The following is a 288,358-nucleotide window of genomic DNA, read 5'->3' on the forward strand; positions in this document are numbered from 1 at the left end:
GAACACCGTCCACTTGTTAAATGCATCTCCCCGAGGGGACATGACTAGTCTCCGAAGCAGAAGCTTTCTAAGTGCTTTTTCTTTTTCACAGCTTAAGGAAGGAATGGCTCAAGCTAGTCCATAGAAAACCCGGGGCTTTAAAAAGGTAGCCGTGAGCCACAGACTGTAGTTCAACTGTTGGCTTGTTTCTACCTTTCTCCCTCCACTCCATAAGTACATGAAGTCGTTTTTACTTTAACATTGGAAGGACAACTTGTAAGATAAATGAAGATTGAGTGTGGTGGTGCAAGTCTGTAAGAGAGGAAGAGATAAAGCTAGTCTCTGGTATGTAGCAAAGCTTAGCCTGGGTTGCATGAAACCTTGTCTCAAAAACCTCCACCACCACAACCACCACCACCAACAAAAACAAACAAACAAACAAATGCCCAAAACTGAAACAAAGGCTAAGGGACATCCCAGTGCATAAAGTTCTTGCAAGCATGGGGACCTCAAAGTTTCATCAGAGAAGAGATCAAATTATGGAGAGAGAGTTTATTCAATTCTTAGTTTGGAAAAGCATCTCCCATTTGGGATATTAGTTACTAACGTCCTACAGAAAGCTTCAGGACTTCGGGGTCGGGGGTTGAGGCAGAAGGGTCAGTATTTCTAGGTTGTCCTTGGCTGTATAAAGAGAGTTTGGAACCAGCCTGGCCTACTCGAGACTCTGTCTCCAGATAGTAAGTAAGCGAGAGGCACACTTTCAGGCCCACACCAGTCCTCTTGAAGTTGAGGTTACATTTAATGGATTACCAGGTGATTTTTTTTTTGCACTTAAGTTTCAGGGGGCAAAACTAAAAACTTGGTCCCTGAAAGATTATTCCCCCCCCCCTTAAAATCTAATACATTTATAGAGCCCAGGCCAGACTTGGATTCCAGGTCCTCCTAAGTCAACGTCTGGCATACTGAGATTACAAGCAGGTGCTGCAATGCATGACAAAAAATGTCCACAGCTTGTGCTGTGCAGGTGTTGTGGTGACAGACCTTGTGGCTGAGGAGGATGGAGCAGTTCCAGCCCAGACTGGCATATAAGTCTCAAAAACACACAAGGAAGTAAATATATAGGACTTGGCATGTAGCTCCGGTAATAGCGTGCTTGCCTATAACGCACCAAGTTCTGAGTTCGGTCCCCGGAACTGCATAAAACAAGGTGTGGTGGAGCAAGCCAGTAATTCCAGCACGAGGAGGCAGAACTGGGACAACCAGGAGTTCAAGGTCGTCCGTGGGTACTCCAGGAGTTTGAGGCCACCCTGGGTTACATGAGACTTGGTCTCAAACAAACCCAAAACTCCCAAACTGTACAACCACAAAACGGAAAAAAGAAGTCTTGGTTCAGACTCAATAAATCTGTTGTTTTGTAAAGTGTGTGTGTGTGTGTGATGCTATAGAGCTATAATCCCAGCACCGGAGAGGGACAAGGGGACAGAAGGACCAGGAGCCCAAGGCTGTCCTCAACTCCATACTGAAGGCCAACCTGGCATACCTGAGAATGTCTCCAAACTAAGCCCACCTGGGCCTTGTGGAGAATGTCTGTCTGCAAACCTGCTTCTTTAGGGGGTGAGACAGGAGGATCAGGAGTTCCAGGTCAGCTTGAGTGACAGAGCCAGGTCCTTTCTCAAAAGGAAAGAAAACACCTGAAACTCTCAAGTGGCGGAGCTTAGACTGGATGAAGGTTTTCTGGAAGATTCCAGTTTTACACACCCTTCCCGGCCTGGGCAGCCTGTTCTTCACAAAGTCCATACGGCCCCACATTTATTACACCTAGTGATGTACACCAGCTCCTGTCCATAATCTCGGAACCAATAGTTTACACAAAAATTGTGTTGTTCTCGAACGAGAAGGCAAACAGCATCCCAGATCATTGAAGACAGTTGAGCTAATCTTTTATGGCACACAGAAGATGATAATTATTATCCATGAAAGCCTTGATTGTAGTGTTTAGAAAGCCCCCTCCCTCCCACAATCATTGTCACTGACGTGAGCTGGACAGCAGAGCACTGGAATTGTCATGGCTACTTAACCGAGGTATGTTAGGCTAACCTCTGTTGCCATGAATTTGGTAATAAGTCTAAACCCAACATTTGGAATGGAACTGAATTTAAGAACCTGACTCATGCGACCTCATTTCTTTGGATTCCAAAACAGCTAGACCGTGGATTCCTTGGGCTGTAGTGCCACCTGGTGGAGCCGCATGAGATATATTATTCAGGGTATACAGTTTGTGATACTTAGGGTAATAACCAGGCTGAGGGTGGAGCTAGCTGATAGAGGCCGTGGATATGTCCCATGGCACTGCATAGCTCATACGTGGAAGGCAGAGGCAAGAGGAGATGTTCAAGGGCATCTTTAGGTTTTACGGGTAATTTGAAGTCAGTCTGGGACACATAAAATCCTGTGTTTAAAGCCGGACTTTTAATCCCAGCCCTTGGGAGTCAGAGGCGGATGGGATCATTGTGAGTTCGAGGCCAGCCTGGTCTACAGAGTGAGTCTGGGACAGCCAAGGCTACACAGAGAGACCCTGTCTCGAACTCCCGCCTCCAAAAGATCCTGTGTTTAAAAAGAAAGCAATAATGGCGCCATGCTCCTAATCTGTCATCCATCCCTTAGAGAATACATTTCTCAGAAAATCAGGCCATTTGTACTTTGATGCCTACTAGCCCACAGAAACTCTGTCTACTAAGGACTCTCAGGGCCATACTAGGCTGGAACTTGGGTAGACAATGTTTATTATCTTTCCTGTCTTCCATTCTAATCTTTCTGGGTTTACTCTTAACCCTGCTTCAGACTGCCCACAGGAGCCCCTCTTTCAAGCCCACCTTCATCCAGGGGGGGGGGGGTTACCACCACAGCCGCCTTCATACTCTTCTTCTAATGCATGTCTGTGACACCACCACCCCACAGAAGCACTCTCTACCAGTTGCCCGCAGTTGCCTGGGATCTGGAGTGGATAATAGAAACCAAAGAAGAGAACGCCCACCGGAAAAGGACGAGACCAAATACCCACACCAAGGGACACTTCACATATCAACTCCAGGTTCTTAGATCCCAGGGCCATCCACAGCATGAGCAGTAATACACAGCGGTTCTGTGGCTTGGTGGCTGTCACAAAGGAATGGAAATGTGCTAGGAAGGAAAAAAAAAAAAAAGGCCAAAATGTGCTTTGGAAAAGAATTAGGAGGACCCGAATCCTCACCAAGAGGTGGAGTCCCCAGGGAGTGAACAGGCAAGACGATAAACCTCTTCTGGAAGCCAGCAACCCCAGTTCAATAGGGCCCCAAGAAATGTCATTTAGGTAAAGGAAGAGACAACCACTTCAAAACAGCAGCTACGAATATGATCAAGAACCTTAAAAACATATTAATAAATGACTTAATGAAGACTGAAAACAAACACAAAAAAGTTGAATAAGATAAGGGAAATATTGGGGCTGCAGAGATGGCTCAGTGGCTAAGACCACTGACTGCCCTTCCCGAGGTCCTGAGTTCAATTCTCAGCAACCACATGGTGGCTCACAACTGTCTGTAATGGAATCTGAATTCCTCTTCTGGTGTTCATGAAGACATAGCACTCATGTGCATAAAATAAATAAATAAATCTTTTAAAAGTATTTTTAAAACTAAGGAAAATATTTCAAAACACAAAAGTAGACTTTAACGAAGAAATAGAATCACAAAAGGAAAAGAAAAGCCCCAACTGGAATAAAACTTGAAATAAAAAATTTAGAATATAAAACAAAAACTTCAGAGGCAAGCCTCACCAATATATTAAAAGACATAGAAGACAGAACCTCAGTTATTAAAGACAAGGCAGAAGAAATAGTTAAAGAAGCCGGTGTGGTGGCATACACCTTTAATTCCAGCAGAGGCAGGCGGATGGCTGTGAGTTCGAGGTCAGCGAGTCCAGGACAGCCAAGGCTACACAGAGAAACCCTGTCTCGAAAAACAGAAAAAAGAAAACAAACAAAACAACAACAACAAAAACAAAAAAACAAAAAAAAAAGAAAGAAAAAAGAAAAAGGAAATAGTTTTAAAAAATGTTAAGTCCTAAAAATAACACAAGCATACAACATCAAGGAAATCTGAGACACTACAAAACGACCAACCTCATGAATAATAAGGATGGAAGAAGAAGAAACCCAGGTCAAAGGCACAGAATCATATCAGAGAAGAAAAATTCCCTCAACCTAAAGAAAGTGGTGCCCATAATGTACAAGAAGCAAACAGAACACCAAATAGTCAGGCCCAGAAAAGAAACTCCCTTAGACACATAATAATAAAAACACTAACTGTACAGGAAAAAGATGATATTAAAAGCTGCAAGGCAAGAAGACCAAGGAATATATAAAGAATAATAACTATCTTTTTAATGGAGAGCCTGAAGCCAGAAGAACCTGCACAGATAATCTACAAAGTCTAAGAGACCAGAGATGCCAGCCTGCCCAGATTACTACACTCAGCAAATGGTAAATCACAATAGACGAATAAAGAAAAACATTTCATAATAAAACTAAATTTAAGCCAGTCTTCTTACAAATCCAGATCTACAGAAGGCACTAGAAGGAAAACTTCAGTCTAAAGAGGTTAACTGTACCCCAAAGGAAGCAAGGAATAAATGAATCAAGATCAAAGTGGGGGAAGGAGGGAGAAAACCTCCACACCTAACAACAAAATAACAAGAATCCGCAAACACTGCTCATTGATAACCCTCAATACTAGTGCTTGCAAACCGCCCCACCCCCAATAAAAAGACACGGACTAAAAGAGTGGATGCAAATACAGGATCCACTTTTCTGCTGCATCCAAGAAACACACATTACCACTAAGGATAGACATCACCTTTTACTAAAAGGGTAGAAAAAGATATTCTAAGCAAAAGGACCCAGGGATCAAACTGGTCTAGTCATTTTAATATCTGACAGAATAGACTTCAAACCAAAACTAATCTAAAGAGACAGGGAAGGACAAATACTCATCAAAGGAAAAAAATCCATCTAGAGGATGCTGCAATTCTTAACATCTATGCAACAGCCACACAAGGGCACCCAAGTTCATAAAAGAAACACCACCACAGACAAGATCATGTATTGACCCTAACACTGTGGTAGCAGATGACTTCAATCACTTTGCTCTCAACAATAAACAGGTCATCTAGATAAAAAAAAAAAAAACACATACAAAATGGACCTAGAAGACATCCACCAAACATGTCACTCAAACACAAAAAAAGAATAAACTTTCTTCTCAGCAGCTCATGGAACTTTCTCCAAAATTGACCATATACTTTGACACAAAGCAAGCCTCAACGGCTATAAGAAGGCTGAAATAGCCTTCTGCATCCTATCTGAGCACCACAGGTTAAAGATGGATAGCAACAATGACAGAAATGGCAGAAAGTATCCAAACTTACGGAAACTGGACAGTTCACCGCTGAGTGTGGGTCAAGGGAAATGAAGGAGGAAACTAAAATCTTTTAGCAATTGAATGAAAATGAGAATCCAACATACTCAACTTACAGGACCAAAGGGACCAAGAAGCAAATTCACAGCACTAAGTGCCTACATAAAAAACTGGAGAAATTTTATTTGTAGTTTAATGATACATCTGAAAACTCTAGAACAAAAGGAACACCCCAAAAAGGTAGATGGGAAGAAATAACCAAATGGAGGGCTGAGGTCAATGACATAGAAACAAACAAAAAACAATACAAAGAACAGTGAAATGAAGATGTTCATCTTGATCAAATCAGCTTCACAGCAGGTATGTGGGGATGGTTTGACATACGTAAATCAATAAATGTCATCTACCATGTAAACAGATGGGAAGCTGGAACCGCATGATCACCATTAGATGTGAAAGGGCCTTTGACTTTCATAGCCTAAGATACTTGTATTAGTTCTTCTAAATCTCTATCCCTTTGGAAAACACCCATTATCTCCTTATAAAATAAGTAATCAGTGTCTTTTTTTTTTTTTGGTTTTGTTTTTTGCTTGTTTGTTTGTTTTGAGACAGGGTTTCTCTGTGTATCCTTGGCTGTCCTGGACTCACTTTGTAGACCAAGCTGGCCTCAAACTCACAGTGATCCACCTGCCTCTGCCTCCCGAGTACTGGGATTGAAGGCATGAGCCACCACTGCCTAGCATAATCAGTGTCTTATAAAAAGTAATTTAAAATTACATGAGCTGTATCAAAGGGAATCCTACACTATTATAAGGGACTGTTAAGCATCACTAAGATAGTAGACTGGCCACAGTCCTTGCACAGTGAGCTCCCAAGAGATGAAAGAGCAACCCCACCCCAATCAAACAGGTGATTTCATCAAGTAAAACAAAAAGACATGGCTTCAAATATTCCCTTTGCCTGGAGAGAAAGGATTCTTTCAGGTATCAAGTACCATCTCGTCAGTGCCAGTGCAGCCAAACTCCAGGACATAAATTCTTAAGGTTTTATGTCTCACCTCAAACTTGCTGCAGATTCTTCTGTGATCTGTGCCCACACAGACCTCAGAAGTGTGGGATGGTACTCATCTTCAACAATATCAACAAGTAAGTATGCCAAGTAAGTAAATATTTCTAAGTACATTTAGATATGAACATTTATCCAATCTATTTAGCATTTTGCTTGGTATACTGGGAACAAGCAAAATAAATGTATCCTAAGTCTTACCATTTCATTTTCAGGCTCTATTTACTCATAAAGAGAAACTAAGTTCGAAGTCCCAGACCCTAGGGGAGCTGTTGGCTTCCCAATAGCTGAACAGCTTCTGTTGTAAGGAAACGGTTGTCTGAGTGCAGCCATCTCAGGGACAACTTGTAAGGAGACAGTTGTCTGAGTCCAGCCACTTCAAGGACAACTTCTTCATCTTGCTAGTGGGACTTGATTACAATAAAATTTTGTCATCTGCATTGACCTGGTATTTGAGTTGTGTTGGACTTAAGTGGACCCCACAACAGGTATGTACCTAAGTGATAAAAGTAATGCTAGCCTTGATTTTAGAAAAACCACAGGTGAGGAAGATATTATCTCTTCCCACTAAGTGTTGGCCATTCCCTTGATCTCTGCTCCATCTTTATCCCTTCACTACTTGTAGACAGGACACATTTGGGTAGAAAGTTTTGTGGATGAATTTGTGTCTCCTTACCTCCACCTGAAGTCCCATCTGGCTACAGGAGGAGGCTTCTCCAGGATCGCTATACCCCTGCTGGTAGAAGTCCCATCTGGGGTCACCCCCATAGACTCCCAGAAGCACCCCCTATTCCAGAGATGCCTCCCCAGAGATAGCTGGCTGCCTGGACAGTCACCCGAATTTTCTCAACATTAGGATTAGGACATCATCTTCAGTCTTCTGGCCCAAAATATCTGACAGACTTTTTTTGTGAAGTAGGAATTATGAAGGACTGCCTGTCTTGTCTTGGCAAAGCTTGGCAATAAACTTCTGTGTCCTGCTTGACCATAGCTTGGACAGAATGTCTGCAGTTGAAGCAAGAACAGTTTTTGTCCAGTGGCTAGCTTGTCACTTTGGAAGCAAACTCCATAAGGAGGTTCTTCAATGACCATCATCTTCTTTGAAATAGAATGGGAATGCTGCCATGAGCTAACATGTCTCATTGTCAAAAGATCCTTTAAGTAATAAAACATCTTTTAATGCCATATTCTGTGGATCTCTAAGGTTTTTGAAGACCATCTATTTATAGCATTTCTGAATAGGCAAACATTGTTCATTTCTTTTCTCAAAATAGGGTTTCTCTGTGTAGCCCTGGCTGTCCTGGACTCACTTCATAGACTAGGCTGGCCTTGAACTCAGTGATCTGCCTGCCTCTGCCTCCCGGGTCCTGGGATAAAAGGTGTGTGCCACCACGCGCGGCTACATTGTTCATTTCTAGCTACTTACTATCTACTCAACCTAGAAAACATATTTCTGTAACTTTCTAGACTAGTATCTAACATGACCAAGAGTTTGATTGTCTGACTACTAAATTTCATTCCTTATTTACCCTAAACAGTTTGTAATCGCAGTTTTCAGAAAGACTACACTTCACACTGTATTTTTTAAATGCATTGCATAGGCACAATGCCTTATAGAAGGTTGAAACACATATACAACATGTGTATCAAAAATAACTTTAAATTTGTATCAATATATAATAATCTGAACCAACGTAAAAATATTTGAGACTAGTAGTTACTCTTCAGTTTAAGAGTAGATTTAATAATCTACCCTTTTATCCTATTATTCTTATATTATTCCTACATCTCCCCTTTTCTTTTCCTCCCTACTTTCTCTTTTCCCCTGTAACCTTAGGTAAGAGAGGATAGAGGAAAGAAGACAATAGAAAGAAATCCCTGAGTCTAAGCTCCTATACCTTGTTTCCTCACTGACAAAGACTAGCTAACAACTTGCAACCAATCCTCCTTTAATGATAAACGTTCATCACCCACTGAACAACCCACCCCACATTTTGGGAATGAGGTGCTGTTCAATAAAATTGCTTCCTGCTGTTTTGCAGGTGATGCTTCTTTTTGGGGGGCCCAAGAAAATTGGGATATTGATCAGTCCTTTTTTTTTTTTTTTTTTTTTTGTTTTTGTTTTTTTGAGACAGGGTTTCTCTTTCTCTGTGTAACAGCCCTTGTTGTCTTGAACTCAACTTTGTAGACCAGGCTGGCCTCGAACTCACAAAGATCTGCCTGCCTCTGCCTCCTGAGTCCTGGGATTAAAGGCATGTGCCACCATGCCTGGTGAGATTATTCAGTCTTAAGAAGGTTAGCAGTAACATTTTTGTTCAGTCTCTTGTGCTAGAAAGGTGCAGGGCTGATTTGAAGACCTGACTGGAACAGTCTGTGGTGCTGAGTGATCTAGTTAGTCATAAGAAGTTTTTCTGAATGCAGGGTTTTCTTGTATTTTTGTTTTGTTTTTTTAAGGAAACAGCTATTGAGGCAATCTGTAGGGTTTAATTAAGCAGGATGCTGGAATAAGATTGTTTTAGTGTCTTAGCATCTCAGCATTCTTCTCAGCGTCCTTGAGTGTAGACCTTGTCAGGGCCACTTTGACTTCAGTGGAGTCTGGTCCATGTTCTGTAAACATATAAACTTTCACAGGTAATATACATTTTTGCATAAACACAGGTATGGAATGTGCAGTGGGCACAGTTTAGCTGAAAACGATTCTCTGTTTCTGTTTCAGCATGTGAAAGACATCTGTCTTTCTTTATACGCCACTCTGGACTATATAACCAAACTGTAATACAAAATTCCATCCACGTCATATCAAAGAACAGCATGATAAGTCCCAAGGGCTCTGTAGCCAACAAGATTTACCGACTATGCAGAGACATTTTCTCATGTCTCAGCCAGTCTCAAAGCTGTTCCCACGTGGAGGGATCAGCAACACATGTTACCTGTTTTGTTGGTCTTCTTGATTTCTTTTTTTCTTGTCTGCAGCCAAGATCTTTAGGAGGTCTCCCTGACCTGGAAGGAATCCGTAGTTTCTCTTTTCCTGTTGAAATAAAGGCAATACATCTCCTCCAAAATAACACACTTTCTCTCTCCCATTCTGAGGTTAGGAAATGCACAGGCTGATCTAATCCATCAGTCCTTCCCAAAATCCAGTGTTTTCAGCAGCTCTGCTACCTGACTATTTGACATTTAAAAACTTTGAAGTTTATAAAGCATTACTTAATCTATGTCTGGGAGATCCCATATCCCCATATCTGTTCTATGAGCATTAAAAAAAGGTTTGCTGGATTTTTTTCATAATTGCCTGTTTTAGATATATCTGTAGCCTATTTTATGTCACAATGTCTAAAAAAATTGTACTATATTTGATATGCTGTTGTTTGTTGGTCTTCCTGGCCCTCAGATGGAAAGGTAACCCAGGACATGGCAGCCCAGGAACCGCACAGCTCTGAGAGGAGGCTGCCTCTGCAGAAATGTTGTAGCTTCTAAGGGAGGGTTACCCCAACCCCTGAAGAGCTAAGGAACCTGAATCCTGCTCCTTCCCTGGCATCTTCTTTTCTTTGTTCTTCAATGAAAGAGTCACACCAAGTGGGAAATCTCTTTAAAAGAAATGTATTGGAGGGACGAACCCAGGAGAGGAAGGACAAGTCCAGGAGTGGCTGCCTCTGCTCCTGGGAGAAGGCGGTAGGGAACTGGGCAGGCACAGCCTTTGTATGGGATTTCTTAGGGTGTGGATCTTTCTAGGGCAGGAATTTCCAGAGTGAGGATTGGTGAGATTTCAAGTCCTGAGCTTGGGTAGCTCAGAGATTGGTGGGGTTTCCTGTTCAGGGATTTGGTCAGTTCTCCTGCTCAGGGATTGGTTGGTTTTAGTGGAAAGCTCAGAGATTGGTATTTTGGTTTTTTTTTTTCCCTGACTTTTCACCTCAAATTAGCATAATCTGGGATGAGGCCTACTGAGGGACTGGAGATGACAGTTACAGAGAGGTCTGAGGGAGAAGTTGGGCTGCTGGAGCTTTCTCAGTCAGGGTCTGGCCACTTTTTCCTTGAGGGAGTTATAAAATTTACAAACTACAAAATTTACAAAGAGTCCATGGCAGGGAAGCATGCATAATGGACAGACTGATGAGGAGGTGCTGTCCTTATGGGCAGCTCCTAAGGAGGCAGTAGGTTGAAGCAGGAAAGGTTATTGTCATGGACAGCTCCCATGGCAACAGTAAGCATTCTGAGGCCAGAAAGGTATCAGTGCACATCATAGCAATAGGCGGAGGGAGGAAAAAGCACTATGGACAGCTCCTGATGAGGCGCTAACAGGAGCTGCCATTTTATCCCATCAATCAAGACAGGAGTAGGTCCCTGGGCCTGGGAACATGAACTTGTTTGACCCTGCCAGCAAGATGGATAAGTTGTCCTTGATGTGGCTGGACTCAGACAACTACCTCCTCACAGCAGAAGCTGTTCAGCTGTTGGTTAGGCCCCAGTTCCCCCAGGGCCTGGGATCTTGACTTTAGTATTTTTTTTTCTACAACTAAATGGAGTCCAAAAACGAAATGGTAGTTCTTAGAATACCTTTCTTTTGCTTGTTCCCAACATTTGGAAGTCTGAGGGCAATTTTTGGAGTCAGTTCTTCCTTTCCACTGCCAGGCTTGAGCGGCAGGTGGTTTTACCGGAGGAGCCATTTCTACATTTCTACTGCTTTACCTGCAGTTCAAGTATAGATAGAATCGGTGCTTGTGGAGCCAAACTGTCCCGGTTAATTTGCCGTTGTGAAGGCGTTTAGTCTTCTCAACTTGACATAACCCAGAATTCCTTGGGAAGGGCCCCTCACTACGTGGAATGGTGAGGGGTAGGCTGGCCTGCAGGCAGGACTGTAAGGGACTTTTTAAGTTGGGTTAATGGAGGTAGAAAGACTTATCCTGAACGTAGGTGGCACCATTTCCTGGCTGGACCCTTAACTGAGTGAAAAGGATGTAGTAAGCTGAATATAAAACCATGCAGGAACCAATTTAAAAACAGACACTGTAGGGAGCTCCCGGACCATTTCAGAGAAAATAAACAAAGCTGTCAATACAGAAACACAGGTAGTTTCTGTGAGGAGGGGGCTGGGGAACAGCAAGGAGAGCAGGAAAACCAGCAGCCTTAGGGTTAGGCCTGGGAGTCACCCCCTCCCCCAAAGGGGACACACAATAGACAGTGTAACCAGTACACTAGTTTCCAACTTGGTGAGCCAATGAGGTTTTTATTGGAGTTACTAGCAGGAGTGTGAATGAGGGGTTACTGACAAGGAGCAGGTATTACTCAAAGGCAGCTGCACAGGGTGGAAAGCCTTTCACAATGTGGGTGACGATTCTGAAAATCTACAGCCAGGGAGCTTTTGGAGCTTTTCAGAGCAGCCCTCAGTAATCCTCCAAGGGTCTGTTTTGCCGTAACCCTTTGTTTACCTCCTGAGGCTCAGGGGCCTTCCCTTCCTTCTGTGTGCAAATGTTTCAATTTGGAGGGAATGTTGCAGTTCTGAGAAACCAGTCTGGTTTTTTGTTTTCCCCAAGACAGGGTTTCCCTGGGTAGCCTTGCCTGTCCTGGACTCCCTTTGTCGACCAGGCTGGCCTCGAACTCACAGCGATCTGCCTGCTTCTGCCTCCTGAGTGCTGGGATTAAAGGAGTGCACCACCACTGAACCAGTCTTAGGGGGCTTCAGAGAGAGAATGAGATAGTTGGCAATGTCAGGGCAAGCATGTGTAGGATATTGGTCAATATTAACAATATCCCAGCACTGGAGTCCCCACTGAGAGACGGAGTCCATTGTCGATGCAAACGCAGCCGATGGGTCTGCCAAGCTCTTTCGGGCTGAAGACCTGGAGGAGCAGAAGCATGGGCTTTTTATACCCGTCACAGAAGCAGAATTTAGCAAAGAAACTTGATTGGTTAATAGACTAGCATTGGGACTTTTTTAGTTGGGGAGTGGTAAGTACAATTTTGGGGTAGTGGAAAATTTTAAACACAAGCTCTAACACAAACTGGCTGTCCTTGAATCAAGTTGTACTCTTCAAGGTTTCTCCTGTCCCTGACACTCTCTCTCTCTCCCTCTCCCCCTCCCCCCCCTCTCTCTCTCCCTCTCTCTCTCTCCCTCTCCCTCTCCCTCTCTCTCTCTCTCTCTCTCTCTCTCTCACACACACACACACACACACAGTGATCTGATATCCCTGTCTGTCCTTGGTGCAAGTTGGACCCTCCACAAGCTGGCTGTCCTTGAGTTAAGCTGGACCCTCTAGAAACTTACATGCTTTGGCCTTAATGGGGGTCCTTAAGGGAGGACTGGGTAGGCCGACTTTTCCCAGACTTTGGCCTTAAAGGGGGTCCTTAAGGAGGAGGGGGCTGATTCCTTCAGTACAGTCCAGACAGTGGTTCTTTGTTCTCAACCTGCCAATTGCACCCACCTGTCCCCACAAACCTCTACCTTCAGAAATATTTACATTATGATTCATATTATTATTATTATTATTATTATTATTATTATTATTATTATTATTATTATATTTTGATTTTTTTGGAGACAGGATTTCTCTGTGTAGTAATGGCTGTCCCAGAACTTGAATTGTAGACCAGGCTGTCCTCGAACTCACAGAGATCCACCTGACTCTGCCTCCAGAGTTCTGGGATTACAGGCATGTGTCACCAGGCCCAGCTAGGAAAAAGCCTTTGTACTCAGCTTCTGTCCAGGAAGGAAAAAAACTCTATCTCCATGCTGTCTTAAATACCTTTCCCCTTAATATCCTTCCTTTCTGTTTAATCCCTGTCAGCTGGTTTCTTGCTCTGTCTCTTGACGAATTTAACTTTATTAAATCCTGTTTACAGAAAACTCATGGATTAAAGGTGTGTGCTAGGGCTGAGCCACGCCACAAGTGCTTGTTACAGAAAGCTCTAGGATCTTACCACAATTAGAAACAAGTTTTTTACAGTTCACAACCTCTGGGTTCACAATGTGGTCTGGGATTAAAGGAACAAGGAACTGCATTAAAGGGTCTCAGTATTAAGAAGGTTGAGAACCACTGACCAGCTGGCTCAGGAACGGCCTCGCTCACAGGATGCTTGGCCTTTCCCCATCAATCAGCATTCAAGAAAATGCCCAACAGACAGACAACTCCTCAACTGACGTTTCCTCCTCCCAGGTGTGTCAAGTTGACAACTGACGTTATTATAAGATAATGAGGAACCAGCTTGCCCCTAATAGCCACAACAAAGACCCAATAGCTCCATCTTTTCATATGGTGTTTTAAATCTCAAGAAAAAGGAAACTCAAGGCTTCCTGGTCTACATTGACCTAGTAGTAGCGGAGTGGTGAATTCACACTTCTGCCAATTACACATAATTTGTGATCCCTTTGAGACAGAGACTTTTCTAAATATATTTACTTGCGAGAGAGAAGACAAAAAAGAAGAAAAACCAACAACAAAGAAAAAACACAAAACCACCTGCTCCAGAAATGACAATCTTTAGGCTTCTGGTACTAATTTTTGATGTTTCTTTTTTTATTTTTCTTCCTCTTCTTCTTCTTCTTTTTTTTTTTTTGGTTTTTCGAGACAGGGTTTCTCTGTGTAGCCTTGGCTATCTTGGACTCGCTTTGTAGACCAGGACTTGAACTCACAGCGATCTGCTTGCCTCTGCCTCCTGAGTGCTGGGATTAAAGGTGTGCACCATCACGGCCCGGCCGATGTTTCATGGGTTGTCAACAGCATGTCTCCTACACCTTGCCGGAAAAAGAACTTCCTCATTTGTAATAACCTAATCCATGGTTTCCAGGACTTTTTGATGCTGGTAAAGGGAGAATTCTCAAATGCCCGCCAGTTCAGACTCAGATCCAGCCAGGGCCATCAAAGTTGAGCCATGATTAGTGGAAAAGCTCTTTCACTTATAAAATACACCCTTTTGAAAGTGGCAGGGCAGTCCACAGGTGAAGAAAGAAGCTTGGATCCATTCTATTTTGGGGGTTTCTCTTGTTTAGATGGAAAAGAAGGAAGCCCGTCATTTGCGTAAGCATAAAGGCAAAACAGGCATGGGGCGTGGCAGACAGAGGTGGGTGCCCAGAGACGCAGGGGGCGGGGCTGTAGGGGCGGGGCTGTAGGGGCGGGGCCAATCGGGACTGCCCCTCCATTTAGTTCTCACAGCTTCCACTCGCTCACCTGGGCGGGGCTTTCTCTGCGCCTGACCTCGGAAGAAAGGGGGCGGGCCCTTCGGGGCGGAAGTCGCGGTGCATTGTGGGCTCGCCGGTAGCCGCGGAGTCGAACCTGAATGAAAGTGGCGCGCTGCTGAGGACCCGGGTGGTGCTGCTGGCGTTGGGGGTCCGGGTCCGCTCGCTGCGGAGCGGTCGGCGAGACGGCGGTGTGCGGCGCGGACATGGCTTACAACAAGATCCCGCCGCGGTGGCTCAACTGTCCGCGGCGCGGCCAGCCGGTGGCAGGTACCCGGGAGGGGTCCGCGGGCGGGTTCGAATCCCACCGCGCTGGCCGGGCCTGGGGAACCCCACACCCCGCCTCGGCCAGTCAGGGGCTCCCGTCCGGCTGAGGAGTGAGGACGGGAGGTGGACGAGAGGCTTCCGGAGCCTAAAGTTTGTGAGCCTTCGCGGTGTTTTTGAGACTGGGTCTCGCTGTCTTGATTAGATTTGCTTTCGGAAAGACAGGACAGGAGCGGAGTGTGAGTCTTGAATTTGGGGGACGCTTAAAGAGAAGTGAGGCTGGGAAGCGGGCGATTTTTGGGTTTTCTTCTTCTTAAATTGACTTTTGTGGAATGTTTCCATCTTGAGTTTGACATATAGTAGCGTCACCCCTGAACTTCCGAGCTTCTTTCTCCACTTAATTAGAATGCCTGGGATTATAAACCCGTGCCGCTGCTTGGCAGAAGGACAGTGGGTTAAAAATGTACAGTTTGATACATTTGGACCACACACATATATCCCTGGGGAATACACAGGAAGTAACGGAGACACAAGTTTTTGAATTTGTGGAGACTTTGCACATGGTAGCCTCAAAGGACCAGACTCCATCCACAGTAACCAGCAGGAAGGTTATATCGCAATTTGGAACTTTGTCGTCTGGGCATAGGAGCCAAAAGCACTTTTGTGATAAAATTGAGGAAAGAATACACGAACTGTTCACACTGGCTTTACTCCGCTATAGCATCATCATCAGACAGATGTTTGCAGATCTTCACTGCCGAGCCTGCCGTTTCTGAGTTCTGAGACTTTCACGATTCCTTTCCCTCTTTCCAGCTATTTGAATGCCAGGCAAAATACAATGAGCTGTGCATTGTACATTGAGGAGTTGGTACCCGCACTTGGCTTTTTTTTCCCCCTGAGAAGCCCACTCTATCCCTCTTGTTGTCTTCTGAGTGACTCTCTTTCTCTTAACTCTTGAGGTAAAGTCTGTATTTTAAAATACAGCTGTGATTAAAAAGAAAAAAAAAGTTGTGCTTGATAACACAGAGCAGGAAGCTTTAGGATGGCGTTTATATGAAGACTTCAGCGCCTGTCTAGAAGACTACAGCTTTGTTATGGGTCAGGGTTGGTGGTAACTGGGTATCTTTCCTGGCACCATTTGGCATTTATAATTTAATTTAGGGCATCTCAGATTTTTTTTTTGCCACCTTCAAAGTTTCCTGTTGCGCCCAGCTCTTACTTTATTTATGTTACTTTGCTTAAGTTATGTGGAAAAGATAGGCAAACCCTTGTAGTCATTTCAGGAAGTTCCAGTCAACACCAATTACGTGGTAACAAATAACTGAGAATGGTGGCATTCTAAGACTGACAAGGAGCAAAGAGCTCTGGTGCTGCCACAGGCCACACTAATGCCAAGTCATGTGTGAAGTGACCGGAAGCTTGAGAGTCGTCTCAGTGACGCTGATGTTTCAGAGCACATGAGTTCAGTTGTCAGTACCCACAAAGAGTGGCTCAAAGCCACCTGTAACTCCAGCACCAGGACACCTGATGCCCTCTGCTGGCTTCTTCTAATACCTGCACACTTATGGCGTATACTCCTATAATTAATTAAGTATGTGTACACTTAAACCTTGAAAAAAGTGAGTTTCTTTTTCTTTTTTAATTGAGACAGGTTTTCTCTAAGTACCTCAGGCTGTCCAGGACTTGCTTTGTAGACCAGGCTGGCTTCAAACTCACAGTGATCGGCCTGCCTTTGCCTCCCTGAGTGCTAGGGTTAAAGGCATGTGCCACCATGCCTTTGAGGCCAGCCTGGTCTATACCAGGCCTTTTACACAGAGAAACCCTGTCTCAAAAAACCAAAAAGAAAAAAGTGAGTTTAAACATGAAACCCATATACATTTAAAACTTATGCTCTTGGTTTACATAAAACACTTTCTTTAATATACATTTCTTTTTCTCATATAACCCACTATGAAGGTGCTTATAGATGATTTCAACATGTAGACAGGGAAAATAATGATGATCTCCACATAATAGTTTTTTTTTGTTTGTTTTTTGTTTTTTTGGAGACAGGGTTTCTCTGTGTAGCCTTGGCTGTCTTAGACTCGCTTTGTAGACCATGCTGGCCTCAAACTCACAGGGATCTGCCTGCCTCTGCCTCCCGAGTGCTGGGATTAAAGGCGTGCACCACCACACCTGGCTTCAATAGTCTTTTTACACACTATGTATGAATCCTTTTTTACCCAGACCGGTATAGATCTGCTCTCGATCATTATTGATGGCAAGCATTTTCTTATCAATGCAAACATCATGTACTCATTTTGTGTGTATATTGCATAGGTTGCCTATGTAGTTTGAGGATGACCTTTAACCTCTGATCCTCCTGCTTCTGCTTCCCAAATGTTGGGAACAAATATGCCTCCCCTTTCCATGACCAGCTGTCATTTTTTTTTCCAAGACAGGGTTTCTCTGTGTACATTTGGCTGTTCTGGACTCTGTGGACCAGGCTGGCCTTGAACTCACATCAGTCTACCTGCCTCTGCCTCCCCAAGTGCTGGGATTACAGGCGAGCGACACTTGTCCCAGCTCAGTTGCCAATTTTTAAAGAGCGTTGAGTTGTTAGAGTAGTTCCTTGCATTTGTCAACTCTGTTCTGTAGCTAGCCCTTTCATTCTCCTAACAGTTTCACTTTGCTAGCTGTGGTGGTACAGACCTTTAATGCCAGCACCGGGGAGGCAGAGGCAGCTGAATCTAGAGAATTTAAGGCTAGCCTGGTCCAGATACTGAGTTCTAGGCAATTCTGTCTCACCTGTCTCAAAAATAAAAAAGCTTATTAAAACTCTCATTTGAATAAAAAAGAAAGATAATGTAAGCAAATTGTAGTGAGAAAATTCAAAAAGGTAAACCTTAGCCAGATGTGGTGACTCACACCTGTAATCGCAGCACTCAGGGAAGCAAAAGCAGGTGGATCTCTGTGAGTTCGAGGCCAGCCTGGTCTACAAAGTGAGTCCAGGACAGTCAAGGCTAACCTTGTCTCAAAAAACAAACAAACAAACAAACACAATAACAACTAAAGTAACCCTCTTTTTATTCTCAGCATACTTACATGTATTTTGGTTATAATGATATTTTTTGATAGTTGTATTTAGTCAAGTTTATCATTCTATTGTGAGTCTTTTAAGACATATTTATTTACTTAGTGATGTTGGGATTGAATTTAGAGTCTCACATAATAGTCAGTTGTACCACTGATCTATATCACTGTAATTTATTTGTGTCTATGTATTCCTCCCCCCCCCCCAGCGAGTGTGTGTGTGTGTGTGTGTGTGTGTGTGTGTGTGTGTGGTCTGTGCTCATAGGCCAGAGGAAGATGTTGAATGTCTTGTTCTCACACTTGGCCCTGTTCCCTTGAGCAAGGGTCTTCCCAACTTCCTGTTGGGAGCCAGCAAGGTCAAGTGACCCTTTTGTTTTTACTTTCCCCTCAGCATTATGGTTACAGGTATGGTACAGCTACGAGTGGCTGTTTTGAAATGTGAGTTCTAGGGTTTGAACTAAGGTCCTTATGCATGTGCAACAAGCATTCTTATCCACTGAGCCACCTCCCCAGCTCAAACCTTTTATTTTATTTATTTATTTATTTATTTATTTTGAGTTTGAGGATCTTGCTTTGTAGTCTAGATTATCTTTGCATATGTGAACCCATGCTAAACTAATTTTTAAATCTTTAAGAGTTGGTTAGTAAATCATATACTAATTATCAAGTGTGTGCATGATGTGTATGGGGGGGCGCGGTATGTGCCAAGGTGTCCACATGGAGGTCACAGGCTACCTTTGTGGACTCAGTTCTCTCTTTCCATCTATGGGATTGAACTCAGTGCTCTAGGCTTGCTCAACAAGTGCCTTTACATGTAGAGCCATCTCTCCCAAATCATCATCTTTTAAAAATACACTTTTTAGAACTAGATGTGGTGGCTCATGCCTTTAATCCCAGCACTCGGGAGGCAGAGACAGGTGGATTTCTGTGAATTTTAGGCCAGCCTGGCCTACAAAGTGAGTCCAGGACAGCCAAGGCTATCACACAGAGAAACTCTGTCTCGAGAAAAAAATTTTAATTTTTAGTTTGTTCTTTGACAATGTCTTTTAACCATATTCCCCCTTTACATTCCCCCCTCTTATCTCCCATTCACTCCCTCTGAAACTCTTTGTCCTAGCATTTTGTGGCCTTCTTGAACCTGCCTTCTATGTGCTAGAGTTAATACTCTATCAGATTTTCTGTATTGTTTATTGTGTGTGTGCATACCTACACACAGGCATGTATGTGGAGGCTACACTTCAGAAAGTTGGTTCTCTTCTTTCAATTCTCTTGGAATTGAATTTGGTTTGTCAGGTTACATTTTGTTTAATTATTGTTATCTTTAATTAATTACTTAACCAATTATGTTTTGAGTCGGGCTCTTCCCATGTAACCTAAGGTGTCATGGAACTTGCTGTGTAGCTCAGGCTGGTCTCAGACACACATTCTGTCTGCCACAGCCTTCTGCCAGCTGAGATTACAAGCATGCTCCACCATGCCCATCTCATGTTCCTGATTTTTCCTTATTTTCCTTTTTTTTTATGATTGTGAACATATTTCTTTTACTCTATGATTTGTGAATATTTTTCTCTTTCTGATACATATTGTACAAGATAATGGGCTTCTTTATGAATGCCTGGCTAGCATCAAATTTGTGAGTGATCCTCCTGCCTCTTTAACATCTCAAGTTCTACGATTCCTGGTGTCCACCACTTTCCTTAGTATATGATGTTCTTTTGTAATGTACTTTGATCCTTGTCACTGGCCTGCTTTTCTCTCTTGAATCCCCCTCACGGTTCCTCTTCCTTGTCTTAAATATTTCTACTTCTACTTTTATGTTTTTTAAATCTAGATTTTGCATATTACAGAAAAATATTTAGCTTTTTGAATCTGGTTTATTTTTCCTGACATGATTGACTCCAATTACACCCATTTTGTTTCACACACTGTAATTTAGTTCTTTTTTTGTTTTTTAAAAACAGCTTTTAGAATTGCGTATTTTATGTGTATAGGCCTTTTGCATATGTGCACCGTATGTATGCTTGTGCAAGTGGTGGTTAGAAGGGGACTACGATCCCCTGGCACTGGAGTTAGGGATGGTTGTGAGCCACCACTTGGGTGCTAGGAACTGAACCTATGTCCTCTTCAAGAGCAATTGGTGCTCTTAGCCTCCTAACCATTTCTCCAGCTCCCACGATTTAGTCTTTAAGGTGCGGTAATATTCTATTGTGTATATATACCACATTGTCTTTATGTAGTTACCTCTCAGTGGGCTCCTAGGCTAATTCTATAACTTGGGATATTGAAAACCATGAGCATGCTGACTTTATTTTTTTCAGATATATTCCTAGGGGTTGGGATAGCTGAATTGCATGGTAGGTAGTTCTATTTTTATTATTATTTTTGAACCACCATACTAATAACTGTAGCATCTATACTAATTTTCATCAACAGTGCACTGGGGGTCCCCCCCTTATTAGCATTTGGTGCTTTTGTTTTTCTTGATATACCAATCCTTCTAATTGTGCTGTTTATGGAAGTTTGAGGAACGGCTTAGTTTCTTTTCCTGCTATTATGATAAGATACTCCGAGAAAAGCACCTCGAGGGGAGAAGGTCTTATTCTGGCTTTCAGTTCCAGAGGGACCCAGTCTGTCAGGCTAGGGGAGCTATGACAGTAGAGAGGGATGGTGTGTATGGCGGCAGGAGAATGGCTGGTCATGTTGCAGAGGTTGATGGGTGCATGCCACTGCTTAGCTCCATTTCTCCACTTACACAGTTCAGGGTCTCAGCTAGGAAATGGTTGGCTTTTCCTGTCTCGGAAACCCCCTGTAGGTATGCCCAGAGGCCCATCTCTGGGGGGAGTCTAGATTCTGTCAAGTTGACAACACTAACCATAGTAGTATTAGTATCCTTAAAATATTAATTTAAAAAGCTTGTTTTCCAAATTACATGTATGTGTGTATGTGGTTTTGTGCACGTGATCGGTGAGTGGGTGCTCACAAAGGCCAGAGGAGGGTGTTGAACCTGAAGGTAGAGTTACAGGTGATGGTGGGTTGTTTACCATGGGTCCTGGGATTTGAACACCGGTTGTCTGCAAGAGCAGCAAGTACTTGTAATTACTGAGCTATCTCTCCAGCCTGATTTAATTTTATTTTGTAACAGGATCTCACTATGCAGCTCTGGCTGGCCTGGAACTGTCAACACAGAGGAGGCTGGCCTTAAACTCACAAAGAGCTTCCTGCCTCTGCCTCTGCCTCCTAAATGCTGGGATTAAAGGTGCACATCACTACGTCTGGCTCAACCTTGCTTTTCTTTAAAGAAGAGAACAGCAGTGAATCTCTCAGGTCTTAGGCTTTTTTCTTTGTTGGAAAACCTTGCTTTTTTTCTTTTTTAACTGAAGAAAGGATTTTGCTCTGTAACCTGAACCTGGAAAGAGCTTGAACGTGTGGTGTCTCTGCCTCAGCCTTCCAAGTGCTATGATTGCAAGTGTGTGGCGCCATGTTGGCATGGGAGGAGTTACTACTTATTTATTCTCATTTTTGGTTTAGGCTTAGATTGTGCATGCCTTCTTGTTTCAATTTGAATAGTGTCCCCACCCTTTCTTTGAGACAAGGTCTTACTATGTAGTCCTGGGTAGCCTAGAACTCTCTATGTAGACTGATCTGGACTTGAATGTAGCCATTTCTACTGTGCCTCCTGAGTGCTGCAATAAAACCAATGCACTATTATCCTAGCAAGTCTGTTTTCCTAATGTGTGGATTTACAATAATTTATTCTTTGAGAATCTTATACATGCATAAGACATTTCTTTCACATTTGTCCCCACTTTCTCCTGTCAACTCTTCCTTCTGTCCTACTTTAAACTTAACATGTTTTGTTTAATAACCCACTGAATCCAGCTAATGCTACTCATATACAAATGGACTGGGGGCCATTCACTGAAGCATAGTGCGCACTCTAAGAAAACTGACTCTCCTTTGTGTAGCTTGGATTAACTACCTGTACCTCTTCAGCTAGGGCAGGAGGCTCATGCACCCCACCCACAAAGCTGCTTTTTCTGAGACAAGGTCTCACAGCCCATGCTGGCGCCAGACTTACAATGTAGCTGAGTATGAGACGAGTGTACACTCATTCTTTCTTTCTGCTGCAGTTACAGGCATGTGCCAACACTCCTGGTTTGTATAGTGATAGGCTAACCTTAAGTGCTACAGCTTGGATGGAAAGGTATCCTGGGAGCCAAGGAATACCAGAAAGTCACACTGCACACAAACTAAACACAAGAGGGAAAAACCTAGGAGGGTGGCTGTCCTCTACTGTGGGGAGAAGATGCAGAGAATTGGGCGGGACTCAGGGTTTATATAGTGTTTGTTGGGAGAGTGGAACTTTCCATGGTGGTCTGGGATTGGAGGAATTATGTGGTCTGATTTTGGGGCAAGTTCAGGATAGGTAGGATTTTTTCCCCTATAGGGCAGGACGTGTCTACTCTCTCACTTCCAGGCTGGTGGCCAGTTAGGGAAGTCTCTGGGGTGGGTGACTTGGCTGGTGGAGCTCATCAGGAGGGGGCTTGGGGTCCCCTGTGCCTCAAGGGGTCAGGTCTGGCCTTAGGGGCCAGAGATCTCCAGAGTGGGGCTTATAAGGAGTCTGTGAGCTCTTCAGGGAAATCCCTTCTGCCAGGTGGGAATAGCCAGCATTAACAAACCAAGGTTTTGTGCATGTTCAGCTAACACTCCATCAACTGAGCTACAACTTCAGTAAATTGTAATTTGGTTTAAGGTAGAAATATGTACTTGAGAATCATCCTTGTAAGGAGAGTAGTAGACTGTGCTTAAATAATGCTAGTTGTTTGACAGCTTCCCAAATTCAGAAGTTCCAATCAGCATGTGCCCATGTCACAATCACAGTGCATTAGGTGCCATGCAGCTTTCCTGGGTAATTCTTCTGTCATTTAACTCCAAGCTCTTTCCATCTCCTGATGCTACCTGTGACCTCTAAGGTTGCATGGAAGAACAGTCGCATTCTGGTAGCATTGAGGATAGTTTAGGGTTAACTGTAAAAGTTGATACCACTGAACAGAAGGATCCACTCACCTGGTCCTTACTCAGCTGCAAGAGAAACTGAGAAGTAGAGCCCCCTGATATGCCTTGGGAAAAGAAATACATGTAATTAGGCAAAGAGTTAGCATTACACTTGAGAGGTGGGGGGAACTTCCTCCATAATTTAGAGAGAGTAGAGGAGGCCCAGGATAGAACACACAGAAGCTTGACATTTAGAATTGGGTAGAGAATAAAAGAGGGATCAAAGGAATGGAGGAGGAAGAGCTGGAAGGTGTTAGGTGAGTGGGAGACAGTAAGAGTCTGATAGCCACTTGTAATCCCAGCATCAAGAGGCTGATGCAGGAGGACCACAGCTGCTGCATAGTGAGTGCCCACCTCAGAAATACTAAAACCAGGGCTTGGGGCAGGGAAGAAGCCCAAACCCTCAAGTTTTGTGTTATAGAAGGCAAGAAAGTTTTTCAGTAAGGGGGTTGTCTGGCACGTGAAATGATGCTGAGATGTTAAGGTGCTGGTAATTATTGACAACTTTGAGAAGTGGTTTCTACCTTCCAGGCTTTAAGCATCTTTGGAAGGAAAGGGATTTAAAGGAGTAGGGGAAGAATTCTAATTAGACTGCATGAGAACTCCAGATTAGGTGTAAATTAGGTATAGTCACGAACAGGTGAAAGTCATTAGCAGTTTTGTCTACAAGTACAAACAAGTATTTGTATTCATCCCCCTCTTTCTTTTTTGGAGTCAGGGTTTCAATATTTAGACCAGGATGGCATGAAATATGACATATAGACCAGGCTGGCCTTAAAATCACAGAGACATGCCTGCCTGTACCTCTTGAGTGCTGGAATTAAAGGGGTGCATCACCATGCCTGGTGGGCTGGAAGTGTGGCTCAGTAGTAGAACACTTATTCAGAATAGAAAAGGGAGTGAAAAAAAAGAAAAGGCTGTGAAGACTGAAAATGCAGCAGTCTGGGAGAGTGAGTTTGGGTCTTGTTCTTTTCTGGTCATGTCGGATCAGGGTTCTGAGTGTCTGTGTTTCAGTGTCATTTCTATCCCTAGCTTTCCTAGAATACCCTGCTAGGACTATACTGAATATTTCCTGTGCCTTTAGTCTGCATCTTAATTCCTTGTTTTGTAGCACAGATTCCTAGGTTTGGTGTCTTGTGTTGTTTGATTTGAATGGTGTTGTCATAATCATTCATTTCTTCTTTATTAACTGGATGTAATAATTCCTTAGCTTTCAATCATTGATATACTTTCTTTCAGTTGGTACATTGTGATGCTTTGCATTGCACTTTTTATTTGGTCCATTGAATCTTTGAGCTTTGGGTCTTGGAAAAATGAGTGGTGTTGTTCTTAGAGGGAACTCAGATTCGGTTCACAGCACCCACATGGCAGCTAATAACTGTTACAACCTTAGCTCCATGGGATCAGTTGTCTTCTTGTCTCCTCAGGCACTAGGCGTGCATGTGATCTCTATAAGTATATGCAGGCAAGACACTCTACACATGAAAGACAAACGAATCCTTAAAAAGAAATGAACAATTGAGAATCCCACAGTTCTCTCACCCACAGTAGCTAAAACTTTGCATCCTTGTCATTCCAACCATTCTAGTACTGTTGGGTTCAGTTTGGAAGAGCTACTAACTTTTGGAGGAGTTATGCTGCCTTGCTTTTTTCATATTTCTTGGCCTTTTATGTTGCCTGTGTACACCTGTAGGTGGCTAGCACTGGCTTCAGCTGGAAGTCTTAGCACCGTTGAGGGTTCAGTCCCTAGTACTACTGAGCAAACTGCTGTAACAGCAATAGCATCAAAACAAACCAGATAGAGGAAATACAATAAAACTCCACAAGACCGTATGGAACCAATAAATATGAAAATATGAGGCTAAAAATTGATACTGGAGCTGGTGAGATGGCTCATTTGGTAAAGGTGCTTGCTGCCAAGCTTGGCACTTGTGCTTAATCTCCAGGGTCTACATGGTGGAAGGAGAGGACAGCAAGTTGTCATCTGACCGCCACATGTAATTTGTGTGCACACATATACACATAAATAAATATATGTAACAGAATTCAAACGATACTGTGTTTGAACAATTAAACATTTAATTACATTTATTTAATAGTAGCCAGGTGTGGTGGCACACATTTTTAATTCCGGTGCTTGGCATGGAGAGGCAGGGGGCTTAAACCTAGCTGGGTTACAGTGTGAACTCAAAGCAAGCAGAATGGCTTTATGGCCTGGACTTGATCCCTGGACCACATAGTGGGAGAAGGGAACTCTCTTTTCTAAAATTGTATGGTGTTCATAGACACACTTAATAAATAGATGTTTAAAAAAAGGAACTGAAAAAATAAGATCAAGGAGTGTGGTAGAGAAATGGGAAGAAAACTTAAAGGAAAAATGAGGGTTGCTAAGATGGCTTAGCAGTTACTGCTCTCGCAGAGGACTCATGTGACTAGCAACTGTCTATAGCTCTAATCCCAGGGGGTCCAACACCCTCTTCTGTCTTCTGAAGACACCGGGCACATATGTAGTGCGCTGACACACACTCAGACAAACAAACAAAAGAAAAATAAGTACATTTTTAGTAAAAATATGTTAAGACAAGAGGAAGTATGAAGAGGAAACAAGTAATACTAACTGATATTACACTCTGGATCATCGAGGCGGCTCAGAGTAAAAGCATTTGCTCTGCAAGCCTGGTAACTTGAGTTTGATCCCCAGAACTCAAAATGAAAGGAGGGAATTGACTGTTGCATATATGCAGAGACACATGTGCACCATGTTCATGCCATCACTCCCTCCTTACACACACACGGGCACGCACACACACACACTCACACACACTCACACACACTCACATACACTCACATACACACATGCGCACACACACACACACACACACACTCGTTAAAGCCTTTAAGCATATAGTTCCCCAGAGATGTCCTCCAAACAGACAACTTCGGCTAGTGTTTCTGCTACCTCCTAGTAACCCAGTAAGTTAGGACTCTATGGATGAATGAATCTGATCTTGAGGTCAGAGCCCTCATGAGCCAGTCACCTCCTACATGCTGTGTTATGGACACTAACACATTTAGAACAAACCTTCAACAGTAGAAGTTCAGGAGAGATTTAAGACCTACAAGTCAACTGTAATGCAACCCCAGCACTGAGTACTCATCTCTGAGTTCAAGGCCAGCCAGCTCTACAGAGCTGGTTCCAGAACCCAGTAGCTGAGGCAGGAGAATCATTGCTTGTTTAAAGCCACATCATCTATATAGTTGTAGTCTGGGTTACATTGTGAGACTGTCTTAAAAAGTCAAGTAAAAATCTAAGCTGTGACAAATAGGTATTTAAAACTGCGTATTTAAGGTGATTTCCCTGGGCTTAATCTGTTTTTAAAGAGGCACTGACAAACAGTAAATCTTTAGCAAGTGATTTTGGTTAATATCATTTTAACATGATAACAGGTCCCCATTATCTGTTCCTGAGATGTGATAAGCTTCAAAGATGGAAATACTTAACAGCCCTCACATATAACTAGGGCTGGGGTGTCCTTCACTTAGTAGAGGAATTGCCTAGTATGCACAAAGCCCTTGTTGTGATTCCTCGCAGTGCGTAAACCAGGTTTGCTGGGGGAATACCTGATTCTAGCATTCTGAAAATTGAGGTAGAAGAATCAGGAGGTTAAGGTTATTCCCAGCCACATAGCAAGTTTGAATCTAAACTTGGTAGACCCTGCTTCACATGACAACAAACAAAACAACAAAAAAGGAAATCCTCCAAAACCAAACCCATGTAATTAGAAACTTGAAATCATTGGATCAAACTGGATGTGTTGGCATATATTTGTAATTTCAGGTTGAGATACTCTGCGAGACACTATTACTCACCCCTGATAGGGACATGACAGTAGACAAGAAGTAAGGATACCGCCAAACTGTGATTAGATGATTAGTGGTTTAAAGTCCAGATTCATTTTTTAAAAAGTTTCATTTACGTGTATGAGTGTGAGCCTGCGTTAGTTTATGTGTACCATGTGCATGCTGGACTCTCTGGAAGTCGGAAGAAGGCATCAGATCCCCTAGAAGTGGAGTTATATGTGGTTGTGAACCACCATATGGGTCTGGAAATTGAACCCGGATCCTCTGCAAGAACAACAGTGCTCTTAACAGCTGAGCCATCTCTCCAGCCCCAAGTTTAGGCCCCCCCTCTAGTTTCATTCGTTAGTAATTGTCCTTTGTTCATATCAAATGCTAGAGTTAGTTCAAAGTAATTAATCTGTGTTTCAAAGTAGTCTTCCTTAAAATATTTAGAGTGAAGATACATTATGGGAAGTTGCAATCATAATTTTGTTTTTCTTTTAAGCTATTAACAAAGTGGGGGTGGGATGTAGCTCAGTTAGTATAAAACTTGCTTAGCACCAAGCACTGTATACAACCAGGTGTGGTGGTACAAGAGAATCAGATTGTTTTTCCTCGACATGGTTTCTCTGTGTAGCCCTGGCCATCCTAGAACTGGCTCTGTAGACCAGACTAGCCTTGAATTTAGAGATCCACCTGCTTCTGCTTCCCTAGTGTTGGAAAGGCATGCACCACTACTGCCCAATTGAGAATCAGAAATTTAAGGTCATTCTCAACTATACAGTGAGTCTGAGGCCAGCCTGGGATATGTGAGACTCCACCTTAATAAAAAACAAACACAAAATAAAATGTTATTTTAAGAAAGACTCTTTGGAATAGCAAGTTACAGAGTTTTAGTCCTTTAAATAATGAAAATTATTATTCACCTTAATATTTAGGGAGATTCTTACCTCTGAAGACGATGCTGGGGCCAAGATACGATAGTCAAGTTGCCGAAGAAAACCGGTTTCATCCCAGTATGCTCTCAAATTATCTAAAGAGTCTGAAGGTAAGAAGCAAAGCTCTTAGCTACTAATGCAGTGCTCCCTCTTGGCTTTGTTCTTCAAGGGCTTTTCTGTAAGTGAGGGATATGTGTGTGCACTTGGGCATAGAAGCCAGAAGACACTCTTCAGGCGCTGTTCACTTTTTTGTTTTTGAGATAAGATTTTTCTCTGATAGATTCCTTTGCATAAACATATGCATATATTTTAGGAAGCTACTACAGTAGGTTTCCGTATGATTTCTGAAACGGCCTTTAGTGTTAGTTGTCCCTCCCCAAATTCCCTCCCTTTCTTGTTCCTCCCCTCCTCTTCCCTATTTATTTCTTGTATTCTAATTTCTCTTTTATTTCTCCATAACATTATATTCTATTTTTCCTTTTTTGGGAGATCCTCTCCTCCCCACAGGGTACCCTTACGAGGTACCTAATTTCTATGGTTATTCAGATTGTAGCACATATATTGAAAACTTAAAACTAATATCCACATATAAGAGAATATCATATAATATTTGTCTTTTTGGGTCTGGTTTACCTCACTAAGGATCAATTATTCTAGCTCCATCAATTTACCTGCCAATTTAATTCTTTAATTAGCTGAATAATGTTCCGTTGTGTAATTGTACCACATTTTCATTATTCATTCATCAATTGACAGACATGTAGTCTATTTCTAATTTCTGACTATTATGAATAGAACAGCACTGAACATGCATGAGTAAAGTGTCTATGCAGTAGGATGTACAGTTCTTTGGCTATATTATATACTCAGGAGTAGTATGGATCTTAAGGTAGAGTGATTCCCAGATGGCTGAGGAATTGCCACCCTGATTTTATAGTGACTTGCACCAGTTGGCACTGCCCCAGCAATGACTATCCATTCTGTTTCCTAGCATCCTCACCAGTATGTGCTGTGATTTGTTTTATTGGTCTTGGCCGTTCTGGCTGGCATAATATGAAATCTCAAAGCCATTCTAATTTGCATTTCCCTGATGACTAAGAGTGTTGGACATTTCTTTCTCAGCCATTTTATTTCATCTTTTGAGAACTTTATACTTAGTTCTGTACCCCACTTTTAAATTAGTTTATTTCCTTGATGTTCAGTTTTTAAGTTCTTTATGTATTCTAGATAATAATCCTCTATCAGATGTATAATTGGTAAAGATTTCCCCATTCTTTGTCCTGCTACTTTGTGATAGTGTTCTTTACCACACAGAGCTTTTCAGTGTCATGAGGTCCCATTTATTAATTGTTACTCTTAGTGCTTATGCTGTTGATGTCCCGGTAAGAAAAATCCTCTGTGCCAATGAATTCAAGCCTACCTCCTACTTTCTCTTCTGTTAGGTTTAGGGTATAAGGTCTGGGTTGAGGTCCTTAACCCATTTTGAGTTGAGTTTTGTGCAGGCAATAGGTACGGGTTTATTTGCATTCTTCTACAAGTGGTTATGCAGTTTGACCAGCACCATTTGTTGAAGATGCTGTTTTTCATCCACAATGTATTTTTGGGTTTGTAAAAAACTCAGGTGTCTGAGCTGGATGTGGTGGTGCACGCTTTTAATCTCAGCACTTGGGAGGCAAAGGCAGGGGGATCTCTGTGAGTTCAAGGCCAGCCTGGTCGACAAAGTGAGTTCAGGAGGACCAGGGTTACGCAGAGAAAGCCCTGTCTCAAAAAGTGAGATGAAACACAACCAAACCAAGCAAAAACAAAAACTCAGGTGTCCATTGATGTGTTGGAATGTGTGTCTGTTTTTATGCCAATACCATGCTTTATTATAATAGCTCTGTAGTACAGTTTGACATAGAGGAAGTGATTAACACCAGGATTGTTTCAGTTGTCTTGTTCTTTTCTTTCCCTCCCTCCCCTTCATTTATATGTTTGTGTGTGTGTGTGTGAGTTTGCAAATGAAATTGAGAATGTTTTTTTTCAATTTCTGAAAAATTGTGTTGAATCTGTAGACTGCTTTTGGTAGGATGGCCACTTTCATAATATTCTACTGATTCATAAACATGGACTTTTTTTCATCTTCTGATGTCTTCCTCATTTTCTTTCTTCAGTGTCATAAAATTTTAACTGTACCAGTCTCTCACTTTCTTGGTTAGAGGGTTTTTGTGAGACAGGGTTTCTCTGTGTAACAGAGCCATGGCTGTCTTGGACTCACTTTGTGGACCAGGCTGGCCTCCAACACATAGATCTGCCTGCCTCTGCCTCACAAGCACTGGAATTAAAGGCATACGCCACCATGCTCGGCAATATTAATTTTGAGGCTAATGTAAAAGGTACCATTCCCTGATCTTTCTCAGTATATTTGTCATTTGTATATAGAAAGGTTACTGGTGTGTGTGTGTGTGTGTGTGTGTGTGTGTGTGTGTGTGTGTGTGAGAGAGAGAGAGAGAGAGAGAGAGAGAGAGAGAGAGAGAGAGAGAGAGAGAGAGAGAGTTAATTTTGTATATTACTTTATACTGCTACTTTGTTGAAACTGTTTATCAACAGTGAAAATTTCCTGATGGAGGGTTTAGGATCTTTTGTATATTCAATCATATCTTCTGTAAATGAGGATCCTTTGACGTCTCCCTTTCCACGTGTGTTACCTAGCTCTCCTTTAGTTGTCTTACTGCTCTAGCTAGGACTTAAGTGCTATATGGAGTGGGCGTAGAGAAAGTGAACATCCTTGTCTTAGTCCTGATTTTAGTGGAAATGTTGATGTTGGCTTGTTGGTATGTCATTTGTTTTTTGTTTAATCTTCCCTAGACAGGGTTTTACTGTATACCCCTGACTGTACTGAAGCTTGCTCTTGTAGACCAGGATGCCCTTGAACTCAGAAATTGGCCTGCTTCTTCCTGGAGTACTGGCATTAAAGGTGTGCGACACCACCACTTGGTAACCCTATGTCCCTTGTATCACTAGTCCCTCTTGAACTTTTGTCTTGAAGGAATGTTGAATTTTGTCAAAGGCCTTTTCTGCATCTGATAAGGTGATCAGGTAGTTTTTGTCTTTCCATGTGTTATGTGGTAGATTTACATTCATAGATTTGTAGGGCCTTTGGTAGGTTACCCAATTCAGTTTCAGTTTCCTTGATTGATTTTTCTTGATAGTCTTCCAAATTATGTGTACAAATATTTTGAATGATCTGGAACTCAGTTCAGGCATAAATTTTTTTTCTCTTTTCCTTCTATTTTACTATTTATTTTGTGAATTTTTGAATAGTGTCTCATGTGGCTCAAGCTACTAGCAGAGTTGCTGTGTGACAGCTGAGGAGGACCTTGTGCTGTGTGACAGCTGAGGAGGACCTTGTGCTGTGTGACAGCTGAGGAGGACCTTGTGTTGTGTGACAGCTGAGGAGGACCTTGTGTTGTGTGACAGCTGAGGAGGACCTTGTGCTGTGTGACAGCTGAGGAGGACCTTGTGCTGTGTGACAGCTGAGGAGGACCTTGTGTTGTGTGACAGCTGAGGAGGACCTTGTGCTGTGTGACAGCTGAGGAGGACCTTGTGTTGTGTGACAGCTGAGGAGGACCTTGTGCTGTGTGACAGCTGAGGAGGACCTTGTGCTGTGTGCAGAGCTGAGGAGGACCTTGTGCTGTGTGACAGCTGAGGAGGACCTTGTGCTGTGTGACAGCTGAGGAGGACCTTGTGCTGTGTGCAGAGCTGAGGAGGACCTTGTGCTGTGTGACAGCTGAGGAGGACCTTGTGTTGTGTGACAGCTGAGGAGGACCTTGTGCTGTGTGCAGAGCTGAGGAGGACCTTGTGCTGTGTGACAGCTGAGGAGGACCTTGTGCTGTGTGCAGAGCTGAGGAGGACCTTGTGCTGTGTGACAGCTGAGGAGGACCTTGTGCTGTGTGCAGAGCTGAGGAGGACCTTGTGCTGTGTGCAGAGCTGAGGAGGACCTTGTGCTGTGTGACAGTTGAGGAGGACCTTGTGCTGTGTGCAGAGCTGAGGAGGACCTTGTGCTGTGTGCAGAGCTGAGGAGGACCTTGTGCTGTGTGACAGCTGAGGAGGACCTTGTGCTGTGTGCAGAGCTGAGGAGGACCTTGTGCTGTGTGACAGCTGAGGAGGACCTTGTGCTGTGTGACAGCTGAGGAGGACCTTGTGCTGTGTGCAGAGCTGAGGAGGACCTTGTGTTGTGTGACAGCTGAGGAGGACCTTGTGCTGTGTGCAGAGCTGAGGAGGACCTTGTGCTGTGTGCAGAGCTGAGGAGGACCTTGTGCTGTGTGACAGCTGAGGAGGACCTTGTGCTGTGTGCAGAGCTGAGGAGGACCTTGTGCTTTGTGACAGCTGAGGAGGACCTTGTGCTGTGTGACAGCTGAGGAGGACCTTGTGCTGTGTGACAGCTGAGGAGGACCTTGTGTTGTGTGACAGCTGAGGAGGACCTTGTGCTGTGTGCAGAGCTGAGGAGGACCTTGTGCTGTGTGACAGCTGAGGAGGACCTTGTGCTGTGTGCAGAGCTGAGGAGGACCTTGTGCTGTGTGACAGCTGAGGAGGACCTTGTGCTGTGTGCAGAGCTGAGGAGGACCTTGTGCTGTGTGCAGAGCTGAGGAGGACCTTGTGCTGTGTGACAGTTGAGGAGGACCTTGTGCTGTGTGCAGAGCTGAGGAGGACCTTGTGCTGTGTGCAGAGCTGAGGAGGACCTTGTGCTGTGTGACAGCTGAGGAGGACCTTGTGCTGTGTGCAGAGCTGAGGAGGACCTTGTGCTGTGTGACAGCTGAGGAGGACCTTGTGCTGTGTGACAGCTGAGGAGGACCTTGTGCTGTGTGCAGAGCTGAGGAGGACCTTGTGTTGTGTGACAGCTGAGGAGGACCTTGTGCTGTGTGCAGAGCTGAGGAGGACCTTGTGCTGTGTGACAGCTGAGGAGGACCTTGTGCTGTGTGACAGCTGAGGAGGACCTTGTGCTGTGTGCAGAGCTGAGGAGGACCTTGTGCTTTGTGACAGCTGAGGAGGACCTTGTGCTGTGTGACAGCTGAGGAGGACCTTGTGCTGTGTGACAGCTGAGGAGGACCTTGTGCTGTGTGCAGAGCTGAGGAGGACCTTGTGCTGTGTGACAGCTGAGGAGGACCTTGTGCTGTGTGACAGCTGAGGAGGACCTTGTGTTGTGTGACAGCTGAGGAGGACCTTGTGCTGTGTGACAGCTGAGGAGGACCTTGTGCTGTGTGCAGAGCTGAGGAGGACCTTGTGCTGTGTGCAGAGCTGAGGAGGACCTTATGCTGTGTGACAGCTGAGGAGGACCTTGTGCTGTGTGACAGCTGAGGAGGACCTTGTGCTGTGTGACAGCTGAGGAGGACCTTGTGCTGTGTGACAGCTGAGGAGGACCTTGTGCTGTGTGCAGAGCTGAGGAGGACCTTGTGCTGTGTGACAGCTGAGGAGGACCTTGTGCTGTGTGCAGAGCTGAGGAGGACCTTATGCTGTGTGACAGCTGAGAAGGACCTTGTGCTGTGTGCAGAGCTGAGGAGGACCTTGTGCTGTGTGACAGCTGAGGAGGACCTTGTGCTGTGTGACAGCTGAGGCGGACCTTGTGCTGTGTGCAGAGCTGAGGAGGACCTTGTGCTGTGTGACAGCTGAGGAGGACCTTGTGTTGTGTGACAGCTGAGGAGGACTTTGTGCTGTGTGACAGCTGAGGAGGACCTTGTGCTGTGTGCAGAGCTGAGGAGGACCTTGTGCTGTGTGACAGCTGAGGAGGACCTTGTGTTGTGTGACAGCTGAGGAGGACCTTGTGCTGTGTGACAGCTGAGGAGGACCTTGTGCTGTGTGACAGCTGAGGAGGACCTTGTGTTGTGTGACAGCTGAGGAGGACCTTGTGCTGTGTGCAGAGCTGAGGAGGACCTTGTGCTGTGTGACAGCTGAGGAGGACCTTGTGCTGTGTGCAGAGCTGAGGAGGACCTTGTGCTGTGTGACAGCTGAGGAGGACCTTGTGCTGTGTGACAGCTGAGGAGGACCTTGTGCTGTGTGACAGCTGAGGAGGACCTTGTGTTGTGTGACAGCTGAGGAGGACCTAGTGCTGTGTGCAGAGCTGAGGAGGACCTTGTGCTGTGTGCAGAGCTGAGGAGGACCTTGTGTTGTGTGACAGCTGAGGAGGACCTTGTGCTGTGTGACCGCTGAGGAGGACCTTGTGCTGTGTGCAGAGCTGAGGAGGACCTTGTGCTGTGTGACAGCTGAGGAGGACCTTGTGCTGTGTGACAGCTGAGGAGGACCTTGTGCTGTGTGCAGAGCTGAGGAGGACCTTGTGCTGTGTGACAGCTGAGGAGGGCCTTGTGCTGTGTGACAGCTGAGGAGGACCTTGTGCTGTGTGCAGAGCTGAGGAGGACCTTGTGCTGTGTGACAGCTGAGGAGGACCTTGTGCTGTGTGACAGCTGAGGAGGACCTTGTGCTGTGTGACAGCTGAGGAGGACCTTGTGCTGTGTGACAGCTGAGGAGGACCTTGTGCTGTGTGACAGCTGAGGAGGACCTTGTGCTGTGTGACAGCTGAGGAGGACCTTGTGCTGTGTGACAGCTGAGGAGGACCTTGTGCTGTGTGACAGCTGAGGAGGACCTTGTGCTGTGTGCAGAGCTGAGGAGGACCTTGTGCTGTGTGACAGCTGAGGAGGACCTTGTGTTGTGTGACAGCTGAGGAGGACCTTGTGCTGTGTGCAGAGCTGAGGAGGACCTTGTGCTGTGTGCAGAGCTGAGGAGGACCTTGTGCTGTGTGCAGAGCTGAGGAGGACCTTGTGCTGTGTGACAGCTGAGGAGGACCTTGTGCTGTGTGCAGAGCTGAGGAGGACCTTGTGCTGTGTGCAGAGCTGAGGAGGACCTTGTGCTGTGTGACAGCTGAGGAGGACCTTGTGCTGTGTGCAGAGCTGAGGAGGACCTTGTGCTGTGTGACAGCTGAGGAGGACCTTGTGCTGTGTGACAGCTGAGGAGGACCTTGTGCTGTGTGCAGAGCTGAGGAGGACCTTGTGCTGTGTGCAGAGCTGAGGAGGACCTTGTGCTGTGTGACAGCTGAGGAGGACCTTGTGCTGTGTGACAGCTGAGGAGGACCTTGTGCTGTGTGACAGCTGAGGAGGACCTTGTGCTGTGTGACAGCTGAGGAGGACCTTGTGTTGTGTGACAGCTGAGGAGGACCTTGTGCTGTGTGACAGCTGAGGAGGACCTTGTGCTGTGTGACAGCTGAGGAGGACCTTGTGCTGTGTGACAGCTGAGGAGGACCTTGTGCTGTGTGACAGCTGAGGAGGACCTTGTGTTGTGTGACAGCTGAGGAGGACCTTGTGCTGTGTGACAGCTGAGGAGGACCTTGTGCTGTGTGCAGAGCTGAGGAGGACCTTGTGCTGTGTGACAGCTGAGGAGGACCTTGTGCTGTGTGACAGCTGAGGCGGACCTTGTGCTGTGTGACAGCTGAGGAGGACCTTGTGTTGTGTGACAGCTGAGGAGGACCTTGTGCTGTGTGACAGCTGAGGAGGACTTTGTGTTGTGTGACAGCTGAGGAGGACCTTGTGCTGTGTGACAGCTGAGGAGGACCTTGTGCTGTGTGACAGCTGAGGAGGACCTTGTGTTGTGTGACAGCTGAGGAGGACCTTGTGCTGTGTGCAGAGCTGAGGAGGACCTTGTGCTGTGTGACAGCTGAGGAGGACCTTGTGCTGTGTGCAGAGCTGAGGAGGACCTTGTGCTGTGTGACAGCTGAGGAGGACCTTGTGCTGTGTGCAGAGCTGAGGAGGACCTTGTGCTGTGTGCAGAGCTGAGGAGGACCTTGTGCTGTGTGACAGCTGAGGAGGACCTTGTGCTGTGTGCAGAGCTGAGGAGGACCTTGTGCTGTGTGACAGCTGAGGAGGACCTTGTGCTGTGTGCAGAGCTGAGGAGGACCTTGTGCTGTGTGCAGAGCTGAGGAGGACCTTGTGCTGTGTGACAGCTGAGGAGGACCTTGTGCTGTGTGCAGAGCTGAGGAGGACCTTGTGCTGTGTGCAGAGCTGAGGAGGACCTTGTGATGTGTGACAGCTGAGGAGGACCTTGTGCTGTGTGCAGAGCTGAGGAGGACCTTGTGCTTTGTGACAGCTGAGGAGGACCTTGTGCTGTGTGACAGCTGAGGAAGACCTTGTGCTGTGTGCAGAGCTGAGGAGGACCTTGTGTTGTGTGACAGCTGAGGAGGACCTTGTGCTGTGTGCAGAGCTGAGGAGGACCTTGTGCTGTGTGCAGAGCTGAGGAGGACCTTGTGTTGTGTGACAGCTGAGGAGGACCTTGTGCTGTGTGACAGCTGAGGAGGACCTTGTGCTGTGTGACAGCTGAGGAGGACCTTGTGCTGTGTGCAGAGCTGAGGAGGACCTTGTGCTGTGTGACAGCTGAGGAGGACCTTGTGCTGTGTGACAGCTGAGGAGGACCTTGTGCTGTGTGACAGCTGAGGAGGACCTTGTGCTGTGTGCAGAGCTGAGGAGGACCTTGTGCTGTGTGACAGCTGAGGAGGACCTTGTGCTGTGTGATAGCTGAGGAGAACCTTGTGCTGTGTGACAGCTGAGGAGGACCTTGTGTGTGTGACAGCTGAGGAGGACCTTGTGCTGTGTGCAGAGCTGAGGAGGACCTTGTGCTGTGTGACAGCTGAGGAGGACCTTGTGCTGTGTGACAGCTGAGGAGGACCTTGTGCTGTGTGACAGCTGAGGAGGACCTTGTGCTGTGTGCAGAGCTGAGGAGGACCTTGTGCTTTGTGACAGCTGAGGAGGACCTTGTGCTGTGTGACAGCTGAGGAGGACTTTGTGCTGTGTGACAGCTTAGGAGGACCTTGTGCTGTGTGCAGAGCTGAGGAGGACCTTGTGCTTTGTGACAGCTGAGGAGGACCTTGTGCTGTGTGACAGCTGAGGAGGACCTTGTGCTGTGTGCAGAGCTGAGGAGGACCTTGTGCTGTGTGCAGAGCTGAGGAGGACCTTGTGCTGTGTGACAGCTGAGGAGGACCTTGTGCTGTGTGACAGCTGAGGAGGACCTTGTGTTGTGTGACAGCTGAGGAGGACTTTGTGCTGTATGACAGCTGAGGAGGACCTTGTGCTGTGTGCAGAGCTGAGGAGGACCTTGTGCTGTGTGACAGCTGAGGAGGACCTTGTGTTGTGTGACAGCTGAGGAGGACCTTGTGCTGTGTGACAGCTGAGGAGGACCTTGTGCTGTGTGACAGCTGAGGAGGACCTTGTGCTGTGTGACAGCTGAGGAGGACCTTGTGTTGTGTGACAGCTGAGGAGGACCTTGTGCTGTGTGCAGAGCTGAGGAGGACCTTGTGCTGTGTGACAGCTGAGGAGGACCTTGTGCTGTGTGCAGAGCTGAGGAGGACCTTGTGCTGTGTGACAGCTGAGGAGGACCTTGTGCTGTGTGACAGCTGAGGAGGACCTTGTGCTGTGTGCAGAGCTGAGGAGGACCTTGTGTTGTGTGACAGCTGAGGAGGACCTTGTGCTGTGTGCAGAGCTGAGGAGGACCTTGTGCTGTGTGCAGAGCTGAGGAGGACCTTGTGTTGTGTGACAGCTGAGGAGGACCTTGTGCTGTGTGACCGCTGAGGAGGACCTTGTGCTGTGTGCAGAGCTGAGGAGGACCTTGTGCTGTGTGACAGCTGAGGAGGACCTTGTGCTGTGTGACAGCTGAGGAGGACCTTGTGCTGTGTGACAGCTGAGGAGGACCTTGTGCTGTGTGACAGCTGAGGAGGACCTTGTGCTGTGTGACAGCTGAGGAGGACCTTGTGCTGTGTGACAGCTGAGGAGGACCTTGTGCTGTGTGCAGAGCTGAGGAGGACCTTGTGCTGTGTGACAGCTGAGGAGGACCTTGTGCTGTGTGCAGAGCTGAGGAGGACCTTGTGCTGTGTGACAGCTGAGGAGGACCTTGTGCTGTGTGACAGCTGAGGAGGACCTTGTGCTGTGTGCAGAGCTTAGGAGGACCTTGTGTTGTGTGACAGCTGAGGAGGACCTTGTGCTGTGTGCAGAGCTGAGGAGGACCTTGTGCTGTGTGCAGAGCTGAGGAGGACCTTGTGTTGTGTGACAGCTGAGGAGGACCTTGTGCTGTGTGACAGCTGAGGAGGACCTTGTGCTGTGTGACAGCTGAGGAGGACCTTGTGCTGTGTGACAGCTGAGGAGGACCTTGTGCTGTGTGACAGCTGAGGAGGACCTTGTGCTGTGTGACAGCTGAGGAGGACCTTGTGCTGTGTGCAGAGCTGAGGAGGACCTTGTGCTGTGTGACAGCTGAGGAGGACCTTGTGCTGTGTGACAGCTGAGGAGGACCTTGTGCTGTGTGCAGAGCTGAGGAGGACCTTGTGCTGTGTGCAGAGCTGAGGAGGACCTTGTGCTGTGTGACAGCTGAGGAGGACCTTGTGCTGTGTGACAGCTGAGGAGGACCTTGTGCTGTGTGACAGCTGAGGAGGACCTTGTGCTGTGTGACAGCTGAGGAGGACCTTGTGCTGTGTGACAGCTGGGGAGGACCTTGTGCTGTGTGCAGAGCTGAGGAGGACCTTGTGCTTTGTGACAGCTGAGGAGGACCTTGTGCTGTGTGACAGCTGAGGAGGACCTTGTGCTGTGTGACAGCTGAGGAGGACCTTGTGCTGTGTGCAGAGCTGAGGAGGACCTTGTGCTGTGTGACAGCTGAGGAGGACCTTGTGCTGTGTGACAGCTGAGGAGGACCTTGTGTTGTGTGACAGCTGAGGAGGACCTTGTGCTGTGTGACAGCTGAGGAGGACCTTGTGCTGTGTGCAGAGCTGAGGAGGACCTTGTGCTGTGTGCAGAGCTGAGGAGGACCTTATGCTGTGTGACAGCTGAGGAGGACCTTGTGCTGTGTGACAGCTGAGGAGGACCTTGTGCTGTGTGACAGCTGAGGAGGACCTTGTGCTGTGTGACAGCTGAGGAGGACCTTGTGCTGTGTGCAGAGCTGAGGAGGACCTTGTGCTGTGTGACAGCTGAGGAGGACCTTGTGCTGTGTGCAGAGCTGAGGAGGACCTTATGCTGTGTGACAGCTGAGGAGGACCTTGTGCTGTGTGCAGAGCTGAGGAGGACCTTGTGCTGTGTGACAGCTGAGGAGGACCTTGTGCTGTGTGACAGCTGAGGCGGACCTTGTGCTGTGTGCAGAGCTGAGGAGGACCTTGTGCTGTGTGACAGCTGAGGAGGACCTTGTGTTGTGTGACAGCTGAGGAGGACTTTGTGCTGTGTGACAGCTGAGGAGGACCTTGTGCTGTGTGCAGAGCTGAGGAGGACCTTGTGCTGTGTGACAGCTGAGGAGGACCTTGTGTTGTGTGACAGCTGAGGAGGACCTTGTGCTGTGTGACAGCTGAGGAGGACCTTGTGCTGTGTGACAGCTGAGGAGGACCTTGTGTTGTGTGACAGCTGAGGAGGCCCTTGTGCTGTGTGCAGAGCTGAGGAGGACCTTGTGCTGTGTGACAGCTGAGGAGGACCTTGTGCTGTGTGCAGAGCTGAGGAGGACCTTGTGCTGTGTGACAGCTGAGGAGGACCTTGTGCTGTGTGCAGAGCTGAGGAGGACCTTGTGCTGTGTGCAGAGCTGAGGAGGACCTTGTGTTGGGTGACAGCTGAGGAGGACCTTGTGCTGTGTAACCGCTGAGGAGGACCTTGTGCTGTGTGCAGAGCTGAGGAGGACCTTGTGCTGTGTGACAGCTGAGGAGGACCTTGTGCTGTGTGACAGCTGAGGAGGACCTTGTGCTGTGTGCAGAGCTGAGGAGGACCTTGTGCTGTGTGACAGCTGAGGAGGGCCTTGTGCTGTGTGACAGCTGAGGAGGACCTTGTGCTGTGTGCAGAGCTGAGGAGGACCTTGTGCTGTGTGACAGCTGAGGAGGACCTTGTGCTGTGTGACAGCTGAGGAGGACCTTGTGCTGTGTGACAGCTGAGGAGGACCTTGTGCTGTGTGACAGCTGAGGAGGACCTTGTGCTGTGTGACAGCTGAGGAGGACCTTGTGCTGTGTGACAGCTGAGGAGGACCTTGTGCTGTGTGACAGCTGAGGAGGACCTTGTGCTGTGTGACAGCTGAGGAGGACCTTGTGCTGTGTGCAGAGCTGAGGAGGACCTTGTGCTGTGTGACAGCTGAGGAGGACCTTGTGTTGTGTGACAGCTGAGGAGGACCTTGTGCTGTGTGCAGAGCTGAGGAGGACCTTGTGCTGTGTGCAGAGCTGAGGAGGACCTTGTGCTGTGTGCAGAGCTGAGGAGGACCTTGTGCTGTGTGACAGCTGAGGAGGACCTTGTGCTGTGTGCAGAGCTGAGGAGGACCTTGTGCTGTGTGCAGAGCTGAGGAGGACCTTGTGCTGTGTGACAGCTGAGGAGGACCTTGTGCTGTGTGACAGCTGAGGAGGACCTTGTGCTGTGTGCAGAGCTGAGGAGGACCTTGTGCTGTGTGCAGAGCTGAGGAGGACCTTGTGCTGTGTGACAGCTGAGGAGGACCTTGTGCTGTGTGCAGAGCTGAGGAGGACCTTGTGCTGTGTGACAGCTGAGGAGGACCTTGTGCTGTGTGACAGCTGAGGAGGACCTTGTGCTGTGTGCAGAGCTGAGGAGGACCTTGTGTTGTGTGACAGCTGAGGAGGACCTTGTGCTGTGTGCAGAGCTGAGGAGGACCTTGTGCTGTGTGCAGAGCTGAGGAGGACCTTGTGTTGTGTGACAGCTGAGGAGGACCTTGTGCTGTGTGACCGCTGAGGAGGACCTTGTGCTGTGTGCAGAGCTGAGGAGGACCTTGTGCTGTGTGACAGCTGAGGAGGACCTTGTGCTGTGTGACAGCTGAGGAGGACCTTGTGCTGTGTGACAGCTGAGGAGGACCTTGTGCTGTGTGACAGCTGAGGAGGACCTTGTGCTGTGTGCAGAGCTGAGGAGGACCTTGTGCTGTGTGACAGCTGAGGAGGACCTTGTGCTGTGTGACAGCTGAGGAGGACCTTGTGCTGTGTGCAGAGCTGAGGAGGACCTTGTGCTGTGTGACAGCTGAGGAGGACCTTGTGCTGTGTGACAGCTGAGGAGGACCTTGTGCTGTGTGACAGCTGAGGAGGACCTTGTGCTGTGTGCAGAGCTGAGGAGGACCTTGTGCTGTGTGCAGAGCTGAGGAGGACCTTGTGCTGTGTGCAGAGCTGAGGAGGACCTTATGCTGTGTGACAGCTGAGGAGGACCTTGTGCTGTGTGACAGCTGAGGAGGACCTTGTGCTGTGTGACAGCTGAGGAGGACCTTGTGCTGTGTGACAGCTGAGGAGGACCTTGTGCTGTGTGACAGCTGAGGAGGACCTTGTGCTGTGTGACAGCTGAGGAGGACCTTGTGCTGTGTGACAGCTGAGGAGGACCTTGTGCTGTGTGACAGCTGAGGAGGACCTTGTGCTGTGTGCAGAGCTGAGGAGGACCTTGTGCTGTGTGACAGCTGAGGAGGACCTTGTGCTGTGTGCAGAGCTGAGGAGGACCTTGTGCTGTGTGACAGCTGAGGAGGACCTTGTGCTGTGTGCAGAGCTGAGGAGGACCTTGTGCTGTGTGACAGCTGAGGAGGACCTTGTGCTGTGTGACAGCTGAGGCGGACCTTGTGCTGTGTGACAGCTGAGGAGGACCTTGTGCTGTGTGACAGCTGAGGAGGACCTTGTGCTGTGTGACAGCTGAGGAGGACCTTGTGCTGTGTGACAGCTGAGGAGGACCTTGTGCTGTGTGACAGCTGAGGAGGACCTTGTGCTGTGTGACAGCTGAGGAGGACCTTGTGTTGTGTGACAGCTGAGGAGGACCTTGTGCTGTGTGACAGCTGAGGAGGACCTTGTGCTGTGTGACAGCTGAGGAGGACCTTGTGCTGTGTGACAGCTGAGGAGGACCTTGTGCTGTGTGACAGCTGAGGAGGACCTTGTGCTGTGTGACAGCTGAGGAGGACCTTGTGCTGTGTGACAGCTGAGGAGGACCTTGTGCTGTGTGCAGAGCTGAGGAGGACCTTGTGCTGTGTGCAGAGCTGAGGTGGACCTTGTGCTGTGTGACAGCTGAGGAGGACCTTGTGCTGTGTGACAGCTGAGGAGGACCTTGTGTTGTGTGACAGCTGAGGAGGACCTTGTGCTGTGTGACAGCTGAGGAGGACCTTGTGCTGTGTGCAGAGCTGAGGAGGACCTTGTGCTGTGTGCAGAGCTGAGGAGGACCTTATGCTGTGTGACAGCTGAGGAGGACCTTGTGCTGTGTGACAGCTGAGGAGGACCTTGTGCTGTGTGACAGCTGAGGAGGACCTTGTGCTGTGTGACAGCTGAGGAGGACCTTGTGCTCTGTGACAGCTGAGGAGGACCTTGTGCTGTGTGACAGCTGAGGAGGACCTTGTGCTGTGTGACAGCTGAGGAGGACCTTGTGCTGTGTGACAGCTGAGGAGGACCTTGTGCTGTGTGCAGAGCTGAGGAGGACCTTGTGCTGTGTGACAGCTGAGGAGGACCTTGTGCTGTGTGCAGAGCTGAGGAGGACCTTGTGCTGTGTGACAGCTGAGGAGGACCTTGTGCTGTGTGCAGAGCTGAGGAGGACCTTGTGCTGTGTGACAGCTGAGGAGGACCTTGTGCTGTGTGACAGCTGAGGCGGACCTTGTGCTGTGTGACAGCTGAGGAGGACCTTGTGCTGTGTGACAGCTGAGGAGGACCTTGTGCTGTGTGACAGCTGAGGAGGACCTTGTGCTGTGTGACAGCTGAGGAGGACCTTGTGCTGTGTGCAGAGCTGAGGAGGACCTTGTGCTGTGTGACAGCTGAGGAGGACCTTGTGTTGTGTGACAGCTGAGGAGGACCTTGTGCTGTGTGCAGAGCTGAGGAGGACCTTGTGCTGTGTGACAGCTGAGGAGGACCTTGTGCTGTGTGCAGAGCTGAGGAGGACCTTGTGCTGTGTGACAGCTGAGGAGGACCTTGTGCTGTGTGACAGCTGAGGAGGACCTTGTGCTGTGTGCAGAGCTGAGGAGGACCTTGTGCTGTGTGACAGCTGAGGAGGACCTTGTGCTGTGTGCAGAGCTGAGGAGGACCTTGTGCTGTGTGACAGCTGAGGAGGACCTTGTGCTGTGTGCAGAGCTGAGGAGGACCTTGTGCTGTGTGACAGCTGAGGAGGACCTTGTGCTGTGTGACAGCTGAGGAGGACCTTGTGCTGTGTGCAGAGCTGAGGAGGACCTTGTGCTGTGTGACAGCTGAGGAGGACCTTGTGCTGTGTGACAGCTGAGGAGGACCTTGTGCTGTGTGACAGCTGAGGAGGACCTTGTGCTGTGTGCAGAGGTGAGGAGGACCTTGTGCTGTGTGCAGAGGTGAGGAGGACCTTGTGTTGTGTGACAGCTGAGGAGGACCTTGTGCTGTGTGACAGCTGAGGAGGACCTTGTGCTGTGTGCAGAGCTGAGGAGGACCTTGTGCTGTGTGTAGAGCTGAGGAGGACCTTGTGCTGTGTGCAGAGCTGAGGAGGACCTTGTGCTGTGTGACAGCTGAGGAGGACCTTGTGCTGTGTGCAGAGCTGAGGAGGACCTTGTGCTGTGTGACAGCTGAGGAGGACCTTGTGCTGTGTGACAGCTGAGGAGGACCTTGTGCTGTGTGCAGAGCTGAGGAGGACCTTGTGCTGTGTGACAGCTGAGGAGGGCCTTGTGCTGTGTGACAGCTGAGGAGGACCTTGTGCTGTGTGCAGAGCTGAGGAGGACCTTGTGCTGTGTGACAGCTGAGGAGGACCTTGTGCTGTGTGACAGCTGAGGAGGACCTTGTGCTGTGTGACAGCTGAGGAGGACCTTGTGCTGTGTGCAGAGCTGAGGAGGACCTTGTGCTGTGTGACAGCTGAGGAGGACCTTGTGCTGTGTGACAGCTGAGGAGGACCTTGTGCTGTGTGACAGCTGAGGAGGACCTTGTGCTGTGTGCAGAGCTGAGGAGGACCTTGTGCTGTGTGACAGCTGAGGAGGACCTTGTGTTGTGTGACAGCTGAGGAGGACCTTGTGCTGTGTGCAGAGCTGAGGAGGACCTTGTGCTGTGTGCAGAGCTGAGGAGGACCTTGTGCTGTGTGCAGAGCTGAGGAGGACCTTGTGCTGTGTGCAGACCTGAGGAGGACCTTGTGCTGTGTGCAGAGCTGAGGAGGACCTTGTGCTGTGTGCAGAGCTGAGGAGGACCTTGTGCTGTGTGACAGCTGAGGAGGACCTTGTGCTGTGTGACAGCTGAGGAGGACCTTGTGCTGTGTGACAGCTGAGGAGGACCTTGTGCTGTGTGCAGAGCTGAGGAGGACCTTGTGCTGTGTGACAGCTGAGGAGGACCTTGTGCTGTGTGACAGCTGAGGAGGACCTTGTGCTGTGTGCAGAGCTGAGGAGGACCTTGTGTTGTGTGACAGCTGAGGAGGACCTTGTGCTGTGTGACAGCTGAGGAGGACCTTGTGCTGTGTGCAGTGCTGAGGAGGACCTTGTGCTGTGTGCAGAGCTGAGGAGGACCTTGTGCTGTGTGCAGAGCTGAGGAGGACCGTGAGATCCCATTCCTTTTGTGTCCACCTACATGTACTAGGTTTTGGAACTGCCTTAGATTATATATGCCTCTCAATTTTATTGAAAATGAAGTTAGGATTTTAATACATTTTTAAACCCTTATCTTGTTTCTTTCTGATATCCAGGAAGAGAAATATACGTGCAGAGGCCAGAGGTTGATGTCTGATGTCTTCCTCTGTCATTCTCCAACTTATTTTTTTGAGACAAGGTCCTTCATTGAACCTGGAACTTGCTGATTTGGCTAGACTAGCTGGACAACAAAGCCCCGACGGCCATCCTGTCTTCACCTCCCAGCTCGGGGACCACAGGTGTGTGCTACCACACCTGCCTTTTTATGTGGGTGCTAGGAACCCGAACTCAGGTTCTCATGCTTGCATTAGCAAGCGCTTTGCCCGCTGAGCCATCTCCTCAGCTTGGGAATTGCATATAAGAATTGCATAAGAGTCTGTTTTCATTTCCCGGCTCCATGTAGCCCTGGCTGGCCTAGAACTTGCCCTGTAGTTTTTTTCCCCACTCTGAGTTTCCCTGGCTGACCTAGAACTCCTACTGTAGTACACTAGGCTGGCCTCGAAATCAGAGTTCTGTCTACCTCTGGCTCCTGAGAACTATTTGAAGGTGTGTGCTACCACGCCTGGCTTGTTTTCATTTTTTACTTTGCTTCTTTAAAAGCAATATAGTTCTAGGCATTAGTGTATTTTCACACAGTAGAAGAATGAATTAAGTAGAAAAGGAACACACATTTGCAGCACAAATGGCTTCTTACATAGTTTAAGGCTGAGATACACTACAGTGAATAGATATATAGAGGGGTTGTGACTACTTCGTACCTGGGGTGATGTGTTCTGGAGCTAGAATTGTGCTCTGTCAAAATAATGCTTTCTGCTTCTGAGCTTCAGGCTTCTGAGGACCAGAGATAGATATAGAAGAAAGTGGCAAATTTTCCTTTTTGAATTCATGCTTGGAATGTTGAGAGTGGCATCTGTTTTGCTTATACTTTCTGCCCTCCTTAGCTTAGGGTCATTTTTCTAGTGCCTGCTCAGCTCTTTATCTGGAATGCTTGGGTTCTTAGTTTAGAAGGTGCTTTCCACTGTCAGCCGTTGGGTAGCAGGGAGCGTGCAGGCTCTCTGTGGGGTGGGTGAACTCTAGTCCTGTCACCGCCTCATCTTGTTTGGAATAACTAGTGACTAGCAAATCTGCTTTTTGTTTTTTTAAAGGTTAAAATGAGCCTGTTGGTGGATCTGACAAATACTTCAAGGTTCTATGACAGAAATGACATAGAAAAAGAAGGAATCAAGTATATCAAACTTCAGTGTAAAGGGTAAGTTGTGAGTTATTGAGAGCGGAAGCTTTTGTTGAGGTTATGTAATCTCTTTTCAAAGCAGCTTTTTTTTTTCCTGTGTGTGTTTTCAGACATGGAGAATGCCCTACCACTGAAAACACTGAGACGTTTATTCGCCTGTGTGAAAGGTTTAATGAAAGAAGCCCACCTGAACTTATAGGTATGTTTGGCTTCCTTATGACAGTTCCCCAGTTTTTTTTGTTACAGAAATTCATGAACATACATAAGTAAAATAAAACTTCATACATAAGTAAAATGAAACTCCATAAACTCATTAATAACCATTTTGCTGATATTTTCATCTTTCCATTTATTTTAGTATTTAATTTTGTTATTGATTTTAATTAAATAATTGGTGTGCTTGCACGCACTTGTTTCTGTGAGTGTGTGTTTGTGGGTCAACACAGGAGGTCTCCCACTAATGTGGAGCATGACAGTTTGGCTGGAGTGCCTGGATGGTGAGCAGGGCTTGCCTGCTTCTGTCCCCAGTGCTGGGTTAGGGATTGTGCCGTACCCGGCAAAATACTGGTGCTGGGGATCTGAACTCATGCTTGTGTGGCAGGGAATTTTCTGACTGATTTATCTTCCCTGCCCCTTCCCCCCCCCCCCTTTATGTGCATTTTTTAAGGAAATTATAGATGTCATTTAACTAAGAGTATTTTAGTATCTCTTATTGTTGAGGAGTTTTGGTTTTTATATAATCACTATACAGTTACTACACCAAACAGAATAGTTACAAATTCCTTAATGTCACTTAAAACCAGTCTATCTTCAGATTTCCTCACTTAAACTATCTTTTTAAAATTTTGGTGTTTTGGGACAGGGTGGTCACACACAGAAAAAGAAAAGAAAACTGTAGCAACTAGATATTTCCTGCGTACTATGAAGCACACAGAGCCATCTACATAATATTCCTGTCTAAAGTGCTAGAATGCACTAGGAAATGAATTTAATTATGTTTCTAGACTAAATTCATGGGATATACAGTAGATAAAGAAACAGTTTATAGGTTGAATATCCAAATCTAATCCAAAATGCTTTTAGAACACAAACTCTTTGAATATAGTTATGATACCACAAATAGACAATTTCACACTATGAAACTTTGTTTAAAGTTTTGTAAGAGTAGTTCTACAACATTACTTTTAGGCTAGGTTTATATGAAACATAAATTAGTTTCATATTTAGAAGTGAATTTTCCAAAGTAAAATTTCCAAAATGGAAAAAAAAATTCAAAACATAAACCACCTTTGATCTCAAGCATTTTGTATGAGCTGTGACTAATACCATGGGAAAACAAGCAGAGATATTTAGGGTGTAGAATACTTCACAGGAAAATGACTTGTTTCTCTAAGAAATTTTTAATGGGTGAAAAAAAGAAAAAACTAGAGAGACAAGATTGTTGAATGATTATTAATATTTAATATTGAATTATAGTTTAGTACAATCAGCAACTACTCCTTGACCAGCTTTATGCCCAAATAACCATATTGAGCGAGTAGGATGTATTTAATTAGCTTATAGCGCAATGCCGCGAGATAAATACTCCATCCTAAACCTCCAGGCTAGTATAGTTTCCTCCCATTCAGATTTCCCACATTATATTTGCTTTTTACTCATCTCCTAGATCCGGCTCATTCATCTTGGTGTTTCCCGGTCCTCTCCACGAGCATCCTTCCTGTCCTTCCTGTTCTTTCTCTCCCCTCACTGGACCAGGATGCCCCACTCTATTCTCTGTTATTGCTCAGCATTGGCTAGTTGGCTTTTATTGGCCGTGCATAGAACAAATAGTGACATGCCTACACAAACTTGACCCAGGAGATACTTAGGATAAACATCACAGTGCAACGACTGGATTGGAACCAGAGAGTGGGGTAGAGAAATCAGCACCTAAATGAACAAGGGTGAACTGTGCACAGTCCACAAGAACATTATGCCAACACTAGATACAGCAACAACACTTCATATGTGAAGATTGTGTTGAGAAGCTGACTCTAGAACGGCATTGTTGACCTGTTTATGTACTACTTCAGTGCTATCCCAGCATTCGGGAGGCAGAGGCACGGGGAGCCCAGTGATCTTGAGGCTAACCTGGTCTACGTAGTACTACTTCAGTGCTATCCCAGCATTCGGGAGGCAGAGGCACAGGGAGCCCAGTGACCTTGAGGCTAACCTGGTCTACGTAGTACTACTTCAGTGCTATCCCAGCATTCGGGAGGCAGAGGCACAGGGAGCCCAGTGACCTTGAGGCTAACCTGGTCTGCGTAGTACTACTTCAGTGCTATCCCAGCATTCGAGAGGCAGAGGCACAGGGAGCCCAGTGACCTTGAGGCTAACCTGGTCTACGTAGTACTACTTCAGTGCTATCCCAGCATTCGAGAGGCAGAGGCACAGGGAGCCCAGTGACCTTGAGGCTAACCTGGTCTACGTAGCAAATTCTAGGCCAGCTAAGTCTACATAAAGAAACCTTGTTTAAAAAAAAAAAAAGAGAGAGGTTGAATATAAGTACAAGTAGGCTGTCAGGCTTGCTGAGCAAGCACTTTACCTGCTGACCCGCTGAGCCATCTCACTGGCCACCAGAGGATTCTCTTAAACTGCATTCGGCACTGACTTTCTTCGGATACTTCATGCCACTGATTGATTTATAGTTCACCATGTGTGCTTTTGGATTACTGTATTTGCACTGGAACATATTCTTACTATCTGTATATTATTTGTATCCTAATGAGAATTGTTCATGTAAAAGATTTTATTATTAATATTAATGGAGGTAGAAGTAACTGATTTGGCTGGTTATTTAAATCATTTTAAATAACAAAAACACTTCTGTAAAGAAATCTTACATGTAGAAATGAGAGGAAAATGATATTTCCTTTATTCAGGTTTTGAGATAGACTCTTTGTAGCCCATGCTGGCCTGGAACTCAGTCAGAATCTGTTTGCTTCCACCACCTCAGGGCTGGGATCATGAGAAGGCATCACATGCTGGGGTTGAACGCAGGACCTAAAGATTTTACCTTAGTCCTTACTTAAACAAACAAAAAATTGTTTTTTACACTCTGTATGTGGGTGTATATGTATGTGTGTCACAATAGGTATGTGGGGGGTGGTCAGATGGTAATTTACAGAAATTGGTTCTTTCCTTCAACTATTTGGATTCTGGGCATTAAGCTCAGGATAAAATTGGAATATGGCTTTGTGCCTTAGGCTGGCCTCAAATTCCCCAAACTCCTGCTTATTCTCCTAATAGCAGGATGACTGGTGTGGAGAAGCACCCCTGGCTCCCATGAGAGTCTGCATGAGAGTCAGTTGATCTGGCATAATAATGTCCACAGAACTCTTAAGTTATATTTTAAAAACTCTTGTATTTTGTTTTGTGCTTTGAGACAGGGTCTTACTGTGTATCCCAGGCGCCTAACCCTTCTGCCTCAGACTCTCAAGTGCTGGAATGAAAAGTAGGACAAAGACTCAAAACTGTTAAAATGAGTCCTTCCTGTTTTCTCCTGTCCTCTGCCCTCCCTTCCCCCCCTTTCTCTTTTTTCTTTCCTCCTTCTCTTCCTCCTCCTCTCTCTTCTTCTTTAAAGGGTCTCCTGTAGCCTCCCTTAGCCTTAGCTTGTTGTGTAACTGAAGATGACCTTGAACTTCTTAGCCTCCTCCGATTTCCTAATGTTGATTACAGGATGATCACCATGCCCAGGAAATTGTTCATAAATATATTATGAAAGAGGGTTTAAGAAAAATAAATTTATTGCCTCTGCATTTTTTCTTGTAAAAATTTATTTTAAAATAGCATACACCCCATGTGAAGATACACTCAGTTTCTAAAGCACTTCAGAGTAGTGCACATCATTTAGTCAGTCGGTTATCTGCAGTTGTCTTAGTGTTCTATTGCCGTGAAGGGACACTGTGACCCTGGCAGCGTTGAACTGGGTCTTGTGTACAGGCTCAGAGGTTTAGTATGTTATCTGGGAAGCGTGGCGGCATGCAGGCAGACATCAAGCTGGACAGGTAGCCAAGAGTTCTGATCTGCAGGCACTGGGGAGAGAGACTCTGGGCCTGGCTTGAGTTTCTGAACTTCTTTAGCCAGCCTCCATGGTTCAACTCACCCTCAGCATCCCTGTCTTCCATGGTCCTACTCGATGGCCCATGAAGCCCCACTAAAATCATTCAACTGCTTTTCTAATCCAAAGTCCCAAAGTTTACGTTCTTTCAGACAAAGGCAACTGTCTCAGCAGTTACCCTCGTTCCTGGTACCTACTTCTGTCTTCGTCAGTGCTCTACTGCTGTGATGAGACACCTCGACCACGGCAATTCTTACCAAGGAAAACATTCAATTGGGGCTGGCTTACAGTTCAGAGGTTTCCTCCATTGTCATCATGGTGGGAAGCACGGCAGTGTGCAGGCAGACGTGGTGCTGGGGAAGGAGCTGAGAGCTTTACATCTGGATCCGCAGGCAGCAGGAGGAGAGTGACACTGGGCCTGCTTTGATCTTCTGAAACCTCAAAGCCCATCCTCATGTGACACATTTCCTGTAACAAAGCCATACCTACTCCAACAAGGCCACATGTCCTAATCCTTTCAAATAATGCCACTCCCTATGGACCTGTTGGGGCCAGTTTTATTCAGATCACCACAGCAGCCAGTCACTTTAGTTGATTACAGTTGATTGACTATTGTCAATTCTCAGATAATTTTATACACACGTTTATTTTTTGGTCTGCTTTAGACTTTCTTTCCCTATATAGTTTGACTATATTTTACATTGATCATGAGGAGGGCTGGAAAAACTGGATCAAAGTTTATGTAATATAGGAGTCTTGTATTTGTATGTGTCTTTCCTTTTTGAGTTGTGTGTTTAAAACTGAAATTCCTGATTTTTCTTTTTTTGTTTTTTTGCTTTGTTATTTGAGACAGGGTTTCTCTGTGTAACAGCTCTGGCTGTCCTGGAACTAGCTCTGTATAGTCTAGGCTGCCCTCAAACTCACGGAGATCGCCTGCTCCCAAGTGCTGAGATTAAAGGCATGCGGCACCTTCTGGCTAAATTCCTGAAAATTTTTAATGAAAATTTTAGACAGTAGAGAGTTTTAAACTAATAAACCATTGTGTTATTTTTGAATTTCTATCTAGTGCTCTAAGTTAGATTCTAAGCAACTTAAATTGACAAACTATTAAGTTACAAGGAGTGTTTTGAGTTTTTAAAATGTATGAATATGTAGTATACTTAATAACTTTGATAACAAGTTGTCATTTTAAAACTGTGGCATTTGAAATAATTCAAAGCTACTTTCTCTTCCAGGCGTTCACTGCACCCATGGCTTCAACCGAACTGGGTTCCTTATATGTGCCTTTTTGGTGGAGAAAATGGATTGGAGGTATATAGTCTTATTCTAGATGCATGTAGCAATTCATGATGCTTATGAGTCCTATAGATGCTGTATTTGCCTTCCTATATGTTTCTTGTATTTTAGAATTAACAGAGATTGGATCTTCTAGTGTTTGTGTTTGTATTCAGCTTTGGAAATATCTTGTTTTCCTTGGAAAGTGGTCTTCTCTAACTGTTAAGTACTAGGAAAAGCTTTAATGCTCTATGAAGGAAGGATTACTCCATTTAAACAAATCTTGTCTTTATTGAACATGTTATTTGTGAATCAAAATTTTGGGTTTTAAAGTATTAGAACCCCAGCTACTTGAAATTCCTATGAGCATAGGATATCGCTGACTGAATTTTCTTATTACTGCTCTAGGTTCATTGATTATGTTTCTAAACCCTTTACACAGTGAATCCTTTTTTGGCAAAACACACATCTGATTATCTGATTTTTAGTTCTTTTATATGCAGTGGTTGTCTACTTGGTGTCTTTTTCAGCTTTGGCCATTCAGAATACCGTGCACAATAACAGCAGACTCAGCTAGTGGTTACCTCTCTTTCAGATGTGTACTCTTAGTGCCTGGGTCTGGGTCTGTTGGTATTTTTTGATAAACCATTGTTTTTGTTCACTTTGCTGTTCACATTTTCTTTGCTTTGTTTGTTTGTTTGAGACAGGGTTTCTCTGTGTGTAGCTTTGGCTTTCCTGGACTTGTTTTGTAGACCAGGTTGGCCTCGAACTCACAGAGATCTGCCTGCCTCTATCTCCTGAGTGCTGGGGTTAAAGGTGTGCAAAGGTTTGTGCCACCACTGTTTGGCTGTCCACATTTTCTTGACCACTGTTTTCTCATAGAGATGTTGACCTTCAATGTTTTATTATGCTTTTTTTTCATTGGCTACGCATGTCTGTCATAAGGGCTCATAGCAGTGTGCTTTAGACATTATAGTGTACCATATGTTAGGATGTGCCATGTATTATAGTGGACGATATATGTTTACCATATGTCACAGTGTACCATGTGTATGTGTTTATAGAATCAGTTTATTATTGATTGAAGGCTTTGCAGGTGAAGAAAGACTTTGCTTTATAAGCCTATTATACTTTTTGTGGTACTTTTAGTATGATTTAGTTATTGTAAGTCTACATAAATGGACACTTGTGAGAAAACTACTGTTTTCTATAGCATTGAAGCAGCAGTTGCTACGTTTGCCCAAGCCAGACCACCAGGAATCTATAAGGGTGATTATTTGAAGGAACTTTTTCGTCGCTATGGTGATATAGAAGAAGCACCACCACCACCTGTATTGCCAGATTGGTGTTTTGAGGATGATGATGAAGAAGATGAGGATGAAGATGCCAGAAAGGACTCAGAACCAGGGTCAAGTGCTTCCTTTGGTAAAAGGAGAAAAGAACGATTAAAGCTGGTAATGTTAGCAATTCTACAGTAATCTTTTAAAATTATTTAAATTATATTTAATCATTTATTTTGTGGATGTGCATAGTTGAATGCCTTGGTGTGGTAATGGCACACCATGCTTGTGGACGTCAGAGGACAGCTTGTGGGAATCAGCTCTCTTTTCATAGCATATATTTGTGGAATCTGTGGGTGAAACTCAGGTTGTCAGGCTAACTGCTAGTGCCCTTATCTGCTGAGACAATCTGGTGGCCCTCAAATACTATAATTCTCTATATTTTTGTTTAAACCTAGTGTGGGGTATTTGTTATATTTCTGTTATCCCTCCCCACCCCCACCCCCGGTATTTCTCTCTCTCTCTCTCTCTCTCTCTCTCTCTCTCTCTCTCGCTCTCTCGCTCTCTCTCTCTCGCTCGCTCTTGCTCTCTCTCTGTTTTAAAAAGCCTCTGATTTTATGAAATTAATTTTGCTTCTACTTGAAACTCATTAACTAACTCCTGACACCATGAGCCAGGTGTGGTGGGGTCTCACTATGAAGCCCAGGCTGAATTCAAACTCCCAATCCTCCTGTCAAAGCTTTCTGAGTGTGGAGATAGATTATAGGCCTGCCCCGCTATGTATCACTTTTAAATATTAGCCAGGAATCACTCTTTCAAATGTTGTCTTACAAAATTATTTATTCCTTGAGTGGAGGGGCTTGGCATATTGTGGGAGTCAAAGGACAGCTTGTATGATTCATTCCTCCCAACCGTCATGTGGGCTCTGGTATCACACTCAGGTTGTCAGGCTTGCAACTTGCTGGCTGAGTCAGCTTGCAGTCCAACAGTTTTTTTGTTTTGTTTTGTTTTTTTTGTTTTGTTTTGTTTTTTAAAGACAAAAGCTGGAGGTAAGAAATTTCATCTTGGTTTTTTTTCTTATGTAAGTCAAAGAACTCTTAGATGTTAGATGGAGATTACTACTAAATACATTTAGTGTTAATAATAACTTAGTATATTACTTAATAACCAGTGAGAATGTTTTTATAAAATAGTCACTCATGTGTGCCTGCCTGCCAGAAGAGGGCACCAGATCTCATTGTAGATCGTTATGAGCCACCATGTGCTTGCTGCGAATTGAACTCAGTATCTCTGCAAGAGCAGACAAGTGCTCCTCATCTCTGAGCCATCTGTCCAGCCCCTCAGTTAATGCATCTATCTCCTGCTATAGGTGGTCTTTTCTTTGTACTATATACAACTTAGAAGATTTCTACTTCTCTAGTCAGCTTTTCTTAAACTCCCAGGAATAAAAGTCTAATGAAGCATTAGGAGTTGGGATGTGGCTAAAGCTTAGTTGGTAGAATACTTGCCAAACATGCACTGTATAGATGGTGCATAGTGAACATGCTGATTCTGGGACTCAAGGGTTCAAAGCCACCCTCTGCTACATAGCTGCAGGTGACAGTGGGACACTTGAAATCCTCTGTTTAATAAAAAGTGGTAGGGCCTGGCGTGGTGGCACACGCCTTTAATCCCAGCACTTGGGAGGCAGAGGCAGGCGGATCACTGAGTTGGAGGCCAGCCTGGTCTACAAAGGGAGTCCAGGACAGCCAAGGCTACACAGAGAAACCCTGTCTCGAAAAAACAAAAACAAAAACAAACAAACAAACAAACAAAAAATGGTAGGGTGGAGATAACACTCCTATTTGCTGCAGGGACAAGAGATGTGTTAAGAGAACTAGTGGTCTTTTACTTGTACATAGAGCTACGTGGTGTAGACCGAAGGGGAGTTAACAGAAGTGCGGAGGAAAGAAAGTATTATTTAAGTTAATTAAGGATATTGTGATTGGCCAGTAGACACTGTTTACAGTGGTTCACAAGCAGTGAACCTTCCTTGATCATTTTCTATAAATAATGGACTTTCCATTGTGTTTATATATTTCCAGCTTGAAGACTATAATGCCACTGACAAGTGTAAGTTGCTTTAAAATAGAGAGCCGAGCGGTGGTGGCACATGCCTTTAATGCCAGCACTCGGGAGGCAGAGGCAGGCAGATTGCTGTGAATTCGAGGCTAACCTGGTCTACAAAGTTAGTCCAGGATAGCCAAGGCTACACAGAGAAACCCTGTCTTGACCCCCCCCCCCAAAAAAAACAAAAACAAAAACAAAAACAAAACAAAAAAAACTCCAAAAAAAAAAAAACCACCTCATTTTTAAGGTAGTGAGAGGACTCATTCAGAAATTGCTTATATAAAGCATGAGGGCTGATGTTCTGCTCCCAACAACATGTGAAAAAGCCAGACACACAAAAACTCTCACATCAGATGTAGAAAGTGGGGCTGGAGAGATGGCCCAGCAGTTAAGAACACTTACTACTATTACAGAGGACCCAGGTTCAGTTCCCAGCATTCACGTGGCAGTTCACAACTCTTATGTATCTCCAGTTCCAGTTCAGGGACTCTGATGTGTGGTGCACATATATGCACACGGATGAACACTCCTATATATGTGGGGGGGAAAAAAGCCATTCATGGTAGTGATTATCTGCTTTCATGGGTTCGCAAGGAGTAACGATTTCTGGGGTTTGCTGGCCAGCCATTTTGTCTAAATTGGGCAAAGTCTAGGTTCAGTGACAGACCATCTCAAAAGATGAATTGGAAGGCTGGAGAGATGGCTCAGCTGGTAAGATTTTGGCTCCTGGCCCCATGTAAGCTAGGTGTGTCATTGCACATTCATAACCCAGAGCTGAGGGCAGAGGCAGATGAGTTTCTGGAGTGCATTGCCTTTCCAGCCTAACCTAATTGATGAGTTCAGATTCAATGAGAAATCATGTCTCAAAAAATAAGGTAGATAGCAGTTGAAGAAGAGAGCTGTAATTCTTTTGTCCTCACGTGTAGACAAACGTGAGTATATTTTATATTCAGACATATATGAACATAACTCTTATATACACATCTTGTCATCTCTATACCCCTCCCCCAAATAAAGTAGGAAAAAAAAGATGGGATGATTGAAGTAAACCTCTGGCTTCCTTCCACCCCATCCTGTGGATCGAGCTCATATCTTTAGGGCTTTTGCACCCTGAGCCATCTCACATGCTTGCTTACCCTATATGATAATGTTTTGTAAGGGAATTAAAGTATCTTTTGTTGTTGTATTTTGTTCATGCTATGACTTACACATTGGTCTGGATTTCTACATGTTCTTGTGCCCTCTGAGTGCTTCGATTAGAGTCATGTCCCACTATTGTCTGCGTTTCAAACATACTTTTAAAAAGCAACAGTAATTTTGAGCATATATATTTAATAAAAATTTGAAAATAATATTTGATCTTTTGATTCTAAAAGTGTCTGATTTGCACAATGAGACACAATTTAAAAAATTATTTTTATGCCTTTGCTAGTGAAAATAACCTTAAAAGTTGCACCAAGGGACTGATAGAGTGCTTGATTAGCATTAAAAGCAGATTTGGTGTTTAATTAAAGATATTTTAATATGGAAACCTGATAAAGAAGCTAGAAATACACAACAGAAAAAAGAAAGTATCTTCAACAACTGTTGTTGGTCTAATTGGATGTTGGCATGTAGAAGAATACAAATAGATTCATATTTATCACCCTGCTCAAAACCAAGTGGACCAAAGACTTCAACATAAAACCAGATACAGCGAACCTGATAGAAGAGAAAGTGGGGGAATAGCCTTGAATGTATTGGCACAGGAGACAACTTTCTGAACAGAATATCAATAGTGCAGCCACCAAGATTGACAGTTAATAAATGGAACCTCCTGAAACTGAAAAGCTTCTGTAAAACAAAGGACACTGTTAGTAGTACAAAGTGGCAGCCCAGAGAATGGCAAAATTTTTCACTAACTCTACCTATGACAGAGGGCTAATACCCAAAATATATAAAGAACTCAAGAAACTAGATTGTGAACAAACTAGATAATCCAATTAAACATGTGGCACAGATTTAAACAGGATTTTCCTTTTTGAAAAAAGATTTATTTATTTACTTATTTAGTCTTCTGCCTACATGTATGTCTGCACTCCAGAAGAGGGCCCTGGGTCTTATTATAGATATTTGTGAGCCACTATGCAGTTGCTGGGAATTGAACTCAGGAAGAATAACCAGTGCTCTTAATCTCCGAGCCATCTCTTCAACAGAGGAATCTCAAATGGCTGAGAAACCATCAAGAAGTGTTTAATATTCATAGCCATTAGGGAACTTTTGAGATTCCATCTTAGCCTGTCAGAATGGCTAAGATCAAAACCACAAGTGACATCACATGCTGGTGAGGATGTGGAGCAAGGAAAACATTCCTCCATTGTGGATGGGAATGCAAACTTACACAGGCAGTATGGAAATCAGTGAGGCAGTTTCTCAGAAACTTGTGAATGGATCTACCTCAAGACCCAACCATTCATTCCACTCTTGGGCATATACCTAAAGGAACTCCATCCTACCACAAAGATATTTGCTCAGCTGTGTTTTTTAACAGCTTTATTCATAATAGCCAGAAACTGGAAACCACCTAGATGGCCCACAACTGAAGGATGGATAAAGAAAATGTGATATTTATACAATAATTACTTAGCTGTTAAAAATGATGACATAAAATTTGCAGTCAAGCTGCATGCCTGTAATTCAAGTACTCGGAAGCAGAACAGACAGAGCAATGTGTTGAGGTTAGCCTGGTCTACAAAGAGTCCAGGATAGCCAAGGCTACACAGAGAAACTGTCTCAAAAAAAAAAATAGCTTAAAAATTTTTTTTTCATGCTGAGTGGATGGAATTAGAAAAATCATCTTGAATGAGGTAATCCAGTCCCAGAAAGACAAATATGTTATATATTCACTTTTAAGTAGATATTAGCTGCAAAGTAAAAGATAACCCACAGACTCAGGTTAGTTAGCAAGGAGAGCACAAGGAGGGATGCATGAATCTCTTTGGGAAGGTGAGAAATAGGATGGATTCCATGAATGCACTGGGGCTAATGAGGATGAGGGCAGAGATGGAGGGAGAGAGTACCAGGAAAATTGGGGCCATTTTGGGGATGAGGTAGAAACCAAGTGCAATGGGAACTCCCTGGAGTCCACAAGGGTGACCCTAGTGAAGACTCCTAGTAATGGGAGATGTGGAACCTGATCCGGCCATCCTCTGTAGCCAGGCAAGGCTTCAGTGGAGGGGTTGGGACACCAGCCCAGCCACATGACCTTCAACGTACAATTTGCCTACAAGATGTGCTGGGATAAAGATGATACAGAACTTGGGGAAGTAGCCAACCAATGACTGGTCGAACTAGAGCTGGGCTACAGAGAGAGTTCAGGACAGCCAAGGTTACACAGAGAAACCCTGTCTTAGAAAAACAAAGAAACAAAAAACATACAAACACAAACAAACAAACATACAGACTTTAAGCATGACAGTTAAGAGAAAGAGAGGCTCTCTGGTACAAGGTATAGCTGGGCATACTTAAGATAAAAGTTTTATAGGGCTATTGACATCACTTGAGTAAGCTCAGTATTATAATACAAGTCTTAAGAGTTTTGCTTTCAGATGCTAGAAATGGCCTTATTAAATTAAAGTTCCTTTTAGACAGTCTGTCAATATATCTCATACTTACTGTGTAGCCCAGGCTGGTCTTGAACTTGTGGTCTTCCTGTCTTATCTACCGTGGTGCTGGAATGACAGTTATGCATCACCACAGGTGACATTAGGGTTTTTTTAAAAAAAGATTTATTTTATGTGTATGAGTGTTTTGCCTGCATGTATGTATGTGCACCCATGTGTGTCTAGTGCTCTTGGGGGCATGGAAAGAGTGTTAGATCTCCTGAGACTGGAGTTCCAGATAGTTGTGAGCTGCCCTTTAGGTGCTTGGAATTGAACCAGGATCCTTCTGCAAGAGCAACCAGTGTTCTTAACCACTGACCCTCTCTTCAGCCCCTTTATGTGGTTTTAAAACACCAGTCTTGTTGTTGGGTCCAGGTAATGATATAACAGGAAAGCATTGGTCATCTTTGATCCTCTGGTCATGGAACCTCTAAATTAACGTTATTTGAAGGTAGTCAGAGTTGAAGAGTTTAGATGGCAGTAAATGTTGATACTGAATTAGAGGCAAATTGTCGGAGCTCTGTCTGCTGGAAAGACAGCGCTCCTGGGGACCTGGCAGTGATGCGTATATGAATGAGCTTGGAATGCTTTTCCTCCTCTCAAGTGGCTTGCTTGCCAAGTCTTGGCCAGAAGGTTGAACTTTGCAACTTGTAGACCAGATTTTCTTATTCTTTAATGACATTATCAGCTAGAGTTGTTAAATAGTTTTCTTGATACTGATGCCAGCAGCCCTCTGATGTGTCTAAACTAATTTAGCATACATTTAGACTAATGTTTTTGTTTTTAAAAGTATAAAAACCAAAGCCCAGAAGATTTTATAGATGTTCTTGGAGTACATGTTTTCTTTAGCTTTGAGACAGGGTCTTTATATATATGTAAGTAGCCTTAGAATCATAATCTTTTTGCCTGAGCCCCTCTATAACGAATGGGTTATAGGTGTCACTAGTACAGCAGGTGGAACAGACCATTTATGTTTAATGTGAGTTTTCTTAGGTTTGTAAAAAATGAACTAATTTATTTAATCCTTTTACATACATCTGTCCTTTAATTAGATTGTGTGTATATATTTATACACATATTCATTGTTATTATTGTCTCTTTTCTTTAAAGGGTGCTATTTTCTTGGAAGGCATAACTGTTAAAGGCGTAACTCAAGTAACAACTCAACCAAAGTTAGGAGAGGTACAGCAGAAATGTCATCAGTTCTGTGGCTGGGAAGGGTAAGGAATATTTTCAAGCTTTAAATAAAACTTAATTTTTATGTGTAAAATTAAAAGTATGGGCTTTCCACACCCTCGTTAGCTCCAAAATAATGACCTAGAAACATATTAAATTTATTAATAAGCTTTATGCACTATACCTGAGCAGATACTGATGTAGTCTAACTTGACCAGGCTGGCCTGGCCTACTTCCCAGCCATGCGCCCCATTAACCTGCCAACTGGTCTCGCCCTGGCTGCTCCTGCTCCAGTCCTGTCTTCATGGAGACTCCCATGGCGAGCTTCTTCTTGACCGCTCTCCTCTCCACCTGAGACCCTCCTCCTGAGATTGCAAGTTCTGCCTCAAGTTTCCTGCCCAGCTATAGGCTGTTCAGCTCTTTAATAACCAGTGAGAGATGATGGAGAACAATTTTTACACAACATAAAGCAGGAGATGCTGCAGTAGTGACAATGCCCATGGACTGCAACCAGATCTTTGGGTACGGAAGCATTTGAATGCACAGTGCACACATCATCCCCTTTTAGTTCAATAAAGGCTTTTTCTTCTTACAATAATAAACTATATACAATAAGAACAATTATGAAAACTATCAGGTAAGAATTATATTCACAATGTTCAGTCTACTTATATATCGCAGTTCTTGGAGAAAGAACTTTACTACCTATCCTATCATGGTGAGTTCAAAGTTCTGTATTCAAATAATTTTCTATCATAACTGCATTTATCAACAAAAATTATCTTATTAGACCTTAAAACATTTTTTTAAACCCTAAACAACTTAAGCTTAATTGTGCTTCTATAACTAACTTGTCTTCAACTCCAGCAGAGACCTGAGAAGGATAAATATTGCTTGAGTAGATAGGAAGTGCAGAACAAGCAGCTTCTAAAACTACAGAAATGACAGAGACCTGGCTGCCTGGACAGTCACCTAGGGTTTCTGTACAATATTGGGGCATCATCTTCTGCTGTTTGGCCCAGTATATGACAGACTTTTTTGTGGTGCAGGATCTATGAAAGACTGCCTACCTTATATCGGCAAAGTTTGGCAGTTGACTTCCCTGTGTCCCAATTTGTCTGGTTTGTATAGCATGCTCTCTGCAGTTGAGCAAGGGCAGATTATTGTCCAGTGGCTGTCTTGCCGTATTAGAAGCAGACTCCCCATGGAGGTTCTTCGATGCCTCTCATCTTCTTTAAAGTAAGATGCAGTGCTGCTAGGAGCAGACATGTCTCATTGTTAAAAAATTCATTTATTAAATGCCATTATTTAAATACCATATTCTCTGAGGTTTTTGAAGACCATCTATCTATAGTATATCCAAATAGGCAAATGTTGATTGTGTCTTTTTACTGTCTGATTAACTTTGAAAACATCTGCAGGAGGCTAAAATGTCAAAAAAGTGCTAATCTTTTTTCACCTCCTGAGACTGTGGCTCTGACTGTCCTGAAACTCACTCTGTAGACCAGGCTGGCCTCACACTCAGGCATCTACTGCCTCTGCTTTCCCCAGTGCTGGGATTAAAGACACTGACCACTATGCCCACCTAAGAGTGATAATCTTTTGTTAGAACTTTTGTGATAGCTGATGCTATTCCATTTGATATTGATCTCATGATAAGAAGAACATTGTGATCAACATGAGCTATTTGAGATTGGTGTGACACAGGATTGCGTTAAAAGCATTGTAGCCATGACAGATAATGTTCTTTCCTTAAGGTCTGGGTTCCCTGGAGCACAGCCTGTTTCCATGGACAAGCAAAATATTAGACTTTTAGAGCAGAAGCCATATAAAGTAAGCTGGAAAGCAGACGGAACTCGGTAAGTTCGACTACTAAGATACAATTTCAAACTCTAGTGCTTGAGGAATATTACGTTGATAGGGAATATGTGTGCCCCTCAGAGTGTGAGTTTCTGACTTGAATGGCAAAATAAATGTTTCAGAAATTATATAGCTTTCATTTTATTGGCATTCTAAGCTGTATAATCAGTTTTAGTTCATTCTGATGAATTTTTAACTTCAGAGTTCTGTTAGTTTTATATAAATCTAGATGAAATATTTTTGTTTTAGTTTTTTGAGACAGAATTTTACTTTGTAGCCTAGGCTAGCCTCAAACACACTGAACCTGCAGCAGTCCTCTTGCCTCACCTTCCGAAATGCTGGGATTACAGGTATGAGGCATCAGACCTGGTTTATACCAGTGTATAGAAAGAACATTTGATACTTTGGGATTATAGGCATGTGCCACCGTGCACCGCCATGTCCGCATTTGGGGTCTCTTTTTATTATTTTTATTTCATAATTTAGTTGCCAGTTGGATCTTCCCTCATTCTGTTGTTCTTATATAAACAAATGTATTTAGTAAAAATTTAGGGCTCATGGATGTAGTCACTTAGTACAGTACCTGCCTAGCATGGGGTAAGCCCTGAGCTCATTTCTTAGCACTGACTAAAACTGGCTGTGGTGGCATAAACCTGTAACCCCAACATTTGGGAGGGGGTGGCTAGAGGCTCAGAAGTTCAAGGTCATCCTCAACTATATAACAAGTTCAAGGCCAAGTTGAAGGGGTATAGGAGACCTTGCCACAACATAAACCCAACAGACACTAACTTAACTTTATTTACAAAGCAGTAGGCCACCCTTGTCTTTTGGGTCATAGTTTGCCAACCCATGACTGAACACATTCTTTTGAAAAGACTTTGTTGTTGATTTTAAAGTTAGGATCTCTGTAGCCCTGGCTGGTCTGGAACTTACTTTATATAGACCAGGCTAGCCTGGACTTGTGGCCATTCTCCTACCTCTGTTCCCCCATTTCTGGGATTACAAACATGACCCACCACATCTAGACTAGCTTTTAAATTTTTTAATTAAAAAATTATTTATTTTTATGTGTATGCTCTTGTCTTGGTCAGGTTTCTATTACTGTGATAAAATACCCAAGACCCAAAGCAATTTGGGGAGTAAAGATTTTTTTTTTTTTTGCTTGTTTCCCTTTTTAAGATCAGCATGAAGGGGAGTCAAGACAGGAACTTGGGCCAAGAACTGAGGCAGAATCCATTGAGGATGACTGCTCACTGGCTTGCTCCTCCTCATGGCTCAGTCAGCCCACTTTCTTATACCATCGAGGACCACCTGTCCAGGGGTGGCTCTGCTCAGTGAACTGGGCCCGTCAGCATCAATTGCTATTCAAGAAAATGCCCAACAGGCTTGTGCACAGGCTGATCTTAGGAATGCGTTTTCTCAGTTGTGGTTCCCTCTGCTCAGATGAGTCTAGCTGTGCCAAGTGGGGAGAACACTAGCCAGGACATGTGTGCTGGTACAAGTGTGCAGCATGGGTGTGCAGGAGCCTCCAGAGGTTGGAAGAAGGTGCTAGCTCTTCTAGGCCTAGCATTATGAGCTGCTATGTGGGTCCTGGGAACTTAACTCAGGCCCTTTACAAAGAGCAGTAGGGTCTCTTAGCTGCTGAGTCATCTCTCCAGCCCTTAAAATGTAATTTACTAAATGAGTATTTCAAAGACAAATAGGCCTGATTTTCCTCATTAACAATCATGTCCTGCTCCTTGGTTTTAACATGTTATTCAGTGTCTGGTTTATGCTACATATGCTGACGTAAGTATTTAGTGGTCCTTGATCATCCTGATACATGAAGAAAATAATTATAGTATGCTCCTGCAGATTCTGGATTTGCTGCTGTAATTGGTTTTGTACAGAACAGTGTAATTACCCCAGGTAGTTAGTAGTTTTCTTAGCTACCTTGAGTAGGTATCTTACCAATAATGCTTGCAAGTGATGTTTATTCTTACGACTGGAGCTAAATGTTCAGACAGGAATGATGTGGATAAGGTAATGAGACTCTACAATTGTCTCCCATTTAGTCAATAATACTAAAGATGTCTTTGGGATAATTTTCAGTGATCCACAAACAATCTTTTATATTATGTAGAAATAGAATGACTGAGTCAAATTATAGTTAATTTGCCATCTGTACATACTTTTATATTTTTCCACCTAGCTGTTTTTGACAGGGTTTCTCTGTGTAACCTTGGCTATCCGGGAACTCACTCTACAGACCAGGCTGACCTCGAACTTGGAGATCTACCTGCCTCTGCCTCCCAAGTGCTGGGATTAAAGGTGTGCACCAGCATGCCCAGTTTCACCTAGCTCCTTTTTAGTTATATTTGAAGCAAGACATCAGATCTGCTTAGCCCTAGTTTCTTTCTGGTAGTATAGTCTGAGTTTGTTTTCTGTTTTTTTTGTTGTTGTTTGTTTGTTTTTTGTTTTTGTTTTTTTCCAGGTATCATGAAACCCTTTAGGATAATAATTATGCATTTTTGTAGGAGGTTTTTACTTAATTAAAAAAAAAAAAGCAAGTTTAAATTTAGTAGGCCTGGGTTGGCTCTGATAGCACACTTTTGTGAGAAGTACTGTAGTTTCCTAGTTGAATCTGACTTTAATTTTGATTGTTTGATAGTCACTACCCTAATGCTCAGGCTAAAGTCACTGCCTAGCATGACAAAGCCATGGTTTGACCTCTAACAACAAAATAAGTAATTAAGTAAGTAAATAAATAAATAAACGTTTTGTCACCTCAGGATGATGAGTACAAGCTTAGAACCTTTCCAGTTCATAGTATAGTAAGTCACAAATCATTAGCAAAAAACATCCAACTCTATTATTTTTATTTTCCTACCAGCTGCCTTTGAATAACTGCATCTTCATCAGTGCTATTGATGACAAACAAACTTAGGACTCAGAATTATAAAACTGTATGACCTTTGGAGTAAAAGCTAGAATTTGCAAGCAAGCAAGCATTTAGTCTTTAATTCTGTTTCTCAGTTCTGAATAGAGAAACCTCTTTGAAATAGCATTTAAAACAAACATAAATCAGATGTTTTGTTTTTGTTTTTCGAGACAGGGTTTCTCTGTGTAGCCTTGGCTGTCTTGGACTTGCTTTGTAGAGCAGGCTGGCCTCGAACTCACAACAATCCTCCTGCCTCTGCCTCCCGAGTGCTGGGATTAAAGGCGACACCACTGCCAGGCCAGATTTTTTATTCCACATCTAGAACTAATTTAGAACTAATCAGATGTGCCACACATACAGCAACATCCTAGTTGAGATTTTTTTAGATGCCTATATTCCTGCAAATTTGAGTGTGAAGACACTTTAAAAAACTCTGTTTTGGGGGCTGGAGAGTTGGCTCAGTGGTTAAGAGCACTGTCTGCTCTTCCAAAGGACCTGCGTTCAATTCCCAGCACCCACATGGCAGCTCACAACTATCTGTAATTCTAATTCCAAGGAATCTGACACCTAAAATATAATTAGATATATAAATATAATTAAATAAATCATTTAACAAACCCTCTGTTTTGGTTAATATTTCTGAGCTTTATTTTCAAGATAGACTAGTCAGATGTACCAAATATCTGAAAACAGAAAAGAAAGGTTAAGGCCTTGAATTTATCTCTCTTCTCTCATGTCATTGGATGCTTAGTCAGTCTTTGCCTTATGCTAGAGAATGTGCTAGGTTTGCTGTTCTTTGAAAATGGTTAGAATTAGATTAGATAATATGGCTTTTGTTTAATGAATTAATTTATTTTTGTGGTGCTGGGCATATACCAGGGCCTCATATGTATTAGGCATATGTTGTACTACTGGTTTGCAGCTTGCTTTTTATGTGAACATGGATATTTTCTGTTGATATAACATGTTAAACAAAAAACCTCTGATTGCTTAGGGCATGGAGAGATGGCTTAGTGGTTAAGAGCACCAGATGCTCTTCCAGGTGGCAGAGGTTCACTTCCTAGCACTCACTGGTAATTCACAATTGTCTGGAACTCTAGCTCCAGGGGATCTGACATCTACTTGTGGCCTCTAAGGGCTTCTGCATATTCATGTGAGCACACACACACTGAGACACAAAATAAATAGGTCTTGTTTTTGTTTTTGTTTTTGTTTTTGTTTTTGTTTTTTTGAGACAGGGTTTCTCTTTGTAGCCTTGGCTGTCCTGGACTCGCTTTGTAGATCAGGCTGGCCTCGAACTCACAGCGATCCGCCTGCCTCTGCCTCCCGAGTGCTGGGATTAAAGGCGTGCGCCACCATGCCGGCCCAATAAATAGATCTTTTAAAGCTGGTGGCACACACCTTTAATCCCAGTACTTTAGAGGGCTTGAAGGTGGGCTTTAATCTCATCATTGGGGTGGGGATGGGGTAGAGGGGCAGAGGCAGGCAGATTCTGTGAGCTTGAGGGCAGCCTAGTCTATAGAGTGAGTTCAGGACAGCCAAAACTACACAAAAACCCTGTCTTCAAAAACAAAACAAAGCAAAAACCAAGAACCTCACCCCCATCCCCCAAACCAACTAACCAACCAAAGAAACCCAGTAGAACAACAACAAACCAAAAACTCGATTGCTGCCATGATGTTTATCTTGAGGTATTGGGAGGGCGGGAATTACCATTTTTTTTTGTTATAATTAACTATACTTATTTCTTTATACCTGTCTTTGTATAGAATATGTTAAAAGTAGTATTACTTAGATGACAAGTATGGTAATATGTGCTTCTCTGAAGGTTGTTATATTTCTAAGGCTGTCCAGGGGTGCCTGCTTCATTTCTCATTTCATCACCTAACTAGCAATTAGAGCAAGTGCCCAATTTGACAATGGAAAAATGAGCTCTTTTCCTATAAACAAAGCCAAATTTCACTGACATAAATACTTGTAAAACTAAAAGATAATTATTTATATTATTGCTTTAATTTGTACTTTTTAAATAACAGCATGGCTACACAGTGTTCATTATATATTTTAGTTGTATCTCGCAACAGTCAAGACTGGTAACATTTACTGGCTACTTCCTTGGTACTAGGCATTTTTCTAAGTACTTTATGCAGAACTTTTCCTTTAATTCTTACAACTGTAGCACAGTTACTGTTATCATCTCAGTCTATAACTTTGGAGAGTGAAACATAGAAAGGGAGGCAACTTTTCTGAGGCCACAGTAAGCAGCAAGCTTGGGTCTGGACTGCAGACAGGGCTGTTACTACTCCCCGGTCATGTAAACGGTTTTGCTCTTGGTGGTGCTGGGAGGTGAATCTAGGGTTTCATTACATGTGAGCTCTGCCGCAGTGTCTCCACGTGCCAAGTGATTCATTATTAAAAATATTTTTTGGCTATATTTATTTTCATTTATTACTTTTTGATAATGTCTTGTTTATAAAACCTCAGGTAGAGGAATCTTCCCGTGAAGAGGTTTGTATAATCTCTTAGGATAAATGGTGTTAAGAATTGAGTGTTTGTTCCTTCACACATTACTCAGTCTCTCTGCCTGCGCTGTTTCTTTATTTTTTGGATCTTTCATGTAAATGGGAAATGATAACTACTTTTCTATTATAAATAGGCTGTAGGAAAACCTTGTTGACTTTTTGTTTTGTTTTGTTTTGCTTTTTTGCTTTTGTTTTTTTGGTTTTTTTGAGACAGGGTTTCTCTGTGTAGCAGCCTGGCTATCTTGGCCTCGTTTTGTAGCCCACAGACTCAGACGCACAGAGATCCGCCTGCCTCTGCCTCCTGAGTGGAGTGCTGAGCCTGTTGACTTTCTTGCACCTTGTTTTGTGGTGTTAGTTTGAACTGTATAGCTCCTGTCACTAAATGAGTGAGCAGTACCTCGTAGAAATGATATTTATTGCTCTAATAGGTAACAGCTTATCTGAAACGCTGGGAGCCAGAGTGGTGTGAAACAGTTACACATAGAGAATTAGGTTTGCTGGGGCTGGGCTTCATGGAAATTATCCTAAAGGTAATTATCTGTAGTACTTTAAACAGGATTACAGTAGTGTGCTTTCAGATCAGTACTTCCTAAGTGTCAGAGTTGTAGCATTTTGGATTACAGATGTTCTGGTCATTAGATCAGAAGTTTAATTCTGTGTCTATCCTTACGCAACTATACAATGAAGTAAAAGTAAAGTAAGAAATGTGGTGGCTCTTTTTTTGTAATCCTTAATATTATTATATTATTTCCTTTTCCTTTAACTTTCTTACTTTAATTTCCCGAGACAAGGTTTCTCTCTCTAGCCTGGCTGTCCTGGAACTCATCCTTAGACCAGATTGGCCTCCATTTCAAGAGATCTCATTACCTCTGCCTCCTGAGTGCTGGGACTAATGGTGTGAGTCACCGCCACTCAGTTTAAACTTTTTTTTTTCTTAAAGATGTAAACATACATTTCCTTATTGATTTCTGTGTTTTGTTAAAGAAGCCAGATAATACTGGGAGGCTTATAATGGATAAATGTTACAGTCTGTTTCTATCCCTTCCTCCTTTCTGTCAGTTCTACTCCATAAAGCAACTGCTTTCGGCCATTTTTATGTTTTACTACTCTAAGGCTCTTTCACGTCTCTGAATTACATTTTCTATTTCTAAGGCTGTGACTGAATTGCTGTTAATATAGCTCACCAGAATCTCTGTGTCTACCTTTCCTTTTAGTATTCGGTCATAGTTACTTCACTGCTGTTCTTCACAACTGTTCACACTGTGCATTAGAATGTCTGTCTCCCACTTGTCCCTCCTTACATTGCTGGGTAGAGCTAAAGACGGAGCCCAGGGCATGCCAGGGAAGCAGAAACTTCCAGCTACACCCCCAGTCCTAACTTAAAATTGTTTTATCCCATCCCATCCCTTCCTTTTCTCTCTCTCTCTCTCTCTCTCTCTCTCTCTCTCTCTCTCTCCTTCGTGTGTGTGTGTGTGTGTGTGTGTGTGTGTGTGCGCGCGCGCGTGCAACTTGGCTCTCTCTTTCCATCATGTGGATTTCCTGGGATTAGCTCAATCTTCAGACTTGGTGACAAGTTGAACCATCTCACTGGCTTCAAGTCCTAACGTCTAATATTTTCAGCTCTTACCTTTTATACGGTCTTTGGTAAACATAATTTTTTAAAAAATTATTTATGTGTATATGTGTATGCCTATGTGTACTGCTTGTGTAGAGGAGCTGGCAGAGGCCAGAAGAGTTACCATATCTGCAGTTACAGGCAGTTGTGATTCTTGGTGTGGGTGTGGGAATCGAACCTGGGTCGTCTGCAAGAGCAGTGAGTGTTCTTAACTGCTGAGCTATCTCTCTAGCCCTGTTAAACAGTTTTTAAAAACATTAAAAAGTGATGAGTGAGATGTAAAGTGAATAAAAAACAAAAAAAGTTCTTATTGAAAAAAACATTAAAAAATTAAAAATTTGTGTGTGTGTGTGTGTGTGTGTGTGTGTGTGTGCGCGCATGTGTGCATATGCATGTATGCCACATGTGTGCAGGTACCCATGGAAGCCCCTGGAGCTGGAGATACAGGTGGTTATAGGTGCTGCTGATCAAGTTCTTTGGAAGAGAAGCAAGTGCTTTTAGCCCATAAAAAAATTAAAAAAACAAGATTTATTTATTTATAATAACAATACTAATACTTATTGTTTTTAAGAGAAGGAGGCAAGGTCTCACTGCTGCCTAGGCCAGGCTGGAACTTGCTGCATAGCAGAGGCTGACCTTGAACCACTGATTCTCTTCCCTCCACCTCTCAAGTACTAGGATCATAAGCATTTATCACCATGCCCAGCTTTGTGGTTGAAGTTAAATGGTGAAAATAATTTTTTCTCCCTGCTGGATGTATTTTTACATTAGTGGAATGGATTGCCATTCTGTTTTTTTTTTTTTTAATGGCAAGAAACCTCTTTAATATTTGAAAGCTACAGTGATTTGATAGGTGACTTGTCTACAGAGGCATTTGAAAGTGACGTCAAAGCTAGCATGGTTCTTGTGGGATCAGGAGTGGGCGCTGCTGTTGTTCCAGCCTGCTCAGCACATGATTGGCTGTTTGCTGGAGGAGGCTGTTGCTAGAAGTGTGCTCATTGTGACTGTAGCCACAGCCACCACTCAGACCTCCCAGAGAGGAACTGGGGCCCACACTGCTGCAAAGTCAAGGTCACCTTGGGCTAATGGCCCCACTTCCTCAGCAAGTCAGACTAGAGGGCTAGAGTCAGAAAGCCTCTGGAAAGCTCTCGGGCTGGACAGAGCTGTTGTGCTGGGGCACCGTCTTTTTCTCTCGCTATTAATTACTTCTGCGCCTTATGTATGAGTTGTGAGAATTTTAGTTTTAAAATAAGTTTCTTTTTTGGTCTATATGTCCTGTCATTCGTTCAAGTGACACTGAGTTTGGTTGTCTTTGGTTGTGTAAAATGGTTGCTTTGTCTGTGATGATTATTTCGTGCTCCTTGATCATTGCATATTTTTATCATCCAGAAGCTGTTGAAATAGTATACATGTTTTTGTTTCTTCTTTCCCTTATTATTTTTATTATTGTGTTAAATTTACCCAATATTTAGCAGCTTAAAACATCAAAACATTTCACAATTTTTGAGGACAATTTAGTTGGGTAGTTTCGAGTCTGTCTCTCATGACATTGAAGATAAACTATTTAGCAAAGCTGCTGTGTGCCCTCACTGTGCAGTTGATGGTAGGCTGTTGGGTGAACTAGATACATACTAGGACTGTACAAAAGGAGACCGTGCGGGTTGGCACTGTGCATGTGCCTGAGGTCCTGAATACCAGGAAGCTGAGGCAGCAGAGTTTCTTGAACTCAAGAGTAAAAACAAGCCCAAAACAGGTAGAACAGCAAGGCTCCACATTAACTACTTCCTTGCCCTCCTAACAACAATAACAACAACAGACTTAAAAGCAAAAATTTCCAACATTATAGATGTGGAAGCACACACACATTGTCAAAGTACGGTCTTTTTCACACAATGGAATAAGGATCCAGAATGATTCTACTGGCTCACAAGATACCATAAAGATGATAGCAGAGGTTTCCTTTGTCTTTTAAGTAGTATCTGGTAGTTTAAAAAAAGAACAGAAAAGCATGTCCACAGCTCAGACTGTCTGATACTCTGTGCCCCCATCAGGATGGTAGGAAGTGAGCTGTTCGACTATGAAGGAGCGTTACTTCCGTCTTGTACATGTTGTCCTGAACTGACTGCTCTGTTGGAATGTGGCCAACACGTGATGAGGCACCCAGGGTCTGTACAGTCCAGCGGCAACCTGGAGTCAGCATGGAGAATATTCTAACCTGAAGTCATATGGGTCAACAGATGCAGAATGGAGTCTTTGACCTTCACTTAGGAACTGAAAAACAGAAACTTCAGTCAGGACTTCTGATCCCTGCACTTGAGAGGCAAAGGCAGGAGTTCAGGGTACAAGGTAAAATCTTGGCTATATATTGCTTTCAAGGCCAACCTGGGTACATGAGAACTCCAGTATATTTGTTACAGAATATTTTCTGTGCACAGTGATCTGTCTGCTTTTGCCTCCCAAGTGCTGATACTTTTAATTATTCTATTTTAATGATTTATTAAAGAATTTCATTGCTGAAAATGTCTGATATATTTTTGAGTCATATTAAAGTTCTTAGGAATGATTTGTCAGCCTCAGAAATAGGTGATGTGAGGATTCTCCTCTCATCTGACATTTATTTTCTCTTAACTGTTGGGAGTAAAGCCATTTAACAGAAAAATGGGTGCTGGCATGCAGCTTCTCTGTTGTAGACATGAAGGTTGATGTTGGCTTGGCTTGGGAAGAACAGTGATTCTGAGAGCAAGCTCTGCTGTACATAACCCTGCATTTTAAAACCGAGTTCCATCCCGTCTGTCCGTCTGTCTGTCCCCCTCCCCGCCTCTCTCTCTCTCTCACACATCTTCCTCCCACCCTCTGTCCTTCCTTCTCTCCCTCCCTCCTTCCTTTTCTCTTTATAAATCTATCTTCCTAAGGGGCTAAATTCAGATTTCATTTGTTAAATAGTAGTTTGGTTCCCAAAAGGAATTGCTATCTGTGAAATTAGTAAAGAAATGCAGAACTGGGTGTATTAATTCTGACTGCTCTTTTTTAAAATGTGCAATCCAATTTAAAGATTTTTATAGGCAGCCCATCTTATACAGTGTGTCTCTGGCTTTTAGCCTGCTTTAACATAACTACTGCTGATAAGTTTGCTGTCTGGTGAGCTTCCTGGAACAGTTTTAATAACACTTTGGGATTTAGGAAACTTCATTTAAAAAGTACTCTTGTGTGATAGAGAACTAATTTGTTGTCTCATGAATTTTGTAAAATGACATTTAAGCTTTGTATGTGTTAGCTTTGCCTCTGTTCTTTTGTGCATTGCAGTCATCTTTGTTAAAGTACCACGTTGTCACATACAGTGGCACACTCCTGTTTGGCTGAGGCAGGTGGAACCCAAAGTCTAGGTCAGCTTGAGCTACAAAGCAAGTTTCAGACCAGTTAGATAAAAAGTAAACTCTTGGAGTTGCGAGATATAAAATATAATTAGAACAGAATAATTGCTGCTTAAACTATAAAATTAAAGTGACTATATTTTGCAAGTTCTTTGATATCTGGCCTTAGTAGTTGCCTTCTGAGTATATGATCTTTCTGTGTTCCTATAAACAAGTTATAGGCACTTGTTTTTAGCTGTTAGAATGATCTGTCTAGAATGTCTCATGGCACTATTCTGTCAGTATAAGCAAAGTGGCACTCAGTTCTTCAGAAAAGATTGTTTTTATTTATATGTGCATATCTGTCTTAAGTAGATACTGTGCGTATGCTGGTGCTCTTAGAGGGCAGCTGGAGTTACCAGGTGGTTTCAGTTGCTGGATGTGTGTGCTTGTAGCTGAAGTCAGGTCCTCTGGAAGAACAGCAAGAGAAGCACTGAGCCATCTCTCCAGCCCCAAAGCAGTTGACTTCTAATAGTGTAATCCATTAAACATTACTCCTTAATGTTAAAGAAAAATGAAAATGGAAGAAACAGTTTACCTCTATTCCAAGGCCAAGTGCTTATAACCTTATAAACCAAGTAAGCCTTAGTCTTTGTCAGCATGATTCAGTGGAACCAAACCGGAGTTATAGACAGATTCGATTACACAGACTTGCCGGGAAAGACTTCTTCACGCATGACAGCCAGCCACAAAAGCGGTCAAGTGCTTTATTGTTAAGTGCTGTCTACGTCTGTCACTCATTGTAAGGCAAGACTTGGTTTAATTATATACTCTTTGTGCTACAGCAAAGTTTTAAAGTTTTTCCTCAAACTGATTTTATTCCATTTTATTTTTGACATTAGCAAATGGAAAAAAAAATGTCCTGAGCGGTTGGAGAGATAGCTCAGTGGTTAAGAGCAATTCTGCTCTTCGAGAAAGTCCAGGTGTGATTCCCAGCACTGATAGCATGGCTCACAAGGTCTGTAGCTCTAGCCCCAGAGAATCTGGTCACCCTCTGGCCTTTGAGGGCACTGGCTGGCATGTAATATACTGACATACATGTAGAAAAAACACCCATACACATAAATTAAATAAATGAAAAATTGAAAAACAGGGTTAATGTCAACATTATGCTATTTTATTTTTTTTCTGTGTGCATAAACTAAAACCAAGCACTTCTCACTATTTATTTTAAAGTTTAAAATATTTTGAGATAGGGTCTCATATAGCCCAAGTTGGTCTTGGGCTGTCTGCATCCTCTTCCCAAGTTCTAGGATTACAGGCATGTGCCATACACATAGCACTTTCACATGTTTTTAATTATCTTTCTTAAAAATATCAGAAGTCCATTATTAGCTAATTTCTAATTTTTTGTTTCTTTTGCAAAGTAATGGGGAAGTTTATTTAAATCAAAGCAGTGGAAAAGATCAGAATAGTACATGAGAGCCGCAGGCCACCCGTGTGGAGATACTCAAAGGCTTTGCTTTTGAACTTAAATGCAGGTATTTGTTATAAAATGTTTATAGTATAGTATGTTAAAAGTGACATCTTAAGTTTGTTATAGATTAGGTCTTTTCAATAAAATATTTCTTGAGCATACTGAAAAAATTACAAGAATATGGAGATATTTAATTTAAAGAAAATGCAAGTATCTGACAAGTTTTAGAAAATTGTTGTTTGGACATTTCATTCAGAGCCATACAGTACAATATTGTGATGTGTGATAAAATATTTAGATATAAAATAGTAATATGTTGAGAGAAAGTGATTTTTGCTTATATTAAAAAATAATAAAGACATGGTTCATGCCCTTGAGTGGGTCACAATCTAATTGATGTTTTAAAAAGAGAAGACATTGGAGCACAAAGTGAAGTGTCATTGTCTTAAAGGGCCTGGCACACACTGTCGTAATGCAGGCCTCTGAGGTAGAGGATCAGTGAAGGGTAGTAACTGCAGCAGCAGGAAGAAGGAGGCTGGGGCTGGCTTGCTAGGTGATTGATGCACATCTCTGTGAGTTCTGCTCCTTAGACACTCAAGGTGCTTAGGCTTTAGAAGCATGAGAGTGTAGTGGTTACTGAGCTATAGGTCTCCTGGTCACAGCATCTGGAGCTGCTGTGTCAGCGCCAGAAAGTTATATATAGAAGATCCTTTATTTCAGTCTTCGTGGGGTGTGGGATTTTGACATCTTTTTAAAAAGAACTTCTTTGAAATGATTTTATTTTTAATTTCTTTCTCTGTCTCTGTCTCTGTTTCTGTCTGTCTGTCTCTGTCTCCGTGTCTCTGTCTCTCTCTGTGTCTATCTGTCTGTCTGTCTCTGTCTCCGTGTCTCTCTCTGTCTCTCTCTGTCTCTCTCTGTCTCTTTCTGTCTCTGTCTCTCTCTCCCTCTCCCCCCTCTCCCCCCTGTGTGTGTGTGATATGGAGAGCACACTCCGTATGTGCAGGCACGTGTACACATGCATGTGAAGGCCAGAAGAGGGCATCATATCTCTTAGAGCAAAAGCCACCCCTCCAGATCCAGGAAGACATCTCCGTGGTGATGTGGAAAGCAGAGTGTACACTTTTTGAGGGACAGTTGCCATGTCAATGCTTTATTATCATCTTTGGTGACTGGAGGAGAAAAGAAGATGATATCCCAGAGAGCTTCCCCTGTGCCCCCTGCCCAAGGGCCCTTCCAGCAGGAGGCAAGGGGCAGTCTATGTCACTTACCTTACAGTGATTCCTTAGCTTTAGTTAACTATTACGGGACTCTTTTCTGGTGTTTGATGAAAGTCTTGACAGAAGATTATAGCAGTAGTTGTTAGTGTATCCAATAATGAGTTTCGAATGTTGTATATTATGTATAAGATAGAAAAATTACAAAGTGTAACTCACTTGAGATCATGTTTTCTAGTAGCTGATGTTTGTTCAGACTTGGAGAGTCTTGGCACCAGGTAGTTTTATTTTAGGCATATGTAAGCAGGACCCAATTTGGAAAAAAGTCTTGGTGATTATTAACCCAATCCTATGTGTACAACAAAGCTTAAGGCATGGCTCCATGGAGACTCTTATAAGGCCCGAGTGACATTTTGCATATAAAGATAGTTTCTATAGATTAACTGAGGAAACAGGCTCAAGATAAGGGAGGAAGATAATACCACAGATTGGCTGAGATAAGCCCGGGTCTGGGGGAGCCCAGGCAGGATAGCACAGAGGTCATCAGCCTGTCAACCACGGATGCTCCCAGCTTTCTGTGCAGAAATCATCTCTCTCTTTGAAGAGACAGCCTGCTGTGTTTAACACGCCTGGTTTCCTCAGTGCTTAGCTTATCTGTGAGCACAAAGACTTACGTGCTCCTGCATATGGGTACGTGCAAGTACAGGTGTGAGCAGAGGCCAGGTGTCTCGGAGCTGAAGCTGGAGTACAGGCTACTGTGAGTTGTTTGATGTGGGTTCTGGGAACTGAACCCAGGGTCAATGTAAGAGTAGAAGGTCTTTTAACTGATGAGCCATATTTTTAGCCTTCACATGGTTTTAAAATTGAATGGTTTGGAATAAAATTTGTCTCTTCTTCTACACTTGATTTTTGGCATTACTTGTCATTTATTCCTGAGTTAGGATGGAGGAGTCTAGAATCTGATGATGGGTCCTGTCCTGAGGCAAGCTCTCTGCTAATGGTAGTTTGTTTGTTTGTTTGTTTGCTTGTTTTTTTTTTTTTTGTGTGTGTGTGTGTGTGTATGTGTGTGTTTATTCTTATGCTTTGTAGATGTCTAATTTTTTTTCTGGCTGAAGGAAATTTCTTAAACTAGAAGCTTCTATAGTTTTGAAAATGATCAATTGCTATTGATAGAACATTCACGATATTTGAGAATGCTTGGAGATTTAGCTGCTTAATGTAGGCATCTTGAGTTCCTTTTTGAGGGGCTGGGTTCCGAGACAGGGTTTCTAGGTGTAGCCAGGCTGGCTTTGAACTCACAGAGACCCACCTGCTGCTGCCTCCCTGAGTGCTGGGATTACAGGTCTGCACCACACTGTTTTTTACTGTTTAGTTGTAAATTAATTAAAATTAGGACAAAAGTTACTCTTTTGTTTAGTGACTTTCTCATAGACAATGTTTACCAAGATATAATAGGGCATTTGCTGTATAAACAATATAGGAAACAAAAGGATTTGCTTACCTTGAAGAATCAAAGTTCTGCCAAATTGTACAATTGTTGCTGGCCTTCCATTTAGTATACAGGTTATTCAAAGAGAAGAGATTGGATAGAAAGAATTTATTTCAATTATAAAGGAGATAATGGGTGTTGTAGTTTCAAATTAAATAATTCATGTTGTCTGTTTAATTATGGTGTCATCTTGTAGTAGAATGAAGCTGATGGTTTTAAGTGATCTTATAAGACCATGGAGCCTTAATCACATCTGCTTCATGACTAAAAATATGATTTGTAAAATGTTCTGTGGTGTAGACTCAACCCATCAAAACCTAATTACCTGTAGTATTGGAGTTCTTTAGTAATGTTCAGTGAAAGCTTGGCTAGTTCTTGCTGCATATAAGATGTTTGAGCTGTGGCTTTATCAGTGTTAATAGCAGCAGTAAAAAACGATTGGGCTGGAGAGGTGAGAGCTGTCTCATTTGCACAGGCATGAAGACCTGAGTTTGGATCCCAGCTCCCAGGTCAAAAGCAGGCTGTGGTTGAAAGCACCTGCAACTGCAGCTCGTGAGTGAGGGCCAGAGGCAGGAGGACTGCTGGGCCTTGCTGGCTGTGAGCCTAGCTCCAGGTTCAGCGAGAGAGCCTACCTACCTTAAGGGAGTAAGAGAGTGATACTCATGCTCTTATGGAACATGGGGGTTGGGGGCAGGGTGTGGGGGAGAGGAGAGGGGGTGGGATTACACCGTGGTGCTAGTGTATTATGTATGTTTTTCTCATTGTGAAAACGAGTAAGACCTTAGTGTGAATTTTTAGGAGTTTAAATGATGAATTTCTTTTCCTTTAAGGTGCTGAAATGTTATATATGCCAGGTAAACACAGTAGTAGTAGGTTTTGAATTTAAACTCATCTGTTGGATTATGTTTTATCATCTTGTTTCTATTGTGGAAATGTCTGAAACAAGATTTTGAAATATCTTGGTTTATTTTCCTTTGATTCCTTTATTTTAAATTTTATTTTAAAACAATTTTAGCATTAGATTCCCACATTAGTTTATGAATAGCTAAATTATCTAGTTTGTATATTTGCCACAAAGATAATGAAACTTACTGTAATTACACTGTTAATTAAACAATATAATTACAGCTTTAGAAGTTTATAAAAAACTATATGGGATAGTTTAAAAAATCTTAGGGAAGATGTGATTTTACGAGATGAGGACATAGACATTTTCCATGGAGGTTGTGGGAACTATGTTATCTACAAATAGTGGTGGGGATAAAACTTACACTTGTAATTTTGTTTGATACAGATATATTGCTAGCTTTGGTTCATGACTGAAACTAAGTAAAGGCCATGATGAGGAAGGAATTAAAAAATATATAAAATGTGCTTAAAGTTTCAGTTTCTTTTAAAAGTTGAGAAGAATATAAAAAATGTTTGGGTTAAAGAGGGCATGAGTATAGTTTTACAAAAGAGGTGGTCAAAGATGGAGCTCACTGAGCAGTGAGCTCAAGAGACACCGAGGCCAGTGTGCACACAGCCCATGGGGAAGGAAGGGAGTTGGCAGCTCGCAAGTCAGCTGGTTCTTTTATTTTCAGAACAAAATGTGAGAAATGTGTTTTGAATAATGGACAGGTCTGACTAGCTTTTCTTATGTCAAGAAAGTGTCTGAATTGTCTCTGAAAAGTGACTCTGTGCTCTTTATTTTCTTTTAAGATGTTTGCAGTGTCCTGGGATTAGAGTAGAAAGGTAGCAGTGGTTAGGTAATGGAGTCTTGCCAGGGAAAAGATCCACAGAGAAGGTTAGCTCAGCACTATGTACTTGTCTCTGTCGAAGGATGAGAAGATGTAGGTGTCTTGCCTCTTGGTGTGAGGTTATTCTATATAAATAGCTAGCATTACACAACCCTTGGTGTCACGGATATGCTGGGGACACAGCAGCGGTGTTATATCATAGGCACATTTAATTTTCACTCAGTTGAAGAGAGTGGGGGAAAAACACAAACCCACAAAGCTAGTTTGGGGTGGGAGTGAGGGGCAAGCATACTTAGTAGCATTCTTGAAGGTGGAAATCAGTTTTGAGTGATATATTTAAAGGAATGTCTTGGAAGCCTCTTGGGAGAAATAATCTTAAGAAGTTGTCTTTTGACAAGTTTATCACCAGTCTTGTTCTCCCCTTTAGAAAGTGTAGGTCCTGGGTGGGGAATAATGGATTGCCACTAACTTCAGCTCTTGGCACTTGTCATTTTGTTTGATGCATATATATTGCTAGCTTTGGTTCATGAATGGAACTAAGTAAAGGACTGAGGAGGAAGGCATTAAAAAAATATATGTATATAAAATGTGCTCAGTCAGTTTCTTTTAAAACTTGGAAGGAGTCTAAAAATGTTTGGGTTAAAGAGGGCATGGGTATAGTATTACAAGAGAGGTGATCAGGCATGGAGTGTCCATATTTATTAACGGATTTTCTTATCTTTTAAAATGGAGCCGCATGTGGTATACACGTCTTTAATCCCAGCATTCAGGGAGGCAGAGGCAGAGGCAGGTGGATTGCTGTGAGTTCAAGGCCAGCCTGGTTTACAAAGCCAGTAGTCTTGGGGGTGGGGGCGCGGTGGGGGGGTGGGAAGAAAAGAAAAAAGAAAGGTGAAATAGTACCCTTCTCTCTAGGTATGCAGTATTTAGTCTGTTTGTTCAGTGATGGATACCTGAGGTTTTATCATCACTTCAAAATAAGGTGGTCAACTTCCTGGTACAAAATCTTGCTTGAGCATTTGAGTGTCCTGTGTGTGTTTAAATGGATCTAGTCTATAAAGACAAAGAGATCTTTGCTTTCAAAGGCTAAGATAGCATTTTTGCAATGTAAATTTGTCAGCAGAGGTGTGAACTTGTGGTATGATAATCAGCCGTATTTTCCCTTTAGCGTACTGGTGGGAATGTGAATTAAGACTCTCATGTGCTATTGCTCACGATTTTGTCATCCTTTTTGTGTGCTTCCTAGATTTTACTAAAGCAGTTTTTAGGGATTTTGCTCAATGATGAGAAAGACAAGACTGGATCTAGGCCAGCTAGGAAGTTGCATTTCCAGTAAAACATTCTATGAGTATAACTTTTTATAATCTATAATCTATAATGACTGTGTAAACACCTTTATAAGAGAACACTAAAACCGGAAGGTCTTTCTAAGCCTGCCCCAGCTCTGAACAATGACACAGAGACTTACATTTATTTATATACTTATACTTTAGGCCTTTGCTTACTTTTGTTACCAACTAGCTCTTATAACTTCTGTTAACCCCGATTATACTGTATTTAGTAATAGAATATATTTTATTTATATATTACGATAATTATATAATTTATATTATATATCAATAAATATGATATGTTTATTAATGTAAACCTATGTTTATGTTAATCTGTGTTCTGCCACATGGCTCGTTACCACTTCTTGTCCGACTTCTTCTGTGTCTCTTAGGCAAATCTTTTCACATCTCTTTCCCAGAATTTCTGTTTCTGCCCAGAAGCCCTGCCCTTCTGTCCTGCCTTTGCTATTGGCTATTCAGCTCTTTTTAAACGAATCAGAAGGTGAGGGAAGTGTATGCTTATAAAACATTGAGACAGGTGAGGATTAACAATACCAAAGTCTATCCTTAGCTCTCTGCTGGTACAGGAATCAGCATTTGAATAATACAAAGACAATCTTTACAGAGTGCACAAAAGATCACCCCAACAGAACCCTAGGCTGGGGAGGCTTCTTAGTGCTGTGCAGTGTGGGAGTCTTGAGCCTGTGCCCAGCCTGTGCTGCATAACAAGAGCTATTAAAAAACAAAACAGAACAAGACAAAAAACCCAAGAAGGGAGGTAGTGGCGCACACCTTTAATCCCATCACTCAGGAGGCAGAAGTAGGTGGATAGCTGTGAGTTTGAGGCTAGCCTGGTCTACAAAGTTAGTCCAGGACAGCCAAGAATACACAGAGAAACCCTGTCTCAGAAAACAAACCACCACCACCACCACCCCCTCCCCGGCCAAAAAACAAAACAAAACAAAAGCAAACAACAACAATGAAAAGCATGAGAGGAAAAAGAAAATGATTCAGTGAAATTTTGTGTCTTAATGAGAATACACATGAACATGGATAATTCTTAATATCAGATTTACGATAGAGACAAGTTCCTAAAGAAATTATATTACATTAGTGGTTCATGGTCAGTGAAAGTAATCTGTAGTTAGGTACTAAGCCAATATGTGTGAGGTAGTTCTCTCAAAAATAATCTTACTTTCATGGTCTTAAGTAATGTGAGAATACTTTCTATAATCTTTGGCCTTTGTTCCTAAATATGAGATAACTCATTATTTATTTGGGTCCTGGGATTTGAACCTAGGGCCTTGCGTATGCTAGTCAAGTACTTTACCACTGATGTACATGTATTCTTAGTCTTGCTCGTTTCATCTTGTAAGTACACATAATGGAAGGAAGTATCCTTTGGAATTGTTAGGATTGAGGCCAAAAATTGCACTTCACAACTTGTTTCAGAACCCACGTGTTACTACATCTAGAGGATCCCTGAACGCTCATCACTCAATCACTTCTTTTCTCTCTAGATACAGCTATTTTTTCACATGAGCAGTCCTTTGTAGTAAATTCTATCCTCTAAAGCCTTCTTGCTTTTGGTCTTTTAAACTTGTTGATGTGCATGGGTACACAGCGTTAAAAAAAAAAAAAAGATTTATGTGTTTTTTGCTTGGATTGTGTGTATGCACCATGTCCCTGCAGTGTTGTGGAGGCCAGAAGAGGCTTGTGAAGCTGGAACTGCAGTTCCAGGTGGCTGTGAGCCACCATGTGGGCGCTGGAAATGGAACCCATGGCCTTTGGAAGAGCAAGCCACTGTTCTTAGGCACTGAGCCATCTCTTAAGTCCTTACAGTATTTTTTAAAAATTGGTAATCTGTTTAAAATACAAAGTCCAGTCATAAGATAGATACACACATTTGTGTATTTCATTAGTATATCACTGCTTTAGAAATTTGTCTGTATTTTATATGAATATCAATTCTTAACCTCTGAGTATCAAGAAAAGAGAAATATGTTATCTGTCTTAGGCTCAGAAAAGCAAACCATTTCTTTTTCCCTGATTTTTGAAAATATATTAATATAAGCCAGCTTTTCTTGAATTATGAATATGGGTTGGAGGTAAATTTGAGAATTTGGGGCTCAATAAGACAGATATATTTATGTATTTCTCATGATTTTAATTTCTTTAAAAAAGTGTTAGTTATTTTTTACACAACTGTGTTTGTTTCTCTTAGCTTATTTTTTAACCTAGCTATCATACAAATAATTGACACTCTTTCATATTTGACAGTAAGCTTCACAACACAATCTTGAGCAGTTTATGTCTATTCTTAACCCTCTATACTATTTTGTTGTACTCCCCGCAGACATCCCAGCGATACTTGCACTTTGTAGCTTTCCTCAGCTCCAGCTCCTTCCTCCTGAACATCCTTGGACCTCTACTCCTAGCTCCATTCCCTGCTTCCTCCTCCTCCTGCTCCTCTTCTTCCTGCTGGCAGGAAGTCCAGTCCTATTCCCTCCCCTGCTCATTGATTGGCTGTAACTGTTTTATTGACTTATCAGGGGGATAATTGGGGAGCAGAGTTTACACAACATTTAGACAGGAAGTCAGAATTTAAACTACATAATAACCGTATGCCTACATAAATGTTTTTTGCTTTTTAGATTTTTAAATTTTATTTTCTGTATATGATTGTTTTGCCCACATTTCTGTTATGTATATAATAGGTGCCTGGTGTCCAGGGAGTTGGATTCCCTGCTACTGAAGGTTACAGATGGTTGTGAGCTGTCTCTGGATGCTGAGAATTGAACCCAGCTTTCTGCCAGAGCAACTAGTGCTCTAAACCTCTGAGCCATCTCTCTAGCCTGTCTTGATTTCTGTTTTTTGAGACTGATTATCAGGCTATATATGTCAGGATGGCCTTGAACTCAAGAATGTCCTGCTCCTTCAGTACCTCTGAGGGCTGGTACTACATATTAATTAGTACACCTTCCCTATGGCTTAAAATACTCTTAATATGTATGTGTGTCTTAACTTTCTAAGAGAATGATACAGCCTTTACCTAACTAATTCTTCCATTAAATACCTTTTATTAAGTACCAGCCCAAGACCTTAAAGATGATGGATTGTGTGTCTTCTGTAACATATTTGTAGACAGTATCATAATAGCTTCTTATTTGACATTTCTCATGTTGATTTAAATTTCTTTTGGAACATAGCCCAGAACACTTCTTATTTCTTGCAAGAAAATTTTCTTCCTATGTACTAGGAATTACTACTTTTAAAAAAGCTTGTGCAAGAGAGCCTTGGGAACTAAGTGTTCCTGTTGCTTTTGAGCCTGCTGGGTTAGGATTTGGCTCATCAGTTCTTTTCTCCAGACTGAGGCTGATTGATGTTTTTCTTAGTGAAACTGAGTTTCTGCTCTTTTTGTTTATGAGGGCCATATCGATTTCCATATGTATCGCAGGCCTGCCTGAGCAATCCATCACCTGTCTCAGGGCCAGCTAGAATAATCACTTCAGAACAGCAAAGAATACCATGGTAGCTCTCAGAAAGCCCTTTGGATGTTTACTGTTGCTCCTTTTCCTGTTGTTGTGCCCTTTAATCAGTTTTCCTGTTTCTCCTCACCCTTACTAAATACATACAGTAAACATTATTTATTATTTTAGCTTTCTCCTCATTTAACGTTTCTTCTGTCTCCTGATTTTAGTTTGCTTCCCTCCATCTTCTGCCTGTTGCTGACACACTGTATTCTTTAAGTAGGTGGCTGGATAGGTCATTGCTTCCCTTGGCTTCAGTGTTATGTGTTGAGTGGTCTTCCACATCCCTGTGCCCTGGAACTCCCTGGGTAGCCACAGTTGACCTCAGGCTTCTGGTCTTCTTCCTGCCATCTCCTATGTGCTTGATTACAAGCCTCTGCGCCAGAGCAGGTTTCTGTGCTAGGGCTTTGTGCATGCCAGGCAAACAGCACTCTACCTGCTGAGCTCCCCTTCAGCTCTACCCCTTCTGACCTCAAATGCACACAGCCTGGCTGAGCTTTAATTGCCTCTGACAGGATCTTGCTATGTAACCTAGACAAGCCTTCAGCTTTTGACCCTCCTGCCTCTAGCCCCTGGACTTTATTTTTATGTGATGAGAAACCTGAACACTATTGTTGTTTGTACATGTGTGTTTATGTGGTGTATGTGGAGGCTCCCTCACTGGGACATGGAGCTCACGGATTGCTTTAGCTTGGCTGGCTAGTTAGCCCCAGGTTCCATCTGTTTCTGCCTTCTTAGCGCTGGGATTACAAGTGTGTGCCTTAGCACCTGGTACTTTATGTGCTACTATATTAGTTACTTTTCCATTACCATAATAGAGACCAAAGCAGCTTGTGGAAGGAAGAGTTTATTTCACAGGTTTAGAGCCCACAATGCAGAACAGGAGGCAGGTAGCTGGAACAGCCCCTGAGAGCAGAGGCAGAGAGAGCAAGGGGTGTGGCACAGCATTGGAAACTTCAAAGCCCTCCCACAGTGACACTCTTTTCCAAAGGGCCACACCTTCTCGTCCTTTATTCAAACAGGAGCCTGAGGGAGCCTGTTGTCATTCAGGTCACCACGGGTGCTGTAGATCAAACAGAGCAAACACTTTACTGACTGAGTTGTTTCCTCAGTTCCTCAGTGCCCCCCCCCCAAAGACAGACAAGTTCGCTGCCTACTTCCCTACCCCCAAGTCTTATGTGGCTTGAGCTGTCCTGGAATTTGCTCTGTTGGACCAGGTTGGTCTTGAACTCATCGATTCGCCTGGCCAAGTCCTGGGATTATAAATGCTAGCACCATGCTTAGATTAGCACTCCATCCTTGACTTGCAGATACTGTATATGTAACTTGATTTCTCAAGAATGATTACTTTGTTCAGTGTATAGCTTTCCTCATATATTGATTGAGGATAAAGGCTGATGAAAATTCTTGTGGCTGTGTTAAAAATACTTTAATTTTGTAGTTACAAATAAGAATTCTGACATTTCCCCAGCACTTGGGAGGCGGAGGCAGGAGGATCACTGTGAGTTCGAGGTCAGCCTGGTCTACAAAGCGAGTCCAAGACAGCTAAGGCTACACAGAGAAACCTTGTCTAGCGGGGGGGTGGAGGGGGGGAGGCGAGAGGGAAGAATTCTGACATTCTGATATTTTGCTGTATCATAATATTGATTCAAGGAAAAGAAATACCTGTGTAGTTGGTATGGTAGAAAGAACATTGAATTATTTGAGCTCAGTGATTTTTCACCTTTGAATGGAAAGAATATTATCTAATTTATAAAATACCGTGTGTGTGTGTGTGTGTGTGTGTGTGTATGTATTTGTAAGCTTTGAAGTTTAATCTAATCAAAATTAGAAAAACACTAAACATACATCATATATGTACTCCTGACACCACATTATCTTCATAAAAATTAGATTTCCCTACTTTCATGTTTCCTATAGAAAATAAAAGTAAATTAAAAAAAAGTTGTGGTGCTTTAATTTGTATGATCAAGAGAGGGACTGTAGTGATCTATTCTTGAAAATGTCCATCTAGGCAAAGCAAGTTCAGCTGTTCTAATGATCCTGACCTTGATACTGTATATTAATGCTACCTTCATAATGCCTCGTTACAGTTACATGATGTTGATTGATGGGACAAATGAAGTTTTTATGATTGACAGAGATAATTCAGTGTTCCATGTTTCAAATCTGGAATTTCCATTTCGTAAGGATCTCCGCATGCATTTATCAAATACCCTTTTGGATGGGGTAAGTAATGTATTCATATGTGTGTTTTAAAAAAGTTAAATTGTGTACCCATTGTTAGTATGTCTAACTTAGAACCAAATGTGATTTTGATTTGAATGCTAAGTTTTATTTCTTACCTGTACTTATATTGAATAAGTTTCTTTTTAAAGGTATACTTAGCTGAGAATGGGAGTGTATGCATGCCCACAGTTCCAGCACTGGGGGCGGCAGAACAGAAGAACTCAGCAAGTTCAAGGCCATCCATGGCTGAGATCCTGTCTCAAAAACAAAGCAGGCCAACCAGCCCTAACTATTTATCCTTGAGTATAAACAGCATTTTTCAGATATTTTCTCTAGTGGAGAAAATTGTTCATGATATGGAAATTGAGTTATATAAATCTTGTATTGATCATAAGGGAACAAAATTAAACCTTTGCTTTTATTATTGAAAAGAAGTTATTTATTTTTAATAATTATGAAGTGGCTTTTTACTTTCTTCCCTGAAAATAGCTTTTCCTTACACACTTATAACAACAAAAAAGCCTCTTTTAATTAAAAACTAAAGTAATGCAGAATGCTACAAAAAGTCTGGCAAAAGCTGAACATGGTGACTCACACTTTAATCTTGACACTTGGGTAGCTGAGAAAGGAGTTTATCAAGTGCAGGGCCAGCCTGGGCTCGATATTAAGTTCCAGTCTGCCTTCATAGTAAGACTGTTTAAAGAAATAGAAAATCAAACCAAACAAAGAAAAAGCTAATCAAAAATAATTTAAATTCCTGATGTTGGAATAACTTGTATATATGTTAAGGGCTGTAACTGTCAACTTCGCTCAGGGCAGTGTGGTCAATGCTGAAAAATATAGCATATACATATTGGCAACATCAACTCTGAGAACTGAGTTTCCTTTTTTCTTTCTTTCTTTTCTTTGAGATAGGTTCTTATATAGATAGTCTAGGGCTAGTCTGAATTCATGACCCTCTGCTCCTGCCGCTCAAGCGGTATGCCACCACAGCTGGGTTTAGAGTATAGATTTTTTTTCATTTTTCCAAGACAGCATTTCTCTGTGTAACAGTCGTGGACTCCTTTTGTAGACCAGACTGGCCTCAAACTCACAGTGATCCACCTGCCTCACCCTCCCTCAGTGCTGGGATTACAGGTATGCGTTGCCACGCCCAACAAGGTTTTTCTTTTTCTTTTCTTTTTTTTTTTTTAAATAGTACCTTTCTTTCTTTCTTTCTTTCTTTCTTTCTTTCTTTCTTTTTTTTTCTTTCTTTCTTTCTGTATGTATGTATGTATGTACGTACGTATATACATACATACGTTCCATGGCTTGTTAGTGGAAGGCAGAGGACAGCCTGGAGTTGGTTATCTCCTTCCACGTGGGTCTTGGGGATTGAATTAAGGTTGTTTAGTGTATCTCTAGGCGTTGTTACACACTGTTAACATTGGGTTTTGATTTGTTATTTTCTCACTTAATGAGGGACAGAATGACTTCTTTGTTTTAAGGAATAGTGTATGTAGCAACTCTAGGTGTCTCATTGGCTTCATCAGTTATTCCATGAGGGACCTTACTCAGTTCACTCAGTTTTCTCTTCTGTGGTGAGATGGTAAAGATTGGGAAAGCTGTAAGGTGATACTGTCCGGCACTTCCTCCTTATTTATTATGTGAGTAGTTATGAGGCTTAACAGCTCACTCCTTAACGACTTATGATACTGCTTCTAAGCAGTCTTCTACAGTTTTCTTTTTGTGTACATCTCTTTCCTGTTGGCCGATGAAGTCTTTGTCTATCAGGGCATACTTTATGTTAATATATTTAATTTTTTATTTTTATTTTTCAAATTTTATTTATTTATTTATTTATTTATTTATTTATTTATTTATTTATTTTTGGTCATTACATCCCCCTAGCCACTTGTATGGTACCTTCCTGAGCATTGCAGGTTAGCTGCAGGAAGCAGGCAAGAACTGTCCAGCCCAGCTAAGTTTGAGTTTTCTCTGTCCTATTACCAGAGTGTGTTGGATAGTTTGGGCTGTCATCAAGCAAGAAAGCAAACAAGCAAGCAAGCAAACAAAAACATTTGTTAATTTGTTTGTTACATTGTATTTTGTCTGTTGATAATACATTTTCGTTTTGGCTATTTTTTCTTTTTATTATTTTTTTCTTTTTTAAAATAATTAAACTTTTTAAAATATAATTTATTCAGATAACATCCTGATTGTTATCCCCTCGCTTGAATCTTCTCGTTCTTACCCTCTTCTGCCATATTTCCCTCCCCTAATCTTCTGACAGAAGGGGACCTCCTCGCTACTTTATGACCACAGCCTATTAGGTCTCATCTGAATATCTGCTCCCCATTCCTCTCTGTGTGTGGCCAGTGTTTAAAGGAAAACACTTTTATTTTCCTTGCTTGTTTTAGGGGAATTGTTTGTGTGCTATCCAAACTTAAAAATTTACTTTTTCTAGTCAGTTTTTGAAAAGAAGCATTGACTGAAATCTTGTTATTGCATCATGTATTCATATGCAGATGTCTAGGTAAACATTTCAGTAACTAAGTTAAGATAACAAATTTGAGACTGGGCTGTAGTATGTGGTAGAGTGTTTGGGTATGCAAACCCTGCTTCCATCCCAGTGCTGCATAAGTAGGGCGTGATGGCACACACCTGCAGTCATAGCCTCTGCCTCCCAAATGCTGGGATTGCTTGTGTCACTCCCTGCCTTATGCAGAATTTCTTTTGACATTTTATGACTGTGGTAGATTTGAAGTGATCTTTGCATTCAAAATTTAAAAAGTCATATAGGAAATTCAGTCTATAATAAGACAAAAGTAGTCAGCATATTATTAAATTTTAAACAGTGGTTAAACATAATTATCAAAATGATGCTGAATTTCAGAATTTCAAATTTTGTTATTTGCTCTTAAGTATTGCTAGTAATCCAAACATAAAGGAGAATGTAGTGTAGCCATTTAGCTATGAAAAGCATAGAATTCATTGTGATGGTGCAAGTCTATAAATCCAACACTTTAAAGGCTGAGGCAGGTAGATTGCTGAGAGTTCTAGACTAGCTTTGGCTACCTCATGAGTTGTAGGCTAGCCAGGGGCTATATAGCGTGACTCTGCCTCCAAACAAAACTACAAATCCCCAATCCAGAACACAGGGGGATTGCATCATAGATTATTTCAATATGTATTGTAAACACATAGGACAGAGTTTTGAACTGCTGAGAACTTATTGATTTTTATGAGTACAAGTGTGCTCCCTTTAAAGTCTCATCAAGATATATTTTGAAGATTTTTTAAATATTTATTTATTTATTTATTTGGTGTTTTGAGACAAGGTTTCTCTGTGTAGCCTTGGCTGTCCTGGACCCACTTTGTAGACCAGGCTGGCCTCGAACTCACAGCGATCTGCCTGCCTCTGCCTCCCGAGTGCTGGGATTAAAGGCGTGCGCCACCATCGCCTGGTTGTATTGAAGTTTTTTTTACTCTATCTCTGTGTGTATTATATTCTGGTGAAATTAAATTGCTATTAAAGTGAAAATTCATCTTTTTTTTCAAGGAAATGATCATTGACAAAGTAAATGGACAGGCTGTTCCAAGATATTTGATATATGACATAATTAAATTCAATGTAAGTACCTCTTACAATGTATAAAGTTGTTAGAGTTATCTCTGGTAATGGAAAGCATTACATTTCATCATTTAACACTGGAACGTTCACTGATTTATTATCTTAATTTATACTGCTAGCCTCCAAATACCTGAGGCTGGGCAATTGTAATGTCAGAGAGTTATTTTGGCTCCAGTTATTTTGGTTAGAGAGCCAAAGCCTTAATTAAAATCTTTTTAGTTCTTTCATTTATTATTTTCCTCAGAAAGAATTTAACTGATCATCTTGTATATGCTATGTTCTGTAGTTATTGAATATAAAATGATAAATAAAACTGATTTCTGATTTTTTTCCCTTTATGCTATTTCCATAACAGTTCATTGGTATTTAAGGGCAGCAGAGAAAAATTGTTTAATTTTAATATAATTATTCTATTTGGTTTATTTTTAATATTAATATATTGCATACAAGTTGTTAGTGTTAATGGCATATATTGTATACATTTGCTAGGTTATGCATATATATTGGATTTAATATCAAAATCAGCTTGCAGGAGAATAGAAATGTAAAGAAATGTGCCTGGGCATGGTGGCTTATAGCTTGACACCTAGCACTTGAAAGGTAGAGATCAGACTGGTCATCATAGCAAGTTCCTGGCCAGCCAGAGCTACACAATGAGATCCTGTCCTTAAAAATTAAAAAAAAGAAAAAGAAAAAAGCTGGCCATGGTGGTGGGTGCTTTTAATCTCAGCACTCAGGGAGGCAGAGGCAGGCGGATCACTGTGAATTTGAGGGCAGCCTGGCCTACAAAGTCAGTCTAGGACAGTCAGGGCGGTTACACAGAAACCCTGTCTTGAAAAACCAAAAGGAAAAGAAATGTAAAGAAACAGTGTGACAGTGCTGTGAGTAGAACAAGGAGGTGTGCCCGAGGTAGAGTGGTGCTGAGGATGGGAGCACGTCGTGTTTCCCTGGCTGTTGTTGAGTCCTTGCAGAATGGAGGCCAGGAACACTACATGGTTGGCTGCCACACTTGATGTGTGGAGAAAAGTGTGTCATGGAAAGAAATAGCAACAGAGTGGTGCTAGGGTAGCAGATTACTTCACTGTGGTGTTTGAACTTAGATTTAATGTCGTAGGGCATCACTTAAATGTTTCAGTGATGGTTATGGTGGGTGGTGTTTTTGCTCCGTTGAAAGAGACCGCCATTGCCAGTGCCGTTGGTGTTGGGAAGTGAGGAAGGACTGCTGTGAGGAGCCCGGCACAGCGCTTTGAGTGCTTGCTGCCATCTGTTGTCCCTGCTCCTCTGGCTGCCAGTGCTTCCTGTGTGTAGTCCTTGTGGACGGGAACGTGCTCTGCTTTCTACCTAGTCTTGTTTTGGTCACATGATACACATTTTAGTAGAGAATTTAGACTACTTATAGATTATTCATTTAAAAGAAGGGAGGGTGCTTGTTTGGGCCTTTTTACTTTTATAGGTATCTTGAGTACTCCTAGTAGGCCTAATAGGCAAGCCAATCACTTTAGGTTTCCTACCTTGGTGGAGATTGTATCGTCCTACATGGACTAAGTCCTTGTTTATTAACTTTCCCTCAGTAAATATCCTTTACGAACAGTTCTAGGAGTTGTACTTGGCTCCTGCTCACCTTGTATTCACTCCCTGTTCTTAGTTGAATGTAAGTTGTTGTCCTTCCAAGGCTGAGAGACACACATCCTGAAGCATGTGCTGCCCGTCTTAGGAAACGTTAGGCTAGGCAACAGAGATCGGAAAAGGGGACAAGAAGGCAGTGACGGTGTCGCAAAACTTCAGTAGTCGTTAAGGCTGTGCTTTCTAACTTAGGCAATTACTGCCAGCCAGGGATGTGCTTCAGCTATGTTTATTATGAACATGCGGCTGGATAGGACATGAGTGTACACACACTTCCTGTGGCATTGCTGAAACGCCATGAATGACACTAAAGAACAAGTTTATTGGGAGAGAAGAGATTTCTGTTTCTACAGCTGTGTAGCTATGAACATATGTAAATTTACTAGTTTCAGATTGAGGATATATCTATGTAATAAATACCTTCTTACTAATGGGATGAAGATTGATCAGTGTAGGTAATATGCTATTTTAAGTATACTTTAGTGAATTTGGGTTTTAGTTTTTACTAATATAATTAAATAATAAAATATAGTAATTATATTAATGTATTAATTCATATTTGAAATCGGAGACAGCTTATAATAGATATATATCATTTTCTCTTGCTGCCTTATGTAATTACAATTTAAAGGTAGCTATTGTTAGTCTAATTATTGGGACTGGCATGTATGGTGTGCAAGCTGTTCACTAGACATCTCAAGGACTGCTATTGGTGTACATTACCTTGTATAGTATTGTAGTCTTAACAGGTATTCTGATAATGTAGTTGTTAGTATTCAAATAAAAAAGAATTGTTTTTTTATTCAGGCACAGCCAGTTGGAGATTGTGATTTTAATATTCGTCTACAGTGTATTGAACGTGAAATTATAAGTCCACGACATGAAAAAATGAAGACGGGGCTCATTGATAAAACACAGGAACCATTTAGTGTCAGACCTAAACAGTTTTTTGACATCAATATTTCAAGAAAGGTAAAATTTGCTTATTTCTTTAGTTGGGGATTTAAGCTCCTCTGCTCAGCGTGTGAGAGGATGAGTGCTGCTGACAGGAAGGTGGTGAGGGGCTCCTGAGCGGTGCGGAAGTGGCTCGGCAGACCTCTGTCCCACCAAAGCCCACTCCAGCGCTGCATGGCGGCTCATTAAAGCTTGGACTTGGAGCGCAGCGCACAGCCCGAAGGCAGTGTCTTCTCCAAGTGATCCAGTTAGGTTAACCCTCTTCCGGGCAGTTGGGCTGGTTCTGCTTCTTCCAGGTCTGGTCTCAGTCTTCTTTGCAGCTCAGCTTCCTTCCTTACTGTGGCAGGGAGGGGCCTAATGCATCTGGTAAATTTTGGGGACTTCTGAAGCTATGTAGAGTTGTTCACCTTCCTGCTTAAGGAACTTCCTGCAGGAGGAAGTGTTTCTTTCAATCTGGAGGAAATTGTTATCCAACACTTGCTCTCCCTCTTTCTTTCTAAGTTAGATATTTAGTGTACCAAATTTTTCTCTTATGGCGATATGCCAAATATTCTACCACAGTTTTGTTTGTATTCAGTTCTAAGTGCTTTAAAGTGTTTTGTTTGGATTTCTTTTATTCATAGATTCATAGAGTTCATTATTTAGGTTCTGAACATTGGACAGCTTTCCATGTTGTGGCTTAGAGATTATCAAGGGCATATTGGGGTTTAAATCTTTTCCCATCATTTATAAGTATTTGGGCTAAGTTAAGTCAGTCAGTGTGTCTGTCTAGCTAGCGTTAATTTCATTTTCCCCTTTAGATGAATGTTACATGTATTCCACAAAATTGTGAGATTGTTTTTTAATGTCCAGAATGAATGTAAGTGATTATTTTACTCATGATACTTCAGAGTTTATTTTCCTTTTTATTTATAGTAAGTTGAAGATTTTAATATATAGTAAATTTTTACTTAGGTGAAGTTTCCTTCTCATGTGTGTCCCTAAAACCTATGAGGGAATTGAAGAGAAATGTGTGTAATTTTGAACAGTCCTAAAATATGGTCATATAGCATAGTAATGGTTCTGAGAATCCCAAATTACCAACTCTGCTCACTTACTGATATAGGGGAAACAAAATAAACAAAAACCAGAGGGAAATTTCAGGAATATTACAGTAACATTTGCTATCTTACTATTATTAACTATTTAGTTTAATCACAATAAGTGCATTTGCATTACTGTATAACCATCACCAGGTGTCTCTCTCCAGAGCCTTGTCATTTGTACGAATTGAAGCCTAGCTGGGTGTGCTGGAGCCCTGCTGTATTCTCAGCTCTGCAGCAGGGAGGCAGGAGTGATAGAAGTTACAGGTCACCCTGGGGCATGTGAGAGCCTGTCTTAAACCACCAAGACCAACAGCAAAAGGAAACGACCCTGAAACACATGCATCATCTTAACCCACCTCAGATTATCTGTCACTGAGCATATATTAACCTTAAAGGAAGCATGTTCAAACTCTAATATGTATTGCTTTCATATTAGAGAAATTAAAGAATAGACTTTGGAAAATGAGATGCCAACAAAGATGAAGTCACAAATTGGGACTTAAAAATCACAGAGTTTAACCCAATGTTTCTACTTCTCTCTTGTTTCTCGGTTTTTAAATGTTACAGAAAATTTCATAAATTTTAGAAGTTAAAATAATTTTTAAATGATCATAATATTTCTAAAGAATATATTTTTATTTTATAGCTCCTGGAAGGAAATTTTGCCAAAGTAGTCAGTCATGAAATGGATGGACTTATCTTTCAGCCTATTGGAGTAAGTTCATGTGAGTGCATGAGTGTGTGCGTGTGTGCATTTGTGTGTGTGCACATCTGTGTGTGTGTGTGTGTATGAACATTTTCATCATTAAATTTAAAAGAAATTAGTTTTCAAATAATTCATATGAAATGAATATTAATTTATATTTCTTTGCTAGAAATCTTCCAATAACATTAAAGAAATGCTTATTTTTCTCCTGTGGCTTGCTATACCATTTAAGTATTAGTATCTCTAAAACTTGATTTTTTGCAATTGAGGAAAATATAAGATTTTGAAGAAGAAAGTGAAAAGAAATGATTTTTGAGTCCTTGTTCCTTGTGGACATTACCGTGGTGTTGGTCAGATGAATTCCACTGCCAGCTTTCCCCGCCTCCTCAGCACTGCTGTGTTGGCTCTGACAGTTCTTTGGTGTGCCCTGTTTAGTCACAGTAGAGAGTGTTGAGCAGGACACTTGCTCTCTACTCAGTAACTCAGTAGCTGCCAGGAAATTCCCATTCTCTAACCAGTGCTGTATACATACATACTTTTCAAAGTGTGTCACATGGAACTGAATCAGTTCCATTCAGGAATGGCCAGAGATACAAGTACAGAACAAAACCTGGCATAGGATCTACCAATTTGTGCTTTAACACGGTGTTGAAGTTTCTCTGACTATTCAGTTCTGTTCTACAGGAGTTATATCCTGGGTTGGAACACCTTCCCGTTTGCTGCATTTCGTTCTCGTTTACTCTTTTCTTAGAAATTAGGACTCCATGGGGTCTGGAGAGATGGCTCAGTGGTTGAGAACACTGCCTGCTCTTCGAGAGGACCCGGGTTCAATCCCAGCACCCGTATGGCAGCTCACAACTGTCTGTAACTCCAAGATCTGACACCCTCACACCAAAGCACATACATTAAAAAATTAAATTAAAAATATTAAAAAAAAAAAAGAAATTAGGACTCCTGAGTGAGCTACTGAGGGGTTACAGAGGCATCAAATTAGGCAACTGGAGCAAAGAAAAGGAACTAATAATTTTGAACACTAGGCATTCAACATTAGGTTATATTGCCTTAAATATATAGTAAAACCTTTAGTGAATATTTAGATACAAGATGCTGTGTTTTTCAGGATCCCTTGTTAAATAGAGGAGGAAAAAAATCTTCACTTTGGAGGTTGAAGTAGGAGAACTGGAGCAAGCTGGAAGCGAGGGACAGTAATTGTAGAGAATACTCTTAGGAAGGGGGAGTTTGGGTCTTTGAGTTCCATTATTTTTCATGTTTAGTCTTCTAGAATAAAAGAAGTAGTCTAAATGTAACAGTAAAAATAGAACATTTTAGTGTTTGAAGCTCATCGCTCAGACCTATACTCGTATGAGATTTGGGTAAGTGAGAAATGGCTGTAGAGGAATCTCTGCTATGGTTTGCGTGTAGACTGTGCCCTCCCACCTCATGCAGACAGGCTTCCAGCCGTGGGCCCTTGAGGGAGTGGCAACGCATGCCTGGCCTCTGAATTGTGAGCTAAAGTCAACCTCTCCTCTTGTGCTGTTTTTGTGAGATACTTTGTTTCAGCAGAGACAGTAATTAACACAGAAAGCCTTTTTTCTGGGATGTTAAGTAAAATCAATTGGATTATTACTCTGTTTCCTGTTTGGTTAACTGTGATTTTTGTTAGCGCTTTGTAATTGATACCTAGTCAGGCAAGTCTCCCTATTGGTCAGAATTTTCTTAAATATTTGTAGGTGTTTGCTTTAACAATCAAATTTCAGAAACATTTGCCTTGTTTTCAGAGTTTTTTTGTGGGAATAGTTTAGAGTTTGGATTTGGAGACAGTCAGTATAATAAATCATCTTCTCGCTGCTGCTCTGATCCTTAAGTTCAGTTAGGCTAGTTTCTACGCATTTGTGAGTTCTGTTTCGGTAGTAAGAAGTGTTTGCCCCCATGTTTGACACTTGATGCACTGCCGTGTTGGGTATTTGAAGCAGGATCTCATAGCTCAGGCTGGCCTGTTATTTGTCATTAGTCCTACTAATGCAAGTGTTAAGTCACCATGCCTGGGAGGCAGCTGCATTTTTGGCTTATTTTCTTCCAGACTTTGGATTGACATTAGCTCTTTCCAAAGTGCTAATTTTAAGGAATCAGTGTTTTTTTCTGTCTATGGTGAGATTATGTTTCTCCTTCCCACCCTCTTCCATTCCTTTCTATTTCAGTTTTCAAAGGCAGGGTTTTATGCAGTATAAGCTGGCCTCAACTTGCTGTGCTGCCAGGGCCAACCTTAAAATAACTCCTAATCATGCCTCTCCTTATCAAGTGCTAGGGTTACAGGCGTTATGCCACCAAGTCTGTCAGTATTGCTACTTTCGTGGTGACTTAATGCTTTTCACATTCTAGTCAGGGCCGTGCACCCCCGCCCCGACACCCCCCACCCCTCGCGCGCATATCTTTCTCTAGCTAGACATTGCCCTATACTGTGGTTATCAGTATCTCTTTCCTGAGCCAGAACTGACATTTTTCAGTACTTTTTAGCATACCAGCTCCATTTTGGGTTTGAAGGGACATGTTCTGAAATGTGCTGCCTTCTTTAGCCTTGCAGCATAGCTTTGCTGCTTGGGATTCCTTTTAATTATCACATACTGTTTACTGTTTTTTCATGGATAAGTACCTCACTGAGATTTGTGTTTTCTGATTTTTGTTTTGTTTTGTTTTTTTGTTTTTTTCAAGTGACGTTGAAACCTTGATGTTTTAGGAGCCAGTCTTTCTGCTTTTAGGTCCTGTTTAGCGCTTTAGAGTCTTTCCCAGTAGTCTCTACTGGGCTTATTACCTGCTACAGTTTTATGATTCAGACCTAGCTCTTCAGTGTCAATCCAGAAGGCAGCTGAAAGGCACAGTAAGTAAACATTGCTGCTTAAGACTACTGATCGAAGTGCCTGGAGTTTCAAAGGTTTTTTTTTTAATCTTGTCATATATATGAAATGGTTACCATCCTTCTTCTCCACATTTCTTTTTAGGGCTTAGCTACTGTGAACTTCCACATCACTGTTCAAACCATCCCTTTCATTTAAAAGCCTCTACTACTGTTTCCTACTATTACTTATTTTTACTAGGGATGTACAGTGTCTCCCTCCACCCCCAAAGCAGGGCAATGTGAAGGAACTCCCAGGTGTAGGAGAGGGGGCGGAGTCCTAAGGGAGGAGTGACAGGCCTTTAGATCTTCAGTGATCATTAAGCTGATTAAGGTTCAGTGCCTTCCTTTTAGGTTCTTCTTGTCCCTAATCTTTGTGATTGTTTCAGGTTAGGTCTGTATTGTTTCATTGTTATAGTTCATAGCTTCTTAGCTATATTGTCTTTCACTTCTAGTCCTGTTTTTCTAACCTTAAAAAAAATTATATTGTGGAAAATGCCTTATTTGGGGAAACTGATGGAAAAGAGACCCATATTAACTGATTGAATCACAATCATGGCTGCATAATGACATTTTACTCAACAAAGGGCTGCTTATAAGACAGTGGTATATGGCTGGACAGATGACTCAGTGGTTAGGAATACTTGCTGCTCTTCCAGAGGAACTCAGTTTAGTTCTGAGCACCACATCTGGTAGGTAATTCACAGTTGCCTGTGCCTGCTTCTGTCTTAATGAAGTTGATCCCATCCATTTATAATACTGCATAGGATTCTTATGGGGATGTCCATTAGGTCTGGGTGGATTCCCCTAGACCACCATTGTCTCCTCAGGGCAGCCATGGATGAGTACCTGCCAGCTGTCGTCAGGCAGGAGGGTAGCAGGATTATGGCAGTGGGTTTCTCAAACTGGACTTAGGGTGATTCAGGAGTAGTACCTGACACTGGGCTGCGCAGGCGTTCGACAGCCAGTGTCTGGTGTTCCTCATTGGCAAGCCCCAGCCAGTGGGGTACTTGAGTGTAAGATCCTAACCCAGAGTTAGCTTGTTTGCTTCTTTTACTAGAACGCATTATCTGTGGCAGCTCTTAGATAGGTGGATCATCCTGTGGCTGCAGGGTCTAGGCGTCTGCTGAGGTATGCTAAGAGTGTTTCTGTGGCCCCATAGTTTGGGTTAAAAGCTCTTTTGCAATGTTTTTTGTTTCATGGACAGATGAGAAGGGTTTGAAATATCTGGAAATGCTAGGGCTGGAGGCAAAGTCAGATCTGTTTTTAAAGCCTCAAACACTTTTGTTCAGTCTCAGTGTCTGAGTGTATGGAGGCCTTCCTGTTTCCCCAAACCCTGCTATTGAGAGAGCCTGTGTCTTAGTCTCTGGAGTTGAGACCTGAAGGACGCAGCAGTCCTTGTCTCGGTTAGGCTTCTTTTGCCTCCGTTCAGCTGGTTTCTGAGGTAGGTAGCATCTGATGCGCAAAGTTGGCTTTTCTTAGCTAATGATCTGTAGCCTATCATCTTGTAACTCTTGCAGCAGGGGCCCTTCTACAGCCTTCAGGTTCAGAGGCCAGGAGGAGTCACCTACATATTTTAAGAATATGGTCTTGGAAGGGCAGGAAGGAGGTCAGCACTTAGTGCTCCTTTAAACAGGGTTGGAAAGTTTTTAAATCTTGGGGAAACCTGGTCACTGTAAGTTGCCTATTGTAACCTGCGTTTGGGTCTGTTCATTCAAAAACAAAGATGGGTTGACTCCCCTCTGCCAATGGGAGGCTGAAGAATGCATCCTTCAGGTCCAAGACTGTGTAGATCTGTTTTTCTGAAAGGCTCAGACTCATGAGAGTGTATGGATTTGGGAGTGGAGTGGGTGGTCTTGACCCTCTTATGTGCTTCCTTAGATCTTGGCCAGGTCTATAATCAGAGGTAGCAGGTTTCTTCACAGGCAGGAAAGGTGCATTTCAGGATCACTCGAAGGGCACTAGGATGCCTGTCTCTCTAGATATGGACTGCAGCTCCAACTTCTTTTCAAACCTGTTTTACCTCTTTTATCTAAAGATACTTATAGACACAGGCATTGGCCAGAGAAACTAATGAACTAGACTGCTCTGTGGGCAGAAAGAAAGATTTATTGGGGCTCATACTGCCAAAGACATCTCTTGGCGAGCAGAGAGAAGAACAAAACGGTGGAAAACCAAGCATGTTTTCTTGATTTAAGGTTTTTTTTTCTATGCCTGTTCTAGTTCCCAATTATGACACAGAGACCTGTTATATTTATAATAAGCTTCAAGCACCGTGACTGGGCAGATAGCGATCTATTCTAATGTGTCTATGGTGGCCTGGCTTACTTCCCAGCCATGTGCCCGTGCTACTTACTATCTAGTCCTGCCCTAGCCTCGCCTGCTCCATTTTGCTAGTCCTCATGGCCTAGCAACCTTCTCGTTCTCTTCCCTTTCTCTCTTCCTGGGATGCCCAGCCTGGGACAGAAGTTCATCTACTGCCTCCTCTGCCCAGTCATAGGCTCTTCAGCTTCTTTATTAACCAATCAGAGATAACTGGGGAGTAATTTTTATACAACATTGAGACAAGAGGTTCTTCAATAGCAATGGCAATACCAGAATCTGCTAGCATTTAGCTCACTGTTGGTTTGGCAGCTAACAGTAGAATATATGGAGACCATCTTAATATAGTGTGGATGAAGGTCACCTCTACACGGTTTTATGGTAGCCAGCAGAGTGGGCTTCTGAGCTGTCCAGAATTGATCCTAACCGGGTGAGCTTGCTGAGTTGACTTTTGTGAGAAGATGAAGGGAGGAGATTCTTGGAGGACAGAGACCACTTTAAGAGTTCTACTTTTCTAATAATCAGAGACCTTTTAGGCTTGTATTCCTGATGACAATCTTGTTTACCTGACCAAAGTTTGGGACAATGTCACCAGCACTGCCGATGGGGGGTGGGAGTTCTCTGGACCTAACATTCTAGCCTATTGTTGATAATATGAAGTGATGGCTAGGGACCTGAGAAGAGAGGGTTCTAGAATGCTGCTCCATAACAAGGGCTCAAGTCAGCAGGCTTGAGTAGGACACCTGAGGAAATCCATCTGACTGTCAGGTTATTTCACCAATTCTCTCCTGAGGAGGCAAGGTGCATAATAATAATAATAATAATAATAATAATAATAATAATAATAATAATAATAATAGTAATAATAGCAGCAGCAGCAGCAACAACAACAATAGCAACAAGAGCAACAACAACACAACAGCAACAACAATAATAGATGTTGTTGTTGTAATATATAAACAGTACCTTTACAAAATATCAGTTTCGGTGTGACTTAGTTTATCCATATAGCTAAAGCTTGACAAATTTAGCAAAGACAAAGCAACTAGACATTTTTTGCTAGCCTGAATGGAGCATAGGAATTCACAAACCATGTTCATATATGTTGTTTCTTATACAGAACAGTTTTAGAAGCTTGGTGTTGAACATAGTAAAGACATTGGGTTAGATATAAGTTTCTAAGTCAGTTTCTATTATCCTGAGTAGACCATTATAACTTTAGGAATCTAAAAATCGTAATCATCAAACATATGTTATTTTTAAGCCCTATTTTCCCTTAACCTTGTTCATGGTTTGTTTCGCCTGTTATTTTTCACTCTTAGGACAAACATCATTATACAAAAATCTATTCTAATCCAAAATATCTTGGAGGCCTGCTGTTGTCTCCTTAATGTAGGGAAAATAAAACAAACCATCTTGGAGGCCTGGTGTTGTCTATAAAAGGAGATCCAATGATAAGCAGAGGCCTCAGCAGCATTAGTTGTTTTATGAGTATTGCCATAGTTGGTTTGTGCCGTGTGCTTACCTTAACTAAGATGGCGATTATGTCACATGGTGTCCTCTCTCCTAACCTAACTAAAGATAGCTGCCAGCCAAATGGGGGTGTCCTTCCTGGTGCTGTTATCAGCCAAGGTGAAAGCCACATGGTTGCTATTCAGTCTACGGTGAGCCCATTATGTAACATTCCCGCTCCCCCCCAACAAAAAACAAGTGACATCTGTATTCCTAAAGACTTGAGTCTAAGTTATATATAAGTATGCTGTCGCGAATAAAGATCACCTATGTATAGATTTGTTTATCCTTTCCTATTATAAGTTTTAAACTAAGTTTTTATTTCAGATTTTATAAACCACACCCAATGAACTTAAGAATCCTGAGATTCAGAAAGTTTACAGAGTGGTCTTACAAATTTTGAAATAAACTATATTTTAGCAAAAGTTTTAGAAATATAAGGGAGGGGAGTATTTATTTATTTATATTTATTTTATTAATTCATTCATATTACATCTCAGTTGTTATCTCATCCCTTATATCCTCCCATTCCTCCCTCCCTCTTGCTTAACCCCTACTCCAGGAGGGGAGTATTTATAAAGTTAAATAAAACCAAGAAGAAGAGTATGAGGTCAACAGCAGTAATCCCTATTGGAATAGTTTACTTCTTAGTGGTTGTAAAGCACATAGTGTCTTTCCTGAGCGGTTCTGTTTTGCTTTCCTTCCTGTCTGACCTGTGGTAGAGACTTTGGAAGAAACTTTAAACAAGCATGCTTTGGTTTAGAGAAAGGAGGCCATAACCCATCTCCAAGCCAACTTTTAATTTTAACATTAATTATACTCTAAGACTTTTGAATCTCTCTAAGTGTGAATTTAGTGATCAGAGTGAGAAACTAGAGTAAGCAGAGAACAAGAAGGCTTACAAGATGCTAGGGTCGAGAGTAGAGAAAGCTTAGTGATAAGGGGTTTTTGCATCATTTGTTTATATGGTGGCAGAAGTCGTTACAGTCTGTGAGAATTTGGAAACTGACTGTGCCATTGTTTTGGCCATTAAGGCTGTTATCTAGTCTGTACCACCCAGGCCATTTGCAGTACAACAGTGTGCCTGAATGGAATCTGAGTCTGAGGAGGAAAAGAGATTAGAGAAGGCAGAGGAGGAGTCATGGGTTTAATTCTCAATGGGAAGTGCCCACAGGAATGAGCTGTGAGAACAGGCCAGACAGACGTTTTCGGGAGAGGCATTGCAAACAAAATTCTGAAATCTCCAGTACTGTAGAGGCCCAGGAGGATGAAGAGAAGCTGCCTGATACACCTGTGCGGCTTCTGTGAGTATTCTCCATAGGAGCCATAGGCAGACACAGCAAGCCAGTGAATGGGGCAGAGACAGGGCAGGCAGCTTCTAGGAGGAGGCAGGGGAGACAAGTTGCTAGCTGTGCTTAGAGACAGGGTAAGCTCTAGGAGGGAGCTGAGATACAGCAAACAGGGAGGCAGCCGGGAGCCAAATTGGGGGGTGGGAGAGACTTGGCAACAAGAATTTCAATTTAGGGTGTTCCCAAGTAGACTGATCAGTAGAGGGGCATCCCTCCTACATGTTATGGGGCACCCATAAGGACCGAATAGGCAGCTCAGAGAAACTTAAGTAGTAGAAGAGAGATGGGAGATTGAGCGAGTAGAGAAGCCCCTGAAGAGGCCGACTCTAAATTTTGAGCTGAATGTGGTGGGTGCTAAGAACCGGCAGAAGCAAGTGATCCACACCTAGGAGGGTGAAAAGTCAGCACTCTGGTTTGGTTAGGAGGGACAGGGCCTTCTGTGGGGCAGTCCAGGGTCCCTGCTCCCTCTGGGTTTCAGCACCAAATGTGAGGAATGCTGTAGGCAGATTTATCGAGGCTCAAACTGCCAAAGGCATCTCCCAGGGAGCAGAGAGAAGAGCATAAATGCAGAGGAGCAGGCAGGTTCTATGTATTGTCAGCTGACACAGGCATTGATCCAGAACTAGATGTTCTTGCCTGAGTGCAGGGTCAAGAGTGCTTCCTGGAAGAACAGAAGCTACCTGACTTAAAAGACAAAAACCAAACCAAACCAAACTGTACTTCACTGCTTTCCTAGTATACAGAAACGAGCTTTATATGATCTAAAATGCATGGATTCCTGGCATGCTTAGGGACCCATTTTTAACTTTACCCTCATTATTATAGTTTACCATGACATTTCTAGTTATTAGCCACAGTAATTAGACATTAGTCCTGGTGTCCAGCATAATTTCTGACTCTGGTATTAGTAATTGATAAAAATTTTGGTAAGATTTTTAAATTGCTTTTCTTTGTTAGGTATTATATTAAAATCAAGCTCTAACTGAGAAGTTTGGACCCTTTGATTAGACCAGAACTTTCCCCCCTTTTTTCAGTTTTTCGAGACAAGAGTTTCTCTGTGTAGCCTGAGCTGTCCTGGAACTAGCTCTGTAGACTAGGCTGGCCTTGAACTCAGAGAGATCCGCCTCCTTCTGCCTCTTAAATGCTGGGATTAAAGATGGACTACACCACCACCACCACCACCACCAGCACCACCACCACCCAGCTAGACCAAAACCTTTTAATATAAAAATTGCCAACCTTTCTAAGTTTTTTTTTTTTCAGAAGTCTAGGACTTTGATGAACTTATTTTTATTTATTGAAAAGGAGTTGTGAAACACTATTATGAGAAGATAATGACATAAGTTACTGGTGCTCTTTTTAAGATATTAAAATGCATGCAAGTCTTGCCCTTTGGTTTTGAATGGGAAATGCCCCAGCGTCAGAGCCTTTGCTTTGGTTCTGCCCTTGGGACTTCTGCTGTCCGTCCAGCCTGCTCCTCTGTCTCTGCTCTGATGCCATTTTCCTGCTGTTGGTGATCTTGGGGTAAAAAAGATAAATAAGGGGTTGGAGAAATAAATGGCTTGGAGGTTAAGAGTGAGTACTGTTCTCACTGTGCACCCCACAGTGCAGCTCACTACTGTCTGTACCTTCAGCTCCAGGGCACCCAGTGCCATCTTTTAGCCTCTCATGTGCGCATGTCCACTTACAATCATGCACATAATTAAAGAGATATAGTCAGTTCCATTCTGTGGAAGGCAAGCTCTCCCCTTAAACTTCAGGTTTGTTTTCCTCTGCTTGAGTTTCAAGGTCAGAGCTTCCGTTTTGTGTTTGCATAGAATAGACATACTTCCTGCCATTCTCCTCTGATGGAGGCGAGAATGAAGGTGCTCAAAGCTTGGCTTTCTACTGCAGTCTTTTCTTGGTACCATAAATATTCAAAGGGAAGGGAATGTTGAAAGATAATATTACTGATGAGTATAAGTATGTGTGTATGTATGTGTCTGTCTGTCTGTCTGTCTGTCTATCATCTGCCTACACACACTTGTGAAAAAATTGCTTGGCTAAAGTATATTTGGTAGTAATTACTTAAAATGTAGCGAGAAATTATTTCTGTTTTGTTACATTAATTATTGTATTGAGTCACTTAAGAGGCAGATGTTCTGCTGTAAAGAAGACACTGCTGTGAATTTTGATGAAATATTAAAGGCATCTGTACTGATGCTGAGGTAGTTGCTATAATCAGGCCAAGGCTACAAAAGTGAGCTTCGAGAAATGGTTAAGTTTTGATTTAATGTTGCTGTTGTTTTTTTTTAAAGCAGTTTAAAGGGCATTTTACTTATTTGTGTGTGTGTGTGTGTGTGTGTGTGTGCATGTTTATGTACATAAGTATATGCAGCATGTATTCCATAGTTGGCTTGTGGAAGTCAGAGGACAACTTGTTTCAGGGTTCAGCTTTCCTTGGACCATGGGGAGCCCTGGGATTGGATTCAGGTTTTCAGACTTGGCAGCAGTACTTTTACCTAGTGAGGCATCCTGTTAGCACAGTGCTTTTTAGAAATATGACTTTGTGTTATCCAGAGAGTTGCTTATTACTTTTATAAGAAAAAAAGATGAAGCTGGGTGTGGTGGCACACACCTCTAATCCCAACACTTGGGAGGCAGAGGCAGGTGGATTTCTGTGAGTTCAAGACCAGCTTGATCTACAGAGTTCCAGGACAGCCAAGGCTATTACCCAAAACAACAACAACAACAACAACAACAACAACAACAACAACAACAGAAAAAGAAAAAGGTGAATCTGGGATTTAATGGAGAAAGAAAAGCTTAGAATACTCCATTTATAAAAGGAAATTTGCTAGTATCAGATTTTGAATAAAATAAGTAGTTAATAATCATCACAACAGGCTATAATTTTCAAAATCATAGAAAGTTAGTGCTGAAAATGGTAATTCCAGGATTTGGTCAACTGGTCCAAAACCTCCAAAATTCGTGGTGCCTGCAAATTGCACATGGAATCAGTGGGGAGCAGTCTTAAGCACCTCAGCAGCTCAAACATGATTACTTTATGTAGCACAGCTCATGGCTGCACTTTTGAAAGGTTGTTAGTGCTGCCTCTTCATTGAATAATAAAGATCACATTTTAGGTTTAAAAAAACAAAAACAAAACCAAGAAGCTCTGTAGTGCAGCGGCTCTCAACCTGTGGGGCATGATCCCTTCCTGTGTAGGGTTGTCAAGCTACCTGTTCACAGGGATTGCATACCAGATAGTCCTCATATCAGATATTTACATTATAATTAATAGCAAAATTATAATTATGAAGCAGCAATGAAAAATTTAAGGTTGGAGGTTGCTATAACATGAGGAACTATATTAGAGTTGTGTCATTAGGGAGGTTGAGACCCACTGCTTTCCTGTTAGTCTATATGCTTGCTGTTTCTTAAAGTATTCTTTGGTAATACCATAAGCTTTTAGACTTTTGCCATTTCTCCTGTTTCATTCAGCCTTTCATCCTTTACAACATTAGATTTCAGGCTTGTCGTCAGGACCTTTGCTCTTTCTCCTTAGTAATGACATCTACACTCATGGCTTTAGTTCCCTCCCATCAGTCAGGGACTTCCCTGTGGACTTTAGATTTAGTTGTCTGAGTTTACTCAGACACTGCTTTCTGATTAGCGACCTGCTGCCCTGTAGAGCTGAACTCTACCTCTAGTCCTCAAATGACCGATCTTAGAAACCGTACAAACTGGTCTTCTTGTACATCAGTGACTTAACCAGAAATGTAGATGTCATCTCTGGCACTTTTTCTTCTTACTATCACAAGTCTTGCTTTACCTTCCAAACCACAGAGCTGCAATTCTGTTTGTGGTAATTGTCTTTTGCTTGGAGAACTAGAGGGAAATTCTGTCTGGGGATATATATTCTTCTCTTTCCCACCAGTCTTTTCTTTATTCTACATTCACAGCACCCAGTCTTTCTCAATTGAAAGTGTTTTCTGATTGTCCTTAGGCAGCCGAGTCAGTTTATTCTTTTCTTTTTGGGATGGGAGTTTTAGGGGTGGGACCTAGGCCTCACATATAGTAAGCATTACTACACTGAGATGCAGGGCCAGTCTCCCGCCCCACCTTCCTTCCTTCCTTCCTTCCTTCCTTCCTTCCTTCCTTCCTTCCTTCCTTTTCCTTTCTTTTCTCTTCTGCTATCAGGGGTAGAATCTAGGGCCTTCCCTATGGCAAACAAGTACTTTGTTGCACAAGCTGTATTCTCACTTTCCTTTTACTCCTTGTTTTGAGATAGATTTCACTGAGTTGCCTGCCCAGTTGAAGTCACTCTATAACTCAGACAAACTTGTGATCCTCTTGCCTCAGCCTCCCAGGTAGCTCTCTTTCAGGCCTCAGACATCTCAGCTCTCTTTCTTCATTATATGCTGCCTTTTTGTTTCCCCATGTGTTTTGCTATTAAAGGATGGTTTTCTTTTTAATTTAAAGGTAACTTTCTTGTGTTATATACAAGCAGTGTGTTTTAATGTGGATGCTGCAACAAAATCTAGCAAACTGAGTAGTTTTTTTTTTTTTTTAAACATGTATACCTGCATGCCAGAGGAGGGCATCAGATCCTATAATAGATGGCTGTGAGCCACCATGTGGTTGCTGGGAATTGAACTCATGACCTCTGGAAGAGTAGTTAGTGCTCTTAACCTCTGAGTCATCTCTCCAGCCCCAAACTGAGTAGTTTTAAAGAGCAGCATTTATTTGTGGAGATCAAGAAGGTCAAGGTTTATGTACTGAGAGATTGCTGTCTGGGGAGGGCTTGTGTCTTGGTCCACAGAGGGCTGTTTTACAGTGTTCCTTTGAAGTGTGGGAAGACAGGACCTGGGCTCATTCTCAAACAGAGCTAATACTCTCACCACTGACCTAGTTCCTGGAAAGGTCTTGTGTTTCAGTTATTTGTGTGTGTAGGGTGGGGATGGGGTGAGGTACAGGCAGGGACAAGTCACAGTGGGCATCTGGAGGCCAGAATACAGTTGTGAGGAGTTTTGTTTGGCTCTGTCTTTCCAAAGGTCCCATCTTCTAATGCTTTAGAATACCATCAAATTGGGGTTAGAGTTTTATTTTGGAATTTCAGGGGACACAAACAATCTGTAAATACCAGTTTGAAAAAATCTGAAATGTCAGGCTGGAGAGAGTCTCAGTGGGTAAGAACACTTAATGCACTTGAAGAGGATCTGACATTGGTTCCCAGCACCCATGTCAGACGACTCAGACTGACCTGTAACTCCAGCTACTGGAACATCTCATGTCTTCTTCTAAACTCCACAGGCACCTACACTTACATCACGCATGCCCCCCCCCCCAAGATACATATAACATAAAAATAAAGCCAGGCATGGTGATACGCATCTGTGACCCTGTGATCTCAGCGCTCGGGAGGCAGAGGCAGGCAGATCTTTGTGAGTTTGAGGCCAGCCTGGTATACAAAGTGAGTCCAGGACAGCCAAGGCTACACAGAGAAACACTGTCTTGAAAAACCATAGTAATATAATAGTATTAATAATAATAATAACAACAACAACAACAACAACAACAATAAAGCAATGCTTAAAAATTGAAATGCCAATTATACCTGAGAAAACATTTAAATATTTTGAGAAAAAATTTTGTATTTTCATCTAAAGAAAATGACTTTAGTTTTTATATAAACCTATTTTTCCTCTTAAGGGTTCAAGCCTTTAAACTGAAATTGTTCTTAAAAATCCATTTTCACATTGAACTTCTGTGCTATTATCAGTGTATGTCTAAACCAAAAAGGTCTTACTAGACAGTTAATTTTTATAATTTTATTTCTGTACTTTAATTGCCATTTTGAATCACTCATTATTTTGTGATTTGTTACTGAAAAATAGATAGTTTTAAATGATAACTTGACATTTTAATATAAGTAGTAGATCTTTTACTTGGTAGCTAATAAATCATTTAATTTACAAAGTTGATGTTATTAAATCTTATTTATTTACTAGATTTTATAAAGCTGTTTTAGTGATAGTTTAAGTGGTATGTTGTACTTTTAATTGTGACAATAATTAAATTGATTAATATTTAACATTTTAAAAATTGTCTCCAGCTTGGATCTTCCTCTGTAGACCAGACCAGGCTGGCCTTGAATTTATAGTGATGCTCCTACTCTGCCTCCCGGTGCTGGGATTAAATGCGTGTGCCACTGAGGCTGGCCTGGCCTTACTTTAATCTTGTGGAGACATTTCTAGACAATAATTTTTATGCAACTAATTAAAAAATAAAAGAATTGTATAGAGTAGATTCTATATTGAGGCAAGGTTAGAAATCTTGCAAATATTTTTGTTTAGTTTTAGAAAAACGACTTTTCTTTTGTTGTGTAGTAGAGATAGTGTGGTTAGTAAATCACTTAATTGCTTGTATTTGGAGTCTTGCGTGTTTAAAGTAGTAGATATACAATTATTTTATAATGTGTTTTTCCTTAAGCTAGACAGCTTGGTTTTAAGTCTTGGGCATTAATCAATTTGCATGTAAATTTAGTCAGCTTTGCTTTTAATATTTCATTCTTGTAAAATATTAATAATTTAATTAAATTTTTACTACTGCTAGATCTAATGACTGTTATAGATAGATTATAAAATGAAAACTGGAATTAGTCTAAATGCCTTGTCTTGAAGTACATGACGAATTACAGTGGTTTTCTTCTAGCAGAGTGGTGTTGCCATGGTGAGAGCTTCTGTTTCCATGACATTTGCTTGCATATTTTGATAGGCCTTCAGCTGAAGAAGGGCTCTGTTTCCTGGCAGACTGGAAAAGTGTCATCTCCCTACCCCCACCCCAGAACTGTGCTATTTTTTTTCAATTGAGAAATATAACCATTTCTGAGGAATTGTAATAGTAAAATGTCAAAAAAGAAAATACACCTTGTTCATTTAAAAATATTTTTTGTTCAATTTTCAGAATACAGCACTTCTTAGCTGCTTTGTGTAAGAAAAACATTCTTAGTTTTCATAATTTAGATAATATATCCCTCCCAGTGAATTTTGTTGACAAAATAAGCAATTATAGATGATTAATTTACAGTCAGTCTTAGCTGGATGTGTGTGTGTGTATATATATATATATATATATATATATATATATATATATATATTTCCTGTACTACTGTACATCTTAAAAACAACTGGTCGTGTTGGCATGTTGAAGGCTTAAGAAAGGGGAAGTAAATATAAATAATGACTTTAGAAAATGAAAGAATTTAATTTAAAAATGAAAGAATTAGTGATGTTTTTGAGGGTGAAAATACAGAAAGTTGATCCTCATATAAATGACCATTAAACACCTAACAAATCAGTACATTTCTTTTTATTGGTAGTCTATTCTTAATGTTGAGACATGAATGGTAGCTTTCCCCCCCTTGGTTTTGCTAGACAGGGTTTCTCTGTGTAGCCCTGGCTGTCCTGGACTTTCTTTGTAGATTGGGCTGGCCTTGAACTCACAGAGATCCTCCTGCCTCTGTCTCTGTCTCCCTGAGTGCAGGGATTACAGGCCTGTGCCACTGCTCCTGGCTGAATGGTAGCTTCGTAAGGAAAAGTTTATGGTGGTTTCATCGTATCTTAGTTTCACCTTTTCAACACCAGTGCATCAATGAATCCAAAAGTGATATATAGGTCAAGATTCTCCATAGTTTTTCTCTGCAGTTGTTTTTATTTTCTAAAGTTTTAGGATCTCCTTGTATAGCCTATGCTAGCCTCAAGCTCACTGACATCTGCCTGCCTCTGCTTCTCCATGCTGGGATTACGACTTGTGCTCTCGCGCCTCACCTCAAGTTAGGGTGTCCTCACACTTGCATGGTTTCTTATGCACATCTGAGCTAGTATTAGTACATTCATACATTCTTATTTCTACTCAACTTTCAAAATTGGTATTTTAGTATTTATCTATTTTAGTATTTTAGTATTTATATATTTCTATCTTAACATATATTTTGGTAATGTTAAGGTGTTAGCATCTGTAGGGTTATACTAGAGTCATAATGAAAAGATAGGGCTTATTGTCTATTCTGCCTGCCACTCATGCTTGTAACAATTCAACAGTTTAGGAGGTACTTAAAGATAAGCAATTTGCTGTTGTGTATGAATTTTGTCTTTTTCCTTTTCCTCCGGGATTGAACTAGGGATGGAACACATGTTCTTGTGCTTGCTAGGTCCCTGAGCTATTCTGCAACCCAACATTGCACAAGTTTAGAAGAAGAAAATGAAATCTGTGATTTACTTAATTAAATTGATTTATTTATTTTGAGATAGGGTCTTACTAAGTAGCCTTAGTTGGTATGGAGCTTGCTGTATAGACCACGCTAACTCATGAACTCACTGAGGTCCACATGCCTTCGCCTCCAAGTAGTGTTTTATTTATTTGAACACTTTTTATGTTCATTTTTATTTTATGTGTTTGGTTGTTCTGCCTGCATGTTTTCTGTGCATGATGTATGTGCAGTGCTGGTAGAGTCCATAAGCGGGTCCTAGATCCCTATGGAGCTGGAGTCACAGTTAGCTGAACCCAGTTCTCCAGAAGATCAGCTGGTGCTCTTAGCTGCTGGGCCATCCCTTCAACTCTGTGTTTTGTTTTTGAACTTGAGAACTTGAGTGGTGCATTCTGTGGGTAGACAGGTGCATTTGGTAAGAGGTACAAACAGAAGTGGTTTAAGCATGTGCTTACATGAGTGACTGGCTGCACTTGTGCTTTTCTTTTGTTTCTCTCTTGTTATCTTCCTGTACCACTGAGGTATGCTTCTTTCCTGGAGGAGGCCCGCTGACAGGTAAGCTGCGCTGGCCCCAGAGCATTTATTGAATTTCAGCAATGTTTAACATTCTTCTCCTTTAGTAGATTGACGTGTCCTCCAGACAGATACTGAGGCTGCCTAGTTCTTGGTGCCTGCACGGTTGCTTTCTAGGGACCTGTTGAGCACTTTGTAATGGGTGAACTTTGAATGTAGTCATTACTAGAGTCCCTTGTTTCTACATGCTCTCACCTTACTGCTTGTTTGTATTACCTCGCCTTATATTCCTTCCTCTGGGGGACCCCACTCTTCTTGATAGTGCTGCTGCTTATGCTCATCATACTTTAAACTTCATGTCATAAACTTACTCGGTTTGTTGTCATGAGCATTGCCCTGGACTCCCCACTGTCTTTATGTCTCTGGCTTCTAGCAGATGCTGCCATAGCACTGAATGATAAGGCTTTGTTGGCAGGGAGGATGAGTGAGTATACACTCGAGATCAGTGTTGGTAGTCTGACTTTCTGCATGGTGCCGGCGGTGCTTTGAAACATGCACAACAGCCTTGGAGTACTCCGCTGTGGTAATTCTCACACTTTATAATGTCGTAGATTTGCACATTCATAAACATAGGACTTGAGAAGATACCAAAGAAGATAACACCTTTAACTGTTTATATTTAAATTATTTTGTGACATTTTTAACTTACACAAACTGCGTTCTCAAGAAAGATTTTATTGTTAGCTAGTTAATTAATTAATTGAGACAGGGTTTTTCTGTATGGCCTTGGCTGTCCTGGAACTCACTTTGTAGACCAGGCTGGCCTAGAACTCACAGAGATCTACCCCTCTGCCTCCTAAGTGCTGGGACTAAAGGTGTGTGCCACCACTGCCCGGCCTTTCTTTCTTTTTCTTTTTTTAAATGTGCATTGGTGTGTTTGCCTACATGTGTGTCTGTGAGAGGCTAATGGATCCCCTGGAACTGGAGTTAAAGACAGTTATGAGCTGCCATGTGGATGCTGGGAATTGAACCTGGTCCTTTCGAAAAGCAGCCAGTGCTCTTAACTGCTGAGCCATTTCTCCACCCAGACATATTTATTTTGTGTGCCTGGTACCCAAGAAGACCAGAAGGTAGTGTCAGATGCCCTGGGACTGGAGTTAGAAATGCTTGTGAGCCTGACTGAGGGTGTTGGGATCTGAAGCTGGGTTCTCTGCGGGAAGAGCAAGTGCTCTCCACCTCTGCTCTTAGCCTTTTCAGCCCTACACTGTGTGTTTTAAGGTCTACACCTTTGGTGTTTTGATAGTCACTGTAAAATGATGCACCCATTCCACATCACTGATATGGGTCGTCAACTTCATGCCTTTCTCACCCCCTTACAGCTCCCGGCAAGGCCATTCTCTCCTTGTGAGTGCTTTTTGTAGGCTGCACAATAGAAATCACATATGCATGCTTTTTCTTTCTATGTTTTGCTTTGTAGAATGTCATCTATCTCCGCGTGTTCAGTGGAGAGTGGCAGGGCACTTTTAAAAAAATTCTGAATAATATTTCATTGCAAGTATAATAACTTTATACATGCATTTCTTAAAGACCTTTAAGTGTTACGGTATTTTGAGTATTGTGGACAGTGCTGCAGAGAGCATGGAAGCACAGTTTCAGTGATCCAGCTTTCTGTACCTTTGGATGTACTCAGAAATGGATACCCGCCATTTCTACACCATTGTCCACAGTGCTTGTACCTTTTTGTCCAGTTTCCCAAGAACATTTGCTGTACTTTGTCTCTTTGGCAATATTCATCCTAGTGGATGTGAGTTTGAGTTCCCACTGAGGTTTTGGTTTCCAGTCCCTGGCGAGTAGAGGTGGCTGGGTATGTGTCTTCGCACATGCCTAACATCCCAGTTTCTTCCTTTAAGAAGTGTTTGCTCAGGTTGTTTGTGGCTATTTTACTTGGGTTCGTTATATTCTATATATTTTGCATATTAAGTACACAATTTTCAAATATTTAACTCCCCTCGCCCCTGGTAGGTCACCCTGTAATGTGCTTCCTTTACTGAGCAAACTTTCCTTAGTGTGATGGAGTGGTACTTTTCATGTTAATATTTGTTCTTTTACTGTTGTTTCTAGAAATTTATTTTCATGATCTCTCGAAAACGTTCCCTATACTTTTTCTTGGTCTTATAGTAGGAGGTTTAATTGCATGTAGTTCTCTCTCACTGTCTCTCTCTGTTTCTCTCCTTCCCTCCCTCCCTCCCTCCCTCTCTCCCTCTCTCCCTCTCTCCCTCTCCCTCTCCCCCCCCCCTCTCTCTCTCTCTCTCTCTTTCTCTCTCTCTCTGTGTGTGTGTGTGTGAAGTGAATACCTCTTTTTCCATTGGCCCAGTTTACTATAGTAGTTAGTATGTATTTTTAATGTGTAATAGTATTCCTGGGTTAAGTAGTTACTCTGTCTAGACACATTGCATATTTATTTATTTAGTCTACTGTGATCCATGAAGATAGGAAATTATGATGAATTAACCTACTTTATAGAAGGTTGTAAGAATCGTGTAATTTGTTATCACTTAGCACCCATGGTTGGTGAGTAAAATCACAGTAATGTCAGTTATTAGAAATTATCATTGTCTTTATTCTTCAATATGAAGACCGCAGAAAAGAGGAAACCTAGAGGAGATAAAGGAGACTGGGTTGGGGGCTTGGCTGTAAGCTCCAGAAGCTTGAGTCCTAGTCAGCAAGCTAGCTAGCCAGCTGCAATGAGGATCGGTTGCATTTGGCAGGGTCTGCCGGATCTAGGGTTAGCAGCTGCGTTATCACACTAGTAAGAGAAAATCGAGGGGTAATTAATGAGTGAAGAAGGGACTGAGACTGAAGAGCAGGCTGTATACAAAGTCTGAACCTGAGTAGGTAGGAAGTCTGTATTTATCAGGATGGAGTGGGTAGCGTTTTGTTTAAGCAAACAGGTGTCTGGACCTGAAGGGTGTTGGATTGTGTTTGACATATGAATGTTTATGAACGAGCATCTAGATTTCTTAAGAGAGTAATTAGAACTACAAGTGAAGATTTAATGATAATTTTGTGGGTGTATTTGGAGTCTTCTAGGACTGGCTTATGGTGAAAACCAGTTTTAAAAGGGGACTAAATAGATATGTGAAGAACATATTCATTTAAAACTAAAGGGTGGAGTAACAGCAAGTGGTAAGAGAGTAGGCCAAGACAAGAGAAACCGGAAAGATTGTTTTCCATACATGGCTGTTCACATTTCATAACAACTTTGGTCTAGAAATCCTATTTTAGGCGAGAAAAATGCTTTTTCTCTCTTTTTACAAATGAGAAATGAAGCCCACATTATAAACTTCATTAACATTATTAAGTTGGGAGAGCCAAAGAGGAAATAATTTGCAGTTACTGTCACTGATTTTCTTTACCTTCCTTTGGCCTGGTGTCCTGGGCAGTGTAGGGTCTGTAGCACTGTCTGGCTGGGGCCACTAGATGGCAGTAACACACTTTCCTTGCTTCAGTGTTTCCAGCATTGCCAACTCTCTAGAGCCATTTCTAAGCTGAAAACTACTGCTTTGCACATCGTGGTTGGTTTTCCCTCTGTCTGGTTTTGATACATTTTTGCTTTATGGCCACACTAAACTGTACTTTGAACGAAGGCGCTGCTATGTTTTAATAAGCATTTCCCTCTCATATTCTAATACTTCTAATATTTATGTTGCTTGCATTGTTCTCATATTCTCATATTTCTAATATTTATGTTGCTTGCAGCGTTGTGTCTTTAAGACCACAGGCGTCTCAGGTTATATTGGGGTTGTATTCAGACACAAATAGTTAAAAGAATTCATAAATGATCCTGTTGTTGTTGTTTGCTTGTTTGTTTTGTTTTAAGTCTGGATTTCCGGCCAGGCTGGCCTTGAACTCCTGATTCTAGTGCCTCTACTTTCCAAGTACTGGGTTTATAAAAATGCACCATTAAGTTTTTAGCATCAGTTTTTGCATGTGAAAATAATGGTCACTTCTTGATATTAAAATGAAAGTGAAAAAAAGAAAATTTTAGTGTAGTACCTTTCTAGTTATATTTTCAAGGTTTACTTATTTTATGTGCATGAGCGGTTTTCTTGCCTATTTGTATGTGTGCTTTGTGTTTCCTCTGGATGGTTATGACTCACCATGTGGGCACTGGGAACTGAACTGAGTTCTCTGCAAAAAAACAAGTGCTCTTAACAACTGAAACATTTTTCCAGCTTCTTTAGTTACTTTTATTTATCATAAAATTGGCTTGCATTAGAACACTGTCATGCATTTTGTCACAGTGCCTGTCTCTGTTTGCACCTTTCCCATTACCTTCAGTGGTGGTTGAATGAGAGTGGACCTCATATACTCTTATGTTTGAATGCTTGCTCCCCGGTTGGTGGAACTGTTTGGCAAGGATTAGGAGGGGTGTCTTTTGCTATAGGAAGTATGTTATTGGGCGGGGGTGGGCCTTGAGGTTTCAAAAGACTCACATTGTTCCCAGTGCACTTTCTGCTTCCTGTTTGCCCTTTGAGATGTGAGCCCCCAGCTGTTCCTGCTGAAAGGCTTTGGTCTTTTATCATGGACTCTAACCCTTTAGAACTGTAAGTTCAAGAAAACAATTTTTTTTTATCAGTTGGGGTGTGTGTGTGTGTGTGTGTGTGTGTGTGTGTGTGTGTGTGTGTGTGTGTGTGTTTTATCACAGCAATAGAAAATAACTAAAACACATCTCTTGTCCCCAAACCCTTTTTACCTTTCTCTTTTCTCCTTCTGAATTGTCTTTCTTCTGCTTTTATATCATATGTGTTTTTGTGAAGTCAAATCTAGATTCCACATTTGAGAGCGTGGGATATTTGTTTTCTCTTATTACTCTCTCTTCTCACCTCCCAGTTTTGGACCCCTTCTTTTCCTCATATAGATCCCTACCTCCATGCATGTGTGTGCTGAAATCTGTATTCTGTATATGGAAGAAAACACAGTGTTTGATTTCTGAGTCAGAGGTAACAGCATCATTTCTGACTTAAAAATGTATTTTACTTATTATTATATGTGTGTGTATACACACACACACACACACACACACACACACACACACACACATATATATATATATGTGGGGGGGGAAGGGAGAGAGAGAACAGGGGTGTTGGGGAGAACATGCCCCAGAGTATATGTGGAGGTTAAAGGACAACTTTGTGGGTCGGATAGTGGGTTCAGAGGTCTGAGGGTTTGTTTAGAAAGTACCTGTGCCTGCCAAATCATCTCACAGCCCAGCGCTATTTCTTTTCCTCCCTCCCTCCCTCCCTCCCTCCCTCCCTCCCTCCCTCCCTCCTTTCTTTCTTTCTTTCTTTCTTTCTTTCTTTCTTTCTTTCTTTCTTTCTTCCGAGACAGGATTTCTCTGTGTGGCCTTGGCTGTCCTCAAACTCACTGCGATTCTCTTGCCTCTGCCTCTGCCTCTGCCTCTGCCTCCCGAGTGCTGGGATTAAAGGCATGCGCCACCATGCCCGGCCCCAGCATTTATTTCTTGAAGAGAATATTCTTTCTCTATTGAATGGACTTAGTGCCATTGTTAATTATATACATAGGGCTATTTTTGTACTCTTAATTCTGCTCCATTTCCCTGTATCTTTGGTGTGTATGTAGCCTTGTAGTAAGAGAGGAACAACTGACCAGGAGCCCCAGAGAAAATGCAGGAAACAAAAGTCAATCCAACATGGCTGAGGTTAGTAGGGGTCAGAGGCTGGAGGGATGGGGCTGAAGCTCAGGGGCTGGAGAGGCTGAGGGTACAAGGTGGCCTGGACTCCTTTTAGCAAGTAGGGAATTCTTGCTTTTGTCTAAGTGCCAGTCTTTGGGGAAAGGAATTTCTTTATTTTCTTCCTTCCTTCCTTTATTTCTCTTCCTCCCCTCCCCTCTCCTTCCCTTCTTTTGTTCGAGACAGGGTTTCTGTGTGTAGCCCTGGCTGTCTTGGACTCACTTTTGTAGACCAGGCTGGCCTGGAACTCACAGAGATCTGCCTGCCTCTGCCTTCTGATTGCTGGGATTATAGGTGTGCACCACCAAGCTGAGTGAGAGGAAAAGGAATTTCTTGAGAGTTAACATTCCAGCCTTTTAGTCGATGTTATAGGAAGGATGTAGTCTTTTATAATTATTTCCCACTGAAATTGAGGCATCGTTGTCTAGGGTCCCAGGATGGCTGCAGTGATGACCAAAGAATGGGTGGGGAGTAGAAGTGCAGGCTCCCGACATCTGTCTAGCTCAGTGCCCAGTTTCTGCAGGGCCCAGTCTGGGATGCAGGTCCCAAGGAACACTTGGGGCTGGTGCATTACAGGCAGGTTTGGAGTAGTCTGCAGTTGATTGGAAATCTGCTGGGACAAATACAGACTAGGGACAGAAGGTAAAGTTAAAGTTAAGGAGTTTAGGGGAATTTTTTTTTTTAATCTTGAGTATACATTTGAAGATTCCAGGACCATGGTTCTGGTAGTTGGGGCACTGGGGTTCCAAAACTGGAGAAGGGAGAAGTCACCCTCCATAGTAGACAGGTGAGGAGACTTAGATTGGTGATTGACAGGAGTGCTTAATCTTAAGTCCCTTTGACCTTCGAGAGGTGGATCCAAGTCAATTGGCAAAAGTTTTAGACATAGTGTTACCACTGTTTGTAATCCATACTGATACCTATATCATAGAAAAGGCAGCAGACTCACACTTAGGAGTTACAGTAAGAGTGACTTGTGTTTAGCACGAATGAGAAGGCCTTTTTGTCTATACTTAGAAAACAACCAAAGGAAATTTAAAATGTTGAGCCTGTTGTCTGTGGTAACAGTAGCAGTGCTTTACCTGGGCTCGATTAGTAGCTTATCAGTACTCCACTGAGTAATGTTACAACTCTCAACTCTTTAGGTCTTAGTGTGCCAATGGCATAGAGAGGTAATACGTTTTATAGACCTTAAATTACTTTAGACCTTTACCATTTACACTTATACATCTTAAAACACCTTTTTAGACCATCAGAACTCACATAAACTTTAATTTTTTTTTAACTGTGAGACACATGTGGTTGATTACTGAGAGTAGTCAAGTGCAAAGCAAGTTCCTTTAAATAGTAAAAAGTTACTTTGAAACCTGTTTCTTGAGTTTATCTCTTTAAGAGTGAAGTCTGTCAGCAGGATAAACTTTGCTTTTCTTAGCAGGACACCTACTAGCTCTATTAAGCATGCCTGATTTGGAAGGAAGTAAGACATTTGCAGCCATGGGGAAGGAGCTGGTTTGCTTGCTGCTGTTAACATAAAGTTACAGTAATAGTTGTTAATATCATCAGAGATCTGAGAAGTACAAATTATCGCAGGAACTATAATACAAATGGCCTACGTATCAGTCAAAACGAGAGACTTAACCCATTACTTACTGGTTATCCTGGGCTCCTGTGGTCCTGATGGCTTCATCGGGATGGGGGGAGGCAGAGGTTATAGCTCTTCGGCTATTGCACAGGACAGCATTGGCCTTAGGCTGCCAGACCCAGAAGGTCTGAGACATTTTCCTGTGGAAGAGGAAAACTGATTTGCTCTGTGAAGACAGTATAGAGCTGTCAATCCAACAGTGTCCACACCGTGGGAAGACCCTGGCTGTGGGCAAGGCATGGAGCAGTTTTTCCCACGGGTTAATGTTACCACAATGAGTTGGAGACCATACCGTCCCTGCTAGGAGCTGGCATTTCTGTCTATCAAGGGAACAACAACAACAACAACAACAACAACAACAACAACAACAACAACAGCAACAACTTCTCCTCCTCCTCCTCCTCCTTCTTCTTCTTCCTTTATTTTTCCTTCTTCCTTCTTCTCCTCTTCCTCCTCCTCCTTCAACTACACATTTTAAATGCCATATTGAGCAGATCTCTGAAGAGTTTGAGGACTATTTTAAGTGTAACTGAATTAAACTTTATATGTTTTTAGTTACTTGCTTTAGACTTAACTTTGAAAACACACAGAAAGATAGTAAAGCTTGTCACTCAGTGACTCACACTTGTACTTGACATGACTAAGAGCATGGTTTTGTGCACTTTAAAGAATTTGATCATTTATAAGATAGCTGACTATGACTTACATGTCTTAATTATCTTTACAGTTTACAACAAATTAGTACCTCTTATAAGACTCCAATTTTACATCTTTATCCTTATTAAGTTTGAGCATTAACTATATAGAGTTGAAGATTTAATAGACGATCCTATAGCATAAAAATTACACTGTAAACCATAAACATAGTTCATAGTGAAACTGGGAATTTAATAGACCATAATAAATACAGTCCACATAGAGACTGGAAACCTTACCATTTTTTATCCTTTTATAATGTGCTATTACAGAATATCACAGTTTCTTAGATGACTAGTTTTTCCAAATAGCTGAAGCTTAGTAAAGTAAGCAAAGACAAAGAGGCTAGACATACATCTTTAGTTCAATTACTGTTAACCTGAATGTATCTTTATTACCCTAAAAATTTATGATTATACAAAAATCCATACTAATCCAAACTATTTTGGAGACTTGTGTGATTGCCTACTTAGTCTAAAGAGGAGATACAATGATAAACCAAGGGCTCATGGGATGGAGAAGTTTTATAGGTGCTGCCTTAGTTGGTTTACATCACAGGGCCATCTAAATCAGGATTGTGGTGAAGTTAAATTGTATGTTATCAGCCAAGATAGCTGTGTGATGAGCCATGTGATTGGTATTTAAAATGTCTAATTTTTGGTAGATTTATTTTTAACCAAAAAGTTCAAATTACATATAAACTATATTCTAAACATGAATTTTATTATATATATATAAAAATGTTGTAGCAAATTAAGATTACTTATGTATGGATTTTTAAACTATAATCCTTTTGTTTTAAGTCTTCCCACACCCCGCCTCCCTGAGACAGGGTTTTTCTATGTTATCTTGTCTGTCCTGGACTTGCTTTGTAGACAAGGCAGCCTTGAATTTACAGAGATCAATCTGCCTCTGCCTTCCAAGTGCTGGGATTAAAGGCATGCTCCACCATCCCCTGCTTGTGGTACAGATTTTTAAACCATACCCAATGAACTTGCCAATCCCGAGATAGCTTATAGTGTATTGTTAAGAGATTTTTTTTTTTTTTGAGAGTAGAGAGCAAAGAAATCGTAGAGATAAAAGATTTTTAAGAGTGAAAAATAGAGAAGCCTTAGAGGTGAAATGAAATACCTGTGATGTTGGGTAAAGCAGAGCAAATAGAAGAGATTTGGGGATCATTTGTTTGTGTGGTGGCAGAAGTTGTTATCATATGAGAGAATTTGCAAATGTAGTGTGTCATTGATCTGTACTGAGGAGAAACTGTCTGTAGTACCATAGTGAGGCTTTAATAAAATCTCAAGCCGTGGAAGAAATTGAGTCCTAGGAGAAAAGGAGAAAGGGTTGGAAATGTGGCTCCTAAGGAGGGAGGGTTCCTTTAAGCTCCAAGAGGGACCTGAGAGACAGTGCAGTGGCCCAGGTGGGCTTAGAGAAGCTGTGGGACTGGGCGCTCCTAGAGGTAGTGAGCCCAGGCTCCAGGAAGGAGCTGAGAACAAAGGCCCGAGGAGGATAGATGTCAGTGGTGGCAAGAATTTGAATTCAGGGTGTCCCCAAGGGAAATGAGAGACTTGTCAGAGAGATGTCCCAAGTCATAGGGGAGAGGCTTCCCTTTTTAGGTGACAGGGGACTCAGTAGAGCAAGAGAAGCTTTTTGTAGCACATTGGTGTGGCTTTATAGTAATAGTAGGCAAAGCAGGCAGCTCTGGGCTCACAGTGATCCAGTGGTGGAGGAGAGTAGAAAGCAGCTGAGGAGGCAGAGCAGACAGTTCCTACAGGACTGGCAGGCTTTGGGGAAAGGGAGGGTTCTGATAGAGGAAACAGGTAAGTGTCTTTCAAAAGAGACATGTGTCCATATGGAGAACATAGAGAGATGCCCCAGGAGGACTTAGCAGGCTGGAAGAGCCAGAGAGACATTGAGCAGAGACAGGGAGAGCACGTGGGGCTATGAAGCAGCTGAAGAGTTAGACTCTGGCATTTGGTGGGAGGCAGAAGCCAGCAGAAACACATGACCCATACCCATCTTAGGAGAGTCAGACAGCAGATTGGTGTGGAGTGGAGTTCATTTATGTCACTCCTGTGGTGTCAGCAGCAGATGAATTGAAAAAAAAAAAAAAAAAGAAGACGTTTCTGCTCCTAGTATGGTGGAGTGGAGTGGGTTTATTGTAGATACTAGGGAGCATTCAGAGGCGCCTGAAGAGTCCAGACTAAACCAGGCCATGGCGTGGGGTGTGGGAGAAGAGAAGAGTGGGGAAGGCTAAGAGGCCTGAAAGGAGCCACAGAGTCAAAATGACTGGGCTATAGAGGGGAGGGGAGAAGCTTAGGGAGGGGGAGTCCCTGAGGGAACGCTGGCTTTTGTCTAAACGGCAGAGTTAGGGGAAAGGGATTTCTTGAGACCCAACATCCTGCAAGGTGGTGGGCTGGTTTTTTATTTGTTTGTTTGTTTGTTTATTTTGTGTGTGTGTTTTGAGACAGGGTCTCTCTGTGTAGCCTTGGCTGTCCTAGACTTGCTCTGTAGACCAGGCTGGCCTTGAACTCACAGTGATCCACCTGCCTCTGCCTCCCGAGTGCTGGGATTAAAGGAGTGCGCCACCATGCCCGGCTCATCCTGCAAGCTTTGTCTGACCTCCACACATAAGCCTTGGCATATGCACAATCACATGCACACAAACAAGCAAGCAAGCAAGCAAGCAAACAAACAAAAACAAAAAGAAAATAAAGAGTAGCAATTTTACTTAATAAAAAGTAAAAGTATGTTTGAATTGAACCCTAAATTTTAACTTCTTACTAATTGCTTTTATTTTTAATTCATGTTAGAAATACAAACCTGGTCGATGTGATGATATTTTGAAATGGAAACCTCCCAGCCTGAACTCTGTGGATTTTCGACTTAAGATAACAAGAATGGGAGGAGAAGGGTGAGTGTGCACTCCAGGCCCAGTGGGATTTTGTTTCATTTTTGAAATCTGGTTTTGCCTTGCAGCCTCAGCTATTCTTAAACTCAAGATATTTTATTTTATTTTATTTTTAATTTATTCACTTTACATCTCTATTGTAGCCTCCTCCAGGTCCCATCCTCCCACAACCGCCCATCCTCCTCCCCTAGTTCTCAGAAAGGAGAAGCCCTTCTCCCCTATCATCTGACTTCAGGCAATCAAGTCTCATCTGGACTGCCTGCATCCTCTTCATCTGTGGCCTGGCAAGACCACTCCACTAGGGGGAAGTGACCAATGAGTGGGTACCAGAGTCCATGTTAGAGGTGGCCCCTACTCCCCATATTATGGGACCCACAAAGAGACTGTGCTGCCTGTCTACTACATCTGAGCAGGGGGGTCTAGGTCCTCACTGTGCATGGTCCTTGGTGCATCAGTCTCTGCAGCACCCCTCCCCCCACTCCTCTGCCTGGGTTTGTTGGCTCCATTGGTCTCCTTGTCGCGCTCCTGTCCCCTCCAGGTCCTTCTATCCCCCAACTCTTCCATAAGACTCCCTGTACCCCTGTGAGTCTCAGCATCTGGGTAGCGTCTTTCAGAGGACCTCTGTGGTAGGCTTCTGCCCTTGAACTCAAGATCTTACTGCTTCCTAGGCGTTGGGATTATGAGCCTGTATCACCACATGTAGTTATCTTCATGAGGTCTGTCCCCACACCCACTGCCAGATTTACATGAAATCATATTTCATATAAGGCTCTATTGTTTATAGGCTAGTCTATATTACTCTAAAAAGGAAGTAAAATAGTCTCTATTTTCTGTATGTATCTCATTTTCACATATCTTTTTTTTTGTATATACCCAAGATAGACAACAAAGTTTTTTTCAAATTTTAAATGATCTTCACTATAAAATGTAGATGTTACTAAAAACCTTATCAGTTGAATTCTGCACATGGGTTCATTAGTTTTATAGTCAAAGATGTTGAATCTGTCTAGCCAACCTGGCCTAGAACTAATGGAGGTCCTCTCTCAGCCTCCTTAGTGTTGGGATTTTAGGTGTGAGCCACCAAACCTGGCTTTGGAAAATGAGTGCCTAAATATATGTGTGTATACCACGTGCATGCCTGATAACTGAGGAAGTCAAAAGAAGCTGTTAAATCCTCTGTAGCTGGAGTCATAGGCAGTTGTGGACTGCCAGATGTTGGGAGCCGAACCTGGGTCTCTGCACAAGCAGCAGGTGCTAAAAATAGTAAGTGTTGTCAACTGCTGAGCACACTGGCAAGTAAGATTTCAAGAAGATAGTAAAATTTATTGAATTGCTTCATGACTAATATTTTCTTTTTCTCTAATACTATGTTTATACTATTTGGTTAGTGAATATTGGCTATTGTATCTAGTATTGGTTGTTTCACCCAATTTTGAAAAATCTTGTGTTTTGGTTTATTTTTGTTTTTTTGAGACAGGTTTTCTCTGTGTAGCCTTGGCTGTCCTGTACTCACTTTGTAGAGCAGGCTGGCCTCGAACTCACAGAGACCCATTTGCCTTTGCCTCCTGAGTGCTGGGATTAAAGGCCTGCCCCACCATGCCCGGCTGTGTTTTGGTTTTTAATAGGCTATAGTTCTGATAATAATACTTAAGAGCCTCTTGATGATAAACAGAATGACCCTTTCTACAAGTTGGCAAAAATTAGATGTAGTTCAATGTAACTGAATGCTTTTTTCATGTTATTTTCCAGTTTTTTCTTTTAAAAATACATACTTTTTAAAAACAAAAATACATTACATTTTGAACATCCACACGTCACTGTTTAATGTGACTTTTTGATGTATTAAGGTATATCATTGTCGGTACATAGTTTATTTAAAATAGGTGTCAATTAAAGATAGTAATATGAACTAATATGTGGTAACTGTTACAGGATGTGTATTTGTTAGCTAGAGTGTGTTACATATTTTAACTGTGTAAGTGAGGCTGTCTCCACAGCAGCGCAGTTGCTGCAGATAGGCCTGTTTGAAGTTAGAGTGTAACTCTGTCCAGGTTCAGTGGGGGTGAGGAGCCCCTACATGGCAACTTAACAGCCTCCTGTAACTACAGATCTAGGGGATCCAGTACCCGTTTCTGACCTCTGCAGGCTCCTGCGCACACAGGTGGCGCACAGATACGCACTCCGTTCCACGTCCACACAAGTAAATATAAAGTAGCAGTGTCTGCAATGTATGGAGCAGAACATGTACAAATGAGGCATAAACATTAAATACCATGAGATAATTCAGTGTCTTTTTAAATTGATTTCAAATGTTTCTTGGAAATTTAAAATGTAATAGTATGTTTTGAATAATATAATTACAATTTTTGAAAATGTTTGCAGTGAGATTTTGTAGGTTTCTTCGTGTGACTTTGAGTTTCATTTAGGTGCTATAATACAGTAATAATAGTTCCCGTTAGGTTCGAATTCAATAGGAAGAGAAAATCTATTCTGCCATTTATTACCCCACTGGTAGCAACTAAAAATCTGAATTTGACTTTCCAACTCTATGGAAGTTATATTAATCTAATCACTTCATCATGGCCAAAAATAGGTTTTGTTTATCTTAGCAATTTAAGTGTTAAGTTTTATAAACATAGCTTTAAAAATTCTGTTGTTTTGAAAATATTGTGCTTTTATATTAAGTAGTTTATATCCCAAATCCACAGTTACTGCTCAAATCACACAGGTGGTCTTCACTTTGAAAATTGTAAACTTTTTATTTTTCAAGATTCATTTACTTATTTTATGTATGTGAGTGCTCTATCACAGCAAGTTCACCTGCATGCCAGCATTAGATCACATTATAGGTGGTTGGGAGCCACCATGTGGTTGCTGGGAATTGACTCAGGAAGAGCAGTCAGTGCTCTTAACCACTGAGCTATCTCTCCAGCCAAAAATTGTAAACTCTTGAGTACAATATTATTGATTTACAGTGAAGGGTGTAGATTTATTGAATTGCATAATAATGAAGAACGCAGATTTGAGAGCCACACTGCTTGGGGTGAAACAGTCTTGCTCTAGCTCCATGGCCTCATCACAGTGCTTTCTTTCTGTGCCTCCGATTCTTCATCAGTGTCTTAGTTACTTTTCTGTTGCTGTGATAAAACACTATGACAAGGCAGCTTTTGAAATAAAGTGTTAATTTGGGCCTGAAGGTTTTAGAGGGCTACTTGAGAGTCCATGACCGTCATGGTGGGGACCCTGAGAACAGTCAGGCAGGCGTGACACTGGAATAGTAGCTGAGAGCGCTCACCTTGAGACAAGCAGGAAGAGGGGTGGAGGGGGTTGGAGGAGAGCTTTTGAAAGCTCACTTCCACTCTCACCCCCATGACAGCTTCTCCTACAAGGCTACATCTCCTGATCTTTCTCGAACAGTTCTGCCTACTGGGGACCAAGTATTCAGACATGAACATAATATTCTCATTCAAACCACTACAATTGGTAAACTAGAAATTGGCCTCTTAAGACTTTTATGAGGAATAAATCTATAAAATATTTAGGACAGATCTGGTACATGATAGATACATTTAGAAATTTGTTACTGCTTCTCTTGAATTTTTTTTGTTTTTGTTTGTGATTGCTTTTTGAGACAGGGTTTCTCCGTGGCCCTGGCTGTCCTGGAACTAGTTGTGTAGACCAGGCTGGCGTTGAACTCATGCCAGTTCTCTTATTTCCATGTAAGTAGATGTAAAAGACCATACTCTTTCCTTTCCACTCATTTTAGAATTGGTGTACTGTATAAATGCAGCTTTTTCTGTGAACCATTTCCTGTTTGATTCATGTCCCTGTAACAGCATGGCCTGGTGCTTTGTATTTGATTGTTGATTATTTTACCTCCTGAGGTCTACTTGCTGTCTTTAAGGAGCAGACACTCACATACCCCAAAGTGGTGTTTGTAAACCTGGCTTTTAAGTTATCCCTGATTGGCTGAATAAATCCCTACACACCTGGGCAGGGCAGAGTGAGGAGGTGTGGCCAAAGATGAAGGGCTTCTGGGAGAGAGGGAGGGATCTTAGGCAGGAGAGAGGTGCTGGAAGAGGAGGAAGGAACAGGAAGGGAGGAGGAGGGTAGGAAAGAACACCTGGGCCCTGGGGAGGGACTCTGAAGCTCCCCATGGAAAGAAGTGGCTCAGATGAACAACTTAAGCAAGTATTTTGGGATTATGGATGGGAAATAGCCCAGAATGAAATGGTTAAAGCAGATGGCTTAGGATGGGGGCCGGGAGATAATGGAAGGTAGTTTAGGGGGTTAATATCTGCCCAGCCCCAGGTGAAGTAAGGCTTATTCTAAAATACAACAGGTGTCTGTGTCTTTTATTGATTAATAGTGGGCTAGATAATACTGCTGTAATAATTACAGACTTTTTATAATAAACATTATTAGATATGTATTGCAACATGTCCCTGTTAATTTTTTCTTTTTAAATGCATATAATTATAAATTGCTGAAAGAGACTATATTACTTACACTTCTTTTGCTGTGATTAAATCATGACTAGAAGCAACTTAAGGAAGAAAGTTTATTTTGGCTTATGGTTCGAATTCCTGATGGCAGGTGTGGTGTGGCTGCAGGTGGTTGGAGCAGGAAGTTGTATGATTACATTTTTTTTGTTGACATTGTAGAAAACAGAGAAAGCAAACTGGAATCTGGGCAAGGCTGTACATTCTCAGAGCCTGCCTCCAGTGATGTATTTCTTCCAGCAAACTGACTCCTCTTCCTAAAAGTTTCACAACCTCTGCAAACAGTGCCACTAGTTGGGACCAAGTGTCCGAATACATGAGCCCATTGGGACAGTTTTTCATTCAAACCGTTGCAGAGGCTACTGTTTTTGGAAAGTCTTAAAAAAGACAGCAGTGAGTGATGATGAAAATGTAGAACGAAAGCCGCCATGTGTTGAGGTTGACGTTGGCAGTCGATGCAGCTGCTTTGGCAGAGAGTTTGGCAGTTCCTTGGAGTGCTAAGAATGGACTTAACCAAAATGACCCAGGTATTCTTTTCTCAGGCATATACCAAAGAAAAATAAATAAAAACTGTGTCTATACAAAAAAAATTAAGCTTGAATTTTATTGGCAACTTTTTTCATAAAGGTCAAAAGGTCCAAACAATGCCAACTGATTGACATGCAAACGAAACAGCAGTTCTCTAGAATATGCTAGTACAGCACATTGTTATGTACAGAGCAAAGGGTCTCTGGACCCTGCAATTCTTCTTGTGGGAATTTAATAAAATAGTTTATGTCCAACATTTAATATGTGACATAATAAATACATTTTTTTAAAAGAAAGGATCACTCTGTGGATCATGCTATAGCTGAGCGCAGGAAACCGTGTGCTGTGGACGTATACTGTGACCATTGGTCATGTCAAGTTAAGGCAGGCATCTAATGGTATTTCAGGTTGATAGAGAAACCCAAGCACTTGGAACTTATATTTTTATAAAAGATTGCAGAGGCTGTGTTGATTTGCCTTACTAAAGATAGCATTTGCATGTGATTGGTGTAACAACCTGATTAAGTTGTGATAATTTGTCATCATTCTATGCCTTTGATGATGCTACTGATCTCATTTCCCTTGGGGATGATTTATCACTTTTGCTTTATGCTTTGGTAGAGTAGGTAAGTTGTAGGGTGTAGAGGAAAGTGAACTCAGAACGTGGCTGTTCTGACAAGAGATCACATCCAAAGACCTTCTAGGTCTTTGTGATCTGGCTAGAATACAAACATGTCTTTAATCCAGGAGACAGAGACAAACAGATCTGAATTCAAGGCTGCCTGGTATAGAGCAAGTATCAGGTAAAGAAAAACTTAGATCCAGGCATGGTGGTACATGCCTTTAATCTCAAACAAAGGAAAAGTTAGTTTGTAGAAGGATACACCCAGGTTTGAAAGTAATGTCTAAGTGAGTGGCAGAAAAGGTGACAGATCAGACAAAATAGGATACAACTAACAGGAGAAGAGAGAGGGAAGAGAAGCTACTGAAGAGGCAGTTTTACAGAGAGGAGGTAGTTTTACCAGGATAGTAATAGAGAGATGGGTTTCAGAGAGAGAACTCAGGTGAAGATGGAATGAGCCAGAAAATGAGAAGAAGCCAGAAGATTAGAGCAAGTTGCTGAGTTAGTTTGAGGTCAAGCAGAGCAATTCTGGGCCCAGAGAAGCCAGATTAAATAAGTTGAGTGGGAGAAGACTTTGAGCCAGAACAGCTGAGTTGAACCAGCCAGCCCAGAGCTCAGGAAGAACAAGAAAGGGTGAGCTTATTAAACAGTAAGTCTCAGAGGCTGAAAATGTTCTAGGCCTAGGTTAGATTGTCTGGAGGCTAGACGCTTCCAGGACTAGGCCTAGGTTAGCAGAAGGAGGCAGCATGCCTCCCATGCAACAGCTGAACCAGGAGAATAAAGTTCTTACAGTAGGGCTTTCATTTGGCCTTTCCTAGAACGATGACTCTTACTCTAAGGGTCAGAGAGCCAATATCAATTCCTCCAGTTGCCAAGTATTTCTTGTTATATATCCAATAATTTGGAAATAAGTACAAACTCTGTTTGTGGACTTGCTACTCCATTTAGGCTTGCTGTTTATTTATTTTTTACTTGATAGATGAAAACACAAACATTTTGCAATATAAATAATTGGCCTCCACATAATATTTCAGTAATGTATATACATTGTATAATGCTTAAATCAGGTACGCATTTCCTTATTGTGAAAACCTACAAAAGCCTGTTTTCTAATCTTTTTAAATGTATAGATCATTATTGTTATCTGTGGTCAAAGCCTTTTTTTGTCTTATACTTAATTCTTCTGTCCATGTAATTGTAACTTCGATTCCGTTGACCAGTCTCTGTGTCTTTCTTTCCCCTCTTCCCATCTTCTGGGAAGTAGCCTGACTTCTGTGGAATTAAGTGTTTTGTATCCACATATGAGGTTGTGTGGTACTTATCTTTCTGGGTATATTTCACATCTTTCCATATGACTGCAAATGGCAGAATTTCGTTCTTGAGTTACAAAGCAGTTTATTATGAGGCTACTCTGTTTAGCTAGGAGAATATGGTTTCTTCTTTGTCCTTGGAAGGTAGTATCTGTTTAAAGTGAGTATCTGGCAATTTCCAAGTGGTTTGGGGTGGGGGGTGGTGGTGTGTGTTCATCTGTCTCTGTCCAGTTACTAGTAAATGCTGTCAGTCTGCAAGTAGTTGCAGGATTTACAGTAGGGTAGTACATTTTAAAAGGCCACACAGTAAGTATTCTAATGTTTGATCTGTATATTTCTCTGATTTAGTCATTCCTTTCTGCCACTGTAGTGCACAAGCTAACATAGACTAAATCTATCTGCAGGAACATGGCAGTGGTTTGTTTCACTGAAGCTTTATTTTCAAAGCTATGTTTCAGGCCAGATATGTTCTGTGACTGTACCTTGCCACCTACAGCTTAGACTGCATTCTTGTGACATTGTTGCAGGGTCGTTCTTCAAGAGGAATCTGGCCTCTTTCTATCAAGGGGCCCAGGTATGTTTCTTACCGAATGCCTCTGTGCATTAGAAGATAAGAAACAGTTGGATGCAGTGGCGCACACCTTTAATCCCAGCACTTGGGAACACAGAGGCAGGCAGATCTCTGTGAGTTTGAGGCCATCTTGGTCTACAAAGAAAGTCCGAGTCAGCCAAGGCTACACAGAGAAACTGTCTTGAAAAAACCAAAACCAAAACAAAACAAAAAACCAAAAAACAACCCCCCCCAAACAAAACAAAACAAAACAAAACAAAAACAGAAAGAAAAAAAAAAAGAAGAAGAAGGACAGGAGGAGGAAGAGGAAGAAAAGGAAGAGGAGGAGGAAGAGGAAGAGAAACATGGGCTTAGTAGTCATCAAAATGTTTTACTTCCTGCTCATAAATGTCCTCTGCACTGGGTGCCATGATAGCATACATCTTTAATCTCAGCACTCACGTGACAGAAACAGGCAGATCTCAGGAGTTCAAGGCCAGCCCAGTCTAAATAGCAACTTCCAGGACAGCCAGGGCTGTATGTAGAGAGACCCTGTCTTAACCACCTCCCCACAGTATCCTTGCTATTACGATTTTTCTTTTTAGGTTTACTTAAAAGTAGAGTGATTAATTTTGCTTTTTATATTTATTTGAACTAGTGTTACTGTCAAGTAAAAGCACCGTGTTGGTAGCATATTTAGAATATTGAAAAACTATTCTTGTGTATGAAAGAATTGCATCAGCAAGAATATAGCTAATGATAAACTGTGTAGGGGTAGGCCTTTTTTCCCTGTGTTCTTTTTTCTCCTATGTTTTGAAATGAATGATCAACAGATTATTATTATTATTATTATTATTATTATTATTATTATTATTATTATTATTATTATTACTACTTTAAGGAAGTGGAATTTGGAGGTTACAATACCATCCATGGTATTATAAAGAATGCTTAGTGACTGCAGTGATTGCCATGTAATGTGTATGTATGTATGTATGCATGTACATGTATACAAGTATACAATATACCTTGATCATATCCAACCAAGACTCTTTTTGCCACATTTTGTGGACCCTTCCATTCCCAATATTTTTTTTCTCTCTCTCTCCTTTTAATCCTCTTGCTACTCCTCCTTTTATTTTTAGTTTAAAATTTTTCTTTTATAGCTCATTGAGTTCAGTTAGCATTGACCACAACATAGAAGAAATTGCTTCCCCATCCACCAGCAGTGATCCATGACCAGTGGATTGTTGTTTGGTCTGTAGCTCGGGTTTGAGCCTGATGAGATCCTCTCCCATTCCTGTTAGGATGCTGACTGGTGCCAGTCTTGTACAAGTAACGATACTGCTTTGAGTTTGTGAGTATAAACATGTATTAAAAACAAGCATTTCAAGCACACCTCCCAGTCCTCCACCTCTCAGCATTCTTTATACCCCCCTCGGGTATGTTTTCCAAGTCTTGAGTTGTTGACACCAATTTCCTATTTAGGGCTGAGAATTCAACAGTCACAAAGATGCTTTACTGCACAAAGATGCTTCTCTGACTCACTCTGAGAGAAACATTAATTTCTGTGCATTAACATAAATATATATAAGGTACTTTGAGCACATGTCCACTTAGCAGTAGTAATAGGTTCTACCCTAGAGCCTGTGACTTCCCTTCTAAGCAGTGGGCCTTTGACTAGGTTTACAGTGCCATACACAGATGCCTTCTTGTGGAATAGGCCTCAGATCCAATCAGAAAGCAATTGACCTTCACGTCCCAGTAGCACCAGTTGACACATCTTGCGGGGCAGGTTAACATTTAGCTTCCTCAATAGTTCCTGCCTGTCTGTCAGATATATTGGTCCAGAAGACTGAAGGTGATACTCAAACATTATAGAGAGTTTTGCGTGACTCTTCAGGTCACAAACTGTGTCATCTTCTCATTGGGAAGCTGCTAACCGGCACTCCTGGTATACTCAGATAATCAAGTTTATTCCTTCTCCAGTCTCTGGTGGGGTTGAAGACTAAATAATTTAGTTTACAATTAAGCTTAGTTGTTCAGGGGTTAAGATGTTTTTAGGTCTAGGTAGATGTTTTAAGTTGATAGAGATGAGATATGACAGATACTGATTTGCATTCAGAATTTTAGATGCACCAAGATAGGAAAGATGTTTTCTTTAATGCTGCCAAATACAAATAGTGAAAACACTAAGAATGTAACATTTATATAATTCCTGATTGTGTCATGGTTCATCTTGCTGTAGGTAGTTTATTGTAATTATGTGTAATAATATAAATGTATATGTAAAATAAAAATATTTAATATAAAACAGAAAAAAACCATTAAGCTTCCTGTAGTGGATTATGAATCCACTCACTGTCAGCCTTTACCCCAAAATAGGAAGGCTCCTTCCTGGAGTAATCTTCAAGAGGACAGGAGCCTGAACAGGAACTTGAGTCCCACTAGGAGCTTTGGATGAGGAAAGGAGAGGTCCCTGTTTAGGATAAATAACAAATTGGGGTGTTTCTTTGTTTGTGGGTTTCTTGGCATGTAATTCATACCATGCAAAGAAGGATAGTCCAGTTGGGCACTGTATATTCTTAGAAGTTAGCATGAATGCTATACAAGTAATTTCTAGTTGAGTAATCCTTGTATGTAAACAGAGTGCATGTGAACTGAAATCATATAAATTAGGGCAGTCCTGTACTGACCAAAGGGTTGGGTCCTGGCATGGGGTTGCAATTCTGTGGTGTCAGGTTGTAGCATTCTGAGGTTGGAAGTTAGGCATCCTAGGCTCAAGAAAGTTTCTTAATGCAAATCAGCTTCATTTGTCTCTTATGAATGGCATTTCTTCTACAAACCCCTGCACTAGAGAGGTAGAGGTAGGAGGCTCAGAAGTTAAAAGCCAGCCTGGGATACATGAGATTATAATAGGCATTCTAGCCCAAGAAACACACCCCAATATTACTTTTGTCAAGAAATAGTTTATTATATTGGCTGGTAAGATTAATGTTCAAAAGCTAGAGCTTTAAACTACTTGGCACAGAGTGAGAAGGGAGGGACTGATCAGGGAAACACGGTCAGTTTCCATGTCCAGAACGATGGGTGGTGGTGGGGGTGAGCGTTTCTGGCCATCAGGTATTTATATGCTATAAACACCCATGAGGCTGTTTCCTGTGCTGCTTTCTCTTGGCTCTTTAGAGCCCTCCCTCCCTTACCGCAAGACCTAATGAAAGAGTAACACAGAGCCAACCCCTCGGGAACCTGGTCCTGGGCTTCAGTCGGGTAGTATGAGAGTCATAGCAAGCTAGAAGCACCCGTCCTCCCCTCCTCCCACCTGGCATGTCCTGCCCTGTGACTGTCCTGCAGTACACATAACCCTGCCTGGCCAGCACCTAGTTCCAAACCCTCAAACTGTGTTCCCCCAGTTTGCCATCTTAGCTTTTTAAAAAACAATGTGGTAAAGTATAAGTTATTTATAATCTGTAGAAAAATTTTTTCTTTCTTCTAAGCATCAAGACTAAGCCTGTGGAATGATAAAGATTTTGAGAGTGGCAGATCCTCTCAGCTCCGGGTGAGCGAGGGTACCAGAAGATTACAGTTGCCGAGCCCCTAAGTCAGTGGCTTCCAAGTGTGTTGTCTTACATCCAGTAAGATTAACAGAACGGACAAGAAGTGAATGTAGATTGATTGGAGAAAAGTGAGAAAAACTTTTTTGAGTAGAAAGAGTAGTCTTTTTAAAAATTTTTTTATTAATTTATCCTTGTTACATCTCAGTGCATCCCTTGTATCCTCCCATTCCTCCCTCCCTCCCATTTTCCCCTTACTCCCCTCCCCTATGACTGTGACTGAGGGGGACCTTCTCCCCCTGTATATGCTCATAGGGTATCAAGTCTCTTCTTGGTAACCTGCTATCCTTCCTCTGAGTGCCACCAGGTCTCCCCCTCCAGGGGACATGGTCAAATATGAGGCACCAAAGCCAAATCCATTCAATGGAAAAAGGATAGCATCTTCAACAAATGGTGCTGGTCTAACTGGATGTCTATGTGTAAAAAAATGCAACTGGACCCATATTTGTCACCTTGCACAAAACTCAAATCCAAGTGGATTAAAGACCTCAACATAAAACCAGAGACACTAAGTCACTTAGAAGAAAAAGTGGGGAAGAGCCTGGAACATATTGGCATAGGAGACAACTTCCTGAACAGAACACCACCAGCCCAGGCCTTAATAAATGGGACCTCATGAGGCTGAGAAGCTTCTGTAAGGCAGGAGACACTGTCAAGAGAACAAAGCAATAGCCTATAGACTGGGAAAAGATCTTCACCAAAGGTCTGATATCCAAAATATATAAAGAACTCAAGAAAATAAACACCACCAAACAAAAGAGTGGTCTTAAAGGAGACTACTGTGCTGTCTTGCCCAGTGGCGGCTTAGGAGTCTTAGGATGGAAATATAGAGGGCCTCAGGTACTCTATTGAGATTGGCCATTCTCTGTGCACACTGTGGGGCTAACTGGTGTGGTTTGCATATCCTTTGCATAACTCATGGGGCCTGAGACATGACGATAGGTTTGTTTAATCAAGAGAGAGGTCATATATATGCTTCGGTCACCTTTGCCTATTAACCTCCATGAACTCACTGTACTTGCTCTGTAGGCTACCGGTTAAGTCATTTCTTCTTTTGTTTTCAGACTGTGTCTGGCTTACAATTTACCGTGAGTCTATGGTCCTTACTGCTTAAAAGTGTGTTTGGCTTTATTTAACTTAATATACAGTTCTAGTGTTAAGATTTTTTTAAAGTTAGAATTTCTTTATTGTTTTTAAATTGCGTGTGTGTGTGTGCCTGAAGCCAAAGTATTGGATTCCTTGGAGCTGGAATTCCAGGCAATTGTGAGACATCTTGATGCTAGGAACCAAATTTGGGTTCTCTATAAGAGTAGCAAGTGCTCTTAACTCTTGAGCCATTTCTCCATCCCCTTTTATAAATTTTTAAAATTTTGTGAATGCAAGCGTACATATGACACAATTCATATGTGAAAGTCAGAAGTCGATGGAATTGGTTAGCTTTTTCAACCTTTTCGTGGGACCTAGAGATGGGACTCAGGTTGTCACACTTGTTATGATGTTTTCCCTGTTGAGCCACCCCATTTGCTCCAGCCTCTTGTCTTATTTTTTTAAACAGTTTACTTATTTATTTATGTGTATGTGAGGGCTTGCATGCACTCTATGTTGTACATATGGGTCTCAGAGTTTGAGCTCAGATCATCAGGCTTAGAGTGTGTTTACCTGCTGAGAGATCTTGCTTGCCTACCTCTTGTTGTTTAACAAGATAATTTAAGATCTGTTCAGAATTAGTCTGCTAAGCTAGGTTGCTTTATTCCTTCTACCTTGTTTCTATTATTTTCCTTTTATAACCCGACCTTTAAAGAGTATATTACTGCATTGGTGTTAGTTGCACTTATTCCATATTTACTTGGAACTTTCATGAACTTTCCATTAAGTTAATGGTGTCTTTCTCTTCCCTGTATTCATAATTGGATGTATATCCTGCAGCCCTTTCCCTGCTGTACTGTGTTCTGCATCATTCTTGGAGCTCTCTCTAAGACTTTGCCTCTCCGTCTACTCTTGAAGTAAGCCTTAGCAATGCTTTTATTTTCACTTGTATTTCACTCTACATTTTATTAAAAAAATTTACTGCAACCTTGTCTCCAAACAGACCTTGTAAGAGTCCAGTGGTTTATGTTTGATATGATTGAATATGGAATTTAAAAATTAAAAGTTTTCTTTGATTTATTATTAATATTTGGCCCAAAGTATTCTTTTAGTTACTATATACTTCAAGTTCAAATTCTTATTTATATCTTAGGGAGAAAAAGAGAAAAGATTTGAGCTTTTTAACCAGTATGCATTCCTAACATAAAATCAAGAATAGATTAAATAGCTTCAGTTATTAAAATAGTTTCAAAATAATTAGTGGTATAATTATATTCCTCTAGCTTTCAGTGTCTGTGTTGAATCAAGTTATTTATTTTGGCTTAAAGAGTTAATTATAATGAGAGGATATTTAATATCCTCTAGCATATGACAGCTTCAAAATATAAATATGGAAATTTATTATAAAAAGAAAGGGCACATCATTGTTAATGCAGGCCTTTTATCTCTAGGAAATGGAACTCATATCAGGCTCTGAGTCTCTAGGGAGTGTTTCTGAGGGAGGGGATAGAGAAGCTTGCTTCACTCTCTGTGTACATCAGAACACTATCTTAGCAAGCTAGACTGCCAGGTCTGTAATAAAGGGGTAGTAGGGACAGTTATGATTCAGAACTTTAACAAAGGTATGTACAGTGGTGGGACTGGTAGTTTCTAGTACCTTAATTTTATTATATTGGTCCCTACTGTTTATGACATTGTTTAAAAAGACTCTTTCTCATAAGGAATTGTTTCACTACTCAGTAGCAACTTAGGCTTTGGTTCTTAGGCACCTGTTTACCACAACAGTGTTGTCTGATATGAACACTGCAGATTTAACCATTGTGTTTTTAAGAAATTGCTGTCTTGTGCTCTTTTAATTAGAAACCTCTGTCAGCTGCAGGGGGAGAGTATCTGTGTTTATCATTGAAAGATATTTTATACTTAAATTGATAAGCAGATTCTGCTTCAGATCCCAGAATCATGTTTTATCATCAAAAAAGTCTAGACCACACCTTTTAAAAAGTACATTTTTTTAATTAATTTATTGTCATTAAAAATGACAAGTTGTATAAAAGTTAGACATACCTTTACTTACCACTGCGTAGTTACATAAGTTCCTCAGATATACAATTTCTCTCTTTTCACTAGTATCCTCATTTTTATATGTTATTTATATTTACAAATTGCGTGGACATTTAAGCATGCATTCATTATAGCAAGTATAGAGCATGCTAATAGTCTCAAGGGAATTTAGAATAAATTAACTATAAATTGCATGAATTCATTACCAAGGAACAAAGACCTTTTCATCTTTTTCAGGATATAATTTATGAATAAGAAAAATTACTCTTCCTTCTTGTCTTTCAAATTTTAAGTATAAGTAGAAATGCTAGTTACAGCTGATTTATCACTATTCATTAAGTACCTATTGAGAACCATCTATCTATTGTTATATACAGGAAATAAAGATTCCTAAACCCCAGCCTGACTAAGACAATAGATACAGTGACCGTTAGTATGGAAAAGTGTTAAACTGCTGCTGTGAGTATAGTGCTACAGAAGCCAGACATGTCTGTGTCTTAGAATGTGCAAAAATGAAACAAGACAATGCTTGGTTGTTGGACAGAGCACAAAATCAAGCTGGTTTGGTTGAAAAGAACCTTATAAATTTGTTGGAATTCAAAAAAGAAAATGTGGAGGACAGGAGGGCACAAAACTTACGGACTCTGTGGGAATGGAGATTTGAATAAAGTAGACCAGGACTAGATTGTGATAGACCCAGAAAGCAGGGAATTAAAACTGACCTTGTAGAGTTAATAGGCTTTTAACAATGTGGAATAAAACATTAGTGGTAATGCATCTTGGTAGGAGCAAAAGAGGTGAAGGAAGTGAGGAAATTAGTCAAGGAGCACAACAAAGGAAACAGCACAGAATCGCATCATGGCAAGGGGGGCCAGGCAGGGGGAGAAGTGTATCAGCTTTGGTATTAATGTTGGAGTGCTTGCTTGCTGAATTACTTGAAGCTGTAATTTGAACCTGGCACCAAAAACTGTCTTCTAAGTTCTAGTTACTGTCCTACCCTAGCAATGACAGGTCAAGCTGTAATCTGTTGGGAGACCATTTCTGCTTCCTGCTGCCTCTCTGATAAGGAGCTGTAGATGAAGAAGCTCACAGGCTTTTGTCCTTCTACATACACAGCTTGTTGAATGCCTTCTGTATTCTCTTCTGACATCATTTCCCCCTTTAAATTAAAAAAAATTTATTAATGTGCCCCCCTGCGTGTGCGTGCATGCATGCGTGTGTGTGTGTGTGTGTCTGTGTCTGTGTGTGTGTCTGTGTGTCTGTGTGTCTGTGTAGCTGACTATAAAGGTTAGAGGTTTACTTTTGTGAGTATCTTATTTCCTTCTGCTGTGGGTTCTAGGGATAGAATTCAGGTTATCATATTTATAGAAAGCACTGTTAACCATTGGATCATCTCCCTGGTCTTTTCTCCTGATATATTTTTCTTTCCTATGCCTTTCTTATTTATTAAATACATAAGTTGCCTCTATAATGCCAGAGTTTTCAAAAATCTAGTGCTGGCTTCAGCAAATTTTGGTATGTTGGTGGTGTTAGAGAAAAGAGCCTGACAGGTGTCAGAAAGGAACCAGCTTGAAAGCACCATTCAGAAAAGAGATGTATTAAAGGTTTACTTTCCTGGGCGGAGGAGTTGGCTCATGTTGTAAAGTGCTTAACAGGTTAGTACGAGGCTCTGAATTAGATCCCCAGACCCTGGGAATCATTGTGGGTAGGGAGGCTGAAACACACAGGTCCCTGCCCTTTGCTAGCCAGCCAGTGGCTGCAACATGGCTTATTGGAACCATGGAGGTGGTCCAACCAGCCTGAGCCCATAAGGCTGATTGTGCTGTGGTATCACCCTATAGAGTGCATCCCACGACCTTCTTTCCCACTCTGTCCCCTTTCATCCTCACTGGTCATGTTTCTACTGCTGTAGTTCCATAATCTTCTTATCAGGGCAAACAACCTGGCCAGATCTTTAGTGTTCTGTTAATATGCTTACGTTTTACAGTATGTACAGAATGAAAAATTTCAAAATCTGTAAGCTTTAGTGCTATTTGCTTAACAGTTTCTTTCTCTGTCTGTGCCTCTTGCTGACCCACTTATTGTGTGTATGTTTTGTTTAGGCACTAAACTAGCTGCTTAGGGTCTTCTCACCTAAAAATCAGTTGCAAGATTTCATGATTCAGCCTACAGCCATCGTATATCTTGTTAGATTACCCATTTCTCCTTGTATGACTTACAACAGACTGCATATTTATTTATATACTTTTTAATTCATTAAATATTTTTAAATAAAAGGACTTGCAAATAACATAATGAAGTAACATTGGCCAAACCCAAAGCCTATATATTACACTGTCCTGTACAGTTAAAATAACCATTCCAATGCTATGGAGCGTCACACTGAATTTTGCACTTTGACTACTAAATATTTTTTATTTTTAAGTAAAAATAAAACCTGGAAAATCTCTCAGAGTTAAAACTAGTAAAACATTTAGCTTTATGTCATCTTTTATAATTAAAGTGTGTATTGTCTACATTCAGTCCTCTTTTTAAAAAAATTAAATTTTGTGTACAGGTGCTTTGCTTGCATGTAAATTTGTGTACCACTTGTGTGCAGTGCTCTCAAAGGTCAGATGAGGCTTTGGGATCCCTTGGAGTTGGAGTTACTGATGGTAGTGAGCTGCCATATGAGTGCTAGGACTTGAACCCTGCGTCATCTGCAAGAACAGCTGTTGCTTTCTTTTAAAATTCATTTTACATCCTGATCATATCCCCTTCCCTTCTCCCCTCCCTGTCCCACCCTCCCTCTTCCCCTCTCCTGACTCTCGTATTCCTCAGAAGAGGGGAAATGCCCCTACCCACCCACCTCAGCTCATCAAGTCACGTCAGGACTGAGCGTGTCCTCTATCCTGTGGCCTGACAAGGCAGTCCTGCCAGGGGGAAGTAGTCAACAGAGTCCATGTTAGAGACAGCTCCTGCTCCCCTTACTAGGGAACCCACATGAAGCTTGAGCTGCCTATTGGCTGCATCTGTGTAGGGGGCCTAAGTCCAGTCCCTGCATGATCCTTGGTTGGTGCTTCAGACTCCACACGCTCCTGGTTCTGTTGGCTCTGTTGGTCTTCCTGTGGAGCTCCGGTCCAGGCCCTTTTCTCCTTCATCCCCCCCAACCCCTTTTCCCACAAAACTCCTTTTGCTTCTCCCAGTGTTTGGTTTTGAGTCTCAGCATCTGTTTTGAACTGCTTCTGGGTGGAGCCTCTTAGAGGACACCTCTGCTAGGCTCCTGTCTCCAAGCAAGCAGAGTATCATTAATAGTGCCAGGGGTTGGCTCCATCCAATGGGGTGCATCTTGGGTTGGGCCAGACATTTTTGGGACATTTCCTCAATCTCTGTTCTATCTGCTCTATCTTTATCACTGCACATCTTGTAGGGAGGCTAAATTTTGGGTCAAAGTTTTTGTGGGTGGGTTGGTGTTCCCTTCCCTCCACTAGGAGTCTTGTCTAGTTAGTCTCCATGGCCCCTGCTACTATGAGTCTAAGACCCAGAAATAAACCCACATACCCAGATTTTTGGCAAAGGAACAAAAACCATATAATGGGGAAAAAAAAAACACCTTCAATAAATGGTCCAGCTCTAACTGGATGTCTACATGTAGAAAAATGCAAATAGATCCATATTTATCACCCTGCACAAAACTCAAGTCCAAGTGGATTAAAGACATAACACCAGACACACTAAATCTATTCAAAGAGAAAATGGGAAGAGCCTTGAACTTATTGGCACAGGAGACAACTTCGTGTATAAACAAGAACATGGACAGCTCAGTCTTTAGGGTCAATAATTAATAAATGGGACCTCTTGAAATTGAAAAACTTGTATTAAGGCAAAGGACACTGTCAATAGAGTGAAATGGCAGCCTACAGGTAGGGAAACGATCTTCACCAATTCTACATCATACAAAGGGCTAATATCCAAAATATATAAAGAACTCAAGAACTTAAACACCACCAAACCAAATAACCCAATTTAAAAAATGGAGACCAGCAGCCAGTGAGCCATCTAACTAGCCCTCTCTTCAGTTCTTCTTGTCACCTAATACTCTGCTCATCGCCTTTTCTCCTTTCACATGTGCATTTGTTTACATACATTCATGCATGTTATAGGGTAGGGTCAGCATATGAGGGAGAACATAGATTTTTTCCCCCTTTCTGAGAGTGTGATATGCATTCTAAAATAGATTCTGACTTCATCTATATTCTGAAAAATTTGTGATTTCACTGTTCTTTATATATTTATGTATTCTAATAGTATTATATATGTGGATAATGAAAAAATATATCATCCATGCATCTGTTGATAGACAACTAGGTTGGTTTCATTTCCTTGCTATTGTGAATAAAGCAGCCGTGAGCATGGGGGAGCAGATATCTTAGTGGTAGGTTTGAAATTCTCTGGGTATGAAGCCCAGGAGTGAACAAGCTGGGTCGTGTGGGAGTTCTGTATTTAATATTTTGAAGAATCTTTGTACCATAGTGGGTGTATTAAGTTTTACTTCTCTTACAGTAATTAAGTGTTGCTTTCTGTTCACATCCTTGAATGTTTTTAAAGAGTTGTCCATTTCACCCAAATTAGTGAACTTGGGAGTCTGGAATTCATAGTATCCATTCTCTCCCTGCTGTATGAATGTAAGGAGAGAGGGAGACTTATAACTTGGCTATTTTTAAATTGATATATAAAGTTTACCATAATTTAAGAGTATTGTGTGATACTTTCAGACCCTGTATAGATTACATGGATTCAAATCTGAAGCATATGTCATCAAACTAAATTTATGATGAAAACGTTGAAAATCCTTTGTTCCATCTAACCCTTTGAGATCTGCAATACATTGTTGTTGCATGTAATAACCCGCCTGTCCAACAGAACACTTGGATCTGTTTTATTACTGTATTACTTAGTACCCAATGACCAACTTTTCCTGATCTCTCTCCTTCCTGCTCTCTTTAGCTTCTATTAACCATGGTTCTCCTCCTCCTCCTCCTCCTCTTCTTCTTCTTTTACTTTAAAAATTTCCCCTATTTACTATTAGTGAATATATGTGCAAATGGCGTGTGTTCATGCATGTGCCGTGCTGCATGACTGGGAATCAAGAGACAAATGAGGAGTAGGTTCTCTCCTCGCACATTTGCATGTGTCCTGGGAACAAAATCTGATTGGCCGACTTACATCCTCAGGCTCTAGGAACCTTTCCCTGCAGGCCGTTACTTAGGCCCTCAGCTTTTTAGGGTTTTGAGTTAGGATTTTGCTCTTCAGCCTAAGCTGGTCTGGGTTGTGTGATCCAGCATGACCTCAGACTCATAATAATTATCCTGCCTTTGCCTTCCAAATGCCCAGCTCAGCTTCTACAAGATCAGCCTTTTAAGACTGCATATATGAGTAATATCTTGTGATGTTATCTTTTTGCCCTTAGTTTATTTTATTTAGCATAGTGATCTTTGTTTCTATTAGTGTTGAGACAGGCACTGGGGCTTTGTTTTTATTAATGATTGGATGGCATCTCATTTGCGTATGTACCCCTTCTTCGTGCATCAGTTGATGTAGGCTTAGGTTGTCTTCATTTGTTAGCTATTGTTAACAGTGCCGCAATGGGAGCATGTGATGGAAGAGCTCTGTTCAACATACTGTGACTTCCTTTCCTTTGGCTAAATAATGACTAGTGGGATTGCTGGATCATGTGTTACTTCTGCTTTTTATTTTTTTGGAGGAGCCTTGATGCTCTTTCCTTTATGGCTATATTCTAATTTACATTTCTACCAACAGTGTACAAGAGTAACCCCTTTTCCATATCCTTAACAATTTTGGGTTTACTGATGATAACCATTCCAATGAGTGAAATGCTTACTCATCTTGGGCTTGAGTTGCATTTCCTTTAAAAAATTACTGTGTGTGTGTGTGTGTGTGTGTGTGTGTGTGTGTGTGTGTGTGTGTGTGTGTGTGTAAGATCAGGGATCAACTTTGTGGAGTCAGCTTTCTCCTTCCATTTTTATGTGGATTCTGGAAATCAAACTAAGGTACCCAGGCTTGTACAGCAAGCCCCTTTTTTGACCTAGTCATATTGCTGGCCCAGTAATATTAATTTATCATCTTTCTTTGTTCTTAGAATGACTTTTTTCATATGTTAGAATTGTGGTTTTACTGATATTCTTTATTCATTTTCTGTTTTTAAGATTACAATTTCTATTGAAATTGTTATTTCTTCTGATTGGTTAAAGATACTAAGTTTCTTATTCTCTAGAATGTTCTGAGATAGAAAGTTATTAATTTTAGATCTTTTAAAAGTATTTCAGTACTATAAATTTTCCTCTACTTATGGTGTGTGGGCTAGTTTTTATGTTGACTCATCAAGAGCTAGGGTCATCTGGGAAGAAGGAATCTTAATAGAAAAAATCCATAGTATTGGCCTGTGGGCAGGTCTGTAGGGCAGTTTAGTGATTGATGAGGGAGGGCACAGTTCTCTGTGGGTGGTAGCACCCTGAGCTAGTGGTCCTGGGTTCTGTGAAAAAGCAGACTGAACAAGGCAAGAAGCAGCAATCTTCCCTGATCTCTACGTCAGCTATTACCTTGACTTCGCTGTAAGTTGAAATAAACCTTTTTTCCCCTCCCCAAGTTGTCTTTGTGTTTTATCATGGCAATAGAAACTCTAACTAAGAACATATTGCTTTACTGCATCTCAAAATTTTTGATAAATTGTTTTTATTTTAGTCCAAAGTATTTTTATTTTTTCTTTAGTTTTTTACTTCTATATTAATTTGAAGAATGTTTTTTAAATTCCAGATATTTCAGGATTTCCTAACAGTTTTTCATTATTGATTTCTGCTTGGATTTCATTAAGGTCTGAAAACATAAATCACATTTGTTATACTATCACTATGTTTTTATGGCTCAGAACATACTGATTCTTGGAAAATGTTCTAGATGAATTTAGAAACAGCAACAAGAAAAACAACCACCACCCTTTCTGTTGTTGACTATATTCTGTACACGTTAGTTGGATATAGTTGGCTGATCTTGCTACTTAGTTCAACTGTATCCTTGATTTTCTTTCCTTAGATCTTGAGTCACTAAGAGAACTTTGGAAATGTTCTGATTGAGCAGGCTCCTGCTGAGTGGTATGCTGGGTGCTGAGGTATCTGTCAGGGTAATAGGAGAACTGCTGTTCTTTTCCTTTAGTTTCATTATTTTTTGCTTCCATGTGTTGATGCTCTAGTTTTATTCTAATTTTAGGTACATGCATTTTGGTTATACTTTTTGTTTGTATTTTTAAACTTAGTTATTTTGAACTCTTAGTGCTCCTGTATAGGACATGCGTGTTCTTCACCACAGAGCTGTCTTTCCAGCATCTCCCAGAGTGGTGCTTATTTCTTTAGAAAGAATATTTTTATCTAAGATCTTTGTGAATGGTCAAAGGAAAAAAATAATAAAGTTAATACATGAAGCTTTTCTACCAAATTAATTTTCAAAGGTATCCATATCCATTTAGTAAACATAGTTTATAATCTAGAGGAGGAAATCTGGAAAGTATAGTTTTAAATAATAACTTGTATCATTTAGGATAGTTTCTGTTGTTAACTAGAAATCAGTTCTGATATATAAAATTGATTTTGAATAAGCATTTAACTTTCTATTATTTTCTTGTATCTTAGCTTAAGTGAGCCTCATCTTTTATTATAAAAGCACAAATGTCTTGTGGAGTAGATGTGCTAGTCAAAGCATTCCATCTTAAACTATTAAGTCTTCACTGATCTTGAACCTGTCTCAGGTATGAAGATAAATCAGGTGTCTTTCAGAGAGTGATATTGGAACTTTCAGTTTAGAATTTTAGTCTATTAATTTAAAATTTTTATATCACAATTTCACTGAACATTTTCAGTTATATAGTCTTAATTCACAACTACAGCTTCAGAACAGAAGGTGGGTCAGTTTTTCCTCTTTTAATACGAGGAAATGAAGAAAAATAATGTGGTTTATTACTCAATCCAAAAGTATTTATTGAATTGACAGTAGAACTGGGAAAAGATAATAAGATTAGAACTCTAAGCTTTAAATAGATTTTTATTTTATGTATATGAGTGATTTTCCTGGGTGTATGTATATGCACCATGCGTCTATTGCCAGTGGAAATCAGAAGAGGACATCAGATCTCGTAGAACTGCAGTTGCAGACAGTTGTGAGCTGCCATGTGGATTCTGAGAACTGAACCTCAGTCCTCTACAAGAGCAGCAAATGTTCTTAGTCACCAAACCATCTCTCCAGCCTAAGAACTCTAAGTACTTTTTTTTTACTGTCATCCTTTGCTTAGTCCCACAGCCTATGGCAGTAATGTTTTTGTTTTGTTTTCACAAAGAGAGTGAGGTTTGGGACTATCTAGTTTTCAAATAACATTTAGAGAGGTGGGATGGATGGGAGGGAGAGTGTAAACCTGTGTGTGCCATGACACGTGTGTTTAGTGTCATAGAACAGCTTGTGAGAGTTGGATGAAAGTTCACAGGTTCACATAGTAACCTCTCATGGCCTCCTTGCAAGGACTCCAGCTTTCCCACACATTGCTTAGGCACATTTCTTCCTCTAAAATGGCAGAGGAAGAAATCATAACCCTTTAGTCTTGCATCTTCGATGCACTGCCGTTTGGTTGCCAGCTTGGGACTGACTTTTGTGTTCCATGCTGGCTATTAGAAGCATCTTTATATGGTCTTGCTTTCAAGGAACATGGAGCGCTTTAGGCTCTTTCTTTTCTCATATTGGAGCTTTAATGGGATTTTTTTTTTTTATGTTTCTAATGCAAAACAGGGACTTTTCTTTAATGGCGATAATCTCTTAAACAGTTATAACCTCTTCTTTCATATAGGTCTTCCCTACAAAATTAGCTTCTAGTGTTCTTTTCCTCTCTAATCTACACTTTGCCTTTGGTGTCGTTACCTCTCCCCCTCTTTTTCTTTCTTTCTTCTCCCCCCACCCCCACCCTCCAAGTAGACCTGCTTAAGAATAGTTAATAGTAGCCAGGGCACAAACTCAGAATTATGCTGTCTTGAAATTTTCTCCAAGAAAGACATTATCCATTACCTTTTGATTTCTCCTTATGTAAATTCTTAGGACATGGGCAAAAAACAGCCAGATTCCTTAACAAACTATTACAGGAGTGTCTGCTAGCCACATTGCTAATAGAGTCTTGTTGTCTCCTGAATGCTCATGAGCCAGACCTCTAATGTCTGAATTTGGGTATAAGGTTTTAGAGGGAGAGTTTTCACATGGCAGCAGGCTGCTGAAACCGAGGGAGAGAAACAGGTAGTGAGGTGAAGTTATAAACTTCTCAAAGTCTTGCCCAAGTGATATACTTTCTCTAATAAGTCTCCCTAGGGCCTTCAAAGATGGAGACCATAGCTCAAATATGTGAGCTATGGGGGGCATTTTGCTCATTTTTTTAAGACCACAACAATGTCTATAATCCAGGTACTGGGGAAGTTAGGGCTTACTGGATTACTAGTTGTTTTAGTTACTATGCTATTGCTATGAAGAGACATCATGACTAAAGCAGCTTGTTTTAAAAAAAAATACAAAAGCAAAAAAACATGTAGTTGGAGGATTGCTTCATGTTTCAGAAAGTGAGTTCATGATCGTGGGCAGCATAGTTTATATAGGCAGGAAGCAGAGAGAAACTGAGTCTCCTCAGTGACACACATCCTCCAAGAAGGCCACACCTCCCAGCCCTTCTTAAACAGTTCAACCAACTGGGAACGAAACGTTCAAATATATAAGCTTAGGGAGGCCATTCTCATTCAAACCACCACACTAGTCTAGCTCAGTGAGTGAGGGTTACTGATAGATCTTGCCTCAGAAATTAAGGTGGAGTGCAACTGAGGAAATGCCCTCTACCTCTGGTGTCCACACACATGTGCATACACATGTATGTGCACTCCACACACATGAATGTGTACACATGGTTTTAAAGTAAGCTTAACCAAGTTGTATGTGTATATGATAAATAATATTTAAAAATTCAATATATATAAATGACAAAAGATGATTTGTATGATTTGTGTAGGGATGAGATTAGATTTTTTTTCTATAAAGACACACCTCCATACCCAAATGGTTACTTACTGCATGTTGTCTCCGTCTTCTAACTTTACTGTGTGCTAAGCGTCAGGTCTTGCTTCTGAGAGACAGTGGCGTGCCCTAGTTTGTTATTATATTTCTCAGTACAGGTGGTTAGTTTTTGAAGTTGCTTTCTGATCATGGCTAGAAACAGCATGACCGATTCCATTTTGGCTTGTAATAGAGTGTTTTCTTTGTAAAAATGTGAGAAATTTGGTTTATTTCATCTTAACAATTTAGAGTTCATGATTGAAGGAAGCAAAGTAGGAGCTCGAGGCGGAAACTGAAGCAGACAGAAACTTGCTGGTTTGGTTCCAGGCTTTTCCTTCAGAGCTACCTTTCTTACATATACTAGGCCCATCTCCTTAGGGATAATACCACCCACAGCAGGCTGGGCCCTCTCACATCAACTGGAAGGAAGAAGATACTCCATAGACATATTCACTGATCATCTTTCGGAGACAGCTTTTCCATAGGGCTTCCTTATTTCTGTGTTTGTCAGGTTGACAACCAAGATTAGCATCTCAGTTGCCAACGTGTAAGTTAACAGTAGGATATTTACTCCTAGAAAGCATATATAGCAAGGATAGTTCTGTTTTTAGAAGAGAAAAGAATCTTGAAACTCCAAAGCACTGTCTCAAAGGCTGAAATCTGTGTGCAGGAACTGCCTGGTAGCAGCAAAGGGCCAGAGAATGCCAGCATTGATGGGCAATAGCAAGGGCAGCACGCTCTGACATGCCAAACAGCTGCATCTGATCAGAACTGTGGTCACAGCTGACATCAGAAACTCAGCAGTGGTTTCCAGGGCATGGAAAGGAGCCAGAGAGATGAAAGTGGCTGGAGGGCAGACTTTAGCATGTAGAAAGTATATTTTCTGCATGAGTCACCTTAAGAAAGCAGACTGTTTCTCTTGGGATAGTGGTCAGTGAGGTAACTAAGCCAACTGTGGCCAGTTAAGCTGTCTCCAGAAGCCTTCTGGACCTGGTGACACAAAAGGAATTAATATGGCATGGATACTCGAGTCCTTGGATTACTCAGTGTGAGAGGTTACTAACTTTCTAGTTACAGCTTCCTGCCTGGTCTGATCTTTGCAGAATGCAGTGATACAGTGTTAACTTGTTAGTGTACCTTTAAAGCAAAAGGCATGTGTAGGTGTGGCCACATGAGAGAGTATTTGCCTACCCTGTGCACAGCCCTGGGTTTGCTTTCTACTACAACCCCAGGAACGAACTGTGAGAAGTCATACTGGATGGTCACACCACAGTGCACTAGCCCCTCCAGACTGAGTTGTGGGTCTTGATTTTCTGATGTCTTAGTAAGGCACAATACTGTGAGAGCAAAGTGCTTTGCACATCACCAAACCTGTGTTTAGAGGGCACTTTGGTGCTTTGGAGATGGTGATTATCTTATCATCACTGGAGAAGGACTACCAGTAAGTAAACTCTTTGAATTAGGAGAAGTGGTATCAGCTGCCACCTGAGCTAGTTGGAGCACCGTATTTCAGAGAACCCTTAAGTATTTCCTAAGAAACAGTTTATAACAAAAAAGTATTTTCTAAGAAACAAAAAAACCAAAGACCTCCTGCTGCTTTAACCATGTTTTTGTCAAATCATAAGAAAAACACTTAAACAAGCCACATATGTGTTTTTTGATAAGTGATTTCTTTCTTTCTTCAGTGCCAGCAGCACCTCAGTACAAACAGTGGCTATAAGACGAGTTTGTCATAACTGTCTAGCATATGCCAAATATAACATCTGAAGTTTCCCACAGCTTACGTGATGCTTTAAAAGTGCCTTTGGTAATAGTAGTTGACAGAGTTATTTTTAAAAATACAATTTAAACTTTTGAAATAGAAGAATCAATCAAGTCTAAGGCTTCTCCTTTTCCTACATGGATTTCCACCCAGTAAACTTTATGATTTAGAACTAACAGAGATAATATCTGTGCTATTTGCTAAGAGCATCTCTTTCTGTCTTGATTATGATGCACATACCCGATGTTGTCTGCTTTGCTAGAGCATAAGAAGACTAGAAAAACTTCTCACCAGATTCCAAATAACAGTTATATTTATTTTGGGAGGTGGGGACGGATGTTTTATTTTGGAGACAGGTTCTCTCTGTATAGCCGTGGCTGTCCTAGAACTTACTCTGTAGACCAGACTGGTATCAAACTCAATAGAGGTCAATATGCTTGTCTCCCAACTGTTGAGATTAAAGGCATGTACCATCACACCCAGCTATAGTCACATTTTTTAATGTTAGGAGTTAAGAAACCTTCATAGATTTAACCTTGTCCCAGCAACTTGGTAGAGCCTATTATGTATGCTACTATGACCTTTTCCATTTCAGTTTTCATGATCATAGTATCATTGTTGCTTTGAGATAAACATTGAAATTTTTGACTGGAGAGTTTATTTTTATGCATTAATAGCCAATGAAGAACTTTATTCGTATCCTTATTCTTCAAATGCAACTGTAACTGGAAAAATGGACAGGAGAGGAGATTTGTCTCTGGGTTTGATGCTTTATTATAGATTTAAAATTTTCATTATTTTATTTACTATTATTTGTGTAAATGGTATGTGTGTATGAGTGTGGACATGTGTGTGGAGGTCAAAGGACCACTTTTGTGAATTAATTTCTTTCCTTCCACAGTGGGTTCCAGGAGCAAAATTGAGGTCATCAGAACTATGTCCCCTGATTCTCTGAGCCGCCTCACTGACCCTTATTGTACAAGTTTTAGAGACCTCAGAGACAGAAAACATAAATTTGGATTCCTGTTCAAAAAGTGTCTCTTAAGCAGGGTTTGCTGGCTGGCACCTATAATCCTAGCACTTGGGGGGCTGAGTTAGGGGAACAGAGTGAGATTGAGGCCAGATTGTCCTGGACAGTAAATGCCAGGTCACTTCAGTCTGCAGTGTGAGACTCCTTCAAAACAGAACAAACAGAAGTGATCCTAATCTGACAAACATGGTCTATTATTTTGACCCGATTTGCGGGGTTCGACTAAAACTCGGGAGGAAGGTCACCTGTTGAAAAATGCAAGACACAAAGAAGAAGAGCAAGTCTGATTGATCAAACTCTCAAACTTTATTAGTCAGGCAGCAGATTTTATAAGTCAGAAGGCAGGGGAGCATATCGCTATAGCAACCAAACTGCAGGCCTTTCTCAAAACAGGGCATTCCAGGCCCTGCCCCACAGGGCATCTTGCTTTGTCTTTGTCTAGCTTTAGTCTAACTGCTGACTCACAACAGGGTCGCTCCCTCTCTATCTGTCTTTAGTCTAACTCTTGACTCACAAGAGGGCCAGCTAGTTTCTGGTGAAAGGCAAGCTCTGGGAAAGACAGAGACTTAAAGGTGCAGACTTGGACAAGATGGGTGAACATTGGCTGTATGCCCTATTGTCCCCAACATTATTTTATATTATAAATTATTATAATTGACAGTATATATTAATAGTGTCTTATCTTCAGAGCATGTCCTCATGATACCTCGCCACGTATGCACTGGGTGCCTTAAACCCAAAATAGCATAGAACCCATTACTTAACAAAATCTCAGATCATACATAAATCTTCATGTGTTCTGACTTTTTTTCCTGTTTATACAGCTGTAGGACAAAGCTTGATTTGAAGTAAAGTAAGATTAACATAAAAAACAATGACAACAACAACAAAACAGGACAAGAGCCACAATATAGTGTCAGAAGATCCCCCTGCTTCTGCCTCCAGAGTACTAGAATTAGAAGTGTGTAGAATGTCCCACCATGCCTGGCTTTTTATCTTCACAGGAACACCTCTTTTCAGTGCCACTGTGTTTCCTTAATGTAGTCAGAATTAATGTTTTGTGTTTGTTTGTTTGCTTTTAATTTCCAGGCCTTTGTATGTATTCTTACATCACAGTAACCTGTTTGGTGGCCCTAGTTCCCTTGTTCTTTCTGCAAAGCCCTCCCTTTTGGGCGGGAGGGGGCGGTGACAAATGGTTATGGAGAAGGAAAATAATTTAACAGTTCTCTAAAAATTAGACATTATTTCTTTGTTTGTCTCTTTGATATTTTATTTTTAATCATGCATGGGTGTGTTTTTACATGTAGGTATGTGTGTGTGAGTACCAGTGGTCTGGGAGGCTGAGGCCTCAGATCCTCTGGACGTGGAGTTGCAGGTAGTTATGAGACAATCGACATATGTGCGGGGAACCAAACTCTCTACAGAGCAGGGAGAGCTTTTAGTCATGGAACCATCTCTTCAGCCTCTGCTTATTTCCTATGTATTTGCTGTGGTTTTTAGTGCTTGCATAAATGGATTTCTTTCTTTTCATAGCACTCATAGCACCTATGAGAGATTGGTGTTCCTATCTTCTATCTTCCTGGAAAAGTGTGTGAGAATCCGTTGTTTAAGTGAAACTCATTATATTGGTGTTCCCTTTTTCTTATCAACATCTATCAAATGTTCTTTAGACATTTCAAACTGTTATACATATAAGGTTTTTGTGTGTATATATATATATTTATATATTTATTTATATATTTATTTATTTAAATAATAGTGCTTTTCATAGCCAGGGATGTTTATAATTAATTATTATTCATCAGTCTTTATTGGTAACTATGAAATTTAACATTTTATTGCTAGACAGTCTTTCAAACTGTGGTTAAACCATCACCAAATATTAAGTTGACATGTATTTTAGTGACAGAATTGCCAGCTAAATAGCTGATAAGCAATGTCGCATCTTCTCTTAGGAAAAAAAGTATTTTGAATAATGTTAGTTATAACACACACACACACACACACACACACACACACACACACACACACACACACACACCATACTACCACCAAAACAGATCAAATCAAACTTGACATTTTTCTCTAATATGTTTTCACTTTAGATTACCATATCCCCAATTTCTAGCAGTAATGGCAACCTTAATTTTTAACTTCGATGTGGAGTGTGATGGTTACTTGTGATCTCAGCACTGGAAGGTATGAAAACTACAACAAGGCTTGTCTGCCACACACAGTCTCTGGCCTGCCAGGCCTTTACAGAGAGACTCCACTCAAAGATAGACTAGAACGATACTTCTGAAATGCTTTCCCTCAATAACTAACTATGCACACTTATTTATTCCTTGTAGACCTAGGAAGTTGTTTAATTTTATTTTAAGCTCCCTTGATATTTGTTTTACTAGCTTATATTTTTGCCCAGGAAAATTGAAATTGTGTTTACACAATTGTGTAATTAAAAACATTGCGCTTTTATCTCCAGGTGTTATAATAAAATTGTAATTAAAAAATAGTTTAATGTGGTTTTAGATTTCAAAGTGAAGCTATTTAAATGATATAGTAATACTGAGATGCCCTTCCTACCTCATAAATCCATTAATGCTGTTCTCAGTAGCAGTGTCACTTTCTTCAATCCATCTCTGAATTATATGTAATAGATACATATTATTATTGTCTTTTTTATTTATTAGTTACTATGGTATTTATTTATTGTGGTAAAGGTTATACTTTATTACCACAATAAAATATAAAGATCCTTGGACCTTTGTGAAATTAATCTGATCTTAGAAACAACACATTGTCTTACCTTAGTTTCCCAGCCAGTACACACTTTGGGTGTATCGATGACCTGCTTAGGGATGGTGTCAGTCTTGATGACATGATTAGTGTTTATGTTGATCTAAAACTTGTTTAATGATACTTGCCAGCAGTGTTAACTTGGTTTATTTGTGTTGTTTGTTTTAGAAATGACTTACGTTTTTAGAGTCAAGGGAAACTGATGCTTGGTTAATTAACCAAAGCCCTGACTTCTCTCTTCTTGTCTATCGCCCATATGACTCCTGTCCTAGTAATTCACATCAAACATAAACAAATTCTAGTCTTAAAAGAGAGACTCAGACTTACCAACCTATTTTAAATATTATCCAATAGAAAGTGAAAGAAGATTTGGAGCTTGTTAACACTATAAACATAATTAGGCATGAGGAAATGAGGTGGAATATTCAAGTTTCATCCTAGAGATAATTAATCCTGGCTACTCTCACCATAATCAGAACATCTGCAAAATGTTTGTTGGTTAGAGTGCCAAGATGATTTTAGATGTTTTACTACCAGCTAAGCATATCATACAGCAGTGGTTTTGAATTTTTCATGAATACCTGCTTTGTTTTTCAAAAACTAGATGATGTTAGAATTTTACGATTGTGCTAATCTTTGTATTTGTTCTTATAAATCATTTGCTGTCTTTTCTATACAAACCCTTTAAGTTTCCCAAGACCCAGGCTGCCTTTGTCTTGTTTATCTTGTTTGCAGTTGAAACTTTAGCTTTCTTTGCTTTTCTATATTGATTTGTTTGCTTGTTTTTGCAAGAGGGTTTCACTTTGTAACTAACTCTGTCTGTCCTGGCAGTTGGCATGTAGACTAAGCTGGCGGGATCTCACAGACATCCTCTTGTCTCTTTCTTTTGAGCTCTGGGATTAAAGGTATGCATCACTATGCCCTGCTTATATATTGATATATTTTATTGGCAAAATGTCTATATATACCAATCTAAATATAAGTTTTCTTTGTATCTCTTCACTGAAAGGCACACTAGCTTCTAAAGTTATTACTTTTTTTTTTCTTTTGGTTCCCTTGAGATCATCTATCAAGTAACAATTGATCATCTTCCATATGTTAGCCACTTTACTGGAGAGTTGATACTACACATCTGTTTTTCTCTTTGAAACAAGTCACGCTATGTAGTCCTGGCTAGTCTAGAATTTACTGTGTATACTAGGCTAACCTCAAACTCATATATAGAGGGCCTCCTGTCTCTGCTACTCAAGTGCTAGTGTGTGCCTTTAATTTATTCATTTAATTTAAATAAATTAATTAATTAACTAAAAAATAGAGTCTCATGTAGTAACCCTGTCTGTCCCTAGATTCCCTGAGGCATAGCTGAACATAACCTTGGACTCCTGAGCCGCCTGATCCCACCTTACAGTATTGGGATTACAGGCGTGCACCACCATCCCTATTTATTTATTTATTTATTTATTTAGATGTGGTTTTACCTTTAGCTCCAGATGTCATAAACTCATGGCACTCTTCCTGCCTTGGTCTCTGAAATGATTCACAGGCATACATCACCATATTAAACTAAGAGACATTTTTAATAAGTGCTATATGGCAGCAGCTGGTAAAAGAATCTTAGAATACGAAAATGTTACCAGTAGTTCCACAACTGTGTTTCTTCAAGACTATGCAGGATTCAGCTCTCACCACTTAAATGTCTTTAGTAGTTAGTTAGTGCTAGGTTTGTGTAAGTCCATAAGTGAGCTTGTCAATTTGTGTGTGTGTGTAGATTAACTTCTTCAGACATGCATTTTTTTAGAACTATAAGTGGTCAAACATGTGGCTAATCTTTATGTCTCTGATACCTGGTCCAGGGTCTAACACAACCAAGTAAGTGTTGTACAATAAGGGGTTGTGTAGAAATGATTATTAATAGTTAATATTGAGAGCCGGGCACAGTGGTGCACGATGTAACTCCAGCACTCGGGAGGCAGTGGTGGGTGGATCTCCGTGAATTTGAGGCCAGAGTGGTCTACAAAGCAAGTCCAGAATAGCAAAAGCTACATAGAAAAACTCTGTCTCAAGAAACAAACATAAAAATTAATATTGATTCATATTATTAGTAATGTGGTTTGATTGAGTGAATTTCCATTAAGTAGAGAGGACTGGCAAGAGCCGAGATGAGGAGAAGTTTGACCCAGTTTTCCTCTACTATAGTTACTTTTTTCTCATTTTAAAAAACAATCATAGTGTAGAGACATCTGTGAAAGAGGTAGAGAGCAGGGGGTCAGAAGCCGAAGGGTGCCCTCAACTACAGGAGACCCTACTTTCCTCTCACCTCCCGTCCTCCTAAAAGTAAGGAGCACAAGCAGCAGACTATGTTTATCCAAGAGACCTTCTGAAGATGTTGGGTAGAGCTTTGCAAAACCTGTCATTGTATCGCTCAGAGTTGGTTGTGTTCTGGGGGATTCATTATCCTTAATTAGACACGATAGAAATTAAGAACAGTGGACACAGAACAGTCGAGCACTGTAATGGCAGCACTTGGGGAGGCAGAGGCAGACAGATCTCTGTGAGTTTGAGGCTAACCTGGTATCTGAAGAGAGTTCAGGACAGCCAAGGCTACACAGAGATACCCTGTCTCAAAAAACCTAAATAAATAAATACAAACGAACAAAGAGCCACAGGCTGTGTGCCCTGAATCAAATTGGTCATTTTTATTATGTTTCTTACAAATTAAATGAGGGTACTCATAACACCTAACTCATAGGGTACTTTGAAGAGACTAAATCATAATTTAAAAGTCCCAATACTAAAGCAATATTCAAACTAAAGATAGTAGAAAATAAAATAAAGTCAGGCATAGGACCTTGCACGTTGAAATTCTAGGTAAATCACTATGGTTTGCTATTGTTTTGATTGTTTTGATTTTGCTTTTTGTAATTATTAGTGCTAGTTTATAGCATCTTTACTAATATTCAATATGCATTGATATCGATATCCCATCTTTAATCTGACTACTGGAAGCTTGATCAGTCTTCAGAAATCCTCTTTGTGCATGTGAGGAGAGAGAGAGAGAGAGAACCAGGATTAAATAACTGTGAGGGATCATTTAAAATTTTTTCAGTTGCAAAACTTGGAATATCCACTTGTCTAGAATTCAAATTATTCATCATTGCTAATTATATCAGTGAGTTTCTGGTTTCCCTTTGACCACCTGCCTCTCCATTCTTTGTTTTTCATATATAAAACCTATATGAACCATATGGATTCTGACAAATTATAATTTTAAGCTCTAGATGGGTGCGATATCTGACTCATGACTTTAATATAACAGCACATGGGAGGCTGAAACAGAAGGATTGCTGTGAGTTTAAGGCCAGCCTGTGAGAGCCTGCCTAAAATTAATTTTAAACAGTATTGTCCTTGACCACAAACTCCAGTATTTCATATGAAGCAACTAATTTTTCTTCCTTATTAAATATATTTTTAGAGTATATATTGGTCTTTTAATATAATTCAATTAATTTAAATATAAACTAACCATGTGTATTTATTTAATTTAATACTCAAGCCATCTTTGTGAATTACGTTTTTCCAATATAATCTCATAAAATATCAAGGCTAAAGAGGGGTTAAGAGTTGCCTGTCGTTGTGCAGTTAATAAGCACCATAATTAGATGTGGGCCTCACTCCATGTTCACCTTTCACAAGACATCAGAACAACCTGGTCAGAAAGCATCTACAAACCCTACAATGAGCCATCTCTCTTAGAGTAGACTGTTCCTGCAAAGGCTGTCCATTCTACAGTGGCTTTTAATGGACTCAATTTGAGAATATCCTTCGCTGATCTTGTAACCTCCTTAACTGACAAAATGGAAGAAAATTAGGATTTAAAAAGTTCTTAAATAAAGAAGAATTTGAATCTGGAAAGATGGCTAATAATTATAGAAGAGCTTTTAGCAAGGATATAAGAAGGAAAGCTAAAAGACACTGTCTGTCTTGTCAGTCTGTATATCTAATCTATCTATATATAGAGATTTCTATATATCTATAATGTAGGTCTATCTATATCTATTTATCTGTCTGTCTCTCTATCTATCATGGTTAAAATGCACATAAAATGGAATTTACCATTTGTGGTAGTTATTATTTATATCAAATTGGCAGCATCTAGAACCATCTAGGAAATGATCCTCTGGGGACCTGTTAGAGATGATATAGATTAGGGTAATTGAAGTGGAAGACTCACCTTTTTTTCTCTCTCTTGAGACAGGGTTTCTCTGTGTAGCCCTGACTGTTCTGGACTCACTTTGTAGTGCAGGCTGGCCTCTAACATACAGCAATCTGCCTCATTTTGCCTCCAGAGTACTAGGATTAAAGGCATGTGCACCACACTTGGCTTAGTTTACTTTCTGATGGGCTGTTATGTTTTCAATGTATATAAAAGCATGCATTCTTTTATTTTCTTCTGAAAAAGATCATTATACTTTTCATAGTATTGAGATAGAACTGCCTCATAATTTGCTATTATCTTTTGTTAGTCTACCAAAGCAGAAGTGTGTGTGTGTGTTTGTGTTTGTGTTTCTTTTATGCAGGTTCTTACTGTTTAGATCAAGCTAGCCTTGAACACAGAGATCTTTCTGCTTTATAAGCAAAAAATTTAAAACTACCTCTCTGAGTTTCTACTCAGTTACTTCTAAATCCATAGTAATTAAAGTAGTTTTCATCCAGTATTACTATTTTTAAATTGTTGAGAGCTGATCACCAAAGGAAAGGTAAAATGAATTAACAGCTTAGACCTTTTTTATGAGCTTTTTAGCTAGGCATAAAGTTTCTTCAAAGTCTTTACAAATTGTAGCCAGTAGTTATTTGAACAAAAGAATGTGCAAGTTCAATTAAGGCAGAGCCTGTCTGTTAATCTAACTCAGTGGGCTGCTTCATACTTAAAGTCATGAAAATGACAATTACTTTAAGAATAAGGGTCTGTGTTTTATAATTCAATATTTCTATAATTTACAATACTTAATACTTACAGAAGGAGCATTTAAACTAAAAGGAATAGTAAGTGAAGCCCAGTGTAATATATACTCTCTGTGAGACATTAGAATATTTCTTTAGATTTGTGTTGTAGTTCATGTGGCTGTCAGCACTTTGTGGAGAGTGGTATGGAGCTGAAATTACCCAAGTAATTCAGAATTGTTGGAATTAAAGGCATGTACCACCACTGCCCAGCTGAAATTCAGAATTGTTGAAACCTTTAAAGTATAGAACATTATAAGTTTCAGTCATTATGGGAATTTAAAACATTTCCCTCTTTGATCAAAGCCATTACTGAAGCAAGTTGTAGTATGTAACCAAGTACTATAACTTAGGCTAACAGTTGATTGTTGAGTTATATGCATTCCTTTTGAATTTCACTGTATCTGGTTTCTAGAACATCTTTTATGCTCTCTCCCTGCCTTTCCATCATATTTTTTTCCTAGATGGAAAGGAGGGCAGTACAGTCAACTCTTGTCTGAAGCATACATAGGTAGAGGAGGGAAAAAATAGTGTCCAGATTCAGACTTTCTCGATCCAGAAAGTGAACCTCATCTAACATTTGTTTTTTGTGGTATGTGGTTAAACACTTCTGTTGTCAGCTCTGAGAATTGTTTCCTTAAGGATTTTATTTATGAACTACTGTATTTGGATACTCTCCTCAGTCAACTAACAACAGCCCACAAAGTGCGAGGCAGCTCACCTTAGTTAAAGTAATCTATAATGTATTCCCTTTCCACAACAGTAAAATAAGATGTGTGCTTTTACTCTGGTGGGATTCGTGTCATGCGGTTAATTTCAAGGAGAGGAGACTGCATGAATATAGTGAAGGTTGAGATTCCAGATTGGAGTTTAGTCCCCCAGTAAACCATCCTTCCTTCTCTCTGTAGGTAAGGTAAGGCATAAAATAATTCTTAGCATTATTAGATAGCCAATTATGTAGGGAACTGTATGATTTTAATGATTTAGCTAGTAAGCTCAACTTTGAAAATATACATTATAAGTTTATTAACTTAAGACTAACATGTGGGGCTGATGGCTCAGTAGGTTAGGGTACACAATGCCAGTCTTTATCTCATTCGGTTCCTGGGGCCTACATGGTGAAGGGAAGTTGTTCTCTCCTCCACGTATGCGCATGTGTGTCATTTTCCTCCAGCAAATAACAACAACATGTGAGCTGGGTATGGTGGCTCATGCATGTAATTCTAGCACTCAGGAGACTGAGGGAGCAGAATTGCTCTGAGTTCCAGGATAAACAATGTGAAACTATCTTAAGCAAACATACAAACAAATAACAAAAACAAATTTTTGCTTATGGTCATATAGGATATAGTTTAAATACTGGCTTCCAGTTATGTTAAGTTCTTTGCATACCTACTTCCATTAAAATGGGATATTGTAAATCATATTTCTACTTTTGTGTAATTTTGGTTATTTGGTATGAGTTATTTTTCTGATTCTGAGTGTCACAAAAGTGTCTTTTTACTCTTCCACTGTATAGTTAGGGTTTTATTGCTGTGAAGAAACACCATGGAAAATTGGGAGGGAGGGAAGAATGGGAGGATACAAGGGATGGGATAACCATTGAGATGTAACAAGAATAAATTAATAAAGTAAATAAAAAAAATTAATTTTGTTCACCAAAGAATTTAACTTACTTAGTTTATCATAGGAGTCTATTATAATTATTTTTTAATTTAAACAAGTTTTTTACTAAGAAATTTTAAATATAATTTTACTCATATGCAATATGGGATTGGTAATATTTTACTAAACTGAAAATACATACCCAAAACTCAGATTTCAAAATCATTAAAAGCTGCTAATATCAAGTAATTTAAAAAAAGAAGAAGAAGAAGAAAATGAAATTTCTTGGTGGAGTAACATCAGGAAACATCCCGTTTGAGAACAATATGACCACCAAAAAAGTATTTTGAGTAACTGTTTCAGGAATTTCATTGCTATTTACTTTGGACTAGTTTATATCCAATACATTGGCTTGTTGTCTTTTCCCAAATCTAGAATATCACCACCTTTTTTACATAAGAAAAGTCTAATGACAAGTATTTCATACTTTGATATTGTCTTATCTTGATTCTGTTAAAGCAGCTTCCCACTCTCGTACTTAAATGCTGCACCATTCAGCTTCTCGTCCTGTGTGGATGAGTTCACCTGTATGGTTGTATAGGGTTAAAACTTTGGAATAAACAAAGTATTTGGAATTTAAAAAAAAAAAAAAAAAAAACACCATGACCCTGGCAAGTCTTGTTAAGAAAATATTTAACTGGGGCTGGCTTAGTTTCAGAGGCTTAGTCCGTTACTGTCATGACAAGAAGCATGGCAGCACGCAGGTAGACATGGTGCTGGAGAAGGAGCTGAGAGCTCTAGGAATCCCAGGCAGCAGCAGGAGACTGTGTGCCACACCGGGAGTAGCTTGAGCATAGGAGGCCTCAGAGCCCTCTCCCACTGTAACACTCTTTCCCCAACAAGGCCACACCTAATAGTGGGCCAAGCATTCAAACACATGAGTCTGTTGGGGCCATTCCTATTCAAACCACCACACCCAGTATTCTGCTAGTCCTCCTGTTTTGTACCTCTTGCCCCTGGGAAACTAGCTTCTTTAGCTTCTGCTTTAGTTTTCTTGTATTTGTTTTGTGCAAGTGAATTAATAAATGAACATCTTCTCTACCAAGCGTACTAAGGGGTGCATGGTACCTGTTTAACTTTTATCCTTTTAACATTTTCTTCATTCCAGTGAGCAGCTATGTTATTACTTTACTGTGTCTCAAAACACAAAAAGGGGACTGAGTCTCACATATCTCAGGCTTGCCACAGACTTGCTGTGCAGCTAAGGATGACTTTGAACTTCTGATCAGCCGGCCTCTAATATACAAGTACTAGGATTGTAGGCATGCATTACCATGCCCAGTGTTACGCTGTGCTAGGATTCAAGCTCAGGACTTTGTGCAGGCTAGGCAAGCACCAACTAAGTTATATCCACAGCCCTCACATTATTAATTTTAGTGCAGTTAGATTTCTAAGTGCTTACCTTTATGGTATAGTTACTGTCTGTGTAGGTGCTCTGTACTGTGCACAGTAGAATGCTGTGGGTTTACCAGATACCTAGTTCAGTGGTACAGTTTGGAGGATTAATAGAATATATAGATTAAATTGTGGTTGTTTTATATGGTAGTAACATTCTTTAACTTTTTAACCTTGTTTCTTTCATTAGTGATTGCTAATTTTATAAATTGAAGTTTCTTTTATTTTGTTATGTTTCTTTTCGTGGATGAGAAATGAGTTTTCAAAACAGCATTTATTTTTATTTAAATTACTTTTGGTTTTGCTTTAAAACTGCTTCTTATTGGTATAGAAATACACTTTGAATTAGTACCTGTGAATTTTTCTTTCTCTTGACTCTTTCAAGACATAATGTACTTTATTTTTCTGTATATAGTTATAGTTATAGTTATTTTGTTTTGAGACAGGTTCTCATGTATCCTAGCTTAATCTCAGCTTGATATATAGATGAAGATGCTCCTGAACTCCTGAACCTCCAGCTTCTCCTCCCAAGTGCTCAAATTATAGACATGTGCCACTACATTTATTTTATGTTGTATTTTGTGTATTGTAGGCAGCAGCCTACTAATTGAACTACATCCTGAGCCCTTGGTTATAGTTTAAAGATAAGTTCTTTTTAAGCATTGAAAATCCTTCATCAGAGTTACCAGTTTATCTGTTGTTCTACTGAAAAAAAAATGTTGGTTGCATGAAAATTTTAGCAGTTTGGAGTAAAGTTACTGTACAATCCCTTTTGTATTGCTAGGAATGGTGGGGTATGTACGCAATTTTTAGCACTGGGGAAGCTAAGATAGAATCTCAAGCCTGTTGGCAGTCTCTGCCCTGCCTCAATAGACAAAAGCTAAAACAAACCCCATTTCCCCATTCGGGTGTTTGTGTAGATATGCTTGTGTTTTGATAAACACTAAGGAGTGAGCCTGCTGGATCTTACAGTATGGAAAATGTTACCTCCAGGTGTCATGGTGCACTCTCATCCCAGCACTGCAGGAAGCAGAGACGTGTTGATCTCTGTGAGTTCATCCAGCCTGCTCCACATAGAAATTCGAGAGGAGAGAGAGAGGAGAGAGGAAAGGAAAAAGAGAGAGAGAAAAAGTCAGGGGCTTAACTGTGTAAGAAAACTAATTTCTCACAATAGCTTTGCTCTTTTGTGTCCTCACCAGTTATCAGCATGCATTTCTGTTCCTTAACCTCATCAGCATTTGGCAGTGTCAGTATCAGTTCTGGCCAGTGTAGTGGTACCTTATTATTTCAATTTGCATTTGTTCAATTATATAGGGCACTGAGCATCTCTGGATGAATGTATGGTTTAATGCATATTGGCATCCATAGAGGCTATCTAGGCCAACTTCTGTAGTGTCTTCTGTCACTGTCTACCTGGAGCTCACTGATGAAGCAGATGAGCTTGTGAGCTAGGCCCTGAGAGTCTATGCCTGCACTGCTCTGTCTGGCTGTTTCTGTGGGTGCTAGAGACCTGAGCTCAGGTCCTCATGCATGTGCGGCACGCACTTCACCCACTGAGCAAGCGCTTCAATTTCTGTATTTTGGGTGGGGTTTTGTTTTTGTTTTTGTTTTTTTGAAAGAACATTATGTTACTCTTTATTGGTTAGAAATATAGGATGGTGAACTTGGTTCTCAGTAACTCTTGGGAGGTTTTTCTTTTCCTTTTTTCTTTTCTTTATATTTTCATATCTCTAACCTAATAACTTTTGTAACGTTATTATTCATTTTGATCCTAGAAATCATTTTCTGGAATTTAACATCATTTTTGATAGTTTCACACATATAATGCATTATGATCATATCTGCCTCCCTTTATGCTTTTCTTCTTCCCCTCCAGCTAAATCCCATTTTCTTTTTTTTAATATATTTTACTAATTTATTCATATTACATCTCAATTGTTATCCCATTCCTTGTATCCTCCCATTCCTCCCTCCCTCCCATTTTCCCCTTACTCCCCTCTCCTATGTCTGTGATGAGGGGGACCTTCTCCCCTGTAAATGCTCATAACATATCAGGTCTCTTCTTGGTTTTTGGATGGTGGTGTTGGTGATTGAACCTACGGCTTTATAGTGCTAGGCAATAGATACCTTTCCTTTGTCTTTTTATATGCTGAAATTTCTCTACTTTATTATTTGTTTGTTTGTTTGTTTGCTGTGGGTGTCAGTGCATGTGCAAGGGAGAGGGGCAAGTCAATATTCTCTTCTTCCACCATGTAGGTCTTAGGGATAGCAAATCAGGCTGTTAGACTTCACAGCAGTCACCTTTACCTGCTGAGCCATTTTGCCAGCTCCACTTACCAACCTCATGTACTATTTTCTTACTGGTTATTTTCTTTTTCCATTTGATTTGGGGGTATATGTTTTAATAACTAATTTCTTTTATTATTGTTGTTGTTATTGTTATTATTAATATATAGAGGTTTATTAAATGAGCATGGGGAGAGAAGGAAAGGGGGAGAAGGGTACCCTGGGGGGAGGGGGCAGAGAGAGGGGGGGAGGGAGGGAGGGAGGGAGGGAGGGAGGGAGGGAGGAAGAGATATGTAAGAGAAGATAACTAATTTCTTTCATATATACATACATATATATGTGCAAATATTTTCTTCCATTCTGTGACTTATCTTTATATTTTCTCTTGATCAAGATTGCTTTCTGGCTGGGTGAGGTGGCTGGCACTTGGGGAGGCAGAGGCAGGTGGATTTCTATGAGTTCGAGGCCAGCCTGGTCTACAAAGCAAGTCCAGGACAGTCGAGGCTACACAGAGAAACCTCTCTCAAAATTAATTTTAAAAAGGGGAAAAAAGAGTGCTTTCTGTGTGTGATTGCTTATCATTTTTATATTTCCTGAGTTTATTTTACTATTAGCTTTGTGTGTGTATGTCAGATGACAGCTTTGTAGAGTTGCTTCTCTCCATTCTTGTCTACATGGTGTCTAGAGATTGAACTTACGTCATCAGGTTTGTGTGCTAAATGTGTGCTTTTGCCTGCTGAGCCATTTCACCAGCTCTAGAATTGGCTTCTTAAAAATGTTTTTTCTTCTTATCCAACATTCAAGAGTTGTGCTGATACTATCAAATAAAACAATATATTTCTTCTTTTAGGTATGATTAGAAATAAATTTACCTTTAACTGTTTGGTAGAATTTGCTGATAAATCTAGCTAGAACTTTTGTTTGTAGAAATCATTTTTAAATGTTCTAAGTCAAAGAAGACTTTTAATTTTGAAAACTTTTTTCATTATATATTTACATGTACATGGTACTATGCTGCATAAGGACATTTTTATACCATACATATTTATGTTGAAATTATCCCTTACATATTTCCTACCCTTTTCTCTCTCCTCCTTTGAGTCTTCTTGGTTCTCAGACAGTCTATACAAAATGCAGAAACCACAGATAAAAAAAAAATAACATGGGTAGGGTTTTATATGTCTGTATAAAATATAGGAACCACAAATGAGAGAAAACAAATAGTTGTCTTTCTGACTTAGTTCACTTACTGTGATTTTTGTCCAGCTGTTTTCCGACTGCTCTTCTCTGTATGACAGCTTTGGATAGGCTTGTCAGCTTATTTTTATATTTTCCTAGGACTTTCTTTATCCAGAAGTTTGAAACTAACTGGTATAAAAGTATTCTCTGTTCTTAAATTTTTATTATTTAAAAATGATTATGTATGTATGTATGTATGTATGTATGTATGTATGTATGTATGTATGTGTGTGTCTGTCTGTCTATCTGTCTTTCTGTGTTCAGGTTACACACACACACACACACACACACACACACACACCTCCAGAAACCAGAAGAGAGGCCATTGGATTCCCTGGAGCTGCGTGATGTGGGTGCTGGGAATCAAACTGAGGCACGCTGAAAGAGCAGTAGTACTTAATTCTTGAGCCATAGTCCCAGCTCCACTCTTTTAGAAGAAGAGTCTCTTCTGATTATTTGTGCTTTGTCTTTTCTCTTTATTGTTTTATTAGAAATCAGTTTATTAATTATTTGAAAGCAAATAATTGTAGTGTTTTGATCTTCTGTAGTATGCTTTCTATTAAATGAATTTCAGTTTGCCTATGAGACTTTAGAGGTGGGAATATTTTGCAAATAATATTAATGACATACTGTGTTGGCTGGGACATTGGCTCAGTGGCTAAAATGCTTTCTGTGTGAGTACTTGAGTTAGAATTTCCAGAACCCAAGGAAAGCTGCATGAGACACATGATCGTGGGGCTTCTGCCAAGCTAGAGGGCAGAAACAGGAAAGTCTCTTAGCTCAAGACCCAGCTGGCTAGACACAGAGATTCTGTCTTAAACAGGCTGGAAGCCAGGGACCCACCCCCACGGCTCTCCTCTGACCTCTATGTAAATGCCTATATGCAAATGTGACCCCAAGTGAACACATCATACACGCGCACACACACACAAAGATGGAAGATACTGTATGTCGGCGCATGGCATTTTATTGGAAGTTGAAATGATATCAGATTGTAAATATAGTGTGTGTATGGGTGTTTTGCCTATATGTATGAATGTGTACTGCATGTGTGCCTGATGGTTGCAGAAGGCAGAGGAGAGCATCCGGTCTTCTGGAACTGACGTTACTCTTAACCACTTAGTCATCTCTTCAGCTCCTAAGGTCAATTTTGAATGGTTAGGTTCTTGTGTTTTTGTTTCTTGAGATCTCATTCTAGTGTGTGTTCCTCCCCCAACTTTCTACCTCAGCCTTCAGAATGCTGGGATAATAGATGTGTGCTACTACATCCAGCTCTCTTTAAAAATTTTAATTTGAGGTGATTATAGACTTGATTGCTTGCTGAAGGTATGTTTTTGTATCTACCAGTACATGATTGTGAACTGTGTGTGTGTGATGTCAGCATACAATGAATGAGGTTCCTTTAGAATTTGTTCTGTTGCCCTGTCCATTAATAGACAGTTGTTAACTGTTTTTGTTTGGGAAACCAAAAGCAAAATGAACACGAATTTTACCTATTTTTAGTTCTTCACAAGCTGTAGTAGGAATTCCCTCCTCCAACAATACTTTTCTATTACTGTTTTTCAAGAGTCCTGCTTGGTAGCTGCACTGTCAATACTTTTGAGGCCACTAGTAGTTTATAGAGATCATGGCAATGCTACCTAACTTAAGGACAGAACAGCTTCATGACTTTGAAAGAGCCAGATTTCTGTCTTAAATTATACCTATGTATCTCTCTGTCAGTGCTGAGCTAGTGCTCACTGCAGATTGAAAACATGTGATTTCTGTATTGAAGTACAAGCACCCTGTAATGGGAAATGTTACTTATTACTTGACAATAATTATATGTACAATTTAATAAACAAAAGAGAAAAATATTAAAGTATTTCATTTTTAAAATGGAAATTTATATTCCCAAAGTATTATCTTACTGTTTATTATATTATAAAAACTACTTGAATGAAGCCAGTCCTAGTATCACATGCCTTAATCTCCACACTAGGAGGCAGAGGCAGGTGGCTCTCTGTGAGGTTTTAGGCCAGCCAAAGCCTAAAGTGAGGCCTTGTCCTAAACAAACAACACCAGAAAAGCCCTGTTCAAGTGAAGATAGTAAGATATATGATAAGGACTAATAGCTGTTTTTTTTTTCTTTTTTAATTAAAGTCAAAGTCTAACTGGTAACATTTAAGAAAATGCTGAGAAAATGTAGTTTTTAGATAGTAAATTAGAGGAATGGAGGTGCACACTAAAGAATATATTGGCAAACTTCCTGAGATGTATGTACATAGGAGTTAGAACCATGTTGATTTGGGGGGGGGGTAGGAGGGGGTTTGAGATAGGGTTTCTCTGAGTAGCCTTGGCTGTCCTTGACTCACTTTGTATAGGCTGGTGTTGAACTCACAGTGATCCTCTTGCCTCTGCCTCCCTGAGTGCTGGGACTAAAGTCATGCACCACCATGCCTGGCTGCCATACTGACTTTTAAATGTCAGCCAGCTTTTATTCCCTTCCTTTCCCAGCACCTATTTGTGTGAACAGTGTTTCTTCTTACTTTTCAAGGAGGTTTGTCAAGTTTTTGTAAACATTTGCTAGTTACCCCTGTTACAGATAGCTGCTACCAGCAATGGTTCAAGGTTTTCTTTGTGAATTTCTTAGTTGTTAAAGCATGGCTAAGAATTTCCTTATTTCATTGTTTTGGGGACATAACCGATGCTTTGTACTTGATGGATTCAGTAAGCTAATGCTCCTAGTTGTGTCTCTTATATTATTGACATATTCTCATTTATATTCTAAATGAAAAAGTTTGCCTAAGTTAGTTTAATTCTGGCTTGAGTATGTCTGCCATTAATGTTCTATTAGTGAGTTTTGTTGTCCTTCTTCTTCTTCTTCTTCTTCTTCTTCTTCTTCTTCTTCTTCTTCTTCTTCTTCTTCTTCTTCTTCTTCTTCTTCTTCTTTTTCCTCCTCCTCCTCCTCCTCTTCCTCCTCCTCCTCTTCCTCCTCCTCCCTCCCTCTTCCTTCCCTCCCTCCCTCCCTCCTCTTTTTTCTTTTGGTGGTGTTTTGGATTTTCAAGACAGGGTTCTCTGTGTACCCTTGGCTGTCCCAGAACTCGCTTTGTAGACCAAGCTGTCCTTGAACTCAATAGAGATCTGCTTGCCTCTGCCTCCTGATTACAGGCATGTGTTTTATTGACCATGCAGGCTATATGGAGCAGACAGTGTTCTGAGGAGACTGAAGATCTGTCTTGTTTCATGCTCTAAGATGTGTCCTTTCCTAATCTCACTAGACAGTCCTACCAGTGGACAAGAGTCACACAAACAACTTACACCTGTCTCTAGTGACAACTAAAGTATCAGAGGTATTCTAGTTTCAGAAAAGTTATTAATAAATATGGATTCCAAAACTCTTGAAGTAGAGCTTTTGAAGCTGTGGATTAAATAGTAAAGAGATCGTTATGGCAGGTCTTATGGTAATGCACATATAATCCTAGAACTTGGAGGAAGAGGTAGTGTGGAGTATGAAGTGAGAGCTCATAGCTCTGCTTAAAAAACCCAAACCAAACAGTGCAAAAAGGAGACTATTATAATACTGTATTTTCCGGCATATAAGATGACTTTTTAACTCTGAAAAATCTGTGACAAAGTCAGGAGTCGTCTTATATGCTGGATACTTACATGCAGCTTGCTTCCCCTTGCTTCATATGTCCAAAGCATATAGTGCATCGGGCGATGTGCTGCAGATTCCCCATTCTGTGCAGGGAGCACGAAGTGGGGAGGAGCAAGCTGCACACATCTTCCTGTATCTCGAGGAAAAGACCTTGGGCGTGGGTTGGCTCTTCACCAGAACCTGCCCATTTGACTTGGAGGGTTGTGAGCGAGTCTTTGGGTTGAGTGTGGAGTGCCTCTTAAAGGGGCAGTATAGGCTGACACTGGCTGCCTGTGCCCTGCCTGCAAATAGACACATGCCCAAGTCTGCTACACCGGGGTATGCATTGGAAGAGGGGTAGTCTTATATGGCAAGTATATTCCAAACTATGTTTTAACTGGAAAAGTTGGGGGTCATCTCATAAGCCCATAAATTTTGAGTATTCTAATTTTTTGTGGTTATGCCAATATGGCACACTAAAATGTTTCATTGGCTCCTTTGAATTTGCACTTGTTTATTACATTTATCTTTGAATGTTCTCTTCTCAAATTCATGCAATAAAATATATAAAGCTGTTAACTTCATGTAGACTCTTAGAAATGTCTGTACCTAGAAATTTGGGGCATGGAATGCAGAGTCCTTCCCCCTAAACATTAATGTTACAACTAAAGTTATGTCTACTTACTTACATGTCCTTTAGGAAAAAATATGTATAAGAATGAGATACCTACACTTAGTATTTATGTCCCATAGCTTGCTCCATTCTACTAATTCCTCTTTAATCATTCCAGTGTTCTAAAGCTAGTATTTCTTCATTCATAGTGTTGTGATCTGGACTGTGAATATAGCTTTATATAAAGCACTTGCCTGGTTTTAATTTGGTTTCAGTGAATAAAGGGTGGTAGTGTTTATGATCCAGTTATATTTGATCCCAAATACACAGGATCCAGTGTATTTGGAGGAATGGCATATTGCTTGTATTTTGGAAACAGAAATATGCTACCTAAGATAATGGGAAGTCATTAAGTTCCTGTGTCAGTTGCCAAGTCATTTACATTTCTGTTTTCTCCAAGCCCCAGAAGAGATTCTGGCTGCCAGGATTTCAATTGTATTTGATGAGCCAACTAAAGTTTATAAGGATTAGATTTCTTGATACACATATTTTTCAGCTTTAGAAGAAGGGAAATATTGTTATGCATTTATCAAATATACTCCCCTCATATAGCAGAAAGGGTAGTAGAAAGGGTAGTCATTTTGCTGAATGTTTTATGTTGAAGTTATTTCAAGGTATTTCATGGGTATATGCCCACGAAGTGTTTGGAAATATAGAAGGTATTGTTTTTTCAAAAAGGTTAAGTACCAAAGGTAGGTAGTTTAGTTTACAGAAATAAGTTAGTCACTTTTGGGTTTTCTAATTTGTTCTGTAACATTCTTTTATTTTGTTTTAAATGTATGTTTCTCAAGTAAACAACAATTTAGATATTTCCATACTTTTTCTTTCTGATGCAGACTTCAGGTAAATTAGTATTTCACTGCATGTGATAATGTGTCCTATGTCTGAAGCCAGTGACTTTTCATTTTGATGTTCTTGTGATTTCATATGCTGTATTCTTCAAGCAATAAAAATCTGATGTCTTTTATAAAAAATAAAAAAGTACTTGCCTGTGTGTGTTTGTGTGTCTGTGTGTCTGTCTGTCTGTCTGTCTGTCTGTCTGTCTAAGGTTGAGTTCCAGCAAAACCAAACCCACCTGGAATTTCAGTGCAATTAAGAGTGAAAAACCTCTAATTGGCATAGAACCATAATCCCAGCACTTGGAGCCTGAAGTAGGGCACCCTGAATTAGAAGCTCCCTCAGGCTACAAGCAAGACTGTATTAAGAAAGGAAAACATGCCACTGCAGAGGTAGCTCAGGGCATAAGAGCACTGGCTACTCTTCTAGAAGACCCTGATTTGATTTCCAGCACCTATGTGGGAACTTACAAGTATCTTCTTAAAATTAGTATTCTCTCACATATTGCATCCCAACTGCAGTTTTTTCTCCTCCCCACGTCCCCTCTCCCCCAGATCTCCTGGCCCCTTTGCCTCCCCTTAGAAAAGAACAGGCCTCCTAAGACCATCACCCAAACATGGGATAACAAGCTACAATAAGACCAGGCACATACCATCACATCAAGGGTGTGTGTAGGAGGAAAAGGGTCCCACAGTAGGCAAAAGAATCAGAGGGCGCCCCTGCTCCCACTATTAGGAATCCAACAATAACCATAATGTATATGCTACCATAACATATATGCATATGACCTAGGTTAGTCCCCAATGGGCTCCCTCATCTCTGCAAGCCCCATGAATCCAGGTCAGTTGATTCTGTGGGCCATGTTCTCCTGGTGTGTCCCTGACCCCCTTGGTTCCTCTGACCCTTCCTCCACCTCCTCCTTATAATTGGGACTCTGCATCTGCTCCTGTCAGTTGCTGGATGGAGTCTCTCTGATGACAATTATGCTAGACTCTGGTCCCAGAACATTCTGCAGGCAAGACAAACTGTAGGTTGAAGGTTTTGTGGATGGGTTGACTTGTAGCCTTTCCTGGTTATAGAAGATGGCTGGTTCATGCTCTGTGTCCCCCATTATTGGGAGTTCTTGCTAGTACAACCATCTCTTCTATCTTTTAATTCAAGTTTTGAGGAAGCTGAGGCCCCCTGTTGGCCTCTGAGAGCACCAGGTGTGCGAGCACTGCATCAGACATATATGAAGCAAAATACCCATATAATGTACTTGATTTTTTTTTTTTAGAGGAGAAACAAAACAAAATGGCACAACCGACCTTCTAGAGATCTGAATCAGAAGAAAAGAAAGGATGATTTAGGGAATGAAACCATATATAGTCTGACTTTTATTCCTTATTCAAGCTGCAACTCCTATATAGTCAGACTTTAACCTAGCTCTCCATAATCGGTGTCCCTTACCCCACTGTTTTTCAGTGAAAGATAGTTTATTATGCTATGGGTCAAAGACACTTTTTTGTTGGGAGTATTTATGACAAGTTTATGTTAAAGTTTTATAATAGAATTGAGGTCTTTATCTATAACACATGGTGTAGGCATGCATTCACTGGTTCTTCAATGAAACCTTTATAAATTTTTGAATGTAACATTTGTCACCTAATTTTAATTTTATTAAAATTATTAAGAGTGTTCTATATTTAAATTTTCATGACTTATTTTGAGATGTAGAAGTAGGTAGCCTAAGCTAGCCTTGAACTCTCTGTGTATCAGAGGCTGATGGTAAACCTTTAATATTCCTGCTTTCATCTCATGAATTCTAGGATTACAGGCCTGTGGCAACACTCCCAGCTTTATGCTGTACTGTATCTAAACCCTGGGTTTCCTGCATGCTAGGCAGATACCTGATCTACCTGAGCCACATTCCAGGCCCATTCTAAACTGCCCCCCCAAGTATTCATTTGGTGTTACTGTCTCGTTATACAAAAGACAGTGTTGTATATTCATTTTCATAATATCTAATAGAAAAATTTTAGAGTGTGTGTGTGTGTGTATAGCTAGAGATCAACCTTGGGTATTGTTTTTTAGATGCTATTTACCTTGTTTTTTTTTTTTACATAGTCTCTTTCTTGGTCTAAAACGTGGCACTTAGGCTGGACCAGTTAGTCAGTGCACCTGTCTTTGCCTCCCTGGTGGTTGAATTACCAGCTGTTGCTACCACACCTGCTGGCTTCTTCATATGGATCATGGGGAATGATCATGGGAAATCAAACTCAGGTGCTTATGCAGCAAGCCCTTTGCTGGTTGAGTTACCTCCCCAGTCTCTTCACTTTTTTATTATGCTATCTTTGCATTAAAGGTAGAGTACTTCATAATTAAGGCAGTTTTTTTATTTTTTATTTTTTATTTTTCTACCTTGTAGGCTGCTTCCACAGAATGTTGGCCTTCTCTATGTTGGAGGTTATGAAAGACCCTTTGCACAAATCAAGGTATGATAATTCATTTTCTGTGTGTTTTTCTTTAGCATTTACTTATCTGCAACTCACTGTTTAGTAAAAACATAGTAAAACTACTAGCCTCATCAAAGACATTGTGAATATGAGGAAATGATTTCATGGATTAGTCTACTGAAAAAGTCGTTAAGCATCACCAGACCTTGCCACTGCGGTACCGAGTTGAGGGTGAGGGACTGCGGATTTAACTCATGCATGCATGCACGCACGCACGCGCGCGCGCGCGCGCACACACACACACACACACACACACACACACAAAAACACAGTGGTCCTTTGTGCTAAGAGCAGCAGCCGCAGCAGCAGCCGTGGCAGTGGTTTATTATTCTCGTCCCCTTCAGAGTTCCAAAGAGCCTTCTTATAGGCAGCAAAACAGGAATCCTCCTCCCAGGTGAAATCCCTCAAGAGGTGATTGTGCACAGGAGGAAAAGTCTTGAGGAAGGGAGGGGCACGTTCTCAGAGCAGTAAACATGACTAGCTAACCAAGATAAACACAGACATGGAAGCTGCTAGAAACAGGACATGAAACAGCAAGACAGGCAGGCAGCTCAGTCGGGCCTGGTTCCTACAAGACCCGATATTTAAAACGCTGTTCATTCTAGAATTGACTTTCAACTACATTTTTATTGGGGTGTGATTTATAGCAGTATACTGTAATTAGACATATATTGATAAATGCTAACATATTTTCTCATGTAGAAACTAGTAAGATAATGAAATATATCTGTCGACTTGAAAAAAAAGTTCTCAGATCATTTGGAACTTTTTATTGTAGATGAGTTTAAATATGTTAGTATTCCTGTGAATGGAGTTATACATTCCTTCCCATTCTCATGTCCCATCTTTCACACCGTGAGTATTTTGAAATCCGTCTACATTCTCGTACTTAACATTAATACTTGTCTTTGTGTGGTTGTTTGGGGAATTGAACCAAGTGCCTTGGGTGCACTAGGCACTGCTGTTAACCTGTGCATGTAGTTTTTCTGTCAGGGAATATGTGCTTTATTTCTCTTGAGTAGTAGAGTACCCTGTATTTCTCAAGGCTGGATGCTTAGGTCTCTTCCATTGACCTTCCACTAGTACACACTGTATGGATTGTTGTAGCTTTATAGTAAGTCCCCAAATAAGATTGTATAAATTCTCCTGTTTTGTTCTTTTCTTTCTATGTAGTTTTGGTTAACCCAGTTTCCTTTCATTTTCATATAATTTTTTAGGACTGTTTTATCAACTTATATAAAAGTTTTGGATTCTGTTGAATCTATAGATGGATCTGAATAAAATTGAAAAATTTAACAGGATTGTGATAGAGGTAGCATGGCTAAATAGAGTACTTGCCTGGCCTGCGTGAGATACTGGGTTTGGTTCCCAGGAGAGAAAGGGAGGAAGGTTGACTTTAATAATACGGGATCATTCAGTTCACTAAGTCCGTGCCTCTTTTGTTTATTCCAGCTTTAATGTCTCTCAGTGATGTTTTGTTTTGGTAGTCTTGCATAGTTTTGCAGTGCACGAGCATCTGTATTTTGCATTTTTGATGCTGTTACACAATTGCTTTTATTTCTAATATGTAAAAAGATTATTTTAAATACGTTGACTTTGAATTCTATAGTAGTATTACTCTCAATTATTGGTTCTAGTAGTAATTTTGTAGATTTTATAGGGTTTCTTTTCATAATTATATGATCCACTGAAAAAGGCTATCTACCTTCTTGTCTGACCTGGTGCATTTTACTGCAGTCTATAATGCCAGGCTGAACAGTAATGGTTACATCAGATACCCTTGGCCTTCTTCCTAATCTTAAAGGAAAACATTCAGTCTTTTGTCAATATTAGTTAGGAATTGATCGATTGGGTCTTGAGAGATAGCTCAGCAATTAAAAGTGCTTGCTGTCCTTGCAGAGGACCAGAGTTTGGTTCCTAGTCCCTCTGGCCTCTGTGGGTACCTGTACACACAACTTTTTAAAAAACCTTAAAGAGCTGATTAGTTAATTAATTGTTGGCATTGTTGTAAGAAATGAAAAAAAAGAATAGGGCTAATAGGGCTAGGAGGATGGTTCAGTAGGTAAAGCACTTTCTGTGTGAATGTGAGGGGCATGAATTTGAATCCCAGCGCCCACATAAAGCTGGGTTTACTAGTTTGTGTCTGTAATCCAGCGCTCACACGGCAAGATGGGGGGCCGAATACACAACTGCAGGTTACAAAGACACCCTGTGCGGACAGTGAGACCTCACCACCAAGACTGTCCTCTGAACTTCATATATGTGCTGGGGCACATATGGGAGCACACTTACATACCTAAATGTGCATGTTTCTCCCCTGCCCCACATACACAATAAATACACAGCCAAGGGGGAGAAAATGGGGGAAATTAGCAAGGCAGTAAATAAAAAGGAAGATTTGAGCCTTTTCTCTCTCTTTCCTCTTCCTTCCTTTCTCTCTTTCTCTCTCTTTCTCTCTTTCTTTCTCTCTCTTTCTCTTTCTTCCTTCCTTTCTTTCTTTCTTTCTTTCTTTCTTTCTTTCTTTCTTTCTTTCTTTCTTTCTTTAAACTTTGTTAATTTTTGTTTGGTTTTGGAGATGCTTCTCTGAGTAACCTTGGCTGTCCTGAACTGGCTTTGTAGAGCAGGTGGCCTGAAACTCAGAGAGAGCTGCCTGCCTCTTCCTCCCCCAGTCCTATTAATGTTTTCTAAGAAGTGTTGTTGATCTCACTGGGTGAGAATAAGACCACTATCACAATTTCCTAGCCAAACTTGAAGCAAGTTTTATTCTGACCTGTGAGAGGTGGTTCTAAGTTGTATGACTCCCTCAACTCCCTGAAGTTTACATAATTATTTTTAGTTTCCATAAAGAGATAAAAATATTAGATATATTAGCATTACCACTGTTAGTAATCTGTGCTGAAATCCATATTGTAGAAAAAGCAGCAAACAGATGTCTGCAAAATAGCTGGTGTGGACTTCACACCTTTGATTCATAGCATAAGCTATGTTTTGGGCTTAAAAAATGAGTAATCTTTTCTCTGTCTAGAGGGCTGGATATATGGATTGGACAGAGATGTTTTTAGCCTGATGAGTAGCACTTTTAAGTGTATACTTTGAAGACAACCAGAGGAAGTTAGAAATCTTAAGCTGTGACTGGTAATAGTAGTGCTTTACCAGCTTATTAGAACTCCATTGATCAATGTTAAAACTCTGAAAATTTGAATTCTTAGTATAATAACAGCATAGAGAGGGGAAAGGAAATCTGAAACAATTACAGAATTTACATAAACCTAAAACCTTTTTATTTCATCTAACCATTTACCAGAGACACAAGTGGTTATTGCCAAGAGAGCAGTCATTACAAAGCAAGTTCTTTTAAATAAAGGAACAGTAAGAAATCACATCTGAAACCTGTTTATTCTTTAATATCAAGCCTGTTCTCAAGGCAAACTTGTCTGCCTTTCTCAGCAGGAGATCTACTAGCTCTTGAAAGAGCAAGGCCTGATTTTTTTACATATGAAATGAACTAACAAGATAGCTGCAGCCTTAGGGGAGGTGCTGGGTGCCTGCTGCTGCCAAGCTAACAAAGCTACAGTTAGCCTAGCCTTCAATGCCATCAGAGATCAGAGGATAAATTACAGCAGGAAGTATAATCCAAATGGCCTATGTATTGATTAAAATGATAGAGACTTACCTATTACCTGGCTGGTTGCCCCAGGCTCCTGTGGTCTCCATGGCTTCATTGGTGACAGTGGTCATAATACTGATTCAGCTGTCATAAAGGACATATTTAATCTTGATCTGTTGCAGTGGCACATAATTCTTTGGGGATGGGGTGCACCGTGGCATGGGCCTGTCGTGTCCCCCCACACCCCATCCTTGCCAAATAATCATTATATATCAACACTCTCCATGACCCCCTCATACCTTTAAACCCACCAACTACAATGTAGTCTGCAAGACAAGGTATATTCTTGTTTAGGGATGCTTGGAGATGCAGCTTTAAACCTTTTTAAACAAGCACTGTTTCAAACCCTATCTTTCATAAGCCTTGTTTTTATGACTTTGTTTTCAGGAATTATATAAAAATCTATCCTAATCCAAGCTACCTTGGAGTTCTCCTTGGTTAGTATATACCATGTGGTATAAACTTTTATGAAGATGGCAGTGAAGTTACATGACATTCGCCCTTTCCAGCTCTAGCAAAGATGACTGCCAGCCGTATGGCTGCCCCATCCTGATTGGGAACAGCAGCTAAGATGATGGCAAGCCACATGTTGTTATATCCCAAGATGGTGTCATTCCTCATGGTTCCTTTAAGATTACCTATGTAGATAGATTTTTAACTTTCAACCCTCTGTGTTACAAGTTTTAAGTTAACTTTTTTGTTACAGATTTTGACTATACCCAGTAAACTTCTAAATTTTGAGGTATAAAAAGTTCACATAATTGTTTCATGAATCTTGAGATGAGGTTTATATCTTAGCAAAAGTATTAGGCAGTTAAATGAAACAGATGGTCCAAGTTTTGGCTGTTTTGCTTTGTTCTCCTTACCCTGCCACAGAATCAGGTGGCTTGCCTGACACACGGCGTAGAGGGAACTTTAAAATTGGCATGCTTGGGTCTGGAGCAGGGCGAGCCATACCCAATACCAGAGCTAGCTTTGCAGCACAAAAACAACTTTAATTAAAGTTATCCATATCTATAAGACATTTGAATCCTTCTAAACTGGATCCAATGACCAGAAAGCTCAGAGGTAAACTCTGAGCCCTTGCCATCAAAGCAGCCATGGCAGGTGACTTTAGTGGTAGTGGTTGGTATCTGGTGGCGGTAGAGACAGCAAAAACAAAATCAGCAACACAGAACACAGAAAGCTCACACACTTAAAGGAGACCAGTCAGAAACAAAACACGAGGCACCATCATTCAGAGTCAACTGATCCTGATGATGGGAAATCAAAAGCGCTCTTAGGAGCCTTGGGACATCTCAAGGTGTGTACCCCCTGCGGCAACCCTTCAACACTGGAGTTCATAGTGAAGATGATGCTTTTAGAATTTGGGTGGGTGGATGATTTTATCTCACTGGGGACCTCCAGAAAATATTAATCCCACTGGATGGTAGGAAGACCACTACCACAGACTTAGAGCCATGTTTGAAGCAAGCTGTTAGTTACTAGCCAGGATAATGGACACTGGCCAGATCCATACCTAGGATTCTCAGAGAGTGGCTGTGAATTACGTTTACTCCTGTGCTCATCCACAAGACTATGTACCTTTTGCCTTTGTCCAGTCAGGGCCAAACATACATCCTGACCCACTTCCTGCCTGTGTACCTTCCACCTGCATGTGATCAAGCACATTCTGTGCATTGGGGACAACCAACTTATTTACAAAAGTGAAAATACGTAACTTGTTATCTTACAAGAATAACAGCCCTCAGCATCTGGGCTTACAGAGGCATTGTTGCTCTATAGTTCTCTTAAGCACAGTAATTAAAACATAACCTTAGCCCTTACAGCCTGTACAACTATGTGATTTAGTTTTCTGACTTTTTTTTAATGTTTATTTTTTGTCTCAGGAGTTATTTTTCTGCTGCTTATTTGAAAGTTTTACACTTAAATGTTTTTCTATCTATGTACATGATAATATAGTTTTGTACTTTGGAAAAAAAACAAAGATTTTTCACTTAGTCTGAACAGGATATGCAGACTTTTAATACAGAGAGTAATCAGTCTTAATATCAGCATTTTTTTATGGTGAAGAAAAGTATATATCTAGAATTAGCCAGCTGGACTCAATTTAGATGATCCTAATCTTGTTTGCAACATCCAGAGCATCATAAACAGGAGTCAGGCGAACACACGCCTTTTCTCTGTCAGGTCTCATCAGGGTATTGACTTTGGTCACTTCAGTGTCGGAGTGTCTTCACAGCCTGTGTGATTCGGTGCTTATTAGCCTTGACATCCACAGTGAACACAAGCGTGCTGTTGTCTTTCATCTTCTTCTTGTCTGGCTCAGTGTTCAGGGCTGGGGAGGATTTGATAATGGCATAGTGGCTACACTCTGGAAATTTTATTATAGTTACTAAGGTATCAGCAGCACCTCTTAAAACCCTACAGTAATTTATCATAAAAAAACTCCAAAGTCTGTTTTAGCATAAAAGTTGCTTACCTTCTTTTGTTTTCTGATTCATTAAGGAATGGTAAGCATTCATGGTGTTTGGTTTTTTTTTTTTTTCCCCTTCATTTTTCAGTGTTCCTACAACATCAGTGATATAGGCAAGTGTGTTTTTATAACTTTGCCTCACTGTCCCACTCATGGAATTTGACAGCAGAGCCAGAAAGCTCACTGTGTTCCAATAGAACATTTCTGGCAGGCCTCTTCCCCGCTTCTTCTCTTCTCTTCTCTTCTCTTCTCTTCTCTTCTCTTTCATTCCCTACACTCACGTCTGCTTTGGAAAATTAATAGGGGGTGGAGACTGAGTACGTGTGTGTGTGTGTGTGTGTGTGTGTGTGTGTGTGTGTGTGTGTGCGCGTGCGTGCGTGCGTGCGTGCGTGCGTGCGTGCGTGTGTGTGTGTGTGTTTGAGTTACATGTTATCTCAGAAGCATTAGTACAATATCTGTGTGAGGATAAGTTCCTTTATCAATCACCTGATAACAGTTTTTTGTTGTTGTTGTTGTTGTTGTTTTAATCTAGATCTTTTTGTTTTGTTTTTTGTTTTTTGAGACAGGGTTTCTCTGTTAAAGCTTTTGCTGTCCTAGAGTCTCTTTATAGACCAGGTTGTCCTTGAACTCATGAGGATCCACCTGCTTCTGCCTTGAGTGCTTGGATTATAGGCGTGTGGCACCACGTCCAGCAATCTAGGTCTTTCTTAACTGACTGTGTGACAGAGGACACTCTTTTATCAGCCCTCTATGCCTTATTAATCAACTAGGCTGAAATTTAAAAATCCATGTTTTAGGTTATTTTTTGTTTGATGCTCTCTTATTCACTATGGAAAGATTTCTTAACCTTACAGTTGTTGAAGATCTTTTATAATTCCTTGGTTATGACTGATTGCATCTCTGTCATATTATGTCGAAGTTCATTGGAGACAATAAAGACAGTTCAGATGACTGAGACTATGCTTGAAATTTAAGCTTAGTTTCTTACGTAGTCTATTGCTGACTTCTGAAAAATACAGCATTTTCTTATGTCTATTTTCTCCAGTTGAACTAAGTGTAACAGTGATGTGTTCTATGCCATAAGTACCACATAGTATAACCTTTTAAAAATGAAGAATGCATTACTTTTCTTAAGACCATATTGATTACTGACTTAAAATAAATTGGTCTATACCATCTGTCTTTCTAAATGCCTTTTCCACCTTCCTTTTTTACGATTTATTTTTGCTTTTAATTATGTGTATGTGCATCGTGCATATGTATGTGTGTATGAATGTGCTGTTGCCCATGGAGATCAGAGGTGTGAGATTACCCTAAATTTGGATTTACAAGCAGTGGTGAGATGCCTTTGGGTTCTGGGATTGAACTTGAGTCCCCTGAAAGAGCAGTTAGTGCTCCTAGCCACTGACTCAATTCTTCAGGCTTCTCCTTTACCTGTTGAGGCGCACGATTTCGTCAGTGAAGCTGGAGCTCATACTGAGATTGACTGGCTAGTGAGCTCCTAGGTCTTCATGTTTCCCTACTATGCCCACTAAGGTATTTCCCTGGCACTTAAGGGCTTTTAAGGACCCCAAGTTGGGTTGGGTATATAGTTGAGCCAGTAAAGTGCTTCCTAGCATGTACAAGGCCTGACTTCTTATCCCCGGCATCACAGTGACTGGCCGTGGTGGTGAATGCCCATAATCCCAGCACTAAGGAGGTGAGGGCAGGAGGATCAAAATTTCAAACTCATCATTGACACAGTCAATTCATTGTTACTGTGAGGTCCATAAGACCCTGTTAAAAACAAAGAGGACTCTAAATTAAGAATCATAATGGTATTTTCCTGTCTCTATTAGCCAAAAAGATGTTGAATAGCTAAAATAGTTTTCAGAGAAAATATTTATTAAAGTCTTTGATTTTTAAACATGTTTATCTGAAATATAATGAATTAAATAAAACATTGATCATTTTCTAATGATTTACAACATGGAGTAAAAAATTATTTTATCTATCTTAAGAAATTATTTTCTGTAATAATGAAGCAAATTTATTGTCAAAATTGAGACTACCTTAAACTTAGTAATGGGTAATTTAAGTTTCTAAATACATAGAACTGTACTTAATTTGGGTATAATTAAGAGTAATGGTTCTTTAAACAATTATATGCAGCCTTTGGAACTGAAAGGGAAAGGCCCACCAGGAGGCCCCATATCTGTGATCCCAGCACTTGGGAGGTCAAAACAAAAGGATTGCCATGAGAGTCTATACTACATAAAGACTATGTGAAGAAACCAAAATGAAAATTTAAAAAATTAAAATAAATAAAAGTTTTTTGAGATAGAGTCTCACTGTACATCAGGCTGGCCTCAAATTCACAGAGACCTGCCTTCCTCTTCTCTTCTTCCTGAGTGCTGGGATTAAAGTGTATACCAATTTTAGTTAAAATCATGTTTTGATATATCTCTAATTTTTTAAGTTGTTAGAAGTTTCTTAGAAGTCTGACTGGTTGGAATTAGACATAGCATTGCATAATATCTAGATTAATTGTATCTGTCTATCTTATCATTTAGAGCTTACTCTGTAGGTACTATCATTTAAATTTTGGTAGTACTTCACATGTTATACCCTCTTCTCCCTCTTTCCCCAGTAAACTATATATCCTTAGCCTAAGGTATAATCCAAGCTGGCCTTGAATTTGAACCTTCTGCCTCATCCTGTGCAGCAATTTGACTTCCGGCCTGTGATATCATTGGTCAGTCTAGCTTTATTTTATACCTGCTATTCTGTTTTGTTTCCTAGAGCAATTCATACTATAGTGAACTCTTTTTGTTGTTGTTGTTGTTAGTAACTCATTGTATAGCTAAGGGTGACCTTGAGCTTCTTATCCTCCTGCCTCTACCTCCCAAGTGTTCAGAATACAAGTATGGGGCTGGAGAGGGTTCAGACATTAAGTACACTTGTGCTCTTGGAAGAACCCAGGTGTGACTCCCAGCATACACACTAGAACATTCACAATTGTCTAGCTTCAGGGCATCCAGTGCCTTTTCTGGCCCCTATGGCCACCTACATATGATTTGGGGCCATGGTGGTAGGCACACAAAGGTAAAGATAAATCTTTTAAAAAGTTAGAATATTTTTCTTATAAAGTGTTTTGTGCTGAGGTTGTTACTTAGAAACACCCTTATGATTAGTAATTCCGTTTTAATTTTAATCCAAGTTAGGTTTAAAAGTAAAATGTTAATTTTGGATCTTTCTATTGTAAAAAGACTAGACTAATGGGTATCATTTTATGCGTTTGCCAACTAGTGATTGTTTAAAAGATATTGGAGCAGAAATGGTGGTTCATGCCGATCATCTTACCACTTGAAACAGGAGGATGGCCACAAGTTTGAGATCAAAAGAATGAAAACCTGTCTCATGTATTAGACCAACACTATTACTATTTAAATAAACTAATGCCCACATGTTCATACTTTAAAGCTCTATAATCCTTCCATACTTTAGGAATATAAAAGATGTTTTTTTTAAGAGACCCTGTCTTAAAGAAAAAAAATGTGCTCCTGTCAGGTTTTGTACATACACAGCACAAACTGAACTTTCAAAGTAGATGTGATGTCACAGAGTTATTTCTTTTGTTTTTGGTCTGTTTTTATTTTAATTTCCATCTGTTGGTTGTGATAGAGGCATGTGTGCGGGTGAGAGGATTCTTTTGAGTAGTTGGCCCTCTCCTTCCACCATGTGGTTTCTGGAGATTGAACTCAGGTCCCCAGGCTTGGTGGCAACTGCCTTTTTAGCTGCTTGTCCTTCTTACTGCCTCTTGGTTGGTGCTTCAGACTGCATAGGCCCCTCTGGGCCCTGGTTAGTTGGCTCCATTGATCTTGTGGCGCTCCATCAACTCTAGGTTCTTTTATCCTTCTTCCCAGTTTTCCACAAGACTCCCTATGCTTCACCCAGTGTTTGGCTCTGAGTCTCAGCATCTATTTCGAACCACTGCTGCTGGGTGGAGTTTCTCAGAAGACAACTCCGCTAGGCTCCTGTCTGAAAGCCTAGCAGAGGTTAATAGTGTTAGGGCTTGGCTCTCTCCTATGGGGTGGGTCTTGGGTTAGGCCAGCCAGTGGTTGGACATTCCATTAGTCTCTTTTCTATCTGCTCTATCTTTAACCCTGCATGTCTTGTAGGCAGGGTAAGTTTTGGATCAAAGTGTTTGTGCATGGGTTGGTGCTCTCCTCCCTCCACTAGGAGTCTTATCTAGATAGAGGGTGCCCTCTTCAGTCTCCATGACCCCTGCTACTAGGAGTCTCTGCTAGAGTCCCCCTCATATTCTCCCAGAGGCGTATTCTGACTTAGGTCTCCAGCTTGTCACAGAGATGCTCCCACCCACAGTTTCTCTTTTTTCTGCAGGCCTCCAGTTCTCAAGCCGGAGCTCTCCACAGGTCTAATCTCCACCCTTATTTCTCTCTGCATCCCCTCTCCTAACTGGTTTCCTCTATTCAACCACAACCTCTGACTTTTCTATTTCCCCTTTTCAGGGAGATGTAAGGATCCTCCCTTGGGACCTCCTTGTTACTTATCTTCTTTGGATCTGTGAATTGTAGTATAGTTATCTTATACTTAATAGGTAAATCCACTTAGAAGAAAGTTCAGACCATGTGTGTCTTCTGGGTCTGGGTTACCTCACTCAGGATGATCTTTCCTAGTACCATCCACTTATTTGAAAATTTCATGATTTCTTTCTTTTTAATGGTTGAGTAGTATTCCATTGTGTAAATGTACCAGTTTCTTTCTTTTTTTGATTTAATTTTATTTTTTTCAACACATTTTTATTGAAAAATAAAATAATTCATATTACATCTCATTTTCTATCCCATCCCATGCACCCTCCCATTCCTCCCTCCCTCCCACTTTCACCCCAATCCCCCTTCCCTATGACTGTGACTGAGGAGGACCTCCTCCCCCTGAATATGGTGCTAGTGTATCAAGTCTCTTCTTGGTAGTCTGCTATCCTTCCTCCGAGTGCCATTGGGCCTCCCCAACAAAGGGACATGGCCAAATATGGGGCACAGAGATCGAGTGAAAGTCAGTCCCCAGTCTCCACTTAACTGTGGAGAATGTTCTGTCCCTTGGCTAGATCTGGGTAGAGGTTTGATGATGACTGCACGTTTTGTCCTTGGTTGGTGCCTTAGATCAAGCAGAACCCCTGGGCTCAGTTCCACCCATCATAATGTTCCTCTTGTAGGTTTCTAGGACCCTCTGGATCCACCTACTTCCCTATCCCCTATATTTTTTTCTTGCCTAGAGTCTCAATAGGATGTCCTCACCTCTATCCCACTTTCCTGGTAGGTGCAGACATTCATGGGACCTGCCCCTTGGGCTAGTGTCCAGTTATAAGTGAGTATATACCATTTGACTCTCTCTGCTTCTGGTACCACAGTTTCTTTATCCATTCTTTTGTTGAGGGACATCTAGGTTGTTTCTAGATTCTGGCTATTACAAATAAATCTGCTATGAACATAGTTGAGCAAATGTCCTTATTGTATGGTGGAGCATCTTTTGGATGTATGCCCAGGAGTGGTATAGCTGAGTCTTGAGGTAGAGCTATTACCATTTTTTCTGAGGAAGAACCAGATTGATTTCCAGATCTCAAAGACCTCAAAAACCGCCAGGAGTCCTAAGTCATATATAAAAGCAAAGAGCCTTTATTCCAGCATGCTGGGGTTGACCATTCAAACAAAATGGCAGTGACCCCGAGGGGAATGTGCAGGCCTTTTTTTAAAGGCCAGAAAGGAGAGTTTCAGCTGTGGCTATGTGACCTCGATTGAGACTGGCCAATAACCAAGGAGGCTACATGACCCTGGTCAGGAGTTAGGGGCTTTTTCAAACCAGTAGCTAAGCAACCTTATCTTTTTCAGGCCAGGTGTCCTGGCTGTCCCTGGTTGGGTGTTCATTTTCTTTGGTATTTCCAGTAACTGCTGAGCTCAGGCCCACTCCAAACTAACAAGAAACTTAAGCCTGTCATGGAGTCAGCTAGACTTATTTAACCAGGCCGTTTCAGTTGTACAACTTTGCATTCCCACCAGTTTAAATGTTTTTCTGCTATTCCAGATGTCTCTATTGAGAATTCTCTGTATAGCTCTGTGCACCTTTTAAAAATTGGGTTATTTTGTTTGTTGGTGTTTAATTTCTTGAGCTTTTTAAAAAATATATTTTGGATATATTATATTATTCTTTGTATATTTTTGATGAAGGATTGGTGAAGATCTTTTCCCTATATAGACTGCCTTTTCTTTCTATTGACAAGGTCCTTTGCCTTATAGATGCTGCTCAGTTTTGTGAGGTCCCATTTATTAATTGTTGATCTTAGAGTCTGAACTGTTGTTGTTCTGTTCAGGAAGTTGTCTTTTGGACCAATGAGTTCAAGATTCTTCCTCACTTTCTCTTCTAACAGTTTCAGTGTATCTAGTGTTATGTTGAGGTCTTTGATCCATTTGGACTTGAGTTTTGTGCAGGGTGATACCTAAGGATCTACTTGCATTTTTCTACATGTAGATATCTAGTTAAACCAGCACCATTTGTTGAAGATGCTCTCTTTTAACCATTGTATGGTTTTGGCTTCTTTGTCAACAAACAAGTGTCCTTACATGTGCAGGTTTATTTCTGGGTCTTCGATTTGATTCCATTGATCACCAGTCTATTTCTCTGCCAGTACCATGCAGTTTTTCTTACTATTGTTCTGTAGTGTAGCTTGAAGTCAGGAGTGGAGATACCTCCATCAGTTCTGTTGTTGTGTAGGATTATTTTAGCTGTTCTGGGATTTTTGTTATTCCATATGAAATTGAGAATTGTTCTTTGCAGGTCTGTAAAGAATTGTGTTGGTATTTTGATGGTGATTGCATTGAATCTGTAGATTGCTTTTGGTAAGATGGCCATTTTTACTATGTTAATCCTACTGGTCCATGAGCTTTGGAGGTTTTTCATCTTCTGATATCTTCTTCAGTTTCTTTCTTCAAAGGCTTGAAATTCTTGTCATATGTGTCTTTCACTTCCTTGGTTAGAGTTACACCAAGGTATTTTATATTATTTGTGTCTATTGTGAAGGGTGTGGTTTCCCTGATTTCTTTTTTAGCCTGTTTGTATATAGAAGGGCTATTGATTTTTTTTTTTAATTAATCTGTATCCAGCCACATTGCGGAAGGTGGTTATCAACTATAGGAGTTCTCTGGTGGAATATTTGGGGTCACTTATATACTGTCATATCATCTGCAAATAGTGATACTTTGACTTGTTTCTTTCTGATTTGTATCCTCTTGATCTTTTTTAGTTGTCTTATTATTCTAGGTAGAACTTCTAGTACTATATTGAAGAAATATGGAGAGAATGGGCAGCCTCGTCCTTGATTTTAATGAGATTGCTTTGAGTTTTTCTCCATTTAATTTGATGTTGGCTACTGACTTGGTGTATATAGCCTTTATTATGTTTAGATATGGGCCTTGTATTCCTGAGCTCTCCATGACTTTTATCATGAAGGGATGTGGGTTTTTTCCAAAGGCCTTTTCTACATCTAATGAGATGATCATGTATTTTTTTTTTCTTTAAGTTCATTTTTATGGTGGATTGCATTGATGGAAGTTTGTATGTTGAACCATCCCTGCATCCCTGGGATGGTCTACATGATCATGGTGCATGATGTATTTGATGTGTTCTTGCATTCAATTCGTGAGTATTTTTGCATCAATGTTCATGAGTAAAATTGGTCTGAAAATCTCTTCCTGTATTGATTGAATCTTTGTGTGGTTTAGGTATTAGGGTGACTGTGGACTCATTGAATGAGTTTGGCAATGTTCCTTCTATTTCTGTTTTGTGGAATAGTTTGAAGAGTATTGGTACTAATTCTTCTTTAGAGTTCTGTGCTAAAACCATCTCGCTCTGGGCTTTGCTGTTGTTGTTGCTGTTGTTGTCAGACTTTACCTGGTCTTGATTTAACTTTGATAGGTGAAATCTATCAAGAACATCATTCATTTCCTTTAGATTTTCAAGTTTTGTAGAAAACAGCTTTTGAATTAAGTGTCTATTGTTATGTCCCCCTTTCCATTTCAGATTTTGTTAGCTTGGTCACTGTCTCTGCCTATTAGTCATTTTTGCTAGAGTTTTGTCTATCTTGCTGATTATCTGAAGAGAACCAGCTCTTGGTTTCATGGATGTTTTCTTTGTTTCTAATTTATTGATTTCAGCCCTGGGTTTGATTATTTTCCGCCATCTGTCTTCTCTTCTTGGGTGTGTTTACTACTACTACTACTACTACTACTACTACTACTACTACTACTACTACTACTACTACTACTTCTCCTCCTCCTCCTCCTCTTCCTCTTCCTCCTTCTTTTTCTTTCCCCTAACACTTTCAGGCTAGCTGTTAAGATGCTACTATTTTATTTCTCCAATTTCTTTATGAAGGCACTTCGTGCTATGATCTTTCCTTTTAGCACTGCTTTCATAGTGTCCCATAAGTTTGGGTATGTTGTGCCTTTTTCATTGAATATTAGGAAGTCTTTAATTTCTTTCTTTATTTCTTATTTCTTCCCTGATGCCGCGGTCATTGAACAGTTGTTCAGTTGTTCAGTTTCCATGAGTGTGTAGACTTTGTTATTTCTGTTATTATTGAGGTCTAACTTTACTCCATGGTGCTCTGATAAAGAACAATGTGTTGATTTAATTTTCTTGTATCGGTTGAGCCTTGCTTTGTGACCAACTATATGATCTATTTTGGAGAAGATTTTGTGTGGTGCTGAGAAGAAAGTATATTCGTTTGTGTTTGGGTGAAAGGTTCAGTTGACATCTTTTGGTCCATTTGATTCATAACCTCTGTTAGTTTCACTTTTTTTTAAATTTAGTTTCTGTTTTGATGATCTGTCCATTGGTGAGAGTGGGATGTTGAAGTTTCCCATTATTAATGTGTGGAGATCGATGTTTGCCACTCAGATAACATACCCCCGGTCGCCACCATCTTGGAACTCTTGGTTGCTTTTTAAATGTTGGACGCATCCCACAGAATTTGCTCTATTGAGACTGACTCACAGTTTGTCAAATACTGCTTCAGAATAAGACTCCTTCAGCTAGTGCTGCCATATGCTTCCAGTAGGAAATTGCCACATTTGTGACAGTAAGGAAACTGTTTGCCCCTAAATTGAAGCTTAAATTCATCCTTGAAGAGTAAGAAAAAGAACATGTGTAGTTGCTGGTTAGAGGGCAAAAGGTGGTATAGGAAAATAGAAAGGAGAATGGAATTAAGTGCTTTTTATAAAGCTGTAAAGCCATGTTCTGTTTCAGAATTCATAACTGTAAAGAACAGAAGGGAGGCTTCTACACCTCACCTTCTCCAAGTGATTTCATGTATTTTGAGGATAAAGATCAAGTCTCCCCTTAATGAAAAAATTAGAAGTTGAAGTGGATAAGAATTTGAGAGAAAGCAATTGACTTAAAATTTAGATTTATATGACATATTCATTCAACAGTAGCTAAATTTCCCATAGTTCTGTTAATAATGAGGAAGTACATTTGGTGTCTTGGATTTACAGTAATTAAGAGAGAAGTAATTATCTAGATTTTGAGATCCATTGGCTGGATCTGGGTAGGGGTTCAATGTTTACTGCACTAGATACTTATAATTTTATATTAATGTTAAATACTTTACAACATTTAAGTAGAATAAAAATAAAAGATTGTTCATCCTCGGGAAGTAGCTTCATGATTGATCATCTACTAAAATAATATAAATTATTGCTGTTCAAAATACTTTTAGAGGGGCTGGAGAGGTGACTCAATAGTTAAGATCACTTGCTGCCCTTGTAGAGGACCCATGTGCAGTTTACAACTGCTTATAACTTCAGTTCCAAGGGATCTGATATTTTCTGGCTTCTAAAGGCACTTGCATACCCATGGTCAGACAGACACTCACAAACATAAAATAGAAAGAAATAACTCTTTTAAATACTTTTAGGTAGTTCTACTTGACTCAGTAGTAACAAAAACAAAATATAAGAAGTATATTTAAATTTGATGCCAGTAGTTATGTCTGGGAACTTAATAAAACATTCACAATATACATGCACACGCGCACACACACTCCAAATTTTGTGTGCATAGGGAAAAATGATAGGTTAAATCATTAACTGTCCTGATATTCTTCTCAGTAGATTGAAGTATTTTTTGACCTTTGAAAGTCAACAAAAAGCATTTATCAGTAGAAAATTAGTTAGGGCTGAGGATGTAGCTCAGTTGGTAGAGTGTTTGCCTGGCATGCACAAAGCCCTAGGTTTGACTCTTAGCAATACACGAAATGGATGTGGTTGCACATATTGTAATCTTAAGAGGTGGATGTAGGAGGACCAGAAGGTCAAGATCATCCCTGCTTCATTGAAGGCCAGCCTGGCCTTTATCCAAACTAGAAAAAAAGGGCGTGGGAGGATATTTGTTTTAAATAAATTTGGGTGAAGGTTGAGACATTGAGAAATAAGAGTCACTTCTTGCTTCTAATGAGATTTAAGTGGAGCTGTCTTTTCTCATAATTCAGAAAGTGCCTGTGAAAGAATATTTAAATTTAATGTATTTCTGATTAATAATAAATTTCTTACTTTATTAGGAAACATTACAACTGTAATAACTAGTAACTGTTTTACAAATTTTGTGTTTTATAATTCCCTAAGTATAGAAAGGGAAAATAGAACAGTTTATATGTTTAAAACCAAAATAGTTAGCACCTATACTTTTAAGGTTTTTTGAGGTAAGATCTCAAGTTCTCCAAAGCTGGCCTCAAGACTCCTTGTGTAGCTAAGGAAGACCTTGGTCTGCTGATCCTTCTACCTCCCGAGAGCATAACACACAGCACATTTGTAACTTTAAACTAATATTGTCAGATGGAAATGTGACAGTTTTGATATTATTCAAATCAGTCCCCAAACCTGTGAAATGTAAGTGCTTTTAGATTTAGAATATGTAGTTGTCTGGGTAATATGGGGCAAGATGCTCAGCTAATATATTGGACATTTTCGTTGTCCCTTATAGGGTATTATTTCATTGTATACTATTACCTATTTATGAATGACAGGCTCTCATACAGCTCAGGCTGACTTCCAACTAGCTATGTGGCTGAGGCTGACTGAACTCCTGGTCCTTTTGCCTCCACCTCCCAAAGGTTGGCATTACAAATGTGTACCACCCATGCCCAGAGTCAGTATATTCTTTAAAATAATCAATTTCTGTTTGTGTTGAGTTATTATATATAGTATATTTTATAACACTTGATGTCTCCTGTGCTTTGCTTGCATAGTAAACCAAAATGATCTCTGTAATTTCTTTAACTCGACTAGAGGCACATGATTTTTACAACAAAAGTTGAAGTAGAGAATTACTGTGCTTTGTTTGCACTTAAAATAGAATGGAGTATAAAGGAGCTCAGAGCTCTAAATCTCACCTCTTCCAGTTAGTTAATCACTGTGAGTGTTTACATTCATTATTGCTTAATAGGATGAGCTGAGAGTTCGTACATTGGGGATTCTTGTGAATCCCTGAGGAGCCAGAGGACTCTAATTACAATGTCTTCTTATATAGTTGTGAAATATTTTCCTTTCTGTATCCAGAACATCTTGTTTTGAAGTATACTGTGCCATATATTTCTCCTTGACAGTGTTCTTTTAAAACCTTTAAGAACTTACTTCATTCGTTTTGTGTGTGTGTGTATATGTGTATTCCTGTGCACATGGATGTAGCACAGGAAGCAGGTGAAGATCGGAGGACAGCTTTCTAGAATCCCTCTCTTCTACCGCCACGTTGGTCCTAGAGACTGAACATCAGGCCTGGTGACAAATGCCCTTACTCCATTATTTTTCTCCTCTATTAATAGTGCCTTTTGTCTTCGTGTTTTGTTTTGTTTTGTTTTTATTTGCTGGTGTGTGTGCAGTGGCAAGTAAGAAGCTGCAGATAGTGTCAGGTGTTTTCTCAGTCACTCTGCAGTCTACTTATTGCAGTAGAATTGCTTGAACCTGGAGTTCAGCAGTTCCGCGTTCTAGCTGGCCAGCTTTCCCTGGGTTCTGGGGCTGCCCTCTAGTCATAGTGCTTACATGATCAGCGCTTTATTCCCTGAACCACTTCCACAGCTGTGAGGGCTCCTTTACAGACTCTAAGTGCTGGCCTTGTCGTGCAGCTAGTAGTGGTACACAAAGACCGCTTCTCTTGGAGTTGGCAGCCCTCTGCTGTCTTCACAGTTCTCACCCAAAGTTTGAACTTTTTCGTGGTTGCTTGGAGAGTTGCCAGCCCTCACAGAATGTGTGTGCCTAAAATATGTTTAGCTGTAGAACATAACATTAGGCATGGCTAAGGGGTCAAATGGCCAAAGCTCAGTGGCGTGGCCTTGGTGGTATGACCACAATAGCCATCTGTGTTTGCCACGGCCAGGAAGCAGTTCAGGTTCCTGTGGACAAAAGTATAGTCAGCTCCAGCATCAACAGAGGGAAATACCCCTTGTTTGTTGGGGGATGTGGTGGGAAACCAATGAATAATGAGTTCAACAAGAGGTTTCTAGGGTTCTGGGGTCCCTTAGGAACTGGGTGTGTTGGCCCCACTCCTAGGAGACTCTCAGCCATGCATTTCTACTTGCTGAGGTCCAAAACACTTGGTTATATTAGGAGAGTGCTGGGAGTCTAATGTGGTAGCCCTGCCAAGTAATAGGCCAAGGGGAGCACTCTGTAGCACTGAGCGCTATTGTTTAAACACAGGACTCACACTGCTTCTCAAGTGATCTGCTGAGAGTCTGACTGTGTGTGTGTGTGTGTGTGTGTGTGTGTGTGTGTGTGTGTGTGTACACCTACGTACACATGTATGTTTGGTCATTTTTACTATTGGACTACCTATATTGAGTTAATAATGTAGGAGGTTCCTTTACTCATAGTGCTTGGTAGTTCACCAGGATCAACCATACCAGCTGCACTCCAGCCATCACACAACCCATTAGTGAATGGTCTCCGTTTTGTGGACCTGTAGGCACTGCTGTAAAGGGCGGGTGGTAATGAGGCTAACTTCTCTACCTCCTCTCCAGAGTTGCAAATCCAGTTCCCCTGGGCTCTGATGTTTTGTTTCTCTTTTGATAAAAGGTCTGAGTGAGATCATGCTCTAATCACATTCTCAGCTTGCACCTCTCTCTAAGTAATCTCAAGGTCAAGTTTTCTGTCAAAACAGGCAGCTCACTTTCTCAGCAGTCACCTCTCTCTTCTCCCAGCAGACGGTTGCTCAGGACTTCGGGAGGCTCTCCCAGTGACGAAGGGAGCCAGTTTAACTTTTCTTGGTTTGTTTTGCATTGCAGTCATATCCTGTTCATAGCGTCAGATATGAATGAGATCTGGGTTCCAATGCCACGAAAGGAGGAGGGTCACAGAACATTTGGAGGTTGAAAATACTGTGAGGAGCAGAGAGCAAAGAAGACCCACTTTGTTCCCCAGTGTATAGGTGGCCAGGCAGGCAGTGGCAGGCGCTCAGGCACACATTGGCATACACAGGCAAACACGGGCACACGCACACACAGTCTGGCATACGGGCCTGCAGACAGACATACACAGAGAGGCTAACAAAAGCAGAAAAGAAAGTCTCTACCCTCTGACCTCAAGTCACATTCATAAAGAAGAACACAAAGGGGGCACTCTATCAAAAATAGTTATATAACACTGAATCACTGTTTACTTTGGGGTTCTTTGGTGTCAGAATTTTATGCTGACTCATAGACCCTGTATCCAGTCAAGGCCATGTTTTAACTGACTCATTCCTGATATCCACATGAGTGCTATATTTTATAAACATAAGCTGGCACTTACAGCTTTCTGTTTTCAACGCTATTATTTTTTAATGCCCAAGAGGTTTGAGTTAAAACTATCATAGCGCTTAACAGTCTAGAAGTCCATTTCATTTCTTTGAGAACCAGCTGGGAGAAAACAAATGTATAAACAAATGCCCTTTTGTATTTGAGTGTATTTGAGTGTTAATTAGTTCATAAAAGAAAAGTTAATCTCATTTGCAGAATTTTTTCAACCAGGTATGGCAGTTACGCTAGACACAGGGAAACAATCTCATATTTCTTAGCTGAAAGTTGAGTATGAACATAGCTGGAATGAAAACGTTTTAGTGTTTTTCCACCACTGTGTTTTGGAGTTAGTTTGATGACTCAGTATTGCAAAGTGAATTAAGGCAGAATTGCAGGGAAAAGGAACAGATGTTCTTTAAGTTTCAGAATTAGTAGGTTGGTTGCATAGTACAGGGTAATAGAATGATGTTAAGGTTTGTAAGCACTACTGTTGCCATAGTGATGATAGCTTAGCAAAAGGATGAATGAAGTAACACAACACGCACATGGTATGTGGGTCATCAGATGCTACTAAGTGGAGATGTCTAGAGTGGTTGAGCTATTTGAGAAATGGAAATGATCTTGTAAGGGGCTGTACTGTTGTTACTGATGAACTGTCTCAGGCCATTGTAGCCAGCCTCCCAGGCATTTTTAGGAGTCATCTTTCTCCATAATAGCTGAAATTTTAAGTAAAGTTCAGTAATTTCCAAATGTCTTCACTGGCTTGAATGAATGATTTAGCAAATCCATAAAAACATTGGGAAGATTAGGAGGAAAAAAGTAAAAACAGCTTTGTTCATTTGAAGTCTACTCATTCTTTGGAGTCCCAAATTACCTTCTTTAAATCCACCTCTCGTTGAGCTCAGGCTGTCAGCCACAGCAGTTAATACCCACCTCTTCCCAGTGCCCCATTGCAGGTCATGTTGCCTCTCCTGCTCGGAACCTTCACGACTTGATCGTCTCTGTTTTAGGCATGACACACCCTAGTATAACATCAATCTCATATGGATTTCTGAACATTGTATGTATCGACATTACATTAATTTGGTTTTGTTTACTTTAAAAATCAGCAGTGTAGCAAATAGGAAGTCTTTCTATCAGACTATTGGACTTTTAGTTCCCCTAAGTTCCTCATCTAAGTAATGATGTGTTTGCAATTCTCTCTTCCTGCAACTTTATGTATGTTCTCTGGTGACTTGTATGCCCTAAACCTTACCTGCTGATCAAAAACAAGCTGTTGGAAATGGCATATAAAATTAATAAGATACTTTGCTTGTTCCTGACTTAGGATCTGATGGAAAAGATATTTTCATAACAATCATTAACTGTGCAGTCTGAAGTGAGATATGCCAGGTGCTTAGAATTGGCTCTAAGTGTCAGAAGCTGAGGAAGAACTTTGAACTGAGCTGTTTGGGGAAGGAGTCACAAAGGAAGCAAGAACTATTTTTGCTTTACTGATTATACAGTTGGTAGGTTGTGATTATCTGTCTGTGGGCCTTTCCCTGTTTTCCTTCTGTGAGAGTAGAGGATGCTTCGCATTGTTCAAAAGTACAAAAGCTTTATTTGGTATAAGAAATAGGAGTTGAGAAGGAGTAAAAGGTTTATGCAGGGAAATAATAGGTATGGGTGAAGAGGTAAGTTGGTGTTAGAGAAATAAATGACATATGTAGCCACACACTATGTAATAATATAATTCTGTGTTAGCATGGTAGTACACATACTGTTATTCCAACTAAGGCAGGAAGATTGCAAGTTTGAGGCCAGCTAAGGGTATATAGTGAGATGGGGCTTAGGTGAGGGGAAAATAGGGGTGGGTGATTGGTGATTCTTTGTTTTATTCTCTCTAAGATACTGTTGCATGAAATATTAATGCTGTTGGTGGTAGTTTTGTTTGTGTTGAGATGTGATCTTGCAATGTTTCTCAGGTTGGGCTTGAGCTTGGTACATAGCTTAAGCTGAACTTAAACTCATAGTTTTCCTGTCCCAGCTGTTTGTTTGTTTGTTTGTTTGTTTGTTTTTTAAGAATTAGAGGTGTATATTACTGTGCCTGGCTCCTGTACAACACAATGGCAAGTATTTACATATCCAAACATTTTTAAAAGCTACAGTCCTAAGAACAATATTAAAGAAAAAAGTAAGGACCAGAGAGATAGTTCAGTAAGTAAAAGTGCTTGCCGTACACACTTGACCATCTGAGTTCAAGCCCTGGAACCCACACAAAAGTAGGAGGGAATTGAATCCACAGAGTTGTTTTCGGATCTCCACATGTGCTCCATGGTACATATGTGTGTATGCCCCTCGTGGCATTCACATCATCATCATCCTAAGTAAAAATCATAAAAGTTGATAAAACTATAAAGGAAGGATACTTTGCATGATTGGAGCTTGAAGGCCTAAGGCCTGAAAGTTGCTTGGGAGGGCATTGAGTAAAAGGTTAGGGTCTGGGACTCAAGAGGGACACTGAATAATAGATTTATTAGATTACTAATGCCATGAAAAAATAGCATGACTAATGCTCTGAGGAGTTCAGGCCCTAATGCCATAGGCAGTAGAATGAGGCAGTAGAGGGAGGAGTCCCCTGCTGACCTGGCTTCTAACAGTGACTAGTGAATGTGATGGCCTAATCTACTGCACTGCTATAGACCTTATGAACACTGTACACTTTGGCTGTACTATTCTTTCTTCAATATTGAGTTAATCTTAGTTTATAGTAACCTTTATATCTACATTAAAGAACATCTAATTTTAATTTCTGTGTATGAGTGTTTTTGCCAGCAGAGTGTGCGCGTGTGTGTGTGTGTGTGTGTGTGTGTGTGTGTGTGTGTGTGTGTATACACGTACCACATATATGCCTGTTGCCCACAGATCCAGAAGAGGGAGTCAGATCCCCCGGAACTAGGGTTGCAGATAATTGTGAACCACTGTATTTGTCCTGGGAATCCAATCTGAGTTCTCTTCAAGAGCAACAAGTGCTCTTAGCCACTGTGCCATCTGTCCATTATGAACTTTTAAAGTTATTTTTATTTTACTCACTTGCTTTTGGTTGTGCTTCAAGAACCTTACTGACTTAGCTAATTTTTAAAAGATTTTAATTTGTATTCATGTGTCTTGTGATGTGGCTGCTGCATGTGTGTAGCTGCCCTCATAGCAATCTCTAGCCCATGCTTTCTTTCCTGCTTTTGAATTAGAGTCTTTCTTTGCAGCTTGAGCAGCCTGGGACTCATGTAACCCTGAGTGACTTCAGCAGTTCTGCTTTCACTGCCAAGAGACTCAGCTAACAGAAATCAACCACTGGTCCCTACTCAAAAATTTATAAAAATGTTGTATTCACGTAGCATGAATAAAAATTGTCTTTATATATTTAATCTGTAAATATTTTTCCTGTTTATTTTATATTTTATTTACTTAGTTATTTTTTGGAGCAAAGGTACTTTTTAGGATTTATTTTTACTTTTTAAATTATATGTATATATGAGTCTGTGCATAAGTGTATATGACTGCCCATACCCTTCGAGGACAGAGGCATTGGATCCCCCTGGAGCTGGGGTTTTGGGCTTAGTGAGCTGCCTAATGTAGATTCTAGAAACTGAGTGTGGGTGCTTTGTAAGAATAGTACACAGTGGTAGCTCTTGGGCTGTCTCTCCAGCTCTGGCATTCCTTCTTGTTTTTTGAGGTAGGATCTCTGCCCCTATGTAGCCCTGACTCATCTAGAATTCACAATATAGGCCAGGATGGCAATCCTTTGCCTTCTGAGAACTGGGATTAAAGGCCACTGCATCTGTCCCTGAGATGCTTTTTAAAAAAAATATAGACTTAAACACAGAGTTAATGGAGTCCTTTAGGAAAAGAAGAGTATGCATTCAGAAAAGTGACTGTGGGATTTTGATGAAGAGTCACCTTTAAAAACAACAGCAGCAATTTATACTTACTTTTAGAATCTAAGATGCAACATGTACGTTAACCTTGGTCTGTGACGGTTTGGGATCCCCATATTACTGTGTGCCTTTACTTCTTCTTGTTCCACTGGAGGGCTGTACGATGTTTTTAGTACTTGGATTAAAGCCAAGGCTTCGCACATGCTGGGCAAGTGCCTTGCTACTGTGCTGTGTCCTCAGCACCTGGAAGGCCTTCTGGGACATTAGCACATGGGGAGCTATAGTCTCCTGGATGGAGAGGCCTTTCTCTTGGGGCTGGGTTTTGTTGTTGTTTTTGAGATAGTCTCTTGTAGAGCAGCCTGCCCTTAAACTCACTGTGTAGCTGAGCATGACTGTGAACTTTTGATTCTCCTGACTGTTTTTATGTCATATTGGGGAATTAAAGCCACTGACTGGACCATATCCCCAACTTTCCCATAAGATTTTTAATATTTTTTTTTTCAAGAATATCATTGGAATTTTGAGAAAGATTACATTGACTCTACTGGGGGGGGTTTGTTTGTTTTGTTTTTTGTTTTTTTGGTTGGTATTTTTGTTTGTTTTGTTTTTGTTTTTTTAATGATGTAGCTATTCTTAGTGTGTTAGTGTTACCTTTCAGTGAACATCTTCGAGTATCTTCAGTCTCTTAAACTTTTCACTTTCTTGTTTAAGGTGTATGTGTATATATAAAATTATCGTGAATGGGATTGTTTTTCTTTGATTTTTTTCTTGGCAGGTTCATTTGTTATATAGAAAAGCTACTGATTTTTGTATGTTAATATGGTATTCTGATATTTTACTGGAAATATTTCTAAAATCTAAGAGTGGGGCCTGGAGAGATGGCTCAGAGTTTAAGAGCACTGTCTACTCTTCCAGAGGTCCTGAGTTCGATTCCCAGCAGCCACATGGTGGCTTATAACCATCTTTAATGAGATCTGATATCCTATTCTGGCCTACAGATGTACATGAAGGTAGACCAATCGTATATATATATATAAAGTAAAATAAAATAAAAATCTAAGAATCTTCTCATAGTCTCTTAAATGTAGGATCATATTGTGTAAAATATATCATTTGACTTACTCCTTTCCTGGTTATATTGCTTTATTTATTTATTTTTTCATTCTCTTGCTTTATTGCCCTAGCTAAGGTTTCAACTAAGAGTAAATAATAGAAATAGCAAAGGAAATGTTTAGTTCTTCCCGATTTAATATAGCACTGACTAGAGATCTGTCCTAAATATAGCCTTTTTATGCTGAGCTATGTTTCTTCTGCTCCTAGTTTGTTCAGAGCTTTTTGCCATGAAGGGATGTTGAGCTTTGTTAACAGGCTCATCTGCATCTCTTGAGGTAGTGATGTGCTTTCTGTCTGAATCTTTGTGCTGTATTGTACTTAGAGGGGAGTGTGTGCATGCATGCGTTTAACATCCATGGGATGAAGTAAGTTTGATAGTGGTTTCCAATACTTTTGCATGTATTTTTAATTTAGTTTACAAGTATTTTATTAAGTTTTTGTGTTTATGTTCATTAGTGTGTAGACCAGGCTGGCTTGAACACAAAGAGATTGCCTATCCATTTTCTTGGATTCTGGGATCAAAAGTATGTGTCACTACCCCTGGCTTGACCTGTAGTTCTGCTTTTGTTGTGTCCTTACCCAGTTTAAGTGTCAGTGTATATTGGCTTCACTTGAAAGAGTTTGGTTGTATACTTTCCATATTTGTTGGAGCAGTTTGAGGTCAGAAGTGGCCATTAGACCCCTAAAACTGGGGTTACAGATGGTTGTAAGCCACTATGTAGGTTCTGAGAACCAATCCCAGGGCCTCTGTAAGAGTAACAGGTGCTCTTAATTGCTGAGCCATATCTCCCGTTCCACAGAGATAGCTTTGAATCCGCTGTCTTACTCTGGCTCTCCATTTAAAAATATCCCCACTAATTGAAACTAGTGGAGAAAAAGTCCTCAAAATTTTGTTTACGAAACAAATATGTTTAGATAAGAACCAAACCTAGGGTAAAGAATAGATCCCTTCTTGGTGTTCCAAGTCAGTATTTCATATGGCTTGTTGAAGGCCACACTAAGAAAATGGATAACATATGGTCATTCCTATGAACAGTAAGTAAAAAGTCTTCACTGTCAAGTAGTAAAAATTTTTATATTTTCTTTACATTATCAGAAACAAAGACATAGAGCTAATGCAGACATAATTTGTTAGTGTGTCTCTCAGTTGTTTTGGCTCTCTGTTACTGCTCATTATGAACTATTTGTGACACCAAATGAATACAATAGGTAGACCCTTCTGAATTTATTTCATTACTCCTTTGAATCTGACAGTTCAAATTGTAGAAGATTACACTTTTCCATATTTGTTATTAAGTTAGTTTTGTTTTATTTTGTTTTGAAAAGTAAGAATTAAGTTGCCAATGTCTGCTAGGCATATTTATGCATAAGATATTTTGTTTTGTAAAATGAGATTACAGGTCATTTGGTTCAGATTCATTCAGTGAGGGTTTTGTGTGTGTGTGAGAGGGAGACATAAACCAGTACTTAGGTATAGTAGTATTGTAATAGTTACTTGCTTATTGCTGTGATAAAATACCATGATGAAGGTGGCTTACAGAAAGAAGAGCCTATTTGGGCTTACAGTCCAGAGAGGCGGGGAGGGGAAAGGACAGGAGAGGAAGGGAGGAGAGGAGAGGAGAGAGAGAAAGAGACTGACCACCAGGCATAGTGGCGGGGAGGCATGGGGGTGGGCTCCTGGAGCAGTTAGAGCAGGAAGAGCAAACTGGAGATGGGTAAAGCAGTGAACTCTCAAAGCCTGTTCCCAAGGCCATAACCCTAAAGCCTCCCAAGCCTAGTGCTCAGCCACATGAGCTTGTAGGGAACATTGCTCATTTAAAACAGCACAAAAAAACTCTGTAATCCCATTACTTTGGAGACTGAGATAGATACTTCATCAGCCTGGGCTATATAGTGATGGGGGCCAAAATTTATCATATATTTTCCCCTAGTAACGGTCAAAATTTCCATTATGATTATATTCACAACTTCTTCAGGAAGTTATTTTTTTTTAACTGATATTTGAGTGTAGAGTACTTGCATAGGATGTTAAACTCTGAGTGCAATTCCCAGTACTAGAGGTGGAAGAAAAGGCAATGAAGTAGTCTCTTTAGAAACAATATCAAGCTAGCAAGATGGCTCAGTAGGTAAAAGTGTTTGCCACCAGACCTAGTGACCTTATTTCAATCCCTGGATGTACATAGTATCGAGATAGAACCATTTCCTAATGGCTGTCCTTTGATCTCCACATATGCCCTGAGGCCTAAGTGCCCACACAACATAAACACACATGCACACAGAATAAACAAAATGTAATAAATTTTAAAAGAAGAATCTTTTATAAAAGTTATGATCTATCTGAGGTAGCATAGCCCTGTAATCCCAACTTTCAGGAGACAGAAACAAGGAGATCTAAATTTAAGGGTAGCCTTGGCTACACTTGGAGACTGTATAAAACAAACAAAACACTAGTCCATGTACTTGGCAGTCAGGGATGGCGTCTGTTAGCTGAGCACTTGTGTAGCATGTGCCAGGTCCTCACTTCAGTCCTTTCGCATGTTTCTATGTGTTACCTGGAAACAGAAACTTGGACTCTGTTGTTTTTCTACCCAGTAGAATAATTCACCAATGGCTGGCCATTGTGTATATTTTCCTTTTGTAAAAATAATCTTAGATATTATTTTTAAATTAGATGTTTGTTTTGAAATCAAAGATAAGTTTAAGAAACATAGCTCTGGCATAAATATAACTGTGATTCTAACTTGCGTGTGATCTAGGAAGCAGTAGAAGATGGGACTGAGGTTGGAACCGAAGTTTCCCAACCCTCAACCCTGCTTATTCCTTGTTCTTCTTAGTGTGAGGTTTTGTTTTGTTCTGTTTTTTCCTTTCGGTTCTTGTTGTTTTACTTATATGTATGTGTGGGTGTGTGTTTGCAACCCAAATGTGTGTAAATGCCCACAGAGGTTAGAAGAGGTCATTGCATCTCTTGGAATGGAAGGTATAGGTACTTGTGGGGGCTGGAAACTGAACTCAGGTCCTCTGCACGAGCAGGAAGAACTCTTAACTGTTGAGCCATGTCTCTAGCCTCTCATGAAAGTGTTTTTTCATGCCTTTATATTTATTTTTTTATTTTAGTTTACTTTTTCATATATATGTGAATGGCTTATATGCTTGCAAACATACATGTCCCCATGTATGTGGGCATATATGATGTAGTGGTTCAAGCAATCAGATGTGTTTTTCAGTCACTCTCAACCTTATATTTTAAGTTCGCGTCTCTTGCTGAACCAAATCTTACTGATTGAGCCAGTTTGACTAGCCAGTTTGTTCTGGAAATTCCCTGTATCTGCTGCCTTCTGCCTTCTGTGCACTGGGACTACAAGCTGCTAGTCCGCCCAGCTTCTAGGTGGGCTTTAAGAATTGAAACTAGGATTCTACTGGAGAGACAGCTCTAAGGCGGAGCTCGAACAACACCAAGTGTAGGTCCCCACGCTTGCGTGGCAGTTGCTTTACCTAATGAGCCCTCTAGCTAGCCGCTTTGTGTAGCTTTTAAAGTAAGCCTTTATGTTAATTTTTCCTTTGCTATATATTGGAAATTTCATTTTAAAAACTAGGTCTGCCATAATTTATATGTTTCATTTGTAGTATCGTTTCTGGCTGTTGCTCTGTGCTTTAATAAAGCAACTAGAGTGCTCTGAAGCCAGTTACTGCCTAGAAAAGTGGCCTGCAGCGGCCTTTGTGGCTGCAGACTTGACGCCAGCTGTCGTTTTTAAGGTCGAATTCTGACAGTTCTTTTTTTTTTTTCTTTTTTTTTCTCTGTTTTAAGTTTTTTTTTTCCTTGCCAATAATTTAAGAAGTGTTAATGCTTATAAAATGAATAACTTTGATTTCTGTTTGTGCAGCCCCCTCCCAACGTTCAATACATGGGCCTAAAGATATCTTCATACCCATCTGTAGATATTTAGGACTTTGATTCACTGACATTGAATTTCTATTTTTCTTCTTAAGTGTTTATTCGTTCTCAGTTTGTATATGTGAGTGTTTTGCCTGTGTGTGTGTCTGTGCACCACATGCTAGCAGTGCTTGTCGGGGACAGAGAAGGCAGTAGATGCCCTAGAACTAGACTTACGGGAAGTTGTGAGCTGCCCTGTGCAGGCTGGGAATTGAACCCAGGTCCTCTGCAAGAACAGGCAGCGTTCTTAATCTCTGAGCCATCTCAATAGCTACCAGACCTACGGTATTTAAAGTGCCTCCAGATGTGCTCTTTATTTCTGTCAATTACATGTAGCACATTTGTAATCTTTAATAATTTAATATAGTGCTACCTACTGGCTGTAAATGTATGACTGTCGGCATGACAAAAATCAGCAGCAGTTATGCCCTAAAAGAATATTTTTCATTTGCAGTGGTTTCTTCAGTTACCTCATTAGTTTTATTTAAAAGTATCTGTTTCTTCAGTACAGCAGCTGCTAATGTCACTTGCCATTCAGAGCAATGCCAATCGTTGTGAAACAGTCTTGAGACTTAAAACATTTTTTTTTTCCAAATTGCACTTGTGTATCTTCAAGTGTGTTCAGCAAAATGACTGAATCAGTTCCGTTCTGCTTGTCAGTCACTGGCTGGAGTTCCCCTGCCCTTTGTGCAGTAGCAGTGTGCTGCGGCTTATAACACGCATTCTCTTTTAGGAGATGGAAGTGGCTTGCTTGTTTCCTCACTGCAGAGCTTCCTGCTGCTCTCTGAGTCGTGTGGTAATATTCAGGAGGTGCATGGTGTCCCTGCTTCACTCTGGCTGACTTGAAGTAAACAGTCAGTTGAATGTAAACTATGGGCCTTTTTACTGAGTTAAACATGCAAAACTCCATGATGAAATCGATTCCAAGGACTCATAGGAGAGTATATGGTTGTTATGAAAACAACCCAAGCATTGCATTCTTTCCAGAAGAATCTCTTAAAGAATGAATTTATCAGTTCTCATAATTGCAACTCTTCCAGATTGTCATTAGAAGTTTACAGCCTAAAACAGTGGTTCTCAACCTTCTGATGCTGCAACCCTTTAATATAGTTCCGCATGTTGTGGTGAACCCAACTGTTATGACTCCTGATGTAAATATTTGATATGCAGAATATCTGATATGTGACCCCTGAGGGGGGAATCACAACCCACAGGTTGAGAACCAGTTACCTAAATATATAATGTTGAATCTCTTGAATATAAAAGTAGTATCTATTCAGAAACAAGCAAGCTGTAATGTTTTAGTTTTAATCATATTTATTTATAAGCATGGAAGTGACTCAATTTTTAACCACTAATCAATTTTAAAAACCTTAGTGACCTATCGGAAACAGTATTTCAGCATCATATCAGAACCACCTAGTTTAACTATCCATTTCTTACGGGATCATTTAACGAATACCTACCATATATTGTCCATCATTTAATAACTAAGCTGATATTATTGAAGCACCTGTATTGCCTCAGGGGCTTTATTAGGTATTAGGATTTAAGTGGTAAATAAAATAACATGGCCCCTGCTTTCTTGGGATATCCTGTCCAGTATGTAGGCTACTAATTAAGTGCTTTTGGAGTGGTGGGGAGAGTAAAGAGTCCGCATATATGGACGTTCAGGGTGACTGTCTTTGTCTGACAGGCCACAAGATGATCTCCCTGATGAAGTCACCCTTAAGCCAAGAACTGAAGTGTATGTATGGTGTTAGTGAAAGAGTAGGGGGAAAGTACACAGTGCTCTAATGTCCTTATATTTGTAAGAGGAAAACTAGTAGTCAGCGTGTTGATAGAACGCATCATTCTTGCCCATGAGTATCCATCTTCCTGTCTTCTTTTTTCTTTGCCAGGGATTAAAACCAGGTCCTTTCACATGCTGGGTGAGATTCTAGAACTGAACTATACCCTAAGTGCTTATTTAAATACCTATGGAGCACTAAACATGTTTTAGAGGAGTGTGGGCATGATGGCCAGCTTTAGTTGTTGACTTGGTACAACCAGGATCCACCTGGGAAGAGTCTTAGTGAGGGTAGCTTCCTTCGGCTGGCCTTTAGAAGGAGTGTCTGTAGGGGACTGTCTGACGTTAACGGATGTGGGAAGACCCCGCCCATTGTGGACAGCACTGTTCCCAGGCGGTGCTGAACTACATGAGAGTGGAGAGATTGGTCTAAATGCAAGCAAGAGGGCGTGCCTGCATTCAGTTCTGTTTTTTACTGTGAGTGTCATATTTCATGGTCTTGTGAATTTTCCAGAGTGATGGACTGTAAAAATTGGTAATTAGTCAAATGTTTATCACAGCAACCGGAGTGAAATATATTCATTTAACTTAAGATATGAATTCAGATAGCTAAGAAGAAAAGACTGCATGACTAGAAGCATCAGGGAAGAAAGCCCAGTCTGCGCAGGAGCGGTTCTTTTTCTGGGGGGATGGTTGATGGCTGTGCCACCATTTGGCAAGCGCATTTTATTACTACCTACAAAATCTAAATTGATTCTTATTTGTTTTAAGATTGTATATTTCTTTATGTCTCTAGCCACTACTAAGTTTTCTGTGTTTGAAATGAAAGTATATATGTGAATAATAGGTCTTCTGATTATGGGTTGTTGGCCAGTAGTCTTGAAAGCTTATCAAACTTTGTAGAGGTTTTAATTTTAGAAAGTTACACAGTTGCTTGAGACTGTTTAATAGCCTTTTTTTTTTTTCAATACAAGGCTTCAGTGTCAATAAAGAAAAGAGAGACTGCTTCTTTCATGCATGTGCTCTTGTAGATTTCACCAAATATATGCTCTAATGTTTTCTTGTGGTAATGGGGCACCTTTGACTATATTAATGAAAATTGGTAATCATTTAAATTTTGTCTTAACTGACAGTAGCAAAAATAGCATAATTCACTTCTGGAAATACCATCCTTTGCTCACAAAGGCCACATGGTTTATAAATTAAGTTTTTGCAAAATTGCTTCTATTTCTCTCTTGAAACAAGACTGCACTGTGTAGAAAATTACATGCTGTGGCTTTTGAGGGAAGTGAGTGTGTTTAAAATACCTGTAAGGATAGGAAGTACCTCTGTTTAAACTGATGAGAGACTAGCTAACACTTATATTGATATAATTATATATTGTGTAATATATTATAATAACCACTATTAATATATCCACCTAAGATTTGTTACAGATGTGAATTACACACAAAAGAAATAAATTAATATTTTATTTCCTGGAGTCCTTCTTTTGCTTCTGTGTCTAGAATCATGATTCCAATTTGAGTTCTGGTTTTTGTCTGAACATTAAAACTATTCTTTTTACTAAGATTTCCTTCACACTTGTTAGAACAATGAACTTATCAGAGCAAACCTGTCTTGGAACTAGATTTTTTTTTTCCAAAAGTCGATTAATAGATTTCTGAATTGAGAATAGACTAGAAATTACATGGTAACAAATCTTTGCAGTCCTTTTGATCTCTTAAAACACAAGGATTGCAGGGAAAGAGGTGTGAATTAATTTTCCAGCTTTTGGTAAGATTGAATCCTAAAGCCATCCACATGTACGTCAGTCACTTCTGGGAAGCAACGAGCTTGTGGTAAACACAGCAGATAATCTGCGAAAAGATTGTTCCCAGTCTCTGACCAACAGAGAAAAAAGTACACCAGTGGCAGTGTGATCCTGCACATCACGCTTCAGTTTGTGTTGGCCCTTCCGCTTTTTACCTAGATACACTTGTTAGAGAGCTAACTGGCTGTGGTGTGAGACATGCGTGTGGCTCTTATGGGGTATGGGTCTAATTTTCATAACTAGTTTTATAAATCTTCATGGTTTTTTTATGAATCCATTAAAATACAAAACAAAAATTTGTCATTCAATTGAAAAGCAAACTAATCTCTGACAGTAGGGCAGACATTAGAAGTAGGCAAGCATTGGGTACAGGTGTAATTTAGTAATGTGTGCTCCCTGGGATTTTTGTCTTTAGGCTAGGAATGACAATATATAGAAAGTATGAATTACATGGAGTGGTGCAGATAAAATACCTAGTATAGTGCTAAGTCCACAAAAATCATGTATAAAAATGATGTTTCCTTAGACCCTGTCACTTCCAAGACAGTTACGAGTTACAACCAAACAATTAGGAGCAAATCAGGAGCAGTCTTCTCTTGCTGCTACTTTAAGTTCTTCAGATACACCCCTTTTTTGGTGACAGAACTTAACGTAAACCATAGGACTTTTTTTTTTTTTTTTTTTTTTTTGGTATATTTGTTTTAGCTTACCCTTTCTTCTTGGTTCTCATAATTTGTGTATGTGCCCAAAAAAGATAGGACTTGAGACACCGTGTATAGGCCTTTGTGTCTGACACAGAACTTCAGTTTAGGAACACACTAATTTGATAATTCTATTTCAAAGCCATTTACATTTTAATTCATAAATAGCCTAATATAATAAACATCCTTTTCTGTTTTCAGATTGACAGTACAATGAAAAGAAAGGAGATAGTCTGTATTTGCCTTTACTTACTACTATTAGTTTTACACTGAATCATGTGTTAAGGATAAGTGAGCCACATGAATACTGTGGAGTTTTGTTTTTCTGGGGTTTTTTTAGCATTATTTTATTGGTGTTTAAGATGGAAATCAAGAACATTCTTCTGTTTGTATATATTATATCTTCCTACATAAATTTAGTGCAGAATAACTCAGGAAATACTAGGAAAGCACACAATAAAGAGTTAATGTCCCCAATATTTTAGCAACTGTTATGGAAATTATTTGCTGTATCCCACGTTGCAGTTTTAAAATAGATAGCATCTAGGTGTGACAGGCCTTTAATGCCACCACCCAGGGAGTGGAGGCAAGAAGAGAAGGAGTTCAAGGGCAGCCTGTCTTAAAACCATCACCACAACAGCAATCAAATAAAAGACACAGACAGAAGTTGCAGCAAACATGGACTAACGTTAAGATCTGTACAGTGCATACTTATTAAAAAATACTGATTCCAAACTTTAATTTGGTTTACTCCAGAGGTTTTTTTATATTATTTTTACGTATACATTTATGTTATTACATAGATATACAGTAAACTACCTACAGCAAGAAGAACCACAAAACCATCAGGAATTATATAAATGTTACATTCACAGAGTTTTGGCTATTTGTATTTGGCAGCTTTGAAGAAAACATCTTTCCTATCTTGGTGCATTTAAAATTCTGAATGTAAATCAATCTCCATCACATCTTGTCATTATCAACTAAAAACATCTTACTCCATAAACAACTAAGCTGCGTTGTAAAACTAAATTACCTGGTCTTCAACTCCATCAGAGGGTATTATTTGTCCCACCCCAGCAGGAAGAAACCTTAAGAAAGGGACACTCCATTTCCCTTCAGGGGGCTTGGGTAGGTTTTTGGTTGCTTTCTTATTTTCTTTGGAAGTTGGTTGTAAGCTATTATTGGTCTTATTTAGAGAGAAAATAAGGTTGGACTCAGAGATGTCTCTCTTTTCCTTTATCTTTCATTCTTAGGTTTGGAGATAGGAGTTGAAAAGAAAAAGGGGGGAATATAGAAATATATAGGGATGATAGGACAAAAAGTAGATTATTGAATCTACTCCTCAACTTAATGCCTTAATTGTTACTCACAAGGTTATTTTTAATTCATTGGTATAGAATTTTATATATAGTACAAAATAAGTTTAATTTTACATACATTGTTATAGAATTCAAATTTAAGACTATTCTTCATACACATATTTATTTCTACTCCTATATGTGCTATTTTTTTAAAATATTTTTTCCTTAAACTGTCTCAGTATTTGAAAAAAGATTGAAAGATGCTATAAAATTGCCCTTAAACTATATGTTCTGCTTTTATCTGTGGAATGCTGTAAGTTACTCAGAATTGGCTGTAAAATTTGAGCTTCTCATTTTTGACATAAAACGGTTTTTTGTTTTAGTTAAAATGTGCAATTCTGGATGCTAGAGAGATGGCTAAGAGCACTGGCTCCCTTTTCATTGAACTGAATTCACCTGCAGACACCCACATGAAGGCTCACAACCATCTATAACTTTAGTTTCAGGTGATTCAACATGCTGTTCTGGTTTCTAAGGGTACTACATATATGTGGCGTGTCAACAAGGAGGCAGAACACCTGTATACATCATTATTTTAAATATGGTGTTTTTAATTTTTACTTTGTTTTTTATTTTGTATGTGTTGAGGATGGGGGATGTGGATCCATGTGTAGGGTCAGGGGTGACTGTAGAGTTGGTCCTCTCCTTCCACCATGGGGCTCCGGGGATGGAACTCAGGTCGTCAGCTTCATGGCCAGTGCCTCTACTCACTGACAACCTTGACAACCCTATAAATGTTCCTTTCTAGTTTGTTTTTATTAAACCACAACTGTCTGTTTTGTTTTTCAAGACAGGTTATTTCTCTGTAGCCTTGGCTGTCGTAGATTCATTTTATAGACCAAGCTGACCTTGATTCACAGAGTTCCACCTGCCTTTGCCTCCCAAGTGCTGGGATTACAGGTGTGCACCACCACTTCTGGCTTCTTAGTTACTTTTCAGTTCTGTGGAGAGACACCATAACCAAAGCAACTTAGAAAAGAAAGCATTTAATTGAGGGCTGGCTTATAGCTTCAGAGGGTGAGTCTGTGATCAGCATGGCAGTAGGCAGGCAGGCATGGCGCTGGACCAGTAGCTGAGAGCTTACATTTGGTCCACAAACAGGATGGAGCAGGACTGGGTCTGCCTTAAGGAAGGACTCAGTGATACACCATGTCCTTCAACAACATTACATCTCCAAATCATAACCACCTGAGGACAAAGCATTCAAATTATGATGAGCCTATAAACACTGTTCTTATTCAAACCACCATAAAACCCAAACAGTTTATTAGTGACTACAGTAGCAGTCTTATTTTCTGTGCTCATGTACAGTCTGAAGATACTAAATAAAAATTTCCAGAATAACTTTCAAATAATATATTATAGCATGCTGTTGTAATTATCTTGCCATTATTATTATTAATCACTTCTGTGTTTAATTTATAATAATGCTGTAGCTTGAATCTTGAGTGTTCCTCTAAGGCATGGCTTAGAGGCTTGGTCTCAGCCTGTGATGACAGGGAAAGATCCTAAACTTTTAAGAGGTAGAGCCCAGAAGGGGGACTTAGGTCATAACCTTGAAGGGACACTGGGATTCAAGCCCTCATCTCTTTCCTTTGCACCGTCCTTGAGGCAAGCAGGCCTCCCATTGTTGTGCTCCCTGGCCATGATGCTGTACTACTACAAGCCCAAGAAGGCAAGTGCCATGACTGACATCCCCAAGAGCATGAGCCACAGCGAAGTCTTTCCTTTTAAGAGTGTCTCAGATGTAGGAAGTTATCTTTTGGGAATCTTAGGACATCCTCTGTAGATGTGAAAAAACTATACTATATTGGGCTTTATTTATTGACATATAGTATTTGCATTTGACTCTAAGGACTTGTGAAACAAAAATGAGTAGGTCAAATAATATAAACATGTTGACAGATCTGGTCAGATAACAGAATCAGTGCTAGAAACCACAAGTCATAAATTTATAAATTTGGGAAATATAAAAAGTCTGTGGATACGAAGTTTGAAGTTAAGGGGAAGTAAAATTGATACCTTTGCGACTCAGATTGTAATTCACTTTGGTAGAGTGCTTGCCTAACAGCATCACAACACCTGAGTTCTGTCTCCAAGTACTGCATAAACAAGGCTTGATGGTATGCACCTATAGTCCCAGCACTTGGAAGGTGGACACAGGAGGATCAGAAACCCTAGGTCATCTTTGACTGCATAAGCTTAAGGCTAGCCTGGGCTGCATGAAAATTGGTGACAATGCTGGAAGAGGGCAGCTAAGAGCAAAATCTTTCATAACTAGATGACTAGTTCCTGAATTATGTAATCATTGTTTGGCTAGTGGAAATAGGTACCACCGATAGCCTTGGTCACAAAGAAAATGGGATAGATAACGGATAGATAACTGTCATCTGTCTGTCTGTCTATCTATCTATCTATCTATCTATCTATCTATCTATCTATCTATCTATCTATCTATCGTATCTAAGTCTGCATCTAAACCATCTATTTATGAATGGCCTTATGTAGCCTAGGCTGGCCTGATACTCTTTACATAGAACTAAGGTAACCTTTAGATTCTTGTGCCTTTACATCCAGAATGATGGAATTAAGCCTACATCCAGAATGATGGAATTAAGCCTTGCGCCACCACTCCTGGTTTAATACAATGCTGGGGATCAAGCCCAGGACTTTGTGCATGGTAGGTAAGCTTTCTACCAACTGAGCTACACCCCAGACCCAAAAGTAGGCTCTTTCTGACAAAAACACACTCCCTTACCACTTCACTTCCAGATTCTGGCAATGGAGGCTTCTTTGATTCATCAGAATATAGCTAGCTGTTCAATAGTAGGAGCTGAAGAAGCATTTATTATATAAATATTGAACCATGAGAGGTTGAATCATTTTCAAATAGACGAATGATTGTAGAAACCAAGAGTAACGAATCTACATATTTGCCTATTAAAAATAATCACCTACATCTAAATAATCAGATTAGTGTATATGCTGTAAAATCTGATATGAAAGAGGCTGCAGGACCAATATTCTCAAAGATGAGGGTCTCATTGGGGTTTTGTTTTGTTTTTTGTCTCATTTTACAGGCAGTTCTGTTACATTGTATGCATTAAAGCACTAAAATTTGTTCATGTTTCTAGACCTTGGAATGGCTGAAAATATGAAAGAACTTCCAGTTCTTGTCACATCCTCAGTTGCAAGGATTCCTCCACCCAAATTTTGGGGTTATTTTTAGGTATATATCAGCTATGTGCTTTCTAAAAGTTGTGGCTTTGCTGTTTTGGTATCCTCACACATCATACTCACAGACTTGGAAACATGCATAGGAGAACCATACACACCCCTACTCCAGCTGCACATAGGAACCGCTACAGCGGTGCACTTGTGCTTTCTCCCTGTTTCTTTAGACATTCTGTAGTTTCTTGATGAAAGTAGAAAGATGGGAAGACTGATTTCAGAAACCACTGCTCCTACTTGACCTCACTCCCCTGGCAGCCATTGTTAGCTTCATCAACATCCCTTTCTTCCATCAAGCGTCTTGCTTGCAGCAAGGTGTAGTAGCATGCACGTGTAACTTCCACACTTGAGCCGAACTAGATGGACCAGGAATTCTAGGCTAGCCTGGATACACAGCAAAATGATATCTCAACAAAACAAAGCATGCAGCCACACTCTACTTGGATAACACAATTCTCTGTTAAAAGGTATGAGAGCTGTTAGCTGGCTCTGACAGTGTGTATAGTCCTCCTAGAAAGCTGAAATGAGGAGGTCGCCCTGAGTCTGAATAGACTGGGCAACATAGTAAGACTCTGTTTTAAAAGGAAAACAAAAAACAAAAAACCCAAAAAACAATCTTTATTTAAATCTGTGAAATATAACATCAGAATTTTGAAAGGTATTGCTTTAAGTCTGTAGCTTAGTGTTGGTAGCTATTTTCGTATTAATTTTGCCAATCCAGAAGCTTGGAAGGTCTTTCCATCATCTAGGATTTTGGGTAATTTCCTTTTTCAGTGTTTTCAATTTTTCAATGTAGAGGTCTTTCTCATCTTTGGCTTTGCATGCATGCATGCATGCATGCATACACACACACACACACACACACACACACACACACACACACACTTTATTGATTCTTTGTGAATTTCACATCATGTACCCCAGCCCCACCCATCCTCTGGTCCCTCCATCCTTGCAACCTTCCCCAACCAAAAGACAAAAACAACAACAGCTGTTGTTATGGAAGCTGCGGTGTGTCACACAGTACACCCTTTTGCCCAAACAGCTTTTTTTGCAGATGTTCGTTTGGGTGAGTTGTTGGTCTGATTTGAGGCCTCTGGTTTCTACACTACCAATACAGGACCCTCATGTGACTCCTCTCAGATAGCCTTTTGTTGCCCTGTGTCACGGAGATCCTGCAGCTTTGGTTCTGCAGGACTGGTGTCTTCATGTGCTCCAGCAATTTATAGATGGGTCTATGTTGGGGTGGAGAAACTCAAAGCCCTGGAGCTGGGCCCAGGGGGTAGCTGAGTTGGTCAGCCTGACAACTCTCCTGTACCTGCTTCACCAGGGCCAGCTCTCCCGGTTTGCCTCGGCAAGGGGAAAGGCCAGCTCTCCTGTGCTGCCCAGGCAGGCAGCAAAGGCCAGGGAAGTCTGCATGGCCTTTGGTGGTAATATGGGCCAGGGACATGTGACACAGACCCCTATTGACATAGCCCTTGGGGCCAACACAGGCCAAGACACTAATTACCGTGGCCTCAAGTGGCAGCACAGGCTCTATTACATCAGGCGGTTCCTCACGGCCCAAGCGTCTCCACTTCTGCCTCTCTTCACAGTGCAAAACCATTCCAATTCTCTTCACCACCCACCTCTTCCTACATATTTGCTCATCGTAGTGGCACCTGGCCTACCTGTGTGCACATATATACTTTTTGAAGTTAAAAATTGAATGTGTATAGGTGTTTGGCCTGTGTGTATGCCTATGTACCATGATTATAAAATGTCTTCCAAGTCCAGAAGAAAGCACTGGATCTTCTAGGACTGAAATTACAGACAGTTATGAGCTACTATGTGAGTGCTGGCAGTCAAACCCAGGTCCTCTGGAAGAACAACCTGTGCTCTTAACTGCAGAGCCATCTCTTCAACCTCTGGGTTTATTTTGAGTGTAATATTTTTCCTGATTTATTTCTCTGATAGTACATTGTTGATGTATATCAAGGCTAATATAATACATACATGTACATGTGTATATATCTTGTAACTTGAATGTGTTTATTAGGTTTGAGAATTTTCTAGTAGACTCTGGTGGTTTTAAGGTCATCTACACAAAAAGATAATTTTAACTTCTTTTCTTACTTATATCCTTTCAATCTCTTTATCTTGTCTGGTTCTTATAGCTAAGACTTTGAACACTATAGCAAATAAGATAGGAGTAGTGGGCATACTTGATTCATTTCTCGTCCTAGAGTAAATGCCCTCCCAGCTTGCCTTCATTTAATATAATGTTAGCTGTAGAATTGTTATATAAAGCCTTTATTATTTTGATAAATAACATCACCAGAACTTTGATAATGAAGACTTGTTGAGCTTTGCCCATACCTTTTCAGCGTCAATCAAAATGATTACATGGTTTATGTGCTTAAGTTTATTTTATGTGGTGCATGTACTACATGCATTCTGTTACGTATTTTGAACCAACCTTGCTTTCTGGGGGGGAGCCCACTTAGTTATAATGTGTAATCTTGACATGTTCCTGAGTTCAGTCTGCAAGTATTTTGTTGAGAACTTGTGCATCTATGCTTATTAAACAATCGGTCTGTAGTTCTTTGTAGTGTCTTTATCTGTTTTTGCTATCAGGATAATACTGGGTTCATAGAATGAATTTGGAAGCATTCCTTCATTTTGTTTTATAAAACAATATAGGAAGGATTGGAATGAGGTCTTCCATGAAGGTTGATAGAATTCACCACTGGATCCATTTGTTCCCAGACTTTTTCTGACAGGAGGCTTTTGGTTACAGCTTTGACATCATTACTTATAATACATCCGTTTGAGTTATTTCTGTTTTCTGGGTTCAGTTTTAGTAAATGATAATGCATGTAGAGATTCTTCAATTTCTTCTGGGTTTTCCAGCCTTTTAGAATATAAGTTTTCATATTAAACACTAATATAATAATATTCTGTATTTCACTGGAATCTGTTGTGAGTATGCTCTTGATCTCCATGTTGATTTGTGCCCCCGCCCCATTTGTCAGATTAGCTAAGGGTTTGTGAGTCACACTAACTTAGGAACCAGCTCTCTCAGTTTGCTTGATTCCTGTGTTGCTCTATTTCATTAAGTTCTTACCTGATCCATATTAGTTCTTGGGATTGATTGCATTTAGGATTGGCTGCCTGTTTTTCAGGAGCCTTGAGATACATAGTTTGGTTGCTTATTTGGAATCTGTCTTAGTGTTTTATTGCTGTGAAGAGACACCAGGAGCATGGCAACTCTTTTAAAGAAGAAAATTTAATGGGGGCTGGCTTACAGTTTCAGAGGTTCTGTCCATTATCATCATGGCGGGAAGCATGGCAGTGTGCAGGCAGACGTGGTGCCGGGGAAGGAGCTGAGAGCTCTACATCTGGATCTATAGGCATCAGAAGGGGACTGTGTGCCACACTGGGCATAGCTTGAGCACATTTGACCTCAAAGCCTACCCCACAGTGACACACTTCCTCTAACAAGGCCTTACCTCAGGAATACCACTACCTATGGCCAGGCATTCAAGCATGAGTCCATGGGGCCATTTCTATCTAATCACGCCAGTACCTCTCTCATTCTATAGTATGAGCACCATGGCTATTAAATCTCCTCTTAGGACTGCCTTGGCTGTATCACAGAGGTTTGATAGGATATGTTTTCATTATTTGTTTTTTAAGAATTGTCTAATTTCCTTTCTTGATTATTTCTAATGTATTGTCTTGCCTTCAAGAATTTTTGTGGTTTCTGTAGTTTCTTTTTTTCTTTTTCTTTTTCTTTTTTTTTTTTTTTTAACTGATTCTACCTTTATGCCATTGTCTGGTAGAATACACTGAATTTTCTCATTTAAAGCATCATTGAGGCTTAATTTGTGTTCTGTGATATGATTGATTTTGGAAAAGTTTCTATGTGTTGCTGAGAAAATTGTATATTTTCTGTCTCTTTGTAGAATATTCTGTATATACCCATCAATCCAGTTAACCTGTAAATTATTTTAGCTCTGACGTTTCTTGGTTTTAGTCAGGAAGAACTATATAAATATGAGAGTGGAGCTGGGCATGGCCGCACTTGTCTTTAATTCCAAGCACTTGAAAAATGAAGCAAGTGTATCTCTCTGAGTTCAAGACCAGCTTGCCTGGGATATATAAAGCAGTGGTTCTCAACCTTTCTATTGCTGCGACCTCTTAATACAGTTCCTTATGCTGTGGTGACCCCCAACCATAAAGTCACTCTTTTGCTACTTCATAACTTTAATTTTGCTACTGTTATGAATCATAATATAAATAACTGATAGGCTGGATGATATGTTGCCTCCTCAGGGTTCACAACCCACAGCTTAAGAACCACTGATCTAGAGTTTTAGGCCAGCCAAGGCTACATAGTGACAGCTTGTCTTTAAACAAAATAAGACAAAACAGAACAGAGCGAGAGAGAGGAGGGAAAGGAGGGGAAGAGAGGAGAGAGTGGAATGCTGAGGGCCTCTGTTATTTCTGTGTAAGGGTCTCTGTTACTTCTGTGTAAGGATCTCTGTGGTCTGAGTAAGGTCTCTGTGGTCGTGTAAGGATCTCTGTGGTCTGTGTAAGGATCTCTGTGGTCTGTGTAAGGTCTCTGTGGTCTGTGTAAGGTTTCTGTGGTCTGAGTAAGGTCTCTGTGGTCGTGTAAGGATCTCTGTGGTCTGTGTAAGGATCTCTGTGGTCTGTGTAAGGTCTCTGTGGTCTGTGTAAGGTCTCTGTGGTCTGTGTAAGGTCTCTGTGGTCTGTGTAAGGTCTCTGTGGTCTGTGTAAGGTCTCTGTGGTCTGTGTAAGGTTTCTGTGGTCTGTGTAAGGTCTCTGTTAGTTCTGTGTAAGGTCTCTGTTAGTTCTGTGTAAGGTCTCTGTGGTCTGTGTAAGGTCTCTGTGGTCTGTGTAAGGTCTCTGTGGTCTGTGTAAGGTCTCTGTGGTCTGAGTAAGGTCTCTGTGGTCAGTGTAAGGTCTCTATGGTCTGTGTAAGGATCTCTGTGGTCGTGTAAGGTCTCTGTGGTCTGAGTAAGGTCTCTGTGGTCTGAGTAAGGTCTCTGTGGTCAGTGTAAGGTCTCTGTGGTCTGAGTAAGGTCTCTGTGCTCTGTGTAAGGATCTCTGTGGTCTGTGTAAGGATCTCTGTGGTCTGTGTAAGGTCTCTGTGGTCTGTGTAAGGTCTCTGTGGTCAGTGTAAGGTCTCTGTGGTCTGTGTAAGGTCTCTATGGTCAGGGTAAGGTCTCTGTGGTCTGTATAAGGTCTCTGTGGTCAGTGTAAGGTCTCTGTGGTCTGTGTAAAGTCTCTGTGGTCAGTGTAAGGTCTCTGTGGTCTGAGTAAGGTCTCTGTGGTCTGTGTAAGGTCTCTGTGGTCTGTGTAAGGTCTCCGTGGTCAGTGTAAGCTCTCCGTGGTCTGTGTAAGGTCTCTGTGGTCTGTGTAAGGTCTCTGTGGTCTGTGTAAGGTCTCTGTGGTCTGTGTAAGGTCTCTGTGGTCTGAGTAAGGTCTCTGTTACTTCTGTGTAAGGTCTCTGTGGTCTGTGTAAGGTCTCTGTGGTCTGTGTAAGGGTCTCTGTAGTCTTTTATACCTTTTAGTGTTTCTTATCTGAAATTAGGAGCTCCAAACATGTTCTTAAAAGTCTACACTTGTTATGGTTTCTTGGTGAACTGTTCCTTTTATTAGCATGTACTTTCTTCTGGTTAGCTTAGGCTTGACGTTTACTTCATCTGATGTAAGGGTGGCTCTGCTGCTGGTTTACATTTCCCATTTGGTCTGTAGTTTTCTACCCAAGTGTCCGCTTTCTGTCTGTCTGTCTGTCTTTCTTTCTTTCTTTCTTTCTTTCTTTCTTTCTTTCTTTCTTTCTTTCTGTTTGGTTTTTGTTGTGGGTTTCTTTTTTAAAACAGGGTTTCTCTGTGTGGCCTTGGCTGTCCTGGACTCACTTTGTAAACCAGACTCGCCTCGAACTCACAGCGATCCACCTGCCTCTGCCTAAGTGCCACCATGCCCAACTCCAAATGTGTTTCTTGACAACATAGTTCATTTTTGTTTTTAATCCAGTCCATTAATCTGTACCTTTGTAGTGGACTGTTGAGGCCATTTACATTTAAGGTTATTATAGAAATAGGTTTGCTATTTTCTGTTATTTTGTTTGGTTAAAGTTGTTTTGCTGGATTATTGATTTTTTTTCCTCCTGTATTACGTAGTTTTGCGGGTTTGCTGAGGTGCTGTGCAGGAACTGGTTATGTCTTTCCCAAGTCTAGCTTGTTTATTTGTAGTTTAGTGATCCAAAATGACCCCTGGGACCATAGCAGAATGGACTCTGGGTTCTACAGCGGTCAGTGGAGCTTCAGAAGTCTAGGCTCTTGTACCAGCAGTGACTCTTAGTGACCACTAGGACAAAGCCCCAGTTTCTCAGGGAACTCTGACCACACTGAGACAGACGCTCAGCCTGCACTGACTCCTTACACCTCCAGACTCTTCTGTTTTCAGATTTTGTACGAAATTATGATGGAAATATTTTTTATTTTGGAAAATTATTTTAAGTAATACAGACTTACCTTAACTTGAACATACTAGGGCAAAAGTGTATTTTCAATTCATTCTTGTGTACAAGATGTCTTGGTCTTGTTTCTGTTGTGATAAAATACTCTGACCAAAGCAACTTAGGGGAGAAAGGGTTTATTTCAGTTCCCAGTCCCAGGTTCAGTTCATCTTTGTGGGGAAGCCACAATGGCATAACTTAAGACAGCTGCTTACAGCTACAGTGTTGCATCTGTAGGCCGGAAGCGGGGAAGATGAACGAGTGTTTGCACGGCTGCACTCAGCTGCCTTTCTCCACTCTCACACAGTTCAGGACCCTAGGGAGTAGACCACCCACTGTAAGGCTGGATCTTCCTACCTCAGTTAACAAAGGTAATTTCTCACAGACACACCCGCAGGCCAACAGATCTACATAGTTCCTCTTTGAGGCTCTTTTGCTCAAGTGATTCAACATTATGCCAGGTTGACAACGAAAACCAACCATCACACATGAATCCAAAGTTTATGGTTTAAAATAGAAATTGTATAAAACTAGCTCATAAGATGGAAAGATTGGGATTGTTTTGATTTTTGTCTTTTGTTTTAATAGGGTTTTTGCCTTCAAACTGAAAGAAGGTGTTCCTACCTTGGCCTCCCAAGTGCTGGGATTATAGGTGTCACCAATCCCTGCTTAGTTTTGGATTTTGACCAAAAGCATGTAATTTGTTATTCATATATGCAAGCAAGTTTAATTGAACACATACTATCATACTATGCTAGGAAAGGGTTTGTTGTTTGCCCTTTGTTTTGAGACAGGGACTTTAGCTCAAGCTGGCCTTTCTGTTCTGGGATTGCAAGCTTGTAACCAGCACAAGCAGTTTTAAGAAAGGCTACTGTCAAGAGAAATTCAGCACATTAGATTTTGAAAAGAAACAAATAAGGTTTGTTGTCAGTCAAGCACAAAAACCTGTGCAAGCAGAAATGGGCTTCCCAAAAAAGGTGATTCTGATAAAAAGGAAGTGGCTAGCACAGGAGAGGAGAGGCTGGTGCCGCAGTGAGACTACTGAGCATCTATTACGTGTTTAGTGGAGGTGTGTCAGTAAGCAAAATATGGCCTGTCCATTCAAGAAGCAAGTCCTCTAATAAGAAAATATAAATGAAAAGACAGAATTATGCTCAACACTGATATGGGGTATGGAGTATCAAGAGAATGACAACATAGTTCTTGACAAGAAAGATACAGAGTAACATTTCTGTCAGCTACACTTAGCCAGCTTGCTGTGCATAAGGACTGCAGAAAAGATAAGTAGTAATATGACCTGTCCATAAGGGTAGCTTCTTACAGAGCAGTTAGTTTAGGGGCCTTACACTAGCAGACTCCTGTCCTGAGCCCTTTCCCTCCCCCCTACAGTTCCTGCCCTCTCCACTTTGTATTCCACTCAAGACATTGCTTCCTCCACACTCTCACTAGTTGCTTGATATCTTCTTTTCATATACTCAGTGAGGTACCCCACACACACTCCCCACTTTGGTGATTTGTCTTGAAATCATTGTAGCAAGTCTTGTCCAGTTTTGTTTCTGTTTTAATGAAATAAAATAGGAAACAGTTATGATGTATTGAGCCAAATAAATGAGTATAAAAGCTTTTGGCCTGGTTTCAAAAGGAGCAGGGTGGGGGAGGGGTGGCGTCAGTGAGAGAAAGGGTTGCTATTAATCTCAACTCCTGTGGTCTTACCTCACCTGCTGGGTGACCAAGGTGAGGAGAGCATGAGTTTTGTGGAGAACATGGGCTTACTGGGCTGATTGCTCATTCCTTTGTGCCATTCTTAAGTACCAGGGAGTATAAAGTACCAAGGCATTTTCCTGCAGTTTGATTGGAATGCCGCCTAAAAAGAGAATACTGCCATTCCATAAGTAACAACTAGGACCTGTTTTCTGAGCTAATAGCAAGTAAATGGAATCAAGTTAGCAAAATAGTTCATGCTACAAAGTGAAAATTCTCCAAGAGCTCTCACTGTCTGTGGCCATGGGAGAGAGCTGCTGACAGTCCCATTTGGGGCATTGTTAGGCAGCTCTGTTGACACATGAATATGCTGCATGTGATTACCATAAAATTGTGGCCTGGAAATTGAACAGTCGTGGTGCTGCATTTCAGACTTAACATTTCTAATAAGCTGTAATAAGGAGACATTTAAAATGGATGTAAGAATAGGCATTACTTGCAGTCACAGATGTATGGCCAATTGAAGTGTTTTTGAATCTCAATTTAACAACGCAAACAAATTCCCTATCATTATTAACATAATTGTTCTCATTGTTGGATCTTGATTTTGAAAAAAAAAAGTAATTTAAGATAAAGAACAAGTTGCTAAAAGAACAAAACCAGTAAAAGGAACTTTAACTGAGGTATTGTCTTGACAAGAGAGGAGGAGGGAGATTACACTTCCTGACTGGCCAGGCCATTGCTCTCGTGTTGGACACAGGTGCTCTTCTTTATAATTGACTGGGAAGTAGGCAGAAGTCTGGCTGCACAGCATTCGTGCGCTGGGGGAGCACCAGGTTGTAGGCTTAAACTCTTCCCCCACACTTTTATGCTGAAATGATTTAGTTTGTGTTGGGGTAGAGCATGGTTAATTCCATAGCAGAACTATTAGGCTTCACAAGGAAGATATATTAGGAATACAGGGTTGTTTTTTTTTTAAGATTTATTTTTGTTTTAATGTGTGAGTGTGTTTGTATGTCTGTATGAGAATATGCTGTATGTAAAGATGCCCATGAGGCCAGATAAGAACTTGCTTGGAGCTGCAGTTAGAAGAGGATGTGGAGTATCTGACATGGGTGCTAGGAAATGAACTTGGGTCCTCAGAAAGAACTCTTAACTGCTGAGCTATCACTCCAAAAATAGCAATATGATTTTAAGAAATCAGTATTATTAAGTTAACTGCATTAGTTTATGAGATAGTCTCACTTAATGTTCTCAAATTAAGAATCCCACTTCTACCAAAATATAGGCTGAGTCAGGAGCATTGCGGGTTCAAGCCCAGTCTAGGTAGCATAGAGAAGCCAATGTAGGTAACTTAACAAGACCCTGTCTCAAAAATCAGAAAGAATTGTTAAAAATAAATTTGATATTCCTATTAAAATTGTACTTAAATTCATAATCTGTTGCTTGCTGTCTGCTAGCTTTCTTATACACTCCAGGCCCACTTGCTAGGGATGGTGCTGCCCACAGTGGACTGGGCCCTCCCACATCAATTGTCAACCAAGATAGTCTCTCACAGGCAGGGCCACAGACCAGTCAGATGGAGGCAGTTCATCAGTCGAGGTCCCCTCTTTTCTTTTGAGGGTGGTGTGTCAAGTTGGCAATAAAAACTAACTAGGAAAAAAAAAACCTAACTAGAACAAAGTATATACCAGGAGTGAGTAGTATAGCTGAGTTATGTAAAGGTTTTATTTTGAGAAACTTCCACACTGATTTCCATAATGGTTGTCATCAACAGTGAACAAAGATTTCCCTTTCTCTACATCCTCAGTAGCATTTGTTGTGTGTGTGTGGGTCTGTCTGCCTTCCTTTGCTTCTCTCTTTTTTTGTGGTACTCACTCTGCTTGGGTGAGATAAGATCTTAAAAGTAGTTTCAATTTGCATTTCCCTTATAACTAAGGATGTTGAACTCCCCCCCCCCTTTTTTTTTTTTAAAGAACTGTCTATTTAATTCATTGGCCAGTTGCCATTTTTGGTGTTTAATTGTTGAAGTTCCCTGAGTATTCTAGATCTTAACACCTGCATGAAGATCTCACAGAGATTTCCTCCCATTTTTGCCTGCCTACTCTGTTGTGCAGTTGCTTTTAAGTTTCATGTTCTTTTGTGGTTTGATAGGATGTAGGGAAGTATTATTTATTATTTTTATTTTTTAATAAGGCTTGCTTTGTGGTCTGGAATGTGACCAGTTTTAGAAAAGGCCCTGTGGGCCACTGAAGGGTGTATGCCTTGGAGGTAGCTGTTAAATGTTGATCTGTGATTTCAGTGACCGTGGCTCATTGTGCCCAGTGGTGCTGAGTCCAGAATGTTTTCTAGCAAGCATATTATTTACCTGCTACATACCTGATGCATTAATTTTAACAAGTACTAATATTTTGTTAGATTCTTTCGAGGGGAAGTAAAAAGGCTACATCCACTTTAATTATCCTTAGACTAAATGTTATAAACCTAGAAAGTAATATACTAGCAAAAAAATAGGAACCTCGATGCACCCAGGTTTGCTTGTCCCCTTGGGGAGTCCAGACACCTCTGCACACAGGGCTGGACTGAAAGGAGTGGAGCTTAGCCAGGACAGTTGGGCTACACAGGATCTGGGTTGGCACTGAGTGCAGTAGAAACAGCCTTCTCGGAGGTGGTTTTCAGTGCAACAGCTCTCTTTGTTAGGGGTGAGTAAGGGCTACATAAACCTTGGCGAGTGGGTAGGGGCTTTCAGGGTGAGTGCACAGTATTGCTTGGGAATGCTTCATTTGCTAAGTCCTTAAAGAAGCTTAAAGTACATTTTACTAAAATAATGAAACTGCTCTTTTCCCTTTTTCTACCTTAAAATGTTTATTACATACAACAAATAATAGAGATAATGGAGAGATACTTTAGTACTTAAATGTTGTAGAATAAGAATCACTGGTTGGTGATTGGTGGGTTCCTTTTTGAAGTTCTAGCTCTAAACCATTGGATTTTATAGATTATTGAGATGTGTTTCCGTTTTAGGAATATGTTTCATGAGTATTGTGTTGGTAGCTAATGTATTATAATCACTTTAAACTTCAAACCTTTTTTGAGTGTTTTATGAAAGTTCTAGTGTCTTAGGAAGATGAGATAGGCTTGTATAAAAATCTATGATTCCGGGAGTACATAGACACAAAACAGAACCTGAATCTGGATACCGTTCTATGTATCTGTATTCCTTCCCTGTAACTCTGTAGATGCCTTTCTGGAAGAAAGAACATGATCTCTACACATCAAACAGTTAGAAATGCCTCTAAGTGACTATGTATACCAAAGCCAGGTACAGCTGCTGTAGATAATACAGCGTGTCTGTGTGATTTTAGATTCAAGTACAGACTTGTAAGAAAGCAGTCCCCATAGAAGCCTGGTGTTTTGTTTGTTTGGTTGGTTGGTTGGTTGGTTTTTGTTGTTTTTTTGTTTGTTTGTTTTTTTAAGGAGAGACAGAAAGGGGGTAGGCCTGTTGGGAGGGGAGGTAGAGAAGAACAGAGAGGGGAAATTTTAAGCAGGATATATTACACAAGGTGAGGGGGGGCTCTATTTTCAATAAAAAGAGGGGAAAAGGCAATCTTGGGGTCCTTATTTGCTCTGATGAATCCTAATGGCTACAAAACATTTTCACTGGCCCAACAAATTCTGAATTGTGGTTAGTATTGTGAATATTCTTAATAGTCATAACACTTCAAAGGTTGGATGATTTTTTCCTTCTGTTACTGCTGTTAAAGCAAATATAGTCATTTCAAAGGAAAAAGAGCTTATCTAGAAAATCAGGAGTCCCCTGGCACTAATGGTGTTCCACAGGCTCAGCTGACAGGAAGGAAGTATCATGCATTATCAATAGAACATGCTCGTTGTGGATCTGTCTGCTGCACAGCTCTCTACCCACTGGGAAGAGCATAGTTGAGAGAAAGAGACCATGTGTATGTGAGCAGCATGTGTTAGTAAATGCAATTTTTAGTGCACTTCACTGAAGCAAAATTCTTAACAGATGCTTAAAAATAAGTAAAGAACTCATTTGAATTATATGTTAATATCTTAATGAATTGTTTGGCTCAGTTATTTGGGGAGCTTTGTTAACGTGGATATTTAATGATCAGCTATATAATTTTCAGGCCAAACCTGGGAGTACATGCCTATAATCCTAGCACTTGGAAACCAGCAAGAAGATCATGAGAACCTGAGTTTATTTCATTTTATCAGTTTAACTATTCATTTGCTATAATAGGGATCAAAGGAATGCAGGTTTCTGTGAGTTCAAGGCAAACCTGGTTTACATAGTGAGTTCCAGCCTAGCCAGAGCTTAAAATCAAACAAACAAACAAACAATCAACAATCAAACAAACAAAAAGACTGATGGACTAAGCCAGCATCATTCTAAATACAGAGAAACGCAAAGCATTTCCACTAAAACCAGGAGCAAGACAAAGATGTGCACTCCATACCTATTTAGTATAATAAAGTCTTAATTGAAAAATAAGACAACTGAATTGTATCACAGGGCTACCAATAGAAAGAAGTCAAAGTAGCCTTATTTGCTTGTGACATGATTTTATACATTAAAGACTCTACCAGGAAACTCCTAAGCTGATATAATTTCTGCAAAGTAACAGGATACAAAATCAACAGACAAAAATCAGCAGCTTTCTCAGACATAAATGACAAACATACTGAGAAAGAAATCAGAGAAATAATACCTGTGAAAGTGAAAGACGTGTATAAAAAATATTGTTATTAAAGATATTGAAGTTTTCATCAGGAGAAGGAAAGATCTCCCATTCATGATCAATAGGATGAATGTAGTAAAAATTTCCACCCTACTGAAAACAATCTAGAAATTCAGTGCAGTCCTCATCAAAATTCCACTACAGTTCATTACAGAAATTGAAAACAAAACAAAACCAAAAACTTAAACATAATAGGGAAACATGCATGCACACACCACACACAGGTTTGCTAAAACAATCTTGAATAATAAAAGAACTTTCAGAGGTAACTCCACCCAAATATCAAGTTGTACTACAGATTTATAATGATAAAAAACAATATTATATTGGAATATAACCAAACCAGTAGATTAATGGAATCAAATTGAAGACCCAGACATATTCTATATACCTAAGGACACCTGATTTTTTTTTAACAAAAAAGACAGAAGTATACAACAGAGAAAATACGGCATATTCAACAAAAACAGTGCCGGTTAGATGGGATAATTGCATGCAGAAGAATGAAAATACATATGTATCTAGCTCCTGCACACACTCAACTCGAAATGGATCAAGAACCTCAACATAGGATCAAGATAGCCTGGATAAAAGAGAAGGTCGGAGAGAAGGAATATAATCAGAATTTTAAATGAAATGAATCAATAAACTGCTTATCAAATTCAGTATGGCAAATAGTATTTGAGAGTGTGTTTGGAGGTTCTAGCAGTGGAATGTAGCCGCTCTACATCCCTGACCGCAGGAACCATGCTCTGTTGGAGAAAGGGCGTCCTCTCCAGCCACACGCGCAGCTTCAGGAGATAGGCTGGTGAAACACGGAGGAAGGATAAGGACACCTGCCTAACCAGCCGGAACAACCAAAGCAGTCCTGGCAATCCTGTGACAGATGTCACAGCCAGACCACCTTCACATCCTGTACTTTGTGAATTATATATATTGATTTCATAACACATATCTTTAAAAATCAAGTAAGATTGGATAAGCCTGTCGTTATAGTTGCTTATAAAGAAAAGGGTGTTAGGTATGCATGTTGCATTGTAGTGTCCTTGTGTTAGAAGGTAAAGCTTTCCTTGTTCATCTGTTTCATTATTTTAAGCATGCATTGAGCTTAAAATTACAAGCATTCATGATCTGTTTGTAATTCTCATCATGCTTGGTACTAAACAGACAGGGAGCCAATGTATTATATCATAGAGTTAGGCACTCTATTTACTGAGCCCTTGCCATTACCTCTCTAACCTTACCTGGCAGAGGTGCCTGTTGTCTCTTCTGGGATCTTTTCTTTTTGCTAGTCATTCCCATGAGGAGGTCATTTGCTCCAATAATGGCTTGTCATTTGGTCTAAAATTCAAACAAAAGCTTTGCAGCTGTGAGATGTAGCCCATTTTAAAATTAACCTATTGTAAATCCTTAATGACTGAGAAATCCTGTAATTTGCTATGATTTCTGGCAATGCTGCATGCAGAATAGCAAGCAGTAGCAATGGTACAGGTCAGAATGACACACACTTGGGAAGAGAAGGAAAAGTTCAGGCAACATGTAGTGTGCTGACCTTCCTCAGTCACTCATCAGTTCACTTCATGCCTATGGGCTTTCCCAAGTAAAATGTTATTTTTGGAAGGAATTGTTTAATAGAGTTTATTATGCCAGAAGTAAAATTGTTCATAAATGTTTTCTGCCTTTGCTTTCTCTGAAATCTTTTTCAGTATAAGAGTTTTCAATATGAGAACTTAGATTCCTAGAAGAAAAAAAAAAGAGCACAAGTTTTTGATGCACAAAGTCCTTGAATTTATTTTATTTACCCACTTATTTTCAATGCTACAAGTCAAACCCAGGCTCTCAAGCACTTTAGGCTCTACTTTACCACTGAGCCATATCCTTAGTTCTAAATTATAATTTTGGCAATAAAACAAGTTAGTTCTGTCCTTATACAATTTATATAAACTCTCTGGCTTCAGATTTTGGATCTAGAATTCCTCTGGATTTTATACAGTAAAAGTTAAATATGATATTAAAGAATATTGTAGGCACAATATGTTTCTTCACTACTCACTATGTATTAAACACTTACTAAATTACTTAGTTCTTGGTGCCTGTTTCTCTGTGTGCAAAATGAGGCCACTAATAATACCTACTGCCTAGACAAAGCATTTTGAACAGTGCTCAGTGCCAGTGAAGGGATTAGCAGTAATTATTAGTCATTCCAGTGGACAGATAAGTCAACAACGAATAGCTAATATACAGATAATGATGTACAGTGCAACTGAAAAGTCTAAGGTGCACTATGATAATTTATAGACATTAGAACAGTATAAGCCATTGACCAAGGATATGATTAAATTTACATGTGTTTTTAAATAGTAAAAAAAAAATATTTTTGTTTTAGTTCACATCAAGATCTGTTTAATAAATTAGCTTCTTGATGTGCAACTTAGTGAGTTTAGATATATGCAATATAAGTATACAGCTACCACTGAATTCAGTATGTAGAACTGTTTTGCCCCCTTTGTCCAAAATTCTCACAAGATACCCCCTTGTACTTGTTCACTTCTCTTTCTTTTCCCCATTGCCACTGATGTATTTCTGTAGCTGTTTTTTCCACCATACCCTGGGAAATAGCTTGTAGAGCATCATTGTTGGAATTGTGCACATTGCATTTGAAATTTACCCATGTTACTTTACTTACCAGTAAGTCTGGTTTCTTGGTAGTATTTTATTGTACAGCTTTACTGTAGTTTATCTGTTCACCAGTTGAAGGGCATGTGTACTCTCTCCTGTGTTGTGCTATACTAAGCTTGTGTTGTGTTTGTGATATGCTATGATACACTTTGTTTTTAAGATAGAGCCTTCTAGTTCAGACCGATCATGGCCTTACTGTGTAGCATAGGATGGCCCTAACTCGTGCTCTTCCTTTCTCTATTTATCAAATGCTAGGATTACAGGCATGTGCACCATGCCAGGCTTGCTTGCTATTTAAAATGATTAATTTTACAAATCTACTTAAATCTTGGGTAATTCCTAAGAGTGAGGTTGTTGGTTCTTGTGGTAAATGTGAGTTGGATAAAGCAACTGCCAAATTATTTTCCAAAGTGATTATACCATCTGACATTTCCTGCCTCTGATATGTTAGCACTCATTTGAATTGCTTGTGTGTAGTCCTTCATATCATCAGTAGGAGCTCAGAGAGCAATACCACAGATTTGTGATTGCTGGGCCTGTGTGTTAAGCCTTGAGGTCGGTATCACTTCTCTATCTTTGTTCTTTCAAAAAATTTCATTATTCTAGTTCCTTTGGCTTTTCATATAAAATTCATTTAAAATTGGGTTGTCAGTGTCTATGGCTAATAATTCTAATTAGGCATGGTGCCACATGCCTGAAGTCCTACCACTTAGAGGCTGAGGCAGGAAAATCATCAAGTTCAAGCCCAGCCCGAGCTTCATAGTAAGACCCTGTATTTAGGAAAATAAAAACTCTGCTGAGCTTTTCCTTGTGGTTGTATTGAATTTGTAGATCATTTTGGGAAGAGTAATGTCAACATATTGGATCTTTCAACCTATAAATACTTTCTTTCATTGGTATTTTGTAATTGACAGTATATAGAGGCTACAAATTTAAGTCTTGCTATCTTTTTTTGAGATAGGGTCTTAACTGTGTAGTTCAGGCCAGACTCAAGCTTGCAGAGACTCTCTTGCTTCAGCCTCCTAAATAACAGGGGTTACAGGTCTCTACTACTGTGCCCAGCTGAGCTTTTAAGATTTATATAAAGTAAATCTAAAGTTGATGGGGTGGGGAGACCATTTGTGAGGCAGAGGTGTCTTGAACTATGAATTAAAAGAAAAATAGAATAAATAGACAACAAATTTTGTACATAGAATTAATAAACTCTCTAATGGATTGAATATAAGGAAAAATGAAGTGGAAGAATCAGAACACCTGAGTTTCCATCATGAACTGGGTGAATAATGTTGCCATTTTTTTTAAAAAAGTGACAAGAAGAAATAGATTTGGAAAAAGATGACAAGTTGAATGTGGTATATTTAAGTCTTTGGAATATTCAAATCAAGTGTCTATGTCTCTATGGTGGAGCAATTAGCAAGCTTGGGGTCCTAGGTTTTATCTTTATCACAGAGGAAGTCAAAACAAAAAATGCTTTCAGCAGGCAAGTAGAATGTGTAAGCGTATGAATGTGGGCCGTGAGGGTTTGAGCCTGTGTCAGGTCTATGTGGAGCTCTCAGGCTCGCAGTTGACCTCGCTCACGCACACATGCACACCCTGAGCTGTCTTCCTTTTCATTTTTTAGTGTGCTAAGATTCTATAAGCTTTTACCATAGATCTTTGGACAGACCCATTGCTCATCACTGATTTGAAGCATACTTTTCCTTTTCCCAGTCCATTCCTGTATGTCTTAGTTAACTTTTCTATTACCATGACAAAACATTGTCAGCAAGGCATCTTATAAAATAATGCATTTAACTTGAGGGGGGAAGGGAGGAAGGGCTCACTTTTTCATACAGTTAGTCTGTCTTAGGGTTTTTATTGCTGTGAAGAGACACCATGACCACAATGGCAGCTCTTATAAAGGAAAACACTTATTTGAGACAGGTTTACAGGTGCAGAAGTTTAGTTCACTATCATCATGGTGGGGAGCATGGAGGCATACAGGCAGACATGACGCTGGGAGAGTAGCTGGCCACAGGTAATGAGAGAAAACGGACCTGGCTTGAGTTCCTGAAACCCCATAGCCCCACCCCAATGACACAGTTCCTCCAGCAAGGCCACACCTACTCCAAACAAGGCCACACCTCCTAATGCTGCTCCCTAAGTATTCAAATGCATGACTCTATGGGAGCCAGGCTTACTCAAACCGTCACAGAGTCCATGACTGTTGTGGCAGGGAGCATGGCAGCAGGCAGGCAGGCAGCCATGGTGCTGGGGCAGTAACTAAAGCTTACGTCTCATCCACAAGGACAAGGCAGAGAGGGCTAATTGGGAATGCCATGGATTTTTTTTAAGCCTCAAAGCCCAGCTAGAGTGACACACCACCCAATCCTTTTCACACAGTTCCACCAACTGTGGACCAGGCATTCAAATATATGACCCTATGGGGGCTATTTTTATTCAAACCAATACAATCTATAAGTCTTCCCTTTCTTCTTGTCTTCTATGAGCTGGATTCTTAGCTTGGCTTAAACATCTCTTCAGACTGTCCCACCTAAAATTAGGCAAATTAGGCACCTCCTTCCCTGGGTTAGAGTGTCTTGCACAGTCTGATTTTTTTTTTTTCATAGACTTTGTCATAACTTTTCCCATAATTTTTAATTGTTTTCTTGTTCATTGTTTTTCTCTCATACTAGACTATGTTCCAGAAGGGAAGGATCATGTTTGCTATATTTATTCACTGTTGTTACTAAATCATAATTTGTGCTCAGTCATAATTGCAAAATGAATTAAAAGCTAGGTCTCAATTACTGAACCCCTCTATGGTACAGAGTGTTAACTGGCATAGAGAATTGGCCCGGGACAGATGCACTGTGTCTTTACTATGACGGTGGCTTCTATAGTTGATCTAGCTCTGGCTTCCACCTTGTGCTTCCAGGAGCCTTTGTGCTGAGCTTGACAATGGTGTCCATGTTTGTAAATCAAGTGGATGTATGTCTAACCCTCAACACTGCCTTACACATTAAAATCCACCTCCTCAGAACACTTCTCTCTCTGCGCACCTGCAGTGTTCCTGCTGTCCTTCTCTCTCTAGGCACCTGCAGTATTCCTGCTGTCCTTCTCTCTCTGGGCACCTGCAGTGTTCCCGCTGTCCTTCTCTCTCTAGGCACCTGCATTGTTCCCGCTGTCCTTCTCTCACTGGGCACCTGCAGTGTTCCTGCTGTCCTTCTCTCTCTGGGCACCTGCAGTGTTCCTGCTGTTCTTCTCTCTCTGGGCACCTGCAGTGTTCCTGCTGTCCTTCTCTCTCTGCGCACCTGCAGTGTTCCTGCTGTCCTTCTCTCTCTGGGCACCTGCAGTGTTCCTGCTGTCCTTCTCTCTCTGGGCACCTGCAGTGTTCCTGCTGTCCTTCTCTCTCTGCGCACCTGCAGTGTTCCTGCTGTCCTTCTCTCTCTGGGTACCTGCAGTGTTCCTGCTGTCCTTCTCTCTCTGGGTACCTGCAGTGTTCCTGCTGTCCTTCTCTCTCTGGGCACCTGCAGTGTTCCTGCTGTCCTTCTCTCTCTGCGCACCTGCAGTGTTCCTGCTGTCCTTCTCTCACTGGGTACCTGCAGTGTTCCTGCTGTCCTTCTCTCTCTGGGCACCTGCAGTGTTCCTGCTGTCCTTCTCTCTCTGGGTACCTGCAGTGTTCCCGCTGTCCTTCTCTCTCTGGGCACCTGCAGTGTTCCCGCTGTCCTTCTCTCTCTGGGCACCTGCAGTGTTCCTGCTGTCCTTCTCTCTCTAGGCACCTGCAGTGTTCCTGCTGTCCTCTTGCCCCTCCCTCTGTGCTTGCTGCCAAACCCTCCATGCTGACTTCTCTTAAGTCTGTATTAGGGTCTTTCCTTTCTTTACCAGCTTTGTTTATCTGTGTACAAAACACCACCTCTCTGTATTTATGTTTTTCTAATTCTTCCCCAAAAGCTCCACCAACTGGAGACCAAGTAAATATTCAAATATATGAATCTATGAATCAAGCTATCATGGCCATTTAAAATTCAGATAGATGAGAAAGAGAAATTTTTTAAGGTTTTAAAAATGTTTTTTTTTTCTACTTTGGACCCTCACTTTCAGGTTTCCATAATTTTTGGAGCCATTGTAAGACAAGCCTATCCAAGGCTTTTCAGTACCTACCCACCTTGTAAGATAGTAATCCAGTGATCCCAGTGTGGTGCCTTGTGCCTGTTCTAAGGAAACTAAGGCAGGGCCATCTCTGTAGTTACATAATGAGCTATAGACAAGCATGGACCAGAGCAGGAGGGGCTGACGGAGAGAGATTGAGAGAGCGATTGTGATTGTGGTTCAAATACTGATTGCTGATTTCTAATGTTTGACATACACCAGATGCTCAATGAATAAATTTACAAAAGTAAGTGATCCAGTCTAAGAATGTTTTATAGGCAGAGACACCTCCATCTCTGCCTGCTCTCTGCATGGTCTTCCTTGCCGTCACCAGTGGGAAAGCCTGTGCTGCCTGGCCTCCACCAGAGGCAGTCAGCAGTAGAGAGTACAAATGTGCAGTGTGTGTCTGTATGAGAATACCAAAGCTGACAGCTTTTGTAGCAGGAAGGAGCAGGGAAGCTGAACAGGCTTAAAGATTGTTCTGTCGTTTTTTTACTTGCTTGTTATGTTATGTGCTGGTACCAGAGGGGACTGCAGATACCCTGGATCTGGAGTTGTAAGTAGTTGTGAGCCATCTGATACAGGTGCTGGAAGCTGAGCTCCATTCCTCTGCAAGAGCAGCAGGCACTCTTCACTGCTGCCCAGGTTACTCTCTTCTTCCCTGCTTTGGAATACGTGGCAGGTTCTCACCTGTGGAACTACACCCTAGCCTTGGTTTACTTTTGCCAGCGGCCAATAGTCCTAGAGGATTGAGGGGGTGGGGCTTATGACCTTTGGCATTTAGTAAGCACTGTTGTAGAGCGAGTACTGGGGCAAGAACCCCTTCCCTCACATTCTGTGTGTAAGTTGATGTGTAGAGTTAAAAATTTGGCATGTGGAAAAAGATAAAGGAAAGCAATTGAGGGTGGAAGTTACCACACTTTATTTACATTTTGACTGACACTAAACTTTTAAGTCTAAAGAAAAAATACCTAACATATGGAGCACCAGAGTTCATGTCAGAGTTCGTCCCCACTCTCCACATAACTATAGAGAATGTTCTGTCCATTGGGTAGATCAAAGCAAGGGTTCGATGTTTACTACTTGTATCGTCCTTGGTTAGTGCAGTTTGACCACTTCCCCTTGGTGTAGAGGCCTGATGGCACTCAAAGAAAGAATAAGCAGGCTACCAAGATGAGACTTGTTAGCCTATGACCATATAGTGGGGGAGGAGGTCCCCCTTGGTCTTAGACCTAGGGGAAGTGAATAGGGTGAAAGCAGGAGGGAGGGAGGAACGGGAGGATACCAGTGATGGGATAACAATTGAGTTGTAATCTGAGTAAATTAATTAAATTTTAAAAAATATGGAAAAAACCAAAATACCTAACAGTCCCACATGTTCAACAGATAGATGTAGATAGATAAATATTTGTGTTATGGCAGCATAACATGTATTGAAATAACTTCTCAAGCCTTGGAATCAAATACCAATATCCTCATATCCTATTCTACATTGTTTTTTTTTTCATATAGATCTTTTTTTTAATCAAAATAATTGCTAACAACTCAGTTTTGCAAAGAGGTACTAATACATCAAAGGACCTTTGATACAAAATTCTGTATAATTCACATGGTTGCATTACATCAAGCATGTGTCATGGTGCTTCCCTAAAACAATAAAACATAACGGCTGCACTGTATCCCTGCAGCCCCTGTGGCTAACTGCAGCCTTTGTGTGCTTTCCTGGAAGTTTATGCATCTTCTCTTGGTCTTCACTGTAGTTGGAAACTGAGGATTTGTCTTCTGATTAACTGCTTGCCTCTTAAGGGCTTTTTCAAAAGCTAGCCTGATCATTATTATCTTTTGGTTTGGTTTTGAGCTTGGGTTTTTTGTTTGTTTGGTTTGGTTTTGGTTCTTTTGAGACAGGGTCTTTCTGTGTAGCACTGACTGTCCTGGACTCACTTTGTAGACCAGAATGGCCTCGAACTTAGAGAGATCCACCTGCCTCTGCCTCCCCAAGTGCTGGGATTACAGGTGTGCACCACTGTGTTCTGCTGTATTTTAAGCTTTTATTATGAAAAAATATAGTTAAACAATGTAGTACAGAAACATTGAATATTAGCAAATATAGAAAAGAAAATAAAAGAAACCACTGCTATCATGTTGCAGTTGACCTCTCCAATGATTTTATATACCAGTTGGTTACATTTTGAATAATGAACATGCTTTGAGTTTATTGAAAAGTATTAAAGTGTAGTTTAATGTGAATTTCATACCCTCAAGTTGTAATTTGTGTATAATGACTTCAGGACAAACAGTAGAATTTATAACTTCTTGCTCGTCGATCATCTACTCTGGTAGACAATTTTACTCTTAAGGCCTGGTGGAAGAGTTAAAGACCTCATCACGGCTGAAGACACATTCCCAGCTGTTGTGTTTCTACCTAACAAGTGCAGAGGTCACACTTAAAAGCAGTTCAGTGTAGAGGTCCAAGTGACAGTAGATATTAGCAGAGGCCCAAAGGTTCTGGCATGTTAAAGCAGTAGCTTGCCAGGTGTCTTCCTTCCTCCAGCAGATATGTGTGTCTTGTAAAAGCAATCCTATCACAGCCCTACTCTTAATAAAGTAGTTCTTAAAGGAAATCAGCTTCATTCAGTTCCCTCGACACCACATGAAAAGCCTATCATTTCGTTTCTGAGTTTTTATTCTTTCTGACTATAAATACTAAAAAGTAAATGAAAATCATAAAACCAAGATTTTTTAGTTAATTTTCTTCACATGCTTTTTAAAAATTTTCCTTAGTCATGTTATATAGGTAAAACTTAAGTTATCAAGAAGTAGAGTTACATCTTCAGAAAAGAAAAAGTGACCATTTTAGTTTAACTCCACTAAAGGTGGTAGATAGCCTCCAAGCACAAGCTAGAATTACATTGACGTGCTCCTCCCATGGCCTTGACCTTTCCTCTCTAACTGTAAATGTTGTTTTTATTTCCCCAGAAGAGGGGATGGCATAAGAGCCATTCCCAAGCCTTTCTAGCTCTTTCTGAATTCTCTCCTCAAACTAACTCTGGCAGTGTGTTTTATCTTCTGCTCCTTCTCAGTCTCTGGCTCATTCTGTCTTCACCTGTGTCTAGCTTGTTCTCTCTGCAAGTTGTCTCTGTAAAACTGACCAGGTAAGAAATCCACCCCCCTCCCTCCCTCCCTCCTTCCTGCCTTCCCTCCCTCCTGCACTACTCTTAAGTAGCCTCTCTTTCCTTTCCTGTTCTTATGAGAGTTGGGCATATCCTGTGTCTGACTCATCCTGTCAAATATTTCTCTGATTCATCACTTTGTCTGCTCCTCAGTTAGACATCACTTTCAAACATGGCTGCTTTCTTCTATAAATTCAGCTTCCCTTCATTGTTTGGGAAGGTATATACTAAGGGCATAGCTATATTTCAGCCAGATCATACTGTGATCCAGACTATGTCTGCATCCTAGCCAGATAACATAGACCTAGAAGGTCTTTGGATATGATTCCTTGCCAGAGCAGACATGCTGCTGGACCTGGGTCTGATTCCTAGAACCCACATGGTGGATCACAACCCTCTGTAACTTCGATTACAGGAGATCTGACTCTCTCTTTTTTTTTTTTTTTTTAAAATCTCTGCTGGCACCAAGCACACAAGTGATACACAGAGACAAACATTCAGGCAAAAACATCCATACATATGAAGTTTAAAAATAAGTAAAATAAATGAACACTACATATTCTTTAAGGCCCTTTTCCAAGAAGTAGTCTTTCATTTCCTTTTCCGAAGTCAGACTAGACACGTGACTCACAGCAATCAATAGAGTACTGAAAGAAGAAACCTCACAAATAACCTCCTTGACTAAGTAATCAGATGTACTGCCACCAGTGATACAGTGAACTAGTATAGACCAGTAAGACCAGAAGGGCACTCCTTGCCACACCCAGAAATTCTTTATCATGAGAAAACACTGGGGGGGGGGGTTCTAATTTGAGCATCATTCTTGAAATATCTCAGTGGTACTCTTAAGTGTCCAGGGACATGGATGTGATGGCTTAGGCATCCCTGTAATCCTGTGCTTGAGAGGACTAATGTGGAAAGGGTACCTGACACAAGGCCAGCCTGAGCTACAGATCCAGATAGAAAGATGGACACCTGAGGACAGAGAATAAGTAAGTAAGTGAGTGAATGAACAAACAAAGAAGTAGGAAAAATACCCAAAGACTGTCTGAGTAGTTGCCACAGGCTAGAAGAAACTAGAATGTGGCAATTAAATTCAAGTGGCTTCCACATGAAATTCAAGCCCAGGAATTTCAAACAACATAGAAACTCTGATAGTCTTTAGTTTATGCTATATCAGTGTTAACTTCTTTTAGAGTTTTTAGCTCTACTCTGATCAATAAAATATAAATGTTAGCAGAAAGTGACAGAAGAAAATAGGAAATACCCCCTACCACCTTAACAACTTTTCTGTCAATCTTACATCTTTAAATGTTAAAAAAAAAGAAGAAACTCCTAATAGCTTTTATGGTGTGTAGTTTTTGTTGTTTTTAATGGCTTCAGAGTAAACAGAAGCCTGTCTCTAAGATGTTTACTTGATATGGCCACCCAGCAGAGCAGCTATCTGCAGGCCTCTGTTGTACCACCATAAATAGAACTATTTTCATCCACTTTCTGTAAGTTGCCAACATTTAGCATGGCCTGTGTGAGTTGGTAGTGTGATCCTATTCAGATTATTAAATTAATTTAATATAATAGTGAACATAGTGTGAAATTCTAATTTATAAATATTGAAGCATTCATTAACTCAGAGTAGGATAACAGTTGATATAGGAGACCTACAGGGGTCCTCTTTTGGTCAGTGATACTATGTAATTGTCTTAAGATGAATATGGATACTAAAATTAACTCACTCTTCTGTACCCCATTATTTTCTTATGTGACCATTATTGAAAACTTTAGTTTGTGCACATATGAGAGATGTTTTTACCAGTTAAATATATTTACCACACAATCAAATATATACCTTGCAACCTGCCTGTGGCGGGAACACAATGTGGAACCAATGAAGGACACCATTTCTTGTTGAATATGGACATGAACTTTAGTCATGGCAAGTGTATGCATTTTCTGGAAAAATTTTCCCAAATTGCTAATATTTGGCCAAGAGCCACAACATAGTTAATAATCCTGCTGAAGTCTGATACTGAGAACACAAGAGTGATGATGATCAGTGTGATACTTAACTTGCAGTTGCTAGCCAGTAACTAGCTTGTTAGTCAGCATGCTTCCAAAGCGCCAAAGATGTCATTTTGTTGACAGCTGTTTTCAGAGTGTACCTTTTCAGGCCAGCATGATTCTCTTTAGTGAGTTTACTTGTAAAGTTGCTTAAAGAAAAGAAGCAGTGTTTCTTGTTAAAAGAAATAAAAGGAGATGCAAATAAAGCTGTTGAATGCTATCGGTCTATCCATAGAGCTTACAGCAGTCTTGAGAAGCTGTGTAACCTCATCAAGACCCTAACCGTGCCTTTGGCGTACGTGGAAGAGCTGCACTAGAAGCTTCATGGACTCTCGAGAAATTCCAAATAGTGGGAAAATAGCCAAGTTGGAAGGCTCACTCTGGCTTCCTCTGCAGAACTGCAGTGGTTTAAGTAGCATGCTTCATCTCTGACACAAACAAGTAGACCACAGGAACTAGTCAGATAGTAACCCCCCCACCCCCCCACCCCCCGCCAAGGCAGACTTGCTAGCACACACCTGTGACCTCATAGTACATGGGAGAGTAAGACTGGAAAATCATGAATTTTGAGGGTGTGCTGAGCTATATAGGAAGCCTCTATCTCAAACAATAGCAGAAACAACTAGAGCAGTCAGTGGACTAGAGCCCAGAAGTAAGTCCTTGGCATACAGACAGGGTATTCCACAGAGGCTGCAAGATGATACCGCAGGGAAAGACCATGGAACCTGCCCCATATGTGTAAGACATTAACTCCAAAAGTGACTAGAAACTGAAGCATAAGACCTTAAACTATTAAGCCTCAAAGGACTAAAAAAAAACAAAACAAATAAGCAAAACCGAGAACACATTAGGAAAAGATCTAGCTATAACTTGGTACAGTCAGCAAAATGAAAAATAAACAGGGACATTGAACTTTAAAACTCTGCTTATCATCAGAGCAGAAAGGTAGCTTATAGAATGATAGAAAAATTACAAATCACCATCTGATGAGAGTTAATGCTCAAACATAAAATTCAATATTAACAAATTCTTGATTAAAATATAGGCAGCCAATTTAAAAAATAAAAAAAAGTACAAAACAAGTAAAGTGTTTAACATCATTAAATATTAATGTTTATTAAATTTGAATTCTTTCAGTTGTGCTTTATTATTTCCTATTACAACAACAAAGTGTGTGTGTGTGTGTGTGTGTGTGTGTGTGTGTGTGTGTGTGCAGGTGAATAGACAAAAAGCATGATATGTAGATCATGAAGTGGAATCAAGTATGGCAAGTTTTTTCTTGTGTGGACTCCAGCGAGGAAAGACATGAGGGTAAAAGGGAATCTGTTACGATCACTTGCCCTATAGACCATTAGGAGGACAGGGAAGGGAATGGGAGAAGTACCTGTGGTCAAATATGTCATGTGCACAAATGAAAACCTCTGACTGAAATGCATTATTTTTTATAGTTAACATATACTAACGAAAATGTTTTTTAAAGTAGGCAAATACAGCTGGATATAGTGATAAAGACTTGCAATCCCAGCACTTGGCTAAGGTAGATCACAAGTCTGAGACCAGGATGGACATCAGAAGTTCAAGGCCATCCTAGGCCACAAAGTGGACCCGCTTTCAATACCTACTCCTCAAAAGGCAAAAGAGCTATATTTTCCAGAAAAAAGTGTACAACCAATAAGCACATGCAGTCAGTCACTAACCATAGTACTGTAACATCTGGCGCCTGTCATGATGGCCAGCATCAAAGGATGCACTGTTAGGGATGTGATATGGTTTAACCGTTTTGGATAATAATAATATGGAAGTTACTTGGAAAATTAAAAGTTGAATCACTCTATGATACAGCAGTCTCACTTCTGGGTATATACCCAAAAGAATTTAAAGCAGGATCTCCAAGTGATATTTATACCCCTATTTCTTTTTACTTCCTAATCATAGCCCAGTCCTTCCTCTCCTCCTGTTCCTACCCAGCTCCTCCCTCCCCTATTCCTCAGAAAAGGGGCACCCTCTTCCACCCCAGCTCCTCAAGTTACATCAGGACTGAACACATCCTCTTTTCCTGTGGCCTGGTGAAGAGTCCTGCCAGGGGGAAGTGACCAAAAAGCAGACAACCTGAGGCCATGTTGGAGACAGATCCCACTCCCCTTACTAGGAGACCCATATGAAGCCTGAGCTGCCCATCTGCTACTTTTTTGAAGGAGGTCCAGTCTATGCATGTTTCTTGGTCAGTGCTTCAGTCTCCACAAGCCCCTCTGGGCCCTGGTTAATTGGCTCTGTTGGTCTTCTTGTGGAGTCTATCCATCCCCCATTTTTCCACAAGACTCCCTACACTTCACTCAGTGTTTGCCTGTGAGTCTTTGCCCATCTGTTTGGATCCACTGCTGCGTAAAGCCTCTCAGAAGACAGCTATGCTAAGCTTCTGTCTGCAAACATAACAGAATATCACTAATAGTGTCAAGGGTTGGACCTCTCCTAGGGCGGGTGTTAGGATGGCCAGGTATTGGTTGGACATTCCCTCGATTTCTGCTCTATCTGCTCTGTCTTATCCCTGCACATCTTGTAGGCAGGGTACATTTTGTGTCAAAGTTTTTGTTGGTGGGTTGTCTAGTTGAAGAGTGTCCTCTTCGGTCCCCAGGAGTCTCAGCTAGAGTCACTGCCATATCTTCCCAGAAGCCTGCCCTGCCCTGTGTCTCTAGCTTGTCACAGAGAATGCCTCCACCCCTGGTTTTCTTCTCTCTGCAGGCCCTCTGTCCTCCTACCCCACCCCCACCCCCACCCCTACCCCTTGCCTAGGTTTGATCTCTACTCATTTCTTTCTGAGCGCCCTTCCTACCTTATTCCCTCTCCTCAACCACTTCTGCTGTCTGTTCTCTTTCCCCTTCTGAGTGAGACTTACGCATCCTCCCTTGGGTCCTCCTTGTTACTTATCTTCTTTGGGTCTGTACATTGTATGTTTATTAGTCTGGTACTTTCTTCCTATGGTCTAGTATATTAGAAAGCCCTTTGATGTTTTTAGAGATTAGAAAATGAAGACTTTGAAAGATTTAGAGACTGACTTCTGTTGAACAACTCTACTTGGCATAACCCAGAAGTGGTGCCTAGATTGAACGAGTTGCCCTGCACCTGCACAAAAATGATGAGAAAGGGAGATGGGCTACGGTTCGCCAGGGGAATGAGGCTGTACAGAATGGATCATCTGGGCACACGCTGGCTAGATTGCTGACCAGCATCGCTTATGTGGGGAAGGCAAGTTTACAGAGCCAGCTCTAAAACATTCTGGGCCTGTTGGACCTGGTGTTGGACCAGTTGTTAGACTTATTGAAAATGCAAATGAGCCAATCAAAAGCAATGCTCACCTAGAGGGAAGGAAGAGAATATACAAGTTTTTATGAAGACACACCCTGCCTAATCTGAATTGAAAGCAGCTTTCAAAAATTTGCAGCCCTTCATTTTCCTAGGTGATAGTGAATATGTGGGCAGAAAAATGAGAGCATTTCAAATAATGTTAATGAAGTTTAGTGATTACAATCTACCATATTGTGTGAGAGAGTTGTTAGTTCTGAAGGATGAAGACAGAATTCAGATATTACCATGACTGACATTTGATTGGAAAACTGCAGATAAGCTTAGGTTCCTTTTATGAAAGCCATCCTCCCAGCCTGACGGAATATCTTTTAAACTTCCCATAGTTACCATGGATACTCGGTGGCTTTGATAGAGTATGTTGTAATCCATATTCAATCATCTGAGGTAAAGAAGCCAAGAAACACACCAGCTAAAATCAAAGTAGTTTCCTTTCTAAATTCATACTCTCTGGAAGGATGAAAAGGGAAAATAGCCTAAGGAGTAGGTTTGGATTAGGAAACTGCCTAAAAATTAATAGTTAGGAAGCACATTTACTGAATTTGATCCTTGTTTGTTTTTTATGTAGCCCTTTTATATATAGTAGAGAGGATTTCTTAGGGTTTGGCATTGAAATGCAGATGGTGAAATCTTTCTGAAAGTTGATGAACCCTAAGCAGTGTACTCAGTCTGAAAGCTAGAGAAACACAGACAGGATTGAAGGCATTGTCCCCATGGCAACATATTTGCATTTGGCCCAGAAGTGGCTGCTTTCTGCTTAGCTTCTTTTAATTGCTATATATTGACAGCCATTTTCACAACTCTGAAGTGTCAGATACTGAGCATGTGTACTGAGAGTGTGCGCCATATCTTCAGGCTTGATTAGACACTTCAGATGACAAAGAGCTCTGCCTGAAGAGTTACTGAGGTGTTTTTGGCATTTCCTAATGTGTCTGTCACACAGTGGAAGCAAAAAGCCTTTCAAATGATTTAAAATATTTTCATCAATTCTCTTTTAAAACAGGTGACAAAAGAACTAAAACAGTATGACAACAAAATTATAGAATGCAAATTTGAGAACAACAGCTGGGTCTTCATGCGACAGAGAATAGACAAAAGTTTCCCCAATGCCTACAACACAGCCATGGGTGAGTATGAGTAGTGGCCATCCCGCTAACGACAGGGAAGTTTGGTGCTAGAACCCCCGTGGACTGTTGATGCTGCCCTGCTTGATGGGCAGATGGGCTGCCTGCTCCACGCCAGCCTTGGCAGCCTTGGTCTGTTAGAGCTTGTCCTCCGTGAGCTCCGTGCCCTGTGGCCTGCGGGGACAGAAGGGTGGGGTGATGGCTGTACACTAGCTTAACTTCATGAACATCAGCAACAATGAAAGCCATGATAATTTCTGATCTATTCAAAACTATTAAATCCATTGTTTGCCAGATGGTAAGAAACAGAATTAGCAAAGGAAAATGTAATTTCCAGCTCCTAAAATAACTTTACAAACAATGGAAAGAAAGTAAATGAAAACCATTTTAAAACAAAAACTGCCCTATCTTTCAGAATGCCTTGGGGATTCAGAATAGTTTGTTGTTTTTATGAAGAACGCTATGAATTCATTTGAGTTTACAAGTATACTGAGAGTAGAGATAGGAAAAAAAAAGTAGATAAAAGGTACACTGGAAGATTAAAGGTCGCTAGATTGTTTACTTGTCTAGTGTTCAGCTGCTGACGGTGATCATGATTATAAGAAGCAGGAAAGAGTAAACAGATAGGTGGTTATATCAGGGTTTTCACTTTAAAAGATACTGTTTCACACTTAGCGGTGGTTTTGGAAGTAGCATCTATGCTCAGACAAGATAAGTTCATTTAATTGTTTTCTCCCACCTCCGAAGATCCAAATAGATAAATAAAATGAAATGTATTGGCTCTAAATTTTAATTACTTAAGAAAAGATGTTTTGTTTATTAGGCCATTTTATTATGTGTTCTTTAACTAAATGATTATATATATAATAACAATGTGAAAACAACAACAATATGGATGGAAGCTGCCATGAAAACTTTGTGTCCCTGAATAGCACTGGCTAGTGCTGTTGGACATCCTTCTGAGAGAAGGACTTAAAAGCTATAGTGTACTTTCCTGTATAGAAGTGTCATTGAATGTGGATTTTTCATGAGGTGTGCTGTACTAGATTAAAATTCCTTAACATTTTTCTTTAAAATTAGTACTTCAGCAAAGAGTAACCACTAGAAAAGTGCCTGACCTGCAGCCTGCCTGCCCATTGGTGAAATGCCAGGGTTTCCTGGAGCCACAGCCTGTAGTAGTCAGTTGCCTTAGCTAACTATCTCACATGCTGCCCGCCTTTGTCCACAGCCGTGTGCAATAGCATCTCGAACCCTGTCACCAAGGAGATGCTATTTGAGTTCATTGACAGATGTGCAGCAGCTGCCCAAGGACAGAAGAGAAAGTATCCTCTAGACCCTGACACGGAGCTCATGCCACCCCCACCGCCCAAGAAGCTGCACCGGCCAACCTAGTCCCTGCCTCTGACCTCACGCTCGGGAGGAAAGAGGAGTGGGAAGAATGCCATCGCCTCATTTTCTCAGCCAGAGAAGTTAAAGAGACAAATGTGGCTTGGTCCTGGCACATGTGGTTTAAGGGAAGACATGTCGTCAGCCTGTATATACTTGGTACATTTGGTTTCTCAGAACTACAGTACATCATGGACCTAAATATTTTATTTATACCTGAAAATTTCAGCCTTACCTTGTGAAGTCTGCAGATTGAAGTATCCAAAGGTTTAAATCAGATTGAAGTCAATGAAATAGAGGCCTTGTTTGTATGTGAATAGATAACTTTACATTTTACTCATAACTAGCAATCTGAAACTGTGAGCCCATTGCGTTTTTTAGAAGGTGGATTTTAAGTTTTCCTCTTAAAAATGTAGGCAGTGGCATTAGAAATTCCCACTTACTTATCATGGATTTCCTATATTTCTGAATTTTCTATATTCTGAACAATGACAAGGCCAACTATTATGCACATTAACAGTTTGGTTTGGCTATACCATTTTGATAAGGTTTTTTTTTTTGTTTGTTTTTATTTTTTGTAAGGATGGGATATAAAAGTAAAACAGTGACTTAGCTCCATCTTTTTTTGTGAGTTGTATCCTTTCTCTAGAAACTACTTTGAGTATTTTGCTGTTTCTCTTGTTTGAGCCACAGTGTCAGATGTCTAGTGTTCCCATCCTGGCAGTGGCTTGGAGTTACTTTGTGGCACTTACATACAGAGCCCCAGGTCCTTCCTGTGCTGCTGTCCTGGGAACATTGCTTCTTTCAGACACCAGGGCTGCCTCTGCTTTACCTCAGTGGGATCATCACACACCACTCACTGTGAGCTCTGGGAGCGATGGCAAACACAAGCGGTGTTGTGTCACTTCCTCAAACAATGCATCAGAAGCAATGGCAGCTGACTCCTGGTTAGAAGGTGATGTTAACTGAAGGAGGGGTTGTCTCTAGACAATGTTGTCCTCCCACTGGACAGCAGAGGCACTGCAGAAACTGAACATGGCTGAAATGAAGGTGTCACTCCCTCGGCTACAGTTGCACCTGGGTTGGGAGACAGCATCTCAGAGATGTGGCTGCATTGCAGTGTTTACTATACATAGTAGGTTAAAGGGCAGCTAATGGTCCCTGCCATTGTAAAAACTGTTCTGATTGGCTTGTGGGGGAACTCAGAATTAGCTACTAGTAAGCAGCTTAATGTATTTATTTTTAGAGACACAGGTTTTAAATGTATGTATTTAAAACAAATTTTCATGATCTGAATTTTATATATGTATAAGCATATATGTGAAAGTATATGCAACAGTGTATATTCTTGTACTGATACAACCAGAAGTGAAAACCTAGCAGACTGAGTATCTGATGGAATTTTTATTTGGCATTGCACAGATTAACCAAAACTGTATTTATATGAATCTGAGTTTTAATGTTTTTAAACAAACTTTACTTCTGCAGTGCTTTTCTATATGGAATACTAGGGCTGTGTTGGAGCTTATGCCTCTGTTGTTCCCAAGTTATGTAATGTGATAGCAAGTTTCTTCAAAATGCAGTTTTAATTTTCCCCCCTAGATTGCTTTTGTACATTTGGGCACTGAGGGATTTAAACATCTGACTAATACAGGATTGTTGAGGGGAAATTGTCAAGGTTCCTTGTGTCTTCTACATGGTGAATCCAAAACTGTCTGTGAAGTACAGACAATCTAGTGCCTGCTGCCAGGGCCGGTGACTGTTTATGCTATGGTGTGCTCCCAAGTTAGTGTAAAAGCAGAGCCCTTTTACAGATACAGTGACAAACATTTGCCAGTGCTCTCTAACAGAATTAAAACGTTTATGCCAACTCTACCCGTTTAAGTGAGTTTTGTGAAAAGAGCACTATATAGGACTTACTTTTTAGCTTATCCTTTCCTTTCAATTAGGGTGACATTATAATCACTGGCCTTATCAATAGACTCCATGTAGTCCCCAAGCACATAGCCTCCTGAAGTAGCATGACAGTCATTAGGTTGCTGAGTGCAAGGCAGGACTTGGACATCTTGCAGGAAACCCTCCCTTCTCGGCTCCTGCTACGACAAGCTGTTTTCTTTAGTTGATGTTTTCTGGACAAGAGTAAGAAGACTATTGCCCTGAGTTATCGCATGTAAAAGCTTGTTTTTGTTTGGGGAAAAAAACATTGGTGACTACTGCCTAGATGGTTACTTTGCTTTCCATGAAATGCTCAGAAATGCCAGAACATTCCTTCTCTAATTGTGTGTGTCAGTGTGTATTGTAATAAAACTACTGCTGTAAAATAACTGTGTCTTTGCTGTCTCGCTGACAATGATTTCGTGTCCCTTCTGTTTTGTTGGCTGTTGCTGATGTCTGCCACACCTAGTCTGGCTCATCTGGCTAGTTGCATCCTAATGATTAATATAAGGAGTTAGATGATGTATTTTGCCTTCTGAGAAGCTGGATTAACATTGCAGTGATTGTTTGAAGCTTTTATCTTTTTGAGTGTGGGGTGAAGGTGCTTTGTTTCTGTGTGTTTACCACAGCAATCTCAGCAATCTACCAACTGAGTATTCTCTTACATTATTTTTTGTGGGTTTCTTTTAGAATATTTAGTAGTAAATGTCCTGAAGTAATGAACCATCAAATGTTTGTAATGACTATGCATTTTTGTAAATGGGATTTTGCTATCCTTAAACATACCACCATTTTCAGCAATGAATATAGCTTCTTCAGGCCAATAAAATAAAATCTTGAAAATTGGTAATGAAGTGATAAACTCCTGTGATGGAGAAAAGCCCTAGGCAGGATCCAGAAAGAAATCTAGGCTGAGCCTCCTCCTAGTTTCATGTTCCCTACCTTCCCCCTCCTATTTCCTTTTGTATAATGTCAAGGTTGGACCTGATCAAAGGGAACTTTTTAAGTCCAGCTACGATTCTGTGTAAAGTCAGGGCTGCCTAAGTCCGTGTGCAGCCTAACAGCCATGCTCCTGCGGCTGGATGGCTACCACCAAGTTAAGAGTGTGTTTGGTAGGTGCCTTTCCTAGTGTTTAGATGCAGAATGTAGGGCTGAGTTTTGAGCTTAGACTCAAGCAGGTGTTGGTACTCCAGTAGAATTGTTGCCAAGTGTTTCTTCATAGATGGGTGTGGGGTGTCTCAGCTCGTGATGGATGTGGGGCGTCTCAGCTCACGATGGATGTGGGGTGTCTCAGCCCACCACCCTGTGAGGTTTTGCTACTGGTCATGCTGAGCACCATTAGACTCTCACCGTGTGAAGTGACTGCACTGCCATGGGGGCCTGAACATTTCACATATTGGGCACTAGAGCTGTAGTCAGGAAATGTGGCAATGAAAATCAGCCCCGGCCCACCGCTTTCTTGATTGTGGGAGTTAGCTGTCAACCCTCACACACTGGGTTATGGCTAGCCCTGGTTGGCCTCTCATGTTTCCTTCCCTTCCCTCCTCTGACACCAGGTGACCACTGCTATGGTAAGAGAATGAAGCCGGGCCCCTGGACTTCCAGATTCCACATTCCTAAATGTATGTGGATAGGTGAACTTGCCAGCTATTATCTGTGCAAAGGCGTTTTTCAAAATTCTGTGGCCATCATTGGTAACATAGAGAACTTCAATCCTGAAAAGTCCTTACTTTGCAAGAAAATCTAGAACTTTACATGGAGCACTTTGTTGCTTTTGCCTGCATCTCACCCTAGGCTAGCAAGGTCCTCGTGTGGTCAGTTGTGCTGACGAGTTTTAAGTCGAGTTGACACAGACTAGAGTCTTTAGGGAAGGTGGAACCTTAGTAGAGAAAATACCTTTACCAGATTGCCTGTGGACAGGCCTGTGCGACATTTTGTCGATTGGTATTTGACATGGGAGGACCCAGCAATCTTGGGCAGGTGGGTCCTGGATGACAGAAGAAAGAATACTGCACAAGCCATTGGGAGCCAGCAAGCCAGGAAGAAGCCCCTTCCATGGTTTCTGCCTTGAGTTCCTGCCCTGATTTTCTTGGATGCTGTGAAATAAAATAAGTTCTTTGCTCCCCAGGTTGGTTTTTTTGTTTGTTTTTTTGTTTTTTTGTTTTTTTTTTTTTTGGTCATTGTGTTTTATCACAGCAATAAAAACCCTAAGTGAAACACTCATGTTGGTAATCTGCCACACAGTTGGGTAGATTACCATGTCCCCAGGAATGGGACACGGAGACCCTGAGAGGAGCAACAGTTCTTGCAACTTACACAGCTGAAGGTTTTATTTGGATGTGACAGTGGTGATTGTATGCATGGTCGTATTGTGCCCATGAGCAAAATGTACATGGGTAAAAACCGGAATTACTTGTATGTTAAAAATGCATAAGTAGAATGAAACTTGTCTATAATTTCCCTATTTTTAGTTTATATTATGTGTGGGGGTTGAGGGGTATGCATGTAGTGAGTTTAGCTGCCTCAGAAGGCCAGCGGTGTAGTATTCACCCGGACTTAGAGTTACAGGCTGCTGTAAACTGCCTGATATGGGCACTCAGCCTCTGAGGCATTTTTCCCTAGTCCCAAAACTCCATTATTTAAGGGACAGAACTTAATTTGGCCAAACACAACAAAGAAAAAGGAAATCTAGTTTTGACTAGACCAGTGGCTCTCAGCCTTCCTTAACGCTGGGACCCTTTGAAACAGTGCCTCATGTTGTGGTTACTTCATAACTATAACTTTGCTATTGTTATGAATTGTAACGTAAGTATCTGATTCGTGACCTCAGAGGGGTCATGACCACAGGTTGACAGCTGCTGGACCACACCAACAGGAAGTCTGTGTTTCCCAACTATCACCTCGGTATAGAGACTGTTTTTCTTTAGATCACAAGCTTGGAGTGATCTTTCAGAATCTCAAGCTACTTTTCTTTGTGGTCGCACTAAGAGCATCCAAGCACCACAGGAAAGCCCTCTGTGCTGCAGCTCCAAGCCTGTGCCACCTATGTTTGAAACCAGTGGCGCACCCCCTAGGTTCACAGTGTCCCACTGCTGTGAGCCCAGGAGCCTCAGCTTTTCCTCATCTCAGAATCAAGGACCCCCCACCCTAATACAGATATCTACAAAGAGAGATGCGTGTGATAGTTTGCTTAATTTTTTTTTTCTCCTCCAGACATGGGGTTGTAGACATAATGGTGAGACTGGGTCACAGAGTTTGGCAATAGTGGGATTCAAATGTCCCCTTTGTCCCCCTTGGATTAGCCATATGGATTTGTGTGTGTGTGTGTGTGTGTGTGTGTGTGTGTGTGTGCGCGCGCGCGCGCGCGCGCTCGACATTCTAGTTCCCTCATTGTAACTGAAATACTGAACCATGCCTTCAGAAGACTGTATTCAGAGCCATGTCTGGTGCAGCTTCTATTTAATTCCATCAGCAGTACCTTGTATGTTCATGTCTTTTGCACTGAAGTCAGGAACTTCTCAGAGAGTTGAAAGCAGATAGTGCCTGCTCTCCTTTTGTGTGATATGCTTGCAGAGTGATGAAGGTCATCCTTTGACCATGTCTTCTTTTTTCAGTGCAGTTTCATTGAACGTGCCATATCGTAAGCTAGGAGGCTCCACCTACCCATTTTTCTCATGTTTTCACAAGGCGATCCTTTGGTAACTTAGGACCTTTCAGCCTTGTCTTCAAACAGGAAAGTGAAGAAGGCTGCTCTTGCTGATAAAGTCTTTCATGATCTAAAGGAGTAAGAAACTGCACAGTTTCCATGGAAGTCCTCCTCTCTGGGCACCCTTGCATGCCTTTGATGTCAGGCGTAAACCCAGCATACCGTGATACACATCAAGGCGAGTCCTGCAGAAACCCTATTTGAACATACCACCACCAAAGTCCTACAGAGTTTTCTGGACAGTGTCGCATGTGGGTGGAGCTACAGTGCTTGAGACGTCTGCTGTGGGTGGAATGGGAGGAGGGGTTGACCCAGGCCTTCCGGGGTGGGCAGCAGAGCTGTGTATCTTGAAAGGAACAAAGCATGTGATTAGCGATAGTCCCAGCTTTGCAAAGGAATGGCCTAGGAACAGAGCTGTAATCTCTAGCCATTCTGTCCTTATTTGCTCCACCTCCCTCTAATTGGTGGCTCGTTCTGCTAGTCTGGTTGTGGCAGAAGGCCTTGAGAGAGCTGATGGCTCCCGGTCCCTCCACATCCTCGCCTTCATCCAACAGGGCTCTCATCGCCATAGAGCTTGTCAGCCGAGCTCTGCACAGGGTCAAATGCATTTACATAAGCAGCTCGCTGGCTGCCTGTTACACAGGTGCTCATTGCTCAGTGAGAAATTTCAAAGATACTTACAAAACCAAGTCCTGTTTTCACAGGTGTGGTGATGTTCACAATGTCAGAGCCAGTCGTTTACAGCGGCTGGTCCACAAACATGAACTTGGCTCCTGGGCCATTATGACCTTGTGACTTCCTTCCTGCAGAGGCAGACCTGTGGCCTCTGTCCGTACTCTATTAAAATAAAGTTTCCAAGTTCATTTAGAGTGTGGAGTTCTTTCTTGAGTGCTGGAACTCAGACATCCCACTGACAGCTTAACATATATGCTGGGGTGTCTAATGGCACCTCAACCTAAATATGCCAAAACTGAAGCTCTGCCCTTCCACTGTGCTCTGTTCTCTGCCCACAGTCATCTTCCAGGCATTGTTAATAGCAATCACACTTTCAGGTGCTTCTGTGTCATCTTTAACTCTCCTTCTCTTAACTTCCATCCAACCCATCAGCAAGTGTTGTCAGCCCTACCTTCAGAATGCGACAACTCCATCTCCCAGCTCAGTTTCTTGGTCATCCTAGCTCTGCCTCTGCAGCTTCACTAATCTCTGCTCAGACATTTAGGATGGCCTCTTGATTACGCTCGGCATCTGCCTATCTCCCTCTCTCCTCCATACTGTTGATGTAGTGACAGGTCACTTTCCTATTCAGAACATTCTGAAGGCCCTGCCTTATTCACCATGCCCCATGCTCCCTTAGTTGAGGAGCAACATGGCCTGCTCAACCTACTTGTCACACCTGTGCTATGTCCCGCCAGCTAAACACACTCTCACAATAGGGCTTTGAACTTGGTGCATTCGGAATGCGCTTCCCACAAAGCCGCTGCTCCTGCAGGGACTGCTGTGTGGAGCATCATGGCCGCCTCCTTCTCACAGCTCCTTTCTCTCTAGTGTATGCCTTAGCTTTCTGCCTGTCTCCTCCTCTCTAGAATACAACTTCTGTGTGAGGTATTTCTTCAGTGGCTATATTTTCAGCACCTAGACTATTTAGGTGCAAAGAATGGGGATAACAATTTTTAGAATCCCTGAGTAAAATCTGGCTACAGAGGCTGTGCGGGGCTTTGAATGTCTGACCAAGAAGTTAAAACTATAAGCTAAACTTTCCTTTGTGAAAATCATCTGATAACTTGAGCAGCAGAAGAAAAGCAAGTTGGGAGTCCATGGTATTAAGCAGATGCAGGTCAAAGCTTAGACTACAGACATTGTGTATAAACGGGGCTGGGGGGAAGTGGATGTGATGGGCGCTCAGAAGGGCACCCAGACCCCATCATCAGAGGGTTCAAGTCTAGGTGGTACAGCAGTGATACCCTTAGCAGAAATGGGGCAAGAGGAAAAGCTATACGGGGCTGGATGAAGAGGTTTTCTGAGTCCATTGAGTTGGCTGGAGAGAGCCATGGTGGTTACGCTAAGGATGGTAGCAAGGAGGGCAGGGTACAAGAGTCAGTAACAAGTGTGACGTAAAAGAGAGCCTGGGATCAGCGAGTGGGAAATAAAAACAACCAGCAGAGTGAGCATCTAGGATGATGGGTGGGTAAGAAAGTAAAGTCAAAAAACAAAGGTGCAGGAATAGGCAAGAAAGGCAAGGACAGAGGACAGGATTTGGAGGGCTGGCTTCCAGGAACCTGCAGAAGTGTGCGGAGGGTAAATGACACAAATCAAAACTAAGCAAGAGGAAGGGTACGTAGTGGTAGGGTTGGGGCTACAGTGGGTAGCCCAAAAAAAAAAAAACCCACAGTGGGAGGGCTGTGTGAGCATGCTGACTGAGGACATAAACCGTCCCTTCTTCCCAGCCAGCCCTTCAGGAAACCAGCAGTTTGTCACCAGTGTGACAAGGTGTCTATCCCCTCAATGCACAGGCCTGGCCCCTTCCGGTCCTGGAATGCCTCTGGCCTTCAGAGTTGGAGCAACCTGTGGTTCCTGTAGATGAAGCCATGACAACCAACATCAAGTCCACAAGACCTTGTGGGTTCCCCTCTGGAGATGGCCAAGCCTGACAGCAACCCCTTCTGCCTTGGGCAGAGTCCCCGAGCAGCTTGGGGAACACATGGCTCAGGTGTAGATGAGCTACAAGGGGTGTCTAGGAGAGACCGGGAGTGGGGGCTGAGTCTCCACCTTCACAGAGAAGGGCTTGTTTTGGAGGCTTTCACTTTAGAACTGAGTGGCAGTGTGCTCTGCACATTAGGGCCTCATCAGTGTTTGAAAGAACTGACAGGAAATGTCCACGTGAATCACTCAAGAAATGTCAGCAAGAAATCACAAGAAATTTATGAAAATGAGAAGAGATGATTCCTTAAATATAGTTTCAATTGTTGACATTTTTGAAAGATTGCAAAAACAGTTTTAAATTTTTATTCCAACAAGTAAAGTCTCTCCTCATCAGTGACTGCTAAATATTAGAAGAAACTATGGGGATTGAGGACGGCTTCTCTATCTTTAAGTTATATTAAAAATGCAGATTCAGGTTTTCAGGCATGCTGGAAAGGTTTTGTTTCAAAGCATCTAATAATGATCCTTTCTCCACACACTCTGACAAACAGAAAATAGGATGTTTTTTGGTGGTGGCTTTTTAAAAAATTAATTTTGGTTTTTTGTTTGTTTGTTTGTTTTTGTTTCTCGAGACAGGGTTTCTCTGTGTAGCCTTGGCTGTCCTGGATTTGCTTTTAAAACCAGACTGGCCTCGAAATCACAGCTATCCACCTGCCTCTGGCTCCCGAGTGCTGGGTTTAAAAGTGTGTACTACCATGTCTGGCTCTAATTTTGTTTTTTGTATGTGGTTGTTTTGCCTGTAGTTTGTATGTGTACCATGTAGTGCCTGTGGGAGCCAGAGGAGAACATCAAATCCCCGGGAACTAGAGTTACATACAGTTGTGAACTGACATTCGGATGCTTGGGATTAAACCCAGATCCTCTGGAAGAGGGGCACTGAGCTATTTCTCTAGACTCCTCCTCCTCCTCCTCCTCCTCCTCCTCCTCCTCCTCATCATCATCATCATCATCATTATTATTGAAACAACTACAGATGAAAACTAGAGAATTAGAGTTTCTATCTAGGTCTTGGAGTAAGGTTTATTGCAGTTTATATTATTATATTATATATAAGAATTAAAAGACAATTTTTTAATTTAATCGAGAAGAGGTAAAATGCAGCAGAGGTGGGGGGTCGGGGTGGTGGGTGGGTGGTATATACCTACCATGGAAGAAGTTGTGGTGAGAGAGAGCTTACTTTCTGACCTCTTATGACCTCCTGGGATCTTCCAAGAGAAAAGAAAAGCCTGCTTTTTGTCTGGAGCCTTGATATAATGGTACCATTTTACAAGTGAACAGACTGAGAAATAAGTGACTTTTATGAAGTCACATAACTTTGTGGTTTTCTAATTTCCAGCTTGTTTGGTATTGTTGCTTCCTTAAATAAGAATGAGGATGGGGAAATTTCCTTTAATTAGCAAATTCCTTTTTAAGAAAGCCAGGCTATCATCTGCTGTTGACTTCTCGTCAGAAGCCTCGAGGGAGCTGAGTGTTCTCGATGCCTCTTTTGTAGGGACCATTGGCCTCTGTCCCCTCCATCAAAGTTTCTAAGCTCATTTAGAGCATGGAGCTCATTCTTGAGTGCTGAGCTCAGACATCCCACTGACAGCTTGTCATCACTGCTGGGGTGTCTAATAGTCACCTCAACCTGAATACGCCAAAACCGAGTTCTCCCCCTTCCTGGGCGCTCCCGTCTCTGCCCACAGCCTTACAGGTGTAGTTCGTCACAATCACACATTCCCCTTTCTCCAGGAGCTTGAACAGCCTGGGCTCCCTAGAGTGCTGGTGCTAGCCCACACCTCCAAGGTGCACACATTTGTCGGGGAGGGGGGGGCAAGAAGGCAGAGACCACAATGAATGTTGATGTATTCAAGTTTTGTACCCCGTAGGCCCATGCCTACGTAGAAAAGTTTGCTTTTGATTGCCAAAGAAGGCAAAACATCTCAAAACGAAGAGGAGCTATCTTTGGGCAGGATGAAAAACCGCCCATGCGCATCTCACTGCTGAAGCGATGTGTGATTTCTTCCAGTCTTTCAACTCAAAAAAAGATGAACAGATTTAAAATGATGCATTCTAAAAATAAATAAATAAATAAATAAATAGAATCCACTTGGGCTGGAAACTAAGTATAGACGTGGGGTGGGGTTAGAGGATTGGAGGAGAGATGGTGAAATAATCGGTGATGGGGATATATTATTTCAATATAAAGAAGGTCAGGATAGATGTTTCAGCCAATGAGCATTTTCTGCTAGGGAGAAAAGAAAACCAGAGGTCACAGAAGCGGGACTTGGAAATACATGTGAAAGGTAATTAGAGATTAAATCATCACATACGCCTGAGGAGACAACCTTCCTCAGAGCTGAGACCCGTGGTGAAAGTCCGAGCTCCTGTTTTGAAAGTCTATAATTTCGAGAACAGAGCCGGATGCTGGGATATGCCAGCCCCTGATTTAGAGGGTGAGTCCATATGGGTGCAGGCGGGCAGCCGGCCTCCTCCAGCCTCGCCATGCCTGGCCAGTGCCTCGGTGGAGGAGGCATCCCTGAAACCTGTCACACAGGCGCAGCTCATGTCTAGGGACATCAGAGCTCCTCTCTCTGGGGGGTATGGTCTGTATTTAACTTGTTAAGTAACAGACCTTACTGGGCAGATGCAAATGTCCTTCCCAGGTCATCCCAACACTGGTGTGGACTCTATTGAATTAATGAGGCTGTGCTTTGGAGTGAGGATTTATTCTTTTAGTTCTCTCCTGTCTTTTTCAGAAGAGAGACTTAATGTGTTACTGTGGTGTGGGAAAAAAAAAATCAATGCTTTGAAATCAATGGTGATTTTGCAGGCTGTTTAAAATGACTCACGTGGCTAGCCAAGACTGCTGCTGGTAGAAACTGTGGCAGAGGAACTTTTCTGGTTTGGTCCACTCCACCATTCTACCACGTGCCTTGTAGCTTCTTCTCAGGACTTGGATATTACCAGTGGGTGCATCACTCAGGGCTTCAGCTCAGGCCAATTTGACCCCCAAATCATGGCAGGGCCTCAAAGGCTATACATGAAACGTGCGTTGCAACCCAGGGCTAGGTAGGGGTAGATAGGCAGTGTGACTCCATTGCTGATGAATCACTGAGCAGGGAATGAAAGAGACATGCTGCTGCAGAGGGTCAAGAGAGGCTGCTGTGTGGCCTTTGGTTGGCTCCAGAAGCCACTTCCTGGAAGAAAGGCTGTGGTCACCGCGTGTTGAACAAATCCTGCCATGTGACTGAGCCTTAAGCTGCTCTGGGACAGTTATCATCGGCGCCTCTGCTGGAGACCTGTGCTCAGAGGTCTGAGCACCCTGGGCTCTAGCTGCCCAGGGTGACCTGGTCATCCCTCTTTATTCTCTCTGGGTGTGCCAGCACCAAAACAGGCTCTGTTTTGGCCATTCCTAGAAAAACATTTTCCTAAGACATAGCATTGACTTGTCTAAATCATGACTGCAAACTAAAACACCTTGTTTTGGTGATTGGTCCAGACAGTCTGCTTCGGGTGCCGGGTGTGGGCATCCTCCAAATAGCAGGTAAACCTGAAGGCTGCATCTTGATATGTACCATGCAGTCAGCCCAGTGGACCAGCCGCATATTGGTGATGACCTACACTGAAAGTCATCTTTAGCACTCCCTGGCCACACCCCCAAACAAAGCTCTAAATGTACAGGAAGCTGTGTACTGCCTGAGTAGAGCCCAGGATGGGCTAACTCCAACTCTTCCTTAGACCTGGGGGTGCAGTTGATACCAATTCTGCAGAAAACATGTTCCCTTCAGCCTCTCCACTTGGAGACCACCTGCTCCCTCAAGAAACCTCCCCTTAGAGTCAAGTCCTCAATTGAGTTTCCACTTGAGGGTTGTGAACGAGCTTTGGGGCCTTGCTTTCGGGGACAGTCTGGACAGACTCTTTCTGAAACAAGGTATCATTTTTGTCTGGTACCCCAAGATGCTCCATCCTGGAAGCTTCAGATGTGGCAAGCGATTCTTTGGAAAGCTAAAGTTGCAATGTTTGTGAACACCTGTTCCCAAAAGTGCAGAACTGTCCCTTGCATGGGCCACTGTTGTGGGGTAAGTTTTTTGTTTGGCAGCACCCCTCCCCCTTTATTCTTGTCGCCCTGTAAATCACCAAACCTTTCCATGTACACCCGTGAAAGTGACAGAGAAGGAATGGCAGTCACATAGCTAATCTACTTCCTGTTTCGGAATGTGCCAGGCTATATATACTAGTGACCTAGGGTTGCAGTGCTTGGCCTCAGTTAACATAAAATAGAACAGCACAGTGTGGTGCCACTTGCCCGATTCCTCAGAACTGCCCATAGGATGTCCTGGGCTTCCTGACAGAGCCACCCTGGCCCTGTCAGTTACTTCAGACTTGAAGGGCCCATTCTCTGAGGTTAGAATCACAAAACCCTGGTCTCTTTCCCTTTTCCCCCTTTTCTTTGCCTGTATAAAGGAAGAATAGTGTGTGTAGCCCAGGGATGGATTTCCTATCATGGCCATCTCTGCCGGAAGTTGTCCTCAAGCACTGCTGGCTGCTGGGTTTTGACACCACACTAGAGCCTAGCAGGTGATTAATGGGGGACAGCCATGGATGGGGAGGGCTGTCAGGCCTCTCAGGTGGAGAGGAGAAGGTGGGGTGCTCGCTAGATTTGAGCCGGGACCCATGGTGTGGGGAAATGGAGCCAACATGTTTCTGCCTTCTGGGCCAAATGCTTACTCCTGTGTTTTCCCCAGCCCCTCTCAAAGTCGGAAGCAGAGAAAGATTGCCAAGACTTGAGGACCCTCAGGGGGGGGGGGGGTGGCCACTGATTCGCCCGAAGCCCTAAACACACTGTGGGTCTAGGACAGACCCCTCCAGTGCCTTCTTGAAGAGCAGTCAAATTCAGCGACTTCGTCACTCTCTGGTGGATCCCAAACGCTCTCATTTCTCTCCTTCCCCTGTTGCCAGAGAGTGCAGGCATGCATGTAGAGGAACTGGTAAGTGAACCACTGGCCCTCCTCCTCAGCTTCCCCACGAAGTCAGAGCTGCCCCGAAAGCTGACAAATGCTCCATTAACGCAGGATTCAGACAACGAGCCTGACTAAGGCGAGCAGGCCCCCAGGCGCGCCTTCCAAATAAGCCCCATTCCATACGCATTTTCCTTGCCAGCGCACATGGCACACACACTTCCAGTTTTGATGATTTCAGAGATTTTAAAATGTCAAAGAAATTCTGGCTGTAAATGTCTCCACAGTGATTTTTGTCATTTTTGCAGAGAAAGAAAGCAAGCTTCCTGGCTGGCCAGCCCTTTCAGAATGGTCCAAGCTGTGGGCTCAGCCCCTCCTGCCCAGCCCCATCCTACCACTCCCCCGGCCTATTCATATTCTGATCTACACACTTGAAAAGATGTTATTCCAAATGTCCCTGCCAAAGAGAAAAATCTTCCTCCTGTTTTTAGGGCTGCTGTTAGGATGACTTTATATGCTGTGGGCACAGTGGCTGCAGATGTAGGCCACAGAGGCCAGTGTGACCAAGCTGGCCAATCTTGGACTTCAGGGAGTTGGCTAACTGCCACCTGAGGTGTCACAGCCCAGAGGTGGGTAGGTCTCAGATTCTAGTGTCTGGTGCTGGTTGCCCAGTACTCCAGGGGTGAACTGTGCTCACCTGAGGGCAGGAATCAAACTAGGCAACCCAACCCCCACACCAGGGCATGGGGCACTTCCTGATTCAGAATCCCCAGTCAGTTGATGGAAGTGAAAAATTGTGAAGACGTGCAAAGATTGGGTTCATTTGCCAAGCTAACTTGTTAAGTAACAAAAATTGATAGAGAACTTTTAAAAGCAAGATAATTCAATCATTCTTCACAAGCACTTATTGATGTTCTACTGCGTGTCAGCTGATGAAGACGGCAGCACAGGCTCTGTGCTCAAGAGTGGAATCAGACAGGAGGCAACCACGGGCTGAGGGCTTCAGTGCCTGAGGGGAAGGCATAGGAGGCTCACTTGAATGGTGGCCAGCAGGCTCGCTCGGGGCAGATGTAGAGGTCAGGAGTTTTGACACCTTCCCAGAGGAAATCTTGTTGAAACAGAAACCTGAAAGATACGAAGAGATAGCCAGACAACAGGCCTGTTGAGAAAGGAGGTGTCTCCCGCAGGATTTCTAGAAAAGAGCGATGTGACTTTGGGGAGGCACAGTAAATGGATGCCAGATGTCCCAGCCACAGCCTGGGAAATTGGTGGGATGTAGGGCTGTGGGAGTATGGAGGGGGTTGGAAGCAGCCCCGGATTGAGAGGACAGCAGCTGCAGAGGGGCAGTGCTATGTCCACTCTTGCTGGACCTTGTTGGAGGAGGAAGACCTTGCTGGAGGAGGAAGATCTTGCTGGAGGAAGAGGACCTTGCTTTTAGGAGGAGGACCTTGATGGAGGAGGAGGACCTTGCTTTTAGGAGGAGGACCTTGATGGAGGAGGACGCAGATGGAAGGAGCAGAAAGAGGTCAGCACCCTGGGAGGGTGCTCACAGACGTGCAGCTGGAGGCGGTCCAGGGTCTTCCACCATGGGGGACCTGAGTGCGGGCCTCTGCAGAATCCTTAGCAATCAAGTATTCGGTGCTAATTACAGATAGCAGCAAGATTCATTTGCATATTAACGACTGAGTATACTAATTACAAATTAGCTTTATCTATTCATTAAAACAAGACTAGGATGCCTTTTTACTTGGGAAGGATTTGGTAGTGTTGAGTTAAATTACTGTGCACGTGGAAGGGATGACTACCAGCTGCATTTTCTTATGGGCATTGTATAAATCAATCTGGTAAAAATAGAGGCAGTAGCAAACTTGAAACCAAAGATGGGATTCGATTTGGTGCCTTCAGAGATCCAACACATCCATGCAGATATGAGCAATTTCCCATGAACTTGTCAGGGAAGTTCAAAATTATCACGCTACAAAAAAAGAAAAAATTTGTACTGCTCTTATGCCTGAGGGAACAGGGCCCCTCCTGAGGCTGGTGTACCCCCAGAATGAAGCAGGAGGGAGCTGTGCCGGCTGCATGAGGTGGAGAGGGTGTCCGGAGTGAGTGGTGGTAACACAGAAGGCCAAGCCAGGTACCACTACAGCACTAGAACTAGGAAAGAAAGCAAAAAGCAGTGGAGATGGTCGTAGCATTCTAGTCCGTGAGAAGCCTGGCTCTGTGAAATCACTGAGTGAAGTAAGTTCTGCCTTCCCTGAGGCAGGGAGAGTAAGAAGACCGGGAAGGTGAAGAGGTGGGCAGCATGAGTCCGGGAGAGAAGCGAAAGGATTTCCTAAGTATGTGTCCCAGAGTAGGAGGTGAATAATAGAAGGTACCAAGGCTTGAGGATTGGAACAAGGCATGGAGACAGGGGCAGCTGTTTTCTCCTCTGTGCCTGCTAACCACAATGACTTCTTAAGATACTTTGATACAGAATAAAGATCAGGTCTATGAGGACATGGAACACCAGTTTCCTTGCCTTTGATTCCTAAACCAAGACATGAAGAAATAACAGTCTACTCACTCACCAAAACAGAAACAGCAACCATTCCTGAGTCCATGTGGCTGGCACAGATGCAGTCCTTTGTGTCTCAAATATCCAAGGCTTCCTATCACCTGAGAAAAGGCATGTTCTTCAGGAGTTCTGTGATATGGGTCCTATCTGCCTCTCTTCATGGCCCTCTTCAATCCATTCCTTCTCAACGTGACACACAAACGTGTTGTTAAGCCATAACCTTTCCTTCCTTGTTTGTCCCCCAAGATCTCATGTCACTATCATGATATAAAACATAGCTCATCCAACTTTTAAAAGATAGAAAGTCTTTAAATTTTTCAACGTTTTAAAAGTTTGATGTCAAAAACAAAACAAGAAAAAAGTTTGATTTCAGGTGGGTAGTGGTGGCCTATACCTTTAATCCCAGCACTCGAGAGCGTGAGGCAGACAGATCTCTGTGAATTCAAGGCCTGGTCTGTAGAGGGAGTTCCAGGACAACTAGGGCTACAAAAGAAAAATACTGTCTTGAAAAACAAAGCAAACAAACAAAACTTGAAGTATTTTTAAAGATCCAATGTCTCTTAACTGTAAGTCCTGTTTTTTTTTTTTTAAGATTTATTTATTATGTGTACAGTGTTCTGCCTGCATGTACACCTGCAGGCCAGAAGAGGGCATCCCATTATAGATAGTTGTGAGCCACCATGTGGTTGCTGGGGATTGAACTCAGGACCTCTGGAAGACCAGTCAGTGCTCTTAACCTCTGAGCCATCTCTCCAGCCCCCATAAGCCCTGTTTTAAATATATATATATATATATACACACACATTCCTCTTCAAAAAGGGAAAAATCAGGACATAAAAACAATCACATTTAAGCAAACCTAAATCCAGGCAGTGTAGATAGTTCAGTGCCTAACATCCAGCCCACTAATGATCCAAAGGGCTTAGTCATCCCATTTCTACAATTCTGCTATCCTCGGCACCCACAGTTTGTTTCATATGCTCAGGCAGCTCCACACCTGCTGATGGCCTCGGTGGACATTCCATAGTCCTGAAATCTCCACTGTCCTGGAGTCATGGCTGCATCTGAGACTGCACCTCCGCCAATCACATTTCCTGGCATCTCTGTTCCTGCTGCAGGCTGGCAAGCCTCAGTTTCTCTCCATGGCCACTTCATGCCTTCAACGTGGAGGATTCTTAGTCATTCCCAAGTTTGGCTTCCAGCTTGATGTGTGGCTTTGTGCCCCTGACCCTCCTCTAACTACTTCAGTGTGCTGACCTCTGACCCAGGAAATACTTCCAAGATTTCACTTCAATAGCATTGATCTTGTATTTATCATGGCGGATTCTTCTGCCCCAGTTGACAAGCAGCCACAGATTCTTAATTTGAAAGCCAATGGTCTTCAAAGAGTCTTTGCTTCTCTCTGATAGTTCATTGGTGAGGAGGCCTCCGCCCTCTATATTTCTGTCAACACTCCTGTCTCCCAAGCTCCCACAGAGCAGCCTGCTAAGCTTGAAGCACTCAATGACTTTGCTACACCATAGTTCCCCCAAACCAACAATGGTCAGGTCATCAGAGCAGCAGCTCAATCCTGGGTTCTGGTTTCTAGTGTTCTAGTTTGCTTTTAAGTAAAGCATTCTGACCAAAAACAACGTAGGGGAAGGAAAGGTTATTTCAGCTTGTACTTCCAGATCACAGCTCATCAGTAAGGGAAGGCAAGGAAGAAACTGAGGCAGAAACTGGGCCAGAAGCCAAAGGAAAGCCCTGCTCTCTCTCTGGCTTGAGCAGTCGCTGTCCTATACAGTGTTGTATAAGACATGTTGTAGTGACCCCCAACTACAAAATTATTTTTGCTGCTACTTCATAACTGTAATTTTGCTGTTGCTTTTAATCAGAATATCAATATCTGATAGGTGAGATATCTAATCATTTGGCTCCCACAGGGGTTGGGACCCACAGGTTGAGAACCTCTGCCCTATCGCATGTCGCCTGCTGTCTGTCACTTCCCAAGTGACTAGTTTGTGTCAGCATGATAATAAATACTAACCTAAAACACTCCTCTCTCTTTTTTTGTCTTCCTTCTTTCTTTCTAGGTCTCATTCTCCAGCAAGCCCTCTAACGCTGTCCCTGCTCCCTCTCTCACTGCAGGACAAAGGAAGCCCGTGTCTGATGGGAGAGGCACTTGGGTTTCAAAAGGCAGAGAGGGTAGACTAGCGACTCGGGGCTCTGACAGGCTGGCGCACCCACAGAAGGTAGGGTTAGGATGCTGCTTGTGGCCCCCTGGTGAACACTCCCTACGCGCTGCCCGTGCCCATGCCCCTCATCCTTCATGAAAGCAGGCTTCCAGCTCATTCCTCAGATAGCTCCTGCCCCATCAGCTGAGATTTATAAAGGCAGGAGACGCAAAGTCTGGAGGGGCTGTAAGCGTAGCTCAGTGAGACAGGGTTTGCCTAGCACCTGTGAGGTCCTGGCTTCGACCACCAGCATGGCCCACAACAACACATAAATAAGTAATAAACTGCTCTGTGTTCTTTTCTCAGGTAGCACTGGGTCCCAACCCCAGTGTTTTTCATAACAGCTGAAGGGGACCAGGCAAGAATGTAGTGTAGAGCCTCACAGTGTCTGCAGTAAGAAACCACACGTGGCTCTGGTGCTGCAGTGTCCCCACAGAAGTCTAGCCGAGAGAGGAGAGGACAAGACAAGGAACGGCAGGCGACATGCAACAGGGCAGAGGTTCTCAACTTGTGGGTCCCGACCCCTTTGCAGGCTGAATGATCGGCCATCCCACATATCAGATATTTATATTCTGATTAAAAGCAATAGCAAAATTACAGTTATGAAGTAGCAACAAAAATAATTTTGTAGTTTGGGGGTCACTACAACATGAAGAACTGCACTAAAGGGTTAGGAAGGCTGGGAACCACTGACGTAGAGAAAGGAGGGATCCTGAGCAAACGCTCATTGCCTGTCCAGCACTAAAATTGATGCTATGGCACAAGTTTTCTCAAGAGAGAGAGAAAAAAAATCTTGATTGTGCAGTTGGCTGACAAATAGTTGGGGAGCAGAAAAAATACACAAATCTTTATTCCCTGGTCAGTATGAGGTGGAGTGCTCCCGGCCCAGGGAGGGGAGAGCTGCTCACTTTGTGGTTAGTGAGAAGGAAGTTCGTTTTAGGATCAACCCGCTGTGCCTTTGTAGACGGCCGCTGTGCCTCTTCACAAGTTGCATCTAGGGCGTTGGGCTTTTGAGCTTGTGTTAAAAGTTATTGGTTAAATAAATCGCCTACTTCTGTGTGTGATGGCTCTTCAGAAGGCAGGTTCAAACTGCTAGAGTAGATTCTGGAAGCCTTTCCTGAAAAGCAACATCAGCATTCTGTTACATAAGGAACTCGTGCCCAGGCCTTTGCTGAGGAAGGTACCAAGTAAGGGTAGCAGTCACAGCGGGAAGGCCAAGGCCGCTTTTGAGCTTTGACTGTGGATCCCCCTAGGCCCATCTGCAGTCCCAGAGGCAGCCACTATCAAGGCCTCTGGGCGCTTAGGGGGTATGAATCACAAAGCTCAGAGCGGACACTCAATTTGTCCACCTCACCTGGCCTTGGCCCTGGGGCAGGTCCACCTGGCTTCTCCTTATGGACCAGATTGGCAAAGGACAGAGATTTGGAGAAGAGGAAGGCTACGTGTGCACCACAGCTTCCGGGACTTCTCCTCCATCCCTTTTCTTCCCCTTCAGGCTGCTTAGCGCTTGGGCGGCAAGTGAGCAGAAGGCTTTCTCCCTGGAGAAGGCAGTGGGAGGAGAAGTCGGCTCTCCTGGTGATTGCTGTGCTCCTCAGTCCTTGCAAGCCTTCTCAGTTCCAGAGCGGGGCCAGCTGTAGACCAGGAAACCCCGTCAGGAACAGTCCTTGGGCGTGTTGTTAATCTGCATCGTGTCTAGACTTTCTAATGCCCTGGAGGAGCAGGGATCTTATCAGCGTCTTCATTTTTGACAAGCAATAAGTTCCCACTTCTCTAGGCTGACGGCGCCCGAGCCCTCCTTCAGTGAGCTGGTAATTTCAGATGTCCTGAGAGGGAGTTCTCTGTGGAAGAAAAATCACACTTTCAGCCCCAAATTAAAGCTCCATTTGGCCTAGTTGTCTTTGATTTTTATCAGTTGCATAAAATGGCTAGTTTCACATGCGAAAATAAATAAATGGCTGTGCATCTCTGAAATCCCTTCTCCCTGGAGACGGAGCTCATCAGGCCCTTTACTGCTTCTTGACTATTTCCGTCTGCCACAGTGCTGATCTTTCTTTATTCTTTTTCTATTTTCTGTCATTCTGCTGTGCTTTCCCCCCAAACCCTTACCAAAAAAAGAAAAGCATAGTGTCTCTCCCTGTGTCTATCCCCTCTGTCTGAGTCGTGCACAATTTTAGCATGGATGTTCCTTAACAGCAAGAATAGCTCCTTCTTGAGATGACACTCGGAAATCTAGACATGCATATTTAAGAGATAAATTAGAATAAAGAAAATGATAAAAAAAAATCATTTGTTTCTCCAGTAATGATTTCTTTGCTAAAAACCAGCGTTCAGATCTGGAATGAAAAGGCCTAGAGACCATCCCAGGTGTCTGGAGGGAGAATGCCTCCCACAAACAACAGAAGATCTTCCCCCTGCCCATCCCCTGACCCCCCAACTCCATCACTCCAAGCTTACCCGACCCCCACCCACAGCAGAGACTAATGCAAGACCTGTGCTCCAGCAGCCTCTGCCTTGAGGGAACTGTGTGGTCTTCAGGGTCCAGTCAGGAGAGGGTTGTATCCAAGGCAGGGCTGGGAACACTGAAGAGGAGGAAGGAGGTACTGGTGAACCAGAGGACACAATGAAAGCCAGGCATAGTGGCTGAAATATAAACACTAAATGGTACAGCATTTCTTGAAGTGGAGGAGAGAAGCTAGAAGGAAGGCCACCCAGACCAGCATCATTAGGACTTTGTCCAGCTCTGAGATCCAAGCACTGGGAGGTGGGCGGGTGGGTGCATGTGTGCACATACACACATAACTCCCTGGAGAATTGTCAGGATGGCGGAAATGCTTTTCTATCCCACCTCACATAGTTCAGAATCAAATACAAACAGAATAATATGGAAAGCTTCTCACCTCCCCCAAAAAAACAAAAACAAAAACAAAAAAATACAGCAGGCATGACAAGATGACAAGAAGAAGGATTTGGTGCCAGAGAATCCGACTAAACTTAAAATTGAAGAGTGTTGGGCCTGGAGAGATGTCTCAGTAGCTAAAAGAGCACTGGCTGCTCTTCCAGAGGACTGGGGTTCAGTTCCCAGCACCCACATGGCAGCTCACAACTGTCTGGGACCTGACACCCTCACGCACACATGAATGCAGTCAAAACCACCAACGTACAGAAAATAAAATTAAAGCAAATTATTTTAAAAATCAAAGAGTTTTGTACCTCTGCCAAGAATGTCCTTTCCGGACTCAGTGGCTTATCCACCATAGGGAACTTGCTGGTTTCATCTGCCAGCTTAGAGGACGTTCCTTATGACACGTGGCGATGATGTGATTAGTCAGTGGAGAAAGTCTGGTCCCTGATGAACTTGCTGTAAGCCAGGTGCACCCCGAGGCCTGTAGTCGGGTTCCTTTGCTGCAAATCCCAGAGCCTGTGACCTCAGGCTCAGGGCCAGGAAATAGACGTTGGCACCCGGCCAGCTGCAGCCCACTGCCAGGCGGGGCCTCTTGGCCATGCTGCCTGACAGCTGGGAAGGGAGGGGCTGAGCTTGGCATTCACTCCTAACACTGGCCTTCCCAGTTCTGCTAGGGTTCACTGGGAGGGAGGCTAAGTGCCAGCACCACAGATTTGTTTCCCTTTTTCTCTCGATGACTCACGTTTTACCTAGAGAATAGGGCAAGGGTAGCGGGCTGGTCTTGGCTTTGAGATGGAATCGCTCCATGTTTTGGTGCTCGGCCAAGGGCCTTTTCCAATGAGTTTCTTCCTCTCACAGGAGAGGCCATATTCTTGCGTGAGCCAAAGGAGAGACACAGATGTCAGCGTGGGCGACAGAGCTCCAAGTGCAGCTCATTACTTCTCCATCTACCGTTCAGGGCCAGAGCCGTGGAGGAGCTGGGCTTCCCTACCGGATACGGAAGTCAGCAAGGCTGAAAATTTCCCTTGCAGGCTGGGCTTCAAAGCACCATGGAACAGCACCCCTCCCCCAACCCCTTGGCTATTCCTCTCCTTGTTTACCTACACAGCCACCTACCTACCCTTCCCCCACCCTGCCGTTCATCGATCAATTCATTCACCCACCCAACTATCTTATCTCTGAAGCATTCACCCATGCATCTACTCACGCTGTGAAGCGAACCACGACCAGAGCAAGCCTTAGAAAGAAACACATTTATATAGGGCTGCTTTACAGTTCGGAGGGTTAGTCCTCTACCGTCCCGGTGGGAAGCATGGCAGCATGCGGGCAGACATGGTGCTGGAGAGGTAGCTGAGAGTTCTACACCTGCATGGCTTGGCAGCAAGAAAAGAGAGGCACCGATGGGCCTGGCTTGAGGAGCCGAAACCTCAAACTCCGCCTCCAGTGACACACTTCCTCCAACAAGGCCACACCTACTCCAACAAGGCCACACCTCCTAATAGTGCCACTTCCTGTGGGACTGTGGGGGGCCATTTTCATGCCAATCACCACAGATAGCGTCCTCGTAATTGGCTTAACGGGTCTGATGTATTCGTGTGGCTAATGAAAAGCCCATCAGTGGGAAGTGACTCCACATTGGAAGAGGAAGTGGGTGACAGTCCCCTGGAAGGGCTGTATCCTTCATGGATGTGTGTCCTGTGGTTTGTTTGTTTGTTTGTTTGTTTTATCACATTATAAATGGTTGTGAGCCACCGTGTGGTTGCTGGGAATTGAACCCAGGACCTCTGGAAGAGCAGTCAGTGCTCTTAACCACTGAGCCATCTCTCCAGCCTGTGTCCTGTGTTTTAACAACCCACTGCTTACTCCAGCTGTGATTCTCAGAAACGCATTCTAAGCCGGTGGAGAATGGAAATGAAAAGGGCTTCCACACACCGGAATGTCAGGAGCTCTGGGAACATCCCCTGGAATCAGAGAGGAAGCTCAGACTCAACATTTCTCTGGAGTGTGGCAGACCCTAGAGCAGGAAGCCTCTTTTCAAGAGGAAAGGGTGTAGGGCAGCTGGCGTGGGACAGTCCCCTGGGGCTTGGCAAACATGGAGCTGATATCTGACAGAGGCACTGGGGGAGGAGGGCGACGCTCCCTGCTGGTGCTCCTTGATTCTAGCGTGTTTTGTCTCTGCCAGACCGGAGAATGGCTTTCACGGTTCCTGAAAAAGTTCGTCTGCTTCCTCAGCTCTGTTTCCCCCAGCAGCCAGGCAACGTGTTGTCTCAAACAACAAAACTGTACAAATGGCAGTTTATCGTCTCAAAGGAAATACCTTGCCTAAGGAAGAATCTCACCATGCCGATTGTGGGACGACTGTTTTCCACACCAAAAACACACTGAAAATGCTGGCTGTCACGATACAGCAGCAGCAGAAATGTAAATTCACTTAACACCAAGAGAAGAGAGCAAGCCGCGCTCCGTTAGGGGGGCAAGCCAGGGACTCTCAGCCGCGATTTCCCTCCCCAGGCTTCGCTGAGGCTGCTTTGGAGAAGGGGCCCATGGTTTTCAGCAGGAGAGCATCCATAGCACTGCCTAGCAAGTGCCATTCCTGGTGCTCACAGAGTTGGGCACCTTTGCCAGGCTTCCCTAGCAGGTTAATGCCGAGGTGATGATTAGACTTGGGTGACAGACTGGCGTTCACACCCCTCCCGCCTTCCTTACAAATCCGCAGGGACCCGGGGGCTTGCTTCCTCCCACAGTGCTTTCCGCTTTTGCTTGCTTGCTGTTGCTTCTGTCTGAAGTGGGCTGATGGATCCAATTTGCATTCCAATTCCAAGCCAAGCTGGCCTTGCTCAGCAAAGAGTTGCGAAGTGCGCGTGAGGTTTGTGACAATGACATAGCCGCTCTCTAGAGAAGGTGTGGTCCGTGCACATATGAACTCCTCCTTCAAAGAAAAATATCTCCTTGCTCAGCCTCTTACAGACATTTGGCTTGCAAGTAGGACAGAGCAAACGTCTCTCACGTAACCTCCTCCTCCCAGCGTGAGGAGACTCCTAGGTTGCTCACTGCTTTGTCTAGCCACGCCCTAAACCTCACCGATGCTAGGTAGCGTCTAACGAATTAGCTACCAGACAAAAAAGATTTCACTTTCCTCTTCTGTGACATAAAAGTAATAAATAAAAACAAAACTGATCAACTTGCTATGTTGTTCAGTACAGAGGCAAAGATGCCGAAGCCTGCCTTTAGACACGGGAATTCTGTATGACAGAGAAGCTACTGTAATCCTATGGGCCAAGGGTAGCATCTGGGAAGCCCTTGTTAATGGTTGAGTTTAACCTGACACTCACTTCGCTTTCTAGTGGATACATTAAAAACAACAACAGCAACAGCAACAACAACAACAACAACAATAACAACAACAACAACAACAACAACAGGATTTATGATGGCAGACAAATGAGGTAGGGGCATTCCACTGCTGCTAGTCACAATCCTGGACAAAATATGTAAAAAGCTAGCTACCGGAAAATTCTGTACCGTAGAGGAAAAACAACGGACAGCCTCTGTGTGTGTGTATATGTGTGTGTGTGTGTGTGTGTGTGTGTCTCCTGTGTATACTGGCTTGTGCACTAGAGAATCTAAAAATGTAGAAATGTCCATGAGCTCAGACAAAAAATGACTTCCTAAAAATGACTTCTCTAGCTGAAGGCCTGGGGTGGGGTTGGGGGTGGGGTGGGTGGGGGAATGCAGGACAGAACTCTCTGCAGTTCCTATAGTCCTCCCTCTGAGAAAGCACTGGGCCACGCCCTTCTCCCTGGGCACGGTGGTGATGGTGGTAAGTGTGTGGCTCAAGAGTCCAGACTTCCTCAGTGATGGACTATATGCCAGAATTGGGCTTTCTAAAGCAACAGAAGTGAAATTAGCACACCTTCCCACGGGGATAGACACCTGTCCCCTTGCTTGTCATCGCAGCCATTTTGTACTCTTCTCTGAATCAGAAGAGTGTCGAGATCTGTAAGTGAGCTCTTGGGCAGGCCTCGGGCTTGAAAATAGTCACAATCAGCAGAACAGTCAGTGTGAGAGGTTTCAGACTGAGCCCCGAGTGGTACCCAAGTGTAGATGGAGATCTTTGTGCTCATGGATAAGCACTAGGGAAAGCGAGAATGCTAAACACGCAGGATGGTCTCTTCAGAGAAGAGATGTGTACCTGTGTACTGCCCAGAAGGCTGGTAATGCACGTGGCTGGTGGCCGGGTGACCTTTGTGATTTCTGCATGGCTCCCCCGGACCCTTATCTTGAGCTGATTTGTCTCAATCCATCCATAAAGCTATTCTCCTCCCAGGCTCTGATCATTAGCCCTGTTTACCTTGGGCCTACTCTTTTAGTTAAGCCATAGAACATCTTTATGGAAGATGCCCCTTGTACTTTACAAGGGTTTCAATGCAATTATGTATTAGGCTTTGTTGTGCACACAGGGATTGAGTTAATTATCACCAGGAAACTTTTTTCCTAACAAATGCCTAAATTAAACTCCCTGGTGTCACTTACTAAATTGTGGTGAATCAAATGTCCTTCTTGTCTCCCCTGGATTGGCACTATTTGTTGGCCATAGTGTTTACAGACTCAAAAAGGGCAGAGGAGAAAAGCAAAAATAAAGACCCTGAAATGAAAACCAGTCACATATCTACAAAAGAAGCCCAAGGTTTGCATTCTGAACCTAGATTGACTTTTTATGAACATGGAAATTTTACCGGTAAGTAAGTGCCAGAGTCTCATGACATAAAACCCCAACTTTTCAAGGCAAAAATTTTCTATAAAAGGAATAGAAACAAGGATAAGGGAGCATTCTTAAAGGGTTTATTTATAATGATCATAAAAGTGGCACAAAAATCAATAATGAACACTCTTGAAACAAACTGTCAGTAAAAAAAATTCAGATGATATAAAGGAAAAGTAAATAGAAATTATAGAAATGAAAAATAAAATGAATTCTAAAATCCAAACTGTGGGCTCAACTGAAGAGTAAGATGGCAAAGGAAAGAATTAGTAAACTAAGATAATATAAATGATTCAATCTGAACAAGGGAGAAAAAAAGGTATTTTAGAAACTGAGTCTGAAGGATCTATGAACGGTGACGGTATCCATTGGAGCCCCGGAAGGGGAGCCTAAGTAAGAGGCTGCGCAAAAATGCTAAGAAACAATGTCAGACAACTCCCAAAAACTCAATGACATACATTAATGCTTAGGTTCAAACAGCCAAGAGAAACACACAGGATAAACTTAAAGCTATCCATACCCACACATAATCAAATTCCTCAAAGTTAAAGACAGAATATCTTATAGACAGACACAGGGAAGTAAGTATGCAGCGTGGGGTGGGAGTGATGGCAAGGGCAGAATGTTTCTTATCAGAAGCCAAAGGGGCCAAGAAGAGGGGCAGACACCGCTTCGTGGTGTCGAAGGAACAAAACTGTAAGCCTCCAATTCGGGATCCAGCAAACTTCCTTCAGAAACAAAGGTAAAACAAAAACCAAAATTCTCAAACACAGGGAAACTAAGACTGTTGTCCACAAATCTGCTTAATGAATTACTATGGGAATCTTAAAATAAAAAAGCAAATGATAACAGAGAAAGCTGAGGGACATCAGTCAAGGAGGAAGGCGATGGGAAAATATCTAGGCGGTCACGAGGATACTCTTCTCTACAGACTTTCCGGGGCTGAGACCAGACCACTGTGATCTGCAGCATATGCAGAAGCAAAAGTGAAAGAAATTCCACTTTATCCATGCTGGAAAGGGTGGATATACTCTAAAAAGCAGATTTAAAATTTAAAATGCCAACAAATCCAGTAAGTGTAAAGTCTAAACACCTGAATAACAAATAGAGATTAACAGAATGGATTTAAAAATCCTGGCTTAACTCTCATCTTCTCCATGGATAATCACTTGAAAGTAAAGACATAAAAAAATTTTAATGTAAAATCATGAAAAAAAAAACCATGCAAATGAATCAAAGGGAATACTGAACATGTGTTGTATCGAGCAGCATAGTCGGCTGTGCATAAGAAATTGCCAGAGAAAAAGAAAGATATTATATAATGGTGAGAGGACAGAGCACACAATTTCAAGTATCAAGCATTCACTCTTTTTTTAAAGTTTATTTTTTATTAATTCATTCATATTACATCTCAATTGTTTTAAAATATATTTTATTAATTTATTCATATTACATCTCAATTGTTATCCCATCCCTTGTATCCTCCCATTCCTCCCTCCCTCCCTCCTGCTTTCACTCTATTCCCCTCCCCCCATGACTGTGACTGAGGGGGACCTCCTCCCCCTGTATATGCTCATAGGGTATAAAATCTCTTCCTGGTAGCCTGCTATCCTTCCCCTGAGTGCCACCCAGCCTCCCCATCATGGAGACATGGTCAAATATGGGGCACTAGAGTTCATGTGAAAGTCAGTCCCTGCTCTCCACTCAACTGTGGAGAATGTCCTGTCCATCGGCTAGATCTGGGTAGGGGTTTGATGTTTACTGCATGTATTGTCCTTGGTTGGTGCCATAGTTTGAGCAGGACCCCTGGGCCCAAATCCGCCAGTCATAATGTTCTTCTTGTAGGTTTCTAGGACCCTCTGGATCCTTCTATTTCTCCATTCTCCCATACTTCTTTCACCTATAGTCCCAATAGGATGACCTCACATCTATCCTAGTTTCCTGGTAGGTGAAGACTTTCATGGGACATGCCCCTCAGGCTAGTGTCCAGATATAAGTGAATATATACCATGTGAGTCTTTCTGCTTCTGGGTTACCTTACACATTATGATCCTTTCTAGTTCAATCCATTTGTCCACAAATTTCGGGAATTCCTTGTTTTTTATAGCTGAGTAGTATTCCATAGTGTAAATTTACCACAGTTTCTTTATCCATTCTTCTACTGAGGGACATTTAGGCTGTTTCTAGGTTCTGTCTATTATGAATAGGTTGCTATGAACATGGTTGAACATATGTCCTTGTTGTGTGCTGGAGCATCTTCTGGGTATATTCCAAGGAGTGGAATAGCTGGGTCTTGAGGAAGCCCTGTTCCCATTTTTCTGAGATAGCACCAGATAGATTTCCAAAGTGGCTGTACTAGTTTGCATTCCCATCAGCCATGAAGGAGTGTTCCTCTTTCTCCACATCCTCACTAGCATGTGGTGTTGCTTGAATTTTTGATCTTAGCCATCCTGATGGGTGTAAGATGGGATCTCAGAGTTGTTTTGATTTGCATTTCTCTGATGACTAAAGATGTTGAATATTTCTTTAAGTGTTTCTCAGCCATTTGATATTCTTCTGTTGAGAATTTTCTGTTTAGATCTGAGCCCCATTTCTCAATTGGGTTATTGAGTTTGGTGGTGTTTAATTTCTTGAGTTCTTTATATATTTTGGATATTAGACCTTTGTCAGAGGTAGGGTTGGTGAAGATCTTTTCCCAGTCTGTAGGTTGTCACTTTGTTCTGTCGACAGTGTCTCCTGCCTTACAGAAGCTTCTCAGCCTCATGAGGTCCCATTTATTAATTGTTGACATTAAGGCCTGGGCTGTTGGTGTTCTAAGCTCTTCCCCACTTTTTCTTCTAACCGATTTAGTGTCTCTGGTTTTATGTTGAGGTCTTTAATCCACTAGGACTTGAGTTTTGTGCATGGTTACAAATATGGGTCCAATTGCATTTTTCTACATGTAGACATCCAGTTAGACCAGCACCATTAGTTGAATATGCTATCCTTTTTCCATTGAATAGATTTGGCTTCTTCGTCAAAGATCAAGTGACCATATGTGTGTGGATTCATTTCTGGGTCTTCGATTGATCCACAGGCCTATTGCTGTGCCAGTACCATGCTGTTTTAATTACTGTTGCTCTATAGTACAGTTTGAGATCAGAAATGGAGATTCCTCTGGAGGATCTTTTATTGTATAGGATTGTTTTTGCTATTCTGGATTTTTTGTTTCTCCATATGAAGTTGAGAATTAATCTTTCAATGTCTTCAAAATATAGTGTAGGTATTTTGATATGGATTGCATTGAATCTGGAAATTGCTTTTGGTAAGATGGCCATTTTTACTGTGTTAATTCTCCAGATCCACAAATAAGGGAGATCCCTCCATCTTCTGATGTCATGTTCAATCTCTTTCTTCAGAGATTTAAAGTTTTTTTCAAACAAGTCCTTCACTTGCTTGTAACACTAGGAGTTACTCCTAGATATTTTATATTGCTTGTGGCTATTGTGAAGGGTGTAGTTTTCCTAATTTCTTCCTCTGCATGGTTGTCATTTGTATATAGGAAGGCTACTGACTTTTTAGAGTTAATTTTGTATCCAGCCAATTTGCTGAAGGTGTTTATCAGCTGTAGGAACTCGCTGGTAGAATTTTGGGAGTCACTTATATATACTATCATATCATCTGCAAATAAGGATAATTTGACTTCCTCCTCTCCCTCTTGATCTCCTTTTGATGTCTTATTGCTCTGGCTAGAATTTCAAGAACTATATTGAAGAGATATGGAGAAAGTGGGCAGCCTTGTCTGGTCCCTGATTTTAGAGGAATTTCCTTGAATATCTCTCCATTTAATTTGATGTTGTCTATTGGCTTGCTGTATATAGTCTTTATTATGTTTAGGTATGTGCCTTGTATTCCCAATCTCTCCAGAACTTTAAACATGAATGGGCATTAGATTTTGTCAAATGCTTTTTCTGCATCTAAGGAGATGATCATGTGGTTTTTTTCTTTCAGTTTGTTTATATGGTGGATTACATTGATGTATTTCCATATATTAAACCATCCCTGCATGCCTGCAATGAAGCCTACCTGGTAATGGTGAATGGTATATTTGATATGTTCTTGTATTTGGTTTGCAAGTATTTTATTGAGTATTTTTGCATCAATGTTCATAAGAGAAATTGATCTCAAATTCTCTTTTTTTGTTGAGTCTTTATGAGGTTTAGGTATCAATGTGACTGTGGCCTCATAGAATGAATTTGGTAATGTTCCATCTGTTTCTATCTTTTGGAGTAGCTTAAAGTGTAAAGGTATTAGCTCTTCCTTGAAGGTCTGGTAGAATTCTGCGCTGAAACCATCTGGCCCTGGGCTTTTTTGGTTGGGAGACTATCAATGATTACTTCTAGTTCTATAGGAGAAATAGGACTATTTAATTTATTTATCTGATCTTGATTCAATTTTGGCAAGTGGAATTGATCAAGAAAGTTCTCCATTTCCCTTTGATTTTAAAATTTTGTGGCATATATGCCTTTAAAGTAGGATCTTATGATTTGTTTTATTTCTTCAGTGTCTGTTGTTATGTCTCTCTTTTTGTTTTTGATTTTGTTGATTTGGACAGCGTCTCTCTGCCCTTTACTTAGTTTGGCTAATGGTTTGTTTATCTTGTTGATTTTCTCAAAGAACCAGCTCCTGGTTTTGTTGATTCTTTGAATTGTTCTCTTTGTTTCTAATTTATTGATTTCAGCTCTGAGTTTGATTATTTCCAGACGTCTACACCTCTTGGGTGTTTCAGCTTCTTTTTTTCCCCAGGGTTTTCAGATGTGTTGTTAAGTTGCTTATGTGAGATGTTTCCATTTTTTTTGTAAATGCACTTAGTGCTAAGAATTTTCCTCTTAGTACTGCTTTCAATGTGTCCCACAAATTTGGGTATGTTGCTTCTTCATTTTCATTGAATTTCAGGAAGTCCTTAATTTCTTTCTTTATCTCTTCCCTGACCCAGGTGTCATTAAGTAGAGAGTTATTTAGTTTCCATGTGTGTGTAGACTTCTTGTTATTTCTGTTGTTGTTCAAGTCCAGCCTTAAGCCATGGTAATCTGATAGAATGCAAGGTATTGTTTCAATCTTCTTGCATCTGTTGAGGCTTGCTTTGTGACCTACTATGTGATCAGTTTTGGAGAAGGTTCTATGAGGTGCTGAGAAGAAGGTATAATCCTTTGTATTTGGGTGAAAATTTCTGTAGATAGCTGTTAGATCCATTTGATTCATGATGTTGCTTAGTGTCATTATTTCTTGGCTTAATCTCTGTTTCAATGACCTATCCTTCAGTGAAAGTGGGGTGATAAAGTCTCTCACTATTAATGTGTGGGGATCAATGTGTGGTTTAAGATTTGTTAATAGTTTTTTACAAATGTGGGTTTCCTTGTATTGGGAGTATAGATGTTCAGAAATGTGATGTCATTTTGATTGACTTTACCTTTGATGAGTATGAAGTGTCCTTCCTCATCTCTTTTGATTAATTTTGTTTGAAAGTTTATTTTATTGATTATTAGAATGGCTATACCAGCTTGCTTCTTTTGACCATTTGCTTGGAATATTTTTTTCAGCCTTTTACCCTGATATAATGTCTATCCTACTGGCTGAGATGTATTTCTTGAATGCAGAAGAATGTTGGATCTTGTTTATGCATCCATTCAGTTAGTCTGTGTCTTTTTATTGGCGAATTTAGTCCATTGATGTTGAGAGATATTAATGACTAGTGATTGTTAAGATCCTTAATTTTGATGTTGGTTACCGTAGGGAGTTTGTGTGGTTGTGTTTTTGCAATGGTATAGTTATCTATTTCCTGTGTGGCTTTGGTTATAGCTTGTCCCTTTGGGGTAGAATTTTCCTTCTATTAATTTCTATAAAACCTGATTTGTGCATAGGTATTGTTTGAATTTGGTTTTGTCATGGAATATCTTATTTTCTTCATCAATAGTTATTGACAGTTTTGCTGGGTGTATTAGTCTGGCCTGGCATCTGTGGTCTCTTAGGGTTTGCAGGATCTCTGTCCAGGCCCTTCTGGTTTTTATGGTCTCTGCTGAGAAGTTGGGTGTAATTCTGATAGGTTTGCCATTAAATGTCACTCGGTCCTTTTCTCTTGCTGCTTTTAATTTTTTTCTTTGTTCTGTATATTTTGTGTTTTGATTATTATGTGATGGGAGGTTTTTCTTTTCTGGTCTATTCTATTGGTGTTCTGTAGGCCTCTTGTATGTTTATAAGCATCTCCTTCTTTAAATTTGGAAATTTTCTTCTATGATTTTGTTGAAAATATTTTCTGAGCCTTGGAGTCAAGCATCTTCTCTTTCCTCAATGCCTATTATCCTCAGGTTTCATCTTTTCATGGTGTCTTTGATTTCTTGGATGTTTTGTGTCAGGAATTTTTCAGATTTAGCATTTTCTTTGATGGTTGCTTCAAGACTTATGATTGTATCTTCTAGACCCAAGATTTGTTCCTCCATCTCTTGGATTCTGTTAGAGAAACTTGCCTCTGTGTTGTTTGCTTTCTTTACTAAGCATTCTCTTTCCCGTTTTTCTTCTGTCCAGGTCTTTACCAGTGTTTCCATTTTCATCTTCCGATCTTGAACTGTTTTATTGAGTTCCTTCAACTGACTGGTTGAATTTTCCTGGATTCTTTCCAGTGCCTCTTTATAGGCCTCTTTTATGTCCTCTACCTATTTGGCTGCCTTTTCCTGCATTTGTTTACAGATTTCATTTGTTTACTCCATTATCACATTCATTACTAGGGATTTGAGGTCTTTTTCTTGTATTTCAATTGTGCTTGAGTTCTCCAAGTTGCTTTCTGTGGGATAGCTGGGATCTGGAGTTGCCATATTGTTTTGGGTTTTGTTGTTTATGTTTCTACGATGGCCTTTAGTCATCTTGCTGTGTCTGATGTTGGGAGGTATCTTCTGGGGTCCTTCACTGGTCGTTGAGAGCAGCTTGTTGGTGAGTAATTTTAGGTCAAGGTCCTTTGCCCATGGTAGTCAGGGAACTATTCCCTGTGAGAGGCAGACACCCTGGTTTTGGCTCCTGAAGGCTTTACTTCACACCCTGGGTTCCCCACTGGGTCAGCCACGGTAGGTGCTGGTGCTCTCAGCTCCGGTATCAGTTTGAGGTAGAATATGTAGGTCCAGTTTTCCTATGTTTGGCTGAGCTTTGAATATCCTACCTTCGGGCCCTGGGGCTTTAGTTTCTAGGTTCAGGTCACCCTAGAGTGCCTGAACCCCTGTTGGCTTCTAAAAATTGTTTAGGTTTTTGCCTACTCCAACCAGGTAGTGGAGCCTGGGTTCTGACTGCCAAGGAGAGAGCAACTATTGCCTTTTGATTGTTATTGGTTGGCTAGATATTTGCTCTATCTCCCCAGCCACTCCCAAGAGTGTGGGAATCCCAGCTAGGCTGTAGAACCTGGCTAGGTTGGGACAGTTGTGATCAGTTGTTCCAGGGTAGTCTTCTGGGGCTAGTTGTTTGGTTTCTGCCCTGCCCTGGTCAGAGGGCTGTTGAGGTCCTTGAGCAGTGTCTCTGGTCTCAGATCATGCCACTGTGGCTCTGTATCCCTGATTTGAGCAGCTTGCAACTTGCAGGCAGCGTCCAGACCAGGCTCTGGGGGCTGGATTGTTCTGTTGAGTTTCCTTCTCAGCGCTCGCAGCAGCTGGGGATTGTACCCACCGCCGACTGGGTGCCAAGTGGCACCTAGGTTTTCTGTGGACTTGTGTGGATCGGGGGGCCATTCTGAGGCCCCAAACCACCCTCGTGGCTTTCCCTAGTCGAGGAGGTTTTAGGCACCCCCGCCGTAGATTCAGTCCTAAAACTGAGTTTGCCCACCGAACAAGGCCACCACGTTTCCTTCTCGGGGCACACAGTGGCTGGGACTGTATCCATTGCTGACTGGGTGCCCGAATGGTGCCTAGGCTTTCTATGGGCTTGTGTGGGTCAGGGGGGGTGGGTCTGAGGCCCCAAACCACCCTCATAGCTTTCCCTAGTCCAGGAGGATTGAAGCACCCCCGCTGCAGATTCAGTCCCAAATTCTGAGATTGCCTGCTAAGCAAGGCTGTTGCTCAGAGCTTGTCACTTACAGTCTGGGTCCTGTCCAGGTGCTCGGGGACTAGTCTGTCCTCCTTCCTGGGGTGCTGGATGATGGGAGGTCTGACTAACCCGTGGTCCATACTCTCGACCAGTTATCCACAGCACCTGGCAGCATGCCTCTTCATTGCCGCCATCTTGCTCCCCCCTTCTGCCCGCCCCCGCATTCACTCTTTTTTTTTTTTTAGCTGAGGGTCTTGGAAGATTGGAGGACCAAGCTCCATAACAAGATCCCATCTCACCAAATAAAAACATAGGGCTGAGCAGATGGCTTAGTTGGTAAAGTGTTTGCCATGCAGCCTAGGTTAAACAAACAAACAAAGCACCACCAAGGAGGGGGAGACACATACAGCTTTGGGGCTCACTGACCTCCCACTTTAGCTGAGTGGGTAAACTCCAGGCTTAGTGAGAAGCCTGCCTCAAAAAACAAGAGGAAGGCTCCTGAGGGAGGAGGATGCTGGATATGGACCTTCAGCCTCTGCATGCTTGTGAACACTTAGCCTGTTCACTCCAAACACACAAAACCCCATCTCCTCCCAGACAAACAAACATAAAGCCCCAAACAATGACATCACATCTCTTTCAGTAATCATGAGAATCGTAGATAAGATTGAGGGGAGGACATGAGATGTGACGCGATCCAACCGTACCATCACCCAACACACCGACATTTTCCTTTGCAACTCTCAAGAGATGCTTAAAATACATTGATTGGGGTGAGATGAAAATACAGCTATGCCTGGTGAAAGCGTTGTTCAGGGCGGGCTCTGCAGTGTTCAACAAGGCTCTGCAGTGCTGGGGGGAGGGCTTTGCAGTGCTCAGGGGTTCTACAGAGCTTAGGGGGGCTCTGCGGTGCTCATGGGGGGCTCTGTGGTGTTCAGGGGGGTTCTGCAGTGCTGGGGAGTTCTGTAGTGTTCAGGGGGGGCTCTGCAGTGTTCATGGAAGCTCTGCAGGTCTCAGGGGTGTTCTACAGTGTTCAGGAGAGTTCTGCAGTGCTGGGGGGGGGGGATGCTGCAGCGCTAACATGGATGGAAAAGAGGAAAGGCTGCATCCAACACTCTTTCCCCTCGAGATGCTAGAAAATGAAAACAGAGCAAGAAGAAGATAAGAACTGAGCAGAGAGTAGTGAGACTAAAGGTGAGAACAGGGAGCATTCATAAAGCTACAAGCTCATTCTTGAAAAGGGTCAATAATATTGAATAATTTTCCAGCAACTCTGACAAATATGATCCAAGACACAAATAACCAACATCCAAGAGGAAAAAAAAAAGGAGGGGGCGGGGTGTTACACAGATTGTTCAGATCCTGCAATAACAGGGGAAAGTACACACAATACTATGCAAGTAGAACTGAAAATGCTGAGGAAATGGACCAGTTCCCCAAAGCCACACGCTGCGCACACCGGGTACAGATGAAGGTTGGGGCAGCAGCAGCAGAGCACACGCAATTCACAGTTAAGTTTTTCTGAACACAAAGGTCTTCAGGTGTCTGTTGTAGTATTGTGGAAACCCCTCATAATCCAGGCTCTTAAAACCACACTATGACACAAAGTACAAAGCAAACACACACAAAAATTCACCAACATGGAAACCAAATTTACAACCAAATTTTTTATTTATAATAGCTTAAAAAGAAATCCTTAGGATAATTGCATTGGTTACTGAAAACAACAAAATGTTGACTCAAAGATCGGGAGTTGAGTGGCTGGCCATCCAGCAAGGGAATTCAGCTCCCCCAAGATTGTCCTGCAGGCTCACTGCAGCTCCTGTGGAAATCTCAGCCGGACTGTTAGGTAGACATAGTGTGGTTGTTTGAATGAAAATGGGTCCCATAGGCTCACAGGGAGGTGTGGCCTTGTTGGAGTAGGTGTGGCTTTGTTGGAGTAGGTGTGGCTTTGTTGGAGTAGGTGTGGCTTTGTTGGAATGGGTGTGGCCTTGTTGGAGTAGGTGTGGCCTTGTTGGAGTAGGTGTGGCCTTGTTGGAGTAAGTATGGCCTTGTTGGAGTAGGTGTGGCCTTGTTGGAGTAGGTGTGGCCTTGTTGGAGTAGGTGTGGCCTTGTTGGAGTAGGTGTGGCCTTGTTGAAGGAAGTGTGTCAGTACAGGAAGGTTTAGCCTCTCAGAAGCTCAAGCCAGACCTACTGGCTCACTTTCTCTTCCCGTTGGCTGCTGGTCCAGACGTTTTCTCTCTCAGCTACCTCTTCGGTACCACGTCTGCCTTCGTGTCACCATGTTTCCGGCCCTGATGACAATGGACTAAACCTCTGAAGTGTAAGTCACTCCAGTTAAATGCTTTTCTTTATAAGAGTTGCTGTTGGTCATGGTGTCTCTTCACAGCAATAGAACCCTAACTAAGACACATAGACCAAGTGATTCCAACTTTTCTATGTAAGACACAGATGTGGAACAAATGAAGGAACTTTGCAAAGGGAAAGTGAACTTGGAGCAATAGTGGCCACAGTGATAGGGAAGGACAGTCACATAGACCAAAGAAGCAGAGCAGAGTTCAGAAATAGACCCAGGAAAGCACAAAACAACTGATTTTTTAAAAATAAAGTTGCAAGATTAGAGGAGAAAAGGGCATCTTTTCAACAAATGTTGATGGGAAAATATGGCCGTCTATAGGCAAAGCCAAAACAAAGGCATAGCTTGCACTTTGTATAAAAGTTATCTCAAAGTGGGCCGTATATCCACTTAGAAAATGAAAGCTCATTTTAGAATAAAACATGGGCGCTTATGGTTAAGTGTGGTGGCACTTGCCTTTGATTTAAGCCTGCGGGAGACAGAGACAGGAGGATCTCTGTGAGTCTAAGGCCAGTTTGGTCTGTTTAGACAGACAGTGTCTTGGAAAGTTGTATGTAAACTCACCATACGAGTTAGCAATTACAGTCCTGGCCTTTCATCCCAGATAAAAACTTGGATACAAATGTTCATATAGCCCTACAGAAATATCCATTCATAATAATTGTTTCATTCATAATAAGAACAGAAAACAATCCAAATATACTTCAGTAATAAATGGTTAAATGTGTGGGTGGGTGTGTTAGAGTGTGTGAGTGCAGGCACACTTATGCCATGGTGCTTGTGTAGCGCTCAAGGACAACTTCCAGTAGTCAGTTGTCACCTTCTGCACGTTGAGTCAGGGTCTTTCTGTATGGAGTACTCCAGGCTACCTGGCCTACGAGCTTCCCAGAGATTCTGTCTTCATCTTGCCATAGGAGTGGACAGGGTTTCAGGTACAGGCCATGCATGGCTTTGTAAAAATGTGGCTTCTGGGAGTTGACCTTGTCTGTCAGTCATCAGACTTGTAGAGCTGGTGCCGTGACATACCTAGTGACCCATGCATTCATTCATGATCTAGGGAGTACTGTGTTAAGCAAAACAAAGGAAGCTGGGAATGTCACATGCTTTTTAAAATGTACAAGGCGTGGTCAAAGATGGGACACCAGAGTTTGAGTGACTATGTCCCCTGTTTGGGGAGGTCTGGTGGCCCTCAGAGGAAGGATAGCAGGTTACCAAGAAGAGATTTGATACACTATAAGCATATACAGGGGGAGGAGGTCCCCCTCAGTCACAGTCATAGCGGAGGGGAGTAAGGGGAAAATGGGAGGGAGGGAGGAATGGGAGGATACAAGGGATGGGATAACAATTGAGATGTAATATAAATAAATTAATAAAATATATTAAAAAAATAAAATGTACAAGGTGAGCGGGGTGGTGGCGGTGCACACTTTTAATCCCAGGACTTGGGAGGCAGAGGTAAGCGGATCACTGTGAGTTCGAGGTGAGCCTAGTCTACAAAATGAGTCCAGGGCAGTCAAGGTATTGTCTCAAAAAACAAAACAAAACAAAACAAAACAAAACAAAAAAAAGAAAGAAAGAAAGAAAAGAAAAAGAAAAAAGTACAAGGCATTTTAAGAATGACATAATTACAGCAATGGAGAATAAGCGGTGAGAGGTCTTACTGTGGGGCTGTGGGACACGTGTTTATCCAGTTATGACATTTTCAGAATTTATCAATGCTCTGAAGCTGTGAATCTGGATGAGAACATAGACTGAGTAATGATATTATATCAAGGTCAAATTTCTTTTATGTTCAATTTGATTCATTATCTTACCTGCCACTTTTCTTTTTTCTTTTGTTGATTTTTTAAAAACATTTTTATTGATTATTTGGGAATTTCACATAGTATATCTCAATCATCCTTACTTCCCAGTCCTCCCAGATACACCCCCTGACCCTTGTGGCTTCCATCTCCCCCCAAAAAAAAATATTTAAAAAACCAAAACAAGTCTAATGAATGTTGTCCATATAGTCACTGGGTCATGGTCAAACTCCCAGTGGCTAGCCCCTTAAAGAAAAGTGAATTCTTCCCCACGGCCAGCCCCAACCCCACAGTAGCCCTCTGTTACGGAGAGCTACACTTCAGCATTCTTATCACAACTTTTGAGTTCTCTTCAATGGCTTCCTGTCTGTGTCCTTACTTTTGGGTGGGGGTAGTCGTCACAGGAACCTTCTATGTCTGTTGTCATTGATACCACTGCAGAAGAAGCTTCTAGTCCTTTTTAGTCAGCAGGAGCATGGACCATGGACTTCCACTTGGCATCTGGTGACAGCATAAACCATGGACATCCATGTGGCCTCCGGCATCGGCATGTGTCATGGACCTCAGCATGGCCCTCAGTGACAGCATAGGCCACGGACGTCAGCATGGCTCTCTGCCACAGCTCAGACCATGGACACCATCATAGCCCTTAGAGGTGGCACGAGGCCACAGACATCAGCCATGCCTCCTGGCAGCATGGACCACACATACCAAAACAATCACTGCCAGTATCACGGCCCACGAACATCCACATGGCTTCAGGTGGCAGCACGGACCATGGAGATCCACATGGCCTCCAGTGGTAAATAGACCATGGACATCAACACAGCCCCGGGCTGCAGCATGACCATGGACACAGGCATGGCCCCTGGCAGTGGGATGGGCCACAGACATCAACGTGGCTCAGGTGGCAGCATAGACCACGGATATCCACATGGCCTTTGGTGGTAACATGGGCCACATGGACCATGTACACTGTAGCTGGACCATGGACTCAGACAGGGGGCCACAGACATCAATATGGCCTCCCGTAGCAGCTCGGATATTGACATGGTCAGCCTCTCTCCACAGCATAAGCACCACTCCGTTTCTCCATCCTTCCCGCCTCTCCATCACAAATTTGTTCTTTACAGTGGTGCTGGAAACTGCAGTGCATCACTCAGTATACTTTTTGCCCACATCGCTTCACATACTCTCTGCCAGGATTCATTGGGCTGGCTCAAGGCCTCTATAAATGCCATACCATCATCAAGATTTCTTTGATCACAGCCATGCTTCAGGTTTTCATCTTTGGTGGTGGCAGTGACGAGCTCCTGGATCTGGTTCCGCAGCACCTGCTCCTCCTCGTGATCCATAGATGAAGCAGGTGTTGGGGCTTGACCTATTCAAAAGCGCTGGGTCTGAGCTCTGCGTGGCTGCCAAGCTGGTCAGGCCACCCAGAGTGGCAAACTCTTTCAGGCAGTGGTCTCTTCAAGGACAGCCTTTTGATTTTCACAGTGTCCTGTGGCTTTTTATTTGTTTTGTTTTTTTTATTAGGAGATTATAATTACACTATTTCTCACTCTCCACCTTCAAACCCTTCCATATAGCTCCCCTTGCTCTCTTTCAAGTCAGTGGCCTCTTTTATCTCTGATTGTTATTGTATGCATATGTATATAAATATATTCTTAAATGCAACCTGCTCAGTTTGTATTATGTTACTTGTATGTGTTTTCAGAAATGACTATTTTGTATTGGAAAACCAGCTGGCATGCTCTTCCCTGGGGAGATTATTTCTCCACTTGTAGGATTTCCTAGCTGTCACAGTTCTTTGTTTAGGATTGAGGCCTCCTGGGCTTCTCCACTGTCCAGTTTGGCATGCCTATTTTTTTTTTCAATGTATGCTTTCTTTAAACTTTTTTTCTCTTATTGAAAATAGATTATTTTCTCATGCAAGATATCCTGATTATAGTTTCCCCTCCCTATACTCCTCCTAGTTTCTCCTTACCTTCCCTCCTCTCCCCTTGAGATCCACTCCTTTCTGTCTCTCATTAGAAAATGATGGGCTGACCCGGTGGTGCAAACCTTTAATCCCAGCACTCAGAAGGGCAGAGGCAGGCTGTGAGTTCAAGGCCAGTCTGGTCTACAAAGTGAGTTCTGGGACAGCTAGGGATATACAGAGAGTTCCTATCTCAAAAATAAATAAATAAATAAATAAATAAATAAAAAAGAAAAGAAAAGAAAAGAAAAGGCTTCTAAGAGATAACAACCAAATGTGGCAAGAATAAAATATAATAAGATGAAGCAAAAATTATATCAAACTTAGCACCCAACAGGAAGAAAAGAGTCCCAAGAGCAGGCACAAGAGCCAGAGTCCCGCTTGCTCTCACTGCCCAATAAAAATAGTAAACTGAAAGCTATAATATATACTCAGAGGACCTGGTGCAGACCCGTGGAGGGCCTGTGCTTGCTGCGTCAATCTCTGTAAATTCATACAAGCCTTTCTTAGTTGTCACAGAGGGCCTTCTCCTCCTGATGTCCTCCGTCCCTTCTGGCTCTTACACTATTTCTGCCTTCTCTTCCACGGGATTACCTGAGCTCTAAGGGGAGGGAATTTTTGGAGATCTGCAGTTTATTCCCTCCCTCTCCCTCTCCCTCTCCCTCCCCCCCTCAATCTCTCTCTCTCTGTCTCTGCATAACGTCTGGCTGTACATCTATTCTAATCTGCTGCCAGAGGAAGCCTCTCTGGTGATTTATGAGTATAGCAGAATATCGTTAGAAATCATTTTATTATTTTTTGTTTGTTTTATCAGTAGTGTTTGGTTTTACTCTAAGCCTCTGGGATCTTTCATCTCTGGTTCTTGGTTGCCCAAGCAGTGTCAGATGTGGGTTCCTTCTCCTGGAGTGGGCCTTAAATCAAACCAGACAAGTTGGCCTTAAAAACAAACACCCACAAGTTCTGTGCCACCATTGCCCTAGCATATTATGCAGGCAGGATTGATTGTAGGTCAAAGATTTTTGTGGCTGGGTTGGTGTCCATGTCTCTCTTTTGGTAGTCTGCAGAGTACCTTCCCACACCAAAGAGACTAGAACATGGGATTGAGGGCTCCATGTAGGTACTAGCTTGACCTCTCCATATCCATTGAGCTGTGTGGTGTTGTCCTCAGCAATGGGGCCTCGCTGTCAGTCGATAGAGAGCAACCTTTTGTTTTAGCAACAGTCTGTCTTGTTTGGGGATTTCCATGGGATCCCCTTGGCCAATAGCTCAATTGATGCAAGCTAGTTCTACCACTGGGAGCCTCGTTTAGCTATAAGAGTTGGCCAGTTAAGACTCCGTATCCACCATTACTAGGATTCCTCATTAGGATCACCTTCATAGATTCCAGGAACTTCCCACTGTACTAGGTTTCCACACTATCCCCCAAATGCTGCCTCTTCTCAATTCCAGCTGTCTCTTGCCCCACTTTCTTCTTTTACCCCATCTCTTACCCAACATGATCCTCTGTTCCCACCCCCCTCACCCCCCAGTCCACCTGTGATGTCTATTCTACTTTCCCCTTCCAGGGAGATCCCTGTGTTCCCTGCCTCCCCCTTCACCATCCCTTCCTCTTCACCTAACCTCTCTGGGCCTATATGTTATATCTTGGTTAATATTTACATAATGGCTAATAGCCCCCTCATAAGTGAATATCTACCATATTTATCTTTCTGGCTCTGGGCTATCTTAGGATGATTTTTTTTCCTAGCTCCATCCATTTGTATATAAGTTTCTTGATGTCATTAAAAACAAAACAGCTGAGTAGTACTCCATTGTGCAAATGTACCACATTTGCTTACTAATGTTTTGGCTGAGAGACATCTAGGATGTCTCTAATTTATGTCTATTACGAGAAAAGATGCAACGAACATGGTTAAACAATGTGGATGGAAGTCCTTTGGGGATATGCCTAGGAGTGGCATAGCTGGGTCTTAAGGTAGATCGATTCCCAACTTTCTAAGGAACAACCATATTGATTTCCATAGTGGCTATTCAAGTTTGCACTCCTACCATCAATGGAGGAGTGTTTCCCTTGCTCCACATCCTTGTTAGCATGGGCTGTTACTTGTGTTTTTGATCTTAGCCATTGTGACAGGTGTAAGATGAAATCTTAGAGTCATTTTGATTTACATTTCCCAGATGGCTAAGGATGTTGAACATTTCTTTATGTATTTCTCAGCCATTTGAGAATCCTCTACTGAGAATTCTCTGTTTGGATCTGTTCCTCATTTTTAAATTGAATTATTTGGTTTTTTTGATATCTAGTCTCTTGATTTTTCTTTTAATATTTCAGATATTTGTCCTCTAATGTTATAAATTGGTAAAGCCCTTTTCCCATTCTGTAGGTTGCTGGTTTATCTTATTGACAGTGTCCTTTGCTTTATCAAAGCTTTTCAGTTTCATGAGGTTCCATTTATTAAGTATTGATCTTAGTGCCTGTGGTATTGGTGTTGCTAATGCATTCAATACTATTCCACACATTCTTTTCTGTCAGGTTCAGTGTATCTGGTTTTATGTTGAGGTCTTAATCCACTTGGGCTTGAGTTTTATGCAGGGTGATAAGTATGGATCTATTTGCATTCTTTTACACAAAGCCATCCTGTTTGACCAGCACCATTTGTTGAAGATGCTGTCTTTTTTTCCATTGTGTATTTGTGGCTTCTTTATCGAAAGTCATGTGTCCATAGGTGTGTGAATTTATGTCTGGGTCTTCAATTCAATATCATTGATCAACATGTCTGTTTTTATGCCTATACCATGTGGTTTTGTACTATAACTTTGTAATACAATTTGAAATTGAAAGTGATGGGACTTCCAGCAGTTCTTTTATTGTTCAGGGTTGTTTTAGCTATCCTGTGTGTTTTGTTTTTCCATTTAAAAGGCAATTTACAGCAAGCCTTCAGCCAACATCAAATTAAATGGAGAGAAACTCAAAGCAATTCCACTAAGATCAGGAACAAGACAAAGTTCTCTACTCTTTTCATATCTATTCAATATAGTACTTGAAGTTTTAGTTTGTTTATATTGTACTTCAAGTAAGTACTTGAAGTTGAGAATTGTCCTTTCATGATCTGTAAAGAATTGTGTTGGAATTTTTGTTGGTATTGCATATAGTCTGCTGATTGTTTTTGGAAGGATGGCCATTTTTACTATGTTAATCTTACCAGTCCATGAACATGGGAGATTTTTTTTTTTAATCTTCTGATACCTTTTTCAATTTCTTTCTTCAAAGACTTGAAGTTTTTATCATACAAGTTTTTAACTTGCTTGGTTAGAGTTATTTGAAGATATTTTTTATATTATTTGAGGCTATTGTGAATGGTGGTATTTCCCTGACTTCTTTCTCAGTCCAGTTGTCATTTGTATATAGGAAGTGTACCAATTTTTAGTTAATTTGGTATCCGTTCACTTTGATGAAAGTGTTTAACAGATGTAGGACTTCCCTGGTAGAATTTTTAAGGATACACACACACACACACACACACACACACTCACTCATTTCCAATTTGTATACCTTTGATTTTCACTTGTCTTATTGCTGTAGCTGAAACGTAATATACTATATTGAATAGATATGAAGAGGGTAGACAACCTTGTCTTATCCTGATCTTAGTGGAATTGCTTTGAGTTTCTCTCCATTTAATTTGATGTTGGCTGAAGGTTTGCTGTAAATTGCCTTTATCATGTTTAGATATATCCCTTGTATCCCTAATGTCTCCAGAGCATTTATCATGAAAGGGTGTTAGATTTTGTCAATAGACACTGAGGAAATACAGAAAATCATAAGAATTTACTTCAAAAAAACCCCTGAACTTCACCAAGCTGGACAATCTAAAAGAAATTTGTAGTTTTCTTGATAGGTAACATTTACTAAAGTTAAATAAAGACAGATACACAATTTAATAGACCTATAACCCCTAGTGAAATAGAAGTTATCATTAAAAGGCTCCAAAGGAAAAAAGAAAAAAGAAAAAAAAAAGCCCTGGGCCAGATAGTTTTAATGCAAAATTCTACCAGACTTTCAAAGAAGAAGAAGAGTTAAAGCCAATACTCCTCAAATTATTCTACAAAATTGAAACAGAAGAAACATTGCCCAATTCATTTTATGAGGCCACAGTTACCCTGATACTCAAACCACATGAAAACACAACACATACACACACACACACACACACACACACACACAGAGAGAGAGAGAGAGAGAGAGAGAGAGAGAGAGAGAGAGAGAGAGAGAGAGAAAGAGAGAGAGAGAGAGAGAGGGAGAGAGGGAGAGAGAGAATATGGTATGGACCAATTTCCCTTACGCAAAAATACTCAATAAAATAATTGCAACCTGAATCCATAGTTCTATATATGAAAATCAGCCAATGTAATCTATAATATAAACAAATTAAAGAAAAATACCACATGATTATCTCATTTTATGCAGAAAAATTGGTTTGATTTTAGTGGTTTAGATGAATCTAAAAATTTATTGATTTCTCTTTGGTTTTCCCACTAAAGGGAATATTGGTTTGTAAAGCTCTCCCTATAATATTCTGAATTTCTTTAGTGTCTGATGTTATTTTTACTTTTTGTTTGTTGGACCAACACTATCCTGTTTCTTCCCTCAAAGAAACCCTACTCTTAGATTTGTTAAATTTTTGTATTGTATTTTATATTTCTACTTATTCGTATTTCACTAATTTCTACTCTGATTTATATTATTGATTGCCATTGACTGGATTTGTATTTAGTTTTTCCAACTTTTTGAGTTGCATTATTTATTTGCTCTCTTTCTGATTTTTAAATATAGGCACCCAGAGCTTAAATTTCTCTTGTAAGATGATTTTCGGTGTGTTATAAAGGCTTTGTTGTATTGTTTCTTCTTCAAAAAAATGTTAATCTATGTCTTTCTTGGATTTTTTTCTTTGTTTCTTTGTTTCTCTTTTTGACACAGGATTTTTCCTGTAGTCTTGGTTATGTTGGCCTGGAACTCACAGAGATCTGCCTGCCTCTGCCTCCCTTAGTGCTGGGATCACAAGTGTGTGCCACCTCATCTGGCTCAGGATTTCTTCATTATTTAGTAAGGAACTATTTAATCTCCATGAGTTTGTTTATTCACTAGATATTTGTTTCATGCTAATTTTAATTTTTATGGCATTGTGGTCAGGTGGGAAATAAATAGTGCCTTTAGTATTTTTTAATTTTTAAATATTTGTTTTGTGTCCCAGGAAATGTTCTTCTTTAGAAAAGCTTCCATTCCAAAAATGCTGCTGAATAGAAGATATATTCTTTGGTGTTTAGATAAAATATTCTGTAGATATGTCCATTTGGTGTATGGCGTCAATCAGTTATGGTATTTCTTTCTTTATTTGTTTACTTACTTACTTACTTACTTATTTGTGTATTGAAGGATGTGGAGTATTGAGGTCATCTGCTATCAATAGATTGGTGTTAATCTGTGTTTTATTTATTTATTTTTATTTTAATGAAATTGGTTACCACATAGTTTGGTACATGCATGTTTAGAACAGTAGTGTCTTCTTGGTTAACTGATCCCTTGAAATGTCCCTCTCTACCTCTTCTGGTTAATCTTAGTTTGAAGTCTACTCAATCAGATAGTAGGATAAATGCCTGCTTGCCTTCTGGTCCCATTTGATTAGAGTACTTTTGTCCATCCTCCACTTCAACATGGTGCTCATTTTTAAAGCTAAGATGTGCTTCTTTCAGGCAACAGGTGAGTTTTGCTTATTGATCCATTTGGTCAGTCTTATTGTTCAACTGGGGAGTTGGGGTCATTGATATTTAAAGTTATTGAAATGAGTGTGTTGATTATAGCTATTTTATCATTGTATTTTTCTTTTGGTATTTGTGTTCTCCATGGTATTTTGTATTTTGATAATTATGGCTTTGTATTTCTTTCCACATTATCTCTGCTATGCTCACTCTCTCTTCAACCTGAAATAATGCTTTCTGTATTTTCTTTAGGTTCAGTCTGCTTGATATAAAATTTTTAGGTTGTTTATATTGTAGAAAGTTTTTCTTTCTCCCTCAATGATGACAGATAGTTTTGTTGGTTATTTTATTTTAGGATAGTCATCATAGTCATTTTGTTTGATTGCTTTTGGTTTTTGGTTTTTTGAGATAGGGCTTCTCTGTGTAACCTTGGCTGCCCGGGGCTACCAGGCTGGCCTCAAACTCACAGAGATCCACCTGTCTCTACCTCCCAAATGCTTGGATTAAAGACGTATGCCACCATCACCTGGCAAGTCATCATAGTGGTTTAGGACTTGGAATGCATTGCTGCAATCTTTTCTGGCTTTCAGAGTTTCCACTGAGAAATCAGCTGTTTTTCTGGTGAGTTTTTCTTTATATATTTATATGTGGGCTTGTGTTTTTTTTTTTTCTTCTCTTGCAGCTTTCAAAATACTTTCTTTGTTATTTATAACTTAGTGTCTTAGTTAGGATAGTGTTATTGTGAAGAGACACCATGACCAAGGCAACTCTTATAAAAGAAATCATTTAGTTGGGGGCTGGCTTATAATTTCTGAGGTTTAGTCCATTACCATCATGATGGAGAGCATGGTGGAAGGCGAGCATGGTGCCGGAGAAATAGCTGGAATTTACATACTGGGGTTAGCATGGGCTTTTGAAACTTTAAAGCCCACCCCAGGTGACCTATTTCCTCCAACAAGGCCATGCCTCTCAATGCTTTTCAAATAGAGCCACCCCCTTATGATTAAGCATCCAAATAAAGAGCCTAAGGCAGCCATACTTACTCAACCCACCACATTTCACTCTTTGGTCCCCATAAGCTTGTAGCCATATCATAATGTGAAAATGCATCCAGTCCAATTTCAAAGGTCCCCATATTCAATCACAGGTTCAACACCGTTTAAAAGTCCAAAGTTGAAAAGTCTCTACTGAGACTCATAGTAATCTCTTAACTGTAAACCCCTGTAGAATCTAAATCATAAAGCAAATCGCATACTTCCAACACACATTGTCACAGAATACACGTTACCACTCCAAAAGAGAGGAGAAGGAGGAGCACAGTGAGAAAAGCACTGGGCCAAACCAAAACTGAAAACCAGATGGACAAACTCCAAATTCTGCATCTCCATGTCTGACGTTAAAACACTCTTCACATCTCCGGCTTCTTTCAGCTTGTTGATTGCAACACATTTCTCTCTCTTGAGCTGGTTCTACACTCAGTCTGCAAATTCCTTGGCATGTATTCCATGGCTCTGGCTTTTCCAACATCTCGGGTTCTGCAGTGAAATCCAGGATTCACCTTCACAACTTCATACAATGACCCCTCTGGGCCTCCCTGCAGGGACACCCCTGGCCCATGCCTGGCCTGCGTAGCTTTTCTTAGCCACAGAGGGGGAAATTCCACAACTTCTCTCTTGTACTTTTTAAACTCTAAATCCAGAACCACGTGATTGAAGCTGCCAAGTTTTGTTGCTTTGCTGGGGCTGAAACTTGGCCCTCTCTTGCCAGTACATTTGCCTCAGCACTCTGGTTTTGATAGTTGCCTTCATTGCTTAAGCTTTTCTTTAATTTCGATTCACAATTTGGTAGCCTAGATGGGTGGGATCTTGCCCTGAGGTCACTGTTCCCTTTATTACGTCTTGAGCACTGGACTTGTCTCTATCATTACATTTCCTGGTGCTCCTTTTCTCTTCAAATTGTGCATTTTCTGTTTGCTCTTTTCATTACAGTTCTCCATAAGAATTGACACTAGTGATCATGCGACACAGTCAATACTAGGCTAACTTGAAATTTTCTGTGCCAACGTCATTAATCCAAAACTTTTCAATTTATCTCCAGGCAGATTTTTAGGACAAGGGCAAAAAGCAGCCACGTTCTTTGCCAAAATACCATAAGAACTGTCTCTAGGCCACTTACTAATACTCTTCTCCTCTAAAACCTCTTGAGTCAACCCATCATAATCTACATTGCTCTTAGCACCACTATTTTCCATGTTTCTACTAATGTGTCCATTGAGCCCTGCATAAAGCATCCAGCTGCTTTCCTAATTCAGAGTCCTAAAGTCTACATTCGGTCAACAAGAAACAAGATCAGGTTTGTCACAGCAAAACCCCTCTTTCTGGCACCAACATCTGTCATAATGTTCTATTATTGCTGCGAAGGGACACAACCATCAAGGCAATACTTATAAAAGAAAGAATTTAATTTGAAGTGTGCTTACAATTTCGGAGGTTTAGTCCATTATCATGGGAGGGATACATGGTGGAAGGTAAGCATGGTGTTGGAGAAGTAGCTGAGAGCTACATACTCATCTTCTGTAGGGAGAGAGAGAGAGAGAGGAGAGAGAGAGAGAGAGAGAGAGAGAGAGAGAGAGAGAGAGAGAGAGAGAGAGAGACAGAGACAGAGACAGAGACACACACACACACACACACACAGAGAGAGAGAGAGAGAGAGAGAGAGAGAGAGAGAGAGAGAGAGACAAAGAGACAGAGAGAGATGGGGGGCTGACTTTGGGCTTGGCATGGGCTTTTGAAACTTGAGAGCCTACCCTCATTGACACACTTCCTCCAAGAAGGCCATGTGTCCTAATCCTTTTCAAATAGCACCACTCCATGATGACTAAGCATTCAAATACATATGCCTATGGGGGCCATTCTTATTCAAACAACCACATTTGCTGTTTTAACTATGCTATGCTGTGGGTATTTTCTTTTCTAGTCCTATCTAGTTGTTCTGTGTGCTTCTGGTGTTTGTACTGATGTGCCTTCAGTTTGGGAACAGTGTCTTCTATGATCTTGTTGACTTGGGATTCTTCTCCCTCATCCATGTGTATAATTCAAAGGTTTCATTTTTGTTGTTGGTTTTTTTTAATGGAATTCCACATTTCCTGAGTGTTTCTTTCCCGTGTTTTTTTTTCTTCAAAATTTTCATATTTGTTGCAATATTTGGCTTGTATCCATTACTTTATCTTCTGCTTGATCCATTCTACTTGTAAGGCTTTTCTTTGATTTTCTAGTTGAGTTGTTGGGTTCTTCAATCCATCTTCATTTCAGCCTGAGTCCTCGTCAATGTTTCTGTCTGATTATTGAATTCTGTTTCAGTTTTGATTGTCCTTGCCATTTCCATCAGTCTTATGTTTGTGTTTTCTTGGGCATCACTCTGGACTTTAGTCTCTTCAATTTCACTGAGCTCTTTCTTTGTGTCTTCTTTAAACTCCTGGAATTCTTTGATGAAGTTTATGGTTGTCCTTTTAAATTCTGTGTCTTGGGGTTCATCTAGGTAACTCTTAATGGAAATCTCCTCTCTATGACTGGTATGTTTTGGGGAGAAGATACTGGCTTGATCTGTCAGGTTGTTGGTATTTTGCCATGAGGTCTGAGTATGTGAATTTCTTTTGTTAGCTCTGAGTCTGATATGGACTGGTATATGGACAGGTTGAGGCAGAAGAGAAGGTATGTGGGTGTGTTGGGCCTAGAAGTTAGAAAAGGTTGGGTGAAGTCAGAAGGGATGGGCTTCCTGGTCCAAGCCTGGAGTGTGGGGTCAGGGGAAAGGGTGGATATGTTGTAGGAGGGTCCTGTGGGTTGGTGGACAGGCAAGTCGGGTCCTGTTGAAGCCTAGCTACGGTTTGCAGTGCAGGCAGGGGAGACCAGACTAGACTGTCATACTACATGTTGGACCTGGGCTGCATCTGTCGGGTTGCAGAGAAGGCACAGATGGAGAGACCAGGGAGGCCATTTGGCTAGGCCCTGGGGAAGGAAGTTGACAGCCTGGCTACGTGTGGTGGTTGGAGGTGTGGCAGAAGTCACCTGTGAGTGGCTGCGGGAGCACCCAGGCATGGTGGGAATCTAGATATTAGCTGCTGAGCAGGTGGGCATGACCAGACTAGTCCTGGGCACCAGATCTGGGCAGGGTTAGATCTGGAGCCCTGGGAAGAGGGAGATAGGGAGTCATGGAGACTTACTGGGCTGGGCCCTGGGGTTACTGGAAGGGGCATCATCCTGTCCTGTGGTTTGAAAGATTCTACAGTTTGGAAGGTTCAGGTGAAAACACATGGGGAGTCTTGCCTATTTTTACAAGTCTTATAAGCCTAACATTAGAGAGAATGAAGTAAAAGACAGGCAAAATAAAACCAGACAGGAGGCTGGAGAGGTGGCTCACTGCTTAAGAGCACTTGCTGATCTTCTAGAGGCTCTGAGTTCGGTTCCCAGTGAAAGGGAAAATTTTTAATTAGCATTAAAGCAACCAGCACAGCAGAGCTCTCT

At 41.4% G+C, this 288,358-nt stretch overlaps 1 protein-coding gene and 1 long non-coding RNA gene across 7 annotated transcripts; one reads left to right on the top strand and one right to left on the bottom strand.

The window, feature by feature from the left end:
• The first annotated feature begins 14,700 nt into the window (after positions 1–14,700).
• RNGTT (RNA guanylyltransferase and 5'-phosphatase) lies at positions 14,701–240,514 on the top strand. Of its 4 annotated transcripts, none has more exons than XM_084782756.1 (16): positions 14,703–14,937; positions 27,837–27,946; positions 45,521–45,624; positions 45,717–45,805; positions 50,941–51,016; positions 52,194–52,434; positions 59,121–59,230; positions 60,944–61,045; positions 84,324–84,459; positions 88,001–88,072; positions 90,503–90,667; positions 92,381–92,449; positions 120,181–120,281; positions 169,384–169,450; positions 236,684–236,807; positions 238,033–240,514. In XM_084782756.1, exons 1-16 carry the CDS (start codon positions 14,874–14,876, stop codon positions 238,194–238,196), a joined length of 1,794 nt encoding a protein of 597 aa, XP_084638882.1. In that variant the 5' UTR covers positions 14,703–14,873; the 3' UTR covers positions 238,197–240,514. The 4 variants fall into 4 exon arrangements, with proteins under 4 accessions (XP_084638884.1, XP_084638885.1, XP_084638882.1 ...); XM_084782757.1 differs by lacking the exon at positions 14,703–14,937 and adding an exon at positions 44,432–44,614; XM_084782759.1 differs by lacking the exons at positions 236,684–236,807; positions 238,033–240,514 and adding an exon at positions 192,679–192,892 and having other exon boundaries at positions 14,702–14,937.
• A 16,275-nt stretch (positions 240,515–256,789) lies between these two features.
• On the bottom strand, positions 256,790–260,530 carry LOC311608826. Of its 3 annotated transcripts, none has more exons than XR_014783168.1 (3): positions 260,351–260,530; positions 257,596–258,079; positions 256,790–257,358 (listed from the first exon to the last, which is right to left on the bottom strand). It is a non-coding gene; the product is annotated as an uncharacterized lncRNA (long non-coding RNA). The 3 variants fall into 3 exon arrangements; XR_014783169.1 differs by lacking the exon at positions 260,351–260,530 and adding an exon at positions 259,452–260,137; XR_014783170.1 differs by lacking the exon at positions 260,351–260,530 and adding an exon at positions 258,731–258,866.
• Between the last annotated feature and the right edge of the window lie 27,828 nt (positions 260,531–288,358).

The sequence above is a fragment of the Acomys minous genome, assembly GCF_964271855.1.
Source record: "Acomys minous genome assembly, chromosome: 1".
Classification (NCBI taxonomy): Eukaryota; Metazoa; Chordata; class Mammalia; order Rodentia; family Muridae; genus Acomys; species Acomys minous.

Coding starts and splice junctions, on each gene's coding strand:
- RNGTT (XM_084782756.1), top strand. CDS start 14,874: ATGGCTTACAACAAGATCCCGCCGCGGTGGCTCAACTGTCCGCGGCGC. Junction 45,806..50,940: donor AAGCCCACCTGAACTTATAG/GTATGTTTGGCT, acceptor TTTCTCTTCCAG/GCGTTCACTGCACCCATGGC. Junction 52,435..59,120: donor GAAAAGAACGATTAAAGCTG/GTAATGTTAGCA, acceptor TTTTCTTTAAAG/GGTGCTATTTTCTTGGAAGG.